This window comes from Salarias fasciatus, chromosome 17 (genome assembly GCF_902148845.1).
Source record: "Salarias fasciatus chromosome 17, fSalaFa1.1, whole genome shotgun sequence".
NCBI lineage: Eukaryota > Metazoa > Chordata > Actinopteri > Blenniiformes > Blenniidae > Salarias > Salarias fasciatus.
The window spans coordinates 14,310,759-14,554,308 of record NC_043761.1 but is presented as its reverse complement, the minus strand read 5'-3'; the positions used below and the strand labels follow the sequence as shown (position 1 = coordinate 14,554,308).

Sequence of the window (243,550 nt, the reverse complement as noted above, 5' to 3'; positions counted from 1 at the left end):
CCAGGAGCTATGTTGTCTGCGGCTTTATGCCCCTGGTAGGGTCTCCCATGACAAACAGGTCCTGGGTGATGGGCCAGACCAAGGGCAGGTCAACAGCCCTTATGAGTATAGTACAATCGAGGTCCGTGACGTCGCCCGGTATGCTACTGGGGGACTTCAACGCCCACGTGGGTAGCAATAGTGAGACCTGGAAGGGGGTGATTGGCCTCTCTGATCTGAGCCCGAGTGGTGTTCTGTTATTGGACTTCTGTGCTAGTCACAGTTTGTCCATAACAAACACCATGTTCGAGCACAGGGGTGTCCATAAGTGCACTTGGCACCAGGACACGCTAGGTCAGAGGTCGATGATCGACTTTGTTGTCGTGTCATCTGACCTCCGGCCGTGTGTTTTGGACACTCGGGTGAAGAGAGGGGCAGAGCTGTCTACCGATCACCACCTGGTGGTGAGTTGGATTCGCTGGCGGAGGAGAAAATCGGACAGACTTGGCAGACCCAAACGTGTTGTGAGGGTCTGCTGGGAACGTCTGGTGGAACCCTCTGTCAGCATGGTTTTCAGCTCCCACCTCCGGGAGCGCTTCTCTCATGTTCTGAGGGAGGCTGGGGACATTAAATCTGAGTGTACCATGTTCTCCACCTCCATTGTCGAAGCAGCTGCCCGGAGCTGTGGTCGTAAGGTCTCCGGTGCCTGTCGTGGCGGCAGCCCCCGAACCCGGTGGTGGACACTGGAAGTAGCGGCGGCCGTCAAGCTGAAGAATGAGTCCTATCGAGCCTTGTTGGCTCATGGGACTCCAGAAGCAGCTGACAGGTACCGGCAGGCCAAGCAAACTGCAGCCCGAGTGGTTGTGGAGGCAAAAACTCGGGTCTGGGAGGAGTTCGGGGAGGCCATGGAGGAGGACTATCGGTCGGCCTCGAAGAAATTCTATCAAACCGTCCGGCGCCTCAGGAGGGGAAAGCAGGTCTCCGCCAACACTGTTTACAGTGGAGGTGGGGAGCTGCTGACCTCAACTGGGGATATCATGGGACGGTGGAAGGAATACTTCGAGGACCTCCTCAATCCTGTCACCACATCTTCCGTGGAGGAAGCAGAGGCTGAGGTCTCAGAGGTGGACTCGTCCATCACCCAAGCCGAAGTCAACGAGGTGGTCGGTAAACTCCTCGGTGGCAAGGCACCGGGGGTGGACGAGATTCACCCTGAGTGCCTTAAGTCTCTGGATGTGCAGGGACTGTCTTGGTTGACACGTCTCTGCAACATCATGTGGCAGTCGGGGACAGTGCTTCTGGATTGGCAGACCGGGGTGGTGGTCCCCCTGTTTAAAATGGGGGACCGGAGGGTGTGCTGCAACTATAGGGGGTCACACTCCTCAGCCTCCCCGGAAAAGTCTATTCCAGCGTACTGGAGAGGAGGATCCGACCGATAGTCGAACCTCGGATTCAGGAGGAACAATACGATTTTCGTCCTGGTCGTGGAACAGTGGACCAGCTCTACACCCTCCATCGAGTGCTCGAGGGCTCGTGGGAGTTTGCCCAACCAGTCCACATGTGTTTTGTGGACTTGGAGAAGGTGTTCGACCGTGTCCCTCATGGTATCTTGTGGGGGGGTGCTCCGGGAATACGGAGTCCGGGGCCCCTTGTTAAAGGTGCTGTAGGCAGGATTTTGCTAGTCAGTGCTAATTTTTCTGTGTTTTCTTTGGATTAAATGTTAGAGTATCCATTGATAGTCCTTTACGAGTGTAGCATAATTGCACTACCGCGAGGGTGCAGCATTTCCATCTGTCTCTGTTCTGAGCTGAAAAGGAATCTCGACAGCTCCAGGTATCTTTGACTAATCAGAAGAGCCCTTGAGGCTCTAACCGTGATTGGTCGAGGGGCGTTCGTCGCACGTTCTTGTGGGAGGGGCTTAACTTGCGTGAGGGCGTGATGTCAGAGAAAACAGGACAGGATTGGCTGTGCTGGGTTTCAAATCACCATCTTAGATGGGTCAAATCGCCATCTTGCTAAGGTAACCTTAAGCAAGATGGCGGAGATGCGGAATCCTGCCTACAGCACCTTTACGGGCCGTCCGTTCTCTGTATGACCGGAGTAGGAGTCTGGTCTGCATTGCCGGCAGTAAGTCGGACCTGTTCCCGGTGCATGTTGGACTCTGGCAGGGCTGCCCTTTGTCACCGGCTCTGTTCATTATTTTTATGGACAGAATTTCTAGGTGCAGCCAGAGGCCGGAGGGGGTCCGGTTCGGGGACCACAGGATTTCATCTCTGCTTTTTGCAGATGATGTTGTCCTGTTGGCTTCATCGAACCTGGACCGACAGCATGTACTGAGGCGGTTCGCAGCCAAGTGTGAAGCGACAGGGATGAGGATCAGCACCTTCAAATGCGAGGCCATGCTCCTCAACCGGAACAAGGTGGCTTGCCCTCTCCAGGTCGGTGGAGAAACCCTAGCCCAGGTGGAGGAGTTTAAGTATCTTGGGGTCTTGTTCACGAGTGGGGGACGGATGGAGCGTGAGATTGACAGGCGGATCAGTGCAGCGTCTGCAGTGGTGCGGTCGTTGTATCGGTCCGTTGTGGTGAAGAAGGAGCTGAGCCGAAAGGCGAAGCTCTCGATTTACCGGTCAATCTACGTTCCCACCCTCACCTATGCTCATGAGCTTTGGGTCATGTTCGAAAGGACAAGATCCCGGATACAAGTGGCCGAAATGAGTTTCCTTCGTAGGGTGGCTGGGCACTCCCTGAGAGATAGGGTGAGGAGCTCAGTCACCAGGGAGGAGCTTGGAGTAGAGCCGCGACTCCTCCACATCGAGAGGAGCCAGCTGAGGTGGCTCGGGCATCTGGTCAGGATGCCTCCTGGACGCCTCCCTGGGGAGGTTTTCCGGGCATGTCCCACCGGGAGGAGACCCTAGGGAAGACCCAGGACACGCTGGAGAGACTATGTCTCTCGGCTGGCCTGGGAACGCCTTGGGATCCTCCCGGAAGAGCTGGAGGAAGTGTCTGGGGACAGGGAAGTCTGGGCATCCCTGCTGAGACTGCTGCCCCCGCGACCCATCCCCGGATAAGCGGTGGAAGATGGATGGATGGAGGTTTAGTTTTTGTAGCTCTATGTGTTGTAGGATAAATCAGCACACAATGCTGAATCCTTATTTGGTCCAAACTGAAATTGACAAGTGACAATTTTCTGTTCTACTTCGTGTGGTGCTTAGCCCATGTATTGGTCCTCTCCCTGGCGCCAGCCAGGCACTGAGATAGATCAAAAAAGCTGACGCTCCAATTCCACACGTGCGCTGGCACACTGCCCCGCCCCAGGGGCAGTGTGATGTTTGTATCATCAGATCGTTGTGTTATTGGCTTTCAAAGACAGGATTTGTGTGCAAATTCTCCCTGAACTCTGACAGGCTGATTTGATCTTGTTCTGAGGGCTATCTCATTTGAATCAGTGATTAAAGATTCCACGTAAATCTGCACGCATTGGTTAATATCAAGGGTTTGCAAACCGAAGGGTCTTCATGCATATCAGCACTGCAAAAACTGCAAAAATTCAAATACTTACCAAGTTCAAAAGTCTTGTTTTCAGTCAAATTGTCTCATCTCACTTGATTTAAGATATATTTAAGATACAGAGACTTATTTCCTGGTTTAATATTCTTATATCAAGATCTTGTTTTAAGTAAAATTCACTTGCTGCATGGACAGATAATTTCACTGGTTTTAAGAGTAATTTTCTTTAATTTAGTGTTGATATCTTGTATTTAGGTTATCCTTTTTTGCAGTGAGAGAGTGAAATATTTTGCCTTTAAGTCTTGCAGTCGCAGTTAAATTTGTATATTTTCATTTATTGCAGCATTCAGACCTTTAAGGTTCCTGATTTCCACACTGAAAAATTCTCAACAAATTTCATTATGGTTAAAGTCGTGTTTTACTGAGGAGCGCTCAGCATCGGGATGGTCAGATTTTGCACACAGATTATTTGCGGACAGACTTAATTTTGAAATTGAAATACACATTACGCAGTAAATAGTTCTACGCTGTGTAATCGGGACATTTCCTGAACAAACAGAGATCAATGTCAGTTGAGTTTCAGCCTCGCAGGACTTGCTCCCTCCCATTTTCAGCACTTCTTCTTTTCACTGAGGCAATCGTGCGCTTTTTCGCACGGCTTCAGGACGTGTGTGTCGGAGAGCAGAGAGCCATGCAGGTCTGAAGTGTGTGAGGGTCTCTCAGCTGAAGCTGCCTCCCTCCCTGGAAGATGGTCCTGCTGCTCGGTCTGCTTTTAACTCTCTGTGGAGCCCCGAGTCTGTGTCTGGAGGAAGACACATCCTTTCTCTTGGATGGAGATATCCGTCACTTGGCCGTGGACAGTAACACGGTTTACATCGCCACTGAAGAGAAACTGTACCAGCTGAACCACGACCTGACCCCGGTCCACAGTCTGACCCTGAGAGGAGTCCTGAATCCGGACAAGGAGGACTTCTCCAGAGTTCCTGCTGCCGCTGACTGGAACGCAACTTTCAAGGTCAATGTTTTAATACCGTTTGAGAAGAATCAGTCTGTGATCAGCTGCGGTGTGATCGATGGAGCGTGTGGATACTGTGAGATTCTGGACCTGAACAACATCTCCAACATCCTGCACAAGGAAAACTTCCAGGTGGGACCAGCCAAACGCAGCAGCGCGTCCGTCGCTTTTCTGGTGACCCTGAAGAAAAACCAGCCTCGCAGTGACTTTTATATTCTGACTGCGATACAACAGGACGGGTCTGGAGAGGAGAAATGTCCCTCTGATTCAGGAACTGTAAACCTTCACAACACTGAGGACACTTCCACCGGGGGGATATTTTCTATAAATGAGGCATCTGGCAAAACCACCATCAACAGTGGTAACTTGGAGTTCGTGGACGGATTTCAGATCGACTCGACCATTTATCTGCTCGCCAATGCGCCATCAGGCGCTAAAAACAACCACATTCGTCTTTTTAGACTTAAAGACAAATTAAATAAAAATGAGACTCTGGAGTCTCTGAGGGAAGCATACATCCTCCCTGACGGTGATGGCCGCAGACTGCTGGCCTCCTCGGTCGTCCCAGGTGGTCTGCGGACTCTGTGGAGCGGCGTGTTCAGTGTGGATGGAGGAAAAACCAACACCCAGCTGCTGCTGTTTGACATCAGTTTGGCTGTCCAAGGAGAGCACCTTACTGCACTCCAAAGGGCAATGAAGGTAAGTCTGTGTTTCACATCAGTTTTGCTCTTAATGGGTTTTTACAAACAAGTTTAACTCATTGTAGCTGAGTATGGTCAGAAAGAAATTACGAAATTATGAAATTTAACTTCAGAAAAAGCCCAGAGAGCTTCTGATTTAGTGGTAAAGGAGGATCTCAGAGACTGTTTTTCATCCGTCACTCCAGAATAGATGAACTGTGTTGTGACAAACAGGCTCACCTTCTCACTAATTTCACCTGTTAGTGATGTGAGTGACTGAGTGACTCCTTCACTTCCTGCAGCCTGCTGGATCTCCAGGACCCTACTGAAACATGTGACACTGGTCCTGTTCTCAAAGCTGGAATAGCTGTAAATTTAAAATTCAAAATGCTACGAGGTGAAAATGTAGCTCGAATAAAACTTCACGTGTTTAAACTTCTGGAAATTATGTTGATATTAGTCCAATTTATTTTTGTCAAGTTCATTTCTACTCCACAGATCTGAAATATTTAGATATGAAAATTCAAAAAATAGATTACTTTTACTTTTTTCTTCTTTTTTCTTCATTAATAAAACAACACTAAATTATTAAGGGGGGCTCAAGAATATATTATGGGGGCTTTAGAATCAGTGTATTTGAAATTTCCCTGTAAATTCACAGTAAGCAGGTACGTTGCTGCTATGATCCTGTTATTCTATAGTAACCCCGCCCTACCCTTCAAAACAGTTTATCTCTGTAAAATGTATCACATTTTGGCTAATGCATTTTAAAATGAATTTTGGCCCAGATTTGCTTCCATAAAACACAAAGTGCCATAACGAGGTGTCACTAAAAAGATGATGGTGGTGAGCAGTGTGTGCAGTCCAGGTGCTTCATGCTAGCAGATCAAAGCTTAAAGGGCAACTCCGGTTTTTTGACACCTGGACCTTATTTACCCGTGTGTCCATGCTCATATACTCACTCAGACAAACATCGTGCAGCTCGGAGTCCTTCAGAAGTTATTTAGATCCAAACGATGTAGCCGCACTAGCGGGGGTGCCACAGCAATGGAGCGTTAGCGTGGGACATAATCTCTGCAAAGTCGCTCATTTCGGCTGTATTTTTCCTCCATCGGCGCTGGGTTGCCTTTCAGTCGGAAGGGGGGCCTCCGGCGGATTCCCGCGGCCTGGTTTGGGAGTGCGCATCCGCCGGGCAGCGGAGATCTGGATTCTCCCGGTGAGTAGAGAGCTCCGGCCGTCGCGCAGCCCACGGCCGGCGTGGAGCGCGCATCCGCTGGGGAGTGGAGATACGCTTCCTCCCGGCGAGGAGAGAGCTCCGGGCCGTCGAGCGTCCCGCAGCCGGCGTGGAGCGTGCATCGGCCGGGGAGCAGAGATACGCTTCCTCCCAGCGAGGAGAGACGTCCAGCGGCCGCGCGTGAGCCGTGCGTCTTCGCCGGTGTCTGGAGCCTCCGTGGAGCAGCTGAGGGCCGTTTTCCAACTCGGCCCCTGGAAGTCAGACGCCGGGGCACCGTGACAGCCGAGGCTGACTCAAAGTGCCTTTCTGCTGGGGAGAGGAGCGCCGCAACGTTCCCATCCGAGCTAATTGTGGCTAAGTTAGCGAAAACTGTCAGCTCTTCAGCTGACCCACCTGAAGACGGTAGACGAGCTGACTTTATGATAACACTGGTGATGGATGAAGAAATACAGCCGAAATGGGCGACTTTGCAGAGATTATGTCCCACGCTAACGCTCCATTGCTGTGGCACCCCCGCTAGTGCGGCTACATCGTTTGGATCTAAATAACTTCTGAAGGACTCCGAGCTGCACGATGTTTGTCTGAGTGAGTATATGAGCATGCATACACCTATAAATAAGGTCCAGGTGTCAAAAAACCGGAGTTGCCCTTTAACAGAAAATCATCATCCTCATTTCTTCCTCTCTGATCCATAATATTTTACACCTATTTCTTCATTGCTCAATGTCAAACCTGCCTTTTCTCAGACAACTAATGTAGAACACAGTTGCATCAAGTCAACCTAAGTCAAAAATATTTTCTCCTACTGTGATACGAATGTGTAAGAATGTGCGGTGACTTTCTTTAAATATACTTTTCTTTAACAGCATGTTAATTTATATAAGCTGTACAAAAATGCTCTATTTTTTACAGATGTTAGTTACAGCATTCTCTGCAACTCAGGAGGCAGTTCTGCTCAGACAGAGCAACATGACCTCTGTTCTGGCAGTGAGGCAGAACAGCTGGATGGTTTTCTTCCTCGGGACTGGAGACGGGCAGCTCATCAAGGTGAGTCCATCAAACAGCTTGGGAGATCCTAAGCCCACCTACGGGCTTCGCAATTGGTACTCTTCCTGGCGGCAGCCAGACACTGAGACAGATTTAAAAAGCTGACGCGCACACTGCCCCGACCCTCACCAAGGGGAAATGAGCAGAACGAGTGCGCACAACTTCCTTCTTCTTTCTCAGCCTCAAGACTGATCATAGAAGCTCATCTCAAGACTCAAGACTCAAGTTCCGAGAAGATTATGGACAAGCCGGCCCAAGAAGCGTCACCATCCGGCATCAGGCCATCCACCTGCCGGGGCTGTGGCACTCCGCTCCTCCAAGAGGACCGCCACGAGTGGTGCTTCACCTGCCTGGGCTGGCAGCATCAGCGCCAGCGGGCTTCCTATTCCGCCTGCCTCACTCTCCCACTCGAGGAATCCGAGCGGCGTTTATGGGCGCTGTTTCACCGGCTTCTGCTCCCGACAAGACCGGCGCTGACTTTGCTGCCGTTCCCGCCTCCTTCACCAACTGGGCCAAGTCGGGCGGGGATCTGCTGAACTGCCATGACTCCTCCGGCTCAGAGAAGTCTGTGCGGTATGATGATTCCCTCTCCACATTCTCCAGAGCCTGCCGCCTGAGCACGCCCTGCAAACCTGTGGTGCACCTCGCGGTGCTCTTCGCCACCGCTGCGAATCACACCGGCCTGTCGCAGTCGCTGCAACCCCTGGAGCCGGCGCAGCGCAACTTCCCCCTTGGGCTCGCAACCCAGTCGCGGGCTCAGTCCCGGACTGCAGTGCTGTGTCCCACCGTGCCATCATTCCAGGCCAACGTGCAGCGTGATTGGTGTACACCGCTCACCGCCAAGGGTGCGGTGAAAGGCTACCGTGAGTACTGCTGTGTGGACGGCTGGCCCCCTGTCTCTGGAGTCCCAATGGACTCCGTGAGGCTCTGCTTGTTACCTACCTCCACCCCCTGGCCCGGTGGGAAGCCCGTCCTGCCCTCTGAAAGAGACAGGCGCATGGGTTCCTTTCTGGACCACGGTTATGCTAATGGAAATCAGGTGTTCGCCTGAGCAAACAATATGTCCTTCCTAGTTCCTTGGTTCCATTAAGCTCTGCCACGAGCGTTCAGAGTTATCACCGGAAGACATATAGGAGATCCAGAACACGAGGTCCTGATGCGGATGTGCTGTGCCACTGCCATCAACGGAAGTCGTGCCATGGCCAGTGCCCAGCTCGGTATCAGACACCTGTGGCTTGGTCTCTCCTCCCTCGCGGAAATGGGTTGTCCCTTTCTACCTCTTCCCTCCTCGGTTGGGACATAAAGGTGATCATCGAACACCTGGAGGCGGCAGCTCGAGTCTCGCAGCAGCTCACCCCCCACCTCCAGCTCCGCCGCATGCCGAACCCACAATGCCGGCATCCTGCAGAGCGGAGGAGGTCTGCCCCTTGGGATCCTGCGATATCTGGCCAGAGTCGACCAGTTGTCCGCATTTCCTTGTCCTCCCAGGGCACCAACCAGCTGAGATGGTCCCTGGCTCCCGTGACACGGAGACTCGTCCTCCTGCATCTGTTGTTAAAGTGTTATCATTAAAGGCCGTCAGGCCCGTTACACCTCTAAAGAGCAGCAGTCCCTCCTTCCTCGCCGCACCCACATGGCAGGCCCATGTCGAGCCCGGCTGAGCTTACTCCTTCCCTCACCGGCCTCCCTCTGCTGTCAGATAAAGCGGAGTGTCGTGATAAGGATGTGGCAGCACCCGGAGATTCTGGCGTCTCTAAAGAGCAGCAGTCCTTGACCATGCCCGCGCCACAGGACCGTGCGGAATGTGACTGTGGCCTCTTCTCCTCTGACGCACCCATCCCGTCAGAGGTTCCCTGCTGCCATCCGACGCAGAGCTCCTGGGTCGCCGGCGTTGCTGTGATGGCAGTCACACATCCCGCCATCTCTGAAGAGCACAATCCTTGACTTCACGTTGCGCCCTCACACCAGGGGCGTGTCAGACCCACCGTTGGTTTCCCCACCTCCACGACGGCCTGGGCGGTTTTTGGCGCGCAGTCACCCGCTGGTGAAGCAGTTTCTGCGAGGGGTATAGTCGGCTGAGGTCTCCCCCCAGGCATGTAGTTCCCCCGTGGGACCTCCACATGGTGCTGGATGGTCTGAGGGGGCCCCCTTTTGAACCTTTGGAGCAGGCGGAGTTCTGCTTTCTCTCCTTCAGTGCTGCCCTTCTTTTGGCTCTGGCCTGTGCCAAGAGGGTTGGGATCTCTGCGCCCTGTCGGTTCACCCTTCCTGCATGGCCTTCAGTCAGGACAGGGGACTGGTTCAACTTTGGCCTAACCCGGCTTTTCATCCCCAGGTGATCACTTCGGACTGTCAGTTGAGGGTGATCCAAATCAGGGCACTTTGCTCCTCGAGTGGTTCATCAGTGGACGATCCACGGCTGTGGTTGCTGTGTCCGGTCAGGGCTCTGCGTTGCTATGTTGAGCATTGAGCTAGTTTCCGCATGACGGACCCGCTGTTTGTGAGATTTGGAGCCAGGGGGCGTGGTGCCCCGCTGTCCTCCCAGCACCTTGCCCACTGGGTCGGTGGCGCTATTGCAGCTGCCTATGAGACATGTAACCACCCGCCGCCTGCAGTGGTTTGCACTCACTCTACGCGTAGCGTCACCACTTCTGCGACTCTGTGCAGAGGTGTCACGGTGGGTGACATCTGCCAGGCCGCCTCTTGGACCTCTGCGTCCACTTTTGTGCACTCCTACCTGATGGATATTTGCGCAGACTCTGTGGCCTTGTCAGTTTTCAGCGAGAACAGGAGTTCTGTCACTTAACTGTGTTTGTTCTGGATCTGGCCGGCTGCTGCTTCCCTGGGGGGATGCAGGCCATGTGTGGTCCTGTTGCCTGTGACTTTGGTACTCCTGGCCGACGTATGTGTGCCGTTGTGTTACGGTGATTGTCAGACATGGTTGCGGTCAGCGCCTCGGTGAGAGGCTGCTTGCCACCGGTGCTTTGGAGGTTTGGTGTGGCGGTACTGAGCGTACGGCCTGCCTACTTCCTTCTCCGCACCAATATTGTCAGTCTGTCCAGCTGGGGGTACATTTATCCCTACGGCCTCTGTCTTGGTAGTGTACTAATAGCGAAGCCTACCACACGAAGTAGAAATTATAGTTACTCAACGTAACTACAGTTCGACGAGTGTGTGCGTATCCTCCTACCTGCAATCCCAGCTGGCCTGCTTCCGTTTCTCCTGGGCTGCTCAGGAAAAGGAAGTTGTGTGCACTCGAGCTGCTTATATCCCCTTGGTGAGGGGCGGGGCAGTGTGCCAGCGCGCGAGTGGGATTGGCGCGTCAGCTTTTTTGATCTGTCTCAGTGTCTGGCTGGCGCCAGGGAGAGTACCAATAGCGAAGCCCGTAGGTGGGCACGAACACACTCGTAGAACTGTAGTTACATTTAGTAACTATAATTTTGATTCCATCTGCAATGCCCAAGAAAAAAAGGAAAGAAAAACTGCATGAAAAACAGATAAAGTGGCAAAAATTAGTAACTCTGTCACTCTTTCCTGTAAATATTGTTCATGGTTGAACATGGCTTGGTTGAATTCAATCTTTATGTTTATATTTGTCACCATTAATCTTTGTACATATCAGTATTTAAAATTACCTGTTATTTAATTTTTATTCTGTCTTGTTTTTGATTAAGCTTCCTTTCTATTGATTCTGTGTGGATCAACAGTGAAAGCAGTTTTCCTCTGGGATTAATAAAGTATTTCTGTTCTATTCTAAAATGTCAAATTTGTCTGAAAGATGCTGTAACAGAAGGATGAGACCAAAAAATGATTAACAAGTAAAGCTGAAAATGTACATGTGTTGTATTTTATTCATCCTAAACTGAAATTGAAATTTCATTAATGTAGCATAAGCTACAGGTTTTGTGTTTAATAATTATGTCATATACGAAACTTCAGAAGCTGTGCTCTCCTCATTTTAAAGGATAAACATCTTTTTTATGTTACTCCAGATGAATTTCATTTGTTGGAAAATCAGAAAAAAAAGCTGTTTCGGTCAGAAAGATTGTGAAACCCCTGATGCTGGTAAAACTAAGCAGTATAAGATGTTAACACACGCATATTAAATGCAAAAGCATCGAAACTTCCCTCGCTCTGACTTATCACGAACCACATCCTGTGAACGATGAACGATTAACAGCTTTTTAAAGACTTCTTAGAAAAACAGGATCCAGTTTGAAGTTTCTTCCTCAGAACATTCATTGACTCACACTCTTGTCATCAGCTTGCTGTGGACAGGAAGTATCACACCGCCTGTCCCAGAGTGCTCTACATGTCCAACCAGGACCGCCGAGTGTTTCCCAGAATGCACCTGGATCCAGTGGATCATAAACATGTTTATGTGCCATTTCAAAATGAGGTAGATATTGATGGAATTGTCTCACACAGCTAATAATAGTTTTCCTTTGCATTTGGTGTATTTTGAAGTCTCCTTCAATGTTCTTGTTTGTAGGTGAAGCGTGTGGCTGTAGCAAAGTGCAGCACACACACAAATGTCCAGGAGTGGTGGATTGCTCAGGATCCATACTGTGTGTGGTGTGTCTCCAAAGAAAGGTGAGAGAAGAAGCTTCTGGAACAGTTCAAGCTGTCATGAACTTGGTGAGAACATATGTTTCTTTCCAAAGCTGCACCTTTGAAGATGACTGTGAGGACTCCCACTGGCTGTCCATTCCTGATGTCTTCCAGCAGAAACTGATTTCCCACAAAGTTGTTGAAGACGGGACTGGACAGGTTCAGACCAGATCACACTCTGAGGACTGAAACCAGCTGGAGCTCCTTGATTCACCACTCATCTTCTGTTCTTTCTCTCTCAGCTCACTCTGAACATCCAGACTCATGTGAATGTGAGCAAAGAGACGCGGTTCGCCTGTCAGTTCTCCACAACTTCTGGGGAGCTTTGTAGCCGGGATGGCCTTCCTCCACAGTTCCCACAATGCACCTGCACCCTTTCTAAGCAGACCATTCCTCCTGAAGGTGATTTGATAGAAATGATGAAGGAAATGCAAAACAGACACAACATTCACCTCCAGTTGACTGATCTCTTGTCTCATTACATTCTGTTACACATTAAAACATATTGTCAGTTTTCAAAATGATGAAATGCAGATCATGTTTCTGTTCGACAGGCCTGCTGGTCACTGTAAAGATGGCGCTTGGCTCAACAAATCTGACCGAACAACTGCAGTTAATGAACTGTTCTGATATGAGTGGACCACCAACCCGAGTCTTGTAAGTCATTCACTCACACAGCAGTGGAGACAGCTGCAGGGGAACATGTTTCCACAGTGGGGGTATTGAAGTGCACGGTTCAGTTATATACAGCAAAAGGTCATCAGCGTAAAGTGATCATTCATGCTCATCATAGCAGTTTGGACGGATAGATAGATAGATAGATAGATAGATAGATAGATAGATAGATAGATAGATAGACAGATAGATAGATAAAAACTTTATTAATCTCCCAAGGGAGAAATTCAGGTGTCCAGCAGCACACACAAATCATTTGCACGCAAATAAATAAATAACAACAGCACAATGAAGTGCTCATAGTGTACTCAGTTCGGCTCAGGCACATCTGTTATACATCCTGATTGTCGAGGGGATGAACGACCTCTTGAAGCGCTCAGTTCTGCAGCGCAGTGACAGGAGCCTGTTACTCCGGTCACTCTTTTGAGCTGCAGCTGTGTCGTGCAGTGGATGTTTGGGTTTCCTCAAGATACCCTGCATTAGAGCAATCATCCTCGACTCCAAGACTGCTCCAACAGAGTCCACCTTGGAGACCTGTTATGGAAATGTTGGATCAAACTGCAATTGCTAATAGTTAAATTGCTCGTGCAAAAAGTAAGGGTGAGCTGAGGCAGCCTTGCCTGCATCCCCTTGTGGTTTTATTTATTTATTTTTTTGGTGTCACATGATACAAATGAGCATATATTTTGCAGATTGAACCTTACTGACAGTTTGTTTTTAATTTTGGTGACTGTGGTGTATGAAGCTCTTCCTGTTCCTTCCTGCAGATTTAAACTCTGATTTGTGTTTTCCCTTCAGGTGTCAGCAGTGTATCAAAGCCGGCTGTGAATGGAGCAACAACGGCTGTTCCTGGGCTAATGAACGACTTTTAGATGTAATAGCATCTTTCTTACTGTTATACAGGCTCATCTACACTTCATTTATGTTGTACTTGTTAATTTTGCAGTAAATCCAAATCGTACATGAGCCCATAGCATTTGCTCTGTCAGAAAGATGCTCCATCACTGTAAAGTGTTTCTTCCTCCTCCTGCAGGACAGTGTGTGTCAAACGCTGCAGTCTGAGCTGAACTTTCCTGTGAGTCTCTTCCTCTGACTCTCTCCTCCTCCACACTCTCACTGTATTGCTGCTGATTGTTTTTTGATGTGTTTTCCTCGTCAGAAGCCTGAGATCTCCTCCATCAGCCCCAGCATTGTGTCTTTCTATGGAAGAAACCACGCAGTGTTGTCAGGTGGTAACCTCAGCGGTGTGACCGGAGTGAGGATGCAGGCAGACCTGGACTGTACGCCACAGGAGTGAGTCGCTTCACACACATCTGGGAAGTCCAAGAGGAGAAACAGCAGCCATGAAACACACTGACCCATCACATTTTAACAGGAGTGACATGATCCAACCTTTTCTCTCAGCTCTCAGGAGAACATGGTGCAGTTTTCCAAGAGTGATGGAGCATTGAGGAGCATTTCTCTGCTCAGTTTTCATTTGTTTTTCAATCTTGTTGAGTCTTGTTGTGTGTTCTCTGCTCAGGTCTCCTGTCTGGAACAACAGCGGCTCCAGTATGACCTTCCACATTCCCAGAGCAAACCGTAAAGGGACAGTGAAAGCCTGCGTTCTCCTCCCAGACGGCAGTTGCCACGGTGACGCCAGCATCATCTACCAGTCGTCACCTTCCTGTCGAGACATTTCACCGAGGAACTCCTGGATCAGGTGTGCTTGGATTTACTGATACTGTGATGCTCAAAACAAAATACAATAATCAGTCGACTGCCTGAAAATGAAGAGTGACTCAGCAGCTACACGGCTGCAGAAAAACATTTTGACAAAACAAAGCAAGAATTTCAAAAGCAACAACAAATGCATCTTTTCCTGAAATGAAAATATATTCCAGTGCTTAAAGTATTGCTATTATTCAGTGTCTTTCTGTGTATTTATATTGGTTTTCTATTTGAGTTCTCATTCAGTCCATCTTCAACCTCTTCTCTGGGACCGGGTCGCAGGGGGACCAGTCTAAGCAGGGATGCCCAGACTTCCCTGTTCCCAGAGCTTCTTCCAGCTCCTTTGAGAAGAGGGCCAAACAAGGCCAAACAAAAGACATAGTCTCTCCAGCGTGTCCTCAGTCTTCCCTGGGGTCTACTACTGGTGGGATATTCCCAGGACACATCCCCAGGGAGGCGTCCAAGAAGCATCCTAAACCGATGCCCGAGCCTCATCAGATGGCTTCTCTTGATGTGGAGGAGTAGCGGCTTTACTCCAAGCTCCTCTCTGGTGACTGAGCTCCTCACCCTATCTCGAAGGGAGCGCCCAGCCACCCTACGGAGGAAGCTCATTTCAGCTGCTTGAATCTGGGGTCTTGTTCTTTAGGTCATAACCCGAAGCTCAAGACCACAGGTGAAGGTAGTAGCAAATCGAGAGCTTTGCTTTTCAGCTCAGCTCTTTCTTCACCATGAGGACCGATATGACTGCATCATTGCAGCTGCTTCACCAATCCAGCTGTCAATCTCACGCTCCATCCGCCCCCACTCAAAACCAAAACCCAAGATACTTAAACTTCTCCACTTGGGCCAGAGTCTCTCCACTGACCTGGAGAGGGCAGGCCGCCATCTTCTGGTCGAGAACCGTGGCCTCGGATTTGGAGGTGCTAATTCTCATCCCTGTTGCTTCACACTCAGCTGCACACCGCCCCAGTGCATGCTGTAGGTCCAGGTTTGATGAAACCAACAGGACAACATCATCTGCAAAAAGCAGAGATGAAATCCAGTTTATACCAAACCTGACCCCCTTCGGCCCCTGGCTGCACCTAGAAATTCTGTCCATAAAGATTATGAACAGAACCAGTGACAAAGGGCAGCCCTGCCGGAGTCCAACATGCACTGGCAACAGGTCCGACTTACTGAGGGCAATAAGGACCAGGCTCCTGCTTCAGTCCTACAGATACCGGATGGCCCTTCAACAAGGACTCCATACTCCCGAAGCACCCCCGACAAGGCATCCCAACGAATGCAGTCGAACACCTTTTCCAAATCCACCAAACACATGTGGACTGATTGGGTGAAGTCCCACAAGCCCTTGAGCAGCCGAGAGATGGTATAGAGTTGGTCCAGTGTTCCATGACCAGGACGAAAACCACATTGTTCCTCTGGGATCCGAGGTTCAACTATCAGTTGAATCCTCCTCTCCAGTACCCTGAAAAAGACTTTCCTGGGATGACTGAGGAATAGGATCTCCCTGTAGTTGGAGCACACCTTCCGGTCCTCCTTTTTAAAAAGGGGAACCACCACCCCAGTCTGCCACTCCAGAAGCACTGTCCCCGACCGCCACGCGATGTTGCAGAGACGTGTCAACCAAGATGGTCCCTGCACATCCAGAGACTTAAAGGAATACTCCACCCAAAAAATGATTTGGCCTCATTTTCTACTCACCCTCATGCTGAGAAACACTCTGGAGCACTTTTTTGACGTTTCAAATGCAGTTGGAGATGTTTGGGGACTTCCGTAGTCAACAAACAGGGACCGACAGAGCCCGACAGAAAACACGGTCCATAAAATCCACAAAACGTGCCCATTTTCCTTCATACTGCTCGTCCGCTGTAATCCAAGTGTCCTGAGCGCATAACGTCCATAATTAATTCTTAACGAGGTCATTTAGTACATTTTAAGAGCCCAAACAGCGCACTCTCGTAGAGCTCAGGTGCATGTCTGCGTGCGCACCCTGAACTACGGAAGCCGCGGCAGACCGTTTTTTCTGTCAGGCTCTGTCGGTCCCTGTTTGTTGACAACGAAAATCCCCAAACATCTCCAACTGCATTTGAAACGTCAAAAAAGTGCTCCAGAGTGTTTCTCAGCATGAGGGTGAGCAGAAAATGAGGCCAGATCGTTTTTTGGGTGGAGTATTCCTTTAAGGTACTCAGGGCGAATCTCGTCCACCCCTGGTGCCTTGCCATCCCAGAAACTTACCAACCACCTCGGTGACTTCGGCTTGAATGATGGACGAGTCCACCTCTGAGACTTTAGCCACTGCTTCCCCACGGAAGATGTGGCAACGGGATTGAGGAGGTCCTCAAAGTACTCTTTCCACTGTCCGATAATATCATGTATTGAGGTCAGCAGTTGGTGGAGACCGGCGTTCCCCTGCTGAGGCACCAGATGGTTTGCCAGAATTTCCCCGAGGCCGGCTGGTAGTCCTCCTCCATGGCTCTCCGAACTCCTTCCAGACCCGAGTTTTTACCTCCAGAACCCCTTGTTCTGGAGTTTTCTTAGCTTACTGCTACCTGTCAGCTGCTTGGGTAATCCCATGAGCCAGCTGGAATGGATAGGACTCCTGGTTCAGCTTGATGACAGCCCTGACTTCTGGTGTCCACCACTGGGTTCAAGGATTGCCATCACAGCAAGCACCAAGACCCTAAGACCACAGCCAAGTTGAATACTAAAATATTGTCTTGCCTCGAGTTTACTAGCTATTACAGGGATTTTATTATCTGTTTTTAATGTATCATGCTGAGCTAGAAGTTTCATGTTGACCACTTTCCTTGAACCTGCAGTGGGGGGAGGAAGATCACACTCACTGGATCTCACCTGGAGTTTGTGGAGGGGGTCATTCACAGCCAAGCCCCTCAGGAAGTCCAACCTCCGACTGACAGGAACCATCAGGTGGGTCTGGAGAGCGAAGACCAGGGTTTAGGTTTCTGTTGTGAAGGATGGAGGAAATGTTTCCTCAATCTGAAGACCCACAACATCTTGGAACATCTTAATCATTATGATCATAGAAACAATGAGTCAAATGGCAATAGTATTATCGACATGAGAGGTTTCTTGTTTTTATTTCATGCAGAATCTCACCTTCAAGTCACCTGCAGCTACAAATCCCTCCAGAGTTTCCAGCAGTTCTCTTCTGTTGAAAGTCGCCAATGAAACCTTGATCTGCTCCACAAACCTGATCTACCATCCAGACCCAGAGTTCACCAGCTTCACATCCACACAGAGGGGTGACCACGTCCAGATCACCATACAGGTTGAATTTCTTCTGATTTGTTTGAAATAACACCAACGTGTTCCACATGGGATCAACATTAGTTTCTGCTGTCATTTCAGAGAAAAGCAGACAAACTGGAGATAACCCCAGCGGAGTTGTCAGTATGGGGGGAGCAGGAGGAGAAACGATACCCCTGCATCATGGAAGACAAAGACCCCGGTGAAGAGTTCAACTTTTACTCTTGTGAGATTCAGAGCCCACCCAGCGCACAGTTCCAGACGTTAATGGTAAGTTTTGTTTTTCAGTTTTTCAACTGCAACTCAACATTTTATTGCATCAAATGTCCATGTACACAGAAATATTCCTGCATTTGTTTGAACACATTTTCATGATGATTTTTTCAAAATTCACTCAAAAATCCAGCCTTCATATCTCTGATTCAAAGCTCTGATGAGATGTTTTCTTTTTTAGATTAAATACGGTGACACGACAGTGTTACTTGCTCCTCCAATGTTAATGCCTCCAGTCATTGTCATCCTGCGCTTCATGCTGATCCCCTGTGTTATTGCTGGTAAGTGGACAAAAACAACAACATATTCCACTTTTAAACCACTAACTTTATTTTTCAGTATTAAAATACTGAAATTTTTCCTCTTCATTTTATGACTAAAATTGTGTTTTTTCTTGATTTGAACTGGAATGTGTTTTTTGTTTTGTTTTTTTTAGCGCTGGTGTTTATCTGTCTGTGGGATGAGAAAGTCACCAAGAAGAGGAACAAACACTGATCACTGGTGCTGTTTTATAAGAAAACAAGTTAAATATCCTCAAAAAAAGGTTTGGATTTGTTGTTTTTATTAGTAATTTCAGTTGCTTGTATGTCTGCTCTTTAAATGTGGCTGTCGTGGTTAAAGCTTCTAAATACCACAGGCAGCGGCTCCATTTCTGTTCTTTTTTAAAGTTTAATTTGCCATTAAAACATTTCTTTTGGTTTGTTGTGAAGCAGATACTGTGACCAGCAAAGACAGAATCCATCAGATGTCAGACTGAATGTGTGTCACTGGGATCAGGTTCTCATGTTCATGTATCTCATGTTTGCTGTATGAAGAGGAAGCTTGTGGGAAACAATTCAAATCTAACTTTGTCTAACTTTGAAACAATTTAAATCAGGTGAATCACTTTTTTTCCTTTTTTTTTAATCGTTATTCACTTATGATCATTTATAGCTCATATTTACAACAAATCTATTGCAACTTTTTGTCTCTCTGTGGTATTCCTCAGTCTGGTCTCCATTTGTATGAATTTGTTCCAAACAAAATAAATCCTTTTTTTTATGTTTCTTGTATTGTCATGTTTTTACACTGTGGCAGGAAACTGGAGGACCTGAAGAAAAAAATGCAATGAAAGTACAGCACTCATATTGTAGTTTAATTTAGAGGTTTGAGAAGCTGCTGATTATATGCATTGTCCGAATCCCAAACTTAATAAAATCTAATAATTAAAGTTCTTATCATTTAATTAATTATCTGCTCCAATCCGGTTATTATACTGAAGCTAAAGATACTGAAAAGGCTTTGAAGTTAGGCTCAACTTTTTTTTTCTTTTGACACTGAGATTCTCTTCAAAACCCTTTGCTGTAGTGTAGTAAAGATTTTTTTTAAGTAATGAACAATGTAAGTTTAAATGGATTTACTTTTTCCAGCTCTGGATGGCATCAAACTGTTTGGTCAGTAACATTCAATGTTTCCCCATAAACTGAGAGAGAGAACTTCCCAGAAACGACACTAGAGGTCACCTCTCTCTTGCTGAAGTTTGAACGTGATTGTTGAAACTGTTGCTACTTCAAACACTTGTGAGGTTTGCAGCAAAGACATGGGAGGATATTTTCTGCTTACTTCAAATAAAATGCCATAAACTGCCATCAACAACTTTTTAATGAACTGCCGCCTGGAGGATGTCGTTTGTTTTCTGAGGATTTCCCTCCTGTTGGGATCGTCAGGTTTTGCGCTGAGATTATTATTTCAGATTTAGTTTTTTTTATCTGGAACATATATATTGCAGACCATATTCACACATTGCTGAATCCTCAAACAGAAATAAAATAGATAAATTTCACTTAATTTTCTATTTCACCAGTTCAGTCCCTCAGAGTTTCAGTACTTTTAGACTAATGCGTAATGCGCCTTTACGCACGACTTCCAAACGTGTGTGTCGGAGAGTCTCATGCAGGCCTGGAGTGTGTGAGGATTTAACAGATGAAGCTGTCACCTTGTCAAGAAGAGGGCTTTCGGCCTCATGCCAAGTCCGCCCCATGCAAACTCGCAGGGCTCTCAAGTCTCCCGCATTTCGGGCTTTTGTCACGCACTCACGCCACACATTGTATTTCTCACACTGAAAAAAAAAAAAAATGCCGGTAAATTTGTCTGGTGCGCCGCTGCTGTGGAACCGGGAGGAATCAAACACGTCTGTAAGCCTGTCACTTACCTGTCAATCAAAAAAGGAAAGGTGCGGGCTAAAATAGTGCAACAACCAATGAAAACAGATTTGTTACAGTCTGCTGGAGAGCGATGGGATGGAGGGGGGGGGGGGAGTTGCAACAACCATCCATCATCATTCATCATCCCTTCAACTCTGTGAAACTCCTCTATATTGGTTGTTTCTCATATTTTTATATTAAATTGTACATATGTATCTTTCTTAACTGTATATTTAAATTATATTTAATTTATAAATGTTACTATATCTGTTATTTATTTAATTGTATCTGTCTTAGATGTATATGTAAATTGGATTTAATTTACATTTGTAAGTTTATATCTGTTATTTAATTATATCTGTCTGAAATTTATATTTAAATTATGTTTAATTATGTTGGTTAGCTTACATCTGTTATTTCGTTATATCTATCCTAAATTTATATTTGAATTAAATAGAATTTTTCTATGTATGGTTGGGCTTTGTAAATGTCACATTTCACCTTTCTATTCCATTTCTATTTCTTTTCTCTGCTGCTGGAACACTGCATTTTTCCCTGTGGGACAAATAAAGAACTTTCAATCAATTCAAATCAATGTAAATCGTTCAAATGTCACTGTGTGATGACATGAGTTTGAAACAATGTATCGTTTTAAATGACGTCATCATCTGATTTGACCGAGATATGCAAATGAGCCTCTATGCAAATTAGAAGACGGCATTAATAACGTCACTAAGTGAGGAGTGGGCAACAATGTGTCTGTTTTAAAGGTTTTTGTTTTTTTCGCAAAACGCAAGAAATTGCATCATATTTAATCATTAAGCATTTAATGTAAATATTAACATTATTTCACAATATGTACTTTCATTTAAATCATGTTGACATGGTAATATGTATAACACAACTCATCATTCAGTTCAATTCAGCACCAATGAGGTTCCTTCTTTCTTTGCACAAGCTTCGTATCAGCTCAGGTGGACTTCGCAGGAGGAAGAATCAGGCTGAAAGCAGTGAATGACAGTTCCATAGCAGCAGCGCAACTGACAAATTTACTGGTATTTGTTTTTTTTCAGTGTGAGAAATACAATGTGTGGCCTGAGTGTGTGGCAAAAGACCGAAACAGACTCTCATGCTCAATGCCTGAGACTTGAGACATGGGGCCGACTTGGCGCTCGTGGCCGATTTGACTGTATCGTGATGCAAGCCGGGTGGTAGTGGGGCCCCATTAGGTGTCATTACGTGTCATTGTGATGTATCTGGGGGGGCTGGTGGGGGGGTGATCAAGTTGTGTCGCTGCTATCTGCCGTCTGTCGGGGCCCCCACCAGCAACTAACCGGGGAGTACTCGGAAAAGGGCCCCATGCGGGGGATTTTCGACACACTGTCGTTGCAGCGTCAAGTGTAGCGCCTTTAATTTGTCACTGAAATTGACTGATGTCAGCCGTCCCTCGGGGCCCTCAACAAAAGCTGTTTCTTACCCCGTAGCGACGCCTCTGATCACTGATCATGATGGTGTCCAGAGTGTGTATGGCTTTGTTTGCATGCTGCATGTGGGTGTGCATATCACATCATGTGCAGATCAAGGCTGTCTACTTATGACTACTGCAAAAACATATTCAAGATACCAGACAGAGGCATGGAGCAGGTTCGAAGTTTGTTTTTTACACTTTGATATTTACCACTGTTGTCTTGTCCTGACTTAAAGTGGTTCACTCAGTAGAGTTACAGCTCATCCTGTAACTCTTTACCGCTTCCTGCGCTTGGGTCCTTTCACCTGCACCGTGACAGAACGTCTCTGAATCTTTTTCATAAAATATCTGTAAATTCGATGTTCCTATTTCAGTTCTGGGTGGAACTGAGGAAATGGTCAGTATTAATGTGTGCCGATCGAAGAGAATTAGACCCTGTTATACAGGTTGGAGAAATGACCCAGTTTGACAGAGTTTAAAAAGAAATACATTTCCAACAGTTATGGTATCTTTCTCTGAGCTCACCTGAAACCGGAGGTTAAGGCCTCTGCGACAAATATTGTGACCACAAGGCTGGTGGGTTTAAAGCCGAGACTTGAGCAAAGCTTCACTCTGGTTTTATTGTATGTTTGGAAGTCTTTCTGTAAGTTTGGATGCTCATGGATGTTCTTAGACTCTACGATCCAAAACATTTGTGTTTGGTGCTGTTGTTAAGGTAATTAAGGTGTGTGTTTTGTATTTAATTCACCGTGTTGTACTATGTCTCTTGCTGATTGTACACTGGCTTCAACTCCAGTCCACAACAACCCTGTGAAACCAGAGAACACACCTTCAAAAGTTCAAAATAATCTGCAAGAGATCACCTTGCAGTGGTGAAACTTTGGTTTACTGGGGGCAAAGGGATGCAATAAAACCAAGACCCACAGAGGACTGTAGCTGCTTTATTTCACTGGTTCAGAGACTTTGGATCCAAACCCAAAAACCACAGAATTGTCAGACGTTGCTTTGCCTGTTTTACCACACTGGTAGGAAATAGAGCTGATTACAATTAATTTCTTGCTTCAGAACGCAGCTGTATCATAGTAGAGTCCAGTTTATTTCTGCAAGTGACGTGAGCTTGCTGAACTTTCAACATGACTATATTTTTATCCATATATGTCAGTTGATTTTCAGCCTCGCAGGACTTGCTCCCTCCCATTTTCAGCACTTCTCCTTTTCTCTCAGGCGCTTTTGCGCACGGCTTCAGGACGTGTGTGTCGGAGAGCAGAGAGCCAGGCAGGTCTGAAGTGTGTGAGGGTCTCTCAGCTGAAGCTGCCTCCCTCCCTGGAAGATGGTCCTGCTGCTCGGTCTGCTTTTAACCCTCTGTGGAGCCCCGAGTCTGTGTCTGGAGGAAGACACATCCTTTCTCTTGGATGGAGACATCCGTCACTTGGCCGTGGACAGTAACACGGTTTACATTGCCACTGAAGAGAAACTGTACCAGCTGAACCACGACCTGACCCCGGTCCACAGTCTGACCCTGAGAGGAGTCCTGAATCCGGACACGGAGGACTTCTACAGAGTTCCTGCTGCCGCTGGCTGGAACGCAACTTTCAGGGTCAATATTTTATTACCGTTTGAGAAGAATCAGTCTGTGATCAGCTGCGGTGTGATCGATGGAGCGTGTGGATACTGTGAGATTCTGGACCTGAACAACATCTCCAACATTCTGCACAAGGAAAACTTCCAGGTGGGACCAGCCAAACGCAGCAGCGCGTCCGTCGCTTTTCTGGTGACCCTGAAGAAAAACCAGCCTCGCAGTGACTCTTATATTCTGACTGCGATACAACAGGACATGTCTGGAGAGGAGAAATGTCCCTCTGATTCAGGAACTGTAAACCTTCACAACACTGAGGACACTTCCACCGGGGGGATATTTTCTACAAATGAGATGTCTGGCCAACAAACCATCCAAAGTAAAGGAAACATGGACTTCGTGGACGGATTTCAGATCAACTCGATCATTTATCTGCTCGCCAATGAGCCATCAGGCGCTGAAAACAACCGAGTCCGTCTTTTTTGGTTCGAAGACAAATTAAAGAAAAGAGAGACTCTGGAGTCTCTGAGGGGAGCGACTCTCTCTGATGGTGGCAGCAGACTGCTGGCCTCCTCGGTCGTCCCGGGTGGTCAGAGGCTGTGGAGCGGCGTGTTCAGTGTGGATGGAGGACAAACCAACACCCAGCTGCTGCTGTTTGACATCAGTCCTGATCTCTCAGGAGAGCCCGACACTGATCCAGTTTTATACTTCAAGATGAAACCGACAACGGAGGTGAGTCTGTGTATGACATCATCTTAATGGGTTTTTACATGCTCAAACAAATTCAACACAATTTAATATATTGTAAAAAAACAAAATTTCAAAAAGCCTCTTAGTTTTAAATAAAGTTAAACCATACCTTGATGAGGATGAGGATACTCTGTACTGTACATTGGTTCTGCCATACTTTCCATATTGTGTGGAAGTATGGGGGAACACTTACCAAAATACAACAGTTTCCTTATTCAAACTGCAGAAACGGGCGTTGCGCATCATTCATAAGGTTGGGTTTCTGGATCACACTCATGAGCTGTTTCTTAAGTCAAAGTTACTCACATTTCAGGATCTTGTCAATTGTAATACATCTATCATTCTATATAAAGCTTTTAATAAAATGTTACCCGCAAACTTACAAAAGATTTTTGATATTCGGGAAGGAGCGTTTAATTTGAGAGGCTATGGTGAGTTCACATTACCCAGATTTCGAACAACTCACAAAAGTTTTTGTGTGTCTGTACGTGGAGTGAAACTCTGGAACAGGCTGAGTTGACAATATAAACAATGTAAAAATATTCACAGATTTAAATTGCTCTATAAACAGTTGATCTGGTCACAATATGCTCGAAGAGGGTCTTAAATGTATATCGGTCTTCTGTCAATGTGTGTTTGTCGTTCTCTTTGTTGGTACCAGTGGTAACGCAATTATGTTTAATATTCTGTTCTCAGTACTGAACATATTCTAGGATTCACTTAACTGCTTATGACATATTTCAATTTGTGTTCGAAGCTGCTGTATATAAAAGAAAAATATGTGCCTTGAAATTGTTTTGAAATTAGTTGCAGGAAGAATATTGTATGTCATGTACGAACATTATCGGGGTGGGATTTAATAAGTTTTCTTCGTCCCACTCCCTTTCAGGCATTTTTGTTGTTATTTAGTATATTGTAAATTTAGTTTCTTTGGTTTCAATTGATGAACGGGCATTCATTATGTTTGTCCCAAATAGTGAATGTGATTGCCTGAAATGAACAAATAAATGAAATGAAATGAATGAATGTCAAAATAATAACATGACAGCTTATGATGGTCCTAAAGAAATACTCACCCTACTTCAGTTTTGAGCAAAAAAAGTATCCAAGAATCGTCGACTTCAATGCAAAAGAGAAAAATCAAACAATTAAAATTCCAACATCATCTCAATCAGAATCAGAATCAGAAAGATTTATTGACCAGGTTTGACAACAAACTAGGAATTTGACTCCGGTTAGCCGCGCTCTCCGCTGGGTACACAGATGAATACCACAGGATAAACACACAAGGATAAAGACACATCAAAAACTCAGTTAACTTAAGGTTAACTATCAGACCCGTCACCAGACATTTGTCTCAGGAGGGGCACATCAAGTGTATGGGGGGGGCACAAATGTGCGTTCGTGGGGGGGTGTAGCGTTGGAGCGAGGATGGTGCGGTGCGTGCTCGTGCTAATATATTTTGGGGGATTTAGTTTGAGGGGGCACAACATTTATTTGAGGCGGCCAGGCCCCCTCTTGCCCCTGCGTAGACCCGGCCCTGTTAACTACTGAGAGAATAAATAAATAAATACACAAAGAAGAGAGGCATTACATTAACATAGGAATCACAAGTATTTACAATAACACAGAGAAACTAAAACCCCAAGAATATATCACATTTATCTGGCAAAAAGGAGCATGATGTCCAGTGCAAAGTGGCAGGTTATGGAGAGAAGCGGCATAATATTAACATAAGAATCACAAGTATTTACAATAACACAGATAGAACTAAAACCCCAAGACCATGTCTTGGATGTCCAGTGCATCATACATCATACATGTTATTGTCAAATTGAGGAGTGAGACTTTACTGGATGCAACAAAGTAAAACCATTTTACAGTTTTCCCTAATCTGATCCAATTTGATTAATTTCCCCAAGAACATCAGCAAGGAGTTCATATATTCAGACTGATGTGACAATAAGTGTGTTTCTGTTTCTCAGCCAAAGATCCTGCGTCCAGAGGCAGTTCTGCTCAGACAGAGCAACATGACCTCTGTTCTGGCAGTGAGGCAGAACAGCTGGATGGTTTTCTTCATCGGGACTGGAGACGGGCAGCTCATCAAGGTGAGTCCATCAAACTGTACAGCTTGTGAGATTTAATGGACAGAAAACCTCCAAACTTTTGTATTTCCCTTTCAGAAAAAACAAACAAACAAGCAATGCTGCTAAAAGATTTAAGAGATAAAATGGTGAAGATGATGAGAATGTTCTTCCTTCCTGTTCCGGTAAAACTGTAACTCCTTCGTGTAAATCATGTTGAAAGCATGATCATAAATAACCACAGCTCTGAATGTTTCCTCCGTATTTTAGTGCAGAGAAGTTCAGTTCTTCTGACAAAACTTGAAATAGTTAAAATTTACACAGAAACAGACAAGACTTCAACCTTATATCTTTCTTTAACAACGCCACTTGGTGCAGAATAAAATCTGTTGCAAGAAAAAAATGACTCAACTTTTAACTTCCTTAATATTTAAAGTTTTTATTGTCATTTTTATACTTTGTAAGGTGATCATGCAGACCAGTTTCGGCCCACAGGCCAGATGTGTGACAAACTTCTTACACAGAGACTCTGAAAATAATAAAGGAATCATCCAGAAGTTTGATCACTCAGTAACTTTTAATAAGTTCTCTCATACTGAGTAAACTTTGAGCTGACAAACCTATGGAGCCTTTTCAGATCAGATCAGATGTTTTTTTTTTTTTTTGCTAATTCACTGAAAATGACGATTTGATTTCTAAATCACAAAATGTCGTAACAAGGATCAGCCCCATGTTCTCTTCTGTACGTGAGATCTCAGAGCTGCGTAGCGAAAACTGATAAAATCTTAACACATGCTAATTAAACGCAAAACCATCGAAACTTAACTGTCCGAGAGTCAAGGAAGCATTTCACACCTGACACATCGCTCGCTCTGACTTGTCACGAACCACATCCTGTGAACGATGAACGATGAGCAGCTTTTTAAAGACTTCTGAGAAAAACAGGATCCAGTTTGAAGTTGAAGTTTCTTCCTCAGAACATTTATTGACTCACACTCTTGTCCTCAGCTTGCTGTTGACAGGAACTATCACACCACCTGTCCCAGAGTGCTCTACAGGTCCAACCAGGACCGCCGAGTGTTTCCCAGAATGCACCTGGATCCAGTGGATCATAAACATGTGTATGTGCCATTTCAAAATGAGGTAGATATTGATGGAACTGTCTCTCACAGCTAATAATAGTTTTCCTTTGCATTTGGTGTGTTTTGAAGTCTTCCTCAATGTTCTTGTTTGTAGGTGAAGCGTGTGGCTGTAGCAAAGTGCAGCACACACACAAATGTCCAGGAGTGGTGGACTGCTCAGGATCCATACTGTGTGTGGTGTGTCTCCAAAGGAAGGTGAGAGAAGAAGCTTCTGGAACAGTTCAAGCAGTCATGAACTTGGTGAGAACATATGTTTCTTTCCAAAGCTGCACCTTTGAAGATGACTGTGAGGACTCCCACTGGCTGTCCATTCCTGATGTCTTCCAGCAGAAACTGATTTCCCACAAAGTTGTTGAAGACGGGACTGGACAGGTTCAGACCAGATCACACTCTGAGGACTGAAACCAGCTGGAGCTCCTTGATTCACCACTCATCTTCTGTTCTTTCTCTCTCAGCTCACTCTGAACATCCAGACTCATGTGAGTGTGAGCAAAGAGACGCGGTTCGCCTGTCAGTTCTCCACAACTTCTGGGGAGCTTTGTAGCCGGGATGGCCTTCCTCCACAGTTCCCACAATGCACCTGCATCCTTTCTAAGCAGACCGTTCCTCCTGAAGGTGATTTGATAGAAATGATGAAGGAAATGCAAAACAGACACGATATTCACCACCAGTTGACTGATCTCTTGTCTCATTACATTCTGTTACACATTAAAACATATTGTCAGTTTTCAAAATGATGAAATGCAGATCATGTTTCTGTTTGACAGGCCTGCTGGTCACTGTAAAGATGAGGCTTGGCTCAACAAGTCTGACCGAACAACTGCAGTTAATGAACTGTTCTGATATGAGTGGACCACCAACCCGAGTCTTGTAAGTCATTCACTCACACAGCAGTGGAGACAGCTGCAGGGGAACATGTTTCCACACCAGTAGGAGAGTTTTGAAGATTAAAGAGAGTTAATCAATTTGCAGATGCATGATATTGAAAGACTAATTTGATTAAGCCATTATCTTTGTTTCTTTAGAAATACTCTGTTGTTGCTGCAGTAATTACCTTTTCTCTGTGTCCACAGAGTAGAAAACTAAAGCAGGGGTGTCAAAAATAAGTCCTGCAGGAGGCTCTGATCCAGCACACCAAGCCACCAAAGATATTGTAAAAATTTCAAAAGAACCAGACATATTTCAGCGAACATACAGCGTTTTTTTTTTTTTTTTTAAACCTGTTTAATGACTGTTTTAATTTTGATGACTGTGGTGTATGAAGCTCTTCCTGTTCCTTCCTGCAGATTTAAACTCTGATTTGTGTTTTCCCTTCAGGTGTCAGCAGTGTATCAAAGCCGGCTGTAAATGGAGCAGGAACAGCTGTTCCTGGGCTAATGAACGACTTTTAGATGTAATAGCATCTTTCTTGCTGTAAGACAGGCTCATCTACACTTCATTTATGTTGCACTTGTTAATTTAGCAGTAAATCCAAATCGTACATGAGCCCACAGCATTTGCTCTGTCAGAAAGATGCTCCATCACTGTAAAGTGTTTCTTCCTCCTCCTGCAGGACAGTGTGTGTCAAACGCTGCAGTCTGAGCTGAACTTTCCTGTGAGTCTCTTCCTCTGACTCTCTCCTCCTCCACACTCTGACTGTATTGCTGCTGATTGTGTTTTGATGTGTTTTCCTCGTCAGAAGCCTGAGATCTCCTCCATCAGCCCCAGCATTGTGTCTTTCTATGGAAGAAACCACGCAGTGTTGTCAGGTGGTAACCTCAGCGGTGTGACCGGAGTGAGGATGCAGGCAGACCTGGACTGTACGCCACAGGAGTGAGTCGCTTCACACACATCTGGGAAGTCCAAGAGGAGAAACAGCAGCCGTGAAACACACTGACCCATGACATTTTAACAGGAGTGACATGATCCAACCTTTTCTCTCAGCTCTCAGGAGAACATGGTGCAGTTTTCCAAGAGTGATGGAGCATTGAGGAGCATTTCTCTGCTCAGTTTTCATTTGTTTTTGGATCTTGTTGAGTCTTGTTGTGTGTTCTCTGCTCAGGTCTCCTGTCTGGAACAACAGTGGCTCCAATTTGACCTTCCACATTCCCAGAGCAAACCGTAAAGGGACAGTGAAAGCCTGCGTTCTCCTCCCAGACGGCAGTTGCCACGGTGACGCGAGCATCACCTACCAGTCGCCACCTTCCTGTCGAGACATTTCACCGAGGAACTCCTGGATCAGGTGTGCTTGGATTTACTGATACTCCATCCATTGCTCCATCCATCCATCCATCAATCCATCCATCTTCCACCGCTTATCCGGGACCGGGTTGCGGGGACAGCAGTCTAAGCAGGGATGCCCAGACTTCCCTGTCCGCAGACACTTCCTCCAGCTCCTCTGAGAGGATCCCAAGGTGTTCCCAGCCCAAATGAGAGACATACCGGTAGACTCTCCAGCGTGTCCTCAGTCTTCCCTGGGGCCTCCTACCGGTGGGACATTCCCAGAACTCCTCCCCAGGGAGGCGTCCAGGAAGCATCCTAAACCGATGCCCGAGCCTCCTCAGATGGTTCCTCACAATGTGGAGGAGTAGTGGCTCTGTTCCGAGCTCCTCCCTGGTGACTGAGCTCCTCAACCTATCTCTAAGGGAGCGCTCAGCCCCCCTTCAGAGGAAGCTCATTTCAGCTGCTTGAATCTGGGGTCTTGTTCTTTAGGTCGTGACCCAAAGCTCATGACCATAGGTGAAGGTAGTAGCAAATCGAAAGCTTTGCTTTTCGGCTCAGTTCTTTCTTCACCATGATGGACCGATATGACTGCATCATTGCAACTGCTTCACCAATCCAGCTGTCAATCTCACGCTCCATCCGCCCCCACTCAAAACCAAAACTCAAGATACTTAAACTCCTCCACTTGGGCCAGAGTCTCGCCACTGACCTGGAGAGGGCAGGCCGCCTTCCTCCGGTCGAGGACCATGGCCTCAGATTTGGAGGTGCTAATTCTCATCCCTGTTGCTTCACACTTGGCTGCGAACCGCCCCAGTGCATGCTGCAGGTCCAGGTTCGATGGAGCCAACAGAACAACATCATCTGCAAAAAGCAGAGATGAAATCCAGTTTATACCAAACCTGACCCCCTTCGGCCCCTGGCTGCGCCTAGAAATTCTGTCCATAAAGATTATGAACAGAACCATTGACAAAGGGCAGTCCAACATGCACTGGCAAAAAGGTCTGACTTACTGAGAGCAATGAGGACCAGGCTCCTGCTTCAGTCCTACAGAGACCGGACAGCCCTTAAACAAGGACTCCATACTCCCGAAGCACCCCCGACAAGGCATCCCAACTAATGCAGTCGAAAGCCTTCTCCAAATCCACCAAACACATGTGGACTGATTGGGCGCAGTCCCATAAGCCCTCGAGCACCCTATGGATGGTATAGAGTTTGTCCAGTGTTCCATGACCAGGACGAAAACCACATTGTTCCTCTGGGATCTGAGGTTCAACTATCGGTCGAATCCTCCTCTCCAGTACCCTGAAAAAGATTTTCCTGGGATGACTGAGGAATAGGATCTCCCTGGAGCTGGAGCAAACCCTCCAGTCCCCCTTTTAAAAAGGGGAACCACCACCCTGGTCTGTCAGTCTGTTGCAGAGACGTGTCAACCAAGACAGTCCATGTGCATCCAGAGACTTAAGGTACTCAAGGCGAATCTCGTCCACCCCTGGTGCCTTGCCACCCCAGAAGCTTACAAACCACCTCGGTGACTTCAGCTTGGATGATGGACGAGTCCACCTCTGAGACTTTAAACTGCTTCCCCCACGGAAGACATGGTCCTCCTCCATGGCCTCTCCGAACTTCTCCCAGACCCGAGCTTTTGCCTCCACAACCCCTTGTTCTGCAGTTTTCTTAGCTTACTGGTACCTGTCAGCTGCTTTGGGAATCCCACGAGCCAGTGAGAATGGATAGGACTCCCTCATAAGCTTGACGACACCCCTGACTTCTGGTGTCCACCACTGGGTTCAGGGGTTGCCGCCACAGCAAGCACCAAGACCCTAAGACCACAGCGAAGTTGAATACGAAAATATTCTCTTGCCCCGGGTTTACTAGCTATGACCAGCTGTGACTAACTATGATTACTACCTATGGATGTTTTTTTTTTTTTTCATCTGTTTTTAATGTATCATGCTGAGCTATAAGTTTCATGTCGATGACTTTCCTTGAACCTGCAGTGGGGGGAGGAAGATCACACTCACTGGATCTCACCTGGAGTTTGTGGAGGGGGTCATTCACAGCCGAGCCCCTCAGGAAGTCCAACCTCCGACTGACAGGAACCATCAGGTGGGTCTGGAGAGCGAAGACCAGGGTTTGGGTTTCTGTTGTGAAGGATGGAGGAAATGTTTCCTCAATCTGAAGACCCACAACATCTTGGAACATCTTAATTATTATGATCATAGAAACAATGAGTCAAACAACAGTCGTATCATCAATATGAGACGTCTCTTTTCTTTTGATTTCATGCAGAATCTCACCTTCAAGTCACCTGCAGCTACAAATCCCTCCAGAGTTTCCAGCAGTTCTCTTCTGTTGAAAGTCGCCAATGAAACCTTGATCTGCTCCACAAACCTGATCTACCATCCAGACCCAGAGTTCACCAGCTTCACATCCACACAGAGGGGTGACCACGTCCAGATCACCATACAGGTTGAATTTCTTCTGTTTTGTTTGAAATAACACCAACGTGTTCCACATGGGATCAACATGAGTTTCTGCTGTCATTTCAGAGAAAAGCAGACAAACTGGAGATAACACCAGCGGAGTTGTCAGTATGGGGGGAGCAGGAGGAGAAACGATACCCCTGCATCACGGAAGACAAAGACCCCGGTGAAGAGTTCAACTTTTACTCTTGTGAGATTCAGAGCCCACCCAGCGCACAGTTCCAGACGTTAATGGTAATTGAATGCAACAAAGCTCGTTATTGGATGAAATGCACATGTACACATAAATATTCCTGCATTTGTTTGGACACATTTTCTTGATGATTTTATCAATATTCCCTCAAAAATCCAGCCTTCATATCTCTGGCTCAAGGCTCTGATGAGATGTTTTCTTTTTTAGATTAAATACGGTGACAAGACAGTGTTACTTGCTCCTCCAATGTTAATGCCTCCAGTCATTGTCATCCTGCGCTTCATGCTGATCCCCTGTGTTATTGCTGGTAAGTGGACAAAAACAACAACATATTCCACTTTTAAAACACTGACTTTGTTTTACAGATTTAAATGACTGAGACAGTTTTCTTACAAACTTTTCACTACCACTGAATTTTATTGGAAGGTTCTCATCAATGTTTTCTTCTTCACTTGTGACTCAAATTGTGTTTCTCCTTGATTTGAACTGGAATGTGTTTTTTGTTTTATTTTTGTAGCGCTGGTGTTTATCTGTCTATGGGATAAGAAAGTCACCACGAAGAGGAACAAACACTGATCACTGGTGCTGTTTTATCAGAAAAAGGTTAAAGATCCTCCAAAAAAAAGGTTTGGATTTGTTGTTTTTATTATTAATTTCAGATGCTTGTGTGGCTGCAGTGGTTAAAGCTTCTAATCACCACAGGCAGCGTCTCCATTTCTCTTGTTTTTTTAAGTCTAATTTTCCATTAAAGCATTTCTTTTGGTTTGTTGTGAAGCAGATACTGTGACCAGCAAAGACAGAATCCATCAGATGTCAGACTGACTGTATGTCACAGGGATCAGGTTCTCATGTTTATGTATCTCATGTTGCTGTATAAAGAGGAAGCTTGTGGGAAACAGTTTAATCATGTGAAGCACTTTTTTGTATTTTTATTCACTTTAGATCATTAATAGCTCATATTTACACCAAATCTATTGTAACTTTTTGTCTAAGTCTGGTGTTAGTCAGACTGGCCTCCATTTTTGTGAATTTGTTTCAAATCAAATCAAGCCAAATGTTTTGTTTCTCAATTTGTTTTTTGTATTAACTAGTTGGAATGTGTGCATGCTTTGCCTTGTGACCATGTGGTTGCCTATTATTTTTATAATAAAATTTGCTTGCTTTACTTCTTATCTTCTCAGCTGTCTTCATTGGTAGATTTAGATTAAGTTTGGAAAACTTTGTTTTAATAATGAAGTGAGAAAAACCAAAAAGAATTAAAATTATTACTCAGTCAAAATGTTTCCAATTCCGTCAGAGTTCAACAGATCCCCAGCTGCTGAGTCAGGTGGCGTTGGTCCAGGGCCAACAGTTTTCTTCTGGACTTTTCACTTTCACTGAATTCTTTTGAACGGTTCTCTACTTTTGATAATCAATGTTTTCTTCTTCACTTGTGACTAAAATTGTGTTTCTCCTTGATTTGAACTGGAATGTGTTTTTTGTTTTATTTTTGTAGCGCTGGTGTTTATCTGTCTGTGGGCTAAGAAAGTCACCACGAAGAGGAACAAACACTGATCACTGGTGCTGTTTTATCAAAAAAAAATTAAGAATCCTCAAAAAAAAGATTTGGATTTGTTGTTTTTATTATTAGTAATTTCAGATGCTTGTATGTCTGCACTTTAAATGTGGCTGTATGGTTAAAGCTTCTCATCACCACAGGCAGCGGCTCCATTTCTGTTCTTTTTAAAGTTTAATTCACCATTAAAACATTTGTTTTGGTTTGTTGTGAAGCAGATACTGTGACCAGCAAAGACAGAATCCATCAGATGTCAGACTGACTGTATGTCACTGGGATCAGGTTCTCGTGTTCATGTATCTCATGTTTACTGTATGGAGAGGAAGCTTGTGACTTTAATTTAATCAATTAAGTGCTTTTTTATGGTTTTATTCTCTTTAGATCATTTATAGCTCATATTTACAACAAATCTATTGCAAATGTTGGTCGAACTCTGTGGTATCACTCAGACTTCCCTCATTTTTATGAAGTTGTTTAAAATAAAATAAAACCAAATATGTTTTTTATTCAAATGTTTCTTGTATTAAGTAGTTTTACAGACTGTGTACATGTTATGTCTGGTCACCATGTGGTTACCCATTTTCAGATTAAAACTTGCTTGCTTTACTTCTTATCTTCTCAGTTGTCTTAATTGCGAGATTTAGAATAAATGTGGGAAACTTTGTTTTAATAATATAGTGAGAAAAAGAAATTAAAATTACAATTGTTAACAAGTCAAAAAGTCAAAGTCAAAGTTATTTGTGTCCAGAAAACATTTGAGAGGCAAACCTGATAGATTCACTATCTGGGTCAGTGGTAAGTTAAGGTGGTGTCCTGTCTGTCCTTGCTGATTTGCCGAGGAGTGCAGAGCATCAGGATGGTCAGACTTTCCGCACAGATTATGACCCGACAGACTTAATGTAATTGAAACATGTTGCGCAATAAATAGTTCTACGCTGTGTAATCGTGACATTTCCTGAACAAACACAGATAAATATCAGTTGATTTTCAGTCGTGCTCCCTCCCATTTTCAGAACTTCTCCTTTTCGCTGAGGCGCAATCGTGCGCTTTTACGCACGGCTTCAGGACGTGTGTGTCGGAGAGCAGAGAGCCATGCAGGTCTGAAGTGTGTGAGGGTCTCTCAGCTGAAGCTGCCCCCCTCCCTGGAAGATGGTCCTGCTTAATCAGTTATGATCAGTCATACGTTTTTATATTCAGGTTTATGTGATATTCAGACCCATGATCAGTGTGTTTCTGTTTGAAATTTCTCTGTAAAGTTACAGTGAAGTATTAGGTTTTTATTAAAACCAAAACAGTATCAAACATTTTTAAATCACTGAAAAGTATAAATCATACAATCAATACATCAATACATCAATACATGTTTGTTTCTTACAATCCATTCTTCATGCTGAGCAGGATCTAAGTTTACATGGTCTGGTCCAGATGTTGTGGAATTTTGTGTGACAGAACCAAAGATGAGGAGTGAAGGTGCACAGAGTCTATCCTGGGTTTAGCTTCCATTAGTATTATGTAAAAACAACATTTGTCGAAATAACTTTGAATTTTTTTTTTTATTATTTTTTTTTTTTAATAATTTTTGGGGCTGGTGATGGTCACTAAATTGCAAAAAGAATAAAATTGCAAAATGATCTTGGAAGTCGACAGCAGGTGTTGTTTGACTTCGAGATGAATGCAGACAAAAAAAATTATAAAAAATAAAAGAAATAACTTTGAATTTGATGACCTGCTGCATTGAACACATTCAATGTGGAACAAACCTCAAATAATCCAAGTCTTGTAAAATGCAATCCATCAGAACAATTAATGATGTTCAACAGGTTGTCAACAATATAAAAGTTGCACGTCACATTTTAGGTCCCTGCCTTCAGAATCAGTCATAACAGACACAAAGTCAAAAAGCAAACCTGGAACCTCAAAACAGGCCCACTTCAACTGAAGTACAGTATATCTGACTGAACAGAATGTTGAAACTGATGATTTTAATTTGTCACTGTGGCTGCAGTTTGGGTTGTTCCTGTGTGGAAGTGAGGTTCTGTGTGGAGATGTGTTGTGGGTTTATATAATAATAATAATGCATTGGTTTTATACAGCGCTTTTCTGGACACTCAAAGATGCTTTACATTGCATTATTCATTCACACCCTACTGGGTGGTGGTAAGCTACGACTGTAGCTACAGCTGCCCTTGGGTAGACTGATGGAAGCCAGGCTGCCAATCTCGCCATCGGCCCCTCCGACCACCACCAGCCATTCACTCTCACTACTTTCATACTCGGGCAAGGTGGATGAAGTGTCTTGCTCAAGGACACAACAGTTTTACGCCTGTGGGAGCGGGGATTTAACCACCAACCTTCCGGTTATAAGACGACCCGCTCTACCAACTGAGCTACTGTCGCCCATAAACCTCTTTCATAGTCTATGAGTCTTTTATAAGGGTGGTGTGTCACACACTCTAGACTGCAGCAGTCACACACACTTTATCCTGCAGCTCCAATCAGCCTGACTGACTTCAGGTGTGACTGATCTCAAAAGCAGTGATCACAAAGAAAAAAAGCCAAACAGATCTGAAAACATGTTACACCAAAAGGGAAAATATCTGCACCTTAATATGTTTTAAATGAAACTGTAAACAGTCACTGAGCAACAGTGAAACTCTCACCCTGGCTGTGAGGCCTAAAGAAAGCAACACGATGCTCAAACCACGGTTTATAAGAAAGAATTGAACAAAGTTGTGTCCACTCTGCAGCCAAAGCTAACTATGCTAGTAGCTAACAGTGACTGAAAACATCAGCATTCAGGAGGTCGTGGTGAACGCAAAGCCGAGACTTTAGCTTTATGTTTAGCTCTAAAAATAGAAATAAAAAACCTGTCAACACAAAGTGTCATAACAGGGCATCACTGATGATAAAAAGATGATGGATGGAGGAGAGCAGTGTGTGCAGTCCAGGTGCTTCATGCTAGCAGAAAATCATCCTCCTCACTTCTTCCTCTCTGATTAATCATATTTTACACCCATTTCTTCATTGCTGAGTGTTGAACCTGCTTTTTCTGAGACAACTAATGCAGAACAGCCGCACTCAAGTCGATCTAAGTCAAAAATATTGTCACCAATACTGTGAGAATGTAACTTGCTTGAGATATATTTTTCTTTAACAGCATGTGAATTAATACAAGCTGTACAAAAATGTCCTATTTTTACAGGGTATTTTTCCATTATTGCCTGCATATATGCTTCTGGAGGCAATTCTCCTCAGGCAGAGCAACATGACCTCTGTTCTGGCAGTGAGGCAGAACAGCTGGATGGTTTTCTTCATCGGGACTGGAGACGGGCAGCTCATCAAGGTGAGTCCATCAAACTGTACAGTTTGTGAAATTTAATGGACCAAAAAAAAAAAAAAACAGCCCAAACTATTGACCCTTATCACTCATTCAACTTGATCTACAATGCCCAGGAAAAAAGAATAAAAACAAGAAAAACTATATTAAAAAGAGATAAAATGGTGAACATGATGAAAATATTCTCCCTTCTTGAGGCTGTAAAACTCTGTAACTCTTTCCTGATAATATTGTTTGCTGTGTTTTGGTTCATTTAATCCTTTCCGTGTTTATATCCGTCACCATTAATCTTTGTGAAGTTTAGCATTTAAAATTAATCATTAGTCACACTTTATTTCATCCTGTCTTGTTTTTCAACTTTCTTTCCATTTATTCTGTGTGGATCAACAGTTAAAGCATTTTTCCTCTGGGATTAATAAAGTATTTCTGTTCTATTCTAAAATGTCAAAATTGTCTGAAAGATGCTGATCAGAAGGAAGAGACCGATAAATCAGGAACAGAAAAAGCTGAAAATGTCATGAAATGTTTTCTACTCTAAATTGAAACTTAAAGGGACTTAAGGCAAGATTTGTGAAAAACTACACATGCATTTCCACTTTATTCAATGCTAATGGGTCGTGAAGCATTAAAAACCTAAAATAACAGGCCAATCCACGTATCTGTCTGTTGCCTTATACAGGCTGTGTGCCACAGAACTTGTTGCTGTTCGGGGTCCGAATTTCCCGCGCAATCGTGGGGATGTGACGTAAATTGACGCTGTATGCGCGTTGCCGAACAGGAAGAACATGGCCGCCGTGTACACGGACTCAAACACTGCTGGGATCAGGGGCGGGCAGTGTTGCCAACTTGGTGACTTTCTCGCTAAATCTGGCGACTTTCCAAAGCCTCTTGGCGACTTTTTTTGTCAAAAGTAACTAGCGACAAATTTAGCGACTTTTTCTGGTGCTCTGGAGACGTGACAGGACGTCTCCGCTGTCCTCAACAAGCAGCGGGTGCTGCGTGAGCCCCTCCCCCGTCCCAAAGCACTCACAGGCGGCCAGTCTCAGCAGCGCTCCCTGCTGCAGTCAGAGCAGAGAGGAGACCTGTATAGAAATTCTGTATAAGGCAACAGACAGATTGGCCTGTTATTTTAGGTTTTCAATGCTTCACGGCCCATTAGCATTTGATAAACTGGAAATGCATTTGTAGTTTTTCACAAATCTTGCCTTAAGTCCCTTTAATGAATGCAGCATAATATATAGATTTTGTGTTTAATAACTACATTGTATTTTGTATATTCCACGCTCCAAGGCCATAGTTTTTAAAAGCGCACTGGAAACCACAACAGTATGTCGGCTTGCAGGCCTCGGGACATCTCCCCAGCAACCCCTTCCCTTCACGGTCCGACACATAAAAAAATAAAAGTAAAACAAATGAACGTGGGAACACAAGAACGAAGCTTAAACAATACAACTAATAACAAAAGGAACAACAATCAACTCAAATAAACCCCCAAAATGGCCCCGCGGCATGCAGTGCATCACAACGACCCCCACGGTCGCGACAACATGAAACTTCAGAAGCTGTGCTCTCCTCATTTTAAAAGATAAACATGTTCTGTGACTCCAGATAATTTCATTTGGTGCAAAATCAGAAAACAAGCAGTTTAGTCATGAAGACTGTGAAACCCCTGATGTAGACTGATGATAATACACATTGACAAACTCATACTTTCTTATTTTCAGGCCTGAAAATGAAAACTTTCTGTCCTGCCTTGTTGCAGCTTTTCACATTGTGATTTTTGTGTCTCCAGATGAAACCAACAACACACAATAACAGTCAAACCTGTTTCAGTTCCGGGCTCCATGAAGCTTAATTTGATCAAGAGTGAACCAGCTCAGCAAAATGAAACTATGATCAGAAATCACCACAGCTCGGAATATTTTCTCTTTATCTTAGTGCAAAGAAGTTTAATTCTGTATCTTCTGACAAAACTTGAAAAAGTTGAAGTTTACACAGAAAAAGACATAAAATTTCAAACCTTATGTCATGTTTTAACGATGCTTCTTTATTCATGATAAAGGAATCATCCAGAAGTCTGATCACACAGTAACTTTTAATAAATTTAATAAGCTTAAAGGGGTACAGCGCAATTTTAAATATTCCATTTTCAATTATTCACACCCACACATGTTTTCACCTTTGCCTGATGGGCAGCAAGATCGCAGTCGCTGTTATTTTCCTGTGCAGGGCACTGAAGGCACAGCGATATGAGTGATTCGGGTCGCCATTACTCCGCCAGACGCTTAGCAGCAACAACTGAGCAGTACTGAGGATGGAGCTTCCAGAAAGTAAGAAAAGACCGGCTTCTAGCACTGCCACAGCTCCAGCACAGACCCCACCAGGCAGAAGAAACTTACATTTTACTCGAGCGCTGCCAAAACAGCGAGGAAGGAGTTCCCCTCTTTTGTGCACGTGAATGGGCGCATGCCACAGACACGAGCTTTTCACTAAGCTACAGTTACGCCTAAGGCCTGCAGGGGTCGGTGTTTCGCATAAAACGAGCAAACTGCGCTGTGCTCCTTTAAGCTCACAAACCCACGGAACCTTTTCAGATCAGATCAGATAACGGACACATTTCGGGTGTGACACATCGCTCGCTCTGACTTGTCACAAACCACATCCTGTGAACGATGAACGATTAACAGCTTTTTAAAGACTTCTGAGAAAAACAGGATCCAGTTTGAAGTTGAAGTTTCTTCCTCAGAACATTTATTGACTCACACTCTTGTCCTCAGCTTGCTGTGGACAGGAACTATCACACCGCCTGTCCCAGAGTGCTCTGCATGTCCAACCAGGACCGCCCAGTGTTTCCCAGAATGCACCTGGATCCAGTGGATCATAAACATGTGTATGTGCCATTTCAAAACGAGGTAGATATTGATGGAATTGTCTCACACAGCTAAAACAAGTTTTCCTTCGCATTTGGGGTATTTTGAAGTCTTCCTCAATGTTCTTGTTTGTAGGTGAAGCGTGTGGCTGTAGCAAAGTGCAGCACACACACAAATGTCCAGGAGTGGTGGACTGCTCAGGATCCATACTGTGTGTGGTGTGTCTCCAAAGGAAGGTGAGAGAAGAAGCTTCTGGAACAGTTCAAGCAGTCATGAACTTGGTGAGAACATGTGTTTCTTTCCAAAGCTGCACCTTTGAAGATGACTGTGAGGACTCCCACTGGCTGTCCATTCCTGATGTCTTCCAGCAGAAACTGATTTCCCACAAAGTCGTTGAAGACGGGACTGGACAGGTTCAGACCAGATCACACTCTGAGGACTGAAACCAGCTGGAGCTCCTTGATTCACCACTCATCTTCTGTTCTTTCTCTCTCAGCTCACTCTGAACATCCAGACTCATGTGAGTGTGAGCAAAGAGACGTGGTTCGCCTGTCAGTTCTCCACAACTTCTGGGGAGCTTTGTAGCCGGGATGGCCTTCCTCCACAGTTCCCACAATGCACCTGCATCCTTTCTAAGCAGACCGTTCCTCCTGAAGGTGATTTGATAGAAATGATGAAGGAAATGCAAAACAGACACAGTATTCACCACCACTTGACTGATCTCTTGTCTCATTACATTCTGTTACACATTAAAACATATTGTCAGTTTTCAAAATGATGAAATGCAGATCATGTTTCTGTTTGACAGGCCTGCTGGTCACTGTAAAGATGAGGCTTGGCTCAACAAGTCTGACCGAACAACTGCAGTTAATGAACTGTTCTGATATGAGTGGACCACCAACCCGAGTCTTGTAAGTCATTCACTCACACAGCAGTGGAGACAGCTGCAGGGGAACATGTTTCCACACCAGTAGGAGAGTTTTGAAGATTAAAGAGAGAAAGAGAGTTAATCAATTTACAGGTGCATGATATTGAAAGACTAATTTGATTAAGCCATTATCTTTGTTTCTTTAGAAATACTCTGTTGTTGCTGCAGTAATTACCTTTTCTCTGTGTCCACAGAGTAGAAAACTAAAGCAGGGGTGTCAAAAATAAGTCCTGCAGGAGGCTCTAATCCAGCACACCAAGCCACCAAAGATATTGTAAAAATTTCAAAAGAACCCGACATATTTCAGCGAACATACAGCGTTTTTTTTTTTAAACCTGTTTAATGACTGTTTTAATTTTGATGACTGTGGTGTATGAAGCTCTTCCTGTTCCTTCCTGCAGATTTAAACTCTGATTTGTGTTTTCCCTTCAGGTGTCAGCAGTGTATCAAACCCGGCTGTGAATGGAGCAACAACAGCTGTTCCTGGGCTAATGAACGACTTTTAGATGTAATAACATCTTTCTTACTGTAATACAGGCTCATCTACACTTCATTTATGTTGTCCTGGTTAATTTAGCAGTAAATCCAAATTGTACATGAACCCACAGCATTTGATCTGTCAGAAAGATGCTCCATCACTGTAAAGTGTTTCTTCCTCCTCCTGCAGGACAGTGTGTGTCAAACGCTGCAGTCTGAGCTGAACTTTCCTGTGAGTCTCTTCCTTTGACTCTCTCCTCCTCCACACTCTGACTGTATTGCTGCTGATTGTGTTTTGATGTGTTTTCCTCGTCAGAAGCCTGAGATCTCCTCCATCAGCCCCAGCATTGTGTCTTTCTATGGAAGAAACCACGCAGTGTTGTCAGGTGGTAACCTCAGCGGTGTGACCGGAGTGAGGATGCAGGCAGACCTGGACTGTACGCCACAGGAGTGAGTCGCTTCACACGCATCTGGGAAGTCCAAGAGGAGAAACAGCAGCCATGAAACACACTGACCAGTGACATGATCCAACCTTTTCTCTCAGCTCTCAGGAGAATATGGTGCAGTTTTCCAAGAGTGATGGAGCATTGAGGAGCATTTCTCTGCTCAGTTTTCATTTGTTTTTGGATCTTGTTGAGTCTTGTTTTGTGTTCTCTTCTCAGGTCTCCTGTCTGGAACAACAGCGGCTCCAGTTTGACCTTCCACATTCCCAGAGCAAACCGTAAAGGGACAGTGAAAGCCTGCGTTCTCCTCCCAGACGGCAGTTGCCACGGTGACGCGAGCATCACCTACCAGTCGTCACCTTCCTGTCAAGACATTTCACCGAGGAACTCCTGGATCAGGTGTGCTTGGATTTACTGATACTGTGATGCTCAAAACAAAATACAATAATCAGTCAACTGCCTGAAAATGAAGAGTGACTCAGCAGCTACACGGCTGCAGTAAAACGTTTTGACAAAACAAAGCAAGAATTTCAATAGAAGCAGCAACAAATGCATCTTTTCCTGAAATGAAAGTATATTCCAGTGCTTAAAGTATTCCTATTATTCAGTGTCTTTCTGTGTATTTATATTGGTTTTCTATTTGAGCCGCAGACACTTGTTATTACTTATTGTTACTTATTGTGTCTGCAGACACTTCCTCCAGCTCCTCTGAGAGGATCCCAAGGTGTTCCCAGCCCAAATGAGAGACACACCGGTAGACTGTCCAGCGTGTCCTCAGTCTTCCCTGGGGTCTCCTACTGGTGGGACATTCCCAGGACACATCCCCAGGGAGGCGTCCAAGAAGCATCCTAAACCGATGCCCGAGCCTCATCAGATGGCTTCTCTTGATGTGGAGGAGTAGCGGCTTTACTCCGAGCTCCTCTCTGGTGACTGAGCTCCTCACCCTATCTCGAAGGGAGCGCCCAGCCCCCCTTCAGAGGAAGCTCATTTCAGCTGCTTGAATCTGGGGTCTTGTTCTTTAGGTCATAACCCGAAGCTCAAGACCACAGGTGAAGGTAGTAGCAAATCGAGAGCTTTGCCTTTCGGCTCAGTTCTTTCTTCACCATGATGGACCGATATCACCATCATTGCAGCCGCTTCACCAATCCGGCTGTCAATCTCACACTCCATCTGTCCCCACTCAAAAACAAAACCCAAGATACTGAAACTCCTCCACTTGGGCCAGAGTCTCGCCACTGACCTGGAGAGGGCAGGCCGCTGTCTTCTGGTTGAGAACTGTGGCCTCGGATTTGGAGGTGCTAATTCTCATCCCTGTTGCTTCACACTCAGCTGCGAACCGCCCCAGTGCATGCTGTCGGTCCAGGTTTGATGAAACCAACAGGACAACATCATCTGCAAAAAGCAGAGATGAAATCCAGTTTATACCAAACCTGACCCCCTCCGGCCCCTGGCTGCACCTAGAAATTCTGTCCATAAAGGTTATGAACAGAACCATTGACAAAGGGCAGCCCTGCCAGAGTCCAACATGCACTGGCAACAGGTCTGACTTACTGAGAGCAATAAGGACCAGGCTCCTGCTTCAGTCCTACAGAGATCGGACAGCCCTTAAACAAAGACTCCATACTCCCGAAGCACCCCCGACAAGGCATCCCAAGGAATGTAGTTGAACGCCTTTTCCAAATCCACCAAACACATGTGGACTGATTGGGCGCCGTCCCATAAGTCCTTGAGCAGCCGAGAGATGGTATAGAGCAGGGGTCGGCAATTAGCGGCCCGCTGGCCAAATGTGGCCCGCCGAACTGTCCAATCCAGCCCGCGAAAGGATTCCAACACGCGTGCGCACAAACGCATGCACTACCCTGGGGACTGGAGCGGACGCACGCACCCCTGTTGGAGTGCGATATCTGTCATTGTGTTGCAATAGACAATCTTTGAAGGATGTGTTGTTTAGTTGTGGTTTCCGGTTTGTCACTGAAAAATAAAGAGGAGTGGCACCTCGTCTGGTGAACATAGAGCGCAAGTGAGTGCGCTGCACCGAGCTCACCGTGTGTGTTTATTCTCCAGTAAGTTTGAGTGTAACGGTGTGTTTCCACCGGACGCGACGCAAATCTTTCGTGCGATGAGATCACATACAGAGTCAATGTAATGACACGATTGTCGCTCAACCTTGAGCGGCGGACGCGAGCGATGACGCGGCGAGCGGCCGGCGGCGCGCGTTTCCAGGGAAAAATCCGCACGCCCGTCGACTTGTACTGCCAGTCGCTGCCGCCCGCATCCCGCCGCTCCATAGCTCGTCGCTCGAGTTGAAATAATTGAACCTTTCAAGCGAATTGGCGCCAGGACAGCCGATCAGCGTGGAGGTCTTCACGGACGTGCTGCCGTAGGGCAGCAGGGGTCCGACCACGCAGGACAGTTGGCGTGATGCCAAGGCGAGCGGCGTGCGCGATCTCACTTGTTCACCGCTTCTGGTGGAAACCGGGCATCAGCCTGAAGCAGCGCTGGAATCGGCCTTCCGGGCGCAGCTCCTGCAGAAGACGGTGGAACTCACCGAGCTCAGACCGCCTCCGGAGCGCAGCAGGCAACCAGGAGCGATGCCGCCGCCTCGGCCGCAGCCGGAGGTGACTTCCTCAGGCCAAATACAGAGCAGCGACGGTGGCAGGCGGAGCATCTCAATCTCGATCTTTATTTGTAAAAGTGCTACTCATTTTCATAAAAGTCCTGAACAGTAAAAACAGTCATAAAAACAAAAAAGAACAAAACCCGCACCATCGATCAGTATGTGCCCGCGCGCGCACACACATACACACAGACAGCCTGGTGCACACAGAACTGTGGGACAAACATCAGAAAAATCCTGCCCACTGTACAGGAGACGGTGATGAGGAGCTGTGATCTTTCTGCAGGATGTTCTGTGTTGCATATTTGTACCAGCGTGACGCGTCCCGCGAATGAATTCACACAGCAAAATAAAAATTGTGCGTCTAGCACGGCGCGGTGTCATTTGTCGCGCGAATGCAGGCCCCCCCCTCGCGCTCTCCTGTCCACGGAAGGACGCTTGCGCGAGCCGGAGACCCCTTGGCCCGCGATTGAAGTGCCCCCCCAAAAAATGGCCTGCCGCCAAATCTAATTGCCCACCCCTGGTATAGAGTTTGTCCAGTGTTCCATGACCAGGACGAAAACCACATTGTTCCTCTGGGACCTGTGGTTCAACTATCGGTTGAATCCTCCTCTCCAGTACCAATAAAAAGACTTTCCTGGGATGACTGAGGAATAGGATCTCCCTGTAGCTGGAGCAAACCCTCCAGTCGTCCTTTTTAAAAAGGGGAACCACCACCCTGGTCTGCCAGTCCAGAGGCACTGTCCCTGACCGCCACGTGATGTTGCAGAGACGTGTCAACCAAGACAGTCCATGTGCATCCAGACACTTAAGGTACTCAGGGCGAATCTCGTCCACCCCTGGTACATTGCCACCCCAGAAGCTTACCAATCACCTCGGTGACTTCAGCCTGGATGATGGACGAGTCCACCTCTGAGACTTTAAACTGCTTCCCCCACAGAAGACATGGTCCTCCTCCATGGCCTCTCCGAACTTCTCCCAGACCCGAGCTTTTGCCTCCACAACCCTTTGTTCTGGAGTTTTCTTAGCTTACTGCTACCTGTCAGCTGCTTTGGGAATCCCACGAGCCAACTCGAATGGATAGGACTCCCTCATAAGCTTGACGACAGTCCTTACTTCTGGTGTCCACCACTGGGTTCAGGGATTGCCGCCACAGCAAGCACCAAGACCCTAAGACCACAGCCAAGTTGAATACGAAAATATTCTCTTGCCTCAAGATTACTAGCTATGATGACCAGCTGTGACTAGCTATGATTACAAGCTATGGATGTTTTTTTTTCATCTGTTTTCAATGTATCATGCTGAGCGAGAAGTTTCATGTCGACCACTTTCCTTGAACCTGCAGTGGGGGGAGGAAGATCACACTCACTGGATCTCACCTGGAGTTTGTGGAGGGGGTCATTCACAGCCGAGCCCCTCAGGAAGTCCAACCTCCGACTGACAGGAACCATCAGGTGGGTCTGGAGAGCGAAGACCAGGGTTTGGGTTTCTGTTGTGAAGGATGGAGGAAATGTTTCCTCAATCTGAAGACCCACAACATCTTGGAACATCTTAATCATTATGATCATAGAAACAATGAGTCAAATAACAATCATATCATCAATATGAGACGTCTCTTTTCTTTTGATTTCATGCAGATTCTCACCTTCAAGTCACCTGCAGCTACAAATCCCTCCGGAGTTTCCAGCAGTTCTCTTCTGTTGAAAGTCGCCAATGAAACCTTGATCTGCTCCACAAACCTGATCTACCATCCAGACCCAGAGTTCACCAGCTTCACATCCACACAGAGGGGTGACCACGTCCAGATCACCATACAGGTTGAATTTCTTCAGATTTTTTTGAAATAACACCAACGTGTTCCACATCGGATCAACATGAGTTTCTGCTGTCATTTCAGAGAAAAGCAGACAAACTGGAGATAACACCAGCAGAGTTGTCAGTATGGGGGGAGCAGGAGGAGAAACGATACCCCTGCATCATGGAAGACAAAGACCCCGGTGAAGAGTTCAACTTTTACTCTTGTGAGATTCAGAGCCCATCCAGCGCACAGTTCCAGACGTTAATGGTAACTTTTGTTTTTCAACTGCAACTCAACATTCTATTGCATCAAATGTCCATGTACACAGAAATATTCCTGCATTTGTTTGGACACATTTTCATGATGATTTTATCAATATTCACTCAAAAATCCAGCCTTCATATCTCTGGCTCAAGGCTCTGATGAGATGTTTTCTTTTTTAGATTAAATACGGTGACAAGACAGTGTTACTTGCTCCTCCAATGTTAATGCATCCAGTCATTGTCATCCTGCGCTTCATGCTGATCCCCTGTGTTATTGCTGGTAAGTGGACAAAAACAACAACATATTCCACTTTTAAAACACTAACTTTGTTTTCCAGTTTTAAAATACTTGAACTGTTTTCTCATAGACTTTTCTCTTTCACCGAATCTTATTGGATGGTTGTCTGCTTTTGATAGTCAGTGTTTTCTTCTTAACTTGTGACTAAAATTGTGTTTTTACTTGATTTGAACTGGAATGTGTTTTTTGTTGGTTTTTTTTAGCGCTGGTGTTCATCTGTCTGTGGGATAAGAAAGTCACCACGAAGAGGAACAGACACTGATCACTGGTGCTATTTTCTGAGAAAAAAGATCAAGATCCTCCCCAAAAAGTTTGGATTTGTTGTTTTTATTATTAATTTCAGATGCTTGTATGTCTGTACTTTAAATGTGGCTGTATGGTTAAAGCTTCTAATCACCACAGGCAGCGTCTCCATTTCTTGCTTGTGGGAAACAATTTAAATCAGGTGAAGCACTTTTTTGTACTTTTATTCACTTCTGATAGCACATATTTACTATAATTCTATTGCAACTTTTTTGTCTAACTTTGTAGTATTACTCAGACTTGCCTCCATTTTAACATATTTGTTCCAAATAAAATTAAGTTCTTTTTGTATTCAAATGTTTCATGTGTTAACCAGTTTTACAGACTCTGACATGTTGTGTCTGGTGACCATGTGGTTACCCATTTTCATAATAAAATTTGCTTGCTATACTTCTTTTCTTCTCAGTTGTCTTATTTGCTCGATTTAGACTAAATTTGGAAAACTTTGCTTTAAAGGTGCATTAAGGAGTTTGCACGTTTTATGCGAAACAGCGCCCCCTGCAGGCCTTGGGCGTAATTAAGCTTAGTGAACAACTCGTCCCTGTGGCTCCCATGCACGGAAGAGGGGGACTCCTTCTTCGCTCGTTTAGTAGCGCTCAAGTAAGATTTAAGATTCTTTTACCTGGTGGAGTCTGTGCTGGAGCTGTGGCAGTGCTAGAAGCCAGTCTTTTCTTACTTTCTGGAAGATCCTGCTCAGTTGTTGCTCACTAAGCATCTGGCGGAGTAATGGCGGACAAAACGAAACCTAACCAGCCGGAGCGCGCATTACGTCATTCCTTTCAAATTCTCCCCCAAAACTTTCTGGTGCCGGACCGGCACTGCAGCTTTTAAGTGACAATTTAGCGCTGTTAGAGGTACTTGTAATGAATACACATCATTAAAAATGTGTAACATATTTATGGTGGAAAATAAGTATTTTTGAGGTTGTAAAACTCCTAATGCACCTTTAAAAATATGGGAAAAAACAAAAAAGAATTAAAGCCGCGCGCGGTGATGAAAGCCATCGCCGTTAGTGCTTCACTCCCTGCTACTGCCGTCGACGTCTTGCGCTCGTTAAATTGACATTAATGAAAAAGATTGGTAAAAGTAATTTTTCAAATTGCATTGTAATCTTTGCACACTCCCATAGATGGCGCTGTAGCATCTATCACAGTCATTCATACATCAATATAATCAGCATCATGTTGTGTATAATTGATCAAAATTTCAAGACAGTCGGACAAAGTATGTGCTTGTAAGAAATTTTTATGTATTTTTCGGGGGGTTCTTTGCGCCCCTGCAGGCCAACGGTTATAAATGCATCAAAATGGTAATATAATTTTTTGCTTGTCTTCAGGCATAGAATGTTACTGCACAGTTTGGTTACTGAGGAAGAATGTTAATGTTTTATGTCTGTGGTAGGGGGCGCTATAAAGTTGAGTTGTATTAAACTTTATAATGCATTACATGAGGACCATTTTGGCACATAACTGACTGTAATCTGACTGTTCTAGGACAATGCCTGAGCTCGTGAGGGGCTGTCGAAATAACAGGAGATGAAGGCGTTATTCGATGGCGTGCTGTGAGGAGACGGAGCAACGTATCAAAAAAAGCTGGCTGCTTATTGAAAGTCAATGTGTCTAGATGCAGTGTGCTGAGTTTGGGCTCATTTGGAAGAAAGGAACTAGGAGTTCAGTTCATTTGAAAAATGAAAAGCGAAATGGTGGCAAATTTTGTATCCAAGATGGCCGCCTTCCTGTTGGTCCCACAGATTTGAACCAAGAGAGTTTTCCGTTTGTCCCTTCATGCTCTGTCACTGGTGTGAATTTCGTGTTCCTAAATCAAAATATACCCACTCTGTGGGCCATAGGGGTCTGATTGTAGGTGGCACTGTTGAGCCAGTATTGATCTGTCACTGTGGAGGTATAAATTTTATCGATTTTTTCGCCGGGCCGGTCGCGTAGATACCAAAAAACCCCACATTCAGCTATGTTCAGGGGGTCAAAAATGCATTCTCGTGGGACAAAGAATAATCAGAAGAAACTGAGCAAGAACAATACCCTTTGCCGTTACACTACGTGTTACGGCTATGGCTAATCATTACAAAGTCATAACGTTTCAAATTTAGTCAAAGTTCAACAGATGTGAGATATGTCAGCTTCTCTAAATGTAGAATCTCTGGTTAACCTGTCATGTTTTTACACTGGCAGGAAACTGGAGGACCTGAAGAAAACCCAGCAATGCAATGAGAGCACAGCGCTCATACACCGTAAAAAACCCAATTACCAAAAAATTGACTCAATTAGAAGATTGCTAAGGCAAGTTGAAATAGACCATTGGCTCAAGTGTTGTTATTGGGAAAGCCAGTTAATAAATGTTTGTACAATTATTCATAAAAAATATTGAGTCAGGTGATAAATTGTTGTTGGGTGAACGCCCACAATGGCTGATATTGACTCAACTAACATACAGTAATTGAGTGAATGGATTGGACAAGTTTTGCATTTGTTGACTGAACAAATGTGGGCGGCGTCATTTGCGGTAATGAACTTCGAGCAAAGGAAGTACGGCAAAGCCACAAAGTTTGTCGACACGGCCTCACGGAGGGACGAGGAGTGACAGGTAAGCAACACTGTGCGTTTGCTTATTAACATTGTCAATCTCTGAAACCAGAGTCAAAAGAAATTTGTTTTTCTGTGGAATCTGTTCTTGGGGGACTGTAATTTTTTGCTTGCTAGCTAGCCAGTTAGCTTGGGTAGCCGGGCAGCTAACTTACATATTACCCCTCTAATTCATAAGGTCAATGTTTAGCCAGCTAACAGCATTAGCCGTCTAACAGCGCCCGAGGCCCCACGAGCAGCACGTCCGCACGTTAGCCAAACCCGCGGGGCAGGGTTTAGCTAAAGCTAGCTCCGGTCCCGCGAGCGGCACATCCGCCCGTAAGCCTGCTAGCTGACGCTTGCTCCGGTCCCGCGAGCGGCACGTCCGCCTGCTAGCTGACGCTTGCTCCTGTCCCGCGAGCGGCACGTTCGCCCGTTAGCCGGCTAGCTGACACTCGCCCCGGCGTGGGCATAGCAGCGCCTCTGTGCGACAGCTGTTGGCGGACGAACGCCGTCAGCTCGTTGGCCAGCTCGCTCTAGCATAGATTTATAATATGGTTTTGCCTGGTAAACAGCCTAGCAAGCAAACCATCAGTCGGGAAGCAAACGTCTCGGCGGGAAAGCTAGCTTTGAAGGCTTTAATAAGGTCAGCTTTTCTAGCATTTGTATTTATATCAATACTTGCTCTGGAAGTAGCTGTAATCCTGTCATTCTCAAACCACTGGGTTCCCTTAACTCTGACAAAGTACAAATTGAACTAAATGGACCCCAGTCCCATTAAAGTTGTTTGAATATATAACGGTATAATGGACGATGTTTTAGCCAATGAATGGCGTGATGCGAGCGTCAACTATTGGTCCTCTGACATGTCAATCACGCTGAAGAAATGCTTGCGTCACGCCGTCAAGCGCGCTCGTCGGAGCAGCAGAGCAGGTAGGACGGTCTGGCGCATGCGCGTTTTTCAATAAGCGAGTAACAGACGTTTGGCTTCGACTTTATCGAGAAAATCCTCCATTATACCTTTAAGGAAAACACTTTTTCCTAACTTGTAAGGGTCATTTCACAGTCTCCTAAAGCAGTGGCTCCCAAACCTTTTTGCCTGTGACCCAAAGGGGAATTATGACATTTGCCAGGACCCAAACTAGTGAAAACAACAGATCTACAAGCCCACTACACATCATGAAATAAATTGGCTGTGCCGTTCTTTGGCTTCCATCTTAACTTTTTATTTTGGCATCTCTCTACTCAGGGCAGTTTCTTCTGTTTGACACAGTTTCTTCTCATTGACTTGCACTACCCTGTAAATATCTGTCGCATATCTATAGTTATGTATCTTCTCCCTCAGATGAAAGGAGGTCGTTGCTGAAGATGTGCATGTCTCCACAATCAGCCAGAGATGGCCAGCCCTATTCTTGTTGGATCAGGTAAGTTTGTGTATGTTTTACTTTGTTCCTTCCACATAAAATGTCACACAACTGAGACAACCATATGCACTGGAGAGGGGTGGAACTAACTGTAGGTGGGAAGAGAAATCAGATGTAATGATTTTGTCAAGAGGAAGTTAGACTAATATTTCTAGAAACACAGAATAAACACAAAAACAACACCAGGGCCATGTTTCTTATACCCTAACAATAAATAAAGGGTCTGATGCCTCAAAGGTGGAATGGCCCTTTAAGCCTGGTATTGAAGATGGTCACTCTGATCTGTCCTGAGCAAGTGACGTGATGCTACATCTGTGGTTTTTGCTATGATCTGTCTACAGGTTGTACATTCACAAGTTGTCTCTTCATTATCTAATTGTTTTGCAGGTACATGCAGAATTCAGAAGAGTAACAGGAAAAGAATTGATGGAAACGTTCTTCCCCTCCTTGGATGAGCACACCAGAGCACACCGCACCGCAGCTCACCACCCCACTCAAGTGACACTAAGGAGTCTGTTGGAGTACCGAGACGAGCAGGTAAGATGGAAAATAACGGACAAATGTGTCTTCATCACTTAAACCCTACTGGGTGTCCGGAGTCCCTCACGATTGAAAATAGTGTTTTCTGTTATTGTGGGTAAAGCTTCTGCTGAGAATAGCTGATCGACAAGCTCACAATGTCACATCGTGAGCTTGTCAGTCTGCTATTTTCAGTAGAAGCCGTTTTCAGTACACTGTACATACAGTAGATGTATGTATGCAGTTACAATGAATCAGCCTTTAGATTCTAGATGTGAAATGAGCTGCCTGCCCACTCCATTCCCACACTATGTCTGAAAGAGTCGACATTGTAAAAAAATGTACAGTGACAGCATTACATTGTTGGTTTTTGTTTTAATTTAGAACTGTTTACTTTGTTTTCATGTTTAAGCACTTTGAGTTTACACGTCTTGTATGAAATATGCTGTATAATGTACATGTATGAACAATATGCATGTGACTTGACTTGTCCTGTGTATCCAGACCACAGAGATCGTTAAACATCGGAGGGTGGTGGCTGTCAAAGGGCTGCAGTATTACCTGGGGGAGAAAACCGAGCTTTTCAAGACCTGCCAGGTAAATCAGCATTTCAAGGAGAACATCCATCTGTCCATCAATATCATTTGGATATTGTTTTTAATTTCCTTTTTATTAATGTGCTCCATCTATAGCCAGACGGTGTGTACGAAGCCTCAAGCCCCGTGCCAATGGGTATCCTGGAGATTGTGGGGCCTCCGGGAGGCCTGGAAGCTGCGCCATTGCTACATCCTTACGAGCCTTGAACCCCAGACTTTCCTTTACAGCTTATACTGTCAGCTATTGGTGTTGCTCTGTTTTGCACTCTTTTCAAATGTTGTGTAATTTTTTGAATTTGAATTTAAATGTTTTGTTTTGTACACAGAAAAATAAACATTTAAAGTAAATTTGTCTTTATTAGTCTTTATTTAATTAGGCTATATTTTATGTTGAGTATATATCATTTAAATATTAATTCATGCAGTCATTATTATGTTATTCACTCAATTATTACTTTATAGTTGTAATGACTAATAAGTCCTAGTTGAGTGAGCACATGATGTGGAATATGACATGGTGTCAACTCATTTGTTTCAATTGGCTCAGTTAATAAGCCAAGTCTTTCGTTCTGTCAACGATTATTAAGCAATTGGCTGAATTAATAGCCAACGAAGAGTTTTTCGTTCAGTCAATGTTTTTAAATAGTAATTGTGTCAACTCAAAACATTTCGTGAAACGCTTCACCCTATGAATAATCAATTCAACCAATTTTTTTTTTAATACAGTGTAGTTTATTTTAGAGGTTTGAGAAGTTACTCATTATATTCATTATTCAAATCCCCAAATTAGTAAAACATTCATTAAAATTCTCATCATTTAATTAATTATCTACTCAAATCAGGTAATTAAATGTTATTCGTCTTCAAAAAATTATTTCATGTAGATTCAAACCTGACAGATTTTCATTCTCGGTCTGTGTCAGTGGTAACAGTTGAGGTGGTGTCCTAACAGAGTGTGTGTATTAGGTGCAGACATGAAGTCTATCTGCTCCTGGCAAAACCACAAACCCAAGTTAAAAATACTGAAAAGGCCTCGTGCGTCTCAAAATCTCAACTTATTTTTTCTTTGATGCTTCAATAGGCTGCGTGACTGTCAAAGCAGTTGGTACTTAAAATGCTTCTTGTGGGGTTTGTCGCTGAGACATGGGGAGGATATTGTCTGCAAGTAACATGCCATAAAGCACCATCAACAACTTCCTGTCGGTATTGTCACATGTTTCGCACAGATTATTATTTTACAGGTTTAGTTCTTCTTCATGCAATGCTTAGCCCACCTATGGGCTTCGCTATTGGTACTCCTTTTCAAAACTCCGAAACCGACGTGCCAAAACCTCACCACGTGCTGGCACACTGCCACGTCCCTCGCAGAGGGCATATCATGAGCGGCTGCACAATGCTCTCCCTTCTTCTTTCTCAGCCCTTGAGACTTACGAAGCCACTTCAAGATTCTACATGCAAGACTAGAAGATGGACAAGCCGGCCCTTGAAGAGTCGCCACCCGGCGTCAGGCCATTCTCCTGCCACGCCTGCGGCACAGCTCTCCTGGAGCAAGATCACCACAAGCGCTGCTTCACCTGCCTGGGCTGGCAGCATCAACACCAGCGGGCATCCTGCCCTGCCTGCCTCGCCCTGCTGCTCGAAGAAACCCAGCGGCGGGCAGCCTTCATGGGCGCCGTCTCACCGACTCCCATCCCTGACGACGCCGGCGAAGATCTTCCCGCTCCCGCCCCGTATGACTGGGCCAAAGCTTGCGGGGACATTAGCAGCAGCAGCAGCAGCAGCTCCTCCATGTCGGTGAAATCTACACGACATCATGATTCTCTCTACACCATCCCCCGAGCCAGCCATCAGAGCGCCCCCCGTGAGCCTGCGGAACACCTCGCAGAGCTCTTCAAGTGTGCCGCCGAGTGCACCGGCCTGGCGCTGCCGCCGCAGCCTCCAAAGCCGGCGCAGCACAACTTCGCACTCAGGCTAGCAACCCAGTCACGGACTCGGTCCAGGACTGCGGTGCTGTGTCCCACCGTGCCATCATTCCAGGCCAATGTGCAGCGTGACTGGTGTATGCCGCTCATTGCCAAGGGAGCTGTGAAAGGCTACCGTGAATATTGTGGACAGCTGACCGCCTGTCTCTGGATTGCCTGTAATAGAGGACTCCGTGAGACTCTGCCTGTTACCCACATCCTCCGCCTGGCCCGGCGGGAAACCCATGCTGCCGTCAGAGAGGGACAGGCGCATGTCGGGCTTCCTAGATCATGGTTATGCTAACGGCAATCAGGTCTTTGTCCTAGCAAACAACGTGACCTTTCTCTTAGACTCCATCGACAAGATCTGCCACGAGTGATCTGAGCTGTCTCTGGAGGACATCGAGGAGATCCAGAACACGGCTGAGGTCCTGATGTGCATGTGGCACGCCGCCGCCATCAACGGGGGCCAAGCCATGGCCAGTGCCCAGCTTGCCATGAGGCACCTGTGGCTTGGTCTCTTCTCCCTCTCAGAGCGGGACCAGCGGGGAGTCCTGGGGCTACCCCTGTCCACCTCTTCTCTGTTTGGCCCTGACATACAGGTCATCATCGAACGCCTGGAGGCGGCGGTGCGAGTCTCCCAGGAGCTCGCCCTGCACCTTCAGCCGCATCATGCGCCCAAACCACAGCGACGACGCCCTGCAGAGCAGCTGAGGCCAGCCCCCTGGAGTTCCCCGGCGCCCGGAAAGACCCACTCGACTGCCCGCTGATCCTCTTCCTCCCGGGGCTCCGACCACCCGAGACGGTCCCACGTTCACAAGCCGCGGAACAGCCCTTCCGCTCGTCCTCAGGCTTCTGTTGTTAAAAATGTGATTAAAGGCCGACAGGCCCGTTACATCTCTAAAGAGCAACAGTCTCCCACTTCTTACTGCGCTTGCATGACTGAAGCATGTCAAGCCCGGTGGGGCTCTCTTCCTCCCACCCTCCGCTACGTGATAAAGCAGAGCAGCGGGGTGCGCGGCGCGCTTGCGAAACCACGCGCTCAGGCGAGCAGCAGCCCTTCGCCACACCTGCCTCACGGGGCAGAGCGGAGCGTGTCCCTGGGCCACACGCCACTTCCTCAAGCGAAGGGCACGTCACGCGCTCTGCTGGGCCCACCGCACCCTCGCCGGCTCTCCCTCCACTACGGTTTCGCCGCTCTGCAACCGTGGGAGCAAGCCACAGCGGTGAGCCAGGGCCGCTGACTCTCCTGCCGTGCACAACGCGCAAGCGGAGAACCGCCGAGGACCCGTTGGCAGCCCGCAAGCACCCCAGGCTGCATTCTCCGCCTGCATCTCCCTGTGTTAGCACAGCAGAGCGTCTGAGCGCTGGGGTTATGCCGGTCTGCGTCCCCACCGCCGAGCACTCGAACCCCAGCATAATTAGTGAGGTCAGCAGCCCAAAACATCTCGGGATCACGTCAGCTTTGGCTTCAGCAAAGCACTGGTTCGCAGTCCCGGGGTCGCGGCCTGCGCCACTTCATGTGATGCCCCGTCCACGGCCCTTTTGCCGGGGGCCCCTCGTCTCCCAAGGCCGGGAGGGCGGGTGGGCCGTCCCCCCAGGCCGTGGTGCAGCCCAACTCTGGCGCCGGTTTGGCCACCCAGTGGCAGACCTTTTCGCCAGTGCAAAGAACGCACAGTGCCCACTCTGGTTCTCGCTCAGGTCGTCAGACGAACCCCCTCTCGGGGTAGATGCCTTTGCGCACAGGGTCTGGCCTCCGGGCCTCCTGTATGCATTTCCTCTGGCCCGCCTCTTGACCCCATTACTGCGCAGGGTGAGGGTGCAGGGCCTACACATGATTGCCGTAGCCCCAGACACCCCGAGCACCAGGTGGTTCCTGGACCTGGTTCAGTTGGCAGTCGGAGACCCGTGGCCGATCCCTGATGGGCCCGATGCTTTACTGCAGGCAGGGGGTGCCCTCCAGTCTCGACCCTTCCTGGGCAGGAGACTCTTGGCCTGGAAGCTGAGAGGGTGAGACTAGTGGGGCTAGATCTCCCCTTGGCTGTGGTTTACACCATCCAGAGCGCCACGGCCCCCTCTACTGTCAAGGCTTACAGGTCTCGGTGGCATCTGTTCACATCGTGGTGCTCAGAGAGGGGTTGGGACCCGGTCTCTTGCGCTATCGGTGGAGTTTTGGAGTTCCTCCAGGCCCTGCTGGACAGCGGTCCCACTGCATCCACGCAAGCGGTGTTTGCATCGGCCAATGTGGTGAGCCATGACAGCTTCGGCCGCTTCTCTACACGCAATCACCTGCTGGTGAAGCGGTTTCTGCGCGGGGCATGTCAGCTGCTGCCACCCCCCAGGCATGTGGTTTCCCCGTGGGACCTCCACACGGTGTTGGATAGTCTTAAGTGACCCCCCCTTTGAGCCTTTGGAGCAGGCGGAGGACCGCTTTCTCTCCTTTAAGGCTGTCCTGTTGGCGTTGGCATCTACCAAGAGAGCTGGGGATCTCTGCGCCCTGTCAGTCCATCCCTCCTGCATGGTGTTCAGTCAGGATGGGGGACTTGTGCATCTCTGGCCTAACCTGGCCTTTCATCCCAAGGTGATCACTTCGGACTTCCGATCGAGAGCGATCCGGATCAGGGCACTCGGCTCTCTGCCTGGCTCATCAGGGGATGACCCTCAGGTGTGGTTGCTGTGTCCGGTCAGGGCTCTGCGTTGCTACGTTAAGCGCACAGCTGGCTTTCGCACTACGGACCAGCTGTTTGTGCGGTTCGGGACCAGGGGGCGTGGAGCCCCGCTGGCCTCCCAGCGTCTCGCCCACTGGGTTGGGGGCGCTATTGCAGCTGCCTACGAAGCGCTGAATCGCCAGCCACCGGCGGTGATTCGCATTCATTCCATGTCAGTTTTCATTCCACGCGGAGCATGGCTGCCTCTGCGGCCCTGTGCAGAGGTGTCATGGTGGGTGACATCTCCCAGGCTTCCTCCTGGGCTTCTGTGTCCGCCTTTGTACGTTCATATCTGATGGATATATGCACAGACACTGTGGCCATGTCAGTTTTCAGCAAGAACAGGAGTTCTGTCACTTAACTGTGTTGGCTTTTGTTCAATCCAGCTTCTTCTTCTCTTAGGGGGATGCAGACCGGGTGTGATTTCCGCCTGCCATTGTGACTTGATGTCTCGGCCGGCGTGTGTGTGTCGTTGTTACGGTGCTTGTGCATGTTTGCGGGCGGCGCCTCGGTGCGAGGCTGCCTGCCGCTGGTGTCTTGGAGGTTTTGGTGTGGCTGTTCTGGACGTACACCCTGCCAGTTTCTTTTTCCCGCCCCAATCCTGTCAGCACACCAGCTGGGAGTACATTTATCCCTACAGCCTCCGCCTTGGTGAGTAGTGGGCTAAGCACCACATGAAGTAGAATTAGTAGTTACGAAACGTAACTCCAGTTCTACGAGTGTGTGCGTGCCCACCTACCTGCAGGCACAGCTGTCTTGCTTCTGTTTCTAACTGGCTGTTTCAGAAGAAAGAAGTAGAGCAGGCGTGCTGATTATATCCCCTTGGTGAGGGGCGTGACAGTGTGCCAGCGCGCATAGGGGATTGGCGCGTCGGTTTCGGATTTGTCTCAGTGATTGGCATGGCGCCAGAGGAGAGTACCAATAGCAAAGCCCATAGGTGGGCACGCACACACTCGTAGAACTGGAGTTACGTTTAGTAACTACTCGTACTAATTTTTGTAGCTGGAAAATGTGTTGCAGAATAAGTTAGCACACATTGCTGAATCCTTATTTTGCCCAAACTGAAATTGACAAATGACAATTTTCTGTTTCACAGGGCTGGCTCCCCCAAAATTTCTGTTTTGTTTTTTTTTTTTTTTTGGCTGAGGCCCAATGCGCTTTGACGCACTACTTCAGAACTTGTGTGTCGGAGAGCAGAGTCTCATAGGCCTGAAGTGTGTGAGAGTTTCGCAGATCAAGCTGCCTCCTTCTCTGGGAGATGATCATGCTGCTCGGTCTGCTTTTAATTCACTGGGGAACACGGAAGACCTCAAAAAATGTTTTACATTTATTTAAACAGTATGCAGTTCAGCGGTTAGGTTATTGAATGAATGAATGCATTTATTTTTCGAACATGTATAAAGTGAAGAAAGAAAAAAAAAGATAAAAAAGAAAGGTAATGCAAATCAAAGAAAAAAACCAACAACAACATAACAGCATAGTTTGAAAAAAGGAGTAGGAAGAAGTAAAAACTTCTTCGAGATTCCTACCCCTTTTTAACTATTATCAAGTTTTAAAATCATACGTCATAGGACATCATATAATATAATATGACATAATATATGTATGCATATACCATGCAGATATCCCTATAAATATATAATATATACCCACACATACCATATAGTTATCCCCATAAATATATACTATATAACAGAATAATGGGCTATTTTCACAGCTTCACTACTTCCTGAAAATAACTGTGCACATTCATTTCCTGTCTTGCATTATTGGCCAAACTGATTCATCCAGGTGTGTCTGGTTTAGACTGCTGCAACAAGACACACCTGGATTAATCATTTTGGCCAATAATGCAAGACAGGAAATGAATGTGCACAGTTAATTTCAAGAAGTAGTGGGGCTGTGAAAATGGTCCATTATAATATAACTACAGTATAACAACAATATATCAATTTCCACTATATGTATAATACTCAACACCATTTGTTATTATCATCCACAGTTCCAGACTTCCTCTTCCATATACTCAAGAAATATTTTTCTGTACCTTTTTTTAAACAGATTTATGTTGCTACTTTGTTTTATTTCTGTCTCCAGACTGTTCCACAGAGCCACTCCACAGCGTGACATGCACATACTTTTCAATGTAGTTCGAACTTTTGGTTTTTTATAGTTCAGGTCTCCTCTTAGATTATAACCACCCTCCCTTTCTGTAAACATCCCCTGTATATTTTTGGCAGTAGATTAATTCTTGCTTTGTACATTATTTGTGCTGTTTTGAATTTGACCAGATCCATGAATTTCAACAAGTGTGATTTTATGAATAGTGGGGTTAGTGTGGTCTCCGTATCCTGCATTGTTTATTATCCTTATTGCTCTTTTCTGTATCGTGCATATCGACTGTAGAGTGGTTCTGTAGCTGTTTCCCCAGACATCAACACAATAAGACAGATATGGCAAAAAAGTGCGCAATATAAGGTGTGCAGTGACTTAATGTCCAGGAAATGTTTAGTTTTCCACAGTATTGATGTGCATTTTGCCAGTTTTGCCCGTATGTAGCTCACATGAGGTTTCCAGCAGATTTTGTTGTCCAGAATCACGCCAAGAAATTTAATTTCACTTACTCTCTCTATTTTGTTATCATCTATTATAAGTTCTACATTACAATCCATTCTGTGTCTCCCAAACAGCATGATCTTTGTTTTACTTAGATTTAATGATAATTTATTTTTATCAAACCATAGTTTTAATTTATTCATTTCTGTTGTGATGGTCTCCAAAATCTGCTGCAAATTCTCACCGGAACAAAAGATATTTGTGTCGTCCGCAAACAGAATAAATTTCAAAAATTTTGTTACACTACATATGTCATTAATATACATTATGAATAATTTTGGTCCTAATACTGACCCCTGCAGTACCCCACATGTAATATTCATCAGTTTTGATTTATGATTCCCCATCTGTACAAACTGTTGCCTGTTTCTTAAGTAACTCGATATCCAACTCAACCCCACTCCCCTACCGTAGTTATCTAATTTCTTTATATATATGATCATATATGAATATATTATGATCAATGGTATCAAATGTTTTCTTTAAATCCACAAATAGTCCTATTGCTACTTTTTTATTGTCCATACAGTCTGTGATTTCTTCTATTAATTTCATTAGTGCCAGAGATGTTGATCGGTCCGTTCTAAAACCATACTGACTGTCCGTTATAAGTTTATGCTTTTCAATGAATTTATCCAGTCTGTCCGTAAATAGTTTTTCCAGTATTTTGGAGAATTGGGGGAGTAATGAAACAGGCCTGTAGTTTGTGAACTGATGTCGATCTCCGGATTTAAACAGTGGTATTACTTTAGCTATTTTCATTTTGTCTGGGAATGTACCTGATTGAAAAGACAAGTTGCAGATGTAGGTGAATGGTTTTGCAATTCCTTCAATAACTGACTTTATTGTGGACATGTCTATATCATTCCAATCTTTAGAGATTTTGTTTTTATAGTTTCTTACATTCTCTACAATTTCTTTTTCATCAACTGCACCTAAAAACATTGTATTTGGATTCCTGTACCCCATGTCTTCTAAATCCCCCCTTTCTGTTGTCACTGGTTTCTTTATTTTCTCCGCTAAATCAGGTCCCACATTTACAAAGAATCTGTTAAAACCATTCACCACACACTCTAAAAAGAAATGTCAAGACTCAACAAAAAAATCAACGCAACAGTTTGCATTAGTCTTTTTAAGTTATGGCAACCTCATTAGAAATTACATTGAACCAACAAACTACATTACTTTGGTCAATTCATTTTTTGTCATCAGTCAAAGATCATTTTAAGTACTGCTTATTTAATAAATGCAAGATTTTTATGTTGATAAGTCAAATAAATTGGCTGCCCACTTTTAAGAAGTTAAAATCGCCAGTTTTTGATTAACTTTAAAGCTCGTGTCCGGAGTTTCCAACGTATGTATCATTTTTCAACAGAGCTTAAATATGTCAGTCTGGTTCGATATTACAATATAATATTAGCATAAAGCAATATAAAAATTTATTTATGAGCCCCGCCTTTGTCTCATAGACCCCCATGTTATCCGAAAAAGCGCCGGTCAGCGTCAGCCAATAGATTTCGAGCTTCCGCATTCTCGTGTTGTCAGTCAAAGTGTGCAAGCAGCCAGAGAGCACGGCCGCTCGCCCAGGCAGAGGAGAGCGAGCTCCGCAGCAGCCGACCCGCTTACCTCGGATATATCCATGGTCTGCTGAACATCCACTGTAAACAGCTAAACATGTAGGACGCTGTAGGACTCGGAGGCTCTCATTTTCACCCGACAGATAATAGCGTGCACAATTAAAGGGGCGTGGCTTGGTCGCTCATGAAAGCAGAGAGAGGGGGAACCTCGAGACAAAAAAAACTCTCTCTTTCAAAACTCCGGACACGAGCTTTAATACTGTGATTATTTGGGAATAGTCAATGTGTACTGATTCTGTACAGGCAAACACAGATCTTTAACAACCCCAGATGGGTTGAGAAGTGTACATTCGAACTCTGTCAGATTTAGTGTAGTAGCAGGACCAGATTAAACGCTCAGTACTTCTCATTCCAGGTTTGACACAAAAAGTAACTAAACTTTTTAGATAAACTGAACAACAAGAACACAACCAAACACAACTACCAATAACACTATTGACATCATAACATTGAAATAAATCATGAAATCAGTGTTTAAATATTGAATATCTCATCCCAAACTCCCATGATGCATTGCGGCACTACCATCATCATTGTTAAATTCTTCAAAGAGACCGCTTCCTTTAAGCTGTGACAACACTAACCATGCCGATGTGGTGTCCTTACTCCAACTATCAGAAATAAATTTTACTCGCCATGAAATGTTGCTTGTATCGAGGTTTTCCATCCTGCTAACCCACTGTCCAACTTGTCCAGGCATGTTGTGTGGCCAGAGGGAACTTGAAATTGTGAAGTCAACATTGACAAAATTAAATTATCCAGCCAAGTTTGTTAAGTTATAACAACTTGAATTTTGTTTTAAACCCATCAACAATGAATTTTGAGTTAAAATTGCAAGCAAAATTAAGTTGATGTAAATAGGAACATTTTTATTTATTCATAACTTGAAAAAAATAAGTTTGAAACTTAGAAAATTTATCAAAATCAACTAATTACAATTTTTCACTTGGATCCATGCATTAAATCAAGTGGTGTTAGAAGCTTCTCTGAGTTACTTTTCAGAGTGCATCCTCCATATTGTTAATGGTCTTGTTATTTTCAATATAGTACTCTGGGTAATTCATAGTTTGAGATCTACTTCTCACAATGCCATTTAGAACATTCCATATGCCTTTAATATTGTTTCTATTTCTCTCCAATAGTTTATTATAATATTCTTTCTTACTTGTCCTCATAATGTTAGTTAATTTATTTTTATATTTTTTATACTTTTCCTCTGCCTCTATAGTTCGATGCTTTAAGAATTGCTTGTATAATAAGTTTTTCTTTTAACAGGGATTTTGCAGCCCCTTTGTGACCCATGGACTATTTGTGTGTTTTTGTATAATACTGTATTTCTTAATAGGACAATATTTGGTCACTAATATCAGTTAATAGTAGTCCGCTCTCAGTATTATTTTCCATGATGTTGGTTAATATATTATCACTTAAGGCACTGTGGCCAAATAAATGTTATTTATTTTCAGATTTTTTTTCTCTCACTTTGAAACTATGACAGAGTTTCAGTCATGACTGTTTCAGTGGTGAAAGATTATGTCCAGAACATGGCTTTATGTGGCTGCGTGCCACACATTCTACATACTGCTTTTCCTTTTTTACTTTGGGGTTTACTTAAAGTAACTGACTCAGGACGTCTCTGAAGTCTTTTTAGTCAAGTATCTTTAAATTCTATGTGCTTATTCCAAGTCTGGGTATCCTTCAATGTCTCCAACAACAGAAGAGAACTTCCCAGACCCGACACTAGATGTCACCTCTGTCTCATCAGATGTCGAATCTGTTGCCGCTTTAAACGTTTCTTTAATGATTTCCAGTAGAGGCAGGGGGCGGATATCTGCTTAATGTAATATGCTGTTAACCACCATGGTCTTATGGTTTTGCATTATGTTCCGGCTGGAGTCTGTCCTTGTTGATTTGCTGAGGAGCGCACAGCATCGGTATGGTGTGATTTTGCGCACAGATTTTGACCCGACGGACTTAATTTTGAAATTGAAATACACATTGTAAATAGTTATACGCTGTGTAATCGTGACATTTCCTGGACAAACACAGATAAATGTCAGTTGATTTTCAGCCTCGCAGGACTTGCTCCCTCCCATTTTCAGCACTTCTGCTTTTCACTGAGGCGCAATCGTGCGCTTTTACGCACGGCTCCAAAAAGTGTGTGTCGGAGAGCAGAGAGCCATGCAGGTCTGAAGTGTGTGAGGGTCTCTCAGCTGAAGCTGCCTCCCTCCCTGGAAGATGGTCCTGCTGCTCGGTCTGCTTTTAACCCTCTGTGGAGCCCCGAGTCTGTGTCTGGAGGAAGACACATCCTTTGTCTTGGATGGAGACATCCGTCACTTGGCCGTGGACAGTAACACGGTTTACATCGCCACTGAAGAGAAACTGTACCAGCTGAACCACGACCTGACCCCGGTCCACAGTCTGACCCTGAGAGGAGTCCTGAATCCGGACACGGAGGACTTCTACAGAGTTCCTGCTGCCGCTGACTGGAACGCAACTTTCAGGGTCAATGTTTTATTACCGTTTGAGAAGAATCAGTCTGTGATCAGCTGCGGTGTGATCGATGGAGCGTGTGGATACTGTGAGATTCTGGACCTGAACAACATCTCCAACATTCTGCACAAGGAAAACTTCCAGGTGGGACCAGCCAAACGCAGCAGCGCGTCCGTCGCTTTTCTGGTGACCCTGAAGAAAAACCAGCCTCGCAGTGACTCTTATATTCTGACTGCGATACAACAGGACGGGTCTGGAGAGGAGAAATGTCCCTCTGATTCCAGAACCGTAAACCTTCATAACACCGATGATGCTTCCTCCGGGGGGATATTTTCTCTAAATGGGGCATCTGGCAAACCCACCATCACGAACCCACCGTTGACGAACTTGGAGTTCGTGGACGGATTTCAGATCGACTCGACCATATATTTGCTTGCCAATGTGCCATCAGGCGCTAAAAACAACCGAATCCGTCTGTTTTGGTTCGAAGACAAGTTAAATAAAGAGGAGACTCTGAAGTCTCTGAGGGGAGCGACTCTCTCTGATGGTGGCAGCAGACTGCTGGCCTCCTCGGTCGTCCCGGGTGGTCTGCAGATGCTGTGGAGCGGCGTGTTCAGTGTGGATGGAGGACAAACCAACACCCAGCTGCTGCTGTTTGACATCAGTCCTGATCTCTCAGGAGAGCCCGATACAGATCCAGTTTTATCCTTCAACGTCAAACCGACAAGGGAGGTGAGTCTCTGTGTTCACATCAGTTTTACTCTTAATTGAGTTTCACATGTTAATGCTTAGGCCTATACTGTATATCAGCTGAATAAAGATGACAACGTGATGGTCAATGAGGCATAACGTTTCTAATAATAATTTTTTTTACTTTAGAAAATTGCTATTAATGAACATTTTTACATCAAATGTTTTCACCATATTTAAAACTGAAAATTCGGTATAGATTGTTGCTACCACTTGTTTTATGTAAATATCAGATGTGATGATCAGTGTTTCTGTTTCTCAGCCAAAGATTCTGCATCCGATGGAAGTTCTCCTCAGACAGAGCAACATGACCTCTGTTCTGGCAGTGAGGCAGAACGGCTGGATGGTTTTCTTCATCGGGACTGGAGACGGGCAGCTCATCAAGGTGAGTGCCAAAAAATGATTCATCTACTAAAACTTGAAGTCTGTAAGAAGTTGAACATTGATTAGTCTTCCTTAGTTAGAACTGTAGATAGTGAGACTGAATGGCAAAAAAAAACAATTGTATTTCCATGACAATGAGATGGATCTTCTGGAAAATATAGCATTTGTTAATGACGCCTTGATGTGGTCTGCATAATGTGTGAAATCTTGTTTCTCAGCTCCGGTTTGGTACACTTCACTGATCGTGCAGCATCACTTTGTAGTTTCGCGCCTCAGCTCTGTGAACGGTCACAGTGTTGTAAATGATTCAATCAGCCAGAGGCAGGGCATCGAGCTACAAGTGGATACACTTTTATACCTATACCCTTCTGCAGTAAGGAACTCAAAGGCATCATCAGGAAATGAAGTTCAGCAGGTGGATGCAAAAAGATGAGCTCTTTGATTTTCACAGGAGGCAATAATTGATCTGTAGACTGTGAAAAACCTCAATGCAACTGTTTATGACATTTTTAATGAGCCTTGAACTTGGTTGCATCACTTCTTGCTTATTTGTAAAGTGTGAAGTGAAGAAACACAGTGGAAGTGACACAGCACAGACCAGCCAGAGCTTGATGCACACTTCATGTTTTTCTGTGCTGCTGTGAGCTCTGAGTTCTGTCAGAGGACCAAATAGCACATCCATTAGGAGTGAAGAGATCAGTGGATCGAGGTTTACCCCCGCAACCGTAATGGTGCCGGTCATTAGCTTGTGGTCGGACGGAAGAAATCCTGCAGTGGCTACAAGAAATGTTACTCCACTTGGATCTTGCCACAGCAGCCACTGATTGCAAGAGACAATGTTGACGGTCTTCGCAGTCCTGCTACCATGAAAACACTGCTGCACATATAAAAACAAATGATTGCACAAGTGTACAGAGCCGAGCGTAATTTGTCCACTGACAGTCTGGTACAGTGAGTGCACGACTGCAGCCACCTGTCCCAATCTGTAGCTGATCTCCCAATCCCTCCTTCCATCACTCTTAGACCGGTAGGTACTTAAACTTCTTCCCCCTGGGAAAACTGCTCCCTGCTCAGGCAGAACATGCTTTGAAAGAAACATGGACTCAGGTTTGGAGATCCCAGCCACTTCACGCTCTGCAGCAAACTGTTACGGTGAACATTGGAGGTGATCATGCGATGGTGCCGAGGCAAAAAACAGAGATACCACCCTCCAACCCCCGCACGCCTCGACACTGTATCCATGAAAATCACAATCAGAAGGGCTGATAAGTTACCTGGCAGAGTCCAGTGCAAACCATGCAGAAGTCTGAGTTAATGCTGAGTAGCTCTGGAGGTATAAAGACCAGCAGAGAACCACATGTTGGACCTCTCAATTGTTGGGCCCGCACAAGCAAACATGTCCAACTGACCCAACATCCTACCTGACATGAAGGATACCTGGCCGTCAGGCACTTGGTGGTAAACGGCAAACATCAACCTGAGTCCCGGTGACCCTTATCTTGGCAGGGTACAGGATTGATGATGTTTCTCTCTCATGGTTGAGACCTGGACGTGGTTGTCTAAGTCTTCATTCCAGACCTGTCTGCCTCGGGTGGCCTACCAGGAGTACACTGCTCCTGATGGCAGAACTCTGGAGAACACAAGAACACTCAAGCCACAACAAGGCCACAGTCCAGGAAGGGAAGACCAGCTCCCAATACATTCCATTGAAATTTGTTAGTTATTATTACATCCTTTATATATTTATGCAAACAAATGCCAATTTTGACAGAACCCAACATCCTGTGAATGATTCACAGCTTTTTAAAGACTTCTTAGAAAAACCGGATCCAGTTTGAAGTTGAAGTTTCTTCCTCAGAACATTGACTGACTCACACTCTTGTCGTCAGCTTGCTGTGGACAGGAACTATCACACCACCTGTCCCAGAGTGCTCTATAAGTCCAACGAAGACCGCCGAGTGTTTTCCGGAATGCAGCTGGATCCAGTGGATCATAAACATGTGTATGTGCCATTTCAAAATGAGGTAGATATTGATGGAATTGTCTCACACAGCTAATAATAGTTTTCCTTTGCATTTGGTGTGTTTTGAAGTCTTCTTCAATGTTCTTGTTTGTAGATGAAGCGTGTGGCTGTAGCAAAGTGCAGCACACACACAAATGTCCAGGAGTGGTGGACTGCTCAGGATCCATACTGTGTGTGGTGTGTCTCCAAAGGAAGGTGAGAGAAGAAGCTTCTGGAACAGTTCAAGCAGTCATGAACTTGGTGAGAACATATGTTTCTTTCCAAAGCTGCACCTTTGAAGATGACTGTGAGGACTCCCACTGGCTGTCCATTCCTGATGTCTTCCAGCAGAAACTGATTTCCCACAAAGTTGTTGAAGACGGGACTGGACAGGTTCAGACCAGATCACACTCTGAGGACTGAAACCAGCTGGAGCTCCTTGATTCACCACTCATCTTCTGTTCTTTCTCTCTCAGCTCACTCTGAACATCCAGACTCATGTGAATGTGAGCAAAGAGACGCGGTTCGCCTGTCAGTTCTCCACAACTTCTGGGGAGCTTTGTAGCCGGGATGGCCTTCCTCCACAGTTCCCACAATGCACCTGCATCCTTTCTAAGCAGACCGTTCCTCCTGAAGGTGATTTGATAGAAATGATGAAGGAAATGCAAAACAGACACAATATTCACCAGCAGTTGACTGATCTCTTGTCTCATTACATTCTGTTACACATTAAAACATATTGTCAGTTTTCAAAATGATGAAATGCAGATCATGTTTCTGTTTGACAGGCCTGCTGGTCACTGTAAAGATGGTGCTTGGCTCAACAAGTCTGACCGAGAAACTGCAGTTAATGAACTGTTCTGATATGAGTGGACCACCAACCCGAGTCTTGTAAGTCATTCACTCACACAGCAGTGGAGACAGCTGCAGGGGAACATGTTTCCACACCAGTAGGAGAGTTTTAAAGATTGACTGTATTTCCCAAGAACACTTTGACAAAACGACGGTGCGAGATGGGGTGAACCCACCAACTCAGAGACTGAAAGGCAGCTTCTTCTCTCAATAAAGGCTTCAAACTGGGCTTTTAGCAGCATGTTATATTCAGCAGCTAGAAAAGGTGTGTCAGTCCATTCAGGTCAAAGGAGAGAGCTAAAGAATTCAGCTCAATCAATTAAATCCCTACTTAATGACACATATATATGTTCTGGACTGTAAGGAAAAACAGAATATCAAAGAAAACCTATACCTGCAGAGAAAGAACATGAAAACATTTCACATGCCTGCCTTGAATCAGAGACCCTCCATAGTCATGTGTTGTTGAAATCTTTTGATCCTCTAAATACTTGAGTGGGTTTTCTGCCTGTAGCCCCACAGTCAAACAAGGAGCATTTTCAGCTGATTGGCAGTCATGATTTGAGTTTTATCTGAGCTGGTATCCACTCCCACTTTTCAACTACGATATTATTTTCAGATTGAATCTGATTGGTGTTTTTTTTTTTTTTTTTTGTTAAACTTTAGTGACTGTGGTGTATGAAGCTCTTCCTGTTCCTTACTGCAGATTTAAACTCTGATTTGTGTTTTCCCTTCAGGTGTCAGCAGTGTATCAAAGCCGGCTGTGAATGGAGCAACAACGGCTGTTCCTGGGCTAATGAACAACTGTTAAATGTAATAACATCTTTCTTACTGTTATACAGGCTCATCTACACTACTTGTTAATTTTGCAGTAAATCCAAATCGTACATGAACCCACAGCATTTAATGTGTCAGAAAGATGCTCCATCACTGTAAAGTGTTTCTTCATCCTCCTGCAGGACAGTGTGTGTCAAACGCTGCAGTCTGAGCTGAACTTTCCTGTGAGTCTCTTCCTCTGACTCTCTCCTCCTCCACACTCTGACTGTATTGCTGCTGATTGTGTTTTGATGTGTTTTCCTCGTCAGAAGCCTGAGATCTCCTCCATCAGCCCCAGCATTGTGTCTTTCTATGGAAGAAACCACGCAGTGTTGTCAGGTGGTAACCTCAGCAGTGTGACCGGAGTGAGGATGCAGGCAGACCTGGACTGTACGCCACAGGAGTGAGTCGCTTCACACACATCTGGGAAGTCCAAGAGGAGAAACAGCAGCCATGAAACACACTGACCCATCACATTTTAACAGGAGTGACATGATCCAACCTTTTCTCTCAGCTCTCAGGAGAACATGGTGCAGTTTTCCAAGAGTGATGGAGCATTGAGGAGCATTTCTCTGCTCAGTTTTCATTTGTTTTTCAATCTTGTTGAGTCTTGTTGTGTGTTCTCTGCTCAGGTCTCCTGTCTGGAACAACAGCGGCTCCAGTTTGACCTTCCACATTCCCATAGCAAACAGTAAAACGACAGTGAAAGCCTGCGTTCTCCTCCCAGACGGCAGTTGCCACGGTGACGCGAGCATCACCTACCAGTCTTCACCTTCCTGTCGAGACATTTCACCGAGGAACTCCTGGATCAGGTGTGCTTGGATTTACTGATACGCCATTATTCCATCCATCTGTCCATCCATCTTCCACCGCTTACTTGGACCGGGTCGCAGGGGCAGCAGTCTAAGCAGAGATGCCCAGACTTCCCTGTTCCCAGACACTTCCTCCAGATCTTCCGGGAGGATCCCAAGCGTTCCCATGCCAGTCTAGAGACATAGTCTCTCAAGCATGTCCTAGGTCTTCCCCGAGGTCTCCTCCCTTTGAAACACGCCCAGAACACCTCCCCAGGGCGTCCAGGAGGCATCCTAAACAGATGCCCGAGCCATCTCAGCTGGCTCCTCTCGATGTGAAAGAGTAGCGGCTCTACTCCGAGCTCCTCCCTGGTGACTGAGCTCCTCACCCTATCCCTAAGGAAGTGCCCAGCCACCCTACGGTGGAAGCTCATTTCAGCGGCTTGTACCCGGAATCTTGTCCTTTCGGTCATGACCCAAAGTTCACGACCATAGGTCATACTGAAACCGGATGGCCATTAACAAGGTTTTCCGGACTCCGTATTCTTGAAGCAACCCCCACAAGTCATCACGAGGGACGCGGTCGAACGCCTTCTCCAAGTCCATAAAACACATGTGAACTGGTCAGGCGAATTCCCACTAACCCTGGAGCACCCTATGGAGGGTATAGAGCTATTCCAGTGTTCCATGACAAGGACGAAAACCGCATTGTTCCTCCTGGATCCAAGGTTCGACTATCAGTAGGATCCTCCTCTCCAGTACCCTGGAATAGACTTTCCCAGAAAGGTTGAGGAGTGTGATCCTCCTAAAGTTAGAGCTCATCCTCCGGTCCCCCTTTTTAAACAGGGGGACCACCACCCTGGTCTGCTAATCCAGAGGCACTGTCCGCCCACGATGTTGCAGAGACGTGTCAACCAAGACCGTCCCTGCACATCAAGAGACTTAAGGTACTCAGGGGGAATCTCGTCCGCCTCCGGTGCCTTGCCACTGAGGAGCTTACCAACCACCTCGGTGACTTCAGCTTGGGTGATGGAGTCCACCTCTGAGACCTCAGCCTCTGCTTCCTCCACAGAAGACGTGGCGACGGGATTGAGGAGGTCCTCGAAGTATTCCTTCCACCGTCCAACAATATCCCCAGTTGAGGTCAGCAGCTCCCCACCTCCACTGTAAACAGTGTTGGCAGAGACCTGCTTTCCCCTCCTGAGGCGCCGGACTGTTTCTTCGAGACTGACTAGTAGTCCTCCTCCATGGCCTCCCCAAACTCCTCCCAGACCCGAGGTTTTGCCTCCACAACCACTCGGGCTGCAGTTCGCTTGGCCTGCCAGTACCTGTCAGCTGCTTCTGGTGTCCCATTAGCCAACAAGGCTCAATAGGACTCCTTCTTCAGCTTGACGGCAGCCTTTACTTCACCACCGGGTTCGGGGGTTGTCGCCACGGCAGCCGCCTGAGACCTTACGACCACAGCTCCGAGCAGCTGCTTCGACAATGGAGGTAGAGAACATGGTCCACTCGGACTCAATGTCCCCAACCTCCCTCGGGACATGAGAGAAGCTCTCCCGGAGGTGGGAACTGAAAACCATGCTGACAGAGGGTTCCACCAGACGTTCCCAGCAAACCCTCACAATACGTTTGGGTCTGCCAAGTCTGTCCGGTTTCCTCCTCCGCCAGCGAATCCAACTCACCACCAGGTGGTGATCGGTCGACAGCTCTGCTCCTCTCTTCACCTGAGTGTCCAAAACACGCGGCTGGAGGTCAGATGACACGACAACAAAGTCGCTCATCGACCTCCGACCTAGGGTGTCCTGGTGCCAAGTGCACTTATGGACACCCCCGTGCTCGAACATGGTGTTCGGTATGGACAAACTGTGGCCAGCACAGAAGTCCAATAACAGAACACCACTCGGGTTCAGATCAGGGAGGCCATGCGATTAAGTCACCCCCTTCCAGGTCTCACTGTTGCTGCCCACGTGGGCGTTGAAGTCCCCCAGTAGAACAATGGAGTCACCAGATCGAGCACTGTCCAGCACCCCTCCCAGGGACTCCAAGAAGGCCGGGTACTCTGTACTGCTGTTCGGCTCGTAAGCCGAGACAACAGTGAGGCACCTGTCCCCAAGCCAAAGGCCCAGAGATGCGACCCTCTCGTTCACTGAGGAGAACTCCAACACATGGTGGCTGAGCTGTGGGGCTATAAGCAAACCCACACCAGACCACAGCCTCTCACCGCGGGCAACGCCAGAGAAGTGGAGAGTCCAGCCCTTCTCGAGAGGTTGGGTACCAGAGCCCAGGCTATGTGTGGAGGTGAGCCCAACTATATCTAGCTGGTACTTCTCAACCTCCCTCACAAGCTCAGGCTCCTTCCCCCCAACAAGGTGACATTCCATGTCCCTACAGCTATACTCTATGTCTGAGGATCGGGTCGCCGGGAACCCTGCTGTCGGCTGCCACCCAATTCACTTTGCACCCTGATACTTTGATGCTCAAAACAAAACATAATAATCAATTGACTGCCTGAAAATGAAGAGTGACTCAGCAGCTACCCTTTCTTTTCTTTTTTTTCACACTTATATAGCGCTTTACACTGCATTATCACATTCACCCATTCACGCACCAGTGGAGGCAGCTGCCATGCAAGGCGCTCAGTCCATCCACTGGGGGCAATTTAGGGTTCAGTGTCTTGCCCAAGGACACTTCCATATGCAGACAGGGGGAGACAGGAATCGAACTAACAGCTCTACCCACTGCTACCCACTGCTCTACCCACTGAACCACAGCCGGCAGAATTACTATTGCAACAACACATCATCAGTAGGGCAAAACTAACCTGTCTCACAACGGTCTAAACCCAGCTCACGTACCCTACCCGGCTGCAAATAAAGGATTTTGACAAAATAAAATTGATGAATTTCTAAAGCAGAGACCAAAATGTATTCAGTTTCTTTCTGTGTATCTAAGTGTAAACTGAATTACTGTTTTTTTCCCCAAGTAAAACTGCTCTATATTTTATTTAATTTATTCAATTTATAGATTTTTGTGAGAAAACTTGATGTCGTTATTAATTTAAATGCAATCATGAAGCTACTGGATAATATTTCAGTGTTGCTGTCCAGGAGAACGTCACCAGATGCCCATCAGAGAACGATGGATAGTGTTTTCCCTCTCGGCCTCCACTACTGCATTGCTTTGGCAGGGTGTTTTCATTTTGACTTTGTCTTCGTCGCTTCTGTAAAAGTGTGACCAGCAGGCGCACCTCTGTCTCTAACCTGTAAAAGGTCTTCTTCCTCTTTGTTGTTTTCTGAGAATGATCTTTTCCTGTCAGCTGCCGGAGCTGCTGGAGCCTTGTATGGCAGCACTGAGGTGGTGCTTCTGCAGAATAACAAATAAAATCACCACATTTCAGAAACAGATCAATTTTACTCACTGTTCAAATTAATTACAGCTGACAATTGTGGATTTAACTAAAGAAAATGCTATTTTACTATATTTTCTTACATTTAATTGACTTTAACCTTTCATTTGTAAAGCTTGAGCCCCATTAGTACAATGAGCTGCTGTCTTAAAAAAACGGCCGCCACAACTTCAGTTGGATATTTTTGGATCCACCCGAAGCTCTTTCTCATTCAGTCATGTAGATTTCACTTCAACTTCTTCTTGTAAGTAACTGTGGCACAGTTTGTTGTGGAAACCGTCGGGGGTCATGTGGTGCAGACAGAGAGCCACTTCCCCAAAAGCAGCTTCTTTCACCAGGACGCCGCTTCCTCTTTTTCAATCAGCAAGCGCCGCTTTGTCAATGCCACCCCTTAAGCCGAAGACACCTTCATAGATTCATGCCCAAAGGAGTCAATCACAACTGTTGCTTGAAGTGCTTGACTGTTCGTTCCTGTAACGGGCTTTCAGTTTTGCTAAAAATTGCGGAAATCACAACTTTTCCTGCAGTTTCATCATTTTAGTCACTGAGCATGAAGTGAACCCTTTAGCTGATGACTGGACGTTCTCCTTCTCTGTTTCTGTTTCTGCCCTGTGAGTCCCTGCAGTCCACTTTAACTGTTACTAATGCTCGTAAGTCCAGTGATGAATCCAGTAATGAGCGTTCTGTGCTGTACCCTGCAGTGGGGGGAGGAAGATCACAGTCAGTGGATCTCACCTGGAGTTTGTGGAGGGGGTCATTCACAGCCTAGTCCCTCAGGAAGTCCAACCTCCGACTGACAGGAACCATCAGGTGGGCCTGAAGGTTGTCCCTCTGGGGTTTTAACCGGCCGTCAATCACCAAATAGAAAGCTTGTTACTTTCACTTGGGAGGGATTTGCCTTCTCTTTTTCCACGCAACATTTGATCAGTCGACAAAAGCAGTGCTTGTGTTGTAATTATAAAACATCTTTTTTGGAAAATTAGTTGCAGATTCTCACCTTCGAGTCACCTGCAGCTACAAATCCCTCTGGAGTTTCCAACAGTTCTGTTCTGTTGAAAGTCGCCAATGAAACCTTGATCTGCTCCACAAACCTGATCTACCATCCAGACCCAGAGTTCACCAGCTTCACATCCACACAGAGGGGTGACGACGTCCAGATCACCATACAGGTTTGATATCTTCTCTGATTTGTTTGAAATGACACCAACGTGTTCCACATGGGATCAACATGAGTTTCTGCTGTCATTTCAGAGAAAAGCAGACAAACTGGAGATAACACCAGCGGAGTTGTCAGTATGGGGGGAGCAGGAGGAGAAACGATACCCCTGCATCATGGAAGACAAAGACCCCGGTGAAGAGTTAAACTTTTACTCGTGTGAGATTCAAAGACCACCCAGCGCACAGTTCCAGACGTTAAAGGTAAATATGTCAATACAATCTCTTTTTTTTTTTCACTTAATGCAAACCTCAGCATATCAGTATTCGATCAGTTGTGCCACACTGGGAGCGGACAAAAATAAAATTTTGCTGATAGCAAAAATCCAGAAATAGACCAGAATGTAGTTCTTTGCCATCTTCCGATTAAATAGTTGATTGCATGAGCGTTTCTCTTCATGTGTGGGAAGTCACAGCTCTTTTTATGACAGATGATGTTTATTCAGCTTTAATTATTGAACATCTACATGCTGTTAAGCAGAAGGAGAAATAAATATCCCAGAGTAGGATATATATGCCGGCGTTTGGCGCTCTGCAGCAGAACTTTCCACAGTTTGTGGCTCTCACTTGCTTTAAAAGTCACGTGAACTTCCACTGACTCCATGAGTCAGTGAGACTGCAGCAGGTCAGCGCTCTGTTTTCGGACTTCCTCTTCACACTGAGGACGGCTCACTGTCACTCTGACTGCATGTGTCGGGTTATTGCATTGTTTCATCAAGAGGAAGAAACTGTCGTAGAGCTTTTATGTGTATTGTGGCCGCTGATTTAATATGGTGGTCTGCTGATTTCCTGAACAGAATTCTGTTTTGGATTTGATTTGAGAGAAGTGATTAAAACTGGAGTATTTTTATTTTACAGATCAAATATGGATATAAGACAGTGGAACTGGAGGACAACTCTCGATTCAAGATGTTGTTCATGCTGCTCGCCCTTCTGCTAATTCCCTGCATCTTTGTTGGTACATAAACACACACACACACAGGTTCAGTCCCGATCAGGCCTCAGAAACGGCGACGGGTCAGATCTTCCTCAATTCACCCTCCAATGTGTGTAACGTGTGTCTCAGTAGTGGTGATCGTCACCCGACGCCAGCAGAAGAAGCTGCACGCCCAGATGAACAGGTTCATGGAGGACCTGGAGCTCGACATCAGGAATGACATCAGACAAGGTCGGTCACAGCGCCTCACGGTTAATACTTCTAACTTCTTTTCGGGGAAAGCTACTTCTAAATGTTTGAATTTTACATATTATTCAAATCTACACAACATCAGTGTTTTTTTGGGGGGGGCTCAGCTGCAGAGCGCTTCCTCTCTGCAATCACAAGTGACAGAAACCGTAACTGATCGGGTCAGATAAAAGTCTCACCCGACACAAGCTCCCGCCCAATCGCCTCACTATCTTCAGCTCAAATACATAAAGTTCTTGTTTTTTCTGTTGTGCAGTATCCTGTCCATATCCTGTGCATGGCGTCACACAAATGACACAGAATAGCATCGACGGACAGGCTCTCCCGCACGGCCACGTTTACATTAATCAGCACTGTGGAGCCGTGAAGCCAGGCTGAACGTTTTCACTACCTCTTTTTAACTGTGTGGAAGCTGCTTCACAGGGTTGCTTTTCACCCGATAATCGGGAGAACTGTGCCGTTTGCGTTGTGGTTTGAGAGTGTCCGTGATGTTTCATTCGACGCAGGCTTTGTGGATCTGCAGACGGAGAAAGCCGATCTCATGGAGAACGCTGGAGCGATCCCCTTCCTGGACTACAAGCACTTTGCGTCCAGAATTTTCTTCCCAGAGGTGAAGTAAAGCTGCAAAACACACACACACACACACACACACACACACACACACACACACACACACACACACACACACACACACACACACACACACACACACACACACACACACACACACACACAAAAACTCAGTCTCAACAAACTCTTCTTCTGTGGTTCCCAGAGTGAGGCTCTGATGGCGCTGTGTGTCAAAGACATCGGGCAGGTAAAGTCCACCTGCAGCTGTTGGGTGGCGGCGAGCGATCGGGCGTGTTGTGACCTTGTTCCCGTGTTTGATCAGGACGTGGAGAAGGTCCAGCTGGACGAGTGCTGTCAGGGTTTGTCCAGGCTCATCCAGGACCAGGTCTTCCTCACGTCCATGGTGCACGCTCTGGAGGAGCAGAAGAGCTTCTCCATCAAGGACAAGTCGGTTTCTTCATGTTTGATTCACTTTCAGATCTGCATCAAACTGTAATCTGATCTTCTTAATGCTGTTTTTCGTTTTCTCCCGTCCCGTCCCAGATGCACGCTGGCGTCCCTGCTCACCGTGGCGCTTCACGGGAACCTGTCGTACCTGACGCAGGTGATGGAGGCTCTCCTGAAGGACCTGATGCAGCAGAGCAGCAACGCTCAGCCCAAGCTGCTGCTGCGACGCACCGAGTCCACCGTGGAGAAGCTGCTGACCAACTGGATGTCCATCTGCCTCTACGGCTTCCTCCGGGTCTGTAGCCGCCGTTCTGATGCCTTCATTTTGGCGTTCTGAATACGATGTCCATTCAAACGGAATGGAAACCATCAAACACAATCAAAGTCCGGAGACTTCTCAAATTGACCAAGTCTGCTGCAGATTCTGAACTCGTCTTCCTCTCAGGAAGGCCCAACCTGCAGACAGCGGTATTATTTAAGCGCATAGAAAAGAGGAACGAACGCTCCGACATCCATACATTCTGAGAAAAACAAACTCAGCACTTCATTTGAAGCAGTTAAACTCGGAGTGAATAAACCACTTCTCACCACTCAAAAAGTTTTGGGCAAAAATAGAGCTGAGAAACTTCAAATATTATTAAGAGTTTTTTCTGTAGAACAGGAAGTTTGCGGGAAGGTGGACTCAAGATGCCAGACACAGAACAGCGGCTCATTTTATTTTAACAAACCAAAAAAAAAAAAAAAAAAACAACCTTTATCGTGGATCGACTGATTCTGCTTACATTTACGCCGCAATGTTGGACACATTAGAGTTTCGACACAGTGTGTGACGTAAACAGGAGACGACTTTCTGCAGAGAAAGAACACAAAATTACCCCACAGAGACCAAATGCAAGTGTCGAAATCAACATTTCAGGACATGTTTTGCAAGGCTGTGCCCTCTGACCTTGCAGAGCTTTTAATGCTGCAGTTCTTTAAGAAAACCACATCCCGTCCTGCCTTTGTGACGGCGCCATACAGGGCAACCGGTCCCTCGCTATTCAGGTTCACTGAAACTGTGAAAGTGAATCGCTGTTCACAATAGTGCTAATTAATGTTGCATGGACTCTCAGGAGTTTTGTAGAAAAGTGCAGCGTTCCAGTTATCCTGGGAACTGGGAGTTCCTTCTTGGAAATGCTGTTTTTTCTGCTTTATGATTCATCAAGTCATCTCAACACAGGATGGCCCACAAACAGCACAGCACAGTGTGGCATTCACATAGTAACCACCACTTTTAGCCACAAGCACAAATAAAGCAGATGTAAATGCACGAGCGCAGTCTTCTCACGGACCGACATGCAGCCCAAAATATCTGGGGTTTTTTGTTTTAGATGCCAATGCAGCCAGAGCTGCATGTCAGACGCAAAGAACGAGCAATGATAACAGCAGAAGGACGAGATCAAAGTGCAAAATACAAAAATAAAGAAAAGATTTATTGTAGACTCGAGGTGAGGTGTAAACTTGACGAGACTCAGCGATCTTTCCGTATTAAGGTATCAATAAGTAAAAAAAAAAAATCCACATTCAATTAAAAATGTTTTTATAAACCTACATAAATGGAATTAATTCAAAATATTAACATTTGCGTGTGTTTTTAAATGTGCTGTATGTTATTTCTAAATGCCTGACGGAGCAAAACAGAACAGAAAATCTACCTTCTTTCTGCACAGGTTTAAAATTAGAACCTCAAATTTTTTTTTTTTTTTACTTTTTGCTTTTTTTCTGGCAGATGTGCTCAAAGATCAGGATTGCTCTTCAAAGTGAACAGCTGCAGAAGACTGCGACTTCTCAACCTGCATGATCTCTGCAGCTTTTCTCTCTGTTGTGGTGCAGAGAATAAGTTTTGAAAAAGCTTTTGTGTTTTGTAGCAAAAATGATCACAAAGTCACCATGAAGCCAGTTTTAATGATACTTTCTGGTGCAAAATAAAGTAGAAATGACCATTTTGCAGCATTTTTTGAAAAACTCATACAGCCTCGGGCAGATTGGAGCCAGTTTTGGCCCGCGGGCCTCATGTTTGGCTAACAGGAGTTGCGGTTTGTGTTTTCCGTGCAGGAGAGCGTCGGCCAGCACCTGTTCCTGATGGTCAGCGCTCTCACGCAGCAGATCGCCAAAGGCCCGGTGGACTGCGTCACGGAGAAGGCTCTGTACACGCTGAGCGAGGACTGGCTGCTGTGGCAGGCTCCAGAGTTCAGCACAGTGGTACACACACACACACACACACGCAAACACACACACAACTTTAGGCCATTCAAATTCAAAACTGTATGTGTGGTATTTGTGGAAGCAATCGTTAAAACTTCCTGCTTCTTACTTCTGTTTGGGATCTGTTCACAGTGTGTGTGTGTGTGTTTCTGCTCACACACACTCTTCTCAAAACAAGAGAATAGAAAACATGATTTAATCAGATTGACCGTCGATGCATTAGTGTCTCGGTGTGTTGTCGATGTGTGCGTTGGGAGAAGTCGGGGGCCACAGTGTGATGGTCGACCGCTTCCTCCTCCTTGTATATTAAGACCTGCTGGTAGATGCAAAGCAGAGCGGCTTTGAAATGAGTGGCATGACTTTATCTACCGCAGAAGGAACTTTCAGGATGTTACACAACAGTAAGACTTCCTTAACGCCCCGTCAGTGCCGAAGAATCGCAAGTATAACCTGCTGGTGGAGGATCTTTCAACAGATATGGGTTTTTTTAATTATGAAATGCTCTCTCTTGAATTAAAATCATTAAATATGCTTAACATTTTTGGCAAATGTTGTTGGTAATATTATTATATGTAAAAAAAAACAAAAAAAAACATAATGTTAAATTGTCTCAACTTTTCCAGTTTTCAACATGATTGAAACTATTCTCAAAAAAAGCAACTGAAACTGAAAAAGTAGCCAAGAATGAAAATGACACTGAAACGTGTTTATTTACAGCCACGGTGAAGGTGTTCGGTCTGTTTATAGGAAAGGGCCCTGTTCTCGCTCGACTCGTTTCTTGGTTACGGTTGACGAACTCAAGTAACCAATCTAATGATGCATTATCTTGCAAGCGTGTGCAAGGAAATAAGCTGGAGATTGAAGATAAAGTCTTTGGTGAGACGCAGCCGCCACAAAGATGGCCGCAGCCGCACTCTGGAGAAGCGACTCGTGCCGCCGAGAGTGATCCGAGCTGCAGGAAGGCGCCCTGACCCGGTTTCCCCCCGGCTCTGCGCAGAAGCTGAAGGTGCTATTCGCCGTGGGCACCGACGGCGAGGTGAGCGAGCCGCTGGAGGTGGAGGCCCTCAGCTGCGACACGGTGGAGCAGGTCAAGGAGAAGATCCTGGCCACCTTCAGGGCCAAGTTCGGGTTCCCGTACAACACGCCGCTGAAGGACGCCCGCATCGGTACGTGACGCAGCCAGACGCCGGGCTCTGGAAGGCCGCCTGCTTGAGGCTTCTGTGGCTGAAAGCTGAACTTCTGCAGCAGAAGTGAGCTGGTTACAGTGTGGTTTGACAGACTCCAGGCCCACATGCACTACAGTGTTGTGTAAAGTATGTCTCTTGATGGTGCGAAAAGGTGAATTGAAAACAAACTAAAGTTTAAACCATACAGGAGCCTTTAATATCTGGTTCACGTGTGACTTTGTGCCGGCAGAGTACGAAAGGGACGGCTTGTTTCTTCCTCTGGAGGAAGTGGATGCGAGTTCTGAGGTTATCGGCGAGGTTACCATGCTGAACACGCTGAGGCACTACAAGGTGAGAAAAGGACGGTTTCTGCTGAAGAGACAGGAAATTTGGCACATATGGTAATGTGGCAGGATGGAAATAGTAACCGGGCAGCATGTAGCTTCCTCTGTAGAAAACAGCCGCGAGAGGAAGAAGCCTCACAGCCAATGAGAGCACTGAGGGTTATTAGATGAAGAGAGATCTGTAATGGCTTCCTAATGGGGCCATTGAGTGGTTTTGATCCATCGATCATCCATAAAGTGCCGCCGCTGTGAGGAGAAGCCCGTCCTGCCGCAGCAGCATTTTATCACTGTGGAGATCAAACTGGAGAGACCAGCTCTCTCCAGTGGAGAAAGGCTGATGGGTGGACGGACGGATCCATTAACCCGGTTTAATTTCCTGCAGGTGGATGATGGGGCTATTGTCAAAGTGCTCTCTAGGAAAAGTCACCCTCCTCTGAGCCCGCAGGGAAGTGTGAAAGGTGAGAAGTGGGGAAATTTGGCTGTTAATGTCCAAACATGCTGGAGAATGACCCACATGTTCCTTCACTTATCCCAAAGACATGATTTCTTTTTATCTTTCCCTCTAGATGATGAGAACTTCTCTGGGAAATACTTCCATTTGGTAAGAAACGCTTTGAGCAGCGTGAACAGTATTTGAAAGACCATATTTCCATTTGCACCCGACGAGAGAGTGTCTGTGATCCTGCAGATTGATCCTGACGTGGTGGAGGACCAAAGAAAGAACCCGGAGAGGAAGAAGCTGAAGGTGAAGGAAGTGCATCTCACCAAGCTGCTCTCCACCAAGGCAAGAGGAAACCCGATCTCACGGCTTGGTCCTGGTTCTAGACGGCCAGGACGGAACTGAAAGCTCGTCTCTCCGTCCCCCGTCCAGGTGGCGGTGCACTCGTTCGTGGAGAACCTCTTCAGGTCCATCTGGGGGACGTCGCAGAGCAAGCCGCCGCACGCCGTCAAGTACTTCTTCAACTTCCTGGACGCTCAGGCGGACAGCATGAAGATCAGCGACCCAGACGTTCTGCACATCTGGAAGACCAACAGGTACGCCGTGAACGAGCCGGCCTGCAAAATCGCAGAGCGGCGGGTGCTGACGCTGAAAACCGTTCTGTCGCCGCCAGTCTGCCGCTGCGCTTCTGGGTCAACATCCTGAAGAACCCTCAGTTCGTCTTCGACATGGAGAAGAGTCCGCATCTGGACGGCTGCCTGTCCGTCATCGCCCAGGCCTTCATGGACTCCTTCTCTCTGAGCGACACGCAGCTGGGGAAGGTAAGATCACACCCCGCTCGGAGAAAGCGTGGATTCCAGGCAGCGGCTGAACCGGAGCGGTTTTCTTTCCGCTCCAGCACGCACCGACCAACAAGCTGCTCTACGCCAAGGACATTCCCAAGTTCAAGCAGGAGGTGAAGGCGTACTACAAGCAGATCCGGGACCAGTCGCCGGTCACGGAGAGCCAGTTTCAGGAGTTCCTGCGCGAGGAGTCGAAGGTAAAATCCCTCCACTGAGGAAATGGATGGATGGACGTGGAAGAGACCGGCGGCGCTGACCGGGCCGACGCTCTCATTTCAGAAGCACGAGAACGAGTTCAACGAAGCCGCCGCCCTCAGAGAGATCTACAAATTCATCCAGCGCTACTTCGCAGAGGTCAGAGCTTCGCTTCTCAGCCTCGGTTTAACTTTCACATCCAGTTCACCACTGTGAAACACCAAGGTGTTAGACCCATCCATAACAGCCGATAACGTGAATAATTTGATTCACAAGTTTGTTTGACCTTAAGCTGAACAATTTGTTGATCAGATTTGTGATCAAAGAACGAATTTGTCTTTGACTTTAAGATGCGACAGCCGGTTTTAGATCCATTTATCTGAGCTGCGAAACTGAGAAGGGACCGTTTCCAGTTCCCTCTGCTGATCTCATTTCCTGCTTGTGTGTGCAGAAGCACTTTTCACAACTTGAAACTGATTTTAAGACGTGACAGTCAGAGTCCCCATGTTTTAATAAATGACATTCTGTTGCACAAGAAGTCAGAAAACTCAGTTGCAGCAACGCTTCCTGGCATTGGATGTTCCTTTTGTCAAAATATGACAATAACAATTTTCAACAGTTGAAATAAATAGTTGGGAAAAATGCTTTGGAATTAATGTAACACTGTTTCAAACACTCTCTTCTTTTGGGTTTTTCGTCAGATCAAAGAGAAGCTGGACCAGAACGGCGCTCCTGCGGAGCTGTCCGAACAACTGCAGCATGTTAAAGACTCTTTTGACGGACTGAAGAGCTGCTCCTGGGACTGAGATCAGAGACTGAGGGGATGTTTCCCTGCCGCGCATGAGGCTGGACTTCCAGGAAAAACAAAGGACGAGTCTGCTGGAGGCGTCTGGTCACCATCAGTTTTTAATTTTTATCAGCTCGGACACATCAGTTGTTGCATTTTTAGTAAATGTAAACAAGTTCCTCGATAGAAAATCAAACCCTGAGTTGGTCGTTAAAAACAGCAGAAGGTGCAGCGTCGTCACAACATTTCAGAAACGTGTAAAACTGTGTAAAAACCTTTTCTCTCCATATTTATGGAACCTTGCCAATAAATAATGTTTCTATTTACAAACGGCGTTGGCACTCGTTTTAGAAACGGCACGCATCACGTGGCGGTCGGAGGTCGGAGGTCAGAGGTCAGGATGAGCGGCGAGGTCCGGATCCGTCTGGAGCGGCGGTCCCACCAGCTCCTCCAGCTGCTGCTGCTGAGCGCTCTCCAGGTTCTCCAGCCTGCGGCGTAGCACCGACATCTCCTCCTGCTGCACAGGAAGAGGCTGGGTTCACACGTGCGCCCTGCTTCCTGTGCGCTCTCTCACTCTCAGCCGAATCTGATTCGGTCTGCAGTTTCTGACGCCTTAACAAACCTCTGACCTCTGATTTTAACGCCACTGAAGTGGGTCAAAGTTCATCATCAACCATTGAAACAGAGGGAGAAGCTGCGATCTGGGACTCACTGTGCTGGTAGAAGACAGAACCTCGGGCCCAAACAAGAGGAAGGGGCTGTGTGAGGAGGTCAGGGGGGCGGGGCCTGTGCCCGCCAGGAGGAGGCGCTGGAACTCGTTGTGTCGCTGCTGCAGCTCCTTCAGCCTCCTCTTCAGCAGAGCCTGTTCCTCTGAGAACGACGGGCGTCTGGAATGGGGAGAGGGAAGGAAGAGTGAGACGAGACCTCACCGCCGTCCCTGATTCCCGTCACTTCCTGGAGTCCAGGCGTACTTTCTGACCGCCGCAGCCTCCAGTTCCAGCTCCTCGATCTTCGCCTCCAGCAGCTGGATCTTATCCTGCTGTCGCTTCTCTTTGTTCTCAGTCAGCGCCTTTCTCTGAAGGGAAGAAGCAGAGATGACAGTATTAAACCAGCTAAACACTGAAGCAGATCATGAAGGGAAGTGAGGGGAGCTGCACCTTCTTCTGCGCCGCTGCTGCCCTCTGCAGCTTCTCCTTGATCTGACAGTATTTCTGCTGCAGCTCGGCGTTGTGCTCCTGCAGCTTGTGCTTCTCCTCCAGCCAGTCGACCCGGCGCTCCTCCAGCAGCCTGGTGAAAGCAGAGGGAGTGACTGACCGGAGCGGAGCAGGGGGGGGGGGGGCGGCCTCGGCCGCGGACGGGAGCGCACCTCTCGGCCTCCTGCTGGCTCTTCTCAGCCTGAGCCTGCGCCGTCCTCAGCCCGTCCCTCGCTCGGTCCAGCGTTTCCCTCAGACGCTGGTTGGTCTCCAGCAGGTCGCTCTCGGAGTGCGACAGCGTCCCCAACTGGACGCCGAGCTCCTGGTTCTGCTGTTGTGTCAGACGAGCAATGAACGGATTTAATCCGAGTTCTACGAGCACCTCTTTAAAAAAAATTCAACAAAACTTGAGTTTTTACCCGCTGCAGGTCTGCAATTTCTACTTTCTGTCTTTCAATCTCGTCGAGCTGGGAGCTCTGCTGCTGTAGTTTGTTTCTGAAAGACAGAAAGATTCACATACAAGACCATTAAAAGATGATTACAGCATTCATTTGCTTTAGATCACGATCACTGTATCATTAGAGAACCTGCAGGAAGATGCTATAAAAGAAAATAGTGCTAAATGTAAGCGTGCAGCAGCAAATCAGAAAACTATTTTCACCTGAATTATTTTAAGAGGATTTCTTTTTAAAATTGATAAAGCAGTAATACTGCATTTAACCTTGTGGGGCCGTCGTTAGTCACCCTGGAGTTTAGTTTGCTTTGATTTCAACTACAAGAAACAAATCTAAAAACAGCAGCTATGATTCCAGAAACTGTTTTACACAAACGCAGCTGCTGCTGGAGAGATAATCTGGAAGGTATCGTCTGCGCTGCAGTGGCAGCGGACCTCAGCTGCTGCAGCTCTCTGCGGGCCGACTCTTCGCCCTGCTGGGCGTTTCTCAGGCGCTCCTCCCACTCCTCCTTCTGGGCGTTATCTGAAGCGTCCTGCAGGGCTTTCTGCTGCTCCAGCGCTGCGACGCGGTTCTCCAAGTCCAACCTAACAACAGCAGAAACAGAATTTAAGAGAACTTCTGCACCGGCAGGTTTGTGGTGATAACGCCGAATGGCTGAAATGAAATGTCTCACTTTTCTTCGTGCAGAGCAGCAGTTTTGCGGAGCTCGTCTTCCCGGACACTCTGCACCTTCCGGACAAGCTCCCTCTCTTTTTCCACAACAACTTCCTTGTGTCGTTCCACCGTTGTCTTCAGCACCTCCACATCCGCCTGCAGGCCTGAGACACAAAGACTGTTATTTTTATTTGCAAAGTATAGCTAAGAGATTTGGATGTGGTGACTTTTGTGTGAATATTAAACCTGTAATTATTTAATAAATGTAACTCACCGTCGATGTGGGCCTGCAGTGTGTCCCTCTCCCTCTCCAGCTCCCCTTTAGAGCGAGCACACTCCAGCTTCACGCGGGCGGTCTCCAGTTTATGTGCATGCTTCAGGCTCTCAATCTGAGAAACATTAGAGATGTAGACTTCACAACATGCGCAAAAATATTTCATAGTTCTGTTTCATGATATGAAACATTATTTAGGTCTGTTTCTCCCCAGACGATCAGAGGTCAGGGGGTGTCGTACCTCGCCAGTGAGCGAGTTGACCTCTCGCTCGGCTTTGTGCAGTTTCCCAGTCAGCTGGCTGTTCTGCTCGTGGCTGAGGCGGAGCTCGCTCTCCATCCGCTCCAGCTGCTGCCGCAACGACTGGCGCTCCGCCTGCCAGCAGGGAGGAGAAAACTCAGCCGATGAGTGAAAACGAATCGAGGGCGTGTGTGTTACGAAAGAGGAGAGCTGCAGATTTCTCACCTCCATCATCTTCACCAACGCCTGAGACTCGGTCAGCTGTCGGATCTGGATGCGCTGGACGCTTTCAGCCTGCTGACCCGAGTTTTCCTTCTGCGCCCGCAGCTCGTCCACCTCCGCCTTCAGGCCGTTCAGCCGCAGGTGGAGCTGCGCCTTCTCCCTCAGCAGAGCCTCCACTCGCTTGCCGTCGACCAGCGCGTCCGACCCCTGGTACTGAGCCAGCAGGTCCTCCCGGTCCTTCTCCAGACGGCAGATCTGACGGCAAGAAGTTAAACCTCGGATCGTTTTGTCTTAAATTAGGTCCAAACACATGAAGCACAAGCCCACCTCTGCCTCGTAGCGCATGCTCCTCTCCTCCAGAATTCGAGCACTTTCCTCTTTCTGGTGCTCCGCCTGGGACTTGAGGAAGGTGTTCTCATACCGCAGCTTATTGTACTCAGACCGGTACTTTTCCGTCTCCTGCTCGCAGAGAGAGGAGACAAAGGAAGAGCAATCAAGCAGACTGAATGGAAATTAGCCGCTGCTCTCTTTAGTGCCCACTTGAAATTGATTTTTAAAAGCTAACAAGTGCTCACAGCGCTGACAGCTGCTGTGAGGTAAACAGACAGAACCAGAGGTGACAGTCTATGAGAACATTTTAGCATAAATGCTGTTATCTTCTATTTCAGTAGCAGCTATTTGTATTCTGTTTACAAAATGAAAAACTTTCCCAGGAGTTCAGGAACAGGAATCTGGGATTTGTAGAAATGAAATCACTTTTAGTTTTAGTAGAAAGGCTGCTGCCAATTCCTAAAATATCCATAACCTTAGGACTTTCGATCTGTATTTCTATTTGTGAAAAAAGCCAGACCTCCTCCAGCTTGTGGAACCGCTCTCTGACCGGCGCCTCCATCTCCTGCTGCACCTGAGCTCTGAGCAACTCCAATCGCTGAGGCGTCATCACCTGCTCAACACGTGAATCGAAAACATCAGTCAGGAAGAATTCAAGAAATAAAACCTGAGGGTGTGACTTCTCAGAGGAGAAAGGAAGCTGCTCTGCATGAGGACGTGCACCTGCAGCCGGAGCTCCTCCAGTTCCCGGGTTTTATCCAGCAGCTCTCCTCGCAGCTCGGCCAGCAGCAGCTGAACTCTTTCCTGCTGAGCCTGTCTGTCGCTCAGCAGGCGCTTCAACTCGCCCTGCGCCCGCGTGAACTCATCCTGCAGGCTACGAAGCCGAACAACTGACAAAATAAGAAAAATGTCCTTTGTGCCAATAGATGGTATTAAGCATTCATTGTCTGTACCTGATGTGTTCAGCCTTCAGCGTCTGGTAGTTGGTCCTGTGGTTTTCGCTCTTAATCCTCTCATCCACGAGCCTCTTCTGCAGCTCCATCTCCACTCCCTCCAGTCCCGCAGACAGGCCCAGCATGGCTGCAGACTTCCCCATCCCGGGCTCCAGGTCTGGGATGAGCGGGAGCGACTGACCGAGGGTGGAAGAGGTCATCTCGCCTCAGCAGGAAGGAAAACAAGTCAGGAGGAGAGGGAAGCTGCGTGAAGCTGCTGTGCCTGTGAGAAATGACAATGAAGTGGGAAATCACTGTTAACACAAACTGCATTCAGTAAGTACGGTCATGGAGAGCAGAGAAGTGAGGCTTTGTTGTCAGTAACCATGGCGGCTTTAAGAAGAGTCCCTCAGCTACTTGCTCAAATCCAAAGCTCTCAGATCAATCTCAAGTGATTAGCCAACCAGTCTCCAGGGCTTTTGGGCTCTGTTGTGGATACGAAGGCTCTCTGACAGGGGAAATTAGCCAAGGATTGGAGAAGAGAGGTGAAGAATGTTTGCAGTCAGAAGTCATAAGAATAATAATAATAAACAGGATCTGAAACGTGTGTCTGCGTCTCAGCATCCACTCAATAAAGCATGAAGACTGATGCCTTGTCTTGAGCTATCCCTTCAGACTTTAAACCTTCCCTGCAGCTACAAGTTTCAAAACTTCGCGCCGTCATTATGCTAACTAGCCAATTAGCATCCACTCGTTTCGGATTAAGTGGTTTCCCTGTTAACTGGTGAAGCTCCTTCAGCGTCCCTTGTTGCTGCTGGTAACAGCAGATGTTAAAAACCAGACAGAAATCCGTGGCCGTCTTGGCAAACACAACTTAACTGCGCTTACAATAAAGATTCGGAGTGTTGGACCTTTTGTGAGTCATATTTTAATATCAGCTGTTACTGGCAGCAAAGCCAAGAACGTCGATCACCAGATAACAGGGAAACCAGTTGAAGCGAAACACCACAGTTCCCTTTATCGGACAGGTTTATCTTAACATTAACTTAATGAAAAAGTCCGGGTACTACAGTTTTAACTAACACCGATTTGTGTTTTATAAAGATCTTTCTAGGAGTCTATCAACAGCGAATAAGATAGAATGTTGATATTGTAAGAAGTTAGCATAACAAATGCGTAAAGCTAACTAAAGTGGCTCGGCGGTAACGTTAGCAGGATGCTAATGTCAAAACGACGTCGCTCGAAAAACCAAAATGCGGACTTTTAAAGTGCTGTAACAAGACGCGACTGTCTCCTTTACACGTGTGAGCTGAAAAGCACAAACCTCCACGCAGCTTTGGTCCCGTTTGTTAACACTTTAGCAGCTAGCTGGCTAATCTGAACTACAAAGCGAGGAATCACGGGAGAGTTTTCCCAGCATGCATTGCTCACAAGGACTCGAAGCGTTCTAAACATGGTTCTAAATAAATGTTTAAATTCTGTTTCAGGCTGTTTTAAATCTGTGCAAGGCTATTTATTCAAGTGAATGGTTGCATTCAGTGAGACTGGAACACTTTTATAAGGATTAATGTATAGATTCCTGTGTGATATTTCCCTTTTTTTAAACTTTGATTTTCAAATCGTATTGCACTGTTTTTCTGGTCGATTTGATTTATATTTATTGTAATTCGGGTGGTATATTTTGTTTTTTTTTTTTTTATTCTTTGTCTGATATATACAGCAGAACACTTGTTTGTTTGTGCGTTTATTTCACAATTTTATAAGCATTACAAAACTGTAACTTACAAAAACTGCATTGCATATTGTGAAAATGGACAGCCAAGAAGCTTAGAGCTTTTCAACAGGGGTCCAACCCACCACCAAGTAATTGCACTGTGTACAGTCGGAGTTCAAACTCCAGGTCATAGAAGTAATGTCATAAAATGAAACATCACAGTGCACAGGATGACAGAGTGAGTAGTTAAGGTCATATTATGTTACCATAATTGGTCCGAGGCAAGTCTAAGTCCATACCATGATAATTTGTAAACACAAAAGAATAGTTATTATTCGTCAATTTTACCCACTCATTAGTGTCTCATCCAGCATAGTTCTCCAGAAGCCTTTGTTTTAACTTTCTTTTAAATATAGATAAAGTGGCAGAGTTTTTTAGATCACTTTCCAACTCATTCCATATCCGAGGCCCTCTATAACATACACCAAAGCCAGTGATTTGTAATGTTCTATTTTTCCCTCTATAAAGGGACTTTTGTCTGGTGTCATGTTGATGAGAGGGTAGGGATAATGAAAGGAGCTCAGTCAGTCTATTGTTTAACCCATATATAACTTTATAAGTTAAACAAGCATTATGATAAAGATTAATTTCAGGGAGTCTTAATAGTCTATATCTATGGAAGACTGGGTCACTGGGAGCGTTATAAGAAGCCCAAGAAATGGCTCTCACTGCTTTCTTTTGCAATATGAGTAGTTTTGTAGTATATGTTGGATATGTATTATTCCAAACAACATTGCAATAATTTAAATGAGGCTCCGATAGTGACCTGTACAGAGTCAACAGTGCTTCGAATGGAAGAAATTTCCTGACTTTGTAAAATAGTCCTACGATTTTGGATAATTTTTTACTTACTTCATTGATGTTTTGCAAAATTTAAATATTAACCAAAATATAATTATAAAGGGACAAAAATATTTAAGATTTTATAGGTACATGATTTGGTTCAAAGCTGGAATTAAAGTTACATGATATCAAAGTTTGTTTAAAAAAATTAAATAACTTGTTACTTTGGATTAGGTATGTGTTCAAGGCACACCACCCTCCCGGCTTTAAACCTGAAAATGATGCTACACTGTGTGTCAGAAGTAATGAAGAGAAAGCATTGATCTGTGATACTTCTAATGAGAACTGGACAACTCTGCAAAAACGTTCTTTATTACTGGTCAGACTGGCAATAAATCTAACTGGATGCAACAGACAGATGTGCCAATTCCATCGACGTTAATCTTCAAACGCATTGCTCACAGCAGGAGTGTAAACACATGGCCAGAGGGTCTATTCAGACCTACATGACAAACCAGCAAAGTGTAAAAATTACAACTAAAAACAATAAAAGTACAACAAGCAGTCCAGTAAAACAATTAGAAGAAGGCGAAGAGTGCTCTCTGTGATCTCAGTTTCTTAAGAGTTCAAACATGAAATAAAAAAAGGACAACGATTTGTCGTTCACTAAATGAGCCGTAAATAAGTCAGCAGTGGTGTGACCTTTAGCGTTTTCCCCTCACGTGTCTCATTGTTTATGAAAAAGGAGGGATAAATTGATCAATCATTCATGAAAGGACGCCTTTATTTTTCATCCTGTTTGCACAGGCCTGTAATTGGACTGAAGATGAACGGACACACTCAAGAGGGAGAGAAGCTTCGATGACAATGCAAACAAGAGGAGGTGCTGCAGGCATGTAATGGACACACACACACACAGCGGTTATGAAAGACAAAACACACAGTCAAGCTGGATTTCATACACTTGCTGCACGAGCGGGACCGATTGTAAGTTACTTTTAAAATCTTCTGAGGATTGTATTTCAATTAAATAAAAATGAACTGCTAATATTTAAAAGGTTACATGTAATTAAATTTTCATAATATGACACAACAGTAAGTTTTCAAATATTTGGTAATTAAAATAAACATGTGGTTCGGCAACCTCTTAAAATGCGTCTGTATTTACAGAGTAATAATTAAGCGAGTCCATAAAATATAAATTAACAAAACTTTATAGGAAATATACAAGTTTTGAGAGGCAAACGGAGTCAGCTTCCTGAGTGTTTGGGTTTCCCTCCTGTTCGGAGGGTCACCAGTGGAAAAATTCATCAACTGGAGCTGCAACAGGAAATAAAAAACAAACAAAAAAAAAAACATTAAAGGATGAAATTTGGTGCTGAATAGAAATGAGAGGAGTAGCTGTGGTCACCTGTCAGCAGCGTCCTGGTCCGCCTCCATGCTGCTGTCTCCGGATCGCACTTTACAGGGATCTGAAATGATGGAAAGAAGAAGAAAATCAGCCCCCCAAACTCTGCTGATGATAATAATAATAATAATAATAATAATAATAATAATAATAACAATAATAAAAAAGCGATCACTCCTCTACCTTGAATCCATCGGATCTGCGTGGCCGGACCGTAGCCCTGCTCGTTCTTGGCGGCGATGCGGAAGACGACGGCCGGCCGGTTGGAGGCGGTGGTGTCGATGTGGGCGTTTTCCAGGTGGGCGGAGCTCACCGAGCAGGACATCTTGGTGCCGCGGTAAATCCGGATGAAGGCCATCTGACCCGGCCGCTCCGAGCTGCCGGCGCGGCTCTTCCTCACCGCCATGTACATGGAGTACTCCACGATCCGGCCGGAGGACGACGTCGGCGCCTCCCAGGTGATGTGGACCGAGTCGGCGGCCTACGTGACGAAAACGTGAAGGAAATGTAGAGCGGTGTGGGGTTCGCACACCTCGAAATGCCGTTCTGGATGAACATCCTGGTGTACCTTGGCGATTTTGACAGCAGAGGGCGCTCCAGGGAAGCCGGGCTGGCAGGTCTTGAACTCGCTCACTGGGCTGAAGCCTCCCTGGCCGAAGCAGTTGACCCCGGCCACTCTGAACCTGTAGGTCTGACCCGGGCACAGCTCCTGCTTCTCCCGGCTCTGGTAGTCCTGCGGCCGCCGCTGAGCCAGAGGCTGATGGGAGAGGAGGAGGGGGTTAAAGTTAAAGCTCGGGCGTCGTCCCGACGGCTCCTGTCGTGCGGTTTTTACCTCTTTTACACTTGCGAGGCGACTGCTGGCGGCTGAAGTCACCTGGTCGCCGTCAGCGGGTAAAAAGTAGTGCCTGACCTCCGAGTAGAGCGTTTTGAACACGCCAACATCGAACCACGCATCGTCAAGGCGATTCTGTTGGAAGAAACAAATATTCTTCAAAGCAAGGAACGTGACGGAGAGAGAGAGTTTAGCTTCTTTGCTCAGTGTCCGACCTGCTCTGAGTGGGAGTAGAAATCTGCTGTCTTGTCACGTGGAACAGTTCTGCTGTCTGTAACATGAAAAATAAAAACACTCAGTCGACTTGATGAAAACGAGCGCCATGACGGACACCGGAGGCTGGGAGCGGGCATTTACCTGTCTGCTGCTGAGCGGAGCTGCTGACCTCCGCTGCTGAGGTCTCCTGTTTTGCAGCTACAAACAAACAAACAAACAAACGATGAGAAAAAGCATTTTTTTATTTGTGTAACTTTAATTTTAAAAGTAGATTTCATTGAGCCTTACAGTTTAAGTTCTGAAAGTGTAAAATGTCTTCTGTGCTCACAGCAAGCTGTTAAACTGGACTGACCGTGGCGTTGGAGGTCGTCCTGCGAGTCCCTCGCCGCGCCCCTCCCTCCCTGACACTGCAGCTCTACCGATTCACTCGCAGGTTGGTTAGAGGCGTCCTGCAGAGCGCCAGCATCCTGAAACCATATTCTGCTCAGTGTGGCTTCACAGTGTTGACATTCTAACATAAAGAGAGTTTCTGTGTTGCTTTATTGACTCACCTGGGCCGACGATTTCTCCTCGCGATGAGCGCTTCCTTCGTTCTGACGCTGGACTGACTGCAGTCCTGAGAGGACACGGCGAGAAAGAAGCAGAGATGGTGTCTCTCAGCAGTATTTTTTGGAACGTTCCAGAGCGCTTCTGTGTGCCCCAGCTCCCTCCACCTCACGCTGTGCTCCTCAGAACAAACCTGCAGGCTGTTGCTTCTTACCGTTCTGCCCATCTGCTCCGTTTGGATTGGCTGCCCTGCCAGGCGGGCAGCCGGCTGCCGGACGAGCGGGCTGGACCTGAAGGATGTAGCTGTCTGCTGCCGCCAGGGGGCGCCACGCCACGTGGAGCAGGCTGACTGTGGATTTGACCAGTAGCACCGGCTCCGGAGTGGCTGGTGGTTCTAATGTCAGGGTGGAGAAACTAAACCTGGTCAGGCCGTTTTGCGGTTAGTTAGTCGACGTCGCTCGGAGTGTCTCTCACCTGTCTCCAGGTACCAGAGGTCTTTGCAGCACACCTGGTAGTTCCAGCTCTTCCGGTACCCATCGCGCCCGCTCCAGAGGTAAAGCCTGGACCCGATGGTGGCGGTGCAGTGTCCGGCTCTGGCCCGGGGCCGGCAGGCGTACGGGTCGTCGGTCTGAGGCCCCTGATCCCTCGGCAGCTGGGACTCCAGGTCGTCCGGCTGCTCTGGGTCGAGGTCCTGCCAGCTCATTGTGTCTGAGGGAGAAAAAATAACATCAGTGTGCATCCATATGGTACGAAGAGAAGATACAGACAGGCTGGAAAGATTTAAGATTTTACCTAAGTTCAGAACACTCAAGGAGCTGGTGCAGATCCATTCGGCTCCTGAAGCGCTGCTGTGTTTCTGTGACTCTGGAACAGGAATCCAGCCCCCAAAAACATACATCCTGCAGACCGAACACACAGAGGGTCAGATCAAATCCTACGTTAAAAAAAAAGAACACTTGTCATTCCCTTTTGGAGCCCAGAAAACTGCCTGAAAAGCCTTTACTTGTTTCCAATGACGTTGGCTGAGTGGAGACTTCTGGGACGCGGTACGGACCCTCGTATTTCAGGCCTCGACCAAACCATCGTGTCTGAAAAACAGAGAGTTTGAATACTACAAACTGCCGCTTCTCACTGCTATTTGCACACTCGAAAAAAACTACTGTCAGTCATTTGCATTTGACGCAAAGCAGCATGCAAAGCAAGCACCAATTTGGAGTTGGAATGATTTGCCAGAGGAAGGCGAGTCGTACCGAGGTCAAGCTGCCAGAGGTCGTCCAGCCGGCAGCCTTGCATCCCTCCAAAGATGTAGAGCTTCGGGGAGCCGAGGCCGGTGTAGCCAACTGAGGTGTGGGACTCGCGTGCAGAGGGACCGCCGCCTTTAGTGTCCGGTATGTTCCAGCCCCGAGCCCCTGACACTGCCTGCAGCTCCAGCTCATAGAAATCCCTCAAATATCTATCCAGGTGTAAAGAAGCGACAGAAATCAGGACATTTTCAAGTCGGAATTAATTCAAATGTTAAAATCTAGAACATTTCTTGTGTATAGGTTTGCACATTACCTGGGGACATTTCCATTGGGGTCCTCACTATCATTGGCCAGACCTCCAAACAGGTAACACTTGTTCCCCACGAGTGTGAAGCTGTGTCCGATCCTGGGACACGGAGGCGCCCCGGTCCTGGGCGCCCTCGGCTTCAGCTTCTTCCACAGCCAGCGGCTCGCCTGCGGAAGAAGAGGTGAGATTAAGAAACATACAGAGAGAGATAATAAGGTATAAGATAATTAGAGATGGCTTTCTCCTGAGAAGAAACTTAACAAACTCATCTTGAACAAGTCTTGGCTTGAATAAACTCCCAGTCCAAGTTGAGAAATACAGATTATTGAATGCTTGGGAGGACAGACTGTTATACTGTGGGATTACCTGAAGTTCATAGAGGCTGTTGGTGTACTTTCCAAACTCGACCATGCCGCCAAAGACCAGGATCCGGGTACCTTCGCAGGCGAAGCCATGTGCAGCACAGCCGGGTGGGATGTCTCCTCTGACTGCAGGGAGAAACCACTGCCTCGACACTGGAAAAGACCACACATAATTTACTTTACATAATCATGAGGCAGGTAATGATGTGTAACACGCAGTGTGTTCAGTCTACGAAGTTGAAGAGTTGAACACAGACTGATAAGGACCTTTCTGTGTGCAGTTTGTATACCTGCGAGGGCTTTCTTTACTACCAGCTTCCACCCACATTCCAGAAGCACGTTTGCCTAATGACTGCCTCTGAATTCCCCGTGTTATAACTATACCATAGCAGTATTTATAACAGACACTTCAGTATTTGCATCCTCAACTTGAACATTTTAAAGTGAATGAAACACTAAAATGACCTCGCTTGAATTTCAGTTCATTAAAAGATTGATTAGCATCATGAATGGCATCTGCATTTATTATTGATTATTTAATACCAGGTCTCTGATTCTAGTCAGACTGGCTGCATGTGCATCTCATTTAAACACCCTGAACAAATTCACAGAAGTTATACTGCTGGGATCTTTTCTTGACGAACACTAAAATTAACTGCATTAAATGACAGATGAATAGAAATCCGCTAAACGGAATAAACATGCGAGACTTTACAAAAAGAGTTACTGGATCAAACCAGGTGAAATGCAATTATTATGATCGAATCAGAGTGTGCATTCTGTAAATATTAATATTTGGTAACCAATTCATGTCTGTTGTTTACAAAACAAACAAACAGCTCGCGCAGGCGTTAGCTTCCTGCTAAAAACATTAGCTGCTAACGCGCTAGTTAGCCTCCGGCTAACGTTAGCATACCCGTGTTGTAGACATGCAGGTCCTCCGCTATTCCCTCGTTCCCGCCGCCGAAAACAATAATGAGCTCCCGGATAGCGGCTGCTCGGTGTCCGTGTCTGGAGCGCGGTATGACCCCGGTCACGGAGTGAACTTTCCTCCACTGCGGCTCCTCCGTAACGGAGTTCATCTTCCCGTCCAGGTACCACAAAACTTTGGCGCTGTAGACGTTTCAAAGACAGGGGGCGGGGCTACAGCAGACCAAGAACAGAGCACTCACTCCGTCCCGTTTCTTCAATACCAAAGGGAGGTTTAAAAAAAGAGGACTCACTCCACTCTGCTTCTCAGACACCAAATATCTGCTTCCTGTAATTTCACAAAAATAATAAAAGATAAGGTATTCATTTGTCCTACAAACGATAAATGTGCATCATTATAGCAAAGCAGCAGGTGACTGTAATTAAATGGAAGAATAGCAAAACAAATATGAACAATACATCATAAGTAATGAAAATGATGAAAATGATGAAAATAGTGAAAATACATAACGATTTGGTCAGTAGGGGGCAGTGTTTGTACCGTGGTGTCGTGGTCTGCAGGTAAGACCAAAGAAGAAGAACGACTTCCTCTTCAGAACGCGGCACTTTCACCACATCAAATCCGTCCACTCGGCTCCATTATTTGGTAAGAGTTTTAATTTCTTTACCTTTAGCTTAATATCATTATTTATAAGATGCGGTGGATACAAACACCATGATGATGTTGATGAAAAGCCATCTCAGTGATGCAGCCGGAGGTGTCAAGCTTCATTAATTGCAGGCCGTGGTCTGCACTGTTAAGTCTGTGGCCCAAAAGTGCGATGTACAGAAGATTAAACCATGGCTTTTGCTGTTTCATTGTGACAATAGATATGCACATTTTTGTGAGTTGATTTCTAGTGCAAATATTTTCTCTTGTAGATACCCAACCTCCCTGAACAACATAGTGGCATATTGTTAGGAAATGTGACAATACTGCACCTGACAACCTCTTTACATTGGTGAGTATCATGTTATTGCTTTTGATAATTCTTGTATTTATTATTATTTTCAAGGGTTGTTTTGCCATGTCAGATTTTAGGGCACAAATATAACAAACAACATCACAGAGCACATTATAAATATTTTTCTGAGAATATAATCAAGAGGAAATGTTTATAATAGTCTTTTGGACAAGTAGTAGAAAACTAGTAGAATACAACTGCTGACAGGATAAACCTTTTTCTGTTTAAGTGGTGTGTGTGGCAGTGTAAGGTGTGTGACAAATTGTTATCAAGTAGGGATGAGTAAATGAAACATTTTTGAATCAGACATTTCCATTATGGTCGCAACTTCAGATGCCCGTGTGTGTATAGAGACTGCCCATGTACTTTCATGTCTACCTCAATGAGGACAGCGAGGATCTCATCAAGGAATACAAGGTCAGTAAATATGTCAATGTGCTGAAGTATATTCTGTTTATTTGAGAGGAAAATAGTATGTAGTGTTAATGTAATCTAGCATTTTCATCTATGTTTCAGCTATCTTGGTGTTATAAAATTGCTTGAATTTGTTGCCTGATTGATTAAAATACTGTATTGGCCCGAATATAAGATGACTCTGATTATGAGACGACCCATATTTTTCAAATATCATAAAGTTACTCATAAAACAGCTTTTTATTGTACAATTATTCTAGGAAAACTCACAACAGAGATAACATTCCGTGTGATTTAAGATCAAGAAATATTACTGCAGTATTAAATAAACAATATATATTCCCTTTCTCAAAATCTGAGGCTATGACTCAGTGAATAAGCAACAAATAAGAACCACAAAGGTTCAATAACTGCATTAATGATGTCAATAGCTCTATAACCATCAAATTCAAGTTCTGTTCAACTTCATGAGCATTAATAATTCAGTCTAATATATCTTGGCCACTTGGCAGTTGTTTGTTGACTGTGCTGTGTTGAACCTTCAGTTTAAAGTTGGCATCAAAACTTCTCCTCTGTTGTTTGCTCACTTGTCACGTTCAAGCGCAGACGGCCACTTCCTCCATTTTTCATCAGAGGTCATATGACGCTTCATTCTCTTTCTGGTCGCCGGTACTTTGGCTCCATCTCGCGGCACGGTTGTGTAACGACAATCTAGTCCTCGATTATAGTACGACCCCATTTTGGAGAATACAGTTTCTGGAACAAAATCTCGTCTTATATTCGGGCTAAAACAGTATTTAAACATGGGCCACGATTTGTGTTTGTGTTGTGTGCAATTAGCCACACTGATTACTTAAATAAGCCAGACTAGCCAAAGTATGTGAGACCTAACACTTACCATCTTTTGTAGAATACCCCTCTGGCGTCTCTTGAAGTCTGACTGAATATTTGTTGGTGCTTTGTTTGGAATTTTTGTCAAATCCTTTTCAACCTGATCTCCTCTGTGTTGGTCAGAATATGGACTTTGAAGAAATGGAGAGAGGCTTTCCTGAGACCACCATGGGGATCTATGTGATCAGAAAAGGAGATGCAGAGCCAGAAGAGGAGCCTGAGGTCGTGGGTGTTTTGATTGAGGGAGTGGGAGTCCTCGCTGGCCTGAGAAGCATCACTCATGGATGTGCTGTGCGATTTGGATTGACCTATGCAGCAGACTTAAGGTATGGAAATGCACATTCAAAGTGTTCCAAAAAGTCCTGATGAATCTGGATGGAAAGAAACTCTCACCCAAAGTTCAGTCATTAAAAATCAAGATGCTGCAGTGAACTTTATTGTGCATTCTGTCATTCTGATGCACCTGACATAGATGTGCTTCAAGGAAATGGACACTGAAGAATTGTTATTGTTGCACTTTGTTTACTTGGACAGCTTTTTTTGCTGGCTCACTTTGCAGTTGAATGTTGGTTTTTATAAATAGATTTCAATCAGTGATTATAAATTGAAAATGTTTGATGTGTTTAGTGTAAATTTAATGTGATTTGAATGAACTGAATTTAAGAAACTGTAATGGGTGCGTCAACATATTTTAGGTAAATAGAATTTATTTAAGGAAAACACAGAAATCGATTTTGAGTAAATTAGATAAATACAATGAGCCTCAGTTGCATAAACCCTAATAGTCTTTTCATCTTTGTTTTATTTAATATAATTACATTTGGGCTATTTATCTGTTTATGTTCGAATTACTTAACTCAATTGCATGGAAATTTGTCATGTAATTGAAATACATGAAAGTGATGAAAATGACCAAATTAATTTTTTGAGTGCACCCTCCGCAGACAGCACCAATTCAGACGGCCTGAACCACTTCCTTGCCGGCTCTGACAGGCGGAGCAGCGACCCTGGAGACGCCCTTCAGCCGGCAGCGATGGTGAGGGACACCCCCATACAGCAGCACCAGAACCAGGTCAGGGCAATCCTGCAGAGAGTCAATAGGAGAAAAGCCCATGGTTCAGACGGGAAAAATCCTATTTATCCTATCTAGAAATATCTATCTGAAAGATAGCATGAACAGGATATATTGATCACTAATAAAGTCAACATTGGTACTCACAGTCTGAAAAATTAGAGATGAATGAATGTATTTTTTTTTTGGCTTTCAAATGCGCGCTCTCGCCTCCAGCTCCTCCTTATTGGCTGCCGCCTCTCTAAAATCTCTTCCTTGCTCCTCCTGCAGCGGCCTCCTGGCTTCTCTTGTCCTCAGCCGGATACTGCCCACCAGAGTCCTGAGCCCCCCCCCCCCCCCCCCTCCCCCCCCCCCCCTCCTGTCCTCTGCCTCTCGGGCTCCTTGCAGCAGCTCCTCTGAGGCTCTCCTCCTTCACCATCGCCTCCTCCTCCAGACGAGCTTCCACTTCTTTATATTTCCGCCTCCATTCTGCATTTTTCTTTGTCAGCAGGAAGAAAAAAGGGTGAAAATGGTCATTGAGGGACTTAAGCGGTTCATCTCCAGACAAAATGAGACGAGCTGAGGTTGTGTGAAATGTTAAAAACATCAAATCAGTGACTGAATGTGTGTTTGTACCTCGATGAGTCTGGAGAGATGGTTCTGCTTCTCCTCAGTCAGACCCCCTTCACCAGATGGAGCTCTTCCTTTAGAGAAGCCATGTCTGCTGCAACCTCCTCTTCCCGGTGCAGCCAGCGATCCGCCCACTCCGCCACACACTTTCTCCTGGTGTGGTGGGCCGCCTGCAGCTCCCTGAGCACCGCCTCCTTCCCCTCGGTCAGCTGGGCCACCTGCTGCTGGTGCGTCGTCTCCAGGAGGCGTCTGGCTGCCACTTCTTCTGTCAGCTGCCGCTCTTTTTCCTGCAGCTGGGAGGCCATCAGCGCTGGTCTGGGGTCAGCCTGCCGGGTCTGACCAGCCTCTTTCAGAGCGCTGACCGCTGCTCTCAGCTGGCTGACTTCCTCCCGGTGTTCTTTCTTCAGACTCTCCTCTTTTGCAGCCAGCCTTTCCTCCCTCATGTGCCAGCGGGCCTCCCAGGGCTTATTGCCGTCACTCCTCATCTTGTCGCCCAGGGCCTTCAGTTGGCTGAGCCTCCTTTGCTGCAGCTCCCTCTCAGCCAGAGCTTGCTTCAGTTGGCGATCTTTCTCCGCCATCTGCTCCTTTTGGGCCTCCAGAGCGCGCGCCTGTAGTTTAAAACACAAATAAAGATGAGTTTTGTTTGTGACATTTTTTTAAACAATGAGGTTTGTTGCTTTTGTTTCTGTTCTGAACACAAAGCTGTCTCACCTGTCTCTGGTTCTCCTCCTCTAAGCTGGCCAGGCGATGTATTAACTCTGAGAGTTCAGCAGTTTTCTGGACGCTGAAATCTCAGTTATAGAATAACGCCTGACGGAGGGCCTTTATGCGATGGGATTGATCCCCTCGGAGGCACGCAGTGTCTCCACACCATTTCTTGCCTGGCTTCTTATTTACCATTGTGGAACAAATACTTCTGCTGCACTGGGAACTCGGGAAACACGCCACACGCTGAGATAAGACTGGAGAACTCAGGAAAGTCGCTGCACGTTCGCTGAGACTAACCAACACGAGTGAAGGTAGACTGAAATGTTCTCGGGACTCCGAGCTGCTTTGATGACATCATCATGACTCGTAGATAATACATTTGAGGGGATGGAAAGGCTATAGAGTGTGGAATATGTGTATAAAAAGAAATATCTATTTTTGTCATTACACAAATAAAGATTTATATTGGTATAAATAATGACTGATTGATTTAGATACTATGTATTTTCAAATCAGTTATAATATGCTACATTTACTCCTCTGTGTGGTCACATTGTCCATTCAACTAATTAAATGATTTATCACGACTAATCAGTATCTGAGTGCTCACTAGAGCTTTCTTTTCAGGTGCAATGTAGGGGGAGAGTGGGGTAAGTAGTGCCAATTTTTACTTAAAGTGACTTTTACACAAGGGGATTACAGGAATGCCTGCAACTAAAATATGTTCATATAGTTTAGGATGTTGTGCATCCCTGGGAGCAATGACTTTGGAACTTAAATAAACTGTGTGAGAAATATAGCTTTGGAAAAAAAAAGTGGTTTTGTGGCACAACTTACCCCAAGTGCGGAGTAAATTGTGCCATTAGTCAGAATACACTGGGGTAAATTGTGCCACTGATAACTGAAGTAAAAAAAGATCATTTTAATATCAAAAATGATAATGCTAGATAAAAACAAGACAAATTCAATACAAAAGTACTTGTTTAATGCTTATTTAAAGTTTTAACATCATCATAGGCCAATTTGCTTCAGCAAGGCCCAGTGCCACATCAACACATGCTAAGAACAAAATCAAAAATCAAAAATGAGCACCTGACTGCATCTGCATCTGAATATCTTCACAGATTCGACCTACTACTGGACGTTCCACGTGTCAGTGCTGCAGTGGAATATGAACTTGCGCTCCCTTCTGGCTCTATCACCACGCTTTCATGGTGTGGGAAATTTTTTAAGCACATCACCTCGAGGGATGACTCCATCATTCTCTCTAAATGTGAAGATGGCCTTTCCATCAACAGGCCTCATAACTTTGCTTCAGAAACTGAAAAGTTGGAACCCTGTCTGTCTTCCTTTTGTATCTGCGTGACATGATGGATTTTGATCTGAAATTAAGAATGACACAGTTTCAGTGATCAAATGGAAGAATAAGATGTACAATAACAATAAAATACAATAAAGTAATATATAGTAAATAATCATAAGTTGGGTTAAGTTGTGCCACTGGCAGGTCCTTTGGCACAAATTACCCCAGGTCCACCATTTTGAAAAAAATGCATCCCCCAGCTGTTCTGAGCTAGCATCATGTTAACTGTATAGACTCATGATGTAGCTTACTAAAGCAGTAAAACGTGTGAAATGTTTTCAAAGTTTTCTATAATTGTTCAAACAGCAATCAAAAAACCTCAACCATGTAAATTTTACTTTGGAGGGCAAAAAATGTTTTTTGAACTTAAATGTGCTTACCTCTCAAGCCTCGTGTCTCCTTTTTTGCAAGATGAGCGGAATGGACGCCTCTTCAAAAATACGTGGTCACATGACCAACAACTACTATGGTTGTCGTTGTATCGGTCCATTCTGGTGAAGAGGGAGCTGAGCAGAAAGGCGAAGCTCTCGATTTACCGGTCAATCTACGTTCCCACCCTCATCTGTGGTCATGAGCTTTGGGTCATGACCGAAAGGACAAGATTCCGGATACAAGCGGCCGAAATGAGCTTCCTCCGTAGGGTGGCTGGGTGCTCCCTTAGAGATAGGGTGAGGAGCTCAGTCACCAGGGAGGAGCTTGGAGTAAAGCCGCGACTCCACATCCAGAGGAACCAGCTGAGGTGGCTCGGGCATCTGTTCAGGATGCCTCCTGGACGCCTCCCTCGGGAGGTGTTCCGTGCATGTCCCACCGGGAGGAGACCCCGGGGAAGACCCAGCACATGCTGGAGAGACTATGTCTCTCAGCTGGCCTGGGAACGCCTTGGGATCCTCCCAGAGGAGCTGGAGGAAGTGTCTGGGGACAGGAAGTCTGGGCATCTCTGCTGAGACTGCTGCCCCTGCGACCCGACCCCGGACAAGCGGTAGAAAATGGATGGATGGATGGATGTGAGGACCAAGCAACAACCCAAGGTTCTCCCTTGAGAACCAGACCAACAATATTATGTGCACCCCTGTTTATAGGTGTTATAGCAGCTTTAGATGGCATACAGAAGCAATTACAGCCACATGAAAGAGAAACATATCAATCAGTACATCCAGCAAGAGGTCAGCATCGTTTACAGACCAGAGGAAACACAAAACAATGTGAAGAGAGTGAAGGCTCCAGGGCCAGTGTGGGTCAAACAGAAGGGAAACAGAAGTGTAATTAGGTACTGTAATGTGACTGTTTTCACGTCTCATGTCATGTGAGTGTGTCTGTCTTCAGCAGAATCTTTTGGAAATAAAAAAAGACATCAAAATATGATCAATGACTGAGCACAACATTTTGAGCTGCACTCATGACTGTGTAGAGTTGTTTTAGAGATCTTAACCTGAGTGCGCACAATCCCAGGACTTCTCATTTGGAAAAAAGGGGGGTGGAATTGGGCGGGCGGGCGGGGGGCGGGGGGGGGGGGGGGGGGGGGGGGGTTGGGGTATGGTTAGTTTCAGGGTGATGTGAAGGATAAGATCAGTTAACTGGTTAACCAGTGGCGACTTATTTAGAGCTGAGTAGGTCAACAGGAAGTGAATGTAAGCCACTGTCCCCACAGAACTGAACAACAAAACGGAGTGTGTGTGTCTGTGTGTGTGTGTGTACAGGAACCCCTCCCGGTGAGCAGGAAAACAGTGACGTCAGTGGTCGATTGGCGATGAACAGTAAAGTGTGGTCAGACTTACTGCACGCGTGCGTGCGCGGACATTTGTGTGCGTGTCTGTTCTGTGCGTACTTGTGAGAAAGCAGGAGTAGTTCAAATAAATAGAGATGTGTGTGTGTGTGTGTGTGTGTGTGTGTGTGCGTGCGTGCGTGCGCGCGCGCGCGTGTGTTTACACAGTCGGGAATTCTGCGCCAGAGGAAGTGCGCTCGTTCTCCGTCTGCGCGTCCCGACTTCCTGCTCAGAGAGAGAGAGAGAGAGCGAGAGAGAGAGGATCTCCTTTCAGACAGCGGGGCAGCAGCAGCATGGAGCCCCAGCACAGCTCACCACACACACCGCTGTAGGACACGAGCGCACACACACACACACACACACCAGGCGCCGGCAGACGGACAGCAGTGCAGAAGCGGGGAAGCAGCGGCCGTCAGCAGCTGGGTGAGTATCCTGCGCCCTTATTAAGTTGTTTGTATGTGCGCACTTGTGCGTAATGGAGAAACAGGAGCGACCTCGCATCGTCAATTGGTGTATTTGATGGAATCTCTGCAACAATCAACGCGGAAACTGCGAAACGAGCCGCGCGTGAAGTGTTGAATCCGTGCGTAAAATGCGTTAAAGCTGTGCGTAAAATGCTCTTCAAACTGCGCCCGTCGCGCGCTCCGCTGTGAATCAAACCCTGAAACTAAATCAGTGCTTTTAGGGCTATTCTAAATTAAGAATCCACGGCTCGGGAGTTTATTAACTAGTAATTGAGAAAAATTCAGCCCTGGCTCCTTTAAATATCCAGTTGTAGAATTTCTGGTTTGTCTCGACCTCGCAGACTAATTGCCATGCGCTTCCGGATTGAAGCTGGCAGCAGACAACATCTTGAAAATGAGTCACTGGTGCAAAAACAAAGAGCCATTTGAGTTCCAGCAGAGCCCCCACCGCTCGCCTCTCCCCGCACACACCGAGACATATTTCCAAAAATCTGAAATAACCAGTGGAAGTGGATGGAGGGCTGCGCGTGGCGGTTTGTGTTGCAGACTGTCAAGGATAGAGGATCCTAAATGGGTTCCCGCTGCGAAGTCGAAGAGTGTTTCGTGTTTCTTTCAGGACTTGACAGGATTTATTGTCGGTGAAGTTCAGGCGTTGATACAGATGACCAGAGCACGAGACTGCCTTTATTCTGAAACGACGTTTCCTGCTGGGCGTTTCTCTGAAGACAACAGGTGAAAGGAAGAAGGAACTATCTCAGAGTGAGCACACATCAAACCCTCTGCAGCTACTTTCTGTTCTGGGCAAAATCATGAGCTTTAAACCCGCAGTGTGACTGACAGTTTCTGCTTTTCTCTGATGAGATATTGGAAATATAAGTTGTTGAGTGACAGAAGAATAGAAGAATGATGATATATATGAATGTTTAGAAAGGGGCAGGAAGGAAGGTTCTCCTAAACTACAACATAAGGTTGCTTTGAGTTGGCATGGTGTTGTTTCAGGGTGAAGAGATGTCTATATTTAAGGTTTCAGTTAGATTGGAAATAGTTTATCAGGGTTATGGATGGAGTTGTGGAGTCAGGGTTGGGATAGGACACTTCCAAAAGTTATGAAGTTAAATCATTTTTACATAAGATGAGTGAATGGCAAGTCCCCATAAAGATACAGCCTCCAAACTCTGTGGTGTGTGTGTGTGTGTGTGTGTTCCTGGTGTGTCCCGGTGACAGGACGTCCTGGGGAGGGAAGGCCTCTCAGCCCCGCGGCTGAATGACAGGAAGTCCTCGTTTAGACAGACAGACAGACACCGCGGCACGGCCTCCATCGCTTCACGCATGCACACACCCTTGCAGGAAACAGGAAGCTGGATGTGTGTGCGTTTGTGACGGCGGGTCATTGTTTTGCACCACGTGCACTTTCCTCCACCTTCCTGCTGGCTGGCTTCCTTCCGCAAAGACACAAAGAGAGATGCATGCCGCGTTTTCAGTGACTGATTGTTCCGGTGTTGCCGAGCCGAGCCGCCGCTGCCAGCGATCCGTCAGGGTGTGGATGTCGGAGACCTTCTCTCCTCCATGGCCGAGGCAGATGTGGTTTCCATGGGGACGAGTCTGAACTGTCTCATGGCTGCAAAATATTGACGACTGTGATCAGATATTGGTTGCGATTCCTCGTCAGCTGCAGCCTGTAAACAGCGGCGCTCACTCACAGTCACTTGTTTCCAGGTAAACACGACGGTTAGACCCGTGTTTGTGTTAGCAGGAGGTCACTGACCACATCCTGTTTTATCACCATGGAAACGTGAAATCCACCCACTGTCTAGACCTCTCTCTCCCTGTCTCATACACACACACACACACACACACACACACCCAATATGATACCTTATAAACAAATATAAGTGTAGAATAACTGGAACCAAAATAACGATGAACTCATGAACTTTTTCTCAAAGCGTGCACACTTAAAAATAATTGTAGTTTTCTCTTTAGTTTTGTATTTAAAGCTAATCTGTCTTGAGTACTCCTCAACTTGTTATCGAAAAGTCAATGCAACACGTAAATATAGTCCATATTGTGTTTATATGCCATCTAAAAGTGAAACTAAAGCACAACGGAGGGCTTTTTGTTGACAGTGATAGCTCTGATTCATTACCAGGTTTCGGTAAACGCAGAAAAGGACTTCAACAATCATCCATGCATTTGGAGAATTTCTGAAAAATTCTTAACTTTTAGATGTTGTTGAAGTTATTCAGTAATGTGCATTGTAGTGTGAAAGTGAGAAATTCTAATTTTCACAGCTCATTTATTGGAAACGAAATTCAGGAAGTGATGGTTGCCGTGTCTCTATGAACCCCTGGTCCTCCTCCTCAGATTGCCTTTCCCGCCCCGCCATGGAGAGCTCCATCACACTCTGGCAGTTCCTGCTGCAGCTGCTGGTCGACCAGAGCCACAAGCACCTCATCTGCTGGACGTCCAACGACGGCGAGTTCAAGCTGCTCAAGTCGGAGGAGGTGGCCAAGCTGTGGGGGCTGCGCAAGAACAAGACCAACATGAACTACGACAAGCTGAGCCGGGCGCTGAGATACTACTACGACAAGGTGCGGCCTGAGTGATCCTCCGAGAGAAGCCGAGGAAACGATGGTAGCAAAAAAATGCTAATGGAGCCTTGTTTCTTCTGCAGAACATCATCAAGAAGGTGATCGGACAAAAGTTCGTCTACAAGTTTGTGTCGTTTCCCGAGATCCTGAAGATGGACCCTGCCCTGGTGGAGTCGGGCCGCTGCAGCGAGGGGAGCGGCGGCGCCGCGTCCGAACCCGAGGCCGAAGACGAGGACGGGGCCGAGAGGAACCAGTACCTCCACTCTGGCCTGTACTCCTCCTTCACCGTCGGCTCCCTGCAGCGTCCAATCAAGACGGAGCCCCGGTCGGACCGCCACGATGACGGCTCGTCCGTCATCCGCTTCGTAACCAACCGCGGGCGCGCTTCCCTGCCCTGCACCCCGCCGCCGTCCTCGGCGGAGAACTCTCACTCCTCCAGACTGTCTCCCCGGCCGGCCCGCTCCTCCTCCCCCGGCTCCCCGTCCCCGCCGCGGAGCCCCGCCCCCCCGCCGGCGAGGCCGCGGTTCGCCGACGCCGACGAGTCGGAGGGCAGCAGCCAGCCCCTCAACCTGTCGTCCGGCCTGAGGGAGAGGGAGAGGTCGCAGAGCGCCGCCGCCTCCGAGAGGCGAGGACTGGCCGGCGGCACGCCGCTGAAAGGCAGGAAGCCAAAGAGTCTGGAAATCTCCGCCCCGTCTCTCCTCCTGACAGGAAGTGACCTCGTCTCCATAGCGCTCAACAGCCCGGCGCTGCCCTCGGGGTCCCTGACCCCCGCCTTCCTCACGGCGCAGGTACAACACGGTGCACGAACACACTGGAGACGCAGCGGGAGGGGAGGGGAGGGGAGGGGGGAGGCAGACATGGAGGAGAGGGAACGAGGTGAGCGGAAAGAGAAGGAGGAGGTGAGGGAGGGAGGAGGGCTCTAAGTGAAGCCATATGTTCCTGAAGCTCCCGATTCGCTGGCAGCGGCTCGCTGACCAAACCAGGACAGCCTGACTACACTCAGGCATTCGGCTGACGCTCCGATCCAGACGGAGTAATCACACACTGCTGTGTGTACATCACCCACGGAAAATTAGAGTGCCGGCTCAAGCGCTGGCTCATTACTCAATATATTCATGTGGACACCGTCCTGTTTGAAGGGCCACGGCTCGTTTTCAACCGCAGGATCCCGTCAAGGCCGTGTCACCTTGTTGACTTTGAGTCAAAGTGCCTGATTAAAGCTTTACAGGCTTTTTTTTGCAACTCTGGTTCTGGTTTACAGTAAGCTCGATCTGGCAAAAAGCAGGTCAAGGCATGAGCCAATCTCTAAGTCAAACTAAACAACAGCTAACTGAGTTCGCGTCAGAGTCTGACTGGCAAGAGCATTTGAGAAGGATTGGGGCTGAAGTACTTCAGGCAGACAGAGGAGAGGACTTGTAGCAAAGAAGAAAAGAAGGTCTGAAGGGTAGAACAGCAGACCTCGGCGTGTGTGTCTGCTCGACGTGAGTTCACTAGAGGGCAGACTTGAACGTCACGACGAGGAACGGCTCCGTGAACAAACACCGCCCGCTCCGTCTCACCGTGCCTATCCCCCCGTTTGTGCCTGTGTGTGCAGACTCCATCTGGCCTGCTGCTCGCTCCCAGCCCTCTGCTCTCCAACATCCACTTCTGGTCCAGCCTGAGTCCAGTGGGACCCCTGAGCCCCGCCCAGCTGCAGAGCCACGCCCCCCTCTTCCAGGTAACGCTCGCTTCCTGCGCTGTTTTTCATTTCCTGTTCATTGTGGAGCAGAATATATAAGAGGAAAACGTTTCAAACCGTTTCTGAAGACGCTGTTTGTGGGGTCAACACGTATGCAGATGATGAGGTAGAATATACGTAAGTCTCACACAAGTTCCTCCTTCCAGGCTCTTCACCCACATCTCACACCGCAGATTTACTTCAGCTGTTGTTTTTTTATGCTCTTTCTTGCTCGTGTGATTCAGTGTAATGCCAGAGGTTTCAAAATAAGCTGCAGATGTTTCCGCTCTGCCGCGGACAAGAAAAAGGGGGCAACTTCCTGTTGGCTTGGCGTGGGTGGAGTAGGTTGGAGGAAGGAGGGGGAGGGTGGGGGGGGGGTTGTTTGCTCAGGAGAGCCTCCCCGTTCACGTTGATGAAACTCTCTTGTATGTGTTGAACAGTTCTGAGGCAGACTCGCTCACAGTTTGCGTTTTGATCCCGTTTCGCCCCGCAGTTCCCCTCCCTGCTGAACGGACCCCTCCCGGTGCCGCTGCCCGCCGTGGACGCCCCCTCCCCCCTGCTGCTCTCCTCCAGCTCCCAGAAGTCCTGATGCCAGCCTCCCCGCCGACCCCGGCACAGATCGGGACCACCGGGGTCATCGGATGACTGAGGATGACCCCCCCCCATCCCCCCGCCCCGTTCAAACTTTTTCATCTGTTTCTTTGCTTTTATCACCGAAGGAACAGCTTCGTTGTGAAGCTTTGCTCTCTGAGACGAGTATTTTTTGCATTTAGACGCGTCTTCCTATGTTTACTACAGTTCAGTTTTGTTATCTGTGTTTAGCGTTTTTTTCAGGATTAAAACTGGTGAATGTGTTCATGATGATGCAAAGGAGGGACTGAAGAAGGATATCTTGTTATTTTAGGGTCAATCTCAAAATCCGCACCTCGGATCTGAAGGATTCATGAGGTAAAAGAAAGATGTGCGGGTGTAATGTCAAGAGAACCGCCCCGAATCTCAGTCTGATCCTAACGGGACCTTAACTGGACGAATGGACGCCACAGGCTCCAGCGGCCTGTGAAGAGTGACAATCAAGCCCTCAACGATTTAAATAAATGAGAAAACACGCAGAAACGTACAGAAGCGTATTGCACTCACACCACAAACGACAGGTTAGTTTTTCTGAGCCAAAGTGAAATTTTAATGGAAATTCAATCAGCTGTTTTCATTTAACTAACATTTCTTTACTCCAAAAATAGCAGGGTTTTTTTTTTTTTTTTTAATTACATTTATTCTAATAATTTCTCTTTGGAGCAAGCTTAAAAAATAAATTTATTTTTTTTAAATGTAATGAAAATTTTTCATGAGAAAATGAACTTATATAGATTTTTTTAATCAATATTTTTTCTGAACTTACAAGAAATCTTGTGTCAAAATGAGAAAATTTGCTTTTTTTTTCCAGAAAAGCATTTATTAGCTAATGAAAAATTTACAAAAAACTCCATATATTTTCTGAGAAGTATACAAATATATATATTTTCAGATATACAAACTTTTTTCTGAACTGACATTTTGAAATGCAGTTTACCTTAATGCAAATTAATAATAAAACTGCTTTTTTAAAGACTTGTAGATACATTATTTTCTTAAATGCATAATTCCATTAAATGCAGTTGAAGCAGTTTTTGGAATAATTTGAGAACCAAAAAAATCCTTTAAATATTTTGAAAACATTTTTAATGAAATAAATCAGAAAATGCTGTTTTATTTCTTTATTGAAAATCATTGTTTTCTAAATGATGAGAATTGGTTGCCTCCACCCCAAAAAAGAGCAGTTTTTCGGCATTTTTCCAAGTTTAAAAGGATGAATTTTCTTTCCAGTTATTTTTTCCTTGAAACGGAGATGAAAATCTTCTACAGAAAGTGTTTTTCTATTAATGAAACTTAAAGAATATTGCTGCTTTAGATAAATTCTGCCGCAGTTACTTTTCCAAAGGCGTGTTAAATATTTAAAATCATCTGGATACTGTTGCATAAATTAATCATATAGATTAAAAAAAAAAAAAAGATTTTCTTCTTTCTGTGAGAAGCATGCTTCTGTACAAAGACTTACAGTTTCAGACGTTGAAAGAATCTCAGGATTTTTGGTTGTTTCGCTTTAAAAAAATCAGTCCGATCTGAGAAGTTTGAGCCAGACGTAACCGAGAGATGAAGGCGGACGGACTCCTGGCAGAGAGGCTGCTGCTGAGAGACGCTGTGGAAGTGTTTTATTTTCTGTATATTGACTCGTATTTTTAATGCACTGTACCTTTAAACCTTGTACCGGCTGTGCCTTTGAACATGTAAAACGTATGGAGATGTGTTCAGCTTCAATCCACACTCAAGGTCAAAATTGCACAAAGTTTTTTTTTGTAAAATGGCTTTTGATTATTGTTTTTCTTGCTTTTCTTTTATTTGTAATAAGAGAGAAATTGTATTCTCATTGATTTCCTTGTTTTCTTCATTTAAAAAAACAAATAAATGTCACTGTTTTGATGAGTTTTACTGCATTGTGGGGAGAGAAAAAAAAAGCAGCGGCTGCACACACGGTTTAGGAAACAGTTTAAATTTACTTTCCGATGGTTATGAGAAATAAATAGTTCCAGTAAAAAGAGTCACACACCAACTGTTCGCCGGCAGCTCAGTGTTTCAGAGAGGTCGGGTTCACAACACAGCAGGCCTTCCATGCATCAGGCACGCACACACACACTCACACACACACACACACACCGTTCACTCAAACACGTTCACATCGAATTAGGTCATCCATACATTTGAAAAAGTACAGTTTTACAATGATAAATAATCTACCATCATAAGAAATCTCCTTTTCGTGCACGTTACTGTTGATCATGAACCAAAAAAAAAAAGAAAAATCCTGTTAAACAGTTTGCAGTACGAGCGAAATCTCCCTGTGTGCTTGTGGAGAGAGGAGGAGTTCCTCGTTGTTTAAGCTGCCGAGGGACGAATGTTTGGTCAAAACGAGACGGGAACTGTTTTGTAAACTCCGTGTATTGTCACAGTTTGTGTTGGGAGCGCTTCGATCCCATTAGAAGCAGATGATCCAGGATCTAATAAGCCAAACGTTCTGTGTTTAAACAGGGTTTTATTCCACTGTTTGCGGCAAACTGTGCTAAAGGTGAATGTGGCTGTATTAGTGCTGTCAGACGTTAATGGCTTCAGTAGAGCGCTTCTTCTAGCAATACTGTCCGACTGCTGCTGTAGCCGTGACTGAATCTACAGTGGAACAAAAAAAAAAAAAAAAAATCATCAGATACTTTCTGTGGTTTTCAGCCTTTTGTGCTAAATACTGCTGGCTGAACCCTCGTATTTGAGGATCATTGAATCTCATGCAGAAGGTCGCCACTCGACGTTCGCGCCAGTGCCTCGGCGATCAGTAAACATGCCGTCAAAAACGAGACTTCTCAAACAGGAACCGTCATCTGTAGCGTCACCGTCCGTTGCAAACAACACAGCGGGCAGATAAATCCAAAAATTTCAATTTGAAATCTTTTTTGTTTTGTTTTGTTTTCTCCTTGCTCCATTTGTACAAAACTCCGGAGAGACCGGTGGTCCCACGCCAAATGGACAGTAACCGCTTTGCATTTAAAATCCCCCAAACCCCTCCCCCTCCCCTACCGCCCAAACCTCCGAAAAAAACATGCCACAGAAGACACGGTCGCTTCACAAAGGAGAGGTCAAAGGTCACAGACACAGAGAAAACACCTTAATACTGTTGGGTAAACCGGGCCGCGTCCGGGCTCGTGTCCCTGATGAACAACAAAACAAAACAAAACAACAAAAACACTGAAGTGCAAGGTAGGAACAGAGTCACTGCAGTCAGGTCTGCGGATGCACACAGAGCGACGGAACCCAGCTTGCATTAGTTCCACGTTTGGAAAGAAAAAAAAAAAAACAAAAAAATCCTGGCAGTTTCCAGAAGGCTTGCTGGCTTCATCTCCGCTATCGATCCGTAATCCGCCGTTTCCACGAGCCAGACGGGTCGGAGAGAAACCCCCAAGCTGCGCGTTTCCGTCTTTTTCTCGAAACGCTGCAGGGAGATGAAAACTCCAGACCGACTCACGCCAGGCTGAGTTCCAGTCTGCCGAGCTCCGGAAACGTCGGGAAATTCAATCGAGGAAGCTCGACGACAAAACAGAACCAAACATACATATATATATATGTGTGTATTTTAAAAGTGTTGCCATTGAAGCTTTTAGTCTGGCATCGCAGCGTCGAACTGGAACTCAAAAAGAAGAAGAAGAAGCCAGAGAATCGGAGAACGACAGTGACCCGACTGACTGCTCAGCTGTGCATGGCGCCTCCAGTTCACATCATGTTTACACACACACACACGCACGCACACACACACACACACACACACACACACGGTGTGTTAAATACAGACAGTAGTAGTTTAGTAGTTTAGCAGCAAAAAATACAACATCACCCCCCAATAAAAATAAATAAACAGTCTCCACAACTCAGAGTCACTCGCTCAGAGGGGTGTGTGTGCGCGTTTATGTGTGTGTGTGTGCGCAGGGGTGAAGGGTCGACGGGGGGAGGGGGTCACTCCGGAGGAAGGTGGGCTCATGCTGGGGAGTGAAGGTGGAGCTGGACAGGAGATCCTCGGCTGTTAGAAGAGCATGCTTTGCCTTCTGTTGATCTTTCCGTTCCCTGAAAGAGAAGAAAATACCGTGTAACTGCAAATCCCATCATGCATTTGGGTTCTTTTTTTTTTTTTTTTTTTTTTTAAATCAGCCTCACCTGACTCTGGGTATGAGGAGTTCCTGTAACCGGGGTCTCTCTGCAGCTGCACTTCTTTTAACGTGAATATCGATACGCCTGAAACACGAGCGCAAAGTGTCAGAGGAAGAAGAAGAAGAAGAACAAACAAAAGCAGCTTTTCCAGTTCAATCAGCCGCTCACTCTCGGGGAGGTTGTGGACTCTCATCCCGAGCTGCCGGAAGTAGGAATGCTTCATGGCCTCGTCGGCTGAGATCCTCTTCTTGGATTCATACTGCGGAGGCAGGAAGGAGAAACGTGACGCAGGAAAGCCAGCGGCCGGTGGTTTGTACGTTTATATGTGTATAATGTGAGCAAACTTGTGAAGCGTGAAGGATTCTGGGAGCTGCGACGGAAGTGGGGAACACTCACTTTGAGGAACGCCAGCAGCAGCTCGATGCCGTCGCTGTCCAGCCTGCGCGAGACAAGAGAGGAGAGAGCGGCGGTTTACTGAGCGGGGCTTCATGGGAATATGGGCCACTCATGGGAGGAAGGAAGTGGACAAACGTCTGCGCAATGTTCTACAGGATTTCCTGCCACACACACACACACACACACACACACACACACACACACACACACACACACTCAAGAATACACACCATTATTGTAGAGCATGCAAAAGAGCTGAGAGGGCAAAGCAGAAAAACAAAGGCGGCGAGGCGAGCGGCACCTGGGGGCGTGGTTGATCAACGGCTGCGGCTTGTATTTGGGAAAGTTGTAGGATTTGAACTCGTCGACGGAGGAGATTCCCGGCCAGTTCTCCTCGGTGGGCGTGCCTGCGGGCACACGGTCGGAGAACAGCCAATGGAGACGCGCACGGCAACGACAGGTAGCGGCATGCGCGCGACCCGGCCCGGCGGGCGGGGCTTACCCAGCAGCCTGAAGATGAGGTGGAGCTCGTCCTCCACGGTGGAGCCCGGGAACAGAGGCCGACCCGCAGCCATCTCGTAGAATATACAGCCGACACCCCTGCAGAAAAACACACACACACTTTCAGCATTCAGTGTTTCCACTGGAAATTGTAGAAATTAAAAAGACTCGATCTGCCGGATGAAGAGAGGAGGAGAGTAAAAGCTTCGCACCACATGTCGATCTGTGTTGAGTACTCCGAGGACCCCAGCAGGACGTCGGGGGGCCGGTACCACAGAGTCACCACCTCGTTGGAATAGGTTTTAGTGGGAACTGACTTCGCCCTCGCCAGACCTGCCAACACAGGAGCGGACGTTAAACCAGAGTGAAATTCTGAAGAAATAAAAATCATTCAGATCTCCGAGATTCCTCGTACCGAAATCAGCCAGCTTGAGCTCCCCTTTCTCGTTAATGAGGAGGTTCTGTGGCTTCAGGTCTCTGTGGAGAACCTTCCTCTTGTGACAGTAGGACAGTCCTCGTAAAATCTGGAACAGAAACACCTGGGAAAAAAAAAAAAAAAAAAAGCACATTTCACTTGATGTTATATTTTGGATCATGTGCAAAAACTGCAACCGATATAAAACAGAGTTTCAGCCGCTCTTCATCGGATCCTCCTCACCTTCACGTTGTGCATACTCATGATGTTCCCACAGTCGTCCATGTACTGCTTCAGGTCCTTATCCTACACAGGAAGTGGACATTAACAACATCAATCATCCCCACTTCTTCAGTTATAGATATGATGGAAAACAAACTGAGAAGTCCTCGTGGTCTAAATGCTAATGAGGCGTCGTGCTCTTTGTGTCTCTGCGCACGAGGACCGCCGCGGTCTGAGGCGGCGAGCATTACCAGGTACTCGAAGACGAGCGTGAGGCTCTTGTCGGTGTGGACGATGTCGTGTAACGTCACGATGTTGGCGTGCTTCAGGTCCTTCAGTAGAGACACTGCCGAGACACACGGAGGTTTGTTCACGGAGAGGCACTTCAGCTTTGTCGTTACGGCTTATTTTTTTAAAAACGATGACGGAATAACTGGTTATTTAATTTCCATTTTCACAAAGACTTGATGAGGAACCGCTTACCTTCTCTGATGGCGGTGCACGGAGCTCCTTCCTCGTGCTCCAGCCGGATCTCCTTCAGGGCCACCAGGTTGTCCGTCAGCTTGCTGCGTCCTTTAAACACCGTGGCGTACGTTCCCTGAACGCAACACGAAAACGAGGCTTATCCCTGTTTGTTTTATCGACCATCTTTACACTGACGAGATCATGGGAGTGTTTCTCACCTCTCCCAGCTTGTCCAGCTTGATGTACGTCTCCAACTTCCCAAAACCAATTTCCGACTGAGGAAGAGACGAAAAATCAGACGTGAAGTTGCAAGACATCAGAATCAGATCGCAAAAACCGACTGGATGACAGCGGCTGGTTCAGCCGCCGCTGGCTCACGAGAGCCGCTTTAAAGGGCTAAAAGTGGGAGGTGAGACGAAGCCATCCCAGGCTCGCGCTGGACCGGTTGCCATAGAAACCGGCACCAGAGGGAGGGAGAGGGCGAGAGAGAGAGACGGGCGGACCGGAGCGGCAGAGGCGGGGACTGACCAGCGAGGCTCGGCGGGAGCGGCGGCTGAGCGGCTGGTCGAACGGCGGGCTGCTGAGCTGCAGCTTCTCCAGGTAGCCGTCTGGGATCCGGATGTCGGCGGGCAGTGACAGCCGCTTGTTCAGGTCCTGAAACACACACACACACACACACACACACCGAGCTTCAGGAGTCAGTCGAGCACTTTGAACTTTATTCGTGTTCGACGGCGGAGGAGGAGAAAGGACTTTTCTACCTGCGTTGAGCTGGAAACTGTCGGCACTCTGCCCACGCCCTGAAACACTGCTACATACTCTCTATACGCAACATATTTCAGTCATAAGCAGAAGACAATGCAGGCTACAGAGTCCGCCCCCACGCACAGCAGCTAAAATATCTCCTCCTCCTCTCCTCCTCGCCCGGTCACGGTCAACGCCGAGGGCGTCAGATCCCGTCTATTCCCGGATCGAAACAAATCAGACAGAGATGAGGTTACGTAATGCGGGGCCCGACGTCGGAGGCGAGGATTAAAACCACAGCGAGAGGAGAGCGGTCACGTGCGGCGCGGTCGTCGGACGTGACTTCAAAGTCAGGTCGAGTCTGACAGACGGCGGAACCGACAGCTCAAGGTTTCGGTTTGCTCAATACACCTTCACAGTTTTTAGCTTTTGATGGAGCAGTTTGAGTCCCTGGCTTTGGAGAACATGCGATATAATTTTTGTCGAGCAGCCGGTGTGACTTGTGTCATTAACCTTCTGCCCATCAGAAAGGATTAGAAATAAAGACAGCGGCCTCTTAAACATGTAACTTTGTTGACGCGTTTCTCAGGTCATCTGATTACGAAGACAGCCAGCTCTTTTGCTTTCATGAACAAATAAAAGATTAAATAGGTCAGTGTGTGTGTGTGTGTGTGTGTGTGAGATCTAACACTACTTGAAGGTGGGCTTTGCGGTGCTCCCGGATCGACCAGCAGGGGGCAGAAGGCCTCCAGGCTTCAGCTGTGCATCCCATTCCAGCTGAAACCTCCCACAGCTTCAGCATCATGATGCTTAATTGTGCGTGAAATGTGGGATGAAAGTCGCAGGGACGGGGATTCGTTTAATTGGCGGCGCGGCGGCCTTACTGGCTCGTACGATCGCGGGAATGCGATAAGTGATTACCTGCGGCTCGGAGGCAGCGTGTTGAAAATCGCACAAAAAAACTCCAGAGAAATCAGAGAACCAGCGGGCACAGAAACCCCCTGATAATCATGAGGCTGCTTCTCTGCTTTCTGCTGGAAGTGTATCTGCTGAGCTTGTGTAAGAGTATTACAGAAACTAGTCCATTATCACTGACCCAGTGAACGCCTAAAAGAGCTTCTTGTTTTGTTTTCACTTGAATGAAAAAACAGAACAGGCTTTAATTAAAAGCCGTTACGGCTGTAGCTTAAGAATATATAAAAAAAAAACATCAAAGTGATGAATTCTAAAGAAAGATGTCCTAGTTTTTTTAAAGAAAACATATTCCTTGTTGAAAAAGGGGGGAAAAAACTCAATAATAAGCTATTATCCACAGGTTAATTTAAAATGTGATGAAGAAAAGCTGATATGGCGTCAAGACGAAGTGGGAAAGTGCAACAGCAGCGAGTTTCAGAGGAACAAAGGAGCTCGACAGCAGGGAGAAAAACACTGGATACGGCGCAGATTATCACGTCTCCACGCCATCATGACACCTGGACGCTGAGGAGAACAGGGGCCGTCTCTCACCTCCATGGAGATCCGTCGGTGGACTCGGTTCCTCAGGCAGACGCCGGTGGGCGACTGGACCTCGTCGGAGGACGTCCCCGACGCCTGGTCACTCTCGCCGTCCGATCCCATCTTCAGGTTCTCGTGCACGATGTCTGAGACGAAAACAACATCACAGAAATCCGCCTTATAAATGGATGCAACACAAGTTAAAGAATAAAATTCAATCAATTTTATAGCCTGGAATAATGACAAAATCAGGGTTCGACAACTCTTCAGTAAATGATCAAAATCTTTCTTTGCCCAGACGACCAGGTATAAATGAAAGAAAGGGTTTAAATGAATGAAATAATGGTCTTTATTTTACGGCAGACAGTAGAGACTTTCGACTCTGTGTCGTCTCCTCTCAGGCTTCTGGAACCCCGAAGGCCAAAGATTAAACACCACAGCCTGCAGACGCTTCCTCTGAGGCAGGAGAAACGACCACGACCAGCGTAACGCGGCGGGGGCCGACGTGCTGATGTACAAACCACATGCCCACCGTACACACCCCCCCTCACACACACAGGGCTAATGAGTAGCTGTGGCTGAGTGGCTCCCTGTCATCAGTGTGTCAGCGCCTCGGACCGAGCGCTCTGTCATCAGCCGAGCAGTCGGAGCGCAGAAGCGAGAGGAAGAAGAAATCGTCCTCGTCCCGATAACGTCTCATATTTTATCACATCCTAAGAACGGATTGTCGGCGTTTTACACCCTGGCAGAGCCAGTTCCTCACAGGAATGACATGAGATGCTTTTCTGCAGGTAGAACTTCGATGGTTTTCTCCAACAGCTGAACAAAAGTAGTTTATTTTAACAGAGGTGGAAAAAAGTGAGGGTAAACGTCCTCCTTCTCTTTCTCAATATGAAAACTAACATGAACCCTTTTGCACTTTCTTTCTATCTCTTGCTGCTGTTGCAGTCATATTTCTTCTTTCACTTCCTTCTCAAACCTCTCTCTCTCTTTCACACCACATAGTGTAAACTTTCGGTTTTCGCCGTCGCTTCAGCACATTCCTCCACTACCTGCTCTCTCTTTCCGACCTGATGGCCTCTTCTGCACGTGAGCCGGTCCGTCCCACTTTCTCTTCCCTCCAGCATACCTCTCCATTATCACCTCCTCATCCTCCACACTCAAGATAATTTCTACTTTCTCCCTTTTTCTCCACCCAGTTCTGATCATTTCTTTCCAAACATCCTCCCCCATCTTTCCTTCACTGGGTAGATATTCTTTCTGGACCCTTCTCTAATCTCTCTTTTTCCCCACGCTTGTTTGCGGCGTTTCTAATAGGCTCGCCGAGTGCAGCAGCAATATGTGGCACATCAATGTCCTACTTAACTGTCCTGCTTTTAGGTCCAAGTCCTATCTAGGCCAGGGTCCAGTGCGAGGCTCAACAGGTCCTCAAGCGCTCCACTCTACTAAAAAACGCCAGCTTTTACCGTCACCGGCAGCGATTTCTGGATGTCCGATCGTGTGTGTGGCACACAGTGCTTACAGAGCAGCTGAAAACTGAGGGAAAAGTGTGAAATACTGTTTGTTCGACATCTCCGGTGAAGCAAAGAAACAATACTGGCAATAATGTGACAAATAACATTATAACGAATAACATGGAAATATTCTCTCTTTTGTTCTTGCTGAACTTTTTCCTGCACACCAGAAAATATTGAGCTCACTTAGTGATATTGAACGCGATAACGTTTATTAGGCTCCTAATGGCAGTTTGGAACAATAACCCATTATGCCTTTTCCACCCAGTCATCTGTTACCCTCCCGAGGCGATAATTTAGACTCTGTGGCTGCAGAATTGTCTAAAAATGTGAACTGAATGAGTTCTTCTGCCTCTTTTTCCAAGGAAGCTTAACGTGTCGATGCCTGGCAGTTCATATGGACGCGCTGGTTAATCTGATAAAACACTAAAACTTCTCTTTACACAAAAACTATGGGGGGGTTAACATCAACAAGAATTCAGGAGTTTCCGACCTTCTTAAAATCACTTTATGATCTCTTTAAATAGTTGGTTTAGTCTAGCGAGTTTACAGGTAAAAGATACGGATCTCATGTAATGCAGACAACGAATCCACAGCAGCCAATAAAACACCGGAAGAGCGACGGCGTGCAACAGCTTTGAGTTAGGATGAAGAGAACAGGGACCAGACCGCCGGCGTCTGCGCCTCATTAAACTGTGCTCCGTCCTTTTTTTTTTTTTTCTTTTTTTTTTAAATTCTTCACTCCGTTCTCAGAGTGGATGATAAGCTGGTGCATGCCGATACCCACAACAACTGGGTTTCTCCTTCCTATGAATCACCGTCTTCATCATCGCCCTCCGGGCTGTCCCGGCCCTGCGCCTCAAATCTGCTGCTGCTGCTTTGAATCATGTTGACGGCGAGTCCCTTCACACCCTCGGGGTGAGGATTGACTGCGTCACGATTTAAGAGTCCTACATCCAGCTGTCACGAGGGGGAAATTTAAAAAAAAAAAAAAAAGATGAAAGAAAGGAACCGCGAGCGGAGCTGCTCGGCTACAGCTCGCGAAACGTGCTGAACCCCGGGGCGTTAAGGTGTGCTGCCGAAGGCGCTCGTCTCACCCAGGCGGCTCCCGTTGCGCGGCATGGCCATGAAGGAGCCCAGCGTGCCGCCGATGACGCTGTGCGGCCGGCGGAGCGGCGGCTTCTTGAAGGAGCCGGTGTACTGGTGCAGGAAGGAGTGCATGCTGTGGGAGGTCGGCGGCCGGCCGTTCCTCATGAAGGGCTCTGGAAACACAAACACTCCGCTAAATCTGCATGTCTGCAGCTGGCATTTTTATAGACAAACTTCTCCATTTTCTAGCTGCACATAAATACATATAGTCTGTGCTTTTTCCTTTAACTGAAGAACACGTTTAATCTGTCATTTATATCAACACACAATGATGAACTGAGCTTAGCTTGAAGGGTCCATGAAACGAGCTTCTCAGCATGTCAAACATGCATAGAGCTGAAACCGAGATGGCTGAAGGGCACATATGTAACGCCATTGATGAGCACTAAACAAGCTTCCCTCTCAATGTGAAGCCAAACGTCCGTTTCTGATCAGAGAGAAAACCTCAGCGTCTGGGCAGACAGGCTGCGCTCTGTTCACACATGTAGACCTCACATTACGATGCCTTTAGGTACTTGTCAGACGCATCAGGGTTTAAAGTTGAGGGTGATTTAAAGGGAGAGGTAATGGAACGGCGAGCGGCAGGGGCTGGGAGCGTCAGGATGTTTTATGGACAAAGCGGCTCCATCGACCCAGAGGATGAGAAATGTTTCAGTTTTAGAATTTAATACAACAGGCTCTGTGGGGAAATCTGGATTTTAACAACAAAGTGAAAACTGCTTCTTTAAATCACTTCATAAAAACAGGATGTGGGGGAAGTGAAAGCTCCGCCGCCGCTGGATGATTCCAGTTATTTAAAGTTCATCCTACAGCTGTGTTTGCCGTGGACGAAGAGTGGCGGACTCCTCTGGAAAAGATGGACGAGTCTGACAGATGTCAGCCAGTCACAGCCACGTGTCTTCAGAGCTCATTACAGGAGGGGGCGGGGTTGGAGAGCGTTGGAAGAGTGCTTCCTTCAGTGTGCATGCCGGTGCAGCGCAGAGCACCTTCTGACCTTCTGAGCTGCTATCTGTGTGTGTTCGAGTCACTCCGCCGCTTTTTACGCGAGTTACATAACCGGAGAGGCTCTCAGCAGAAGTCCATTACAGCTGTTACGCAGACGCTCTCTATCGCTTCATCACCTTCACTGCTTCATAATTTAAATACCCCCGAGAGCCGCCCAGACACACACACACACACACACACGGCGCTCTGCGTTGAGGAGCCTCTACGTGTCGAGCATGAAGAGAAAAACACACAAAACCTATCTTGAAATGTATATAAACTTGTTGTAACCTCACCGTTGTCTTTGGTGCCGCCGTCCTCGATGGTCAGCTGCTCGGCCAGCTCGGACAGAGACTCGTCGATGGTCTGGCTGGGCCGGAGGGTTAAGGACAGGCGCTTCTTGATCCTCTTCATCTTCTCCATAGCGAGGCAGCGCTCGGCCTGCACGACAGACAAGCAGTCCACATTCACTCAGCGCTGCTGAACGAAGTAGAAAAACGAATACGAGATTCAGACTGCCATGCTTGTTGATGTTGACGTACAGTGTGTGTGTGTGTGTGTGTGTGTGTGTGTGTGTGTGTGTGTGTGTGTGTGTGTGTGTGTGTGTGTGTGTGTGCGCAGCATGGGAGATTACACGGTCCAAAATATCTCGGCTCATGAATAACGTAAAACTGCTTTTAATCCAAAATTCATTCACTGCGCGACTGCTTGAAGAGCGCATGAATAAACCATGAAGGAGGCATGAATAAAGGATGATCAGCGCGGACTTCCACGCAGCTGTTTTCACTTACAAACACGTTCGCGCTTTTCAGACCGGGAGGAATTAATGGGGCTCTAATTGAAGGAGGAGAGAGTCAAACCGGTTTGCATACACCAACAGACACACACACACACACACACACGAGCAAGCGAGCGAGCGAGCGAGCGCATGTGCGTGTTGTTCCAGAGGAGTGTGTTTGTGTTGACGTAGCAGTCGTCCAGGTCACAGGAAACACCTTGCTTAATCTGCCTCAAGCCAATAGCTGGTCATTGTGTTGCTGCGTTAACACCCTGCGAGTGTGTGTGTGTGTGTGTGTGAGTAAGGCGCATGTTGGTTCACAGGGGGAAATACAATGAGGAAGCAGCAGCGGCGGCAGCAGAGCCGCCCCCACCCCTCCGGGTTGACCGGCAGACTCCAGCCCCCTGCTCCGGTCACTCTCTCAAGGTTGCTCGGAGTCCCTCGTCCGCCGCGAGCCGCCATCTGCCCGTCTGAAAACACATGCGTCCCTTCAGCGGTCCGTCATGGGCGACACGGCCCCGGCAGGACTCGCTCCAGCACGCGTCGAGAGGAGCTCGCCGGTTCGACCGACTGTGGCAGCGTGACCTGGATTTCCTCTAAGCCGGCTGCAGTTGGTCTAATTACAGTCCGACGGGCGGCCAGAACAACAGTTTAACACACGCCGAGCTCATTTCTCTGCGCTCCTGACGCATCAGAGTGTTAAAATAAACAGTTTTTAAATGTGGTGTAATGTTGGAGTTTATCTCATCAGCAGACGTCTGCGCTGTGCGGGTTAGGCAACACTGAGGTGACCGGCAGCGTCTCACCGTCAACTCGTTTAACCTCACGGGATTTCCGTCCTACTTTCAATGCCGGTTTGATTGCGATTGATTAAAAATAGTCGTGTATAAAGAGACAAACTCATGACGTCCTGCCCAGTGAGAACAGGCCCCTGCAACCGCTGGCCGTAAACGGATTACCAGCCACTGATCCCGGCGAACGCAGACACGGTAATTTACAGTAATTGCTGAGCACGTGCTGCTGAGGACGGTGCCAGAGCCGGTCGGACGCTGATCTCCATTCACACAGGTAATCCATAAAACTGTATCGTCTCTCTGATCCAACCTGGTGCAAAGTGATCGCTGCAGAGCCGGGAGGAGCTTTAATTCTCCGTGAATGTGAATCTTGGTGAACTTCCAGGAGTTAAACAGACTAAAACACCATCTAATATAAAGATGTGAAAGGACCCCAATTTGTGGGCCGACCAGGCTCTCGTTTCTTTGTGAGTCAGTAAATCCAGCGCTCTCTCCACAGCTTTTAACCACCTTTCTATTACTTCAAGATCTCAATCTCTAAAAACCCCGCGCCGCCGTCTAACACTGTAGGAAGTGTGTGTGAATGAGCCGCCCCTTAACCTGGGTGTGATTAGCCCACTTCGGAGGAGGATGTGTGTCATGCCGGCCATGGTGGGCCTATCGGCATGCAGATCTGGTTACGCCACGGGCACCCACACAACGGCACGCACACACACACACACACACACACACACACACACACACAACGGCACGCACACACACACACACACACACACACACACACACACACACACACACACACACACACACACACACACACACACACACACACACACACACACACACACACACACACACACACACACACACACACACACACACACACACACACACACACACACACACACACAAAAAGACATCACAGAGGCCAGATCTTGAGGGAGCAGCGAAAATTCCACCGAACAATGCTGAAAAATCCAGCTCATAAAAATCCATAAATGAAGTGACTGCATTGGAAAAGACTGAAACACACAAACACATTCCCTCCCTGCACCACACACACACACACACACACAAGTGCGCGCATGCACACACACAGACATGAGCATGAGGGATAAATGCTCTTTGTCTTCCATACAGAGAAGTGTAACAGAGCCGGGTTTTATCTCCGCAGCAAACCAAAACAAAGAGGCTCATGTGACGTGTGCGTGCGTGCGTGCTGCGTGCATGTGTGTGTGTGTGTGTGTGTGCATGCGCGCATGTGTGTAACAAAATGAAAAGCAGCGCAAAGCAATCTGCTCTGCCAGTGACAGAAAGAGATTCAGAGAGAAGTGAGCTCCCCCAACTTCTCTGTCTCTTTTCCATCATTAGCATCTCCACAAATTCTCTCCGCACACACACACACACCACACACACACACACACACACACTTTGACCCACATTCTCGAGATCCCCCTGTTCCTTTGCTCCCTCCTGGATGCTTCCCAAGTGCATCCAGGGAAGTCTGGAAGTGGGAACTTCAAAGCACAGGACCTAATTACAGTGCTAATTATTACTCCCATTCTGCCCCCCCCCCCCCAATCTGCTCCATCCCTCTTTTTCCTCCCCCCCTTTCCCAACTCTGAAAATCGGAATGAGGTAATGAAATGGAAAATGTGGCTTCCCATTTGATCTGGGAGATGTGGGTGAAAGTGTGAATGTGCAGAGGAGGAGGAAGAGTGGGAGGAGACTGGAGAAGAGGAACGGGAGCGAGAAAGTGAGTTTATTTCGGTGAACGCCGCCATAATGGAGCCTTTGTGTTTGGTTAAGAGCCATGAAATCACCCGAGCGGCTGCAAGCAAGTACAGTGCTGCCGAGGAAGAAAGAGTTTGAGCGAAGGTGCTGCCGTCAAACTGTACGTCTGGGTTAATTCCTCCATTTTGCTCTCATGTAAGATCTTAAAGTCCATGCTCCCTTTGTGGTTAACTATTTAATTCATTGTGACGTGGGCGCTGCTAAAATCCAACCTCACTCAGCTGTGTTCCCAAAAATAATTAAGCTGACACACTGATGTGGGATTTTCTGGAGACTTAAGCACTTAACTCTACGTTAGCCGAACCGAGATGCTAGTGAAAGCTGAATGATTAAAAGCGCTGACTACAGCGTCTCTGACTGGAACCTCGATGCTAATCTACTCATATTTAGAGCTGCAACCGGCGTGATCCTCCATCTGCTGGATTTTCCTCTTGATCTCACTCGCTGATGAGTTCACTATATTATATAAATATAAAAAAACGAAAGTAACTCCTTGTAAAACAAACTACTGGGTGACTCAGATCTGTCCGGATGATGAGCGATTAGCTGCGTTACTGAAGTGTCGCTGTGATACATTAACTCAGCTGTCAGCACTATGTGGGTCAGTCTGATGACCGAGTAACTCCTTCAGTTCAGCTCAAGTCACCGCAGCAAGTTGGGGGAAGATGCTTTATAACAGTGGGTGTCAAACATGAGGCCCAATCCGGCCCGACAAACCATCGAGCAAGGCAAACAGGAGCAACCAAGAAAAGCTTCTCAAATCAACCCAAACAAAACCGATGAAGCCACTCGAGTTAGTGACTAAACGTCCTCCGAGTCCAGATGACCTGACTGAATTCAGACAAAAACTCACGGTTCCGTCTGTGAGTTTAACTTTAAAGTGTTTGTAAAGTTTTACGGAAGTGACAGAACTGGAGCAACAACAAGAAGACGGAGTGAACGGAGAGAAAGCCGAAGACACGGCTGTCGTCTCAAACGACAGACAACAGAGGACATTGTTAGAACCGCGGCTCAGAATAGATCTTCTCATATGAGCATCACAACTGCTTTGAAACAGACAGAATCATCAGATTTGTTTTTTTTTTTTTCTTTTTGGGAGAGCGGCCGTGAGGAGGAGAAACAGCAAAGAACAGCGCCCGAGGATAAAATGAGCTCAGATGTCAAAGAGAAACGATTATCAGCGCTTCAGTTTTTATTTGTGGTTATTTACATGCAGATTAAGTCAATGCAATTGGTTGTGTGCAGAAACTGAGCACCAACACGAACTCGCTGACCTCGGACTGGAAAGTAGAAGTTGCTGATTCACGAGCATCACCTGCCTGAAACTTTCCTGGCGGCTTGAAAAACAATATTCCGCTGAGAGATTAAAGAGCCCTGCGTTTTCAGGAAGCGTTCGCATTTGTCAGGTTCCACGTGAACACACCGTTCATATTATCTAACTGCTTTCACAACATTTGTCTCATTAGCAAAATTGCGTAATAATTCAATTGTGGGGGTGACCCCTCTCTGCCAGCCCGAATGGTTTCTCCCACACCGCCAGCCGGCGAGCTGCCCACACAGGATGGACGGGCGGGACGCTTTCCGTGCCCGGCAGTGACAAACGCGCTCATCAGAGTGAATGAAAAACAAGCCGCCGGCCAAACCCGAGAGCTCGGAGGAGGAATCCGATCTCGCGCAGGTGCTCGTTTCAGGTCGTCCTCGTTTAGAAAAACGTCTGCTTCTGCGATGAGAGGCGGCGGTAACGTTGCCCCGGGGAAACTTCTGCCACTTTGAGGAGATCACAGCAGCACACACCCACCCACAGCAGGGAGATTCCCCCACTGGTGTTGTCGGTGTACGTTACAATCAAAGCTCCACCGTCTGTCCCGCGTGACGTACACCGTTACCAAAAACTTCAAAGACGCCCGAGCGGGTGTCACCTCATCAAAGGCTGCACGGTGAACGAATCCCAGCATCAGATATCTTGCTCTAAAACACACGTGAAACCTGCTTAGGTAAACTGTTCCTGCTGAACAGGTCGGCTCTTATGATTTCCACGATCTTAGAAAAGCTGAATGCATCAAAATTTTGTGACCAGTCACTGCTTTCAACGCACGTAAACTGAATCCTGGGACATTTTGACAAACGAGTCTTGCATCACCGCTAATCTATTAGCGCCGTCGTCGGCCTTGAAGCGGCCCTTTCAGCCCAACCCCACCGGGTACAGTCACAAGTATGTGTTTGTGCGCCTGTAAGGACACGCACAAACAGAGCATCAGTGCCGCTGCCCGGCGCAGTGGGTGCTTTCCTCTCAAAGACCCTTTGTTTGCTCGGAGAGAAAAGTTCTGCAAAAAAATAAAAAAAATAAAAAGAGCTGCAGCGTGACTGACCCAGAGGGGGGAGCTGCAATAACCCCGTGTGTGTTGGTGTGTGTCAGAGGGTTTTTTTGCATGTTGAAGTGCACAATAATGTGGTATACAATATATGAAATGACCAGGAGTGGAAAAATAACTTGTGTGATGGAACGGGAGAAGGGGAAGAAGTGAGAGCAGCGGCTTCATGAGTTTACACAGATTCAAGGGGAAGTGAGGCTCGTGGCTCAGAGTTTCACATGTCAAGTTCGCCGAGTCCGGCTACATCATCACAACACTGCAGAACGCTGAGTAACGCACTGAATCACGTCGTCAGGCCCCCCCGAGGCCGAGCCAGACTCCGAACGGTCTAAATCTAACTGCACCTTCACATGTTATGTGTGCTTTTTGAAATGAGATTTTATCAAGATCGTAAGAGTGAAGGAGCTCTGCTGAACTTCAAAGACAGCCGAAGGCCATTGGACATTTAAAACCGTCTACATCAAGTTAAAAAAAAAAAACAAAAAAAAACCTGCAGATCATGCAGATGTTATTCACGCAATCCCCCAATTCAACATCTCAAAGCTGCACATGCAAAACCATCTCCAGGGATCACTGCTAAACAAATAACTTACCAAGGACAGACATAAGCAACAACGTGAACCAGACAGGAGGGAAATACACAAGAGAAGAGAGGGGAGAAGAAGAAGGAGAAGAAGGCAGATTGAGGGGTATGATGGAGGAGACGGGAGGAGCGGAGATAACAACAGGGGAGGAAGGGCGAGCTGGAGGGAAGGCGTTATTTTTAGGTAAGAAAAGCTGCAGCATCTCCCAGCTGAATACGCACAAACACACACACACACACACACACAATTGTAAACACAACACATGGTGCGCCATTAGCCCGTCGCTCTCCTGCCACATGAAACACTAAACACAGAGGCCGCAGGCCATTAGATGTACGGGGAAGTCAGCTGACACACATGTACACACAAGTGCACGGGGGCTTGATTGCCAGTCCAGACGCTCCGGTGTCATCTGGCTCCCGCGGGAGGAGGCTGAGGTTCGGCAGGAGCAAACACACCGTTACGTACGGCACGTACGCTGGCGTCTGCTGGCCTGGGAGGGTGAGCCGGAGGTCAGGCCAGAGGCAATACGCTCTATCTTCCATTTACAAAACAGAGACCTCGTGCAGGATAGTTGATCCTCTTATCGGTTGTTCACACCGGCACTGAAATCAATCCACACACACACACACACACTCGGCAGGAGGTAGAGCGCTCGGGAGCGTATCTAGACCGCTCTGGTACAATCTTGCTATCAGTATTCTGTGTGCTAATGTGTAAAATACACATTTCTGTAAATTCTATACTGATAAAATAAAAACACAGACCTGTCAGGTTCTGTTATGAATGTCCTGAAAATCATAAACTCTGTGTATTTAATTTAACTTCTGAGTTAAGTAATAGGATTTGGTGTTTCTGTAAACACTTGCTAACACATCATTCAAGCTAATCTATAATTTAGCATTAGCTCATCCCGCTGTGAGGTGATTTATGCGTACTGCGCGCTGGCGTTGCCCTGGGTGTACTCATGCCGAACGGCAGCAGCGAGCCGAACGGGCAGTCGGTCCGACTCGTTTTCTTCTATTCTTACAGTCTGTGTTTACTCTGCGTGGTGAAAGTGGTCGTTACCCAGCACCGTCGACTCCGTGTGACTGGCAGTTTTATCGCACATGACTGATGTTTATGAGAGCGTCTGCCTGGATAAACATGAGGGCCGCCATCACGGCAGCGTGCTGTCGACCGAAGGCAACAGCGAGTTTGAAATTAGCGAGTGTCAAACTGGATTTGCTTTTTCTCTTTTGCTGGACTCCTGTCTAGACAGCGAACCATAAATACAGCGTGTCTATAATTAGGATTCTATGAAGAAAAACAGTAAACGATGACAGAAGGCAGAAATCCTGAATGACACCTTTAGCGTTGTTAACTTTTGACCTTTAACCCCAAAACTTTATCTCACACACAACCAGAGAGTGAACACTCTCCATCGTCTTCCACCTGTCAGGCTCTCGTCACAGAACGCCACATTAACGAGGGTTAACTAGCTTCCTATACGTATATATACACACACACACACACACACACACACACACACACACACACACTCACAGCTGGATGAGCACAACATCCCAGCATGTGTGTTTTCCTGACTGGATGTTTGGTTGGCGAATCCAAAACACACAGCTGGGGATGGCACATTCCAGCGGAAGGAGAGGGGAAGCCGAGGATGATTCACACCGTTCGCCAGTGAGAGTGTAAAATGCTAATTATGAAACATTAAAAAGGGGTTTAAGGCCGACAAAGAAGCAGCTCCTTCCGATGCACTTTCCGCATCAAATTAAATAATTCTTTAATGGCACGGACATCACCGCTCGAATAACAAAGAGTAAATCAAAGTGCTCGGAGGTCAGAGTGTCTGAGTCACGGAGCTAATTAATGCCACACAATGAGTCACAAACGAACAACGTTCAATTCCAACAGGAAATAAAAGTCTTTGGTTTTGTGAGAGCGCCCGAGCAGACGTGTCCAAGCCCTTAAGTGCAATCTTGAAAGCCACCACAGCTGGAGTCGGCCACGCCCAACGACACAAAGCAACGCCGAACCACTGAGGGGTCGGGGGTCATCTTACACCAGTAAACAACGGCACTGGAACCTCCCTCCCGCCGTCTATCTATCAGCACCTCTGCTCCTCCCCGGGTCTGCTTTAGGCATCCTCTTTCTCACGCCCCCGCCGCACGTCGCTTCGGATCCACCTCCATTCACCTCCGAGGCCTTGGGGAACAGGTGTCCGCCGCCCGAGGTGTCCTGTTATGTGCGGACGTGTTGCTCACGTCGTTCACTAACAGCCCGGGCTCTTTCCCGTCGCCGTGCCAAGCGAGGTCAGATCCTGCAGTCTTACACAACAGACTTGAGGTTCTCCATGAATGTATGACTTTAAATATTTGGAATTCAAAGAATTGAATATGCTCGTTTCAAGTTCGGAGATTTGTTGCTCAGGATCTTCCACAAAATGTTGAACGAAGGGGTTATGTGCCCTTTTTAGCTGAACGTTTAATGGTCTTGTTCCCCAGCCTTCATCCTCCCACCCAGCAGAAAACAACCACCAGTCAGCTGCATTTCCGAGTCAATTACTGTAATCGTGTGTGTTTTAAGTGCAGTCGTAAACACCGTTTCCTGATCTATACATAGCGCTGTTGAAATGTGAGACTGCGTGCTTTTACTTTCTGTTTCAGCGATGCAAACGAGAGAATCGGATTCAGTGATTGTTATGTGAGAAACTTGGAACGCGGTTATTTTTTTTTTGAGCTGCACAGACTTTAAATCTCGCTCATGGAGAAGAAAGATAGGAGCCAAGCTGGCCTGATTCTCTCTGAAGGTACAAAAAACCTCTTTCATTTGCACACAGAGCTGAAATGTCAAAAAAACACCCACACTATGTTATCACAAGGGCTCAATGTGGGACAATAAGAATAGTCCATAATGTGGCTGTGCCTTGGCACACACACCTCTCTCTCAACACACTGCCGGGCCGACGTGCCTGGCTGCCAGCGCCAGCCTTGTTTTTTTTTTTTTTTTTTTTTTGCACCGTTGCAGACAGATGGTGAGAAAGTGAATTTCCCAAAACATGATTGAGAATCGCACGTTGGATGTTCCACAACTGTCGCCGATTGCACTTGGCTACATCTCCCTCTTCTCGCTGTACATTATCTGGCGGCAGCTGCTCGCCTCTCCGCAGCTCGCGAACCGGAGGCCGGAGGGAGGAGGTCTGCTCTCGCTTACACCGTCTGCTTTTATCTCGCGCCTATCTTCGGAGATACGTCTTCACAGCTGTGCTCCTCTTTGCTGAGAGACGCTGTCAGTCCCTCGCCTCAGACGACTCGCATCTCCGGCTTTGTAGACTTAAAATACTTGACATTCTCCAGATTAGACAGTCGTCTTTTCTGCCCCTGTGATGCTGTGCAGCGTCTGAATTAGCATCTTCAGAAGACTACCGTACAGACTCCTGCTTCTCGCCCTTCGGTTGTGTTCAGGGTCTCAGGGTTGGATTATCGCTGAGTAAACATCCCCTGCACTCACCCAGTCAGCTGCGACTGATTCAACCCTTAAGTTTGATGAAGCTGGATGAAGGGATGGATGAATCCCAGGAAAACTCCCCTCATTACAGCCTGATTCAATTAGAGGTGGTTTAATTAAAAACCAAACAAGGCCTGCATACATTTCCTCCCTGGGCTTCATTCATAGTTTAACTTCTGTGACTCTTTCCTGTGAACTTTCAGCGCACTTGTTTGGTACTGATTATAGATAATGCCCGTCTGGAAGGCGATGATTAATCCACTGGGGGGGAATAAAGGAAAATAATTACAGATTCTTAACAGAAATTAAAAAGGAAAGTCTCTTTTATGCATGGAGGGGAATTTAAAGTTAGAAGAGGGTGATGCCGTCTGATGTCTGAAGAGAGAAATATCATACGGGAGTGGATCTGGTCGAAAAAGTCTTTTCATCGTTAGACTGAGCGAGAAGTGTTGGGCGAACTGTTAGCAGATGGAGAGCGTGGCGTAGGACGGAGACGCGGTAAACAGCAGAATGTCAGCTCCAGCTGACTAGACTTGGCGCTACTAAACGCTGCCCCACTTGTTTCCGGATTTGTGTTTGTGTCTGATGAAAATTGCTCATTCAACCTCATAATGCGAGAACCAATCTGAACTCGATCGAGCTGAGCTACTAATTGATTTTTTTTTTTTTTTTTTTTTTTAATGAAAACTCAACTTCAAACACATTTCCAGCAAAAATGCTCTTAATCATTTGAAGCGTAGCTACATCACTTCGTTTTCCCACGGACAGATAAAGACGAAGAGCCAAAATCTAATTTCTGAGGCATGTGTGGCTGTTTTGAAGTCACAGCCGAGACAAAACTGAGAACACAAAAGATTCACTGGAGGAGCACAGGTTAGAGAAACGCAGCTTCACGACATCTTAAAAAATTTCTATGTTGTGACTGCCCAGGAATTTGGTTATTTGAATATTGATTTGTTCCTAATATGCATCTCACCGTGAGCGGATTGATGCAGAGATCAGAATATAGGACTTGGAATGATTTCTTGCAATGGACTCCAAAAAAAAGTCCATTTTGGTCGTCAACTGCGATGATTGATTACCTAATGTCTAAACAGACAGAACCAAGCAGAAAATAAAGTTATGACAGACATCAAAAGCTTGCTGAGTCCTGAGTGTGTGTGTGTGTGTGTGTGTGTGTGTGTGTGTGATGAATATTTCAGCATTTCCACTGTCAGACGACACCCCTCCGAGGTTTACGGCGAGCGCGTGCTGCACGAGGGAAAGTGACTTCATGAATGAGCCACAGCGCACGTTTATTATAATGTGTAACCTCCGTGTGTGTGTGTGTGTGTGTGTGTGTGTGTGTAATCCCCGTCTGCTGCTGCTGCTGCTCGAACAATGCCACCTCTTAATCCCCAGATTATGAGCCAATCTCACCCGACACAACCTCCCATACACAAACAAACAAACATTCAGGCGCACACACACACACACACACACACACACACACACACACAGACACACACGTGGCAACGCCTGATTTAACGGTTTCCGTGCTGGGGTAGTGGACAAGGCATGACGCCAAAACATACAGACGTCATGGCTGTGTAGTAGGTGTGCAAAAAATGTGTAAAGTAAGCATTAGAGAAGAGTGCGACACACCGCGCACACGTCAGTCTATTCTTCTCAAACACACGCAGCCGTCGTGCAAGACCAAACATTTATACAAGGTGATACCACACACACGCACACAAATGATACGAGCCGGCCATGTTTGACTGGAAAAGGACACACACATCTTACAGTTGAGGTCAAATTATGGAAAGTTTGTCATTTTCAAAGCTAGAAGGAAAGTGTGTGAGTGTATGTGACACAGACAGTGAAGTCCCAGCACTTCAAATTCCTAGCATGACTCGCATAACTATCTTGGTGTGTGTGTAACTTCATATGAGTCTACACATACACTAACTATATTCCCTCTAATGTCCTGTTATTACCCAGACCCCCCCCCCTAAAAAAGTCTACATGATTCCACATAGAAGGACGGAGACGTTTTCCTTCAGCCCATCTGACTGCCAGCTCATCCTCCACTCACATTTTTGGTTTTACGTACTTCCTCGGCTGAAACAATGACATTAACAAAGCATTGTAAATTCCTCGAGCTTACTGAGCTAACAACAGCTCTCTCTCACACACACAAACACGCACACACACACACACACACACACACACACACACACCCTTTAAAGCACACAAACCTGCATATTTGATCAATCCACATGGTTAACAGACATTACTATTTTCAACAGTGTTTTACACAAATACATTCATTCCCACACCGAAGTCGAGCAACGAACTCACACATTTTGAAAGGCTGCCTGGTGTGCACTGCACCGAAAGCTGAGTTTAATACATGCTTCAAAAATTAAAAAAACTTCAAGAAAGTACTTGAAGAATCTGACTGAGCTGCAGCAGTTTGGGGGAGAACGATCAAAATCAACCCACAACACAGTTTGTGTCCAATTTATGCAGAAAACAACCAAATTTCAAAGCTCTGACTGATGAAATATAACACAACTTTGTGTTACATAAACACAGGGGAGAGCGCGAGTAAGCTGCATGGCTGGTTGTCAATAGCAACAGCGTTTTCGAGGTTCACTATGGTGAACTGCAGCCGGCTCTGCAGACGGAGCAGCTCCACCGCAACCAGACATACGCTACGGTACGATAAGTATTTCATCGATCAGCTCATTCGAGGTGTGTTAATTATGTGCTGATCTACTTCAGCTACACGATGCTCGCCGTCTGACATCCTGCGCAGAGCGCTTCTCCAGACCGCACGCTGCTCAGTCATCAACCACATTTCACAGGCTTTTCAAAACAAGTGTCACTTCCGCGTTTGTCTGTTTTCTCAAAACTCAAGACGGGAGGACAATTTCATAATCCGGGTTAGTTGTTTCTTTTTCTTTTTTAATTTGGAAAGTTCCTCCATTGTCACACTCTGGGATCTGAATGCGTGTAATCACACCAAAGCACAAAAGGAAAACATGGTTTTCAGTATAAACTGGGCATGAGGCGGGCAAATTATTTTCCTGAGGGGTCACATGGAAAACTGGGACTGATATAGTGGGGCTGAGCTTACATCTCTCTTAATAGAAAGTTTTATCTGACGTAATTTAAATAAAGTGTTCTTTCTGCTTTGCATTAGTCAAAACTGAGCTTCACAAACTAACACATGCATCTGAAGTCACTGGCAAAGGAGCAATTTGAACACTTCATTCATGGAATCAGCAAGTTCTTTTCCTTATTTAAAACTACAAGCCTGGAAAAAAACATGAAGCCTCATTAGAAGCATCAATAAACACAAAGCGTCATGTGTGGCGGTCAAGCTGTAAAACGCATGTCTGCGTTAGCTGGATTTCAAATCTGCTTTTATGTCAAAAATAACACTCTGATCGCTGCCGACACTTCCTATTCTCCAGCTGTGGCTTCGCCACACAAAAACTGTCGTTTCACAAACTGAACAAAACATAACTTCACTTTTCCAGGAGACATCTCACGACCACGTAGATCTGGGCTTCTCGTAGGACAAAGTCAGATAAAGCCTGAGTGTGAGTGAATGCATCCATATATATACATATACCTGAATGCATACACTTGCTGCTCTTGTTCTCCTGCTTTATGCGACAAAATGCAGAGACAGATCAATACAAGCCCTCCTATATGGCCACACAGACAAGAGAAGGGAGGGCGGCTGGTCGGTCGGTCGGTCAGGGTAATTACTTTGTCCTCTGGGGGTGTATCACTCTCACAGTCAACAGCCTAGATCTGTATGTGGGTCAATACACACACATGCAGATGCACACATCCACATAATTGAGCGGCCAGTTGTTCCAGATGAAGGACGGTGGGGGGTGGGGGTGGGGGGGGGGGGAGATGAATCCAGGCCAAACAGACAGCAGAGAAGAGTGTGAATGCACAGCATGAAAAGTGAAGGATGAATATTTGATATAAAAAGCTGCGTATAGTTTTCTGCAGTTATATGATGCCATTATATCTCGACTGAAAGCTTGGTTCAGAACATTCAGAAACTTATATGTGAAGATAATAGCAGTTCACTCTCAGCAGCATCTCAGTGTTTCCAGGGTGACAAGGCAGTAGATTCTTGGTACATCGTGTCTGCATATGCCAGAGCAGCCGACCGTGAAGGAAATAACCTCAGTTTTTGGTTGCTTGTCTCAACAGCATTCCTTCTACGCAATCTGTAATGATCACAAAGCTTTCAAGAGTAAAAGCATCGTCACAAATCTGTTCAAACAAGGCTGCGGAACACTTTCAAATCAGCTGTGCCTTTATTTTTCCACTCATGACCATAATCTGCACCAACACAACTGTAACCTCTGATAACACTAAACAATGCTAAAATTAAGGCGCATGGCAAGAACTGTATATTTATCCAGTTTCTAGTGAAATCTACTTGCAGGATTTCAGCTAAGACACAAACATATACAATTAAGAATTTAAAGGATACAGGGGCTGAGTCTGCATCTACAAATCAAAAGTAATTTTACTTGTGTAATATTGCTTTATAGCAACCAAAACAACACTTTTGACTTCATACTATAAGAGACAAATAGTGGGAACTTAAAGTCTGATACCTCAAATATCTATTTTTTTTTTTTTTTATTTTATAAATATTAATGAAAGAACAAGATCTCCCAGGACAAGTACAGTCTGGTGTGTGGATGATGAATCAGACGAATATGACTGATAAGGTTACACTGTGTGCCTGTGATGCCACATGCTGATTTTACAGCAGGCTCAGGGTATTTTGTCAAGGGTTGTGTGTGTGTGTGTTTTTTTTAAATGACATTCCTGCTGTTGATCATTTTTCAGTGTACAGTGGGGAGTTCCTGTCTCAGGTGGTACTGCCTGGCTGCCGATACATATGTTATGTAAACAAACCTTTCCACCTGGAATAACGACGTTAACAGGTTAGTGCTTCGATATAACTAAGAGGCACAAACGTAACACTGGTTGGTCTAAATTAAAAGTAGCGATGTTTCAATAAAGGCTGAATTATTCTCCACCGTTTCATCTGTGTTGTCATTTCCACGCACCGCTGCTCAGATCTCGTCCTTTTCCAGCCGGACCGACCGCAACGTCACGGAGTCCATTATCGGACAGGAGGGGTAGTCTGACACGGAGTGACATTTTAATAAGAATTTACCTGAAAAATGGTGAATTCCGTCGTTTCAAGCCGACTCTCCGGAGCTGCCAGGCCCGGATGCCCTCCTTCGCTTTATCCGCCCACCAAAAGCAGCGTGAAAACACAGCTCCGCTTCTCTGTTTCCTCTCGCTCCGACACAGAAAGAAGAAAGAAAATCCCCCCCGAGACGCGCGGACAGGTCTGGGAGAGCGAGGAGGACCCGCCGGAGACCAAACCCCCGAAAATGTGCTCCTTTCTGGGCGGAGAAGGCAGTTTAAAGAGGCTGGAGGAGGACCTGATATCGACGGAGGAGACGGGAGGGGTGCGAGCAGAGCACGCTGGCAGATGCTGTCAATGACAGCGGCGGGACATCCGGTGGCCCTTCAAAATAAAACCGCGCGGCTTCCGGTCTTTAAGTAAAGGCTTAGTTTTCAGAATAAAAGAGATTTATTTCTCATAAAGTGAACTAATCTACTTATATATAACCCACACCATCATTATGATATCTTGCATTAATCTATAAAATTATTTGACGTAGAATTTATGATTGAATAGCAACAGAATTTTTAATAGAGAAGAACAAGAACATGACGCAAAGCTTTTCCGAGTCCTTAATAATGTATTACAGTAAAAAGAACCACTACCGCTATTTTTTTTTAAGTTTTAGAATATTTATAGCTTGAAAGTTTTACTGGGTTTGATGGTGCAGGTAAATGTTTTTTTAAAATAACAAAATACAATAGAATAAGTTAAAAATAAAACTTTACTCCGTTTGTTACAATAACAAAATATCCAAATAGCAGTTTTTCTGAGGGTGGACATTGTGCTCTCATATTCAAAATGTTTTTATATGTGCTAATTCTAAAAATATTCACCAGAAATGTCCTCAATCATAATAACAGGTGAATAACAGTTTGAAAAACAGTGTACAACATTTCCTTTCTTTTTCTATGTATTTGTTTTTTATTTCAACATATGGGGTGGATGTCACTTAGAATTGTGTTTCTCCACATAATTTGTTCTTTAATTTTTAGTTAACGACACATGATGGAGTAGCACTCACTACTCTTTCACTACATCACATGGTTGAAAAACTAACATGGAACTCGACTAGACCAATGATGGAAAGAAATAAACCAAGAGTAAAACTAATTATTTCCTTGAAATTGTTTACACTTATTGGAAAATTCTGTAAGAATGATATCTATCTATCTATCTATCTATCTATCTATCTATCTATCTATCTATCTATTGACCTTTTGTTATGTAGTGACCCCTGCTGGACAGATGGTAAAATTACAGTGTAATGGAATGGAAATAAACGATATCTCTACAATTGGAATCTAATTAAATGTTTTACTACCTCAACACATATGGGAGTATACTTCAGCTTGTCTCTCATTCATTCTCTCGGTTTATGGATCATTTTGTAGCCTTTTTCTCTGATCTGGTCTCATTAATGATCCACTCGTGACGTAGTGGGGGTGAACCCTCGTGCGCGTGTCGTCACTGTGGACCTTATAAAAGCCGGAGCGCTCTTCTCCGGGGATCCACAGCCTCAACCAGCCGCTGCCGACATGTCTCAGGCTGCGGAGAGACTCCGACTCATCGCCGGTCACCTCGACCGGCAGGCCGCCGCCATTGTATCCTTTAACCGTGTCTTTCATTTACTGGGAAGCCCGTGGAGTCGAAGCAGCGGTGCGGGCGGATCCTGTCGCCGCTAGCGGGACGGTGAGGGGCGGGCAGCTGCTGTGGTCCAGGCCGGGGTCCTGCAGAGGCTAGCGGGGGGAGAAACGACCAAGTATTGCAGCAGTGTGACAGTTTTATTACTTAAACCTGTACGTTTGCTCTTTTTTTGCACTCTTTGACACTGAAATATTCTGCTGACTGTGAGGCTTATGTAACTGTATGGTGAAGGTTGAGCAAGAGACCTAAATGTAAGTCAGTGGTAGTTTTTTTCTTTTTTTCGAGCTTATGTTCTTGTTTACAACCTAGTGAAATATCTGTTATATGGCACTAAACAGCAGCCTTTGAAAGCATAGACATAATGTTATGAACAAGCAAAGAAAATAACTTGTTTTGCACCTTTTCCTCTTAATAATAAGTGTCTGAAGCCACAAGAACGTCTGTTCTAAACAATTAGAAATATTAATGGAGTATTCCCATATACTGTCATGTAACTTTCCCTAAAACAGATGACAAATACTGTCAGCTGTCCTTAAATGTTTCTCAAACTGTTCATCTGCTGCTGATCATTTTTACAAAACTGAAAATAATAATTAAGAACAAGTGAAAATGTTGATTTACACCTCATCTTTTCTTTGCCATGCTTCTCACTGTCTGCACTACCACTGTGGAGTATTTTAACAGTTTACCCTAACAAATCTGGTATGAATTTCCTTTATTATATCCCAAATCAGTAAATGCTATGTCACATTTATTTTTTCGGTTCTTTTACTGCGTTTCATTAAATACAGAAGTGTCAGTAGCAGCTGGTTCATCAGCTTGTCTACCTGCTTGCTCAGACTTGATGTGACATCTGTCACCAGAAGCAAAGGTCATCTGGGGAGCAGCGGTGTGTGTTTTGGATGAAATCCAGCAGTATAAAACTCTGAAAGCCTTCGCTGGTGGTAGATAGATAATGCCCGTTCCCTGAGCGTCTGTTAGCCTGACGTTGTTCTTCTTGTTGGGTTCCTCCTTGACGGGTTTCCCTCAGAGAGCGTCGCCTACATCAGCTCAAGCACTGATCTCCAGTCCATCGCCGCGTCTCAGGTCAGGACACGCCATCGGAGTGTGTTTACAATCAGCTCTGCTTTATGATCGCTGTCTGTCAAAACAGATGTTACACTGAGTTTCTAATCTGGCTTAATCCACCTTTAGTGTTTGAAACTCTTTGGTAACAACTTTTAAGTGTTTTATGCTTCTCATAAAGGCTGGGAGGGAGAGCGTTCTTCTCATTATCAATCTGTTTGTTTGTTTTATTTATATCAATCTCATGTTAAAAAATAACTAATACTTTGTGAGCAGGTATTCTTTGGACAATGACCTGTTGACCCCGGAGCAGAGACTCTTCTATGAGGAAAATGGTTTCCTTCTCATCAAGAATCTGGTGTCTGAAGAGGACATCAACAGATTCAGGTAATTTTGCACGATAATGTGCTACTGATTTATCACCACGTCCTCCCGATTGATTTGTGAAGTACTGATATGTGGTCCATGCATCTCTCCCCTCCTCAGGAAGGAGTTTGAGCGAATCTGTCGACAGGAGGTGAAAGTTCCCGGACTGGTGGTGATGAGAGACGTGGCCATCGCCAAGTCCGAGTTCGTCGCAGATCAGAAGGCCGTCTCCAAAATCCAGGACTACCAGGAGGATCCCGAGCTGTTCCGGTACTGCAGTTTACCCCAGGTACCACCACACACACACACACACACACACACACACACACACACACACACACACACACACACACACACACACACACAGCAGATTTCATAAATGCTTTCTTTGACCGCTGTGAACGCTTCCAATATGAGTTGTGTGCATTATCATGAGTTGATCATTCCTTTTTTTGTTATTAAAAAGTCAAAACACATCTGGTGAATTGACAGGCAGAGAAACAGGCTCCGCTGTCAGCTTCATAGCGACCGGTTTGTTTACTGAAGTCGCTACAAAAACATTCATTTTGTAACAAACTTCTGAAGAGAAATGGACACAACACGGAATGCCGGGCTGAGAAAATTGCCACACATGTTGAGCTTGTAGTTAATTTCAGTAGTAGTTGTTCACCACATATGCTCTGCCCAACAACGAAAGAAAATTTTTAAAATTTAAATTCAAAGGTTATTCTAGCACTGTTTTACCAGTTCGGTTCACTCAAGATGAAGCTGGACCCAGATCTAAAATGTGCCCGACACCCCGGACTCAGTTTTAGTGCTACATGCTTAGTTTCTACGTCAAGTTTCTTTGTGTGACAGATCCTGAAGTACGTGTCGTGTTTCACTGGACCGAACATCATGGCCATGCACACCATGCTGATCAACAAACCCCCCGATGCAGGTACGGCGCCAGCGTTCACACGAGGTCTCCAGGAACGCCGTGCGTTTTGAGATGTGTGTGTGGCGTGCCGCGTGTGTTTCCAGGTAAGAAGACGTCTCGCCACCCGATGCATCAGGACCTGCATTACTTCCCGTTCCGGCCGTGCGACCGCATCGTCTGCTCCTGGACGGCCATGGAGAGGGTGAACCGGCAGAACGGCTGCCTGGTGGTCCTGCCGGGGACGCACAAGGGCTCGCTGCTGGAGCACGACTATCCGGAGTGGGAGGCACGAGCACCCAAAACACACACACGCAGAAATAAAATGCCTGTTTATGAGGTTTACAAATCATTGCGTTCATATTTTCTCTCTGTTACTACACAGTAGAGCTGCCCAGCAGAGAGAAACTAATATTCATTCACTGATTTTGAAAATCGGAAACAAATAGTTCTACTAAGTGACTCCAGCTTTTTACTGCTTTTCAATCAGTTAATTATCGAATAATGATCGTTGTTGCGTCCTCAGGGTGGCGTGAACAAGATGTACCACGGGGTGCGAGACTACGACCAGGAGCATCCCAGGGTGCACCTGGAGATGGAAACGGGCGACACGGTCTTTTTCCACCCGCTGCTCATCCACGGCTCGGGCATGAACCAGACGGACGGCTTCCGCAAGGTACGGCATTTCCCAGAGTTCACCTGGACTCCCCTCTTCTTCTCCATGTGGGCGTGATCGTGTGTGGCGTGTTCCTCCAGGCCATCTCCTGCCACTACGCCAGCAGCGACTGCTACTACATCGACGTTCAAGGAACCACGCAGGAGAACATCTCCAAGGAGGTGATCGATATCGCGCAGAGGAGGTTCGGCACCGAGGTCTCCTTCCAGGTCAGACTCTTACGCTCGTGTTTAATGCGATCGCTTATTATCACTGAAACAAATGTAAATACAATGTAAGGAAAGCAGAGCGGATAACAGATCTATTTCAGCCTACAAACAGAGAAAATGTAGCTTTAAAGATGGAAGTTAGAAGACAAGAAGGCTACATAACCACAAAACAAACAGGGTGAATTTAACAGGAGCTGCCGTGTCTGGTCACAAACATCGTCTCCAGCATCTGCCTTGTTGTTGTTGTTGTTTACGAGAACATCAGAGGGACACATTAAACGTCCCCGTCATGAGACTTCCAGAACCAGCCCCCCACGCCATTATTAGACATCAAACTGTGAAGCCACGCAAAGCCATGTAATTTACTGATCTGTAGCAGAGCTTAATTATTACAAGCAAGGAAGAGGGAAGAAGAGAGGAAGTGGAATAATTAGGGACGCAGTATTCTTCCCACATGTCAGCAGCCTGATTAGATATTAAAATTACACTTTAAAAGGCATCACGTTCACTCGCAGTGCTTTCTTTCTTGTACAGTTTACTACAAAATGCAACAAATTACACAGAAAATTTTGGAAAACTATATTATTGCTATCCTGGAGAGGCTGAAGAAATTCTTTGTTTTAATCCATCATCTGCTGATGTATGTAAATCTACGTGGACACATGTTGTGAAAACTGATCATTTATGCAAGAAAGTGCAATGGGAATGAGGCGTGAAAGGAGGAAAATGATTGTCATGGTGTTTCTTTAACCGTGTTCTTTCACCCTGCAGGACTCGTGGGCCTTCAGAGGTCGTCTGGTGCAGGGAGAGCGGATTTCAATGTGAGGACGCTTCAAAGGGGAAGAAAAATAAGATCTTAATATTTGTAGTTTTTCTAACATATGGTGCCTAATTTCCCTCGAGTTTGTTCAGTCACTGTACTTTAATCCCAGGACGACACATAATGTGCAAATACAAAGAGCATCAGCATTGCCTTAAAGCACAGCTTAAATCGTGAAGTGTGGATAAAACTGGTTAGACTACTTCAAAAATGTGATATATGTTGATCATGTTGAGACTGAGAGGTGGGATGAAACAAGGTACTTTTAGATAAAATATGCAAATATAGTACTTATGAGCCAGCAGTCGGCCTTTCTTGTGCCTTTAATGTGATTTTTAGTGTTTTTTGCAATGAAATATGGGATTTGTTACCCAAAATCGTACTATGACAAATGTAATGTACAGCAGAGATTATTAATAAACTAAACAGAGTCTGTTGAAATATTTGTTTCTCGACATTTATTTTGTTTCCAACACAGTGACACACACTGAAATGTGCTTCCTTTTTTTATGATGATCTGGAGCCTTTCCAAGCTGACGTTGTGCAATAAACAAAGAAAACTCTGGACAGGTCACCAGAGATAACGCTGGGAATACATTACCTTCTGTAACTCATCAATGAGGAAACCTATATTATGACCTTTGAATACTTGTTTTTGTGAAAATTGTGCTTTTTTGATCATTTTAAGCGTCTCCCAGCTGTTTAAAACTCTTGGTAGCTCCTCTTCTCTCAACCAAAACAACCTCCAGTACCGACCCGGATGTGCTGATACTCTGCTGAGTCCTTCACACACAGCAGATCTAGGACTTCAGTATGGAGCATGAGTAAATGCAGGTCAGTGGAGTATGGTACGTAAACACTGGTACACAAAGCAAGACATCAGCAGACATGCAGTCTGTGGTCCGTCCCTCAACCGGGAGGTGATCACAGTTATGTAAACCAGTACAAAGGTCCTCCTGAACGCAGCAGGTTTTTACCAAATACCTTGAGAATGTCAGATAAAAAGACTACAAAATGTACACCATGTAAAGCTTATTTTCTTTACGGTTTGTTCTTCTTTGACCTCTCCAAACTGACCCACTTACCTGACCTCGCACTATCTGAGTTTTCTGAGCTTCAGTCCACAAACTGAAAATTCATCTGTCACACACTGAAAATACACAAAAACCTATTGAGATAAAAGAAAAATAAAGGCACATGTTCTGATCTTTCCCCCGAAGCTTCACGTTCATGTGGAAAAATACGTCCACCGCAGGCTCCAGCTGCCAGAAGTTAGTCAAATTTCCTCACTGATTCCAAAAATGTGCTAATCTGTTTCCTGATGAGTGACGCGGTGATGGAAAAATAAGAACCAGTCCAGGGTTTTTTCTCTTTCACTCCATCCTGGATGTTTTTTCAGCTCAGCCTGGTCGTTGGTGGCAAAACCTGAGCAGAGTTTCATCAACGTAACTCAAGCAGCAGATTTAACCTCTCTACTATGTGCTGCTCACAGTTCAGGACATACCATGCTTCTGTCCACCCCCACGGTCCACAACCCAACTCTCACGGCCGCCATGTTGGACTCTGCATTTCATCTGTGGTACCAAAAAACACCTGAAATGTGAACCTGAAGTAAATTTGTTTCCTTAGAATACTTAGCCAATGGCCCTTGATAGCTTAAATAGCCTTCCTGGTACTAGTGCGACTAGTTAGAGTTAAAATACCCCACACCACCCCTCGTTCTTTTCTTTTATTTCTTCATTTATTTATCTTTCCTTAGTGTTGTGTTGGTTTGGAGTGTGGTTATGGCCGTCTATCGTGTCTTTAATAGCTCGAGTTTCTTTACACTGATGCGCCACATGAGAGAATTATATGAACTTTTTGTAAAATTCTATAAAATACAGCTGAAACTTAGAAAGTGGCCAAACTGTGAAGAGAATACTTGGAGTTGTAAGTTTGACAGGATGAGTTTGTGGCTCGCCCGGGCTGTGAAACACCTCCACTGGGCTACTGAAGACTGGAAGAAGGTTTTTACGGACCGATGAGTCAGTGTTTGGATCTTGGGGTCATGAGTCTAGGGGGTCAGGAGTTCATCCTACGGCAACATAATGAACCAAAACATCAGTCCAAAGACTGAGACCATGAGCCAGCTGACCTCCACACACCCAGCTGAAGGAACCAGGAGGAGGGAAAAACGGCCCAACACTGCCCCGATGTGGCGGCCGAGGCGGAGGATGTGATTTGACAGCGAAGCTGGTGCAGTGACTGATCCACCCTGATTCACTTGAGTGTGGTTTATATCTTGATTTCCTGATTTATGCAACGACATGTTCAACTGGACAACTGTCATTTTCCAAGCCTCCTTCATTCCTTCCCTCTTTCCAGCCGCCTCCCTCCCTCCTCTCTCCCTCCCAGATCCCTTCTCTCTCCTCCTACTCGCCTCCCATCCTCCCTTTCCTCCTCTCTCCTCTCACAGTGGATCAGAGTGTTGATCAGTCCAGTTGAGCTTGATCTTTCTTTCTCTCTCTCTCAAGATGATCTGGACCCGAGTGCTCGTCCTGCTTCTGCTGGCCACCCTCCTCATCCTCAGCTGTGAGTATCATCAGAGCGATCAGAGGGGAAGGAGATTCCTGGATTATCAATGGATTATAAGAATTAATCTTTAAATTTGTCATCACCTTAAAAAACTTGATTCTTTGTCTTAAATCACAACTTTAATCTAAGAAATCAGTTACTAATGGCTAAAATGTTGAGTTATATTTACTAATAAACCAAACCTGTAGAAGTTTTTTGTTTTCCTGTCATCAGAATTTCATTGTTGCAGGATTATTTCTGAGGTTCGATGTTGCTTTTTAAGTTGGAAAACTGTAGTTGATGGTGTCAGTAATGCTCTAATTCCCAAAAAAATTAATTCCACATTGCCATTTTTGTTTTAATATTAAGAACTTTTTGTTCTCCCACACAGATAAAAAAAAATCTCTCCCATTAGGACAGTTGTGTTCAGCTCATTTCAGTGCATGGGCAGAACAATGGCGCCACATTTAAACCCAACTCTGCTGGATCAGCACCGGTATAAAGATAAAATAAAAATCTGCAACTCATGACAAGTCCAAGTTTTTCCGCCTTGTTTTAGTACTTTCTTGAAATGCTTTAATCAGTTTATTATCGGCCCAGTGTGGGAATCATCGTGCACTGATGACATGGAATCGCCAAATAAACCGAAACACATGCTGTTTCAGAGTGTGATCAGATCAGATCAGAGTTCCCACAGAAAACCTTCCTCGGTTTCTTCTTCTCCCCCTCAGTTTCCGGTGTGGTGGAAAACGCGGCTGTACGAGATGATTCCAGACCAGATCGCCCTGAAGGTGACCCCCAACAGCCCCAGGTTCGGACGCCTGGCGTGGCATCCATGTTGACCGTGTGACCTGTGATCCTCAGGTGTCGCTCGGCAGATCTTCATGCCCGAGTCGGACGCCTCAAACTTCTTCAAGCGCCGCAGCCGCCGCTCGACCCGGTACTACGAGCTCCAAGGTACGACGCACCGTCGCCTCTGGAACGACAAACTGTCAAAGTCCCGTTGCTGTTGCCGTGGCGACAGGAGGGGCAGGAGGGAACCATCGCAGACCCCAAAACAGAATTCCACTCAGTCTGTTTGCCATTTAGTGGGTGGTTTATTTGAAGAAATCAAATGATGCGTGAGAAAAACCTTCAACCATGTCGACACTGGACGCTTGGCCTCCGCCTGAGAACTGTGTGAACGCGTGTGTGAGTGTGTGTGGGATTTATTAGTTTGGCTGCAAGCTGCAAAGGTTCAAGAGAGTTGTAGGAGCGCAAGCAGGTGTTTTGTGCAGTAGCAGATTTGAAATCTGAGGCAGATACACACACATACACACACTCACACACACACACACACACACACAGGCTGGCGGCTGCAGAAGGAGTCACAGGGTACTGTGGAGCAGGCGCTTCCTCTGCAGCACAATAACTCCTTTCTTCCTCTGAAAAACACACCACAGCACCTTGAAGCGCAGATGTAATCTTTTAAAACCCACATCAGAATCTCCACGTTTTTTATTAACGACAGGACGACTGCACAATAGTTTATTTTCGTTCACTTATCTTGTGTTTTTCCACTGGAAAACCCATCAGAGGGGAGCCGGTGCCCCTGAGCAGGGGCAGGCTGCGGGCCGTTTCACCTGGGCCCCTCTGAACGGACCTGCGTTCTTGGAAAAAGGTCAAGTATGCTTACTGCCAGCTCGGCCCGGGGAGAACCTGAGGCGGCGCCCCGTCTGCAGACAGACCTGGAAACTCTGTGCTTTCAGAGAGACGAGTTAAATAAAAGGTTGTCGGATATAAAGCAGCCGTCTTCCTCAAACCTAAAACCAATTAACGCGGATTTAAGGCGTGGATAAACACGCATCCTCTCACATTCCTGTGATATATATTCTTTTTTTGCGTCTCTCTCACCGACAGCCGAGCAGAGAGTGAAGGTCCGCCAGAGCGAGCAGAGGAGGGAGTACAACGAGGAGCAGAGCAACGAGTACCACAACTACATCAAGGAGTACCGGGACGGTGAGGCCCGACAGCCGGCGCATGGAGCTCGGTTCTGGATGTCTCCAGGCCCGACACTCCGCGCCAGATCCAGGCGTCTATTTGCGGTTCCACACCAGGCCGAGCGTCCTCGGTGTGGCCGTCCGCCCGCGGCCACCTCGCTGCGAATCTGTTTCTAAAAGCGGGGGAAAAGTCGACCATAACGACGTGATTGGGTTTTATACCCAGAGGACGTGTGTGGTTTAGGTCAATGAGTTTTTTTTTAACAAAACAAACCAAAATACAAGAAGCTTTTGGGATAAAAAAGGAAAGACAACTGTTGTGTTTTCAAATATAAAACAGCCACTGGCTTGATAGCGTATACTTTCTGTTGAATTCAATGCGAGCTGCTAAAATTGGCACCAAAACACTTGATGCTGGAGCTGAGAATGAGAAAAAAAACCCAACTTTTCTCAGAAACTAGTGAATAGATTCAAGAATATGTGTGTTCAGGGAGGCCAGTTTAACTCTGTGTCTCATATGAGTGCAGCCACACATGCCTGATTTTTTTTTCTTTTCGATCTGCAGAGATAAACGAGAGAACGAGGGAGACGAACGAACAGATCCGGGAGTATCACTACGACGGCCTCTACCCCCGCTTCTACTGGTTCCACTGAGCCTGCAGCTGAACTTTGACCTGCTCCAGGAGCTGGACTTCCTTCTCTGCATTTCCCACATTTTAATCTCCAAGAAAACTCAATTTTTTAAGATCTATTTCTATTGTCAAACTGTTCTGTGTTTTCAATTTGCATGCAATCTTTTATATGTTCATAAACACGATGTCAACCTGTGTAAACGTCAATAAAAACTGGTTGTGGGATGGTTATGTTTTTTTTTTTTCTTCCGAGAAACTGGCTTCAAATGACAACTAAAGATGAGTTCTGGATAATGTGTTTCCACTCACACCGTCTGGTATTTGGGGTATTTATGAGGAGAGCGGAGAAGACGAGTGGAGCTGCAGAAGCCATCAGGCCGGGATGAATTCCACATTCCTGAGAGGAAATACTGGACCCGGACCGGGCGGAAGAGGAGCCGGAGAGGGATAATGAGGACAGACGAGCCCGCAAAACCCCCTGAGGCCTCGCTTTGAAACGATCGTAAAGCTTTTTTTAATCACCGACCGGCGGAGGAGACATTAAATTTAAATAGTTCAAACCCAATTTCAAACCAAGGCCCTTATATTGATTAAACCTGACTTGAGTTGTTTTCGACATAAACAGCATCTCACAGAGAATATTTCAAACGGCTGCTTTATTGAGCCAGTTTCCACACAGCTCACACACATAATTGGGCTGAAATTAAAAATCCTGCCAAAACCTTAAATTACAAACAACAAAAAATCTAAAATGAAGTCACTTCATGCTGTTGAGGAACTTGGCGTGCTCCTCTCCTCGCGGCTGGAGGAGCTCGCCGCCGATTTTAGGCCCGGCTTTCTCCTGCGGGGATAAACGGAAACCGTGAGGCCGACGCTGCTCCCAGAGCTTTTTTAATTTCCCCATAAAAGAAAAAACTTTAAGATGTTTTACCTTCAGCATCCCGTCTCGTTCCCACTTAAACAGGCCGCAGTTACTGAAATGGTTAAAAAGAAATGGTTTAGTGAGTGTGGAGCGCGAAGCAGAGAGGTCGAGGGTTCGATTCCCGGTTCGAGGCTGACCTGCAGTGTTTGTGCGGCAGCCTGTCCAGAGCGATGGCTCTCTGTCCGCACGGACACCGGAAGAAGCGCTTGAGAGCGTCGTGCCAGCGCAGGTCGTGGTTCTCCGCCACGCAGCGGTCCGCCGGCTTGAAGTAGGTGTAGCTGCACTGCAGGCGGAGGAAAACAGCGCTGTCGTCTATCCATGTTCAACAGATGAACGACTCTTTTTCCTCCCAGATGGTTTTGATGAATTTAAACTGGGAACCTTTCTGCAGGTGACGGCCCGGCACTTCATCTCCCTGACGCCCCGCATCTTCTCCTCCATCTGCTCTTTTTTCACCAGAGCGTCGAAGTAGCGCTCCTGCAGCTGGTACTCGGCCTGTCAGAACACACACACACACACACACACACGCAGAGATCCAACTCATCAGCCGCTGAAGAACGAGGACATGCCGGAGACTTCTTTCCCTTTTTTGCTTTCTCGTACCGCCTGAAGCACGACGTCGTGCCGGGATTTGGCGTTCAGGATCTTCTGGAACTCCTCCGACTGGACGTATCGGAGTTGATCCCGCTTCTTTTTCAGGGCCGGTTCCTCTTCCTCGTTGCTGGACGATCCGCCTGGACGAGGAGAAGTGGTCACTCCAAAGAAACGACCTCACAGATAAAAACCTGGAGTCCGGCGTGAGGCTGACCGTTGGGTGAGGTGCGATTCTTCTCCACCCGGGCGCTGATCTCGCCGTCGTCGCTCCTCTTCCTCTTCACGGCGTTGGGGTCCTCCTTCTCCAGCGCCAGCCCTTTGGCCTTCAGCTTCCTCAGCGCGGCCATCTTGGACGCCGTCAGGCTGAGCGAGCTGAGCGCCGGGGCGGGAGGCGGGCTGTCGTCGAAGAACAGGATGTCCTCGCCCCGGGAGAAGCCCCGGCCCAGGGTCGGGGGGCGGGGCAGGGCGGGGCTGTGGGTGGGGGCCTCGGAGGCGGCTCTGGGGGACAGGAGGCCGCCGCCGCCGGCCGGGTTCTCCCTCTTCTGGGCCTCCTCGGCGCGGCGCCGCCGGCTCTCCAGCAGCTCCCGCTGCCTCTGCTTCTGCTGCTTCAGCAGCTCCGAGGCCGAGATGGACTGGAGGGGAGCCGCCGCCGCGCCCGGGGAGGCTGAGGACGAGCCAGAGGTCAGAGGTCAGCTCATGGAGCGGGATGAATCCCAGAGTTTCATCCTCCTCCCTGTTCTTGTACCTGATTGGCCGCCCTGCTCCAGGTGCTTCTTCAGCTGCAGAGCTCCTGGCGTTGGGACCGACATCAGGCTCTTAAAGTCGTCAGAACATCCGGAAACTTCACCAGACTGCATGGCTAAAAGAAATAACACACACAAGGAATTAAAAATAAACTGTACTGATCCATTCTTTAATTCTCTGGGTTTATGAGTTCTCTTAAAATAAAACTCCACAGGTTCCACAATTGGCTGTAGATTCATTAAAACAGTAAAACTTTGCTACTAAAAGCTAAAAGCGGCATCTATATCGGTCACATATGTATTTATTTCAATAAAAACAATAAAAAAGAATCAGGGTTGAGGAGAGAGGGCTTTACTGTTGTAATGTCTGTGTAAGTTTTGTGCAAAAAAAGAATGTATTGCAGCACATCGTCTCTCAATCAGTTAATAAAGTCTCCCCAAAACGTCAACCAAAGTTTCTGCTTCTGTGTGTCTGCAGAGCATATGTGTGTATGTGTGTGTGTGTGTGTGTGTGTGTGTGTGTGTGTGTGTGTGTGTGTTTTCTCTTTGTGTGTGTGTGTGTGTGTAGCGTAGCTCTTACCCAGCCTCTTGGCCTGACTGACGAGCTGCGCCGATCCTTTCACAAACAGCTTGTCCAGAGTTCTCTGGACGGGTTTGTTGGGTTTGGACGCAGTTCTGCAACACACACACACACAAACACACACACAGGCACACACACACACAGACAGAGAATGAGAGGCACACACACAGTTGAGTAAAATTACATTCAACATTTTTGAATTAACTTCCAATAAAATGTCACAACTGAGTATTTCTTTCTCCCCGTCTGGCGGCAGGTCGAAGCGACTCACAGCGAGGCGGCGCAGGCGGCCGAGGACACGCCGCCGTAGTGGAACCCGTCCTGGCACAGCCGCTCCCTCAGGCCGCCGCCGCCCCCTTTCCCCTTCGCCAGCACCTTGTTGGGGGCTTTCCCGGAGAACGAGGACTGCAGCTCCGCCCGCTTGGAGCTCATCTTCTTGTACTGAGCCTTGACGTGGTACTGGCAGTACGGACACTCGTACTGAGGAGAGGAGGAGTCGCTGTTACACATCTGTGTTCTTTTACTCAAGTGCAGCGAGAGGAAGCGGCCCCCACCATGTTGACGATCTGCGAGCACGGCTCGCCGTTCTTCTTCGCCGCCTTGCAGGTGCCGAAGTCCTGCGCCTCGCCCATCAGCAGCACCTTCTGCGGGTGATCCACCGTCAGGCTGACCTGCGAGCGGCCGGGACGAGCGTCAGCATTCCGGAATCAGTCTGAAACGGCGGGAAGAGCCGCTCGTCTCTGACTCACCCCCTCGTATCCGTCCCTCTGCTTCATGGGGTTGGGGTTGAGCAGTCCCAGCACCGCCCCCGGCTCCGTCTTCCAGTGCTCTTTGTGAACGTCGCCGAACAGCAGCAGGGACACGTTCACGTCCAGGTTGTGGAGGTCATTGAGCTTCCAGATGCTGAAGGTTTTGCCCTGCGCAGAGGCATCGCCGCCATCAGGACGGCGCTCAAAAGCAGAGAACTGAAGCTTTTCTCCTGGCGAACGGCTCTGGCTTACACTGCTGCTGCTCTGCGGCGTGGCCTTGTTGATCAGCACGCCAAACGTCACCCAGTCGCTGTCCTCCAGCTTCTCCCGGGCCAGCCGCTCCGGCACCTGCGACAGTCTGATCAGGCGGCGATCCGCCATCTTGCGGTCCATCTCGCAGGATGAAACCCGCGGCTTCCTGCAAAAGAAAGAAAAAAAGAAAAAATTCAGACCGGATTCTGAACCAAAATCGACGGTTAAACGTCTGAATGGAGTTTGTTGTCCGACCTGATCCGCAGTCCGGAGTATTTCTCCACGGTCACGTCTTTGTGGAGCGGCGGCTGAGAGGCGGGCGGCGGCCGGAATGAAGCTGCTGCCGGCCTGCTGCTGGGGGCCGCGGGGGGACGCACGGGTTTGGAAACCGCAAGAGTCTCCGGAGGCAGGAAGGAGCTGCCAAGCTTGATCTCCACCAACGGGCCCCTGCCTCCTGACAGGACGGAGGAAAAGAACAATGGAGTTAAAGCATTTGAAGCCGACTTCACCTGCTCTTCTCTATTAACTGATGCGAGGCTTGTTTACGGATTCACTTCAGCTTCTTTCTCACCTGCTGATGTGCTGGGTTTGGCTTGGTGAGCCACTCTGGGTTTGCGTTTGAAAGAATCGGCGTTGTTGAGCTGAGCGGTGAAGTCCGAAGACTCCTTGATGTTTCCTCCTCTGGCTGGAGTGGAAGACGTTACTGCAATCAGAAAGTGGCGAAGTCAGACATGATCCTAGTACCGCGTATGTCTCTGTGCAGCAGGCCCTTCAGACGGATGACACTAACACACTGAACCTGACCCAGTACCTGTTTGTGTTCTGGCTTTCTGTGCAGCTGCGGCTGGTTTGGACGCCGCTGAGCGGTCTGCATTCTTCGGAGCTGACGGAGGTGAAGCCTTCTGACTGACCTCCAACTGCTGCTGCAACCTCTGCATCTGCTCCTGCATCCGTCTCAGTTCGTCTGCACGCCGAGACGAGAGGATACGGGGATGAACACAAAGCAAACAAGCAGCGGATTCAATGGTGGCAGCATTCTTGCGCCAACCTTGCAACTCCTCCTTCGATCTGTCCTCGCTGGTTTCTCCTCTACTTTGTTTTTTTCTGGAGTCCTCCTCAGTTTCAATGTCGCCCACGTCTCCAAAGAGGGCCGTCGCCTCATCTTCTATGACCACATCTGGCTTTTCCTCATCCTCATCCTCCAAACTCTCTTTATACTCTTCCTCCTCGCCGCAGTCTTCATCGAACAGGCCGTCCAAGTCGTCTGCCTGCTCCCGACTGCCTTGCTCCCCTTCGACGCCCTCGCTCTCAGCCAGCAGCGCCGTGAGAACATCCAGATCATCCTCACCTGGGAAAAAAACAAAGACATACTTTCACTTGTTTCCTGATCAACAGAAAAAATGTGTCTTCTTGAGTGTTTTCAGTGATACTTACTGTCCATTTTTATAAACTTTAGCTGATTTCAGATGAGAAGGTAGTCAACAGGAAGACGGACAGGTGAATTTGGCTGTGGACGAGTGAATAATTTTTGAATGAGTAGCTCTACGAAAACAAAGCGTGCCTCGATCACATCAACTTTCATAAAAGCTTTTTATCCATCACAGGGCGAACACAAAGGGACAAGTCACTCTTCAGAGTTACTAAATAACCTAGGATGCAAACAAAAATGCAACCAAACTCTCAAACATTGTTGACAAATAGTGAGTGCAAACCACTACACCACAGCGCAGCCCATGATGTAAATATCCCGTTTCAAAACTGATGTCAGACATTCAGTGTAGATTTACTGACTGTCAGTCGTTTAACTGAATCTATAATGCGTATTACTTATATTTATTAGTTATAAAAGAAGCAGTTCCGCGTGAGTGAGTTCAGATGTGATCCATTGAAAATACTGCTGTGCAAATAATCAGATTAACAAAAATACATGACAGATTACACTATGGTGACACTACACTGTCAAAGCAAAGATAAAGGCAAGCAGAAGAGAGAAACTTCAATCAGTGTAACACTATTGTCCACGCCGAGGAGGATAAATTGAATTAAATATTTATTTTATAGTATGTTAAGAAGGCAACTACTAACTTTAGTGCGACATTTCAGAAAACGATGTCTTTAGTTGTTGAAAACAGAGACAAAGACTTTATAAGCGCTTTTTAAAGATTGTCGATTCCAGAAAACAAGAGACATGTTACCTCCGAGTTCCCCGCTGTGTGTCCTCCTCGTCTTTCTGGAAGATTTAACGAGCGAGTCAAACCTTATTATTCATTCTTTATTATCTTCTATTCAACATGATTCGTCTGTCTGTTCAGATCATGTGGTCGTATGTTATTTGAAGCACTAAATAAGATTTGTTTTCAACACAACGAGGGATATTCACCGCGGGAGAAGATCCGAAACTGGCGCTGAATTCAGGACCCCGCGGTGTTGTCAAAATGCTCTAAGGTGTCCAACAAACTGCCTGACGAAAAAAAAAAAATCGCATCATAGATGGGATACTAATCGAAAAAATTAAACAAAAAGTTGTTATTTTTAATAAATACTTAGTAAAAAAATATAACTTTAACCATAAATTAGTTTGTTTTTGTTGTGAATTTTGCCTGCCTGGAAATCGAGAACCTTGAAGTCCTGCAAAAATGTGGAGTTTATTTACCCTAAAAATGAGACTTTTGTTTCTCCTGTAAATAAATGAAGACTCTTCGCTTTGCAAAACGTTGCTGACGAATGCAGAGCTGTCTCTACTGCAATCTTTAATCACTGATTTAAATGATATACCCTCAAGAGCAAGCAAATCGGATCCCTGCTGCAGGTTTGAACACTGTTTTCATGGGAAGAGCAGTAGTCCAGTAGACTGGTGCAGAGCACGTGTCTCAGAACCAAGCCAGCTGAAACAGCTGGGAGTTGGAAGCTATCATATTTTGAATAAGTAACCTCTGAAAATTTCAACCCGTGCCCTCATGCAAGCTCAGTTGCTTTAAGTAAATTAATACAATAATCATGACAATAATGGCACACTCTTCATATTTCTCTCTTGCTTCCTTCAATTATTATTAGCAATCAATTAACTGACCATAAATATATTGAAGAATATGTTTTGTTCTGTGATGTTACTTTTGTTTTGTTGCCTTCTTTGGTTTTGTCGTTAAATTGCCCCTTTGGGAGCCCTTGTAGCCCATAGGGTCTGTAAAAACAGTAAATATTATAGTGTGCAATTTATACTACTGTAGCCTGTTCCACGTGTTGCATATCAACTGAATTTATGTCATTTGTATTTCAGAACCATGGATCCCTACCTGCAGCAAGAGCAGCATCAGATATCCAAGGAAATCGTATGGAAATTCTCTTCTTACCACTGACTTTTTCTATTTCTGTATGTGATTGTTACAAAAAGCATGTCCAAATAGAGAACAAGAGAGTGAGGTAATGTCATTTTGATTATATCTGTCGATGAAATGTTCTGTCTGGTCAGGTGAAACATGCACAGAATGCACCTTTTGCAATCATACTGTTTATTTAATTTTCTGAATCTTCGTATGCTACTTTTTTTTTAATAGCTACCTTACAGTCCTTGTGCTTGTGCAGGACTTTAATCAGCAGAACAATGAGAAGGCCAGAGTCATCGACACCTTTACAACAACTGACATCTGGAAATAGAAATGTTCAGAGCTGAAGGTGAACACTGAAATTAAATGCAGACTGATAGTTAAAGAAATTGTTTGGTATGTTTTAATTTCGATAATAAATGTAGCATTTCAAGTTGCATCAGTTTAAACAGTCACGTTCAAACGTTAGCATGACAGAGGTGACATCTAGCATAGTTTCTTGGAAGTTCTCTGTCTCAGTTTACGGCAAATCATTGAATGTTCTCTATCGTATCGAGACTATCTCTCCATACCGTTACATAGTCCTGCTAAGTTTGGGGGTATTGGACGATGAGGCCTTCCCTGCGAGGCAGCAGGAGGCAGTAACGGGGGAGCATCAGCAGCAGTCCCTTCAGGAAGTCACGAGCAGGGCATCCTCTGCCTTACATATTGAATTGCCTGCCGATCAGGGGCCCACCCCTTCCTGCTTCGATGATGAGGTGGAGGCCTGGTCCTCTTCCTTTCTGGTGCCCCTCCTCTCTGATTTTGAGGAGGTGATCCAGGGAACAACATCAGGCCACTGGTCAGGGCACCTGACCACAGTCCCCGACCAGCAGAGGAAAGGCCGAGGCCTGTGCCAACGCCACTTGACTCAGCAGCTGGGAATCGGTTGAACTCTGACTAAATTGGAAACATTTTGACTGAGTAACAATTTTAACTGTATTCGGTTTTTCTCACTACATTAATAAAACAAAGTTTTCCAAACTTATTCTGAATCTACCAATGAAGACAGCTGAGGAGATAAGAAGTAAAGCAAGCAAATTTTATTATGAAAATAGGCAACCACATGGTCACAAGGCAAAGCATGCACACATTCTAACTAGTTAATACAAAAAAATTCGAGAAAAAAAAACCATTTGGCTTGATTTTATTTGAAACAAATTCACAAAAATGGAGGCCAGTCTGAGCAACATCAGACTTATACAAAAAGTTGCAATAGATTTGTTGTAAATATGAGCTATAAATGATCTAATGTGAATAAAAATGCAAAAAAGTGCTTCACATGATTAAATTATTTCCCACAAGCTTCCTCTCCAAACAGCAAACATGAGATACTTGAACATGAGAATCTGATCCCAGTGACGTACAGTCAGTCTGAAATCTGAAACAGCACCAGTGATCAGGGTTTGTTCCTCTTCTTGGTGACTTTCTTATCCCACAGACAGATAAACACCAGCGCTACAAAAATCAAAAACAAAAAACAGATTCCAGTTCAAATCAAGTAAAAACACAATTTTAGTCACAAGTGAAGAAGAAAACATTGATTATCAAAAGTACAGAACCGTTCAATAGAATTCTGTGAAAGTGAAAAGTCTACACGAAAACTGTTTCAGTATTTTAAAACTGTAAAACAAAGTCAGTGTTTTAAAAGTGGAAAATGTTGTTGTTTTTGTCCACTTACCAGCAATAACACAGGGGATCAGCATGAAGCGCAGGATGACAATGACTGGAGGCATTAACATTGGAGGAGCAAGTAACACTGTCTTGTCACCGTATTTAATCTAAAAAAGAAAACATCTCATCAGAGTCTTGAGCCAGAGATATGAAGGCTGGAATTTTGATGGAATATTGATAAAATCATCATGAAAATGTGTCCAAACAAATACAGGAATATTTCTGTGTACATGGACATTTGATAAAATAAAATGTTGAGTCGTAGTTGAAAAACAAAACTCACCATTAACGTCTGGAACTGTGCGCTGGGTGGGCTCTGAATCTCACAAGAGTAAAAGTTGAACTCTTCACCGGGGTCTTTGTCTTCCATGATGCAGGGGTATCGTTTCTCCTCCTGCTCCCCCCATACTGACAACTCCGCTGGTGTTATCTCCAGTTTGTCTGCTTTTCTCTGAAATGACAACAGAAACTAATGTTGATCCCATGTGGAACACGTTGGTGTTATTTCAAACAAATCAGAAGAAATTCAACCTGTATGGTGATCTGGACGTGGTCACCCCTCTGTGTGGATGTGAAGCTGGTGAACTCTGGGTCTGGATGGTAGATCAGGTTTGTGGAGCAGATCAAGGTTTCATTGGCGACTTTCAACAGAAGAGAACTGCTGGAAACTCTGGAGGGATTTGTAGCTGCAGGTGACTTGAAGGTGAGATTCTGCATGAAATCAAAAGAAAAGAGACGTCTCATATTGATGATACGATTGTTATTTGACTCATTGTTTCTATGATCATAATGATTAAGATGTTCCAAGATGTTGTGGGTCTTCAGGTTGAGGAAACATTTCCTCCATCCTTCACAACAGAAACCCAAAGCCTGGTCTTCGCTCTCCAGACCCACCTGATGGTTCCTGTCAGTCGGAGGTTGGACTTCCTGAGGGGCTCGGCTGTGAATGACCCCCTCCACAAACTCCAGGTGAGATCCAGTGAGTGTGATCTTCCTCCCCCCACTGCAGGTTCAAGGAAAGTAGTCGACATGAAACTTCTAGCTCAGCATGATACATTGAAATAAGATATTAAAGAAAATCCCGGTAACTCTTCATTTTCAGGCAGTCGACTGATTATTGTGTTTTGTTTTGAGCATCACAGTATCAGTAAATCCAAGCACACCTGATCCAGGAGTTCCTCGGTGAAATGTCTCGACAGGAAGGTGACGGCTGGTAGATGATGCTCGCGTCACCGTGGCAACTGCCGTCTGGGAGGAGAACGCAGGCTTTCACTGTCCCTTTACGGTTTGCTCTGGGAATGTGGAAGGTCAAACTGGAGCCGCTGTTGTTCCAGACAGGAGACCTGAGCAGAGAACACACAACAAGACTCAACAAGATCCAGAAACAAATGAAAACTGAGCAGAGAAATGCTCCTCAATGCTCCATCACTCTTGGAAAACTGCACCATGTTCTCCTGAGAGCTGAGAGAAAAGGTTGGATCATGTCACTCCTGTTAAAATGTGATGGGTCAGTGTGTTTCATGGCTGCTGTTTCTCCTCTTGGACTTCCCAGATGTGTGTGAAGCGACTCACTCCTGTGGCGTACAGTCCAGGTCTGTCTGCATCCTCACTCCGGTCACACCGCTGAGGTTACCACCTGACAACACTGCGTGGTTTCTTCCATAGAAAGACACAATGCTGGGGCTGATGGAGGAGATCTCAGGCTTCTGACGAGGAAAACACATCAAAACACAATCAGCAGCAATACAGTCAGAGTGTGGAGGAGGAGAGAGTCAGAGGAAGAGACTCACAGGAAAGTTCAGCTCAGACTGCAGCGTTTGACACACACTGTCCTGCAGGAGGAGGAAGAAACACTTTACAGTGATGGAGCATCTTTCTGACAGATCAGATGCTGTGGGCTCATGTACGATTTGGATTTACTGCTAAATTAACAAGTACAACATAAATGAAGTGTAGATGAGCCTGTATTACAAGAAGAAAGATGTTATTACATCTGAATGTCGTTCATTAGCCCAGGAACAGCTGTTGTTGCTCCATTCACAGCCGGCTTTGATACACTGCTGACACCTGAAGGGAAAACACAAATCAGAGTTTAAATCTGCAGGAAGGAACAGGAAGAGCTTCATACACCACAGTCACCAAAATTGAAACAGTCATTAAACAGGTTTAAAAAAAAAATACGCTGTATGTTCGCTGAAATATGTCTGGTTCTTTTGAAATTTTTACAATATCTTTGGTGGTTTGGTGTGCTGGATTAGAGCCTCCTGCAGGACTTATTTTTGACACCCCTGCTTTAGTTTTCTACTCTGTGGACACAGAGAAAAGGTAATTACTGCAGCAACAACAGAGTATTTCTAAAGAAACAAAGATAATGGCTTAATCAAATTAGTCTTTCAATATCATGCATCTGCAAATTGACTAACTCTCTCTTTAATCTTCAAAACTCTCCTACTGGTGTGGAAACATGTTCCCCTGCAGCTGTCTCCACTGCTGTGTGAGTGAATGACTTACAAGACTCGGGTTGGTGGTCCACTCATATCAGAACAGTTCATTAACTGCAGTTGTTCGGTCAGACTTGTTGAGCCAAGCCTCATCTTTACAGTGACCAGCAGGCCTGTCAAACAGAAACATGATCTGCATTTCATCATTTTGAAAACTGACAATATGTTTTAATGTGTAACAGAATGTAATGAGACAAGAGATCAGTCAACTGGTGGTGAATATTGGATCTGTTTTGCATTTCCTTCATCATTTCTATCAAATCACCTTCAGGAGGAACGTTCTGTTTAGAAAGGGTGCAGGTGCATTGTGGGAACTGTGGAGGAAGGCCATCCCGGCTACAAAGCTCCCCAGAAGTTGTGGAGAACTGACAGGCGAACCGCGTCTCTTTGCTCACATTCACATGAGTCTGGATGTTCAGAGTGAGCTGAGAGAGAAAGAACAGAAGATGAGTGGTGAATCAAGGAGCTCCAGCTGGTTTCAGTCCTCAGAGTGTGATCTGGTCTGAACCTGTCCAGTCCCGTCTTCAACAACTTTGTGGGAAATCAGTTTCTGCTGGAAGACATCAGGAATGGACAGCCAGTGGGAGTCCTCACAGTCATCTTCAAAGGTGCAGCTTTGGAAAGAAACACATGTTCTCACCAAGTTCATGACTGCTTGAACTGTTCCAGAAGCTTCTTCTCTCACCTTCCTTTGGAGACACACCACACACAGTATGGATCCTGAGCAGTCCACCACTCCTGGACATTTGTGTGTGTGCTGCACTTTGCTACAGCCACACGCTTCACCTACAAACAAGAACATTGAGGAAGACTTCAAAATACACCAAATGCAAAGGAAAACTATTATTAGCTGTGTGAGACAATTCCATCAATATCTACCTCATTTTGAAATGGCACATACACATGTTTATGATCCACTGGATCCAGGTGCATTCTGGGAAACACTCGGCGGTAGTGGTTCGACCTGTAGAGCACTCTGGGACAGGCGGTGTGATAGTTCCTGTCCACAGCAAGCTGACGACAAGAGTGTGAGTCAATAAATGTTCTGAGGAAGAAACTTCAACTTCAAACTGGATCCTGTTTTTCTCAGAAGTCTTTAAAAAGCTGTGAATCGTTCATCGTTCACAGGATGTGGTTCGTGACAAGTCAGAGCGAGGGATGTTTCAATGGTTTTGCATTTAATATGCTCGTGTTAAGATCTTATCCTGCTGAGTTTTACCAGCATCAGGGGTTTCACAATCTTTATGACTAAAACAGGTTTTTTTTCAAATTTTTCCACCAAATCAAATTTATCTGGAGTAACATAAAAAAGATATTTATCCTTTAACATGAGGAGAGCACAGCTTCTGAAGGTCCACATATAATGTAATTATTAAACACAAAAACTGTGTCTTATGCTGCCTTCATGAAGTTTCAATTTAAATTTAGGATGGAAAACACTTCAACACATTTTCAGCTTTTTTATGTGCCTGATTTTAATGGTCTCATCCTTCTGATCAGCATCTTTCAGACAATTTTGACATTTTTTAATAGAACAGAAATACTTTATTAATCCCAGAGGAAAAATACTTTCACTGTTGATCCACACAGAATAAAAAAGTTGAATCGAAAACAAGACACAATTAAAATTTAATAATAATAAGGCATTTTAAATACTAATATTTACAAAGATTAATGGTGACTAATACAAACAGAAAGGATGAAATTTACCAAAACACCATGAAAAACATTCACAGGAAAGAGTGACAGAGATTTACGGCCTCAACAAAAAAGAATATTTTCGTTATTTTTACTATTTTATCTCTTTTTCATGCATCTTTTCTTTCCTCTTTTCTCTTGCAGATGAAATTGAATTACTGATTCAATAGTTTGAGGTTCTCTTTCATAGCATTCGTTTCGATGTCTCACTATGGGATACGCCCCCAGCGTATGCCTCAGAAGCATTTATCTCACTATGCCAATCCTGATTGGCTGGTGATCGCGACGCCCACCGAGGGTGGAGCCACCTACCCTTTAAGTAGCCTGCGTCATCTACGCAGCGTCACTCAAGCACCTCTTCTCGCTTCGTGTAGCATATCTCTATCCTCAGTGACAGCTAGCTTAACTGTTCACAGACGGAGCTATCTCTGCTCCATCGCCGAGCGCTAGCTGCCACACTTCGCGACCCTCCAGCCTTCACCATAGCCTGGAGAGTCCTTACCTGACCACACCACGGGACGGTGGACGCGGTTTAGCACACCAGCTAACTACGTCCTTCTGAATTAGCACACCAGCTAATTTCGCGGCGCCTCAGGTTAGCTTCCAGCTAACCACGATGGATGCCCACGCTTCTCACACCAGAGGAGATGGAGACTCCGGGGCCCGGGCCTGCGCCTGCGGCAATAAGATATCGAGCCGCGACTCACACCAGGTCTGCTCGTTTTGCCTCGGGCTGCAACACGCCCAGCAGGCTATCGAGGCCCCAGGCTCCTGCGAGCATTGCGCCCGCAAGAGTCTCCGACGGCGCCTAGCACGCCAAGCTAGCTCGTCCGGTCAGGACCACTTCATTCCTGCGGGTGACACACCTGTCACCAGCGGGGAGAAGGAAGGTGACGATGCGGTTGTCGGCCCGCGCGCTAGCGGCAGCTGGGGCTCCCAGCTGGACCTAGCCGCCCCGACTCCGCTCGCGGAAGACGTTTTGGAGTTGGACTATGAGGATGACTACGAGACAATCTCGGAGCTCCTCATATCCGAGGAGGAGAGTGAGGACGATGTCCTCATTCCCTCCGCTCAGCTTGCCGCTCAGCCCGCCACACCAGGCGCTGAGGCTGTCCTCGGGGACGAGGAGGGGAGCGCGCCCGCTCCCTCCGCTGTCAGCATGGACATGCAGGCCGTGTGTAAACGCGCTGCATCCCGGCTGAACATCCCCTGGCCTGAAGCGATAACGGAGGCCACCAGGTCCCGTTATGAAGGGAAGAAATTCCCTCAGGCTGCGAGGACAGCTAAGCAGCTGCTCCCCGTCTTCCCCGAGCTGCTCGACGAGTTGTCCTCCTCATGGAAGGATCACCCGTTCAGCGGCAGAAGCTCCATCCACGGAGCTTCCTCCCTGGATTGCGAGGGCATGGAGAAGCTCGGTATTCTCCGTATGCCCCCCATGGAGCCGCTAGTCGCTGCACATTTGCACCCGCGGCTAGCCGCTTCATCCAGGGATCCCACGCTGCCCTCCAAAGCGGACCGCGTCCAGTCCGCCATGACTGAGCGGGCTTACAGGGCAGCAGCACTGGCTGTCAAGGCGCTTAATGTCTCCTCCATGCTCTCCGCTTACCAAGCGGAGCTGTTTGAGGACATGGCGACCAAACCTGACCCAGCGGTGTGGGACGAGATTACCGTGATAACGGACATCTGCCTCCGCGTGCAGCGCTGTGCGGTCCAGGCCACGGGTAAGTCTCTGGGGACGATGGTGTTACAGGAGCGAGCCAGATGGCTCAACCTGTCTAACCTATCGGACAGAGAGAAGGAGGACATGTTGGACATGCCGATCACACCAGACGGCATTTTTGGCTCCGCTCTCGCCTCAATGCAGCAGCGCTGCGAGGCGAAGAAGAGGGAGGATGAAGCTCTCCAACTCTGCCTCCCGCGCAAAGCTGAGCGTCCACCTGCCCCAGCCCCGCGGCAGAGCGCCGCGCAGGCTACGGCACGTCCTTCTTTCCCTCAGTTTAAAATCCCCACACGGCCGAAAGCCCGTCCTGCCCCTGCTGGTCCACCCAGACAGGAGGTGAGGTCCGGCTGGCCCAGAAAGGCCACTGCAGCGACAGCAGCTCTGCCGTCACAGAACGAGCAGACTGCCGGTCCGCAGGCCAGGAAGAAGAAGAAGCCGACCTGATGGTCTCCTTCCTCAGACCGGTGCCGGGGCTGCACGTTCAGCAGCCCCACCTGTCTTTCTTCCTCAGCGTGCTTGGTTCGATTTCCGGAGCCCACGAGTCCCCGCTACTGCGTGCGCTCCCCGAAGTCACACAAGCACACTTCACTGTTCTTGTTTAATAAAAAGTGTCCACTGCCGCATCCAGACCGCAGGTCGAGGGCGCAGTCACAATTAACAAACAAGAACATAAACAGTTCGGTGTCGCTCCCGGTTCCGGAGCGGGTGACGTCCCGTCTCCGGTCCCGGAGCTGCACCGGACCTGTCAATGCACCAACACCCGGCGCATGCGCAGTGGCGCACGCCGGTTGCAACCGCATCTTGTCACTAGGGGGCGCCATAACACCGTTTATGGAGTCTCCAGTGACAGGCGGTCTGACAGACGCTGTCACATCACTCTGCCTGAGGACAGAGAGATGGGCCGCGCTCCCCAGCTCAGCCTGGGTCCTGAGAACGATATCGCGGGGTTACAGGCTTCAGTTTGCAGCCGTTCCCCCTTGTTTCTCTGGTATAGTGCATTCTCAGGCGCGCGGAGAGTCAGCTCGTGTTCTCCAGGAGGAAATTCACTCGCTATTGGAAAAGAGAGCAATATGCGTGGTGCCTTCCGGACAATGTCAGAGCGGCTTTTATTCCAGGTATTTCCTGGTCCCCAAACGAGGAGGGACCGGGATTCGCCCAATCCTGGATCTCCGGGCTCTGAACAAATACCTCAGAACATACCAGTTCAGGATGCTTACACACGCATCCCTGCTGCGTATGGTGCGTCGGAACGACTGGTTCACGTCAGTCGACCTCAAAGACGCATATTTCCACATTCCGATATATCCTCCTCACAGGAAATATCTGAGGTTTGCTTTTCAGGGTGTTTGTTACGAGTACAGAGTGCTGCCCTTCGGGTTATCTCTGAGCCCAAGGGTGTTTGTGCGTTGTACGGAAGCGGCCATTGCCCCGCTGCGGCGACAGGGCATCAGGCTGGCCACGTACTTGGACGATTGGCTCCTCCTGGCACGGTCCAGAGAGGACGCCATCGCGCAAACGCACATCCTCATAAAACACCTGATCGACCTGGGTTTTATGATGAACTCGGAAAAGAGTGTATTATCTCCAGTGCAGAAAATAATCTTCCTGGGGTTATCACTCGACTCGGTGTCCTTCACGGCCCGTCTGTCAGCGGCGAGGGTGAACGTTTTCAGAGCCTGCCTCTCGCGTTTCACCCTGCGCAATCTGGTCCCCTTCAGATTATGCCTCCGACTACTGGGCCTGATGGCTTCGGCCATCCTTGTAGTCCGGCTCGGCCGTCTGTACATGAGGGATTTTCAGCTGTGGGTGCGTTCCCTCAGGCTGAATCCCGTGCGTCATGGTGCACGGAGGGTGACAGTCAGTGCGCAGTGCGTAATGGCACTGCGTCGCTGGCGCCACCCGGCTTGTCTGGTGACAGGGGTGCCTATGGGCCCGGTCCTGTCCCGGAAAGTGATCACCACAGACGCGAGCATGTCGGGCTGGGGTGGTATATGCGAGGACCGTTACGTGAGGGGCGTCTGGAGCGAGGATCTCCAGCGCGCGCACATAAACTACCTCGAGCTCTTGGCGGTGTTTCTCACCCTGAGACGCTTTCTCCCGCTTCTCAGGGGACATCATGTCCTGGTGAGAACGGACAATACGACGACGGTGGCATATATCAACCGTCACGGAGGTCTGCGCTCCCGGCAATTACACATGCTGGCACGCAGACTGATCCTGTGGAGCAGCGTCCGCCTCCGGTCTCTGAGAGCCACCCATGTCCCGGGGGCTCTGAACCAGGGGGCGGACCTGTTGTCCAGGGGTGCGCCGCTCTACGGGGAATGGATGTTACATCCAGCCCTCGTGGAGCAGGTGTGGGCCCGCTTTGGCAGAGCCACTGTGGATCTGTTCGCGTCGAGAGAGAACGCGCAATGTCCGCTGTTTTTCTCAATACGCGATCCAGGTGCGCCGCTCGGCGTGGACGCGCTCGCGCACGTCTGGCCGTCGGTCCTCCTGTATGCTTTTCCCCCGTTGGCTTTGATTCCCCCGACTCTGGATAGAGTCAGGGAGCATCGCCACACGCTGGTTCTGATAGCTCCGCAGTGGCCGGCCATGCACTGGCTAGCGGAGGTTTATCAGCTCCTGTCGGGGCAGCCATGGCAGCTTCCCCTCCGCAGGGACATGCTGTCACAGGCAGGGGGAGCAGTTTTTCACCCACACCCGGGGCTCCTGGCTCTTTGGGCCTGGCCCCTGAGTGGTGTAATTTAAATACTGCTGGACTCCCTCAGAATGTGATTGACACTATTCAGAGTGCTAGAGCAGCCTCCACTAGGTCTCTTTATGACTGTAAGTGGAGGGTGTTTGAGGAGTGGTGTCAGAAAAAAGGACACATCTCCTTTCAGTGCACTTGTAGTGGCTAAATGTCTGTTCTTAAATTCTTTATCAGTTCCTTCTTCTGATTCATTCAAATAACCACTCAGTCAGATGGAAAGAACGAGTCTACTCGTGTTAAAGTTTGAACGACGGTAGAAAACAGTGTGTTCGCCCCGTCTTTAATGAATCTCTCACAAAAAAAAACACACATCCTTTTCGCATCCGATAAATGCGTGAGCTCCAAAAACGTCATTGCTCAGCGTCAGTTCTCATTGGCTATTTACCCTAGTAAATCTAACATCACACTGAATGCAAAATAATAAAAATACAAATTATAACAGTAATGCAGCTATAATATTATCACAAATATTCTGCAGCATGCAAATACTGAACATTTCCAAATAATAACAAGTAAAAATGAACTTAAATTATTCAATAGAAAATGGCACCAATATTTCCGGCCCCTAATTGCTCATCATGGGGATGACAATTACACCAAACTAAATAAACTCAAGAGTCATTTTCTATATTCAAATCCCCATTATGTTCTTGTACTAAGGTCTAAACTAACACAAAACTAAATACGCTTTCTAGCACATAATCAACTGAAATAAAACATCTTTCATTGTTCATGAGATTCTTCCATCTCCAGCAAGAGACACAACTTGTCAATGGGTCTCTCAAGGGTGTTGGTCTTCGTTTTGACAAGGACCCGACGAACAAAGCCTTGGGCGTCGGGGATGGTCTTCACCACTTTACCCATCAACCAGGACCCTCTTGGAGCCCTTTCATCCACGATGAGTACGCCATCACCTTCTCTCACGTTTCTCCTCTTTTCCAGCCACTTCTGCCTTTCTTGTAGGAGGGGCAAGTATTCCCTTGACCAACGCTTCCAGAAGATGTCGGAGATGTACTGCACCTGCTTCCATCTTCGTTTGCAGTACAGGTCTTCCTTCTGAAACATGCCTGGAGGGAGTGCTGGCTTTCCCTTGAGCAGGAGAAGATGGTTTGGTGTCAGTGGCTCGAGGTCGTTGATGTCGTCAGATGACTTTGTAAGTGGTCTTCCGTTAACCACTGCTTCCACTTCACACATCACAGTGTGCAGACATTCGTCGTCGAGTAACTGAAGCTTCAGGACACTGGAAAGTACCTTGCGCACTGTTCTTATTTGGCGCTCCCAGATCCCGCCATGGTGCGACCCAGCGGGCGGGTTGAAGATCCAGGTAACTCCTCTTTGCAGCAGAGCTTCAGAGATTTGGGATTGATTCCACTCCTTTATCGCCTTGCGGATCTCGTGCTCTGCAGCCGCCAGGTTCGTACCGTTATCAGATCTCATAACTTCCACTTGGCCTCGTCTCGCTATGAATCGTCTCACGGCGTTTATACAGGAATCTGTATCCAGAGAGTGTGCAATTTCAATGTGGATGGCTCTGACTGTGAGGCAAGTAAACAAAACTCCGTAACGCTTGACTCGCGCTCGTCCACGCTTTGCTTCAAAGGGGCCGAAAAAGTCTACACCGACATTGGTGAACGGTGGTTGGTCTGGCTGAAGACGATCTGGTGGTAGATCCGCCATCTTCTGTTCACCAACTGCAGCTTGACTCTTCCGGCATTTCACGCACTTTGAAAGCACACTTCTCACTGCTGCATTCCCTTTGCATATCCAGACCCTTTGTCTCAAGCGAGTGAGGGTGTGGTTCCTCCCTCCATGTCCAGTCTCCTCATGTGCATTCCTGATGATCAGAGTTGTGACATGATGGTTTTTCGACAAAATGGCCGGATGTCTTGTGTGTTCTGGCAAGGCTGCCTGGTGCAGTCTTCCACCAACCCGGATGACGCCATCTTGGAGGAAAGGATCCAATCTCATAATAGAACTGATTCTCCTGATCTTTTTACCCGTCTGTAGCGCAAAAAGTTCCTCATGGAAGGTTTGGCTTTGGCTCAACTGGATGATAGCAGTTTCAGCTCTCCTGATGTCCTTGACAGTCAGATGAGTACCTTTCACACCCGATTTCCACTTCTGCATGTGGTCTTCGACAATCTTGGGTTTTACTCCTTGGCTGTCTGGAGACTGGGTTTGGGACTCAAAGATCTTCCTTCTTTCAGACAGATTTTTAAGCAGCTCCTTCAGCTTCAACATCCAGGCGATGGCCTTCCTCAGACTGTGCCAGTTGGAGTAATGATGAATCAGCTTGAAGAGAGGATCTGTGCTTGAGTTGATGGCACTGACGATGTTCACGCTGATCTTGCGCTTCAACTCTGCATCGTCGTCACTTATCTCTCTTGAGAACTCTGACAGGACCGGCCAGTGAGATTTGTCCTTGGAAAGGAAGTCAGGACCTTCAATCCAACTCTGACACCTCAGGAAGTGTTCTGCCTTCATCCCTCGCGAAGCGTGGTCAGCTGGATTAGAAGACGTGCTGACATATCTCCACTGTGTGGGTCTTGTGTTCTCTCTGATTGTCGACACTCTGTTCGCAACAAAGGTTTTAAAGCGAGCGCCGTCATTGCCAATATATCGGAGGACAGTGGTGCTATCTGTCCATAGCACAGACTCTTTGAGATCCATCCGAAGTTCTCGCTTCATGAGCTTGTCCATTTTCACCGCGATGGTAGCTGCCGTCAGCTCAAGACGTGGCACGGTGACTGGCTTGAGCGGTGTCACTCTTGATTTCCCAAGAAGAAACGAGCAATGGACTTGGCCGTGGCTGTTCTTGATGCGGATGTAACTGACAACGCCGTAGCCCTTCTCGCTAGCATCAGAGAAATGGTGCAGCTGTGCTGACACTACTGGACCAAATCCCTCAGGTTTGATGCACCTCCCGACAGAGAAACTGGCAAACTGGCTCAGGTCAACAAGCCAGGCAAACCATCTGGTTGCTACATCTTCGGGAATCTCATCATCCCAGGAGAGTTTCATTCGACAGAGATTCTGCACGATGATCTTGGCGAGGAGAATGAACGGCGACAGGAAACCAAGGGGGTCGTAAATCGAGCTCACGACTGAAAGAATACCCCTTCTGGTAACAGGCATGTTCTTCACCAGGATGCGGAATCTGAAGGAATCTGATTCAATGCACCAGTCCACTCCAAGTGCCCTCTCCATGGGTAGCTTGTCTTTGTCCAAATCCAGATTCTTGATTTCTTTTGCACGTTCATGTTCGGGAAGTGATGACAATACTTCACGGCTATTGCTAGACCATTTAGTCAAACGGAACCCTCCACTTCCGCAAAGTGCAATGAGGTCTTTGGTCAAGGAAGTAGCCTTCTTCTCGTCAGATGCTGAGACGAGACAGTCATCTACATAGAAGTGCTCAAGAACTGTAGTTACTGCCTCAGGTGATGACCTCTCTTTCCCATCCTCTGCAGTCCGCCGCAAAGCGTAATTGGCACAGCTAGGGCTGGACTTGGCCCCAAACAGGTGGACGACCATCTTGTACTCATGCAGAGGCTGGTTCAAATCTCCTTCTGGCCACCAGAGGAATCGTAGAAGATCCGAATCTTCATCTGGAACTCTCACCTGATGGTACATCGCCTCGATGTCGGAGATGAGTGCGATGTGGTCGCGGCGAAACCTCGTCAGGACTCCAACCAGACTGTTCGTGAGGTCCGGCCCCTGTAATAACTCCTCGTTCAATGACTTCCCTTGGAACGAAGAGGCGCAATCAAAAACGACCCGCAACTTCCCTTTTTGGGGATGAACCACACCATGATGGGGAATATACCATACTCGTCCATCGTTGCGGTTGCGCTCGTTGGCAGAAACTTCCACTGCATAGCCTTTGCTCAGCAGGTCTGACACAAAGGACTTGTATTCATCATGGAAGGTGGAGTTCTTGGCGAGTTTCTTTTTCAGGCTCGATGCTCGTTGCTCTGCAACACACCTGTTGTTTGGCATCACAACGTCTTTGTTTCTCAGAGGCATTCCGATGCAGTAGTGTCCATTAATTTTCTTGGTTGTTTCAGTCACACACTGCATAAATTGGATGTCTTCTCGTGACATTTCAGACTTCTCTTCGCAGGCTTGCTCTGGAAAATCATGACTGTACTGCTGCAACAGCATGTTGTCCACACTGCTGACTGATAGTCTGTTAACCGAAGCACCATGACTACAGTGACTTGACTTGTGGTCGTTGTCTTTCTTCAGAGGGCCGTTCACTACCCAACCGAGGGTTGTCTTTATGGCATAAGGCCCGTCCTCTTGACTGTGGATTATCTTCCAAGGCTCCATTGCAGAATGAGCATTCATTCCGATGAGCATCTCCACATCTGCGTCAATCTGTGGGAGCCGCACTTGGTTCCGCAGATACGGCCATCTTTCCAGGTCCTTCTCTACTGGAACATTCTCCTTCGTTACAGGTATGTCCGTGTGGGTGTAAACATCTGGCAAACTGATGTACTTGTTCTCTATGAGACCACACACCTCTAGATCTGAAAGGACGAAGCAGGAAATAGGCTTCTCTTGTCCCATGGTACGGAGTAGCACTTGAGTCTTCTTACCATTGACACCAAGACGTCTCATCAATCTTTCAGAGCAAAACGTTGCTGAACTTCCTGAGTCCATGAACGCATACGTTTCTATGATGTTGTTGCTTCTCTTGGATTTGACGCGCACTGGCACAATGGAGAGGATACAGTCGCTGCCTCCGGCCCCGGTGACTGCTGACAGTTCACTCTTGGATGACACCTGCTCTTGTGGAGTTGAATGTTTACTGGTGGAGCCTTCACTTGACTTCTCAGATTTGGCAGTTACTTGATTGTCATCTTCCTCTCTTTTCGTGTGAAGCAGACTTGGGTGTTTCTTGCTGCAAATTTCACATGTGACTTTCTTTTTGCAGTCTTTTGCCATGTGCCCCTGAGTCAGACACCCAAAACAAAGCCCTTTTCCTTTAAGGAATTCAACTCTCTCTTTATTCGGCAGACCTCTGATTTTGTTGCATGCATTCAGAGCGTGTCCCTTATTGCAGTACAAACATGGCTCTTGAAAGGCATTGCCGGTCTGCTTAATCTTTCTTGATTCAGAAGAATCGTCGGCTGGCGTTACACTTGTAGCTAGGCCAGTGGTTCTTTTCAGTCGCCCTGTTGCAGGTTTAGCGCTGAATTTACTCCTTTCTTTGACATCTGAAGGGTCTCTGACATCACCGAACAGTGGGTCTGAAGCTATCTTAGCTTGTCTGTTGATGTACTCCACAAGATCGGCAAAGTTTGGTCTTCTTCCTTCCTTCTCTTGAATGTCGAAAGCTACAACTCTCCATCTTTCGCGAAGCCTGAAGGGCAACTTGTGGACAACGATCCGAAGGTTGCTTGGGCTGTTCATTTCCTCGAGATACTCCAAGTCCTTTATAACATTGTTGCACCCAGTGAGAAAGATAGAGAAGCTGTGAAGTGACTTAGCATCTTCTGCTTTGACTTGAGGCCATTTGACAGCCTTGTCAACGTATGCCGCAGCTATTCTCTGTTCGTTGCCATAGTGATAAGTCAAGAGCTTTCTTGCCTCTTCATAGCCTTGTTGTGCGTTCATGTGTTGGCAACTTCTCACCAATTCTCTCGGTTCACCTGTGGTGAATTGTTCCAAATAATACAAACGATCTGCATCGTTGTCTGTCCGACTGTGAATGATGTGCTCGAACGCCCTCAGGAATGGCAGGAACTCAAGAGGATCGCCACTGAACTCAGGGATTTTTCGTTGGGGTAAGTTGGCTAGTCTTTGTTGCGTGACTAACATCTCAGTGATGTCCTTCTGTTTTAATATCACTTCACCGAGCTCAACTTGCCTTGCTCCCAGACGTGTGCCTGCAACATCATCGATTTCATTCTTCACTTGCACATAAGGCATGTGCCTAGCTGGAACATGAAGTACAGTGTTATCTGGGATAACTCGTGGGAGGCTGGTCAATTTTGGTTTGACATCCGGAGCATCAGGTGGAATGGTTGCGGCTGCATGCATGTTCTCCTTGAGGTATGAACTCATTCCATCACCCATATTCTCATATTCTTCCAGCACTCGTAGTTTTGCTGTGGACTCTGCGAGAGCAGTCTCAACATCCAGCTTCTCCATTTGAGTCTTTATCTGAATTTTCTGGACCTTCAGCTGAGCTGTTAGCTGTGCTTCCATTTGAGCCTCTTCCAATTGCAGTGCCTCTTTCTTTTCAAGTGCTGCTGCACAGGCGAGTAAAGCTGCTCTGTGAGCTTCTTCTTTTCTACGTGCAGACGATGCATGAGATGATGCGCTGGATCCCCTGGAGTGTTTACTGCATACACTGTGTGCTGGGATTGAAACACGTGCCTTTTGCACCGTGGACACACTATCATCAGAATGCACCTCTTCAGCAGCAGGCTCCTTTGGGTGTTCACTTGTGGAGTCTTCCTGCACACTCACAGCCTCTTCATGAGCAGCCTTGGCTTGCTGTTTTACTTTTATTATCCACTGCTCCAACGTGGTCAAAAAGTTCTCATACTTTGTGAGATTGGGCTCACTCCAATACTGCTGGTCAGCTTTTCTTTCTTCGTCTGATAACAGTTCACTAACTGCATTATTCACTTCAATAAACTCGTTCAGTAATTTTGAGTATTCACACAGATGATCCTTTTCCACCACAAGTGCATTGGAATCATTGCTCATTAGAGTTTCAATCTCTGCTGATTTGGAGGCAAGGCGTGCTAAAACACGTTTTCTTAGAGTCATTTGTTTATCAAGTTTCTCTGCTAATGCCTTTGGGGTTAACTTGATCCTTCTTTTAGGGTCTAGTGCGACATCGCCCTCCATCTTGCTTTTTTCAGACATTTCGAATGGCTATTCAAGTTAAATAAGTCTCAGCAAACTCCATCAAACCTCTGAAATCCAAATTAGCTGTCCTTTAATCTTAAAACATGTAGTTTTCCAAAAGAAGATTTAAGGTCTTATTTCCAGAGGCAAATATGAGCTTCTTCTTAGCTGTTATGACTTTCTAACAACAGCACGTTTCTCAAAATGTCTTCTTTAGCTTCTTAATCAGCAGCTTAACAACTCTTGAAACTTTAAATATGATGAATCAGCCACTTTACTTGGCGTCGATTTTTTACAGTGCAACTGTCAACTTCACGTCGGATTTTTACAGTGCAAAAATCATCCGTTTCGCCATAAACTCGCGAGGGCTTCAGCATTGCTTATCCGTGCATTCAAACGAGATATTTGTACTCATCCATCATCAGTGAAGTCGTCTGGAAACCGTAGGTGAGCGCCGCACTCCTCCTCCTTCAGCCGACTTGCTTCTCTCCTCCACGCGTGCTGCACGCATGCCCAGTTTCCTTCCGGGTTTCGCGAATCTTCTCTCGCCCTCGGCGACTGTTTTCTACTTAATGTAGTAGCTAAATGTCTGTTCTTAAATTCTTTATCAGTTCCTTCTTCTGATTCATTCAAATAACCACTCAGTCAGACGGAAAGAACGAGTCTACTCGTGTTAAAGTTTGAACGACGGTAGAAAACAGTGTGTTCGCCCCGTCTTTAATGAATCTCTCACAAAAAAAAACACACATCCTTTTCGCATCCGATAAATGCGTGAGCTCCAAAAACGTCATTGCTCAGCGTCAGTTCTCATTGGCTATTTACCCTAGTAAATCTAACATCACACTGAATGCAAAATAATAAAAATACAAATTATAACAGTAATGCAGCTATAATATTATCACAAATATTCCGCAGCATGCAAATACTGAACATTTCCAAATAACAACAAGTAAAAATGAACTTAAATTATTCAATAGAAAATGGCACCAATAGCACTGTTGGTGTTATTTTGTCATTCTTGTAGGACTTGATTGACAAACGTAAAGCCTTCTCCACAATAAAGGTGTATCTGGCTGCAATTGCCGCGTGCCATGTGGGGTTTGGTGGAAAAACGGTCAGCCAGCATCCTTTGGTCTGCCGTTTCATGAAAGGGGCACGCAGGCTGCTTCCTGTTTGCAGGCCGCTGGCGCCCCCATGGGACTTGGCGGTGGTTTTAAATGGGCTCTCCAGAGCTCCGTTTGAACCACTGGAGGAGGTGAGCTTGAAGCATCTGTCTCTGAAGACAGCGCTGCTTCTAGCTTTGGCCTCTGCCAAGCGTGTTAGTGACATTCATGCACTCTCAGTGCACTCCTCGTGCACTCAGTTTGCCCCTGGGAATGCCAGGGTGTCACTGAAGCCCCACCTGGCCTTCGTGCCCAAGGTGGTGGGCTCATGCTCTCCTATTGTTCTTACAGCATTTTCTCCACCGCCATTTTCTTCTCCGGAAGAACGGCGGCTGCACATGCTGTGTCCAGTCCGTGCCTTGCGGATTTATATGGACAGGACAATGGGGTTTCGGGAAGGTGACCAACTCTTTGTGTCCTGGGCTCGCCCCTGCAGGGGCAGACCCATCACGAAGCAGCGACTCTCCCACTGGATTGTGGGAGCGATCGCCCTGGCCTACACGTGTCAAGGTCTTCAGGCCCCTGTGGGCCTGTGGGCCCATTCTACACGTGGCCTGGCTGCATCCTGGGCCCTGTGTAAAGGGGTGTCAATTCAGGAGATTTGTGCAGCAGCGAGCTGGTCTTCACCACTCACCTTCGTCCGCTTTTATAAGCTGGACATCCCTGCTCTGAGCCTGGCTCATGCAGTACTGACTGCGGGGCTCTCTTAGGGCAGGGGGGAGGGCCTTTCCTGAGAGCTGGTGGTCAATCGAGATAAGCATGTCTGGCAATACGGGAGTTTCCATATCCCATAGTGAGACATCGAAACGAATGCTATGAAAGAGAACTTTAGGTTACTTAACGTAACCCCAGTTCTCAGAGTAGCATGAGTGAGATGTCTCACCAGACAGCCCTTCTTGCTGGGCGAAGCGAGAAGAGGTGCTTATTTTGAGTGATGCTGCGTAGATGACGCAGGCTACTTAAAGGGTAGGTGGCTCCACCCTCGGTGGGCGTCGCGATCACCAGCCAATCAGGATTGGCGTAGTGAGATAAATGCTTCTGAGGCATACGCTGGGGGCGTATCCCATAGTGAGACATCTCACTCATGCTACTCTGAGAACCGGGGTTACGTTAAGTAACCTAAAGTTTTTTGGCTCTGAGGTCTCACAAGCTGTTTGATGCTGACAAGCTGTACAGTTTGATGGACTCACCTTGATGAGCTGCCCGTCTCCAGTCCCGATGAAGAAAACCATCCAGCTGTTCTGCCTCACTGCCAGAACAGAGGTCATGTTGCTCTGTCTGAGGAGAACTTTCGGCTGAAGCTGTCTTCCAAGCATCCTTTGATAATCTTTCTGTAAAAATAGGGTATTTTTGGGAAAACCTGATGTAAATTTGCGTGATTTTAAAGAAAACTGTTTAAAGCAGTTAGCCATAACTTTTTACAGTAGGTGACCTTTTTGTTTTGTTTTTGATTGAGCTTGAATTGACTGTGTGTTCATTAGTTTTCTGAGAAAAAGCAGGTTCAACACTCAGCAATGAAGAAATGGGTGTAAAATATGATGGATCAGAGGAAGAAGTGAGGAGGATGATTTTCTGCTGAGCTTTGAGCTGCTAGCATGAAGCACCTGGACTGCACACACTGCTCTCCTCCGTCATCTTTTTATCATCAGTGAAGCCCTGTTATGACACTTTGTGTTGACAGGTTTATTATATATATTTTTAAAGCCAAACATAAAGCTAAAGTCTCGGCTTTGCGTTCACCACGACCTCCTGAATGCTGATGTTTTCAGTCACTGTTAGCTACTAGCATAGTTAGCTTTGGCTGCAGAGTGGACACAACTTTGTTCAATTCTTTCTTATAAACTGTGGTTTGAGCACCGTGTTGCTTTCTTTAAGCCTCACAACCAGGGTGAGAGTTTCACTATTGCTCAGGACTGTTTACGGTTTCATTTAAAAATATATTAAGGTGCAGATATTTTCCCTTTTGGTGTAATATGTTTTCAGATTTGTTTTTCTTTTTTTCTTTGTGATCACTGCTTTTGAGTTCAGTCACACCTGAAGTCAGTCAGGCTGATTGGAGCTGCAGGATAAAGTGTGTGTGACTGCTGCAGTCTGGAGTGTGTGACACACCACCCTTATAAAGGAGTCATTGACTTAGAATGAGGTTTCATATAAACCCACAACACATCTCCACACAGAACCTCACTTCCACACAGGAACAACCCACACTGCAGCCACACATTCATGCTGACAATTTAAAGTCACAATTCTCAAAGTTCTCTTCAGTCAGATATAGTTCAGTTGAAGCGGGTTTTATGACTTTGTGTCTGTTATGACTGATTCTGAAGGCAGGGACCTAAAATGTGACGTGCAACTTTTATATTGTTGACAACCTGTTGAACATCATTAATTTTTCTGATGGATTGCATTTTACAAGACTTGGATTATTTGAGGTTTGTTCAGCATTGAATGTGTTCAGTGCAGCAGGTCATCAAATTCAAAGTTATTTCCACATATTTTGTTTTTACATAATACTATTGGAAGCTAAACCCAGGACAGACGTCCTGGTGCAGCGTCGACACCTTCACTCCTCATCTTTGGTTCTGTGTCACAAAATTCCACAACATCTGGAGCAGACCATGTAAACTTAGATCCTGCTCAGCATGAAGAATGCATTGAAAATTACAATGCCATGGATTTATATTTTTCAGTTATTTAGAGTGTTTGATAATTATTTGGTAATAAAAACCTAATACTGGCAAGTCATGTTGTGCCACTGCCTTTTTAAAAACGTTATTGAGATGTATCAGTTTGAGGTGTGACATTTTTACAAAATTAAATTTTAATTTTTTTTTTATAGTAAAGTAACAATATAATAAAAATATAAATAATACATAGAAAACAAATAGCACCAATCAAGCTAACAGTATGACACTGTAGGGATTCTCAGCTACACAGTGCTGTGATATTTTTCACAGTAATAAATTGTCATTGAAGAATTCTGGCTGTCGAATAAAAGCATCACTATGGTAACTTTAGCTGCCAATTCACTGTAAATTTACTGAAGAATTTCTAACAGAAACACACTGATCATCCAACCCAGTCTGAGTCAGATGATCACATAAACCTCCATATAAAAACACATGACTGATCTTTTAAAAAATATTAAAATTCTATCATACGTTCTGATCAGCATTGACTGTCATGTTGTTATTATGACTTTACAACAAATTGAATGTGTTTGAACATGTAAAACCCATTAAAAGTAAACTAGTGACTCACGTTCCATTTTAATGAGGAGAAACGATGATACTGCTCAGATCTGCTCCAAAGACAAACGGGATGTATGTCAAACAGCAGGAGCTGGGTGTTGGTTTGTCCTCCATCCACACTGAACACGCCGCTCCACAGAGTCTGCGGACCACCCGGGACGACCGAGGAGGCCAGCAGTCTGCTGCCACCATCAGAGAGAGTCACTCCCCTCAGAGACTCCAGAGTCTCTTTTTTCTTGAAACGCTCGTCGAGCCAAAACAGATGGACTTCGCTGTTTTCAGCGACTGATGGCTCATTGGCGAGCAGATAAATGGTCGAGTTGATCTGGAATCCGTCCACGAACTCCACGTTCCCTTTGCTTTCGATGGTGGGCACGCCAGTCAACTCATTTATAGAAAATATCCCCCCGGTGGAAGTGTCTTCAGTGTTGTGAAGGTTTACAGCTCCTGAATCAGAGGGACATTTCTCCTCTCCAGACCCGTCCTGTTGTATCGCAGTCAGAATATAAGAGACACTGCGAGGCTGGTTTTTCTTCAGGGTCACCAGAAAAGCGACGGACGCGCTGCTGCGTTTGGCTGGTCCCACCTGGAAGTTTTCCTTGTGCAGAATGTTGGAGATGTTGTTCAGGTCCAGAATCTCACAGTATCCACACGCTCCATCGATCACACCGCAGCTGACCACAGACTGATTCTTCTCAAACGGTAATAAAACATTGACCCTGAAAGTTGCGTTCCAGTCAGCGGCAGCAGGAACTCTGTGGAAGTCCTCCGTGTCCGGATGCAGGACTCCTCTCAGGGTCAGACTGTGGACCGGGGTCAGGTCGTGGTTCCGCTGGTACAGTTTCTCTTCAGTGGCGATGTAAACCGTGTTACTGTCCACGGCCAAGTGACGGATGTCTCCATCCAAGAGAAAGGATGTGTCTTCCTCCAGACACAGACTCGGGGCTCCACAGAGGGTTAAAAGCAGACCGAGCAGCAGGACCATCTTCCAGGGAGGGAGGCAGCTTCAGCTGAGAGACCCTCACACACTTCAGACCTGCATGGCTCTCTGCTCTCTGACACACACGTCCTGAAGCCGTGCGTAAAAGCGCCTGAGTGAAAAGGAGAAGTGCTGAAAATGGGAGGGAGCAAGTCCTGCGAGGCTGAAACTCAACTGACATTTATCTGTGTTTGTTCAGGAAATGTCACGATTACACAGCGTAGAACTATTGACTGCACAATGTGTATTTTGACTTCAAAATTAAGTCTGTCCGCAAATAATCTGTGTGCAAAATCTGACCATCCTGATGCTGTGTGCTTCAATAAGGAAATCAGCAAGGACAGACTCAAGCTGAAAGATAATGCAAAACCATAAGACCAAGGTGGCTGACAGCATATTATATTAAGCAGTTATCCACCCAGAGGCAGAACTGTATGATTATTATGATTATTATGGATGTCGTTTTACTATTGCAACAACACATTATCAGTAGGGCAAAACTAACCTGTCTCACAACAGTCTGATCCCACACTGTAAAAAATTACCAGGATTTCACAATAGTCAACTGTAAAATTTCACTCTAAATTGCAGTATTATTACTTTACAGGATTTAACTTTAAAGTTCACAGTATGACACTGTAACTTAGAAGTTTACTATAAAAACAGTGCCATCACAGTAAACTATTGTGTTATTTGATATTTTAATTATTATTCAAAGTTTCCCACATTTATTCTAAATCTCGCAATTAAGACAACTGAGAAGATAAGAAGTAAAGCAAGCAAGTTTTAATCTGAAAATGGGGAACCACATGGTGACCAGACATAACATGTACACAGTCTGTAAAACTACTTAATACAAGAAACATTTGAGTAAAAAACATATTTGGTTTTATTTTATTTTAAACAATTTCATAAAAATGAGGGAAGTCTGAGTGATACCACAGAGTTCGACCAACATTTGCAATAGATTTGTTGTAAATATGAGCTATAAATGATCTAAAGAGAATAAAACCATAAAAAAGCACTTAATTGATTCAATTAAACTCACAAGCTTCCTCTCCACACAGTAAACATGAGATACATGAACATGAGAACCTGATCCCAGTGACATCCAGTCAGTCTGACATCTGATGGATTCTGTCTTTGCTGGTCACAGTATCTGCTTCACAACAAACCAAAAGAAATGTTTTCATGGAAAATTAGACTTTAAAAAACAAGAGAAATGGAGACGCTGCCTGGTGTTTAGAAGCTTTAACCACTGAAGCCACACAAGCATCTGAAATTAATTATAAAAACAACAAATCCAAACCTTTTATTTGGAGGATCTTTTTTTAAGAGGATGTTTAAAAAAAAAAAAAAAAGCTGTATGTTCGCTGAAATATGTCTGGTTCTTTTGAAATTTTTACAATATCTTTGGTGGCTTGGTGTGCTGGATTAGAGCCTCCTGCAGGACTTATTTTTGACACCCCTGCTTTAGTTTTCTACTCTGTGGACACAGAGAAAAGGTAATTACTGCAGCAACAACAGAGTATTTCTAAAGAAACAAAGATAATGGCTTAATCAAATTAGTCTTTCAATATTATGCATCTGTAAATTGACTAACTCTCTTTTTAATCTTCAAAACTCTCCTACTGGTGGAAACATGTTCCCCTGCAGCTGTCTCCACTGCTGTGTGAGTGAATGACTTACAAGACTCGGGTTGGTGGTCCACTCATATCAGAACAGTTCATTAACTGCAGTTGTTCGGTCAGACTTGTTGAGCCAAGCGCCATCTTTACAGTGACCAGCAGGCCTGTCAAACAGAAACATGATCTGCATTTCATCATTTTGAAAACTGACAATATGTTTTAATGTGTAACAGAATGTAATGAGACAAGAGATCAGTCAACTGGTGGTGAATATTGGATCTGTTTTGCATTTCCTTCATCATTTCTATCAAATCACCTTCAGGAGGAACGTTCTGTTTAGAAAGGGTGCAGGTGCATTGTGGGAACTGTGGAGGAAGGCCATCCCGGCTACAAAGCTCCCCAGAAGTTGTGGAGAACTGACAGGCGAACCGCGTCTCTTTGCTCACACTCACATGAGTCTGGATGTTCAGAGTGAGCTGAGAGAGAAAGAACAGACGATGAGTGGTGAATCAAGGAGCTCCAGCTGGTTTCAGTCCTCAGAGTGTGATCTGGTCTGAACCTGTCCAGTCCCGTCTTCAACAACTTTGTGGGAAATCAGTTTCTGCTGGAAGACATCAGGAATGGACAGCCAGTGGGAGTCCTCACAGTCATCTTCAAAGGTGCAGCTTTGGAAAGAAACACATGTTCTCACCAAGTTCATGACTGCTTGAACTGTTCCAGAAGCTTCTTCTCTCACCTTCCTTTGGAGACACACCACACACAGTATGGATCCTGAGCAGTCCACCACTCCTGGACATTTGTGTGTGTGCTGCACTTTGCTACAGCCACACGCTTCACCTACAAACAAGAACATTGAAGAAGACGTCAAAATACACCAAATGCAAAGGAAAACTATTATTAGCTGTGTGAGACAGTTCCATCAATATCTACCTCATTTTGAAATGGCACATACACATGTTTATGATCCACTGGATCCAGGTGCATTCTGGGAAACACTCGGCGGTAGTGGTTCGACCTGTAGAGCACTCTGGGACAGGCGGTGTGATAGTTCCTGTCCACAGCAAGCTGAGGACAAGAGTGTGATTCAATAAATGTTCTGAGGAAGAAACTTCAACTTCAAACTGGATCCTGTTTTTCTCAGAAGTCTTTAAAAAGCTGTGAATCGTTCATCGTTCACAGGATGTGGTTTGTGACAAGTCAGAGCGAGGGATGTTTCGATGGTTTTCCATTTAATATGCGTGTGTTAAGATCTTATCCTGCTGAGTTTTATTAGCATCGGGGGTTTCACAATCTTTATGACCGAAACAGCTTTTTTTCTGATTTTCCACCGAATCAAATTTATCTGGAGTCACAAAACATGTTTATCCTTTAAAATGAGGAGAGCACAGCTTCTGAAGTTCCACATATAATGTAATTATTCTACACAATAACTGTGTCTTATGCTGCCTTCATGAAGTTTCAATTTAAATTTAGGATGGAAAACACTTCAATACATTTTCAGCTTTTTTTTTGTGCCTGATTTTAATGGTCTCTTCCTTCTGATCAGCATCTTTCAGACAGTTTTGACATTTTTTAATAGAACAGAAATACTTTATTAATCCCAGAGGAAAAATACTTTAACTGTTGACCCACACAGAATAAATAAGTTGAATCGAAAACAAGACAGAATAAAAATTTAATCATTAATAAGTCATTTTAAATACTAATATTTACAGAGATTAATGGTGACTAATACAAACAGAAAGGATGAAATTTATCAAAACGCCATGAACAACATTCAGAGGGAAGAGTGACAGAGATTTATGAACTCAATAACGAATAATATTTTCGTTATTTTTACTATTTTATCTCTTTTTCATGCATCTTTTCTCTTGTAGATGAAATTGAATTACTGATTCAATAGTTTGAGATTTTTTGGCTCTGAGGTCTCACAAGCTGTTTGATGCTGACAAGCTGTACAGTTTGATGGACTCACCTTGATGAGCTGCCCGTCTCCAGTCCCGATGAAGAAAACCATCCAGCTGTTCTGCCTCACTGCCAGAACAGAGGTCATGTTGCTCTGTCTGAGGAGAACTTTCGGCTGAAGCTGTCTTCCAAGCATCCTTTGATAATCTTTCTGTAAAAATAGGGTATTTTTGGGAAAACCTGATGTAAATTTGCGTGATTTTAAAGAAAACTGTTTAAAGCAGTTAGCCATAACTTTTTACAGTAGGTGACCTTTTTGTTTTGTTTTTGATTGAGCTTGAATTGACTGTGTGTTCATTAGTTTTCTGAGAAAAAGCAGGTTCAACACTCAGCAATGAAGAAATGGGTGTAAAATATGATGGATCAGAGGAAGAAGTGAGGAGGATGATTTTCTGCTGAGCTTTGAGCTGCTAGCATGAAGCACCTGGACTGCACACACTGCTCTCCTCCATCATCTTTTTATCATCAGTGAAGCCCTGTTATGACACTTTGTGTTGACAGGTTTATTATATATATTTTTAAAGCCAAACATGAAGCTAAAGTCTCGGCTTTGCGTTCACCACGACCTCCTGAATGCTGATGTTTTCAGTCACTGTTAGCTACTAGCATAGTTAGCTTTGGCTGCAGAGTGGACACAACTTTGTTCAATTCTTTCTTATAAACCGTGGTTTGAGCACCGTGTTGCTTTCTTTAAGCCTCACAGCCAGGGTGAGAGTTTCACTATTGCTCAGGACTGTTTACGGTTTCATTTAAAAATATATTCAGGTGTAGATATTTTCCCTTTTGATGTAATATGTTTTCAGATCTGTTTGGCTTTTTTTCTTTGTGATCACTGCTTTTGAGATCAGTCACACCTGAAGTCAGTCAGGCTGATTGGAGCTGCAGGATAAAGTGTGTGTGACTGCTGCAGTCTAGAGTGTGTGACACACCACACTTATAAAGGAGTCATTGACTGAGAATGAGGTTTCATATAAACCCACAACACATCTCCACACAGAACCTCACTTCCACACAGGAACAACCCACACTGCAGCCACACATTCATGCTGACAATTTAAAGTCACAATTCTCAAAGTTCTCTTCAGTCAGATATAGTTCAGTTGAAGCGGGTTTTATGACTTTGTGTCTGTTATGACTGATTCTGAAGGCAGGGACCTAAAATGTGACGTGCAACTTTTATATTGTTGACAACCTGTTGAACATCATTAATTTTTCTGATGGATTGCATTTTACAAGACTTGGATTATTTGAGGTTTGTTCAGCATTGAATATGTTCAATGCAGCAGGTCATCAAATTCAAAGTTATTTCAACATATTTTGTTTTTACATAATACTATTGGAAGCTAAACCCAGGACAGACATCCTGGTGCAGCGTCGACACCTTCACTCCTCATCTTTGGTTCTGTGTCACAAAATTCCACAACATCTGGAGCAGACCATGTAAACTTAGATCCTGCTCAGCATGAAGAATGCAGTGAAAATTACAATGCCATGGATTTATATTTTTCAGTTATTTAGAGTGTTTGATAATTATTTGGTAATAAAAACCTAATACTGGCAAGTCATGTTGTGCCACTGCCTTTTTAAAAACGTTATTGAGATGTATCAGTTTGAGGTGTGGCATTTTTACAAAATTAAATTTTAAAATTTTTTTTTATAGTAAAGTAACAATATATTAAATATATAAATAATACATAGAAAACAAATAGCACCAATCAAGCTGACAGTATGAAAATGTAGGGATTCTCAGCTACACAGTGCTGTGATATTTTTCACATTAATAAATTGTCATTGAAGAATTCTGGCTGTCGAATAAAAGCATCACTATGGTAACTTTAGCTGCCAATTCACTGTAAATTTACTGAAGAATTTCTAACAGAAACACACTGATCATCCAACCCAGTCTGAGTCAGATGATCACATAAACCTCCATATAAAAACACATGACTGATCTTTTAAAAAATATTAAAATTCTATCATATGTTCTGATCAGCATTGACTGTCATGTTGTTATTATGACTTTACAACAAATTGAATTTGTTTGAACATGTAAAACCCATTAAAAGTAAACTAGTGACTCACGCTTGATCTTTACATGGACCAACGATGATACGTCATCATGAGGAAAACAGGACTGATGTCAAACAGCAGGAGCTGGGTGTTGGTTTGTCCTCCATCCACACTGAACACGCCGCTCCACAGAGTCTGCGGACCACCCGGGACGACCGAGGAGGCCAGCAGTCTGCTGCCACCATCAGAGAGGATGAGAGTCGCTAACCTCAGAGACTCCAGAGTCTCTTTTTTCTTTAAACGGTCGTCGAGCCAAAATGGACTTCGCTGTTTTCACTGCCTGATGGCTCATTGGCGAGCAGATAAATGACCGAGTTGATCTGAAATCCGTCCACGAACTCCAAGTTCCCTTTGCTTTCGATGGTGGGCACGCTAGTCAACTCAGTTATAGAAAATATCCCCCCGCTGGAAGTGTCCTCAGTGTTGTGAAGGTTAACAGTTCCTGAATCAGAGGGACATTTCTCCTCTCCAGACCCGTCCTGTTGTATCGCAGTCAGAATATAAGAGTCACTGCGAGGCTGGTTTTTCTTCAGGGTCACCAGAAAAGCGACGGACGCGCTGCTGCGTTTGGCTGGTCCCACCTGGAAGTTTTCCTTGTGCAGAATGTTGGAGATGTTGTTCAGGTCCAGAATCTCACAGTATCCACACGCTCCATCGATCACACCGCAGCTGATCACAGACTGATTCTTCTCAAACGGTAATAAAACATTGACCCTGAAAGTTGCGTTCCAGTCAGCGGCAGCAGGAACTCTGTAGAAGTCCTCCGTGTCCGGATGCAGGACTCCTCTCAGGGTCAGACTGTGGACCGGGGTCAGGTCGTGGTTCAGCTGGTACAGTTTCTCTTCAGTGGCGATGTAAACCGTGTTACTGTCCACGGCCAAGTGACGGATGTCTCCATCCAAGAGAAAGGATGTGTCTTCCTCCAGACACAGACTCGGGGCTCCACAGAGGATTAAAAGCAGACCGAGCAGCAGGACCATCTTCCAGGGAGGGAGGCAGCTTCAGCTGAGAGACCCTCACACACTTCAGACCTGCATGGCTCTCTGCTCTCCGACACACACGTCCTGAAGCCGTGTGTAAAAGCGCCTGAGAGAAAAGGAGAAGTCCTGAAAATGGGAGGGAGCAAGTCCTGCGAGGCTGAAACTCAACTGACATTTATCTGTGTTTGTTCAGGAAATGTCCCGATTACACAGCGTAGAACTATTGACTGCACAATTTGTATTTTGACTTCAAAATTAAGTCTGTCCGCAAATAATCTGTGTGCAAAATCTGACCATCCTGATGCTGTGTGCTTCAATAAGGAAATCAGCAAGGACAGACTCAAGCTGAAAAATAATGCAAAACCATAAGACCAAGGTGGTTGACAGCATATTATATTAAGCAGTTATCCACCCAGAGGCAGAACTGTATGATTATTATGATTATTATGGATGTAGTTTTACTATTGCAACAACACATTATCAGTTGGGTAAAACTAACCTGTCTCACAACAGTCTGATCCCACACTGTAAAAAATTACCAGGATTTCACAATAGTCAACTGTAAAATTTCACTCTAAATTGCAGTATTATTACTTTACAGGATTTAACTTTAAAGTTCACAGTATGACACTTTAACTTAGAAGTTTACTATAAAAACAGTGCCATCACAGTAAACTATTGTGTTATTTGATATTTGAATTATTACTGGGATTTCACAGCATTTCATTGTGTTATTTCAGTGGAAAATACTGTATTAAGACTCTCCATGCAAAAACACAGCAAATTTCATGAACCGCAATGAATTGTGGGACCTGCTTTTTTCAAATATGTTCAAACTGTTGGTGCGTGGACTTGATACCACCCACCTGGAGAACAGGAGATGTAATGTAGCCTTGTTTTCCACCTTTGCGTTCACTATATTGACATTTTAAATGAGTGTAACACCCACCTGACCGAAGGCTGCGAGGGACAGCCACACGGAGGATTAACAGGTTAGTTGGTTTGAGTAACTGTGTGCGCTAAAGGGACGTTGAGTGTCACTGTTTGCACCACATTTTGATTTGAGGCTGTGGCTTCGGTAACGTTAGCAAGTTAGATAGTGGTTTGATGCGATGCAAAACACCCACACTAACATCAGCTTCCGTTTCTCTTTCGTCTTGCATGTGAAATTCTCAGTTGAGCAGCACAAAGGCTAATTTAATGTCAGCGGTTTTTTTTTCTTCTTCTTCTTTTTTCCAGGTATTTCTTGATCCATGAACGGCTTGCAGGGTGTTTGTCTTTTAGGCCTTCTACTCCTGATGGCATGCTTCAAAGAGCCCAAACCTCCATCATGCTTGGGACTGATGTGAGTTGTTAAAAAGACCAATAAGCATGCAGTGATTGCATAAGTAAGTATAAAATTTGCTGCTCCAGATGTATGAAACAACGATCCTATTTTATGATGTACACAGGACACAGGAGCTGCCAGGCACCCCCTGCTTGATTGTACAAGGTATTGTTACTTTGATTTTAACTTTATATTTGTAGGAAAAATGTGAAAACTGTGAATATTTTATAAATGATTATAAATTCATTACATATGTTTACTTACTGTAACTGGTTGACTGATGTTTTGAAAATGTTTTTGCTAAATTTTGTATAATCTCCATGTCTTGTCTTATCTCCATCTCTTCTGATTGTGATCTTTTCTGATAATTTTTCCTTTGAGCATTGAAAGTTTCTCACCATCTCAATGACACATTCAGCATTCCACATCTTTATGACAGCAAACATCTGCTTATTTCAGGTGACCTGATGAAGCCAAGGGCGTGGAGGTTGTCGATTGAGGAAGGAGTGGTGATGGGACCATGCAGCTGTTGCAAATTTTATACATTTTATAAAGGAGCTTGTATGCTTGTTCTGAATATGTTTCAAGCATATTTGCACAGGAAAATTACCTGTTATATGTGATGTTGCACTTTGCACTTATCACAAGGTACAGTAAGTCCACAGCTAATCACTGCTATATCACGGTAATTCCTTGGGCATGGCAACCACGAATTTACGGTAAAGTGTTGTTGTTTTATTGTAAATTACTGTGGAATAATTACAGTAAAGTGCTGTGAATTAACTACGGTAAAGTGTTGTGAAAATATGTACAGCTAATTGCTGTGAAAGCAATGCAATTATTAACCAATAATTTACTGGAATTTTACAGTGAAATTTCTTACAGTGCTCTCGTTCCCTATTAGTGGGTGGACCATCCAACGCTTAGTGAATTCTGTTTCAAACCAATACAAACTATTTTTAAAGTATTTCGTGCCTCTTCTTGACAAGGTGACAGCTTCGTCTATGAAACCCTCACACACTTCAGGCCGACATGAGACTGTGGTCTCTGACACACACGTTTGGAAGTTGTGTCTAAAAGCGCATTGTGCATAAATCTAAAAGTATTGAAAATGTGAGGGAGTGAACACGTGAAACTGAAAATGAAGTGGAATTTATCTATTTTATTTCTGACTGTGTGAGGATTCAGCAATGTGTGAATATAGTCTGCAACAGGGGTGCCCAATACGTCGATCGCGATTGACTGGTCGATTGCAAAGGGAGTGTGGGTCGATGGCATGGCATTGAATAGTCGAGGACGAATGATCGGCCATCATCAATCCGCACTATGACGTCTGTCTTGTGACTGACATACGGGTCAGCCAATCCGACGTCTGATCACTTTTTGACTTCCGGTGTGTCACCAAACGCCAGAACTTCTCCTGCGAGTGTGTTGCCTAGCTAGCCCAGTTAACTGGCATGAATGCAAAAGAGGAGCTGTTGACAGTATTGTCTAGGAAAGAGCACACGTGAGGAGAGGACATTTTCTAGTCTTTCAAAAACTTTATTGAGAAAACCCAGCTCCCGATACGCAAACTCGTGTCCATCACCACGGACCGAACCCCCGGTGATTTCCCAGACTTCCTCAATCACCACTACATAATACATCAACAAGCGTTATGCGCTTAAAATGCTCAACATGAAAGAGATTAAGGATGTGGCAACGAAGATCGCCTGCTGTATTCGCACTAGATCTCTTCAAAGACGGCTGTTCCGTGCACATCTGGAGAAGGCCGACTGCGACCACTGTGAGTTGTTGCTACACACCGATGTGAGATGGTGTGTAGCAGCTCTGTCTGGAGATTAGGGAGTTTTTACTTGGAGCTAAACATGCAGAGTCCTGGTCAACTGAACGATGACCAGTGGCTGCTCGACTTGCTCTTTTTAACCAATCTGAAAAACATGTTGAATGATCTCAATTCAGAGTTGCAAGGAAAAGACAGAGCTGTGATCAATATGATCAGCTCAGTTCATGCTTTCAAACCAAAGATGGAAAATCTGCCCTCAAAGTTACAGCGCCATGATTTGGCAAACTTCAAGAATGTTGCATCAGAGTTGGAGATGCAGGAGAAAACGTGTGAGCAGCTTGACAGTGCACGCTACACAAAGCAGATTGAGAACTGTCAGTCAGAGTCCAACAGACGCTTTCAGGACTTTGCTTTGCTGGAGCCAGTTGCTACATTCATGCACTGGGTTCATACAGTAATGTAATGTAATGTACACCAATAAGCATTATGGATGAAATTCAGATTCAGTTCAAATCAATACATTATTTATCTTAGGGAAAAAAGGAAAAAAAGAGGAAAGACGAAGCAATAATTGATAAGAATTTAAATAACGATAATATCAAATAAAAAGACTATATCCTTTGCATTGTTATTGCACTGGTAGATCCTTCTGACTTGGTCATGTTATAAGTAGCTCACAAGCTGAAAAAGTGTGGGCTCCCCTGGTCTGCAATATATGTTCCAGATACGAAAACTAAATCTGTAATAATCTGAGTGCAAAATCTTTCGATCCCAACAGGAGGGAAATCCTCAGCAAACCAATGACACCCTCCAGGCGGCAGTCCAGTGAAAAGCTGCTGATGGTGATTTGTGGCATTTTATTTTCAGTCAGCAGACAATATCCTCCCATGTCTCTGCAGCAAACCTCACAGGAAGCATTTTCAGTAGCAGCAGTTTCAACAGTCACGTTCAGACTTCAGCAGGACAGAGTCGACATCGAGTGTAGTTTCTGGGAAGTTCTCTCTCTCAGTTCTTGGGGAAACACTGAAAGTTCCTGACCAGAGCTGTAAAAAGTACATGCATTTAAACTGACACTTGTTAAATACTTTGTTGAAAGTGCGAGTACTGAGTAAACTACTTTAAGTGAAAGTCAGACAGCAAAGGGTTTTGAAGAGAATCTAAGTTTCAAAGAAAAAAAAGTTGAGACGAACTTCGAAGCCTTTTCAGTCTCTTTAACTTCGGTTTTTGGTTTTTGCCGTGAGCAGATAGACTTTCTGTGTGCACCGAAAACACACACTCTGTTTGGACACCACCTCAACTGTTACCACTGACACAGATCGTGACTGAAAATCTATCAGGTTTGAGTCTCAAATTAAATAATTTTCTGGACACAAATAACATTTAAAAATCTGATTGGAGCAGATATTTGATTAAATGACAAGAACTTTAATTAGAAGTGTTTTTTTTAAGTTTGGGGTTTCGATAATGAATATAATGAGTAACTTCTCAAACCTCTATATTAAACTATAATATGAGCGCTGTGCTCTCATTGCATTGCTGGGTTTTCTTCAGGTCCTCCAGTTTCCTGCCACAGTGTAAAAACATGACAGGTTAACCAGAGATTCTACATTTAGAGAAGCTGACACGTCTCACATCTGTTGAACTCTGACTAAATTTGAAACATTTTGACTTCTTGACTTGTTAACAATTTTAATTCTTTTTTTCTCACTATATTAATAAAACAAAGTTTCCCACATTTATTCTAAATCTCGCAATTAAGACAACTGAGAAGATAAGAAGTAAAGCAAGCAAGTTTTAATCTGAAAATGGGTAACCACATGGTGACCAGACAGAACATGTACACAGTCTGTCAAACTGGTTAATACAAGAAACATTTGAATAAAAAAATATTTGCTTTTATTTTGCTTTAAACAAATTCATAAAAATGGAGGGAAGTCTGAGGGATACCACACTTAGACAAAAATTTGCAATAGATTTGTTGTAAATATGAGCGATAAATGATCTAAAGTAAATAAAAATACAAAAAAGATGCTTTATATAGTTAAATTGTTTCCCATAAGCAATTATCCAGTAAACATGAGATACATAAACATGAGAACCTGATCCCAGTGACGTACATTCAGTCTGACATCTGATGGATTCTGTCTTTGCTGGTCACAGTATCTGCTTCACAACAAACCAAAACAAATGTTTTAATGGTAAATTAAACTTTAAAAAAGAACAGAAATGGAGCCGCTGCCTGTGGTGTTTAGAAGCTTTAACCACTACAGCCACATTTAAAGTGCAGACATACAAGCATCTGAAATTACTAATAAAAACAACAAATCCAAACCTTTTTTTGAGGATATTTAACTTTTTTCTTATAAAACAGCACCAGTGATCAGTGTTTGTTCCTCTTCGTGGTGACTTTCTTATCCCATAGACAGATAAACACCAGCGCTAAAAAAACAAAAGAAAAAACAGATTCCAGTTCAAATCAAGGAAAAACACAATTTTAGTCATGAAATTAAGAGGAAAAATGTCAGTATTTTAATACTGAAAAACAAAGTTAGTGTTTTAAAAGTGGAATATGTTGTTGTTTTTGTCCACTTACCAGCAATAACACAGGGGATCAGCATGAAGCGCAGGATGACAATGACTGGAGGCATTAACACTGGAGGAGCAAGTAACACTGTCTTGTCACCGTATTTAATCTAAAAAAGAATAAATCTCATCTGAGCCTTGAGCCAGAGATATGAAGGCTGGATGTTTGAGTGAATATTGATAAAATCATCATGAAAATATGTCCAAACAAACGCAGGAATATTTCTGTGTACATGGACATTTGATGCAATAAAATGTTGAGTTGTAGTCAATAATGCATTGGTTTTATGTAGCGCTTTTCAGGACACTCAAAGACACTTTACATTGCATTATTCATTCACACAATACTGGGTGGTGGTCAGCTACTGCTGTAGCCACAGCTGCCCTGGGGCAGACTGACGGAAGCGAGGCTGCCAATCTGCACCATCGGCCCCTCCGACCACCAACCACTCACTCTCACAACTGTCATACGAGGCAATGTGGGTGAAGTGTCTTGCCCAAGGACACAACGACAGTTTTACGCCTGCAGGAGCGGGGATCGAACCGCCAACCTTCCAGTGATAAGACGACCTGCTCTATCAACTGAGCCACTGTAGTTGAAAAACAAAAGTTACCATTAACGTCTGGAACTGTGCGCTGGGTGGGCTCTGAATCTCACAAGAGTAAAAGTTGAACTCTTCACCGGGGTCTTTGTCTTCCATGATGCAGGGGTATCGTTTCTCCTCCTGCTCCCCCCATACTGACAACTCCGCTGGTGTTATCTCCAGTTTGTCTGCTTTTCTCTGAAATGACAACAGAAACTCATGTTGATCCCATGTGGAACACGTTGGTGTTATTTCAAACAAATCAGAAGAAATTCAACCTGTATGGTGATCTGGACGTGGTCACCCCTCTGTGTGGATGTGAAGCTGGTGAACTCTGGGTCTGGATGGTAGATCAGGTTTGTGGAGCAGATCAAGGTTTCATTGGCGACTTTCAACAGAAGAGAACTGCTGGAAACTCTGGAGGGATTTGTAGCTGCAGGTGACTTGAAGGTGAGATTCTGCATGAAATAAAAACAAGAAACCTCTCATGTCGATAATACTATTGCCATTTGACTCATTGTTTCTGTGATCATAATTATGAAGATGTTCCAAGATGTTGTGGGTCTTCAGATTGAGGAAACATTTCCTCCATCCTTCACAACAGAAACCCAAACCCTGGTCTTCGCTCTCCAGACCCACCTGATGGTTCCTGTCAGTCGGAGGTTGGACTTCCTGAGGGGCTCGGCTGTGAATGACCCCCTCCACAAACTCCAGGTGAGATCCAGTGAGTGTGATCTTCCTCCCCCCACTGCAGGTTCAAGGAAAGTCATCAACATGAAACTTCTAGCTCAGCATGATACATTAAAAACAGATAATAAAATCCCTGTAATAGCTAGTAAACTCGAGGCAAGAGAATATTTTAGTATTCAACTTGGCTGTGGTCTTAGTGTCTTGGTGCTTGCTGTGATGGCAATCCTTGAACCCAGTGGTGGACACCAGAAGTCAGGGCTGTCGTCAAGCTGAACCAGGAGTCCTATCCATTCCAGCTGGCTCATGGGATTACCCAAGCAGCTGACAGGTAGCAGTAAGCTAAGAAAACTCCAGAACAAGGGGTTCTGGAGGTAAAAACTCGGGTCTGGAAGGAGTTCGGAGAGCCATGGAGGAGGACTACCAGCCGGCCTCGGGGAAATTCTGCAAACCATCCGGTGCCTCAGCAGGGGAACGCCGGTCTCCACCAACTGCTGACCTCAATACATGATATTATCGGACAGTGGAAAGAGTACTTTGAGGACCTCCTCAATCCCGTTGCCACATCTTCCGTGGGGGAAGCAGTGGCTAAAGTCTCAGAGGTGGACTTGTCCATCATCCAAGCCGAAGTCACCGAGGTGGTTGGTAAGTTTCTGGGGTGGCAAGGCACCAGGGGTGGACGAGATTCGCCCTGAGTACCTTAAAGGAATACTCCACCCAAAAAACGATTTGGCCTCATTTTCTACTCACCCTCATGCTGAGAAACACTCTGGAGCACTTTTTTGACGTTTCAAATGCAGTTGGAGATGTTTGGGGATTTTCGTTGTCAACAAACAGGGACCGACAGAGCCCGACAGAAAAAACGGTCTGCCGCGGCTTCCGTAGTTCAGGGTGCGCACGCAGACATGCACCTGAGCTCTACGAGAGCGCGCTGTTTGGGCTCTTAAAATGTACTAAATGACCTCGTTAAGAATTAATTATGGACGTTATGCGCTCAGGACACTTGGATTACAGTGGACGAGCAGTATGAAGGAAAATGGGCATGTTTTGTGGATTTTATGGACCGTGTTTTCTGTCGGGCTCTGTCGGTCCCTGTTTGTTGACTACGTAAGTCCCCAAACATCTCCAACTGCATTTGAAACGTCAAAAAAGTACTCCAGAGTGTTTCTCAGCATGAGGGTGAGTAGAAAATGAGGCCAAATCGTTTTTTGGGTGGAGTATTCCTTTAAGTCTCTGGATGTGCAGGGACCGTCTTGGTTGACACGTCTCTGCAACATCGCGTGGCGGTCGGGGACAGTGCTTCTGGAGTGGCAGACTGGGGTGGTGGTTCCCCTTTTTAAAAAGGAGGACCGGAAGGTGTGCTCCAACTACAGGGAGATCCTATTCCTCAGTCATCCCAGGAAAGTCTTTTTCAGGGTACTGGAGAGGAGGATTCAACCGATAGTTGAACCTCGGATCCCAGAGGAACTGTGGTTTTCGTCCTGGTCATGGAACACTGGACCAACTCTATACCATCTCTCGGCTGCTCAAGGGCTTGTGGGACTTCACCCAATCAGTCCACATGTGTTTGGTGGATTTGGAAAAGGTGTTCGACTGCATTCGTTGGGATGCCTTGTCGGGGGTGCTTCGGGAGTATGGAGTCCTTGTTGAAGGGCCATCCGGTCTCTGTAGGACTGAAGCAGGAGCCTGGTCCTTATTGCCCTCAGTAAGTCGGACCTGTTGCCAGTGCATGTTGGACTCCGGCAGGGCTGCCCTTTGTCACTGGTTCTGTTCATAATCTTTATGGACAGAATTTCTAGGTGCAGCCAGGGGCCGGAGGGGGTCAGGTTTGGTATAAACTGGATTTCATCTCTGCTTTTTGCAGATGATGTTGTCCTGTTGGATTCATCAAACCTGGACCTGCAGCATGCACTGGGGCGGTTCGCAGCTGAGTGTGAAGCAACAGGGATGAGAATTAGCACCTCCAAATCCGAGGCCACAGTTCTCGACCAGAAGCTGGCGCCCTGCCCTCTCCAGGTCAGTGGAGAGACTCTGGCCCAAGTGGAGGAGTTTAGGTATCTTGGGTTTTGTTTTTGAGTGGGGACAGATGGAGCGTGAGATTGACAGCCGGATTGGTGAAGCGGCTGCAATGATGGTGATATCGGTCCATCATGGTGAAGAAAGAGCTGAGCCGAAAGGCAAAGCTCTCGATTTGCTACTACCTTCACCTGTGGTCTTGAGCTTCAGGTTATGACCTAAAGAACAAGACCCCAGATTCAAGCAGCTGAAATGAGCTTCCTCCGTAGGGTGGCTGGGCGCTCCCTTAGAGATAGGGTGAGGAGCTCAGTCACCAGAGAGGAGCTCGGAGTAAAGCCGCTACTCCTCCACATCAAGAGAAGCCATCTGATGAGACTCGGGCATCGGTTTAGGATGCTTCTTGGACGCCTCCCTGGGGATGTGTCCTGGGAATGTCCCACCAGTAGGAGGCCCCAGGGAAGACTGAGGACACGCTGGAGAGACTATGTCTTTTGTTTGGCCTTGTTTGGCCCTCTTCTCAAAGGAGCTGGAAGAAGCTCTGGGAACAGGGAAGTCTGGGCATCCCTGCTTAGACTGGTCCCCTTGCGACCCGGTCCCGGAGAAGAGGTTGAAGATGGACTGAATGAGAACTCAAATAGAAAACCAATATAAATACACAGAAAGACACTGAATAATAGCAATACTTTAAGCACTGGAATATACTTTCATTTCAGGAAAAGATGCATTTGTTGTTGCTTTTGAAATTCTTGCTTTGTTTTGTCAAAATGTTTTTCTGCAGCCGTGTAGCTGCTGAGTCACTCTTCATTTTCAGGCAGTCGACTGATTATTGTGTTTTGTTTTGAGCATCACAGTATCAGTAAATCCAAGCACACCTGATCCAGGAGTTCCTCGGTGAAATGTCTCGACAGGAAGGGGACGACTGGTAGATGATGCTCGCGTCACCGTGGCAACTGCCATCTGGGAGGAGAACGCAGGCTTTCACTGTCCCTTTACGGTTTGCTCTGGGAATGTGGAAGGTCAAACTGGAGCCGCTGTTGTTCCAGACAGGAGACCTGAGCAGAGAACACACAACAAGACTCAACAAGATCCAGAAACAAATGAAAACTGAGCAGAGAAACGCTCCTCAATGCTCCATCATTCTTGGAAAACTGCACCATGTTCTCCTGAGAGCTGAGAGAAAAGGTTGGATCATGTCACTCCTGTTAAAATGTGATGGGTCAGTGTGTTTCACGGCTGCCGTTTCTCATCTTGGACTTCCCAGATGTGTGTGAAGCGACTCACTCCTGTGGCGTACAGTCCAGGTCTGCCTGCATCCTCACTCCAGTCACACCGCTGAGGTTACCACCTGACAACACTGCGTGGTTTCTTCCATAGAAAGACACAATGCTGGGGCTGATGGAGGAGATCTCAGGCTTCTGACGAGGAAAACACATCAAAACACAATCAGCAACAATACAGTCAGAATGTGGAGGAGGAGAGAGTCAGAGGAAGAGACTCACAGGAAAGTTCAGCTCAGACTGCAGCGTTTGACACACACTGTCCTGCAGGAGGAGGAAGAAACACTTTACAGTGATGGAGCATCTTTCTGACACATCAAATGCTGTGGGCTCATGTATAATTTGGATTTACTGCTAAATTAACAAGTACAACGTAAAAGAAGTGTAGATGATCCTGTATTACAGTGAGAAAGATGTTATTACATTTAACAGTCGTTTATTAGCCCAGGAACAGCCGTCGTTGCTCCATTCACAGCCGGCTTTGATACACTGCTGACACCTGAAGGGAAAACACAAATCAGAGTTTAAATCTGCAGGAAGGAACAGGAAGAGCTTCGTACACCACAGTCACCAAAATTAACACAAACAAACTGTCAGTAAGGTTCAATATGAAAAGTATATACTCATTTGAATCATGTGACACAAAAAAAGCTAAGACCACCAGGGGATGCAGGCAAGGCTGCTCCAACTCACCCTTACTTTTTGCACGAGCAACTGAACTATTAGCAATTCCACTTCGACCCAACATTTCCATAACAGATCTCCAAATTGGTCACGATGAACACAAATGATCACTTTACACTGATGACATTTTGCTGTATATAACTGAACCGTGCACCTCAATACCCCCACTGTGGAAACATGTTCCCCTGCAGCTGTCTCCACTGCTGTGTGAGTGAATGACTTACAAGACTCGGGTTGGTGGTCCACTCCTATCAGAACAGTTCATTAACTGCAGTTGTTCGGTCAGATTTGTTGAGCCAAGCGCCATCTTTACAGTGACCAGCAGGCCTGTCAAACAGAAACATGATCTGCATTTCATCATTTTGAAAACTGACAATATGTTTTAATGTGTAACAGAATGTAATGAGACAAGAGATCAGTCAACTGGTGGTGAATATTGTGTCTGTTTTGCATTTTCTTCATCATTTCTATCAAATCACCTTCAGGAGGAACGGTCTGCTTAGACAGGATGCAGGTGCATTGTGGGAACTGTGGAGGAATGCCATCCCGGCTACAAAGCTCCCCAGAAGTTGTGGAGAACTGACAGGCGAACCGCGTCTCTTTGCTCACATTCACATGAGTCTGGATGTTCAGAGTGAGCTGAGAAAGAAAGAACAGAAGATGAGTGGTGAATCAAGGAGCTCCAGCTGGTTTCAGTCCTCAGAGTGTGATCTGGTCTGAACCTGTCCAGTCCCGTCTTCAACAACTTTGTGGGAAATCAGTTTCTGCTGGAAGACATCAGGAATGGACAGCCAGTGGGAGTCCTCACAGTCATCTTCAAAGGTGCAGCTTTGGAAAGAAACATATGTTCTCACCAAGTTCATGACTGCTTGAACTGTTCCAGAAGCTTCTTCTCTCACCTTCCTTTGGAGACACACCACACACAGTATGGATCCTGAGCAGTCCACCACTCCTGGACATTTGTGTGTGTGCTGCACTTTGCTACAGCCACACGCTTCATCTACACACAAGAACATTGAAGAAGACTTCAAAATACACCAAATGCAAAGGAAAAGTATTTATTGTAAGCTGTGTGAGACAATTCCATCAATATCTACCTCGTTTTGAAATGGCACATAAACATGTTTATGACCCACTGGATCCAGGTGCATTCTGGGAAACACTCGGCGGTCCTGGTTGGACATGTAGAGCACTCTGGGACAGGTGGTGTGATAGTTCCTGTCCACAGCAAGCTGACGACAAGAGTGTGAGTCAATAAATGTTCTGAGGAAGAAACTTCAAACTGGATCCTGTTTTTCTCAGAAGTCTTTAAAAATCTGTTAATCGTTCACAGGATGTGGTTCGTGATAAGTCAGAGCGAGGGATGTGTCAGGCCTGAAATGCTTCCATTATTCTTAGTATTCAATTCAAGTTTGGATGGTTTTGAATTGAAAAAGTGTGTGTTAGGATGTTATACTGCTGCTATATCGTCTTTTTCAGTGAATCAGTGGGAAAAAATTTCCGGGATAGAGGAGCGGGGCTGGTTGGAGGGGTAAGGGGGGGGGGGGGGGGGGGGGGGAGGGGGATGGGGCAAAGGGACGGGAGGGTTTTAGAGGGTTGTGATAAACCTGATCTTGGGGTATGTGGCTGGAATGCTGGGGGGTCACTGGCCTGGGGTGGGTCGTTGCCTGTCGGGGCTGGTTCTCCTGTGAATTGTCATGGTCCTCTGCCTGAAAGATGGGGGTAGGGTGGGGTTGGGGGGGGGGGGGGGCGCTGTAAGGCTCTTGGGCCCTGGGCTCTCAGCGGCCGGGGCCTTCCTCTGCCCACTTCTGGACTGGTTTGTGGACGTCTGCCTGGGGGAATCGCTCGGATCTTGGTGCTGGGATGGCCACCGGTTGTCTGGGCCCTGAGGGCCCCTCTGGCCTGCTTCTGGTCTTCTCAGGGGTAAACGGTCATACATGCATGATCACTGTCAAATTTGCATGATCACACTGACCTTTAATCCCTCTTCATATTCTGCAAGTGGATTCGGTCACTTTGTGTTCAAGTGGTGAGTCAGACTACTGACTATCTGGATTAGGTCTCTCCTGACGCTCTTGTGTAATTTGATACCTGGATCCTTAGCTTGTACCTCCCAGATCACTATCAGCTATGGTCTCCAACAAAAGGCCGTAGGATGCCCTCTGTCATATCTTTATGAAGGTGTAGTAGCCGGTTGTCTGGAGTGTCGATATTAATTGAAGGATCGTCGTATCTTTGCTCTCTCTTCCTTCTCTCCACTCTTTTTTTGTTTCTTTGTTTGTCCACTTGTTAGTTTGTTTTCTTCACTTTCTGTCTCTCGACCTGTCTTTCTGTCCCCCTCTCAGGTCCAGCAATATCATGTATCAGTATTCAAAACAAATAAAGTAAGAAGTCATGTTTACAAGAGGCGCATTATGCTCTCAGGATGTAACAGCAGCAGGTTAAAAAAAAAGGAAAAAAAAATCTTCATTTTCAGGCCTAAGTATAAGAAAGTGTGAGTTTCTCAATATGTACTATCATCAGTCTACATCAGGGCTTTCGCAATCTTGATGACTGAATGAATGAATAGCTTTTTTTCTGATTTTCCACCAAATCAAATTTATCTGGAGTCACAAAACATGTTTCATCTTTAAAATAAGGAGAACAGCTTCTAAGGTTTCATATTTGAATTATTCATTAAACACAAAAACTGTTCTTATGCTGCATTCATGAAGTTTTAATTTTGACTTAAAGGGAAAACATTTCAATACATTTTCAGCTTTTGTTGTTTCTGATTGTAATGGTCTCATCCTTCTGTTACAGCGTCTCTCAATTTTGACAATTTAGAATAGAACAGAAATACTTCATCAATCACAGAGTTCTAATCCAAACATAATAAATGGAAAGAAAGTTGAAAAAAAGCAAGACAGGATGAAATTTAAGTATGACTGATAAGGAATTTCAAATATTAAACTGCACGAAGATTAATGATGACAAATATAAACACACAAAGGATGAAATGAACCAAAACACCACAAATAATATTTACAGGAAAGAGTTACAAAGTTTTACGGCCTCAAGAAGGAAGAATATTTTCATATTTTTCACCATTTTATCTCTTTTTAATATAGTTTTTCTTGTTTTTTTTTTGTTTGTTTTTTTTCCTGGGCATTTTAGGTCAAGTTGAATTAGTAATTAGTAAATTACAGTAGTTTGGACTGGCTTACCTTTTTTTTTTTTTTTTTTTTTTTTTTGGATCCATTATTTCGCAAGCTGTACAGTTTGATTGACTCACCTTGATGAGCTGCCCGTCTCCAGTCCCGATGAAGAAAACCATCCAGCTGTTCTGCCTCACTGCCAGAACAGAGGTCATGTTGCTCTGTCTGAGGAGAACTGCCTTCGGAGATGCGGAAGATGCTGCAACTGACCTCTGTAAAAAATAGGGTATTTTTGTACGGATCATGTAAATTCACATGCTGTTAAAGAAAAATATATTTAAAGCAAGTTACATTCTCACAGTATAGGTGACAATATTTTTGACTTAGATCGACTTGAGTGCAACTGTGTTCTGCATTAGTTGTCTGAGAAAAAGCAGGTTCAACACTCAGAAATGTAAAATATGATGGATCATAGAGGAAGAAGTGAGGATGACACACTGCTCACCTCCATCATCTATCATCCACCATCATATTTATATATATATATATATATATATATATATATATATATATATATATATATATATGAATATATACATATATATGTATATATATAATTTTTTAAAGCAACACATAAAGCTAAAGTCACAGCCAGGGTTAAAGTTTTACAACTGTTGGGTGACTGTTTATGGTTTAATTTAAAAAGAAATTTAGGTGTGGATATTTTCCCTTTTTGTGTAATATGTTTTCAGATCTGTTTTCTTTTTTTCTTTGTGATCACTGGTTTTGAGAGCAGTCACACTGGAAGTCAATCAGGAGCTGCAGGATAAAGTGTTTGTGACTGCTGCAGTCTCGAGTGTGTGGCACACCACACTTATGAAGGAGTCATTGACTTTGAAAGAGGTTTCATATAAACCCACAGCACATCTTTTCACACAGAACCTCACTTCCACACAGGAACAACCCAAACTGCAGCCAGACATCCATGTTGACAATTTAAAGTCACAACTTTCAACATTCTCTTCAATCGATATAGTTCAGTTGAAGAGGGTTTCTTGACTTTGTGTCTGTTATGACTGATTCTGAAGGCAGGGACCTAAAATGTGACGTGCAATTTGCATATTGTTGACAACCTGTTGAACATCATTAATTGTTCTATGTTCTTTCTATGTTCTCATTTTTCCAACCAAGTCTGGGTCGGATGATTACATGAACCTGAATAAAAGAACACATGACTGATCTTTTAAAAATTAATAAAATTTGATCATCTGTTCTGACCAGCACTGACTGTCATGTTGTCATGATGACATTACAATATATTAAATTGTGTTGCATTTGTTTGAACATGTAAAAACCCATTAAGAGTAGTGACTCACGATTGATCTGAGGGACTGCAGTAAGGCAAAGCTAGACAGCAAAGCTATCCCAAAGAAATCAGGAGTGATGTCAAACAGCAGCAGCTGGGTGTTGGTTTGTCCTCCATCCACACTGAACACGCCGCTCCAAAGCATCCGCAGACCACCGGGGACGACCGAGGAGGCCAGCAGTCTGCTGCCAGCATCAGAGAGAGTCGCTCCCCTCAGAGACTTCAGAGTCTCCCTTTTCTTTACATTGTTTTTGAGCCGAAAAAGACGGACTCGGTGGTTTTCAGCGTCTGATGGTTCATTGGCGAGCAGACAAATGATCGAGTTGATCTGAAATCCGTCCACGAACTCCAAGTTACCTTTACTTTCGATGGTGGGTATGCCAGACGCCTCATTTAGAGAAAATATCCCCCCGGTGGAAGTGTCCTCAGTGTTGTGAAGGTTAACAGTTCCTGAATCAGAGGGACATTTCTCCTCTCCAGACCCGTCCTGTTGTATCGCAGTCAGAATATAAGAGTCACTGAGAGACTGGTTTTTCTTCAGGGTCACCAGAAAAGCGACGGACGCGCTGCTGCGTTTGGCTGGTCCCACCTGGAAGTTTTCCTTGTGCAGAATGTTGGAGATGTTGTTCAGGTCCAGAATCTCACAGTATCCACACGCTCCATCGATCACACCGCAGCTGATCACAGACTGATTCTTCTCAAACGGTAATAAAATATTGACCCTGAAAGTTGCGTTCCAGTCAGCGGCAGCAGGAACTCTGTAGAAGTCCTCCGTGTCCGGATTCAGGACTCCTCTCAGGGTCAGACTGTGGACCGGGGTCAGGTCGTGGTTCAGCTGGTACAGTTTCTCTTCAGTGGCGATGTAAACCGTGTTACTGTCCACGGCCAAGTGACGGATGTCTCCATCCAAGAGAAAGGATGTGTCTTCCTCCAGACACAGACTCGGGGCTCCACAGAGGATTAAAAGCAGACCGAGCAGCAGGACCATCTTCCAGGGAGGGAGGCAGCTTCAGCTGAGAGACCCTCACACACTTCAGACCTGCATGGCGCTCTGCTCTCTGACACACACTTTTTGGAGCCGTGCGTAAAAGCGCCTGAGTGAAAAGGAGAAGTGCTGAAAATGGGAGGGAGCAAGTCCTGCGAGGCTGAAAATCAACTGACATTTATCTGTGTTTGTTCAGGAAATGTCCCGATTACACAGCGTAGAACTATTTACTGCGCAATATGTATTTTAATTTCAAAATTAAGTCTGTCCGCAAATAATCGGTGTGCAAAATCTGACCATCCCGATGCTGTACGCTCCTCAGGAAAACACAACTTTAACCACAGTGAAATTTGTTGAGAATTTTTCAGTGTGGAAATCAGGAACCTTAAAGGTCTGAATGCTGCAATAAATAAAAATGTACAAATTTAACTGCGACTGCAAGACTTAAAGGCAAAATATTTTATTCTACAATATGTATGAAGACTCTTCTATTTGCAAACCCTTGATATTGACCAACACGTGCAGATTTAGGTCCCTACTGCAATCTTTAATCACTGATTCAAATGAGATAGCCCTCAGAACAAGATCAAATCAGCCTATCAGAGTTCAGGGAGAATTTGCACACAATCCCTATCTGTAAAAGCCAATAACACAACGATCTGATGATACAAACATCAGAAGCTGGCACACTGCCCCTGGGGCGGGGCAGTGTGCCAGTGCACGTATGGGATTGGCGTGTCAACTTTTTTGATCTATCTCAGTGTCTGGCTGGCGCCAGGGAGAGGACCAATAGCGAAGCCCATAGGTGGGCTAAGCATCACACGAAGTAGAACAGAAAATTGTCACTTGTCAGTTTCAGTTTGGACCAAATAAGGATTCAGCATTGTGTGCTGATTTATCCTACAACACATACAGCCACAAAAACTAAACCTCCATCCATCCATCCATCCATCCATCTTCCGCCACTTATCCGGGGCCGGGTCATGGGGGCAGCAGTCTCAGCAGAGATGCCCAGACTTCCCTGTCCCCAGACACTTCCTCCAGCTCTTCCGGGAGGATCCCAAGGCGTTTCCAGGCCAGCCGAGAGACATCGTCTCTCCAGCGTGTCCTGGGTCTTCCCCGGGGTTTCCTTCCAGGGGGACATGCCCGGAAAACCTCCCCAGGGAGGCGTCCAGGAGGCATCCTAAACAGATGCCCAAGCCACCTCAGCTGGCCCCTCTCGATGTGGAGGAGAAGCGGCTCTACTCTGAGCTCCTCCCTGGTGACTGAGCTCCTCACCCTTTCTCTGAGGGAGTGCCCAGCCACCGTACGAAGGAAACTCATTTCGGCCGCTTGTATCCGGGATCTTGTCCTTTCGAAAATGACCCAAAGCTCATGACCATAGGTGAGGGTGGGAATGTAGATTGACCGGTAAATCGAGAGCTTCGCCTTTCGGCTCAGCTCCCTCTTCACCACAACGGACCAATACAACGACCGCATCACTGCAGACGCTACACCGATCCGCCTGTCAATCTCATGCTCCATCTGTCCCCCACTCGTGAACAAGGCCCCAAGATACTTAAACTCCTCCACTTGAGCCAGAGTCTCTCCACCGACCTGGAGAGGGCAAGCCACCTTGTTCCGGTTGAGGACCATGGCCTCGGATTTGGAGGTGCTGATCCTCATTCCTGTCGCTTCACACTTGGCTGTGAACCGCCTCAGTGCATGCTGTCGGTCTGGGTTCGATGAAGCCAACAGGACAACATCATCTGCAAAAAGCAGAGATGAAATCCTGTGGTCCCTGAACCGGACCCCCTCCGGCCCCTGGCTGCACCGAGAAATTCTGTCCATAAAAATAATGAACAGAACCGGTGACAAAGAGCAGCCCTGCCAGAGTCCAACATGCACCGGGAACAGGTCCGACTTACTGCCGGCAATGCGGACCAGACTCCTACTCCGGTCATACAGAGAACGGACAGCCCTTAACAGGGGGCCCCGGACTCCGTATTCCTGGAGCACCCCCCACAAGATACCATGAGGGACACGGTCGAACGCCTTCTCCAAGTCCACAAAACACATGTGGACTGGTTGGGTAAACTCCCACGAGCCCTCGAGTACTCTATGGAGGGTGTAGAGCTGGTCCACGACCAGGACGAAAACCGCATTGTTCCTCCTGAATCCGAGGTTCGACTATCGGTCGGATCCTCCTCTCCAGTATGCTGGAATAGACTTTCCCGGGGATGCTGAGGAGTGTGACCCCCTATAGTTGGAGCACACCCTCCGGTCCCCCTTTTTAAACAGGGGGACCACCACCCCGGTCTGCCAATCTAGAGGCACTGTCCCCGACTGCCACGCGATGTTGCAGAGACGTGTCAACCAAGACAGTCCCTGCACATCCAGAGACTTAAGGTGCTCAGGGTGAATGTCGTCCACCCCCGGTGCCTTGCCACCGAGGAGCTTACCGACCACCTCGGTGACTTTGGCTTGGGTGATGGACGAGTCCACCTCTGAGACCTCAGCCTCTGCTTCCTCCACGGAAGACGTGGTGACGGGATTGAGGAGGTCCTCGAAGTATTCCTTCCACCATCCTATGATATCACCAGTTGAGGTCAGCAACTCCCCACCTGCACTGTAAACAGTGTTGGCGGAGACCTGCTTTCCCCTCCTGAGGCGCCGGACGGTTTGCCAGAATTTCTTTGAGGCCGACCGATAATCTTCCTCCATGGCCTCCCCGAACTCCTCCCAGACCACAGTTTTTGCCTCCACAAGCACTCGGGCTGCAGTTCGCTTGGCCTGCTGGTACCTGTAAGCTGCTTCTGGAGTCCCATGAGCCAACATGGCTCGGTAGGACTCCCTCTTCAGCTTGACGGCCGCCCTTACTTCCAGTGTCCACCACCGGGTTCGGGGGTTGCCGCCATGACAGGCACCGGAGACCTTACGACCACAGCTTCGGGCAGCTTCTTCGACAATGGAGGTGGAGAATATGGTCCACTTGGACTCAATGTCCCCAGCCTCCCTCAGAACATGAGAGAAGCTCTCCCGGAGGTGGGAGCTGAAAACCATGCTGACAGAGGGTTCCACCAGACATTCCCAACAGACCCTCACAATACGTTTGGGTCTGCCAAGTCTGTCCAGTTTCCTCCTCCGCCAGCGAATCCAACTCACCACCAGATGGTGATCGGTCGACAGCTCTGCTCCTCTCTTCACCCGAGTGTCCAAAACACGTGGCCGGAGGTCAGATGACACGACAAAAAGTCGATCATTGACCTCCGACCCAGGGTGTCCTGGTGCCAAGTGCACTTATGGACACGCCTGTGCTCGAACATGGTGTTTTTTATGGACAAACTGTCACGGGTGCGGGGTGGAAGGACCCAGGCGCAGGCAGCCAGGTGCGGTACAGAAGTGTTTATTGTCCAAAATAAGGGAATCCAGAACTCAAGGAAAACTGGGAACTCATGAACAAAATGGCAAACGGAGCGGAGGTGCAGGCAGGGACATGGAGGCACACAGACAGACGCACACAGACAGACCCACAAGGAGCCGACAAGACACACCTGGAGCACAGGACTTAAATACATGGCAGGGCAGGTGAGGCACATTAGGGAGTAACGAGGCAGGAGAACATGAGGGCAGGTGACTTGACAGGAGAACAAGAGGAGCAGACAGGTGACCAGGCAGGAGAACATGAGGGCAGACAAACAGAACAGGACTCCAGCGCCTCCACGAGGACGCAGGGGCACAGCGCGTGACACAAACTGTGACTAGCACAGAAGTCCAACAACAGAACACCACTCGGGTTCAGATCAGAGAGGCCATGCGATCCAATCACCCCCTTCCAGGTCTCACTATCGCTACCCACGTGGGCGTTGAAGTCCCCCAGTAGAACAATGGAGTCCCCAGTCGGGGCACTGTCCAGCACCCCTCCCAGGGACTCCAAGAAGGTCGGGTACTCTGCATTGCTGTTCGGCCCATAAGCCGAAACAACAGTGAGGCACCTGTCCCCGACCCGAAGGCGCAGGGATGCGATCCTCTCGTTCACTGGGGTGAACTCCAGCACATGGCGGCGGAGCTGTGGGCCTATAAGCAAACCCACACCAGCCCACCGCCTCTCACCGCGGGCAACGCCAGAGAAGTGGAGAGTCCAGCCCTTCTCGAGAGGTTGGGTTCCAGAGCCCAGGCTATGTGTGGAGGTGAGCCCGACTATATCTAGCCGGTACCTCTCAACCTCCCTTACAAGCTCGGGCTCCTTCCCCCGCAAAGAGGTGACATTCTATGTCCCCAGAGCTCGTCTCTGTGTCTGAGGATCGGGTCGCCGGGAACCCTGCTGTCGGCTGCAATGTGTCCAAGCCACACTGCACCCGGCCCCTACGATTCCCTCGGCGGGTGGTGGGTCCACCAGTGTCTTCAACTTGGGTTTGTGATACTGCCATGAGCAGATAGACTTCATGCACCTAATACACAGACTCTGTTTGGACACCACCTCAACTATTACCACTGACACAGACCGAGAATGAAAATCGGTCAGGTTTGAGTCTACATGACATAATTTCTTGAAGACCATTAACATTTAATTACCTGATTTGAGTAGATGATTAATTAAATGATAAGAATTTCAATGAATGTTTTGCTAATTTGGGGATTTGGATAATGAATATAATGAGTAACATCTCAAACCTCTAAATTAAACTATAATATGAGCGCTGTGCTCTCATTGCATTGCTGGGTTTTCTTCAGGTCCTCCAGTTTCCTGCCACAGTGTAAAAACATGACAGGTTAACCGGAGATTCTACATTTAGAGAAGCTGATATGTCTCACATCTGTTGAACTCTGACTAAATTTAAACATTTTGACTTTGTAATGATTTCAGTTCTTTTTTGTTTTTTCCTATATTATTAAAGCAAATTTTTCCAAATTTAGTCTCAATCTAGCAAATAGGAAAACTGAGAAGATAACAAGTACAACAAGCAAATTTTATTATGACAATGGGTAACCATGGTCACCTGGCATAACATGTACAGAGTCTGTAAAACTGGTTAATACAAGAAACATTTGAATAAAAAAAGGTTCTATTTTATTTGGAACAAATATGTTAAAATGGAGGCAAATCTGAGTAATACTACAAAGTTAGACAAAAAGTTGCAATAGACTTATATTAAATATGTGCTATCATAAGTGAATAAAAGTACAAAAAAGTGCTTCACGTGATTTAAATTGTTTCCCACAAGCTTCCTCTTCACACAGCAAACATGAGATACTTGAACATGAGAACCTGATCCCAGTGACACACAGTCAGTCTGACATCTGATGGATTCTGTCTTTGCTGGTCACAGTATCTGCTTCACATCAAACCAAAAGAAATGTTTTAATGGTAAATTAGTCTTTAAAAAAGAACACAAATGGAGACGATGCCTGTGGTGATTAGAAGCTTTAACCACTACAGCCACATTTACAGTGCGGACATACAAACATCTGAAATTAATAATAAAAACAACAAATCCAAAATTTTTCGACCTATTCTCTCAGAAAACAGCACCAGTGATCAGTGTTTGTTCCTCTTAGTGGTGACTTTCTTATCCCAAAGACAGATAAACACCAGCGCTGAAAAAAACAAAACAGAAAACACATTCCAGTTCAAACCAAGGAAAAACACAATTTTAGTCACAAGTGAAGAAGAAAACATTGATTATCAAAAGCAGACAACCATCCAATGAGATTCGGTGAAAGAGAAAAGTCTATGAGAAAATAGTTCAAGTATTTTAAAACTGGAAAACAAAGTCAGTGTTTTAAAAGTGGAAAATGTTGTTTTTGTCCACTTACCAGCAATAACACAGGGGATCAGCATGAAGCGCAGGATGACAATGACTGGAGGCATTAACATTGGAGGAGCAAGTAACACTGTCTTGTCACCGTATTTAATCTAAAACAGAAAACATCTCATCAGAGCCTTGAGCCAGAGATATGAAGGCTGGAATTTTGAGGGAATATTGATAAAATCATCATGAAAATGTGTCCAAACAAATGCAGGAATATTTCTGTGTACATGGACATTTGATGCAATAAAATGTTGAGTTGTAGTTGAAAAACAAAATTTACCATTAATGTCTGGAACTGTGCGCTGGGTGGGCTCTGAATCTCACAAGAGTAAAAGTTGAACTCTTCACCTGGGTCTTTGTCTTCCATGATGCAGGGGTATCGTTTCTCCTCCTGCTCCCCCCATACTGTCAACTCCGCTGGTGTTATCTCCAGTTTGTCTGCTTTTCTCTGAAATGACAGCAGAAATTAATGTTGATCCCATGTGGAACACGTTGGTGTTATTTCAAACAAATGAGAAGAAATTCAACCTGTATGGTGATCTGGACGTGGTCACCCCTCTGTGTGGATGTGAAGCTGGTGAACTCTGGGTCTGGATGGTAGATCAGGTTTGTGGAGCAGATCAAGGTTTCATTGGCGACTTTCAACAGAAGAGAACTGCTGGAAACTCTGGAGGGATTTGTAGCTGCAGGTGACTTGAAGGTGAGAATCTGCATGAAATCAAAAGAAAAGAGACGTCTCATATTGATGATATGATTGTTATTTGACTCATTGTTTCTATGATTGTAATTATGAAGATGTTCCAAGATGTTGTGGGTCTTCAGATTGAAGAAACATTTCCTCCATCCTTCACAACAGAAACCCAAACCCTGGTCTTCGCTCTCCAGACCCACCTGATGGTTCCTGTCAGTCGGAGGTTGGACTTCCTGAGGGGCTCGGCTGTGAATGACCCCCTCCACAAACTCCAGGTGAGATCCAGTGAGTGTGATCTTCCTCCCCCCACTGCAGGTTCAGGGAAAGTCCTCGACATGAAACTTCGAGCTCAGCATGACACATTAAAAACAGATTTAAAAAAAAACCTCCCCGTAACTTTTCATTTTCAGACAGTCGACTGATTATTTTGTTTTGTTTTGAGCATCACAGTATCAGTAAATCCAAGCACACCTGATCCAGGAGTTCCTCGGTGAAATGTCTCGACAGGAAGGTGACGACTGGTAGGTGATGCTCGCGTCACCGTGGCAACTGCCGTCTGGGAGGAGAACGCAGGCTTTCACTGTCCCTTTACGGTTTGCTCTGGGAATGTGGAAGGTCAAACTGGAGCCGCTGTTGTTCCAGACAGGAGACCTGAGCAGAGAACACACAACAAGACTCAACAAGATCCAGAAACAAATGAAAACTGAGCAGAGAAATGCTCCTCAATGCTCCATCACTCTTGGAAAACTGCACCATGTTCTCCTGAGAGCTGAGAGAAAAGGTTGGATCATGTCACTCCTGTTAAAATGTGATGGGTCAGTGTGTTTCATGGCTGCTGTTTCTCCTCTTGGACTTCCCAGATGTGTGTGAAGCGACTCACTCCTGTGGCGTACAGTCCAGGTCTGCCTGCATCCTCACTCCGGTCACACCGCTGAGGTTACCACCTGACAACACTGCGTGGTTTCTTCCATAGAAAGACACAATTCTGGGGCTGATGGAGGAGATCTCAGGCTTCTGACGAGGAAAACACATCAAAACACAATCAGCAGCAATACAGTCAGAGTGTGGAGGAGGAGAGAGTCAGAGGAAGAGACTCACAGGAAAGTTCAGCTCAGACTGCAGCGTTTGACACACACTGTCCTGCAGGAGGAGGAAGAAACACTTTACAGTGATGGAGCATCTTCCTGACAGAGCAAATGCTGTGGGTTCATGTACGATTTGGATTTACTGCTAAATTAACAAGTAGTGCAGATGAGCCTGTATAACAGTAAGAAAGATGTTATTACATCTAAACGTCGTTCATTAGCCCAGGAACAGCTGTTGTTGCTCCATTCACAGCCGGCTTTGATACACTGCTGACACCTGAAGGGAAAACACAAATCAGAGTTTAAATCTGCAGGAAGGAACAGGAAGAGCTTCATACACCACAGTCACCAAAATTAAAACAAACAAACTGTCAGTAAGGTTCAATATAAAAAAATATAACATGCCATATGTCCGTTGAAGAACGTCTGCTTCGTTTGAAATTTTTACAGTTTCCTTGGTGGTTTGGTGTGCTGGATTGGAGCCTCCTGCAGGCTTTATTTTTCACACCCCTACTTAATGCGAGTGCTTGGAAACCCACGAAAAGACAAGAAAAGCAGATACAAGCAAACTGCTCTTCAGGTCTCATTCAGTTAATTGTCAACAGGTCAGTTCAGAATTCAGTAAATACAGAGTTGGAGTGGAGTTTCAGTCGTGTTGTGAAAGACCGAAAAGGTAATTACTGCAGCAACAACAGAGTACTTCTACAGAAAAGATGACACGAACTTAATCAAATTTTTCTTTCAATACCATGCATCTGTAAATTGAAGTTAAATTAATGGAAGCAACTTTGCAGGTTAAATCCATTGTCAGTGATGCAACTGACTGAATATCTTCTTTAACTCTCTTTTTAATCTTCAAAACTCTCCTACTGGTGTGGAAACATGTTCCCCTGCAGCTGTCTCCACTGCTGTGTGAGTGAATGACTTACAAGACTCGGGTTGGTGGTCCACTCATATCAGAACAGTTCATTAACTGTAGTTGTTCGGTCAGACTTGTTGAAACAAGCGCCATCTTTACAGTGACCAGCAGGCCTGTCGAACAGAAACATGATCTGCATTTCATCATTTTGAAAACTGACAATATGTTTTAATGTGTAACAGAATGTAATGAGACAAGAGATCAGTCAACTGGAGGTGAATATTGGATCTGTTTTGCATTTCCTTCATCATTTCTATCAAATCACCTTCAGGAGGAACGGTCTGCTCAGAAAGGATGCAGGTGCATTGTGGGAACTGTGGAGGAAGGCCATCCCGGCTACAAAGCTCCCCAGAAGTTGTGGAGAACTGACAGGCGAACCGGGCCTCTTTGCTCACACTCACATGAGTCTGGATGTTCAGAGTGAGCTGAGAGAGAAAGAACAGAAGATGAGTGGTGAATCAAGGAGCTCCAGCTGGTTTCAGTCCTCAGAGTGTGATCTGGTCTGAACCTGTCCAGTCCCGTCTTCAACAACTTTGTGGGAAATCAGTTTCTGCTGGAAGACATCAGGAATGGACAGCCAGTGGGAGTCCTCACAGTCATCTTCAAAGGTGCAGCTTTGGAAAGAAACACATGTTCTCACCAAGTTCATGACTGCTTGAACTGTTCCAGAAGTTTCTTCTCTCACCTTCCTTTGGAGACACACCACACACAGTATGGATCCTGAGCAGTCCACCACTCCTGGACATTTGTGTGTGTGCTGCACTTTGCTACAGCCACACGCTTCACCTACAAACAAGAACATTGAAGAAGACTTCAAAATACACCAAATGCAAAGGAAAATTATTATTAGCTGTGTGAGACAATTCCATCAATATCTACCTCATTTTGAAATGGCACATACACATGTTTATGATCCACTGGATCCAGGTGCATTCTGGGAAACACTCGGCGGTCCTGGTTGGACATGTAGAGCACTCTGGGACAGGTGGTGTGATACTTCCTGTCCACAGCAAGCTGAGGACAAGAGTGTGAGTCAATAAATGTTCTGAGGAAGAAACTTCAACTTCAAACTGGATCCTGTTTATCTAAGAAGTCTTTCAAAATCTGTTTATCGTTCATCGTTCACAGGATGTGGTTCGTGATAAGTCAGAGCGAGGGATGTTTCGATGGTTTTGCATTTAATATTCGTGTGTTATGATCTTATCCTGCTGAGTTTTACCAGCATCAGGGGTTTCACAATCTTTATGACTGAAACAGCTGTTTTTTCTAATTTTTCCACCAAATCAAATTTATCTGGAGTAACATAAAAAAGATGTTTATCCTTTAATATGAGGAGAGCACAGCTTCTCAAGTTCCACATATAATGTAAGTATTCTACACAATAACTGTATCTTATGCTGCCTTCATGAAGTTTCAATTTAAATTTAGGATGGAAAACACTTCAATACATTTTCAGCTTTTTTATGTGCCTGATTTTAATGGTCTCATCCTTCTGATCAGCATCTTTCAGACAATTTTGACATTTTTTCAGAGAACAGAAATACTTCAGAGGAAAAATACTTTAACTGTTGATCCACACAGAATAAATAAGTTGAATCGAAAACAAGACAGAATAAAAATTTAATAATAATAAGTCATTTTAAATACTAATATTTACAAAGATTAATGGTGACTAATACAAACAGAAAGGATGAAATTTACCAAAACACCATGAAAAACATTCACAGGAAAGAGTTACAGAGACAGCCCTTATGAATACATTACAATCGAGGTCCGTGACGTCGCCCGGTATGGCGCAGCCGGGGCCCCACCCTGGAGCCAGGCCCGGGGTTGGGGCTCGCAAGCGAGCGCCTGGTGGCCGGGCCTTTGCCCACGGGGCCCGGCCGGGCTCAGCCCAAAGGGGCGACGTGGGCCGACCCTCTGGTGGACCCACCACCCGCCGAGGGAATCGTAGGGGCCGGGTGCAATGTGGATTGGGTGGCAGCCGACGGCAGGGTGCCCGGCGACCCGATCCTCAGACACAGAGACGAGCTCTAGGGACATGGAATGTCACCTCATTGGGGGGGAAGGAGCCCGAGCTTGTAAGGGAGGTTGAGAGATACCGGCTAGATATAGTCGGGCTCACCTCCACACATAGCCTGGGCTCTGGAACCCAACCTCTCGAGAAGGGCTGGACTCTCCACTTCTCTGGCGTTGCCCACGGTGAGAGGCGGCGGGCTGGTGTGGGTTTGCTTATAGCCCCGCAGCTCCGCCGCCATGTGTTGGAGTTCACCCCAGTGAACGAGAGGGTCGCATCCCTGCGCCTTCGGGTCGGGGATAGGTGCCTCACTGTTGTTTCGGCTTATGGGCCGAACAGCAGTACAGAGTACCCGGCCTTCTTGGAGTACTTGGGAGGGGTGCTGGACAGTGCTCCATCTGGGGACTCCATTGTTCTGCTGGGGGACTTCAACGCCCACGTGGGCAGCGACAGTGAGACCTGGAAGGGGGTGATTGGATCGCATGGCCTCTCTGATCTGAACCCGAGTGGTGTTCTGTTATTGGACTTCTGTGCTAGCCAGTTTGTCCATAACAAACACCATGTTCGAGCACAGGGGTGTCCATAAGTGCACTTGGCACCAGGACACCCTAGGTCGGAGGTCGATGATCGACTTTGTTGTCGTGTCATCTGACCTTCGGCCGCGTGTTTTGGACACTCGGGCGAAGAGAGGAGCAGAGCTGTCGACCGATCACCACCTGGTGGTGAGTTGGATTCGCTGGCGGAGGAGAAAACCGGACAGACTTGGCAGACCCAAACGTATTGTGAGGGTCTGTTGGGAACGTCTGGTGGAACCCTCTGTCAGCATGGTTTTCAACTCCCACCTCCGGGAGAGCTTCTCTCATGTCCCGAGGGAGGTTGGAGACATTGAGTCCGAGTGGACCATGTTCTCCACCTCCATTGTCGAAGCAGCTGCCCGGAGCTGCGGTCGTAAGGTCTCCGGTGCCTGTCGTGGCAGCAACCCCCGAACCCGGTGGTGGACACCGGAAGTAAGGGCTGCCGCCAAGCTGAAGAAGGAGTCCTACCGAGCCATGTTGGCTCATGGGACTCCAGAAGCAGCTGACAGATACCGGCAGGCCAAGCGAACTGCAGCCCGAGTGGTTGTGGAGGCAAAAACTCGGGTCTGGGAGGAGTTCGGAGAGGCCATGGAGGAAGACTATCGGTCGGCCTTGAAGAAATTCTGGCAAACTGTCCGGCGCCTCAGGAGGGGAAAGCAGGTCTCTGCCAACACTGTTTACAGTGGAGGTGGGGAGTTGCTGACCTCAACTGGGGATATCATAGGACGGTGGAAGGAATACTTCGAGGACCTCCTCAATCCCGTCGCCACGTCTTCCGTGGAGGAAGCAGAGGCTGAGGTCTCAGAGGTGGACTCGTCCATCACCCGAGCCGAAGTCACCGAGGTGGTCGGTAAGCTCCTCGGTGGCAAGGCACCGGGGGTGGACGAGATTCGCCCTGAGTACCTCAAGTCTCTGGATGTGCAGGGACTGTCTTGGTTGACACGTCTCTGCAACATCGCGTGGCAGTCGGGGACGGTGCCTCTGGACTGGCAGACCGGGGTGGTGGTCCCCCTGTTTAAAAAGGGGGACCGGAGGGTGTGCTCCAACTATAGGGGGATCACACTCCTCAGCCTCCCCGGGAAAGTCTATTCCAGGGTACTGGAGAGGAGGATCCGACCGATAGTCGAACCTCGGATTCAGGAGGAACAATGCGGTTTTCGTCCTGGTCGTGGAACAGTGGACCAGCTCTACACCCTCCATAGGGTGCTCGAGGGGTCATGGGAGTTTGCCCAACCAGTCCACATGTGTTTTGTGGATTTGGAGAAGGCGTTCGACCGCGTCCCTCGTGGTATCTTGTGGGGGGTGCTCCGGGAATACGGAGTCCGGGGCCCCCTGTTAAGGGCCGTCCGTTCTCTGTATGACCGGAGTAGGAGTGTGGTCCGCATTGCCGGCAGTAAGTCGGACCTGTTCCCGGTGCATGCTGGACTCCGGCAGGGCTGCCCTTTGTCACCGGTTCTGTTCATCATTTTTATGGACAGAATTTCTAGGCGCAGCCAGGGGCTGGAGGGGGTCCGGTTCGGGGACCACAGGATTTCATCTCTGCTTTTTGCAGATGATGTTGTCCTGTTGGCTTCATCGAACCAGGACCTACAGCATGCACTGGGGCGGTTCGCAGCCGAGTGTGAAGCGACAGGAATGAGGATCAGCACCTCCAAATCCGAGGCTATGGTCCTCAACCGGAACAAGGTGGCTTGCCCTCTCCAGGAAGGTGGAGAGACCCTAGCCCAGGTGGAGGAGTTTAAGTATCTTGGGGTCTTGTTCACGAGTGAGGGACGGATGGAGCGTGAGGTTGACAGGCGGATCAGTGCAGCATCTGCAGTGATGCGGTCGTTGTATCGGTCCGTTGTGGTGAAGAGGGAGCTGACCCGAAAGGCGAAGCTCTCGATTTACCGGTCAATCTACGTTCCCACCCTCCCCTATGGTCATGAGCTTTGGGTCATGACCGAAAGGACAAGATCCCGGATACAAGCAGCCGAAATGAGCTTCCTCCGTAGGGTGGCTGGGCGCTCCCTTAGAGATAGGGTGAGGAGCTCAGTCACCAGGGAGGAGCTCGGAGTAGAGCCGCTTCTCCTCCACATCGAGAGGCGCCAACTGAGGTGGCTCGGGCATCTGTTCAGGAATCCTCCTGGACGCCTCCCTGGGGAGGTTTTCCGGGCATGTCCCACCGGGAGGAAACCCCGGGGAAGACCCAGGACACGCTGGAGAGACTATGTCTCTCGGCTGGCCTGGGAACGCCTTGCGATCCTCCCGGAGGAGCTGGAAGAAGTGTCTGGGGACAGGGAAGTCTGGGCATCTCTGCTGAGACTGCTGCCCCCGCGACCCGGCCCCGGATAAGCGGTTGAAGATGGATGGATGGATGGAGTTACAGAGATTTACGGCCTCAAGAAAAAAGAATATTTTCGTTATTTTTACTATTTTATCTCTTTTTCATGCATCTTTTCTTTCCTCTTTTCTCTTGTAGATGAAATTGAATTACTGATTCAATATTTTGAGGTTTTTTGGCTCTGAGGTCTCACAAGCTGTTTGATGCTGACAAGCTGTACAGTTTGATGGACTCACCTTGATGAGCTGCCCGTCTCCAGTCCCGATGAAGAAAACCATCCAGCTGTTCTGCCTCACTGCCAGAACAGAGGTCATGTTGCTCTGTCTGAGGAGAACTGTCGGCTGAAGCCGACTTCTAAGCCACCTTTGAAAATCGTTCTGTAAAAATAGGGTATTTTTGGTAAAACCTGATGTAAATTCGCATGATTTTAAAGAAAATTGTTTAAAGTAAGTTGCCATAACTTTTTACAGTAGGTGACCTTTTTGTTTTGTTTTTGACTGAGCTTGAATTGACTGTGTGTTCATTAGTTTTCTGAGAAAAAGCAGGTTCAACACTCAGCAATGAAGAAATGGGTGTAAAATATGATGGATCAGAGGAAGAAGTGAGGAGGATGATTTTCTGCTGAGCTTTGAGCTGCTAGCATGAAGCACCTGGACTGCACACACTGATCTCCTCCATCATCTTTTTATCATCAGTGATGCCCTGTTATGACACTTTGTGTTGACAGGTTTATTATATATATATTTAAAGCCAAACATGAATCTAAAGTCTCGGCTTTGCGTTCACCACGACCTCCTGAATGCTGATGTTTTCAGTCACTGTTAGCTACTAGCATAGTTAGCTTTGGCTGCAGAGTGGACACAACTTTGTTCAATTCTTTCTCATAAACCGTAGTTTGAGCACCGTGTTGCTTTCTTTAAGCCTCACAGCCAGGGTGAGAGTTTCACTCCTGTTTGGTGACTGTTTACGGTTTAATTTAAAAACAGATTTGGGTGTAGATATTTTCCCTTTTGGTGTAACATGTTTTCAGATTTGTTTTTCTTATTTCTTTGTGATAACTGGTTTTGAGATCAGTCACACCTGAAGTCAGTCAGGCTGATTGGAGCTGCAGGATAAAGTGTGTGTGACTGCTGCAGTCTGGAGTGTGTGACACACCACACTTATAAAGGAATCATTGACTATGAAAGAGGTTTCATATAAACCCACAACACATCTCCACACAGAACCTCACTTCCACACAGGAACAACCCACACTGCAGCCACACATTCATGCTGACAATTTAAAGTCACAATTCTCAAAGTTCTCTTCAGTCAGATATAGTTCAGTTGAAGCGGGTTTTATGACTTTGTGTCTGTTATGACTGATTCTGAAGGCAGGGACCTAAAATGTGACGTGCAACTTTTATATTGTTGACAACCTGTTGAACATCATTAATTTTTTCTGATGGATTTCATTTTACAAGACTTGGATTGTTTGAGGTTTGTTCAGCATTGAATGTGTTCAATGCAGCAGGTCATCAAATTCAAAGTTATTTCGACATATTTAGTTTTTAAAATTCAGCTGATACGGACATTATCTGAAAAATCTGTGGCTCGGTACAAAGAATTGATCCAGCCTGCATTTGCTGCATTATCTTGTGAACTCACAGAAATGAGCTTATTGACCAGTGGTGATAATAGTGATCAGTTTGTTGACAGTGCTATGCACTCACTAAAATCTGCCCTTGACGTAGTGGCCCCGTTGCAGCTGAAAACCAATCGACCCAGGCGCGTTGCTCCATGGTTTAATTCTGAAACCCGTGTTCTCAAACAAAAAACTCGGCAATTAGAAAGACTGTGGCGTAAACCTTAATCAGAACAATCTCTGAAGGCCTGGAAATGTAGCTTGCTAAGCTATAAACAAATTCTTTTTAAAGCCAAGACATTATATTACTCTCGTTTAATAGAAATAAACAAAAATAACCCTCGGTTTCTATTCAACACTGTAGCCAGACTGACAACCAGTCATACTGTAGTGGAACCAGTAATCCCAGAATCTTTAAACTGCCATGACTTTCTTAAATTCTTTAATGATAAAATCATAACCATTAGAGGTAAAATCAGTGAAGCGCTTTCCTCAGATCAAGCTCAGGGAATCCAGCCACTGCCTCCACCTGAAATACCTGAAATACTAGATAGTTTCTCATTAGTAAATGGGGCTGAGATTACTTCAATTGTAATGTCTTCTAAAATCTCAACCTGTCTCCGAGATCCAATTCCAACTAAGCTTTTCAAAGATATCCTTCCAGTTATCTTAAATACGATCATAACTATAATAAATACCTCTCTAGAAAATGGCTATGTGCCACAGTCATTTAAATTCGCAGTAATCAAACCACTGCTGAAAAAACCTAATCTCGATCCTGATATTCTAGCTAACTACAGACCGATATCAAATCTGCCTTTTATTTCAAAAGTCCTGGAAAAAGTTGTGGTTAAACAGCTTTACTGCCACCTACAGGACAATAGTTTATTTGAGAAATTTCAGTCAGGATATAGAGCTTATCACAGCACTGAGACTGCGTTAGTTAAAGTCACTAATGACTTGCTATTGGCGGCTGACGCAGGTCTAGTCTCAATCCTGGTTCTCCTAGACCTCAGTGCAGCTTTTGATACAATCGACCACAATATTCTCCTGCAGAGGTTAGAATGTGAGGTCGGCATCAGAGGAAAAGCCCTCTGCTGGTTCAAATCCTATTTATCTAATAGGTACCAATTTGTTCACGTTAACCAACAGTCCTCACCGTGCTCCCAGGTCAGTTATGGGGTTCCTCAAGGGTCCGTGCTCGGGCCAATTTTATTTCTGTTATATATGCTTCCTTTAGGGAACATAATTAGAAGTCACGATATCAATTTTCATTGCTATGCAGATGACACACAACTGTATTTATCTATGAAACCTGATCAAACTAATCAAATAGATAGACTCAGTGACTGTATCAGAGAAATTAAAACCTGGATGACTACGAACTATCTCCGTCTGAATCCTGGCAAAACAGAGGTCATTATACTAGGCCCCCATAAACTGAGAGAGTGTCTATCCAAACAGGTTATCACCTTAGATAACGTCAGTGTATCCTCCTCCTCTACTGTGAGGAACCTCGGGGTCTTATTTGATCAGGATATCTCATTTAAAGCACACATCAACCTGGCTTGTAAACAGCATATTTCCACTTGCGCAACATAGCTAAAATAAGAAACATTCTACCTGGAAGCGATGCAGAAAAACTCATCCATGCATTTGTTTCTGCGAGATTGGACTACTGCAACTCCCTTCTCGCAGCCTGCCCAAAAAGTGTATTAAAAAACTTTCAGTTGGTTCAAAATGCGGCCGCCAGATTATTAACTGGAACTAGAAGACGTGAACACATTACTCCCGTTCTAAAATCTCTTCACTGGCTTCCAGTCGAGTTTAGAGTTAGATTTAAAATCCTTCTCCTCACTTACAAAATCCTAAATGGGATGGCTCCGACCTATCTCCAAGATGCTTTAACGCCTTATCAACCAATCAGCGCGCTCCGCTCTCAAAATGCAGGGTTACTGGTGACTCCTAGAGTCTCTAAATGGACATTAGGTGGAAGAGCCTTTAGCTATCAGGCACCATTTTTATGGAACCAGCTTCCAAGTGGTGTCAAAGAGGCAGACACAGTCTCCACATTTAAGGTTAGGCTCAAGACGTTTCTCTTCGATGCAGCCTATGATCAGGTCAGCTAGGGATTCTAAATTAAACTAAACTAAACTAAACTAAACTAAACTAAACTAAACTAAACTAAACTAAACTAAACTAAACTAAACCAAACCAAACTAAACTAAACTAAACTAAACCAAACCAAATTACACTAAACAAAATTAAACTAAACCAAACTAAATTAAACTAAACTAAACTATACTAACTAAATACTAGTTTAAACAGTTAAGTATCCACAAAGCTGCCCTCGGAGCTAGAATGCTGTGGGAAGTACGGTGCACTGAGCCCTATCCTCTAATGTCTGAATGTTATTCCCTTTAGTCCGTTCATTGCTTTTCACCTGTTGTCCCCCCCTTCGAGGGGGAGTCTTCTCCAGTTTCAGTTGCTGACTCCACTATTACGAGGGCCTATGAACAAGCTCCTTCCGGACCGGGAGGACACTCCTGTTGGTCCTGCCCATGGACTGGCTTCGGTTCTACTGCTGGGATCCGTGGTTCTTGTGCTGGACCGTCCAACCGACTGTCCTCAACATTGTCCTAGGCTTTACTTCTTATTGTCTCATGCTAGCTGTTGCCAAAGCTGTCCGTCCCTGGGAGAGGGATCCCTCCATACTGTGGTTCTCCCCAAGATTTCTTCTTTTCCCACTGGGTTTTTGGAGTTTTTTCTTGCCGGATGTGAGGGTCGAAGGCGGTGGTTGCTTCGTTCTGTCTCGTTACTGTAAATATTGACATCTTACCATTATGCTTATTCACTATTACTTTTACCGACCAATGTAACATCTTGAAGCCCTCTGAGGCAACTGTTGTTGTGATACTGGGCTATACAAAAATAAATTGATTGATTGATTGATTGATCTAATTCTGGCGCATGACGCTCTTTCACTACTCCAGAGGATTGACGTTAGTTTTGGCCAGAGGAGCTCGAATAGATGGAAAATGACCACAAACCGGTAAGGAAATAAAACATGTTGTGTTTGGTGTGAACAGCTTTGAGATTTGTTGAAGAAGTGTGTGAGAAACATGCGATCTGAGGTGCCGGCTGTGAAATGTGAAGATCGGTTTTGGGTTTGTTTTGCCGCTGACGGGAGCTGGTCAGCTCAGAGAATATTCTGCCTGGTATCATCTTCAAGTGTAGATTTTCTAGTTTAATTTGATGTCCAATATGTTGCGGTGGAGCAGACGGATCTTGCGTTCTGTAGCGTTTTGTGTCCAGAGGTGTGGGTGAGGGGGGCGTGTTATAAAACAAACACTCGGTCGTCAAAGTGCAGCTGGAGTCTCAGTTAGTGAGATTAAGACTTCTTGTTTGAGACACAGTTGAAAGAAAAAAATCCACGCAGCACTTTAGTCACTTTTTACACCTGGTGAAGTCGCGCACAGCTGTCGGTCCGTCGGGCTGAACCGGTTACATAAATTAATTAAATCATAGTCGTGAATACGTGACTCGGCGTTCTGTTCTCCCCTGGGAAAACGTGACATGCGACATCACTGAGAAACATTTTCTCTTACAAATTCACTTATACATATGTTATGAGGAAGTAACGCACAGTCACTTAGGAAAGTAACTTAATCAGATTACTGGTTTGGAAAGATGAACGCGTTAGATTGCTCGTTACTGAAAGAAAGTAATCAGATTAAAGTAACGCGTTAATTAGTAGCGCGTTAGTGACAACACTGTCAGTACCAAGTGTCGATTAATCTAAGGGATTGTACCATCTGGTCCTATGAGCTCAAGTGTGCCTGATTTTAATGGTCTCATCCTTCTGATCAGCATCTTTCAGACAATTTTGACATTTTTTGAGAGAACAGAAATACTTTATGAATGACAGAGGAAAAAAACTTTAACTGTTGATCCACACAGAATAATTAAGTTGAATCAAAAACAAGACAGAATAAAAAATTAAATAATGATAAGTAATTTTAAAGACTAACATTTACAAAGATTAATGGTGACTAATACGAACAGACAGGATGAAATTAACCAAAACACCATGAACAATATTCACAGGAAAGAGTTACAGAGAATTACGGCCTCAAGAAGGAAGAATATTTTAGTAATTTTTACATTTTTTTTCTCTTTTTCATGCAGCTTTTCTTTCCTCTTTTTTCTAGTGGATGAAATGAAATTACAGATTCAATAGTTTGAGGTTTTTTGGCTCTGAGGTCTCAGAAGCTGTTTGATGCTGACAAGATGTTCAGTTTGATGGACTCACCTTGATGAGCTGCCCGTCTCCAGTCCCGATGAAGAAAACCATCCAGCTGTTCTGCCTCACTGCCAGAACAGAGGTCATGGAGCTCTGCCTGAGGAGAACTGTATTCTGACGCAGAGTTCTAAGCGATCTTTGAAGATCTTTCTGTAAAAATAGGGTATTTTTGTTAAAACCTGATGTACTGGTAAATTTGCGTGCTTTTAAAGAAATTTGTTTAAAGCAAGTTGCCATAATTGGAGTAGGTGACCTTTTTTTTGTTTGTTTTTGACTGAGGTTGAATTGACTGTGTTCTGCATTAGTTTTCTGAGAAAAAGCAGGTTCAACACTCAGTAATGAAAAAATAGGTGTAAAATATGATGCATCAGAGAGGAAGAAGTGAGGAGGATGATTTTCTGCTAGCATGAAGCACCTGGACTGCACACACTGCTCTCCTCCATCATCTTTTTATCATCAGTGAAGCCCTGTTATGACACTTTGTGCTGTCTGTTTTTTATATATGTATTTTTAAAGCCAAACATGAAGCTAAAGTCTCTGCTTTGCGTTCACCACGACCTCCTGAATGCTGATGTTTTCAGTCACTGTTAGCTACTAGCATAGTTAGCTTTGGCTGCAGAGTGGACACAACTTTGTTCAATTCTTTCTTATAAGCCGTGGTTTGAGCACCGTGTTGCTTTCTTTAAGCCTCACAGCCAGGGTGAGAGTTTCACTGCTGTTTGGTGACTGTTTACGGTTTCATTTAAAAACATATTCGGGTGCAGATATTTTCCCTTTTGGTGTAACATGTTTTCAGATTTGTTTTTCTTTTTTCTTTGTGATCACTGCTTTTGAGATCAGTCACACCTGAAGTCAGTCAGGCTGATTGGAGCTGCAGGATAAAGTGTGTGTGACTGCTGCAGTCTAGAGTGTGTGGCACACCACCCTTATGAAAGACTCATAGACTTTGAAAGAATGTTTTATATAAACCCACAACACATCTCCACACAGAACCTCACTTCCACACAGGAACAACCCACACTGCAGCCACAGTGACAAATTAAAATCATCAGTTTCAACATTCTGTTCAGTCAGATATACTGTACTTCAGTTGAAGTGGGCCTGTTTTGAGGTTCCAGGTTTGCTTTTTGACTTTGTGTCTGTTATGACTGATTCTGAAGGCAGGGGCCTAAAATGTGACGTGCAACTTTTATATTGTTGACAACCTGTTGAACATCATTAATTTTTCTTATGGATTGAATTTTCCAAGACTTGAAATATTTGAGGTTTGTTAAGCATTGAATGTGTTCAATGCAGCAGTTCATCAAATTCAAAGTTATTTCAACATATTTTGTTATAACATAATACGAATGGAAACTAAATCCAGGACAGACGTCCTGGTGCAGTGTCGACACCTTCACTCCTCATCTTTGGTTCTGTGTCGCAAAATTCCACAACATCTGGACCAGACCAGTAAACTTAGATCCTGCTCAGTATGAACAATGCATTGAAAATTACAATGTAATGGATTTATATATTTCAGTTATTTAAGGTGTTTAATACTGATATGGTTTTAATAAAAACCTACTTGACTGAAACTTTCCAGAGAAAATTCTGTCACACCGTCTACCTCTGGCTCTAGCCAGTGGCTGGCCGTTTCTCTTCTCCCTCCTCCTTTCCTTCCTCCCCTTTTCTCTCTGTTGGTGGGCGTGTGCTTCTGGTGTGTGATTTGTGGACTGGTGCAGAGGAGCAGCTGATCACCTGAGTGCTTTCACCTGCAGTGGGGTGCGGTCACAGCAAACAATTCATCTCTCTATAAATCTGGCTCTGACCACCCGCTGCTCCGGTTCCAGGACCACGCCTGCTCACCTCCTCGTCTCATCAACTCTGGAACAGAAAAGTCTCTTGGATCCTCCCTCATTGGACTGCTGCACCAGCATACCCATCCAGTCTCGCCTCCAACTGCACAACCTGGATCCCACCTCCCTTGCCTTTCTCTCCGAAAGCCCTGTCCCTCGCCAGGTTGTAGTGGTTTGGCTGCAGTGTAGTTATTTACATTCTTGGTTACTTCTGTCTTTGTTAATTTGTGCTGGTTGGTTCGGTTTGTCCTTGGTTAGTTCAGCTCGCAACTTGTCTGTTTGAGTTCTATTAGAGTCAGAGAATATTCCTGCCTGAGTCCTCAGTTCGTTTGTTCGAGACCCGTTTGTTACCAGGAAGTTTTGACAACTTTTCTTGCTGTTCTGGACTGATCTGGTTTTGTGTTGGGTTCCCAGTCTGGAAATAAATCTTTCTTTGGACTCTGCTGATCTAGTCTCTGTCCGCGCCTGAGTCTCTGAGTCCGAACCCTGACAAATTTGTACAGAAACACACTGATCATGGGTCTGATGATCACATAAACCTGAATATAAAAACACATGACTGATCTTTTGAAAAAAAATCATCAAATTTGATAGTCTGTTCTGATCAGCATTGACTGTCATGCTGTTATTATAACATTACAAAATATTAAATTGAGTTGAATTTGTTTGAATATGTAAACCCATTAAAAGTAAGTGACTCGCGCTATCTTCTGAGAGATCAGGGGGCTATTGCACAAAAGTTGGATAAATACATCCAGGATAAATGGAAATGCGCGGCTTGAGTAAGCCTAGTCGGTGTTTTCTCGGATCAATCGGTTGCACATTTGCCGAGCCAGGATGAAAAGACGCGGCTTACTCCAGCCAGGTGAGGAGCATCAGGATAAGTGGCGTTCACGGCGTTCTTCAGAAGACCACGAGATCGATCACAGAATCACAGATTGAAAATGGAACAAGGACGAGCATCTTACTTCACACGGGATGAGCAGCAGTGTGCGGACTGTACCGCGGCTGTTGGGGGGGCTCACTTAAAAAGGGGGGTGCCCCAGAGCGAGGACTTTACACAAAACACGTCCATTAATATCACTCCATATATTACAGCCTGTACGTCTGCTGTGGCGTTTAAGGCATAGCGCCCCCACGCTTTAATGGTGAGGACAAGTACTGCATGCAGGCCGGCAGCTTTATTAAAGTGAAAAAATGACGCGCAAATCACCCACTAAAAATGACCTAATTCTGCATATGATCCATGATTATGATCATACAAAAGTGATAATAATAAAATACAGGAAATACACGGGGGGAACAGCATTTTGCCAATATTTAGGATATTTATTCAAGAAAATTTCAATTCTGTGTCCGTGTTCTCTATTGAATCAGTTGTTCTCATGCTGTGTTCTGTTTCATCCCTCATCTGTCATGAAGAACAAACCTGTCGGCCAGAAAAGAAGCTGCAGCAGGTGAAAACCAGACATAAAAATATTCTGCAGTCTGGTAAGTTACTTAAGTGTAACCCAAAGAGCAATTATCAAATGAAGTGATAAATTAGTTGTCTTCTGAGAATGAATTTCTGTATGATTTTAGCCGTTAAAAAAGTGGAGTCAGAATGATGTGGGACCCTTTCACTCCTAAAGGTGGAGTCCTGAAATAGGATTTTCCTATTTTCAGAACACGGTTAAGACAAAAGGATATGCTGTCTTTTATATTGAAGTCCATTTCAGTGGTGTGATACATTTATTTTTCCTTTGTTTCTCATTTTACTCATTGTGTAGCCTCAGGGTTGTTTTATTTTATTTCTTATTCTTTATTTTTTACATCAGTGTGGTTTAGAACCAGTTTCATTTAGGTTTTTTTTCCATTGTCTTTACAATAATTGTGAGCCTTTTATTGTAGGACTTGTATTAATAAAGAAAGGATTCTGAAATGTCTGTGTTGAAAGTTATGTTGGTCTTCATATAATCTGTGCAACAAAATAATGCTAAAGTCAACCAGACCCTGCAAATGCAATGACTACAGTAATAAGATTTGGCTGCCAGGAGGATTAAATGATGTAATGTGCAGAAAATCCAGGAAATGCTGTAAACCACGCCCGTTTCTCACATTGTTGACAGCAGTTTAATCTTATCCTGGGTAGTTAGCCTGCTGTGGAGCAGCTGCAGAGAATAAATCACTGTGGTGACTGGTCTGGGATAAACTTGGCCAGCTTTTGTGCAATCGACTTGAGGATAACTTCGTCCAGGATAACCACAAGATCACCACAGGATAACAACAGTTTGCCGGCTTAATCCCTTATCCTGGTTTTGTGCAATAGCCCCCTGGACTGAAGTCAAACAGCAGCAGCTGGCTGTTGGTTTGTCTTCCATCCACACTGAACACGCCGCTCCACAGCCTCTGCGGACCACCCGGGACGACCGAGGAGGCCAGCAGTCTGCTGCCATCACTACCAGAGAAGATGACAGCTCCCATCAGAGACTTCAGAGTCTTCTCTTCATGTAATTTGTCTTTGAGCCAAAACAGATGGATGTGGTTGTTTTTAGCACCTGGTGGCTCATTGGCGAGCAGATATATGGTCGAGTTGATCTGGAATCCATCCACGAACTCCAAGTTCCCTTTACTTTTGATGGTGGGTACGCCAGATGCCTCATTTGTAGAAAATATCCCCCCGGTGGAAGTGTCCTCAGTGTTGTGAAGGTTTACAGTTCCTGAATCAGAGGGACATTTCTCCTCTCCAGACCCGTCCTGTTGTATCGCAGTCAGAATATAAGAGTCACTGCGAGGCTGGTTTTTCTTCAGGGTCACCAGAAAAGCGACGGACGCGCTGCTGCGTTTGGCTGGTCCCACCTGGAAGTTTTCCTTGTGCAGAATGTTGGAGATGTTGTTCAGGTCCAGAATCTCACAGTATCCACACGCTCCATCGATCACACCGCCAGCTGATCACAGACTGATTCTTCTCAAACAGTAATAAAATATTGACCCTGAAAGTTGCGTTCCAGTCAGCGGCAGCAGGAACTCTGTAGAAGTCCTCCGTGTCCGGATTCAGGACTCCTCTCAGGGTCAGACTGTGGACCGGGGTCAGGTCGTGGGTCAGCTGGTACAGTTTCTCTTCAGTGGCGATGTAAACCGTGTTACTGTCCACGGCCAAGTGACGGATGTCTCCATCCAAGAGAAAGGATGTGTCTTCCTCCAGACACAGACTCGGGGCTCCACAGAGGATTAAAAGCAGACCGAGCAGCAGGACCATCTTCCAGGGAGGGAGGCAGCTTCAGCTGAGAGACCCTCACACACTTCAGACCTGCATGGCTCTCTGCTCTCCGACACACACGTCCTGAAAGCCGTGCATAAAAGCGCCTGAGTGAAAAGGAGAAGTGCTGAAAATGGGAGGGAGCAAGTCCTGCGAGGCTGAAACTCAACTGACATTTATCTGTGTTTATTCAGGAAATGTCACGATTACACAGTGTAGAACTATTGACTGCACAATGTGAATTTAATTTCAAAATTAAGTCTGTCCGGTAATAATCTGTGTGCAAAATCTGACCATCCTGATGCTGAGCGCTCCTCAGTAAAACACGTCTTTAACCACAATGAAATTTGCTGAGATTTTTTTCAGTGTGGAAATCAGGAACCTTAAAGGTCTGAATGCTGCAATAAATAAAAATATACAAATTTACCCCATCTGCAAGACTTAAAGGCAAAATATTTTCTTCTGCAATATGTATGAAGACTCTTCGGTTTGCAAACCCTTGATATTGACCAATGCGTGCAGATTTAGGTCCCTAATGCAATCTTTAATCACTGATTCAAATGAGATAGCCCTCAGAACAAGATCAAATCAGCCTATCAGAGTTCAGGGAGAATTTGCACACAAATCCTATCTTTAAAAGCCAATAACACAACGATCTGATGATACAAACATCAGAAGCTGGCACACTGTCCTGGGGCGGGGCAGTGTGCCAGCGCACGTGTGGGATTGGAGCGTCAGCTTTTTCGATCTGTTTCAGTGTCTGGCTTTCGCCAGGGAGAGGACCAACAGGTGGGCGAAGCAGCACACGAAGTAGAACAGAAAATTATCACTTGTCAATTTCAGTTTGGACCAAATACGGATTCAGCATTGTGTGTTGATTTATCCTACAACACATACAGCTACAAAAACTAAACCTGTAAAATAATAATCTGTCCGAAACATGTGATAATACCGACAGGAAGTTATTGATGCTGATTTATGGCATGTTACTACAAGTAAGTAGACAATATCCTCCCCATCTCTCTGCGACAAACATTGACAAATAACATTGAATTACCTGATTTGAGTAGATAAATAATTACAATTTTAATAAATGTTTTTCTCATTTTGGGATTTAGATCATGAATATAAAGAGTAACTTCTCAAACCTCTAAGTTAAACTACAATATGAGCGCTGTGCTCTCATTGCATTGCTGGGTTTTCTTCAGGTCCTCCAGTTTCCTGCCACAGTGTAAAAACATGACAGGTTAACCAGAGATTCTACATTTAGAGAAGCTGACACGTCTCACATCTGTGAACTCTGACTACATTTGAAACATTTTGATTTCTTGACTTTGAAATAATTTTAATTATTTTTTGTTTTTCTAACTATATTATGAAAACAAAGTTTTCCATAGTTAGCTTAAATCCAGCAATGAGAAGACAAGAAGTATAACAAGCAAATTTTATTACATGGTGACCAGACATAACATGTACACAGTCTGCAAAACTGGTTAATACAACAAAACAATTGAATGACAAAAAAAGGCCTTATTTCATTTTGAACAAATTCAGGCCACTCTGAGTAATAGTACAAAGTTAAACAAAAAGTTACAAGAAATGTGTTGTAAATATGAGCTATAAATGATCGTAACTGAATAAAAATACAAAAAGTGCTTCACATGATTAAACTGTTTCCCACAAGCTTCCTCTTTATACAGTAAACATGAGATACATGAACATGAGAACCTGATCCCAGTGATACACAGTCAGTCTGAAATCTGTTGATTCTGTCTTGCTGGTCACAGTATCTGCTTCACAACAAACCAAAAGAAATGTTTTAATGGCAAATTAAACTTTAAAAAAGAACAGAAATGGAGCCGCTGCCTGTGGTGTTTAGAAGCTTTAACCAGCCCATTTACAGTGCGGACATACAAGCAACTGAAATTACTAGTAATATAAACAACAAATCCAAACCTTTCTTTGAGACGATCTTGAACTTTTTTCTTATAAAACAGCACCAGTGATCAGTGTTTGTTCCTCTTTGTGGCGACTTTCTTATCCCATAGACAGATAAACACCAGCGCTAAAAAAAAACAAAACAAAAAACACATTCCAGTTCAAATCAAGGAAAAACACAATATTAGTCATGAAATTAAGCAGAAAACATTGATTAGAACCTTCCAATAAAATTCAGTGAAAGTGAAAAGTTTGTAAGAAAACTGTTTCAGTATTTAAAAACTGTAAAACAAAGTTAGTGGTTTAAAAGTGGAAAATGTTGTTTTTGTCCACTTACCAGCAATAACACAGGGGATCAGCATGAAGCGCAGGATGACAATGACTGGAGGCATTAACATTGGAGGAGCAAGTAACACTGTCTTGTCACCGTATTTAATCTAAAACAGAAAACATCTCATCAGAGCCTTGAGCCAGAGATATGAAGGCTGGATTTTTGAGTGAATGTTGATAAAATCATCAAGTAAATGTGTCCAAACAAATGCAGGAATATTTCTGTGTACATGTGCATTTCATACAATAATGAGCTTTCTTGCATTTAATTACCATTAACGTCTGGAACTGTGCGCTGGGTGGGCTCTGAATCTCACAAGAGTAAAAGTTGAACTCTTCACCAGGGTCTTTGTCTCCATGATGCAGGGGTATCGTTTCTCCTCCTGCTCCCCCCATACTGACAACTCCGCTGGTGTTATCTCCAGTTTGTCTGCTTTTCTCTGAAATGACAGCAGAAATTCATGTTGATCCCATGTGGAACACGTTGGTGTGATTTCAACCAAAACAGAAGAAATTCAACCTGTATGGTGATCTGGGACGTGGTCACCCCTCTGTGTGGATGTGAAGCTGATGAACTCTGGGTCTGGATGGTAGATCAGGTTTGTGGAGCAGATCAAGGTTTTCATTGGCGACTTTCAACAGAAGAGAACTGCTGGAAACTGTGGAGGGATTTGTAGCTGCAGGTGACTTGAAGGTGAGATTCTGCATGAAATCAAAAGAGAAGAGACGTCTCATATTGATGATACGATTGTTATTTGACTCATTGTTTCTATGATCATAATGATTAAGATGTTCCAAGATGTTGTGGGTCTTCAGATTGAGGAAACATTTCCTCCATCATTCACAACAGAAACCCAAACCCTGGTCTTCGCTCTCCAGACCCACCTGATGGTTCCTGTCAGTTGGAGGTTGGACTTCCTGAGGGGCTCGGCTGTGAATGACCCCCTCCACAAACTCAGGTGAGATCCAGTGAGTGTGATCTTCCTCCCCCCACTGCAGGTTCAAGGAAAGTCGTTGACATGAAACTTATAGCTCAGCATGATACATTAAAAACAGATATTAAAGAAAATCCTGGTAACTCTTCATTTTCAGGCAGTCGACTGATTATTGTGTTTTGTTTTGAGCATCACAGTATCCGTAAATCCAAGCACACCTGATCCAGGAGTTCCTCGGTGAAATGTCTCGACAGGAAGGTGACGGCTGGTAGGTGATGCTTGCGTCACCGTGGCAACTGCCGTCTGGGAGGAGAACGCAGGCTTTCACTGTCCCTTTACGGTTTGCTCTGGGAATGTGGAAGGTCAAACTGGAGCCGCTGTTGTTCCAGACAGGAGACCTGAGCAGAGAACACACAACAAGACTCAACAAGATCCAGAAACAAATGAAAACTGAGCAGAGAAATGCTCCTCAATGCTCCATCACTCTTGGAAAACTGCACCATGTTCTCCTGAGAGCTGAGAGAAAAGGTTGGATCATGTCACTCCTGTTAAAATGTGATGGGTCAGTGTGTTTCATGGCTGCTGTTTCTCCTCTTGGACTTCCCAGATGTGTGTGAAGCGACTCACTCCTGTGGCGTACAGTCCAGGTCTGCCTGCATCCTCACTCCGGTCACACCGCTGAGGTTACCACCTGACAACACTGCGTGGTTTCTTCCATAGAAAGACACAATGCTGGGGCTGATGGAGGAGATCTCAGGCTTCTGACGAGGGAAAACACATCAAAACACAATCAGCAGCAATACAGTCAGAGTGTGGAGGAGGAGAGAGTCAGAGGAAGAGACTCACAGGAAAGTTCAGCTCAGACCTGCAGCATTTGACACACACTGTCCTGCAGGAGGAGGAAGAAACACTTTACAGTGATGGAGCATCTTTCTGACACATCAGATGCTGTGGGCTCTGTATGATTTGGATTTACTGCTAAATTAACAAGTACAACATAAATGAAATGTAGATGAGCCTGTATAACAGTAGAAAGATGTTATGTACATTTAACAGTCGTTCATTAGCCCAGGAACAGCCGTTGTTGCTCCATTCACAGCCGGCTTTGATACACTGCTGACACCTGAAGGGAAAACACAAATCAGAGTTTGAATCTGCAGGAAGGAACAGGAAGAGCTTCATACACCACAGTCACCCAATTGAAACAATCAAACTGTCGGTAAGGTTCAATATGAAAAAAATATAACATGCTATATGTCCGTAGAAAACGTCTGCTTCGTTTGAAATTTTTACAATTTCCTTGGTGGTTTGTGTTGCTGGATTAGAGCCTCCTGCAGGCTTATTTTTCACACCCCTACTTAATGCGAGTGCTTGGAAACCCACGAAAGACAAGAAAAGCAGATACAAGCCAACTGCTCTTCAGGTTTATTCAGTTAATTGTCAACAGGTCAGTTCAGAATTCAGCAAATAAATAGTTGGAGTGGAGTTTCAGTCGTGTTGTGAAAGACCGAAAAGGTAATTACTGCAGCAACAAACAGAGTACTTCTACAGAAAAGATGACACGAACTTAATCAAATTTTCTTTCAATACCATGCATCTGTAAATTGAAGTTAAATTAATGGAAGCAACTTTGCAGGATCAAATCCATTATCAGTGATGCATCTGACTGATGATCTTCTTTAACTCTCTCTTTAATCTTCAAAACTCTCCTACTGGTGTGGAAACATGTTCCCCCTGCAGCTGTCTCCACTGCTGTGTGAGTGAATGACATACAAGACTCGGGTTGGTGGTCCACTCCATATCAGAACAGTTGCATTAACTGCAGTTGTTCGGTCAGACTTGTTGAGCCAAGCGCCATCTTTACAGTGACCAGCAGGCCTGTCGAACAGAAACATGATCTGCATTTCATCATTTTGAAAACTGACAATATGTTTTAATGTGAACAGAATGTAATGAGACAAGAGATCAGTCAACTGGTGGTGAATATCGTGTCTGTTTGCATTTCCTTCATCATTTCTATCAAATCACCTTCAGGAGGACGGTCTGCTTAGACAGGATGCAGGTGCATTGTGGGAACTGTGGAGGAAGGCCATCCTGGCTACAAAGCTCCCCAGAAGTTGTGGAGAACTGACAGGCGAACCGCGTCTCTTTGCTCACATTCACATGAGTCTGGATGTCAGAGTGAGCTGAGAGAGAAAGAACAGAAGATGAGTGGTGAATCAAGGAGCTCCAGCTGGTTCAGTCCTCAGAGTGTGATCTGGTCTGAACCTGTCCAGTCCCGTCTTCAACAACTTTGTGGGAAATCAGTTTCTGCTGGAAGACATCAGGAATGGACAGCCAGTGGGAGTCCTCACAGTCATCTTCAAAGGTGCAGCTTTGGAAAGAAACACATGTTCTCACCAAGTTCATGACTGCTTGAAACTGTTCCAGAAGCTTCTTCTCTCACCTTCCTTTGGAGACACACCACACACAGTATGGATCCTGAGCAGTCCACCACTCCTGGACATTTGTGTGTGTGCTGCACTTTGCTACAGCCACACGCTTCATCTACAAACAAGAACATTGAAGAAGACGTCAAAACACACCAAATGCAAAGGAAAATTATTTATTACAAGCTGTGTGAGACAGTTCCATCAATATCTACCTCGTTTGAAATGGCACATACACATGTTTTATGATCCACTGGATCCAGGTGCATTCTGGGAAACACTCGGCGGTCCTGGTTGGACATGTAGAGCACTCTGGGACAGGTGGTGTATAGTTCCTGTCCACAGCAAGCTGACGACAAGAGTGAGAGTCAATAAATGTTCTGAGGAAGAAACTTCAACTTCAAACTGGATCCTGTTTTTCTCAGAAGTCTTTAAAAAGCTGTTAATCGTTCATCGTTCACAGGATGTGGTTTGTGATAAGTCAGAGCGAGGGATGTGTCAGTCCTCAAATGTGTCTGTTGTCTGATCTGATCTGAAAAGGCTCCGTAGGTTTATGAGCATCAACTTTAACTCAGTATGAGAGAACTTAATAAAAGTTGCTGTATGATCAGATTTCTGGATGATTCCTTTATCATGAATAAAGAAGCATCATTAACAAATGACATAAGGTTTGAAATTTTATGTCTTTTTTCTGAGTAAACTTCAACTTTTTCAAGTTTTTGTCAGAAGATACAGAATTAAACTTCTTTGCACTAAGATAAAGAGAAAATATTCCGAGCTGTGGTGATTTCTGATCATAGTTTCATTTTGCTGAGCTGGTTCATTCTTGATCAAATTAAGTTTCATGGAGCCCTGAACTGAAACAGGTTTGACTGTTATTGTGTTTAATATACTGTAGACGGTTTCATCTGGCGACACAAAAATCACGATGTGAAAAGATTGCAACAAGGCAGGACAGAAGTTTCATTTTCAGGCCTAAAAATAAGAAAGTATGAGTTTTTCAATATGTATTTTCATCAGTCTACATCAGGGGTTTCACAGTGTTCATGACCAAAACTGCTTTTTTTCTAATTTTCCACCAAATCAAATTTATCTGGGGTCACAGAACTTGTTTATCTTTTAAAATGAGGAGAGCACAGCTTCTGAAGTGTCATACAGTATATGATGTAATCATTGAACACAAAAACTGTATCTTATGCTGCATTAATGAATTTTTAATTTCAATTTAGGATGAAAACCATTTTGATACATTTTCAACTTTTGTTGTTCCTCATTTTAATCGTCTCATCCTTCTGTTACAGCATCTTTCAGACAATTTTGACATTTTAGAATAGAATAGAAATACTTTCTTAATCCCAGAGGAAAAAAGCTTCACCTGTTGATCCACACAGAATAAATAGAAAGAAAGTTGAATAAAAAAACAAGACAGGATAAGAATTAAATAATAACAAGTCATTTTAAATACTAATATGTACAAAGACTCCCCCCTGACCTGCCACCTTAAAGTGGTGGGAGAGTTTGAGTGGCCGCTTGATCCCAGGAGCTAGGGCGGGTCTCCCATGGCAATCAGGTCCTGGGTGATGGGCCAGACGAAGGGCAGGTCAACAGCTCCTATGATAAGGTTACAATCGAGGTCCGTGACGTCGCCCGGTATGGCGCAGCCGGGGACCCACCCTGGAGCCAGGCCTGGGGTTATGGCTCAGAAGAGCGCCTGGTGGCCGGGCCTTTGCCCATGGGTCCCGGCCAGGCTCAGCCTGAAGGGGCGACGTGGGCTGGCCCTCTGGCGGACCCACCACCCGCCGAGGGAATCGTAGGGGCCGGGTGCAATGTGGATTGGGTGGCAGCCGACAGCAGGGTTCCCGGCGACCCGATCCTCAGACACAGAGACTAGTTCTAGGGACATGGATTATTACCTTGTTGGGGGGGAAGGACCCCGAGCTTGTGAGGGAGGTTGAGAGGTACCAGGTAGATATAGTCGGGCTCACCTCCACACACAGCCAGGGCTCTGGAACCCAATCCCTCGAGAAGGGCTGGACTCTCCACTTCTCTGGCGTTGTCCGCGGTGAGAAGCGGCGGGCTGGTGTGGGTTTGCTTACAGCCCCACAGTTCAGCCGCCATGTGTTGGAGTTCACCCCAGTGAACGAGAGGTTCGCATCTCTGCGCCTTCGGGTCGGGGATAGGTGCCTCACTGTTGTCTCGGCTTACGAGCCGAACAGCAGTACAGAGTACCCGGCCTTCTTGGAGTCCCTGGGAGGGGTGCTAGACAGTGCTCCATCTGGGGACTCCATCGTTCTACTCGGGGACTTCAACGCTCACGTGGGCAGCGACAGTGAGACCTGGAAGGGGGTGATTGGATTGCATGGCCTCCCTAATCTGAATCCGAGGGACGTTCTGTTGCTGGACTTCTGTGCTAGCCACAGTTTATCCATAACGAACACCATGTTCGAGCACAGGGGTGTCCATAAGTGCACTTGGCACCAGGACACCCTAGGTCAGAGGTCTATGATCGACATTGTTGTCGTGTCATCTGACCTCCGGCCGCGTGTCTTGGACACTCGGGTGAAGAGAGGAGCAGAGCTGTCGACCGATCACCACCTGGTGGTGAGTTGGATTCACTGGCAGAGGAGGAAACCGGACAGACTTGGCATTCCCAAACGTGTTGTGAGGGTCTGTTGGGAACGTCTGGTGGAACCCTCTGTCAACAGAGTTTTCAACTCCCACCTCCAGGAGAGTTACTCTCATATCCCGAGGGAGGCTGGGGACATTGAGTTCGAGTGGACCATGTTCTCCACCTCCATTGTCGAAGAGCTGTGGTCGTAAGGTCTCCGGTGCCTGTCCTCGCGGCAACCCCCGAACCCGGTGGTGGACACTGGAAGTAAGGGCTGCCGTCAAGCTGAAGGAGTCCTATTGAGCTTTGTTGGTTTGTGGGACTCCAGAAGCAGCTGACAGGTACTGGCAAGCCAAGCGAACTGCAGAACGAGCGGTTGTGGAGACAAAAACTCGGGTCTGGGAGGAGTTCGGGAAGGTCATGGAGGAGGACTATCGGTCAGTCTCAAAGAAACTGTCCAGCACCTCAGGGGGGGAAGCAGGTCTCCACCAACACTGTTTACAGTGGAGGTGGGGAGCTGCTGACCACAACTAGGGATATTATAGGATGGTGGAAGGAATACTTAGAGGACCTCCTCAATCCCGCCGCCACATCTTCCGTGGGAACAGTAGCTGAGGTGTCAGAGGTGGACTCGTCCATCACTCTTGCTGAAGTCACCGAGGTGGTCGGTAAGCTCCTCGGTGGCAAGGCACCGGAGCCAGATGAGATTTGCCCCGAGTACCTTAAAGCTCGTGTCCGGAGTTTCCGTTCGTTTCCAACGTATATATCATTTTTCAACAGAACTTAAATGTGTCAGTCTGGTTCGATACTACAATATAATGTTAGCATAAAGCAATATAAAAATGTATTTATGAGCCCCGCCTTCGTCTCATAGACCCCCATGTTATCCGAAAAAGCGCCGGTCAGTGTCAGCCAATAGACTTCGAGCTTCCGCATTCTCGTGCTGTCAATCAAAGTGTGGAGCAGCCAGAGAGCACGGCCGCTCGCCCAGGCAGAGGAGAGTTAAGCCGGCCACACACTACAGGATTTTTTCAATCTTCCCCGATTCAGACACCACACACTACAAGACAGCAGAGGACAGATCGCACCCGATCTTCCTCTCCTGATCTTCTAGTGTGTGGTGTCACTCCGGAGCAGAACACACACTAGCAGATTCTTCAGCCGAGAATCGGCTCCTCACTCCTCCAAATCTCACGTCGTCCGACGTGACTTCGTGCTGTTTCCCTTCATTGCTGTTTTTACATTCATCTCCACTTTCAATAATAAGTGGAGAACTCATTCGTTCCCTCAGTTCATTCATTCACATTGGTATCGCTCCTTCAGTGCAGACCCCCACCCGCCGTGCGCACGGAGCACGGACTGTCAGCACCTTGTTAGAAAATTTAAATGTTAGAAGAGGGAAACATAGTTTCAGATCATTTTATTATAATTTACATTTAATAATAATTCAGCTTATTAGCTAATCTGTTTGTATGTTTTTTTTGTTTTTCTTTTTTACTTTTGAGTCTCGAGTGCAGCAGTAGAATAAAGTTATTAGCAGACCGTGTCAAATAAAAGCTACTTTTTTAAATCTTTTTTAAATCATCAAATATCTTAAATCATTCTTCATGTCCACAGATTTGATAGTTTAAATCAGAGTAAAAATACGTTGATTAGGAAAGTTTCATTATAGTCCGCTCTGTCTCTGAGGGCACGGAATCAGTGGAAAGTTTTTTTTTTCTTTTATTATTATTTTTTTCTTCCCCATTCTTCCGTGATGGTAATAACGGAGATTAATTAAAACATTGGGATTATTGCAGGACTGGCGGAGATGCAGATATTAGATCGGAGTTTGGGTCTGAATGGAGGATCCAGTTCATCCAGGAGCGACAGGATTAACCATCACTTTCTGCACAGCTGAGTTTAGGAGCTCTGGCTTTTCTGTTTCACTGTCATATAGTGAATATATTTCACAGATATATATTCATCATCCAGCTCTGACAGCTGTGAGTGGATGTTTTTAATCAGCGGCACCTTGGTGAGACGGAGCTGTTCATCCAATCAGAGAGCTTTATTTCGAGGGTGTGGACAGCTCTACTCAGAGCTGATCGGCGCCTCTCGGAGCGCACCACACACTACAGGATTTGCAATCGGAAATATTGAACATGTTCATTATCTCCGATCTCCCCTTCCGACGCCTCCCGAGAGGCTCCGACCGGAAAAAATCTCTCGGAACACACCGCACACTACACGAAGATCGGACCCGAACTCATTTGCATACTCCCGACAATCGGACCCTGTCGGCCTCGATCGGGAGGAGAAGATCGGGGCAAAATTCGGCCCGATTATCCTGTAGTGTGTGGAGGCCCTTAGCTCCGCAGCAGCCGCCGCGCTTACCTCGGATATATCCACTGTCTGCTGAACATCCACTGTAAACAGCTAAACATGGAGGATGCTGTAGGACTCGGAGGCTCTCATTTTCACCTGACGGATAATAGCGTGCACAATTAAAGGGGCGTGGCTTGGTCGCTCATGAAAGCAGAGGGAGGGCTGGACCTCGAGACTTTGGATTAAAAAAAAACCTCTCTCTTTCAAAACTCCGGACACGAGCTTTAAGTCTCTGGATTGTCTTGGTTGACACGTCTCTGCAACATTTTGTGGCGGTCGGGGACGGTGCCTCTGGACTGGCAGACCAGGGTGGTGGTCCCCCCTTTTTAAAAAGGGGGACCGGAGGATGTGCTCCAACTACAGGGGGATCACACTCCTCAGCGTCCCTGGGAAAGTCTATTCCAGGGTACTGGAGAGGAGGATCTGACCAATAGTCGAACCTCGGATTCAGGAGGAAAAATGCGGTTTTCTGTCCTGGTCGTGGAACAGTGGACCATCTCTGTACCCTCCTTAGGGTGTTCGAGGGTTTGTGGGAGTTCACCCGACCAGTTCACATGTGTTGTGTGGATTTGGAGAAGGCGTTCGACCGCATCCCTCGTGGAGCCTTGTAGGGGGTGCTCCGGGAATACGGAGTCCAGGGCCCCTTGTTCAGGGCCATCTGGTCTCTGTATGACCGGAGTAGGAGTCTGGTCCACATTGCCACCAGTAAGTCAGACCTGTTCCTGCTGCATGTTGGACTCCGGCAGGGCTGCCCTTTGGCAAAGGTTCTGTTCATGATCTTTACGGACAGAATAAAGATAGAGATTGGGTGAGGAGCTCCATCACCGGGGAGGAGCTCTGAGTAGAGCCGCTACTCCTTCACATCTAGAGGAGCCAGCTGAGGTGGCTCGGGCACGTCTTCAGGATGCCTCCTGGACGCCTCCCTGGGGAGGTTTTTCGGGCATGTCCCACCGGGAGGAGACCCCGGGGAAGACCTAGGACACGCTGGAGAGACTATGTCTCTCGGCTGGCCTGGGAACGCCTTGGGATCCTCCCAGAGGAGCTGGAGGAAGTGTCTGGGGACAGGGAAGTCTGGGCATCCCTGCTGAGACTGCTGCCCTCGCCACTTAGTCCCGGATGAGGGGCGGAAAATGGATGAATGGATGGCTGTACAAAAATTAATGGTGACTAATAAAACAAGAAAGGATTAATTGAACCTAAATAACTAGAACAATATTCACTGAAAAGAGTTACAGAGTTTTACGGATTCAAGAAGAAAGAATATTTTCATCATTTTATCTCTTTTTCATGCAGTTTTATTTAATTTTTTTTTCTCGGCCATTGTAGATGAAATTGAGCTACAGATTCAAAAGGTCTCAGAAGCTGTTTGATGCTGACAAGCTGTATAGTTTGATGGACTCACCTTGATGAGTTGCCCGTCTCCAGTCCCGATGAAGAAAACCATCCAGCTGTTCTGCCTCACTGCCAGAACAGAGGTCATGCAGTTCTGTCTGAGGAGAACTGTCTTCGGACGTAGAATTGTACAGGACTTTTCAAGTGCCGTCTGTAAGAATAAGGTATTTTTTGTACAGCTTATGTAAATTCACGTTGTTAAAAAAAAAAAATATATATATATATATATATATTTAAAGCAAGTTACCATAATTCTTAAAGTAGGTGACAATACTGTTGACTTAGGTTGACTTGAGTGCGACTGTGTTCTGAACATAGTAAATAATAATAGGATAAAGTGTGTGTGACTGCTGCAGTGTAGAGTGTGTGGCACACCACCCTTATAAAAGACTCATATATCATATCAATTATTAGAAACACAATTTTTTGTGGAATATTTTTCAATACTCAGAGAACTCAAAGAGCACCAAATTCAGAGAATCACCCTTTTATCGGGATAAAAAAAAGATAAGAAAAATTAACCAACTCTGGACCTTACTTTAGCCAATCAATAACGAGGTAGCCTCGTTATATATTGGTTTTCTAACGTGTCAATCAACCTCTCTACATTTGTAGTAACTGTCATGCTCCTACGCCCTTCTCATCCCCCCCTCCCCCACGCGCTCCACCCATAGGCTCTGCTGCCGCTATCAACACCTTTTCACCTGTAGACTTGAGACAATTGCCACAAACAATGTATGTTTTATTCTTAAAACAAGACTTGTATGAAACAGTCCGGAGAGTGAGAGGAGGGGGGCGGGGGGTGTTTACGCCTGCAGGCTGCAGCCACACACAGATCAGCTGTGAGCTCTGAGTCTGCTCCAGTCCTGCAGCTCCACACAAACCTCCCCGTCCTCCTCTGATCCACCCGAGAGCAGGGACGGGTCTATGGCGTTACATTTGTGCCACAATTCCGAGGGGAGCAAAAGATGAAGTACGCCAGCGCACCTACAATTTTGTGCGCTCGCTTGACCCGCCTCTCTCTCGCTCTCTCAATCTGCCTCCTGCGCTCCCTGGAAGAGCCCTGTGCGCTCCTCCACGGTGTGCAATGTTAGAATTCTGCCACGCTGATTGGTTGCCATACGGCTCAGGTACAGGATTTGGCGCAAGTACAGGATTTTACTTATATTCGCTGTGTTTTGTGTTGTTCAAAAGGACACGTTGGTAGCTATGTGTTAACGCTATGATGCTAAGTTGCTACATGCTACACGCTACTTTCTGCGTAAGGAGGAGGCGTTCCTCCATAGAGAGCAGGGGAGGAGGGGGTATGTGTGGGTCACGCATGCGCAGCATTTCAAAGAGGAGTAACTGTCACTGGATTTCTTCTCCTCGTAAACCAGCCCCGCCCACTCCTCATCCGTTTGGATTTTGGAGATGAGCTCAGTCTGGGTAGGAGCCCATAGAAGGGGATTTCACTCGGGTCTGAAACGGCCGAGCCAATCAGCGTTGCCGGTTTTTGTTTTCAATTTTTTTGGCAAATTCCGGTGGCTAAACCGGAAGTGACGCCATCGCTGCGCATAGCGGAGATAACGGACTTTAACTTTAACCATCGTCTGAAAGCTGCAATAAGTAAAGTTACAGCCAAAATACCAAGAATTACAACAATCAAGCAAGAGCAAGAGTCTGCGCCTGGTGAGTTTCTGACAGGAAAAGGCATTTTCGCATGTCTTTGTGTGTAAGGAAGCTAGAGCTAATGAGCTAATGCTAACCCTTAGAGAAGCGAAGGCATTTTGATGACATATTTGTTTTGAAGCGCTGATTGGCTGAAGTGCGCTGTCAGTCAAAGGAGTAACCAACACCCCCTGCAAGAAGTTTCAATGGGCTCCTATCCAGACTGAGCTTAACTCCAAATCCAAATGTGGATGAGGAGTGAGCGGGTCTGGTTTACGAGGCCATGGATTTCTCTCTCCCCCTAGAACTGCCACCTTAACGTGGTGGGGGAGTTTGAGAGCCCGCATGATCCCAGGAGCTATGTTTCCGGGGGGCTTTATGCCCCCTAGTAGGCTCTCCCATGGCAAACAGGTCCTGGGTGACGGGCCAGACTGAGAGCAGTTCAAAACCCCCTATGAGCAGAAAAAGAACAAAGGTCGTTACGTCGCCCGGTATGGCGCAGCCGGGGCCCCACCCTGGAGCCAGGCCTGGGGTTGGGGCTCGTAAGCGAGCGCCTGGTGGCCGGGTCTTTGCCCACGGAGCCCGGCCGGGCTCAGCCCGAAGGGACAACGTGGGCCTGACCTCCGGTGGGCTCACCACCCACCGAGGGAACCGTAGGGGCCGGGTGCAGTGTGGATTGGGTGGCAGCCGACGGCAGGGTGCCCGGCGACCCAATCCTCGGACACAGAGACTGGCTCTAGGGACATGGAATGTCACCTCGTTGGCGGGGAAGGAGCCCGAGCTTGTGAGGGAGGTTGAGAGGTACCGGCTAGATATAGTCGGGCTCACCTCCACACATAGCCTGGGCTCTGGAACCCAAACTCTCAAGAAGGGCTGGACTCTCCACTTCTCTGGCGTTGCCCGCGGTGAGAGGCGGCGGGCTGGTGTGGGTTTGCTTGTAGCCCCACAGCTCAGCCGCCATGTGTTGGAGTTCACCCCAGTGAACGAGAGGGTTGCATCCCTGCGCCTTCGGGTCGGGGATAGGTGCCTCACTGTTGTCTCGGCTTATGGGCCGAACAGCAGTGCAGAGTACCCGGCCTTCTTGGAGTCCCTGGGAGGGGTGCTGGACAGTGCTCCGACTGGGGACTCCATTGTTCTACTGGGGGACTTCAACGCCCACATGGGCAGCGACAGTGAGACCTGGAAGGGGGTGATTGGATCGCACGGCCTCCCCGATCTGAACCCGAGTGGTGTTCTGTTATTGGACTTCTGTGCTAGTCACAGTTTGTCCATAACAAACACCATGTTCGAGCACAGGGGTGTCCATAAGTGCACTTGGCACCAGGACACCCTAGGTCGGAGGTCGATGATCGACTTTGTTGTCGTGTCATCTGACCTCCGGCCGCGTGTTTTGGACACTCGGGTGAAGAGAGGGCAGAGCTGTCGACCGATCACCACCTGGTGGTGAGTTGGATTCGCTGGCGGAGGAGGAAAGCGGACAGACTTGGCAGACCCAAACGTGTTGTGAGGGTCTGCTGGGAACGTCTGGCGGAACCCTCTGTCAGCATGGCTTTCAACTCCCACCTCCGGGAGAGCTTCTCTCATGTCCCGAGGGAGGCTGGGGACATTGAGTCCGATTGGACCATGTTCTCCACCTCCATTGTCGAAGCAGCTGCTCGGAGCTGTGGTCGTAAGGTCTCCGGTGCCTGTCGTGGCGGCAACCCCCGAACCCGGTGGTGGACACCGGAAGTAAGGGCTGCTGTCAAGCTGAAGAAGGAGTCCTATCGAGCCTTGCTGGCTCATGGGACTCCCGAAACAGCTGACGGGTACCGGCAGGCCAAGCGAACTGCAGCCCGAGTGGTTGTGGAGGCAAAAACTCGGGTCTGGGAGGAGTTCGGGGAGGCCATGGAGGAGGACTATCGGTCGGCCTCGAAGAAATTCTGGCAAACCGTCCGGCGCCTCAGGAGGGGAAAGCAGGTCTCCGCCAACACTGTTTACAGTGGAGGTGGGGAGCTGCTGACCTCAACTGGGGATATTGTTGGACGGTGGAAGGAATACTTTGAGGACCTCCTCAATCCCGTCGCCACGTCTTCCGTGGAGGAAGCAGAGGCTGAGGTCTCAGAGGTGGACTCGTCCATCACCCAAGCTGAAGTCACTGAGGTGGTTGGCAAGCTCCTCGGTGGCAAGGCACCGGGGGTGGACGAGATTCGGCCTGAGTACCTTAAGTCTCTGGATGTGCAGGGACTGTCTTGGTTGACACGTCTCTGCAACATTGCGTGGCTGTCGGGGACGGTGCCTCTGGATTGGCAGACCGGGGTGGTGGTCCCCCTGTTTAAAAAGGGGGACCGGAGGGTGTGCTCCAACTATAGGGGGATTACACTCCTCAGCCTCCCCGGGAAAGTCTATTCCAGGGTACTGGAGAGGAGGATCCGACCGATAGTCGAACCTCGGATCCAGGAGGAACAATGCGGTTTTCGTCCTGGTCGTGGAACAGTGGACCAGCTCTATACCCTCCATGGGGTGCTCGAGGGTTCGTGGGAGTTTGCCCAACCAGTCCACATGTGTTTTGTGGATTTGGAGAAGGCATTCGACCGTGTCCCTCGTGGTGTCTTGTGGGGGGTGCTCCGGGAATACGGAGTCCGGGGCCCCTTGCTAAGGGCCGTCCGGTCTTTGTATGACCGGAGTAGGAGTCTGGTCCGCATTGCCGGCAGTAAGTCGGACCTGTTCCCGGTGCATGTTGGACTCCGGCAGGGCTGAGGATCAGCACCTCCAAATCCGAGGCCATGGTCCTCGACCGGAGGAAGGTGGCTTGCCCCCTCCAGGTTGGTGGAGAGACCCTAGCCCAAGTGGAGGAGTTCAAGTATCTTGGGGTCTTGTTCACGAGTGGGGGACAGATGGAGCGTGAGATTGACAGGCAGATCGGTGCAGCGGCTGCAGTGATGCAGTCGTTGTATCGGTCCGTCGTGGTGAAGAAGGAGCTGAGCCGAAAGGCGAAGCTCTCGATTTACCGGTCAATCTACGTTCCCACCCTCACCTATGGTCATGAGCTTTGGGTCATGACCGAAAGGACAAGATCCCGGATACAAGCGGCCGAAATGAGCTTCCTCCACAGGGTGGCTGGGCGCTCCCTTAGAGATAGGGTGAGGAGCTCAGTCACCAGGGAGGAGCTCGGAGTAGAGCCGCTACTCCTCCACATCGAGAGGAACCAGCTGAGGTGGCTCGGACATCTGTTTAGGATGCCTCCTGGACGCCTCCCTGGGGAGGTGTTCCGGGCATGTCCCACTGGGAGGAGACCCCGGGGAAGACCCAGGACACGCTGGAGAGACTATGTCTCTCGGCTGGCCTGGGAACGCCTTGGGATCCTCCCAGAGGAGCTGGAGGAAGTGTCTGGGGACAGGGAAGTCTGGGCATCCCTGCTGAGACTGCTGCCCCCGCGACCCGGCCCCGGATAAGCGGTAGAAAATGGATGGATGGATAGATGGATTTCTCTCTCCATGGAAAATCCTCTATACAACCTTTAATTTTTCTGATGGATTTCATTTTACAAGACTTGGATTATTTGAGGTTTGTTCAGCATTGAATGTGTTAAATGCAACAGTTCATCAAATTCAAAGTTATTTCGACATATTTTGTTATAACATAATACTAATGGAAACTAAACCCAGGATAGACTCTGTGCACCTTCACTCCTCATCTTTTGGCTCTGTGCCACAAAATTCCACAACATCTGGAGCAGACCATGTAAACTTAGATCCTGCTCAGCATGAAGAATGGATTGTAAGAAACAAACATGTAATGGATTTATACTTTTTAGTGATTTAAAAATGTTTGATACTGTTTTGGTTTTAATGAAAACCTAATACTTCACTGTAACTTTACAGAGAAATTTCAAACAGAAACACACTGATCATGGGTCTGATGATCACATAAACCTGAATATAAAAACATATGACTGATCTTTTGAAAAAATCATCAAATTTGATAGTCTGTTCTGATCAGCATTGACTGTCACATTGTTATTATAACATTACAAAATATTAAATGGGCCATTTTCACAGCTCTACTACTTCCTGAAAATAGCTGTGCACATTCATTTCCTGTCTTGCATCATTGGCCAAAATGATAAATCCAGGTGTGTCTTGTTGCAGCAGTCTAAACCAGACACACCTGGTTTAATCAGTTTGGCCAATAATGCAAGACAGGAAATGAATGTGCACAGCTATTTTCAGGAAGTAGTGAAGCTGTGAAAATACCCCATTGACTTGAATTTGTTTGAACATGTGAAACCCATTAAAAGTAAACAAGTGACTCACGCTATGTTCTGAGAGATCAGGACTGATGTCAAACAGCCACAGCTGGTGTTGGTTTGTCCTCCATCCACACTGAACACGCCGCTCCACAGCCTCTGACCACCTGGGACGACCGAGGAGGCCAGCAGTCTGCTGCCATGTCTACCAGAGAAGATGACAGCTCCCACCAGAGACTTCAGAGTCTCCCTTTTTATTTAATGTGTCTTCGAGTCTAAAAAGACGGATGTGGTTGTTTTGAGCGCCTGATGGCTCATTGGCGAGCAGATAATGATCGAGTTGATCTGAAATCCGTCCACGAACTCCACGTTCCCTTTACTTTGGATGGTGGGTACGCCAGACGCCTCATTAGAGAAAATATCCCCCCGCTGGAAGTGTCTTCAGTGTTGTGAAGGTTACAGTTCCTGAATCAGAGGGACATTTCTCCTCTCCAGACCCGTCCTGTTGTATCGCAGTCAGAATATAAGAGACACTGCGAGGCTGGTTTTTCTTCAGGGTCACCAGAAAAGCGACGGACGCGCTGCTGCGTTTGGCTGGTCCCACCTGGAAGTTTTCCTTGTGCAGAATGTTGGAGATGTTGTTCAGGTCCAGAATCTCACAGTATCCACACGCTCCATCGATCACACCGCAGCTGATCACAGACTGATTCTTCTCAAACGGTAATAAAACATTGACCCTGAAAGTTGCGTTCCAGTCAGCGGCAGCAGGAACTCTGTAGAAGTCCTCCGTGTCCGGATTCAGGACTCCTCTCAGGGTCAGACTGTGGACCGGGGTCAGGTCGTGGTTCAGCTGGTACAGTTTCTCTTCAGTGGCGATGTAAACCGTGTTACTGTCCACGGCCAAGTGACGGATGTCCCCATCCAAGAGAAAGGATGTGTCTTCCTCCAGACACAGACTCGGGGCTCCACAGAGGATTAAAAGCAGACCGAGCAGCAGGACCATCTTCCAGGGAGGGAGGCAGCTTCAGCTGAGAGACCCTCACACACTTCAGACCTGCATGGCTCTCTGCTCTCCGACACACACGTCCTGAAGCCGTGCGTAAAAGCGCCTGAGAGAAAAGGAGAAGTGCTGAAAATGGGAGGGAGCAAGACTGAAAATCAACTGACATTTATCTGTGTTTGTTCAGGAAATGTCACGATTACACAGCGTAGAACTATTTACTGCGCAATGTGTATTTTGACTTCAAAATTAAGTCTGTCCGCAAATAATCTGTGTGCAAAATCTGACCATCCTGATGCTGTGTGCTTCAATAAGGAAATCAGCAAGGACAGACTCAAGCTGAAAGATAATGCAAAACCATAAGACCAAGGTGGTTGACAGCATATTATATAAGCAGTTATCCACCCAGAGGCAGAACTGTATGATTATTATGATTATTATGGATGTAGTTTGACTATTGCAACAACACATTATCAGTAGGGCAAAACTAGCCTGTCTCACAACAGTCTAATCCCACACTGTAAAAAAATTACCAGGAGTTCACAATAATCAACTGTAAAAATTTCACTCTAAATTGCAGTATTATTACTTTACAGGATTTAACTTTAAAGTTCACAGTATGACACTGTAACTTAGAAGTTTACTATAAAACAGTGCCATCACAGTAAACTACTGTGTTATTTGTTGTTTTAATTATTACTGGGATTTCACAGCATTTTATTGTGTTATTCAGTGAAAAATACTGTATTAAGACTCTCCACGCAAAAACACAGCAAATTACATGAACTGCACTGAATTGTGGGACCTGCCGCGGCTTTTTTCAAATATGTCAAAACTGTTGGTGCGTGGACTTAATACCACCCACCCGCAGAACAAGAGATGGAATGTTGCCTTGTTTTCCACCTTTGCGTTCACTATATTGACATTTTAAATGAGTGTAACAGCCACCTCACCGAAGGCTGCGAGGGACAGCCACACGGAGGATTAACAGGTTAGTTGGTTGAGTAACTGTGTGCGCTAAAGGGACGTTGAGTGTCACTGTTTGCACCACATTTTGATTTGAGGCTGTGGCTTCGGTAACGTGAGCAAGTTAGATAGTGGTTTGATGCGATGCAAACCACCCACACTAACATTAGCTTCCGTTTCTCTTTCGTCTTGCATGTGAAATTCTCAGTCGAGCAGCACAAAGGCTAATTTAATGTCAGCGTTTTTTTTTTCTTCTTCTTCTTCTTCTTTCCAGGTATTTCTTGATCCATGAACGGCTTGCAGGGTGTTTGTCTTTAGGCCTTCTACACCTGATGGCATGCTTCAAAGAGCCAAACCTCCATCATGCTTGGGACTGATGTGAGTTGTTAAAAAGATCAATAAGCATGCAGTGATTGCATAAGTAAGTATAAAATTGCTGCAACAGATGTAATGAAACAAGGATCCTATTTTACAGCCATGTGCCACTACCGCTGATGTACACAGGACACAGGAGCTGCCAGGCACCCCCTGCTTGATTGTACAAGGTATTGTTACTTTGATTTTACTTTATATTTGTAGGAAAAATGTGAAAACTGTGAATAT

General features: G+C 46.0%; 13 protein-coding genes and 6 long non-coding RNA genes across 23 annotated transcripts; 7 read left to right on the top strand and 12 right to left on the bottom strand.

The window, feature by feature from the left end:
* Positions 1–17,348: 17,348 nt before the first annotated feature.
* On the top strand, positions 17,349–18,279 carry LOC115404071 (uncharacterized). Its single transcript, XR_003933298.1, has 4 exons — positions 17,349–17,386; positions 17,568–17,747; positions 17,828–17,995; positions 18,180–18,279. It is a non-coding gene; the product is annotated as an uncharacterized LOC115404071 (long non-coding RNA).
* Positions 18,280–22,924: 4,645 nt separating this feature from the next.
* On the top strand, positions 22,925–33,244 carry LOC115404066 (plexin-C1-like). Its single transcript, XM_030113205.1, has 16 exons — positions 22,925–23,957; positions 25,961–26,083; positions 27,068–27,202; positions 27,296–27,396; positions 27,468–27,573; positions 27,657–27,816; positions 27,969–28,071; positions 28,519–28,594; positions 28,754–28,795; positions 28,880–29,013; positions 29,243–29,422; positions 31,401–31,509; positions 31,693–31,872; positions 31,953–32,120; positions 32,287–32,386; positions 32,597–33,244. The coding sequence occupies exons 1-16, from the start codon at positions 22,980–22,982 to the stop codon at positions 32,653–32,655; spliced, it is 2,754 nt and encodes a 917-aa protein (XP_029969065.1). The 5' UTR covers positions 22,925–22,979; the 3' UTR covers positions 32,656–33,244.
* A 7,149-nt stretch (positions 33,245–40,393) lies between these two features.
* plxnc1 (plexin C1) lies at positions 40,394–82,062 on the top strand. Of its 4 annotated transcripts, none has more exons than XM_030113202.1 (31): positions 62,910–64,233; positions 64,514–64,636; positions 66,525–66,659; positions 66,753–66,853; positions 66,925–67,030; positions 67,114–67,273; positions 67,426–67,528; positions 68,227–68,302; positions 68,449–68,490; positions 68,575–68,708; positions 68,938–69,117; positions 73,204–73,312; positions 73,486–73,671; positions 73,754–73,921; positions 74,576–74,675; positions 74,787–74,885; positions 75,410–75,513; positions 75,679–75,720; positions 75,796–75,920; positions 76,017–76,215; positions 78,015–78,161; positions 79,162–79,330; positions 79,581–79,681; positions 80,057–80,132; positions 80,241–80,275; positions 80,363–80,458; positions 80,546–80,709; positions 80,787–80,934; positions 81,012–81,152; positions 81,235–81,309; positions 81,852–82,062. In XM_030113202.1, exons 1-31 carry the CDS (start codon positions 63,247–63,249, stop codon positions 81,954–81,956), a joined length of 4,536 nt encoding a protein of 1,511 aa, XP_029969062.1. In that variant the 5' UTR covers positions 62,910–63,246; the 3' UTR covers positions 81,957–82,062. The 4 variants fall into 4 exon arrangements, with proteins under 4 accessions (XP_029969063.1, XP_029969064.1, XP_029969062.1 ...); XM_030113201.1 differs by having other exon boundaries at positions 74,784–74,885; XM_030113203.1 differs by lacking the exons at positions 62,910–64,233; positions 64,514–64,636; positions 66,525–66,659; ... (2 more) ...; positions 67,114–67,273; positions 67,426–67,528 and adding exons at positions 40,394–40,497; positions 40,650–40,752 and having other exon boundaries at positions 74,784–74,885.
* Positions 50,874–52,605, top strand: LOC115404068 (uncharacterized). Its single transcript, XR_003933295.1, has 4 exons — positions 50,874–50,971; positions 51,359–51,508; positions 51,995–52,087; positions 52,183–52,605. It is a non-coding gene; the product is annotated as an uncharacterized LOC115404068 (long non-coding RNA).
* A 228-nt stretch (positions 82,063–82,290) lies between the features above and the next one.
* Positions 82,291–87,637, bottom strand: cep83 (centrosomal protein 83). 2 transcript variants are annotated; one of them, XM_030113206.1, is made up of 16 exons: positions 87,560–87,637; positions 86,257–86,518; positions 86,027–86,177; positions 85,824–85,916; positions 85,301–85,432; positions 84,977–85,228; positions 84,755–84,886; positions 84,514–84,628; positions 84,259–84,403; positions 84,020–84,169; positions 83,550–83,625; positions 83,304–83,461; positions 83,095–83,224; positions 82,909–83,012; positions 82,650–82,824; positions 82,291–82,454 (listed from the first exon to the last, which is right to left on the bottom strand). In XM_030113206.1, the coding sequence occupies exons 2-16, from the start codon at positions 86,454–86,456 to the stop codon at positions 82,326–82,328; spliced, it is 2,142 nt and encodes a 713-aa protein (XP_029969066.1). In that variant the 5' UTR covers positions 86,457–86,518; positions 87,560–87,637; the 3' UTR covers positions 82,291–82,325. The 2 variants fall into 2 exon arrangements, with proteins under 2 accessions (XP_029969066.1, XP_029969067.1); XM_030113207.1 differs by having other exon boundaries at positions 82,291–82,451.
* A 1,517-nt stretch (positions 87,638–89,154) lies between these two features.
* Positions 89,155–94,862, bottom strand: hcfc2 (host cell factor C2). Its single transcript, XM_030114002.1, has 17 exons — positions 94,624–94,862; positions 93,712–93,860; positions 93,352–93,512; positions 93,045–93,247; positions 92,798–92,882; positions 92,587–92,693; positions 92,269–92,502; positions 92,009–92,188; positions 91,800–91,864; positions 91,601–91,715; positions 91,390–91,446; positions 91,248–91,303; positions 91,033–91,167; positions 90,769–90,957; positions 90,384–90,681; positions 90,204–90,264; positions 89,155–90,112 (listed from the first exon to the last, which is right to left on the bottom strand). Exons 1-17 carry the CDS (start codon positions 94,787–94,789, stop codon positions 90,103–90,105), a joined length of 2,271 nt encoding a protein of 756 aa, XP_029969862.1. The 5' UTR covers positions 94,790–94,862; the 3' UTR covers positions 89,155–90,102.
* A 7,882-nt stretch (positions 94,863–102,744) lies between these two features.
* Positions 102,745–109,749, top strand: elk3 (ETS transcription factor ELK3). The gene is made up of 5 exons (XM_030113199.1): positions 102,745–102,883; positions 105,289–105,515; positions 105,599–106,303; positions 107,110–107,232; positions 107,726–109,749. The coding sequence occupies exons 2-5, from the start codon at positions 105,309–105,311 to the stop codon at positions 107,819–107,821; spliced, it is 1,131 nt and encodes a 376-aa protein (XP_029969059.1). The 5' UTR covers positions 102,745–102,883; positions 105,289–105,308; the 3' UTR covers positions 107,822–109,749.
* Positions 109,750–110,891: 1,142 nt separating this feature from the next.
* Positions 110,892–135,251, bottom strand: cdk17 (cyclin dependent kinase 17). Its single transcript, XM_030113198.1, has 17 exons — positions 134,940–135,251; positions 120,192–120,336; positions 118,860–119,024; positions 116,261–116,394; positions 114,539–114,664; positions 114,229–114,285; positions 114,029–114,143; positions 113,797–113,891; positions 113,567–113,629; positions 113,324–113,447; positions 113,121–113,241; positions 112,910–113,007; positions 112,709–112,814; positions 112,408–112,450; positions 112,180–112,270; positions 112,018–112,095; positions 110,892–111,927 (listed from the first exon to the last, which is right to left on the bottom strand). The coding sequence occupies exons 2-17, from the start codon at positions 120,316–120,318 to the stop codon at positions 111,887–111,889; spliced, it is 1,584 nt and encodes a 527-aa protein (XP_029969058.1). The 5' UTR covers positions 120,319–120,336; positions 134,940–135,251; the 3' UTR covers positions 110,892–111,886.
* Positions 135,252–136,442: 1,191 nt separating this feature from the next.
* Positions 136,443–141,091, top strand: phyh (phytanoyl-CoA 2-hydroxylase). The gene is made up of 9 exons (XM_030113419.1): positions 136,443–136,561; positions 137,635–137,690; positions 137,946–138,056; positions 138,156–138,324; positions 138,894–138,975; positions 139,059–139,240; positions 139,478–139,627; positions 139,708–139,836; positions 140,608–141,091. The coding sequence occupies exons 1-9, from the start codon at positions 136,496–136,498 to the stop codon at positions 140,659–140,661; spliced, it is 999 nt and encodes a 332-aa protein (XP_029969279.1). The 5' UTR covers positions 136,443–136,495; the 3' UTR covers positions 140,662–141,091.
* A 2,009-nt stretch (positions 141,092–143,100) lies between these two features.
* Positions 143,101–146,031, top strand: ucmaa (upper zone of growth plate and cartilage matrix associated a). The gene is made up of 5 exons (XM_030113666.1): positions 143,101–143,227; positions 143,941–144,000; positions 144,074–144,166; positions 145,109–145,207; positions 145,754–146,031. The coding sequence occupies exons 1-5, from the start codon at positions 143,170–143,172 to the stop codon at positions 145,840–145,842; spliced, it is 399 nt and encodes a 132-aa protein (XP_029969526.1). The 5' UTR covers positions 143,101–143,169; the 3' UTR covers positions 145,843–146,031.
* Positions 146,032–146,524: 493 nt separating this feature from the next.
* mcm10 (minichromosome maintenance 10 replication initiation factor) lies at positions 146,525–152,042 on the bottom strand. The gene is made up of 18 exons (XM_030113513.1): positions 151,856–152,042; positions 151,095–151,167; positions 150,709–151,008; positions 150,472–150,624; positions 150,232–150,363; positions 149,916–150,114; positions 149,661–149,826; positions 149,409–149,576; positions 149,214–149,330; positions 148,931–149,139; positions 148,660–148,754; positions 148,082–148,195; positions 147,551–148,000; positions 147,346–147,476; positions 147,124–147,237; positions 146,880–147,025; positions 146,752–146,794; positions 146,525–146,661 (listed from the first exon to the last, which is right to left on the bottom strand). Exons 2-18 carry the CDS (start codon positions 151,099–151,101, stop codon positions 146,578–146,580), a joined length of 2,628 nt encoding a protein of 875 aa, XP_029969373.1. The 5' UTR covers positions 151,102–151,167; positions 151,856–152,042; the 3' UTR covers positions 146,525–146,577.
* Positions 152,043–154,414: 2,372 nt separating this feature from the next.
* LOC115404656 (uncharacterized) lies at positions 154,415–156,144 on the bottom strand. Its single transcript, XM_030114060.1, has 7 exons — positions 156,126–156,144; positions 155,860–155,944; positions 155,591–155,699; positions 155,228–155,407; positions 154,980–155,147; positions 154,704–154,803; positions 154,415–154,480 (listed from the first exon to the last, which is right to left on the bottom strand). The coding sequence occupies exons 1-7, from the start codon at positions 156,142–156,144 to the stop codon at positions 154,422–154,424; spliced, it is 720 nt and encodes a 239-aa protein (XP_029969920.1). The 3' UTR covers positions 154,415–154,421.
* Positions 156,145–156,695: 551 nt separating this feature from the next.
* On the bottom strand, positions 156,696–157,476 carry LOC115404351 (uncharacterized). The gene is made up of 3 exons (XR_003933338.1): positions 157,463–157,476; positions 157,208–157,310; positions 156,696–156,763 (listed from the first exon to the last, which is right to left on the bottom strand). It is a non-coding gene; the product is annotated as an uncharacterized LOC115404351 (long non-coding RNA).
* A 19,632-nt stretch (positions 157,477–177,108) lies between these two features.
* LOC115404655 (uncharacterized) lies at positions 177,109–192,160 on the bottom strand (the record flags this gene model as incomplete). The annotated part of the gene is made up of 13 exons (XM_030114059.1): positions 177,109–177,113; positions 177,572–177,731; positions 177,815–177,920; positions 177,992–178,092; positions 178,186–178,320; positions 179,231–179,371; positions 181,872–182,270; positions 183,220–183,230; positions 187,977–188,076; positions 188,581–188,748; positions 188,829–189,008; positions 189,190–189,298; positions 192,126–192,160. Coding segments are annotated over 13 exons (1,650 nt in total), but the record flags the coding sequence as incomplete, so codon positions are not given.
* A 5,549-nt stretch (positions 192,161–197,709) lies between these two features.
* LOC115404654 (uncharacterized) lies at positions 197,710–198,759 on the bottom strand. Its single transcript, XM_030114058.1, has one exon. The coding sequence runs from the start codon at positions 198,703–198,705 to the stop codon at positions 197,710–197,712; it is 996 nt and encodes a 331-aa protein (XP_029969918.1). The 5' UTR covers positions 198,706–198,759.
* Positions 198,760–205,385: 6,626 nt separating this feature from the next.
* LOC115403962 (uncharacterized) lies at positions 205,386–206,188 on the bottom strand. Its single transcript, XR_003933284.1, has 3 exons — positions 206,066–206,188; positions 205,657–205,836; positions 205,386–205,494 (listed from the first exon to the last, which is right to left on the bottom strand). It is a non-coding gene; the product is annotated as an uncharacterized LOC115403962 (long non-coding RNA).
* Positions 206,189–207,474: 1,286 nt separating this feature from the next.
* Positions 207,475–242,073, bottom strand: LOC115404653 (plexin-C1-like). The gene is made up of 8 exons (XM_030114056.1): positions 241,651–242,073; positions 222,188–222,775; positions 218,041–218,177; positions 208,069–208,203; positions 207,875–207,975; positions 207,698–207,803; positions 207,560–207,614; positions 207,475–207,503 (listed from the first exon to the last, which is right to left on the bottom strand). The coding sequence occupies exons 1-8, from the start codon at positions 241,982–241,984 to the stop codon at positions 207,475–207,477; spliced, it is 1,485 nt and encodes a 494-aa protein (XP_029969916.1). The 5' UTR covers positions 241,985–242,073.
* On the bottom strand, positions 225,139–225,716 carry LOC115403966 (uncharacterized). Its single transcript, XR_003933288.1, has 3 exons — positions 225,649–225,716; positions 225,383–225,482; positions 225,139–225,172 (listed from the first exon to the last, which is right to left on the bottom strand). It is a non-coding gene; the product is annotated as an uncharacterized LOC115403966 (long non-coding RNA).
* LOC115403960 (uncharacterized) lies at positions 226,553–227,174 on the bottom strand. Its single transcript, XR_003933283.1, has 3 exons — positions 227,157–227,174; positions 226,938–227,071; positions 226,553–226,708 (listed from the first exon to the last, which is right to left on the bottom strand). It is a non-coding gene; the product is annotated as an uncharacterized LOC115403960 (long non-coding RNA).
* Positions 242,074–243,550: the final 1,477 nt, after the last annotated feature.

Coding starts and splice junctions, on each gene's coding strand:
- LOC115404066 (XM_030113205.1), top strand. CDS start 22,980: ATGGTCCTGCTGCTCGGTCTGCTTTTAACCCTCTGTGGAGCCCCGAGT. Junction 28,072..28,518: donor GGACCACCAACCCGAGTCTT/GTAAGTCATTCA, acceptor TTTTCCCTTCAG/GTGTCAGCAGTGTATCAAAG. Junction 31,873..31,952: donor ACGTCCAGATCACCATACAG/GTTGAATTTCTT, acceptor CTGTCATTTCAG/AGAAAAGCAGACAAACTGGA.
- plxnc1 (XM_030113201.1), top strand. CDS start 63,247: ATGGTCCTGCTGCTCGGTCTGCTTTTAACCCTCTGTGGAGCCCCGAGT. Junction 73,672..73,753: donor ACGTCCAGATCACCATACAG/GTTTGATATCTT, acceptor CTGTCATTTCAG/AGAAAAGCAGACAAACTGGA. Junction 79,331..79,580: donor GCTGAAGGACGCCCGCATCG/GTACGTGACGCA, acceptor TTGTGCCGGCAG/AGTACGAAAGGGACGGCTTG.
- cep83 (XM_030113206.1), bottom strand. CDS start 86,456: ATGACCTCTTCCACCCTCGGTCAGTCGCTCCCGCTCATCCCAGACCTG. Junction 84,170..84,258: donor GCTGCTCTGCACGAAGAAAA/GTGAGACATTTC, acceptor TGCTGTTGTTAG/GTTGGACTTGGAGAACCGCG. Junction 82,825..82,908: donor GAGGCTGCGGCGGTCAGAAA/GTACGCCTGGAC, acceptor TCCCCATTCCAG/ACGCCCGTCGTTCTCAGAGG.
- hcfc2 (XM_030114002.1), bottom strand. CDS start 94,789: ATGAACTCCGTTACGGAGGAGCCGCAGTGGAGGAAAGTTCACTCCGTG. Junction 92,694..92,797: donor GCCAACGTCATTGGAAACAA/GTAAAGGCTTTT, acceptor TTCGGTCTGCAG/GATGTATGTTTTTGGGGGCT. Junction 91,865..92,008: donor CGGAGCAGATGGGCAGAACG/GTAAGAAGCAAC, acceptor GTGTCCTCTCAG/GACTGCAGTCAGTCCAGCGT.
- elk3 (XM_030113199.1), top strand. CDS start 105,309: ATGGAGAGCTCCATCACACTCTGGCAGTTCCTGCTGCAGCTGCTGGTC. Junction 106,304..107,109: donor CCGCCTTCCTCACGGCGCAG/GTACAACACGGT, acceptor CTGTGTGTGCAG/ACTCCATCTGGCCTGCTGCT. Junction 107,233..107,725: donor GCCACGCCCCCCTCTTCCAG/GTAACGCTCGCT, acceptor TTCGCCCCGCAG/TTCCCCTCCCTGCTGAACGG.
- cdk17 (XM_030113198.1), bottom strand. CDS start 120,318: ATGGAGAAGATGAAGAGGATCAAGAAGCGCCTGTCCTTAACCCTCCGG. Junction 113,892..114,028: donor GTGCACCGCCATCAGAGAAG/GTAAGCGGTTCC, acceptor GTGTCTCGGCAG/TGTCTCTACTGAAGGACCTG. Junction 112,096..112,179: donor AGTCCACAACCTCCCCGAGA/GTGAGCGGCTGA, acceptor CTCGTGTTTCAG/GCGTATCGATATTCACGTTA.
- phyh (XM_030113419.1), top strand. CDS start 136,496: ATGTCTCAGGCTGCGGAGAGACTCCGACTCATCGCCGGTCACCTCGAC. Junction 138,325..138,893: donor GGTACTGCAGTTTACCCCAG/GTACCACCACAC, acceptor TTTGTGTGACAG/ATCCTGAAGTACGTGTCGTG. Junction 139,628..139,707: donor AGACGGACGGCTTCCGCAAG/GTACGGCATTTC, acceptor GTGTTCCTCCAG/GCCATCTCCTGCCACTACGC.
- ucmaa (XM_030113666.1), top strand. CDS start 143,170: ATGATCTGGACCCGAGTGCTCGTCCTGCTTCTGCTGGCCACCCTCCTC. Junction 144,001..144,073: donor CAGACCAGATCGCCCTGAAG/GTGACCCCCAAC, acceptor TGTGATCCTCAG/GTGTCGCTCGGCAGATCTTC. Junction 145,208..145,753: donor CATCAAGGAGTACCGGGACG/GTGAGGCCCGAC, acceptor TTCGATCTGCAG/AGATAAACGAGAGAACGAGG.
- mcm10 (XM_030113513.1), bottom strand. Junction 150,625..150,708: donor ATCGAAGGAGGAGTTGCAAG/GTTGGCGCAAGA, acceptor CTCGGCGTGCAG/ACGAACTGAGACGGATGCAG. Junction 150,115..150,231: donor CAAACCCAGCACATCAGCAG/GTGAGAAAGAAG, acceptor CCGTCCTGTCAG/GAGGCAGGGGCCCGTTGGTG.
- LOC115404656 (XM_030114060.1), bottom strand. Junction 155,700..155,859: donor CCGAGGAACTCCTGGATCAG/GTGTGCTTGGAT, acceptor TTGAACCTGCAG/TGGGGGGAGGAAGATCACAC. Junction 155,148..155,227: donor ACGTCCAGATCACCATACAG/GTTGAATTTCTT, acceptor TTGTCATTTCAG/AGAAAAGCAGACAAACTGGA.
- LOC115404654 (XM_030114058.1), bottom strand. CDS start 198,705: ATGGTCCTGCTGCTCGGTCTGCTTTTAATCCTCTGTGGAGCCCCGAGT.
- LOC115404653 (XM_030114056.1), bottom strand. CDS start 241,984: ATGGTCCTGCTGCTCGGTCTGCTTTTAATCCTCTGTGGAGCCCCGAGT. Junction 222,776..241,650: donor CGGTGTGATCGATGGAGCGT/GTGGATACTGTG, acceptor TGATCGATGGAG/CGTGTGGATACTGTGAGATT. Junction 207,615..207,697: donor TTGAAGACGGGACTGGACAG/GTTCAGACCAGA, acceptor TTTCTCTCTCAG/CTCACTCTGAACATCCAGAC.